The 248345-nt window shown below is 38.0% G+C and overlaps 11 protein-coding genes and 1 long non-coding RNA gene across 15 annotated transcripts; 6 read left to right on the top strand and 6 right to left on the bottom strand.

The window, feature by feature from the left end:
- Positions 1-1115: 1115 nt before the first annotated feature.
- On the bottom strand, positions 1116-8094 carry LOC139946813 (monocarboxylate transporter 13-like). Its single transcript, XM_071944525.1, has 4 exons — positions 7860-8094; positions 3048-3188; positions 1604-2434; positions 1116-1329 (listed from the first exon to the last, which is right to left on the bottom strand). Exons 1-4 carry the CDS (start codon positions 8092-8094, stop codon positions 1139-1141), a joined length of 1398 nt encoding a protein of 465 aa, XP_071800626.1. The 3' UTR covers positions 1116-1138.
- Positions 8095-12096: 4002 nt separating this feature from the next.
- LOC139946834 (eukaryotic translation initiation factor 1A, X-chromosomal-like) lies at positions 12097-23496 on the top strand. Its single transcript, XM_071944555.1, has 5 exons — positions 12097-12300; positions 12565-12648; positions 16059-16162; positions 18114-18320; positions 19649-23496. The coding sequence occupies exons 1-5, from the start codon at positions 12285-12287 to the stop codon at positions 19652-19654; spliced, it is 417 nt and encodes a 138-aa protein (XP_071800656.1). The 5' UTR covers positions 12097-12284; the 3' UTR covers positions 19655-23496.
- A 384-nt stretch (positions 23497-23880) lies between these two features.
- Positions 23881-30677, bottom strand: LOC139946833 (polycomb protein EED-like). Its single transcript, XM_071944554.1, has 10 exons — positions 30520-30677; positions 29436-29771; positions 28983-29105; positions 28208-28289; positions 27924-28015; positions 27549-27682; positions 25858-25963; positions 25440-25601; positions 25120-25193; positions 23881-24793 (listed from the first exon to the last, which is right to left on the bottom strand). Exons 1-10 carry the CDS (start codon positions 30616-30618, stop codon positions 24667-24669), a joined length of 1335 nt encoding a protein of 444 aa, XP_071800655.1. The 5' UTR covers positions 30619-30677; the 3' UTR covers positions 23881-24666.
- A 1175-nt stretch (positions 30678-31852) lies between these two features.
- On the top strand, positions 31853-57376 carry LOC139946945 (macoilin-like). The gene is made up of 11 exons (XM_071944733.1): positions 31853-32016; positions 37657-37798; positions 38560-38686; positions 42754-42886; positions 43818-44011; positions 46814-47297; positions 48059-48217; positions 48917-49099; positions 50146-50269; positions 50543-50717; positions 51622-57376. Exons 1-11 carry the CDS (start codon positions 31937-31939, stop codon positions 52023-52025), a joined length of 2205 nt encoding a protein of 734 aa, XP_071800834.1. The 5' UTR covers positions 31853-31936; the 3' UTR covers positions 52026-57376.
- Positions 57377-58627: 1251 nt separating this feature from the next.
- On the top strand, positions 58628-125321 carry LOC139947425 (ribosomal protein S6 kinase alpha-3-like). Of its 2 annotated transcripts, none has more exons than XM_071945329.1 (20): positions 58628-58904; positions 65976-66020; positions 71679-71795; positions 80115-80196; positions 80842-80922; positions 81723-81802; positions 100253-100359; positions 102001-102178; positions 104945-105015; positions 105383-105536; positions 109102-109204; positions 110100-110239; positions 110789-110848; positions 111145-111309; positions 111408-111566; positions 112886-113047; positions 115687-115763; positions 116579-116696; positions 117366-117503; positions 118059-125321. In XM_071945329.1, exons 1-20 carry the CDS (start codon positions 58845-58847, stop codon positions 118182-118184), a joined length of 2223 nt encoding a protein of 740 aa, XP_071801430.1. In that variant the 5' UTR covers positions 58628-58844; the 3' UTR covers positions 118185-125321. The 2 variants fall into 2 exon arrangements, with proteins under 2 accessions (XP_071801430.1, XP_071801431.1); XM_071945330.1 differs by having other exon boundaries at positions 110792-110848.
- LOC139947428 (uncharacterized) lies at positions 123563-127770 on the bottom strand. Its single transcript, XM_071945332.1, has 3 exons — positions 127058-127770; positions 126159-126231; positions 123563-125814 (listed from the first exon to the last, which is right to left on the bottom strand). The coding sequence occupies exons 1-3, from the start codon at positions 127678-127680 to the stop codon at positions 125620-125622; spliced, it is 891 nt and encodes a 296-aa protein (XP_071801433.1). The 5' UTR covers positions 127681-127770; the 3' UTR covers positions 123563-125619.
- Positions 127771-127788: 18 nt separating this feature from the next.
- On the top strand, positions 127789-133489 carry LOC139947429 (protein Mis18-alpha-like). The gene is made up of 5 exons (XM_071945333.1): positions 127789-128119; positions 129450-129519; positions 130766-130888; positions 131360-131456; positions 132691-133489. Exons 1-5 carry the CDS (start codon positions 127933-127935, stop codon positions 133045-133047), a joined length of 834 nt encoding a protein of 277 aa, XP_071801434.1. The 5' UTR covers positions 127789-127932; the 3' UTR covers positions 133048-133489.
- Positions 133490-134024: 535 nt separating this feature from the next.
- LOC139947426 (5'-nucleotidase domain-containing protein 1-like) lies at positions 134025-153192 on the bottom strand. Its single transcript, XM_071945331.1, has 11 exons — positions 152964-153192; positions 151009-151100; positions 150330-150511; positions 144149-144231; positions 143090-143177; positions 142157-142331; positions 141675-141775; positions 141131-141249; positions 138270-138437; positions 135932-136184; positions 134025-135209 (listed from the first exon to the last, which is right to left on the bottom strand). Exons 1-11 carry the CDS (start codon positions 153072-153074, stop codon positions 135118-135120), a joined length of 1464 nt encoding a protein of 487 aa, XP_071801432.1. The 5' UTR covers positions 153075-153192; the 3' UTR covers positions 134025-135117.
- Positions 153193-153361: 169 nt separating this feature from the next.
- LOC139947081 (protein D2-like) lies at positions 153362-158711 on the top strand. Its single transcript, XM_071944918.1, has 4 exons — positions 153362-153496; positions 154310-154447; positions 155727-155931; positions 156279-158711. The coding sequence occupies exons 2-4, from the start codon at positions 154331-154333 to the stop codon at positions 156536-156538; spliced, it is 582 nt and encodes a 193-aa protein (XP_071801019.1). The 5' UTR covers positions 153362-153496; positions 154310-154330; the 3' UTR covers positions 156539-158711.
- A 138-nt stretch (positions 158712-158849) lies between these two features.
- Positions 158850-164531, bottom strand: LOC139947080 (threonylcarbamoyl-AMP synthase-like). Its single transcript, XM_071944917.1, is given in 6 exon segments — positions 158850-160032; positions 160759-160895; positions 161364-161598; positions 162619-162814; positions 164386-164510; positions 164512-164531. Coding segments are annotated over 6 exon segments (774 nt in total). The 3' UTR covers positions 158850-159971.
- A 335-nt stretch (positions 164532-164866) lies between these two features.
- LOC139947079 (proto-oncogene tyrosine-protein kinase ROS-like) lies at positions 164867-232249 on the top strand. Its single transcript, XM_071944916.1, has 42 exons — positions 164867-164998; positions 176018-176074; positions 176977-177036; positions 178122-178151; positions 178466-178526; positions 178758-178924; positions 179099-179237; positions 179671-179952; positions 180664-180828; positions 184231-184427; positions 184759-184856; positions 186487-187058; positions 187256-187465; positions 189630-189734; positions 191440-191615; positions 192534-192772; positions 195282-195338; positions 195868-196028; positions 196922-197103; positions 198302-198422; positions 199182-199423; positions 200056-200119; positions 200460-200671; positions 202307-202497; positions 202690-202982; positions 203585-203758; positions 204079-204266; positions 205043-205181; positions 205962-206209; positions 207288-207485; positions 208026-208230; positions 208997-209120; positions 209466-209632; positions 210229-210315; positions 211590-211728; positions 212435-212591; positions 212989-213053; positions 213327-213554; positions 214548-214751; positions 216011-216145; positions 217167-217303; positions 218557-232249. Exons 1-42 carry the CDS (start codon positions 164873-164875, stop codon positions 219234-219236), a joined length of 7482 nt encoding a protein of 2493 aa, XP_071801017.1. The 5' UTR covers positions 164867-164872; the 3' UTR covers positions 219237-232249.
- A 274-nt stretch (positions 232250-232523) lies between these two features.
- On the bottom strand, positions 232524-243420 carry LOC139947082 (uncharacterized). 3 transcript variants are annotated; one of them, XR_011787313.1, is made up of 6 exons: positions 243194-243420; positions 242344-242441; positions 239962-240160; positions 237673-238134; positions 234317-234410; positions 232524-234001 (listed from the first exon to the last, which is right to left on the bottom strand). It is a non-coding gene; the product is annotated as an uncharacterized lncRNA (long non-coding RNA). The 3 variants fall into 3 exon arrangements; XR_011787312.1 differs by having other exon boundaries at positions 232524-234004; XR_011787314.1 differs by lacking the exon at positions 242344-242441 and having other exon boundaries at positions 232524-234004.
- Positions 243421-248345: the final 4925 nt, after the last annotated feature.

Here is a 248345-nt window from a genome sequence, read left to right on the forward strand (position 1 = left end):
ACACACTAATCCAGAGGGCAACTGGTTACACACTAATCCAGAGGGCAACTGGTTGCACACTAATCCGGAGGGCAACTGGTTACACACTAATCCGGAGGGCAACTGGTTACACACTAATCCAGAGGGCAACTGGTTACACACTAATCCAGAGGGCAACTGGTTACACACTAATCCAGAGGGCAACTGGTTACACACTAATCCAGAGGGCAACTGGTTACACACTAATCCGGAGGGCAACTGGTTACACACTAATCCAGAGGGCAACTGGTTGCACACTAATCCGGAGGGCATTGGTTGAAACTCCGCCCTATAGTTAATGTTTCTTTGTTGAACCCGTAAAAATTAGGTTTAAACAATGCTCTTGGCATCTTCATCATTAACCTTTGTCATGGTGTTTTTGTAGGGTGTCATATTATTCGAGCAGTTCAGAGCATCGGATTCAAGATCAAGTGGTATTTCGTCATTAGATATTTAGGGTGTGGGTTTTCGACTCCTGGTCATGTGATTTGTGTCTTTGAGCAAGGCACTTCATCATAATTGCTTCTCTTCACCCAGGGGAATAAATGGGACTTGCGGGGGGGGGGGGGTGATATTGTGTTTGATAAAGTTTTTGGAGCGCCTTGGCAGCCCACCTCCCAGGGCTGTATACTCCATATTGGGGCTTCATCACACAGCTACAGTTATGTCTTGCGTGCAATGTGTTTATCTTGGGGCTTCATCACACAGCTTCAGTTATGTCTTGCGTGCAATGTGTCCATCTTGGGGCTTCATCACACAGCTGCAGTTGACATTATACTTTCTGACTCTTTGCACAATGTCTTGCGTGCAATGTGTCCATCTTGGGGCTTCATCACACAGCTACAGTTATGTCTTGCGTGCAATGTGTCCATCTTGGGGCTTCATCACACAGCTACAGTTGACATTATAGGTCCTGACTCTTTGCACAATGTCTTGCGTGCAATGTGTCCATCTTGGGGCTTCATCACACAGCTTCAGTTATGTCTTGTGTTCAATGTGTCCATCTTGGGGCTTCATCACACAGCTTCAGTTATGTCTTGCGTGCAATGTGTCCATCTTGGGGCTTCATCACACAGCTTCATTTATGTCTTGTGTTCAATGTGTCCATCTTGGGGCTGCATCACACAGCTACAGTTGACATTGGTTCTGACTCCTCACAAGGGTTGTTAGTGAATGTCTTGCGTTCAAGTTTACCATCTCTTCGCTTTTTCAGGAACAAAATTAAGATAAAGAGTAAGAACGATGCCATGAAAAGTGCTCCGGCGGTCAAGAAAGGAGCAACGTAGTTTCCAGTGCCATCGTATATTTTACCTGGAAGAAAAATCAAACATTATTTTTAATGTTGTTTCACATTCCTTTTTGAAACAAACTTAAACAAACTTAAACAAACATACAACAAAAGTTATAAACTTGCATCACAAATGCATGTGTCCATCTTTTTGTAAGACCTTAACATCCTACCAAAAATACCAGTTAACTTTTGCTACAAATAATTTAAATACTGGATCAAAACTTTAAATAAATATAAGATATTGATGGATATAACAACAGATAGTAACACAAATATGAGTGAAATTGATCTTACCTGCAATAACTGTACCGATTCCATTGAAGAGAAAGAACACTGCGATTATTAAGCTGAGTGAAGCAGGCACATGGGACGGATGAACCAAACTCCGTAAATTCACGATCAATAGCGGTCCACCTATACCAACGAATGCTCCTACTAGTATTGTATATCCCACTAGAAACACGTAGTTATCAGACACAGGGTTTAAGAAGGTTACAATAGAAGCTCCCAGAAGAACAATCCAATGTAGTTTATAGGCACTCACGTAGTTTCGATCCACAAACCAACCATGGGTAGCTCTCGTTAACATGGATACAATCGCAAAGGATATAAGTAACATTGCCCCTTGGTCATCAGACCAACCACCCTCTTTAGCTCTAGCTGGTAGATGGGTAAGATTTGTAATCCAGCCTATGGAATATAAAGCTGCAGTTGCAAGCATCAACATCGCTGACAAATCAGAGAATATATCTAGAAACTGTAAATTTCTCAAACATGTATTACCATCATTTGGTCTGGCATCCTTTTGGATAACTGATGTTATTGGGTTAGGTGGTGTTACTGCAGTCTGATTTACCTCCAAATCTAATTTCACTTTGATGGTGGTTGTCTTAAGAGGACGGAAGAGGGCACAAGCAGCAACACCATTCAGCTGAATTGCTCCAACAATCAACATAGTTCCTCTCCATCCATAATGAGCAATAAGGAGACGAAACAAAGGAGGGAAGATGATTTGCCCAGTGTTGGATCCCAGAACAACAATTCCATTGGCGAGAGCGTATCGTGTCTTGAAGTATTGAGACAATGCAACCATAGCTGGAGGGATCATTAACACTGTACCCAAACCTACAAAGTTAAACAAAGTATAGATCAACTCAAATTATAAAGAAAACAAAATACTTCAAGAAAATAAGTGAGCTGCCCCATTTATGCGGTTTTGTTTCATCATTGTATGAATTCAATCAATTCAAAATATGATAAACATTGTGTCAATTTTGTAAGATATACTATTACTATGGCCTCATTTTGGGGTAGAATAGTGACGTATTCATGAATACATTATTATAAGAGGTGTATACCGATGTCGTATTTGGATGTGGTATTCTGTTTTTAAACAAACTGTTTTTATTGTTTACTCCGCAATGAGCGTTATGACTGATGCTGGATATACCAGCACTTGTTCATTTATAGCTGGTCCGACATAACAGTAGTTTTCGTCAAGTTTTCTAATTGCTTTTATGATTAAATATGCTCATTTAAAACAAAAATCCATAAACAGTTTGTACACGAGGAATGGTATTTTCGCGAACCTTATTCTGGTAAGCAACCATTGTTAGCGCTAAGCTACTTTCTGTGCTTGAGCAGCTCTTTGAAACTGGGCTCTGATCTTACAATACTGGGTTTAAATTTAAAAAAAATTAGACTAAATTTGTGGGTGGAATAATGATGTGGTAATTACCTGACAAAGCACCACAGAGGTAGAGTTGAGTGACATTGTTAGCGAACGATCCTAATATTGTGGCCAGTCCATTAATTGCTGATCCAACCATAGTTAGTCGACGTACACCAAGCCGAGTTGCAAGAACACCACTGAACAAAGCTGTGCAAGGAGAAACAGTGTTTACTGTCAGTTCTTTTAAATTATTTCAATTTTAAGGCTCACCGATTTAAAAGTTCATATCAGCACCAATATGCATCCAGAGAAGAGTTTCCATTTGAAATAAGTAGCAAACCTTGTTATTATGTTTAATTGTTTTTTATTGGGTTTTATGCGCCATGATCATGCCTGGTGGATACCAGCACTAATAGTATACAAGTGTTTATTATTATTATTATTAGCTGGTCTCCAGTTTGTATTTGCTTTTACGATAACTTATCTATTTTTTCAGACAATCAAATCTCATTCATTACGTCGTATGTTTGTTCTGTCTTGTAGCATAGGACACTTTTTATTCAAAATGATTACCCACTTTGACTTTTACTTCTAGTCAAAACGGGAAGCTCTCAAATTAAAAGAAAATCATATCTCCTAAACCTGATATCATAAAGTCGTTTGTGCTGTCTGTATAGCTTACAATACTTATGCAATTTCATTCAAAAAAGTCGCATCCCCTTAAGGTGATCCCCTAGCTGCCGCTTCCCAGGTTGTATCGTAATTTGGGTGTGATCCCTGGCTACACGGCAGTTAACGGTTGTATGGCGTCTGACAGGCACCCCCGAACAAAGATATTGACAAAATTGGGAGACCACCAACATAGGGCTAGATAGCTCAGTTGGTAGAGCGCCGGCACGTTAATTCGGAGGTCGTTGGTTCAAATCCTACTCTAGTCAATTCTTTGTTCAGCCCCAAAAAGCAATTTCATTCAAAAAGATAACCCTGCTTTAGCAGTAAAAATGGGTTTGACCAAAGTGAAGTCGCTATTCTTCTTAAAATATGAATCCTGAATCTTTAGGGTTCTCCTTCGAAGGCATAAACATCTCAAATAAATATAAATAATTTATAGACGTGCCTTTTAGGAAGAAATACTGGGCTCCATGGAGGCAATTGCCTCAGTCGCTTATCGGGCCCCATAAAGCATGTGTTTGTTAAAAACTAATTTCACAACAAGGAGGATATTTTTGCGCGTGTTGGCTCAGCATGCGCGTTACTGCTCTTTGGGTGTTGGGGCCAGAATCCCCCCCCCCCCATAGGGGGGGGGGGGGGGAGCAGTTTAGTCTTGTAAGAGCAATCTTCAACCAGCGTTAAATGCACAAACGATACTTTAACCACTTTACCATAAGTCTTCTTTGGGCCTTCAATTTGCATCAGGGATAAATTATTTATGTTTGACCCTAGTTATGAGTATTTTAAGCACGACGTCAGGCCATTAACTATCAGAAGCAACCAAGATAATAAGAGTATTATTTACATAATGCTCCTATTTTAGAGTCATTAGAGCGTGATGAAGCAATTCTTGGTTAATGGGATAATTATAATTGTACAGTGCCGCCCCTGTATATGCTTAAGCTAACCCTAATATGCTTGATAAATAAATTACATTGGTATGATAATGGACAATGGTCGCAAATTGGTCTAAAGCAACTATGAATATAGTGCAACAGAAATATTACTGCGTCACGCACGGACTCTCACTTCACTTGTGACTGCGTTTAACAACTGACCATCTTGGAGTTTGCGTCTCAACATAGCATATTACAAGAAACCAGAAGATTACTGAAAATGAAGTTCTTTATAGTGACCTCAATCACTGTGTTTGCTTTCTCTGTAATCATGGTAACCAAGGCCTTTGCAGCTAGTGGGTGCCCTGATGGATGGGTGCCTTATGCTGATTCTTGCTACTTGGGTCTGGATGGATCCATGAAGGGCAACTGGTCCACTGCCGTGAAGAAGTGTGATCAGAACAACGCGTCAATAATGCTCCCAAGTTCAGATGGCGAAAATGAGTTCATATTTACATCGTGTCAGCACCATGAAGATCTATATGGTGCTTGGATCAATTGTAATGACATCGAAGTTGAAGGTGAATGGAACTGCTACGAGGATGGTAAATATCTAACTGAATATCGGAAATGGGAACCAAACCAACCAGATGACAATGAAAAACCAGGAGATCAGGATTACGGCTTCATGTTGACCAAAGACTACAAAAACAATCCTGACATTCTGGGTTATTGGGGGGATACCTGGGGAAATGAAAACCAAATGTTTGTCATTTGTGAACGTCTTCGTCAAGCAAGATGTGTTCAATCCACTACGTACTGCCTGACAGCAGATGATTCTACTGGTCGCTTTGTGCCTAGATGTCTCTTCAGCCACACCCTGGACAGATATCCAACTACCACAGTAGCTGCCTGCGGACAACGATGTATGGAGCGCGAAGACTGTCTCTCATTCAACATCAAGTCAAGTTCCACGTCCCGTGTTTGTGAGCTCAATAACGCCACTCGCTACCAAGTCTTGAAGGAGTATTTTCAAGAAAGTAAGGGATGCAACTACTTTGATTTTGAATGTGTTGAATAAATGATAAATTTTTGATTTGGCAAATATTTAGTATTACTAGATAATTTCTCAATAAGCTTGTTGAATTTGTTTAATATCACAGTAACTTGGTAAAGTAGGCCTATACGTAAAAATTGTGTTGTTTTTACGTATCAAGACAATTTTAGCTTTGTTAATTTTATTAATATATAAACTTAAGTGGTATAACTTTAATATGCCGTTATCTTTGAGCAAAGTCATTGTATTCATTGTTTTTTTACTTGCACTTTAGGCTAGTTTGAAGGGAAATAATTAAAAATATAAGTTTTCTGAAGTCTTGAAATAATATAGAACATAAAAAAGATTCAATGTTCAAGTATAACTAGAATATTTTTCTAAGAACCAACGCTGTACCAGAATCCATGTTGCTTCATTGATCGCTACTGACTTTTTAAATACATTTTGAACATCAGTTTGAAAAAAGTGACGTACTACACTTTGTATGGGAACGGGAATGTTTTGGTTCATATAACTGACTTTTTCAGAGCGAAACTTGAAACATGACGTCAATTTGATTTCAACAACTAATTGATCTTTACACTTCAAGGAAGATTTTGTTTTGTCAGTCAAAAGGTCAAGTTCAAGCCCATTGTGATTGAATATTATCGAAAGTCGGGAATGAACACAAAATCCCTGTACAAATCTAGTGGAAATTTATTACATCACAAAAGTGAATGTTACATTATCTTCCTCTTTAAAAAAGATATTATCCTTTTAGACATTCTATTGTGGTTATCTGTTTACTTACACTTTTTGAAAAATCATTGAATAGATGGATGAAGAATGTTGTACTTATCTTTTTGTTTTTCCCTTTGGTAAAATTTCCCCGATACTAAATTTGGGATGAGCACAAATCTGTCCAATATCAGGAACTCTCTCATTAAAGACATTATGTTTCGGGGGAAAACATGTATAAGCTTAAAGCTGAAAGAGTTTGAACAGAAAACAGACGGCCAGTTTGAGAAGGCATGTTGAGTATAATTAAACTTACTGTTTCTGTTTGTATAATGATAACTTATGTTATTGTTTGCTTTAATACAATGTACGATGACAATATTAAAGTAGTATTCCAAGTGTTGCCATTATATTCTAAAAATGGAAATGTTGTTAGAGGAGCAGGTTTTTGAGTAATGGATTGTGCAGGTGTTAGCGTATTAAACCTCTGGGACCATGTCATTGAGTTTTGTACATATTTATGCGCTGTTCGGTTTCTTTAAACACTTCAGTTTAGTGGTTTATGGCTACACAATTATGTTGGGAAAATGATATAAATTTAACAACACAACAACAAAACACGAAAATAAGACTTGACCTCCATTTCTGATTTACCTGTAAAATAGTTTGCCTAATTGACGTTCATGTTGTCATAAGCCAAGGCTGTATAATTATTATAGTAACTCGGTCAATTCTGTTTACTACTATCGGTTTATGAACAATAAATATGTAAATTTGATTGGTTGATTGAAATGTATGGTTTAAAAAAGAAATTGGCATCAATGGGGTTCCTACAAAACGCTGTAAGCATCTTCGTCCCCAGTTTTAAATTATATTCAATGATAATTAAATTGTTACGGTCCATGCCATCTTGTGGAATCAACAATTTGGTTCAATGGAACGGCAGTTTGTGTGTTACGAAGTAAAAGGAAAATCACACAATTTCAATGCAAAGTTATGTAGATCATTCTTAACAACATCTTGCCAAACATGTTTTACCGGTAAAATAGATGACACACATATTCAGGGTCGGGGGGGGGGGGGCTTTTCTAAATCAGGGAATGATTTTAATGCGGCCTTTCAAATCCACAATAAAAGTGTATAATATTGTAGCCTAAGTCTATAGACTGAAGGTCTATCCAACTTCCACTTTTTCACGAAAAAATCAAAAGCAACATCTCATTATAAAAAGTGGCAGGCGGATATTGAAGTTTAACCCATCCCAGAATGTAAATGGTGTCAATCCACTTCATCAATGGTCATAATGACCCTTATTCATCCATGGGGCTAATATCTTAATAACATCACATGAGTGAGAGGCTACTGGTGTACTCAGACAGCTTAAAATCTAGCATAGACACTGTAGAAACAATGGGACGGTGAAGCTACACGCTAAGTAATTGATGATTTGGAAATCTATTGCTACACACGTGTCATTGGTTCCATGTGTTCCAACTCACTGGTCCATTTGTTACACATTAAAATGTATAACGGCCTTTCATTGATGGTGGTACTTACTCAATGGACTAGCAACCAACAATGGCATGCCAACTAGCCAGCTGGACGATGTAGCAGACAAATCGAAGTAATCTTTCCATTCAAGGTAGAATATCCCAAGAGTAGTGAAATATCCCGTAGTAACGACGAAACATACATGAGCAGCAAAGCATATAGCCCATGCCCAACCAGTGCCGTCCCTCATTGCACTGCCTGCTACAGCACTGCTTGGTTTGCTCGCTGTTTTCAACCTCATTATTTCACAAGGTGTTATGGAAAGACTAAAACGGTAGACAATCCCAGTCTCATGGAGAGTGTTTTAATGTCCCCTTTTATTGACGAAATTCTATCCTTTGTCAGTGTCTGGTTATGTCATTTCCCTCATACCATGTTGGGGTCGACCTTGCTATACAGACCAGGGTGGTGGTGTGTGACGTAATACCCTGCCTACGTCTGAAGGCAAACAGCAGTGAGTTGGCGTTATTTGTGTATGCGGGTACCCGGCCCAAGGTGGTACCGTGTTGTGTCGTCTGCTCCGAGACTGGCTGGCTGCTTGCTACGATCCGTCCATGAACATCCAAGGTACCCTGTTGTGTCGTCTGCTCCGACTGGCTGGATGCATGCTCCGTCCATGAACATGTCCTGAAGGCGTACACTCAACATTGCAAAGGGACCACATTTTATCTCTATGAGTTAACAGTCATTTCTGGTAGCATTTTATTCCACATTACATACGTTCACTTTAAAATCCTTGTATATATTCATTCATCACTTTAAAAGAAACTTCTTAATATTAGTTTGCCTCTACCTGCGTGTAGAGTTCATGCGTTATGGATTTGGGCAAACTTTATGACACTTTCAACTTGGGCTTCGTTTCGGGATGAATTGCCGCCTATGATTATGAATTCGCCCCGGGCGTGATGAAAGTGCACGTCTGCTGGACGTAGTCTAAACCGAAGCCGTGTTTCAGAGGTAGTTTGGAACCTGTGGTTTAGATTATGGTTATATTGTCCTAATCAAAGTAGCTGGCTGGACTGGTTTGCATTAGAAAACAGACTGTGTTATTTTTTTGCACAGCTACAGCGCAAAATATTACTGAAATAAATTCAACCACGAGCCAGGCACTTTGCACAAAAAGGTTCCCTAAAAAGCTAAAGACAGGTGGAAATAATGCTCACTAAGGATAATTATGGACATAATTGGACATAATTGACAATAAAAGGCACAATCTTTTTGTGTGTTCGTCAATCAGATTATTTTTGTAAAACTGAGGCGTGAAAACCTTTTTGAACTTTATGCCACTTCGGGTCATTCAGCAAAATCAATCAGCCGGTCATCTCATCATCATCATCATCATTCTCTGTGGACCATCAAGGGGGACGTAGAGCCGCCCAAACCAGACGACTGCTTGCAGACTGCCACAGCTGCTGTGCCGGTGAGTGGTGGTCGACTTCTAGCTGGCGCAACCAGGTGTTGCGTGGTCGCCCTCTGGGTCTCTTCCAGGCAGGGTCAGGACGTAGTCCCCCTCGGGCGTTGACGCTCAGCTTGAGGGCGGCATGTGCTGGAGTGTCTTCGGGAAGCCGACGGACGTGGCCAAAGAGGGAGTGGCGTCGCCGTGAGATGGACACACGGATGTCCTCGAGACCGGTGGTTTCCAAAATTGATTCGTTGGAGACGAAGTCTGACCAACGGACACCGAGTATCCGCCGTTGGCATCTGGTGTTAAAAGCTTGAAGCCTACGACCATCCTCTACCAGAAGTGTCCAGGTTTCTGACCCATAGAGTAGGATGGGGAGAACGCATGTAGTGTACACCCTCAGCTTGGTTTTGAGGTTGAGACGCTTGTTCCGCCACACGCGATCTAGCTGGCCAAAGGTTGAAGAGGCGAGCCCGAGTCGTCGATGGATGTCAGGAGAAGAGTGACCTTCAGAGCAGATGTCGCAGCCGAGGTATCTGAACTTATCTGTGGTCCCGACAGGCTGGCCCTCAACATACGCTGGAACAGAAGGTGGTCCGAGGCCGGTGCAGTTTTGGATCTTGGTTTTGGCCCAGGATGTGTGTAGACCCATTGTCCCAGCTTCTTCCTCGAACTTCTGGAGCTTGGTAGGCCACTCGTTGGGCTCTCTTGTGAACAGGACGGCATCGTCAGCGTAGGCTAGGTCGGTGAAGGACGTTTCTCCTGCCAGTATGCCGAGATCAGCCTGACAGCTGTTTAGTACCCAATCAATTGCACAGCAAAATAGGGCTGGGGCCAGGACGCAGCCTTGGCGAACACCAGAGGTCATCTCGATAAGGACAATTGTTAACATTGATTACAATTGAAATCAGGGGGTCTATAGAGTCAAAATGAAAATCACACAATTTCAAACCAATAATTTTCCAACCACTCATTTGTTATGAATCATTTCATAACAAACGCTGTTAATAGCCGAAATCACCTCCAATCCGAAGTTAAACCCCTTTCAGCAACAGTCCCGGTGTCCAAGGGAATTCTGTCCGCCTGAAATTCGGTCACCGGTGGCGGTTTCAGTCTTCCGCCGTGTTCAGTTTTCCGGGTGACGTAGTCGGTCATATCAGCACGTTGTTCGAACGGTTTTAGCTTTCCGGCGTGTTCAGTTTTCCGGGAGACTTGTCAGATTTACCTCCGCGAGTACCCTGGCGAGGTAGTTCTCTCAGCAGTGACCCCACATTGTTTATATTACGATTCTTTTCTGTGTAGTCACATAATCTCTTGCCCCATCTTTACATGTATTCATGGGTACAACTTCAGGCAGGTCACACTCTGCTTGCATAAAAAAACAACTCATACGATCCACGCGTTTGCCGCTAGTTGTACTCGACTCGTTGACGCCGCCATGACAGCTACCGGAGGGTAACGGATGACTCAATACGGCACTAAAAATGGACTACTTTCGCTTGCTGTGCGCAGGCATCGCATGAGGTAATGCTACCGTATTTGGTCTTTCGGAAGACTGAACACAGCGGAAAGTTGAAACCGCCACACCGGTAATCTTTGGAAGTTTGAACACTGGGCTGTATTAGGAAAAGAGGGCATGCCATGCTAGCAAAAGAAGTTTATATAGTTTGCCATTTTGGGGGACTGAATCACGGTCCCGAACCATCGGGGGGGGGGGGGCGGGGGAGGGAACCGGCTAATTATAGATTATCATTCAGGTCCCCACAAAAAAATTAAAACCGTGCTGTTGATATGATAAATGAAACTATGGTTATAATATAGTGGAAAGATGTTGTACTCTAAGTCTATCTAAACCAAACTATTTAGGCCTTAACTGTATTGGCTTAGATATAAGTGCGCTTTCATCATCATGGGGCCTTTATTTGGGCGGATTGATCCAAAAACAAAGCCCAATCAATCTTACGAAATAAAGTTTGCCGGGCCCCAGACAAATTACGCATGAACTGTACAAGCCGTAGAGGTCGCTATTGCAAATTAGCGGTCACCGCGCCGAAGGGTGCACCATACCAAGTGGCCACAGAGACTAGTCTTCACACAGTCGGTATATCCCAACATATGCATAAAATAACTAACCTGTGAAAGTTTGAGCTCAATCGGTCGTCGAAGTTGCGAGATAAAGAAAAAACACCCCTGTCACACGAAGTTGTGTGCGTTCAATGCTTGATTTCGAGACCTCAAATTCTAAACCTTGAGAGGTCTCGAAAATTACTTCTTTCTCAAAAACTACGTCACGTCAGAGATGGTCAGAGGGAGCTGTTTCTCACAATGTTTTATACTCAATCAAGAAAGGTTTTATGGTGATAATTATTTTGAGTAATTACCAATAGTGTCCACTCCCTTAAACAATGATAATGCTAAATATTATTCCCCAAAACATAGAATTATTATAATATCTTAGCCCCTTGAAAGCCAATCGGATATTATTTTCAGACAACTAAACGTAAACCCCCCCCCCCCCCCTTTGTGGTAGGTCAGCCGTTTCGATTTATGTTTTTGCTAATATTATTATTACCCTAGTAAAAAACAACATCCGAAGCCTTTTTCCAAACTCAGTGAAACCTGACAACCTAAAACCGAGCTAAAAGTGCGATTACTGCTGCTTTCTACGCCTTTTTAATGATTGATAACTGTATTTCAGTACTCTATGGATCGGTATCATCGTGCTTGATTAGGACAAAAAGTAGAGTCAAATACGATTAGTCGATTTTTTCAACAGCGCTCGTCATCTCCCTGGTACCTGAGCGACATTCCTCGCCTTTATTATTGTAACACTGATTACCAGCTATAATACATGCATGCTCCCGTTCGCCGTGTAGCTAGCGCTGTGTGGTGTGTGCATGTGTGTATAAGTACGTGCGAGAATTTGCGCAATACACAAAACAACACAATATTGAACTTGTTTGTCAGATTTTCAACAGAAAAACAACAAACCAGATCGTCAAAAGTAGTTCATACATAGACTTGTAAAGATGCCCAAGAATAAAGGTGAGATTATAAATTTGTTTCAACATTAATACAATAATTGTATTGGTTCATTTGACCATGGAGGTAGAATTACGCAGTGTTTGATTTTTGATTGTTCACAACCCACGAATTCTGTTTGTGCATGTTTTGTTTTTAGTTTAACTTTTAGAAAATTTAACCTAAATCAAATAATTGTTTTTTTTGTCCCTTCTCCAATCATGCTCCCCAACGATAATACTGTAATGAGATCATAAGTTAAGTTATTATTGTTTGTTTGTTGAACAGGAAAGGGAGGTAAAAACAGAAGGAGAGGAAAGAACGAAAATGAATCTGAAAAGCGTGAGCTGGTTTTCAAGGAAGATGGACAAGGTAAAGTTAGTTAAATTGCAACACTGGTCGCACTAATAATTTTTAAATGTTTAACAACATTTGAACATAATTCAACCGTTTAATATGTGCACAATTACAAGAGTCAAATGCATCTAAATCACTTTCAAACTGTTGAAAAAATTGAAGGATTTTTAACTGTAAAAAAGTTGTTTTGTACACCGAATTTAGTAACGAACAGAAATATTTGCCATGTTGTCTTTCGATGAACTTGGACGATTCTATTACACCGCAGGGGGCGAGTTAATTTCTGAGGGCTGAGTTGTATATTTTTCTTTTTGGTTTTAGCAGAGCTGTAGTTGCGATAACGTAACCCTCCTGCCGACGGCGTAGCCGGAGGGTTACGAGTCACTCCCATTCGATGTCACTCCCATTCGACCACTTTAAAAAATAATGACACAAATTCTATGAACACGAACTTAATCCTCAATGTCTAATGAATAACATTCAAAAACACAATTGAGAAAATATTTTGAAAAAAAGGATAAAAAGTAAAAAACTTACCAGATTCCGGGAGCAAAACAGTCACAAATTTCCCAGGTTCTCTTTTTGAACCTGTCGCTGGTTACCATGCGCTGACCCCAAGCGCTGAACCATACCGCAGGTACCAGCCAATTGAATTGACTACCTGCCGACCGAGCCGCAGCCGAGTTTGACTAAACCATTCTATAAAAGGGGTGTTACAAGGGGTGCTGCAGTGCGGCAGTGCTTTAAGTGAGTGAACAGCGGGCAGTGTAAACAGACAGCGCACACGCACTGTCGCGCTGCCTTATAACACCCCTTTTACAGAATGGTTTAGTCCAACAGCAATGAACATTGGGAAGTCGCAAAATGGCGAAGCGACAGGTTCAAAATAGAACCTGGGAAATTTGTGACTGTTTCGCTCCGGGATCTGGTAAGTTTTTGTACTTTATTTCAAAATACTTTCTCAATGGTGTTTTTAATGTTATTCATTAGATATTGAGGATTAAGGTCGTGTTCATAGAATTTATGTCATGATTTTCGAAAGGGGTAAAAATTGAGCAAATCTGTTGACTAGCTGTCGAAATTGTACGTGTTTGACCATTTCGCCCCGCATCGAATGGGAGTGACTCGTAACCCTCCGGCTCCGCCGTCGGCAGGAGGGTTACGTTATCGCAACTAGCAGAGCTGCTGTTTTTTCTTTCTCAGGGGTTGCCCTTAACTTTTTTTTCAACTGGCCAGCAGGACCAGTTGGCTTGAATTTTCACTGGTCCGCCAGGTTTCTGACTGGTCCGTCAATTTTTTTATATATTTTTTTAAACTATTAGTATACTGTTGTATACCAACTGCTCGATATCCAATCGTCGCTATTTCAAAATTCAACATGAATTGCAACGTCAACTTGACTGCACTGGAAGCCATACTTTATTTTTGTGTACCAAGTTATTGTGTTCATAAGGGGGCTCTCTAATTTGAGAGTATTTTTTCTTTAAAAATTGAATAACAACAATATTGTTAAAATTAAATTAAAAACAGGTCAAATTATTTGTCAGAGCAAATTGGAAAATTTAACATGATCTTTATTTAGGTAGTTTTTTTTAGTCCACGGTTTATTGTAAGCACTCGACATCGAAGTATTCCCAAGTAAAAACCTTTTTTTATGAAAAAAAATTAGCGTTTTACTAAACAAACAAAAAAACACTTAAAAACTGACTGTTAAAATATCATTAACTTTTTATGTATTGTCTTCAAATCAACGGTGGGGAGGGTTACGTACAATCGCTCAAGTTATTTTATCATGTATAAACACTGCCTATTATTGTTCATAAACATTTTTAATACATCGTACCGATAATCGAAGTTCCCAAAATCTTCCCACGTTCGTCCTGAAAAACCCCCAACAAAAAGTAGACATTAAAATAGTTGCAACATTCATGAAGAAGCATATGAGTTTTACGGTATTTTTTCAATTATGTGTATGGAATGGTCGGTGCCAGCGTCTGTTTTGTGAACAAAGTTTTCTTTTAAAAGCAGCAAAAACGACTGTGCCTTTGTTTAACCATGGAGGTTTTGCATTCTAGAACCAAAGTCTTTCTTGAAACCAACCCGCAAAAAAACCCTAACAACCACGCATTATATTTGACCAATAAAGTCATGGGGCAAAACTAGATCGCCACCAATCGCCCGCAAAAAAAAAAAAAAAAAAAAAAAACAAGCCCCAAAAAACAAAACAATTAAGCAAAATCAGGACGGAAGAACCTTACTAAACACAATTAAATACTCCTTTTTGTTCATCCAGAGTATCCTAACTTGGTAATTTTTGTTGAATGAAGCCTCACCGTCTCGCTCGTTTTTCGTAAACACGCTAGACTCTTATTCTCACACGGAAATCTGCGACCATGCTGCTGACAGAATGTGTTTGCTTTGTGGTCTTTTGTCAAGGCGATTGCAGCTAGTTTTGTAAGCTATTGCGTACTTTCACCAATAGAGGGCGTCTATTCTCACGCTATCGAATATTCTGAAACGCCCTCTAGCGTTCAATGTTTCTTACACTTTTGATACACGTGAACTAATACGAAGACTACAAGCCTTTGCGTTGCATGATGGGATTTTGCGCTGTGTGTGTACATGTGTATGGGTGCGTGATCGTCGGAAGTTTGCCAGCGTTCAGCGGCACTTCGCGTGATTTTTTTACGTTTTATCCAAACCTTGAGTGAATGTTTTTAGGTTTTATTCGAGCCTAAAAATATTTAGAAAATAGCCATAGTTCTGTAGTACCGCTGCCGACATTTTTGACTGGTCAGCCGGACCAGTTAGCAAGGTGTTTCAGCTGGTCCGACGCGATTTCTACTGGCATTTGGCCAGCGGACCAGCGTTAAGGTCGAACCCTGTTTCTTGTTAGTAACTAAGCCGCCACTCTGGAATTCGAAGTTAAAAGGGGAGATTCAAATAAAATATTTTTTTAAACTCCATGAGAGGCACATAAAATGGTAAATAATCATCTTGCATGTATCACCCCTGCGGTAGAATAGAACTGTCCAATTTGTTATTTGTTATTGTACGCTATAGTTTATTTATTTTTTGTTTACATTGCTTTGACATCTACATATGAATGTTGTGCTGGTTGCAGGTTAACACTGCAGCAGATTTTATGTCTTTTAATAGCCTATCATTTGATGCATTTCTTATCTTTGGTTGGATTTTATAACTGATATGTTGGAGCTTGGAGCATCACTGAGTGACAAGTTTGTGTGCTGAAAGAAGTTCTTATTAGTAGTATTCTTATAAAGACAATATTGTTATTTAAGATTGTTTTGTACACGTCTGATGTACAATGTATAGCATGTTATTTGGTAATAAACCCTTCTATAGAAATTGTCATGGTGTCATTGTGCAAACTGGAGTTTCTAATGACTATCTCTATTTTACAGAATATGCACAAGTATTGAAGATGTTGGGGAATGGCCGATTGAAGGCTCATTGTTTGGATGGACCAGAACGATTGTGCCATATTAGGGGAAAGCTGCGAAAAAAGGTAACACTTTTGCAACATTTGTATCTCAAACAATTTTAGAGAAAATACTATTTCATGGGCTGTTACAGGGAGATTCCAGATTAAAGTTGCAATTGAGTTTTCAGTCACTAATCCTTTTCATTAACTTTAAATGTGTAAATCCTTTCATTCAGCTGTGTGCACATTGCATTTGTAGGAAGTCAAGTTTCTCTGGCTCTTTGTAATCCTTTTAATTACGAGTATGTATTTTCAAATATTTTTAGAACCTAGTGACTTGTTTCATGGACAGGCCTTATGTAAATGATCATTTAATTGCATATTCCAAGATGGCTAAATATCCTCCATATGGTGTACACATGTGGTGAAGTAACCTGACCAATCAGTGCCACGGATTGCCACTGCAGAAAGTGACAGAGATTGCTCTTCCAATAGTTGCCTCCAATTCCATTGCAATTGAGCACAACTTGTAGATACTTACCACTCATTGGAGCATTTTGGGTTCTACTCATTAGCATACATGTATGTGTGCCTCAAAGTGCCACTGTTGTAGCATAGTTAGGTATGGGGTGGTTGCCTCAAGACACTGATTGATAGTACTTGCATGTATGGAGGGAAATGTTAATAAACACCATGTCATTATTGACATTGACTTCATGATCTAAAACTGTTTAGCAAAAGATGTTGCAAACCAACCCTCATTGATCTAACACTGTTGTTTAGCAAAAGATGTTGCAAACCAACCCTCATTGATATAACACTGTTGTTTAGCAAAAGATGTTGCAAACCAACCCTCATTGATATAACACTGTTGTTTACCTAAAGATGTTGCAAACCAACCCTCATTGATCTAACACTGTTGTTTAGCAAAAGATGTTGCAAACCAACCCTCATTGATATAACACTGTTGTTTAGCAAAAGATGTTGCAAACCAACCCTCATTGATCTAACACTGTTGTTTAGCAAAAGATGTTGCAAACCAACCCTCATTGATCTAACACTGTTGTTTAGCAAAAGATGTTGCAAACCAACCCTCATTGATATAACACTGTTGTTTAGCAAAAGATGTTGCAAACCAACCCTCATTGATCTAACACTGTTGTTTAGCAAAAGATGTTGCAAACCAACCCTCATTGATCTAACACTGTTGTTTAGCAAAAGATGTTGCAAACCAACCCTCATTGATCTAACACTGTTGTTTAGCAAAAGATGTTGCATACCAACCCTCATTGATCTAACACTGTTGTTTACCTAAAGATGTTGCAAACCAACCCTCATTGATCTAACACTGTTGTTTACCTAAAGATGTTGCACACCAACCCTCATTGATCTAACACTGTTGTTTACCTAAAGATGTTGCATACCAACCCTCATTGATCTAACACTGTTGTTTACCTAAAGATGTTGCACACCAACCCTCATTGATCTAACACTGTTGTTTACCTAAAGATGTTGCAAACCAACCCTCATTGATCTAACACTGTTGTTTAGCAAAAGATGTTGCATACCAACCCTCATTGATCTAACACTGTTGTTTACCTAAAGATGTTGCAAACCAACCCTCATTGATCTAACACTGTTGTTTACCTAAAGATGTTGCACACCAACCCTCATTGATATAACACTGTTGTTTAGCAAAAGATGTTGCACACCAACCCTCATTGATCTAACACTGTTGTTTACCTAAAGATGTTGCAAACCAACCCTCATTGATATAACACTGTTGTTTAGCAAAAGATGTTGCATACCAACCCTCATTGATCTAACACTGTTGTTTACCTAAAGATGTTGCACACCAACCCTCATTGATATAACACTGTTGTTTAGCAAAAGATGTTGCACACCAACCCTCATTGATCTAACACTGTTGTTTACCTAAAGATGTTGCAAACCAACCCTCATTGATATAACACTGTTGTTTAGCAAAAGATGTTGCATACCAACCCTCATGACACGTACTTGTTTGATTGACCAGGTATGGATCAATACTGGTGACATCATACTGGTAGGTCTACGAGATTACCAAGACGACAAAGCTGACGTCATTCTCAAATATAGTACAGATGAAGCCAGATATCTGAAGGACTATGGGGAGTTACCTGAGTCATGTAAGATCAATGACACAGCGACGTTTGGACCTAATGATGATGACGATGATATCCACTTTGGGGACATTGAAAAGGTAAACAAATTCTTCTTTATCCTCTTTGACTAAATGAAGGATTCTAAATAATAATTTCTTTATTTACATATCTGGTAATGGAACAAGGATGCCTTATAAGTGAACTTAATCACTGTAGTCGCAAGTCTGAGGAATTCTGTTAACAAGTATGCTTGCTAAGTGAACCCAAAACACTGGGGTTAACCCTAGCCCTGGCGGCCTTACACTTTCGTTTTGTACTACAGTGACGTCCTGGACATCAGGGTACATTTCTGGGGCGGAAAATGTTTACAGCTTCATAACTCAAATCTTACCCGCAAGAAAGCACCAATTTCAACAGATTCACATTCCATGGCAGCATATGTTTTTCTGCGGTGGGTTTTGATCGTCATATATTCTTCACAAATCCGTCATTTTCATGAAATAATGCAGCTCCCAATGTTAAGGAATTCCCATTTTTGTTCGTACTCTCACAGTCTGCCGTGTGTACGCAAGACGCACGACGCGCAAATTTTGAATTGTGTTGTTAACGCTGTGCAGTCAAGATACGGTGACCAAGAATTCATGCGTCTAAGCTTGTATCGTGCGTCTTGCACGCGAATGTATACGCCGTACGCACGACAACAGACAACACTGTGAGAAAACGATCGAAACGGGTATTTTTTAACGTTGGAAGCTGCATTATTTCACGAAAATGACGGATTTGTGAGGAAAATATGAGGACCAAAACCCACCGCAGAAAAATGTATGCCGCCATGAGAAATGTGAATCTGTTGAAATTAGTGGCTTGTTGCAGGTAAGATTTAAGTTATGAAGCTGTGAAATTTTTCCGCCCCAGAAACGGGCCTCAATAGTTAGGACTCTGTTCCTGTGTACAGAGAAAGAGTCCTATATAGGGCTAGGGTTAACCCCTACTCTTACATGATAAGGTTGGTTTATTTTACATGCACTACTTATTTTATTGCATCCACTATATTTACACACCAGTATTCCTGCACAGGGGAACAACGCATGCCTAGTAGACATGTGCAACAGTCTACTACTCATTTACTTTACAAAGCAATCACAAACAATGCCCTGGTATAGAAATAAATAAATTGCGACACACATACAATGTCAAGCCATGTTTTGCAGAGCTCAATGATGCTGGACTAGTACTGGGTATACCAAAACAAAAACAACCTGGTTAATTCGGCTGGGTATTGGAAGATGACAAACTACGCTTCGAGAACTAGTTTTTGGAAACCAATACTGACTATTCACCCTCAAACCCTGTAATGTTTGTTAATAGCCTAATTCTCTTTTAACAAAGTGTTATTTTCTATCTTCTTATCTGTTTGTTTGACCAGGTTTGAAAATCGATGTCATATGGAAGCCAGAGCGGTGCTGTAAAGATTTGTAAAATATGAAGTTTTCTAAAACGAGAGAGTATGTGAGTGAACACATAAAGTGACTTAACTCAATGTCCCCCCCCCCCCCCCCCCCCCCCCCACTGATTGTTACTAGCCAATATCAATTTATTTTTCCAAAGAGATTTGTAAATATTCAGCAAGTCTTGCTTGGTTTCTATCCGAGGAAACCAATGCAGTGCTGAGGTTTTAATGCTTGTATCCCCAGCATGGACTTCTTCTAATTGTCCTAATTCACCCGATGTCATAGTCTAAGCTGCGCCATAATGGGAGTCAATGTCACTGTGTGAAAACAGTGTAGTGCAACAGTTACTATAATTTGTACTCCCAAAACGGCCTGCCTGGCAGACAGTATTTGTGTTTGTGGTTGGTGTAGAGGGTTAATATACACATGTACATTTAAGATGTTTTGTTAAAGGGTCATATATTGTTAACTCCTCCAAGAGTCAACTACCCAAAAAACTTCCTTGATGAGAAGCACTGCAGCTGTAGATAACTAGTTTGAGAAAGGATTCCCTTTGAAGATGGTTCCACCTAAAAATATTTGATTTGAGGAACGATTCCTGCATGAATCACGACTCAAATTTCTGAAGTTTAGTGTCCAGTTTTGAATGGTGCTGCCACAGAGATGCAAGATGGGCTTAACGTAGATGGATTGGACCTTGATTTGAAAATACTGCGACGGTTATTTCTGTTATCTCAGCAAGCAGATACTGCAATGGGCTGAATCTTTCGCATGTGACTTTTAGCTTACCTGTCTTTATAATGTTGCTTATAAATCAGCATAGCATTGACAAAAACCAATCTATGACCCTCCCTTTAACAGTGTCCAGATTAACTACTCTACATTGGGTCACTTTATAGGGTTTCTCACTGCTCAAGGAGCATGAATTACTGTATTTATACTAAAACTTAGCTGTAAAATCAACATGCAGAGCTAACCAACACATAATGACACTGATTAGTGCAATTGTATATTTTACCTTTCAAAGAAAACTTCATTAAAATCTGTTGATGTTGCATACGAACTTTGGTAGAATTTCTTCCGTTTTTAATATCTGAAAATATTTTGTGGAGATACGTCATAGGCGTGCATCTGACTGAGGGGGAAACCTTCCGAAATGAAATCGCATTTGATTTTACAAAATAAGAAAAGTGTTGAAAGTTCTTAAACCCTCTTACTGTGTGACCAATCAATATCATCTACTTTGGTTTGGAAAGATTGATGCACAATGCCAGCCTGCAATATTTCATGTGGTGAATGCACCTTCACAGTACACAGTCAACCCTCCTACTGTGTGACCATTCAATATCATCCAGTGTGGTTTAGAAAGATTTATGCACAATGCCATTCTGCTAAGTACATGCTGTGTTTAGAATCAGCCAATGCGCAATCATCTGCTGACCTCTGCACGAGGGCGCCCTACTACAGTAACGTCATGTGTATAAGGTCTATTTATTCTATTTGAATGCACACAATGTTTTCTATTATACGATTTTGCACCCTCTTGGGTTTTGCTTTCTGAGGTTCTTGAAGGTTAGGATTAATAAATAATGTACATGTATAAATGCCTCCTTAAAAACATTTGCTTTTTCAATGAAAATAAAATAACGCTTTGTTCTAGTCATTCACAAATTGTTTAGGATAATGAGCACATGCATATTCATGCCATCAGCTAAAAGTTTGTACTACTTAAAGATCTTGTACCTTGGGCTCTTTAAGTGTACTTCAAAAATACAAGAAATATTTCTCTGTATTAGAAAACATTGCGGACTGTCAATGTGATGCCGAGGATATGATGTGTTCTAAAAAGTTTGCGTTTACTTTATGGATTCAGTTGTGTATTGGCCGTCTTGTGCCATCCAAACAACTCCACTGTTCTATGGTGTCGACTGTATGCATTTTCAAAGTCTTTTATGTACAGAGGTTATTGAGGCATTAACTAGAATGCTATTTCTTTGGTTTAACCATGGAGGAAGGAGTAACCACATTGTTTTAAGCCTACTTGGCAAAGACATGTTTGAGGCTGGTGTATGACTGAGGAATGAATTGTCAGTACAAACCACAGTACCTACATCCCTGTGTTGCAGTCACTCTGTGGACATTCCTTTGTTCTATACACTGATGGAAAATCATATTCTTCAACACTGGGTAAGTCCACAAAGTGATACAAAACTCTGCCTAATGTGGACTTCTTTTGTTCTCCACACATCATGCTTATCCATGTATACTAATTATGCGTGTAGTTAAAAGATTTCTGTGACACACAGGAAAGACCAACTCGCTATGTATACAAAAACTTGGATACAGCCACGCAGCTTCAAATCGCAGGCCATGTAAGGACTCTGGTCAAGTTACATGCCTAGCTCTTAGACGAAATCAATCATGTTTTATTCATCGTTGCATCATATTATCAAAGCTTCCAGTTAGTTAAATCAACATGCTCTCATTTAGATTTTCATGCATCTTACTCTAAAACATTTCAGAGAACAATTTTATATTTCTGCAGGTGTACAGTCTAGTGTGTTATCAAGTTGTCTTGTTTTAGGATTAGAGATTAGAAAAAAAGATGTCTGTGGGGTTAGGTAAAATCACGGCAAACCTCTTTCTACATACCTGGCATGGTAGTAAATACCATAGGTTAACGCCTCCGTTTTCAAATAAAATTTCTCTTTTGATTGATTGTAAAGTTAAATGAAATGCTAGTAACAAATTTGTAACAAAACTGGTTGTAGGTTGAAAAAAAGAAAAAGTAATTTGTCAACGTGAAAAGTGTTGTGTTAAAGATGTTAAGTTAACTCGTAAGATAGCGTTTATTTTGGTACGCAAGATTGAAAATGTATTGAAAATTGCTACAAAATTACAAATATTGATGGATTTTGGACAGTAATAAGATTTTTGGAATGATGTATCTTTTTGTTTAGATAGAAAAATAACCTACAATTTGATGTCATTTGAAATACTGTTTATTTTTCCTGTCCATTAAAACTTTGGGCACCCAACCTCGCCACCTGTAGTGAACACCTCACTCATTGTTTGTCAATATCAACACCTTGCTGTGAAGATTTGCCACACAAGTACTCATACACAAATGTTCATTTTGTGTCATTTATGTCTTTTCCTTCATCTCTATGTATCAAAAATTCACGATTTTGATGTGGTGTTATTATTATATATTTCTGGCAATGAAATTGAGGATGTGTCATAGGTGAACTGGATCACTATTGCTCGTAAGCCTGAGAAAACAAAGGTGCTTGCTATGTGAACCGGAAACATAAGGGAACCCCTATTCTTCCACGATAATTGTTCTGAGTTCTCCTAAATTCACTACTAATTCTCGAGCACAGGACCTATGGTTTAATGTCCCATCCGATGAAATAAATTATCTTGCCCAAAGACACAAGTGTCAAGATTGGGACTCAAACCCACACTCAGCAGATCAGAAATACCAGAGCTTGAGTCCGTTGCTTTTAACCACTGCTCAGCCATGACACATCAAGAAATTGTACGAGTGCTGCGTTCTTGTCAGTTTACAAAAATATTGCTTCAACTCTGTATGAGAAAATAGATTGTAGTAATAATATTTGAAACTTGGATTTTTCAAGAAAAGTGTTTTGGGAAAGAATGCAGTCTTAATATCTAGAGCTATGTCTTGAGTATCTTCATTTATTCTTGTTTTATTTTCTAAGATGTAAAACAATTGCTAGCAAAGGTGACATGGTTACTATTGTGAGAAACATTCAAGAAAATGTACGAATAAACAATTTATTTCTGCTTCTTAAATTTATGGATTTGTTATCCTTTTTGCTTCTTCAAGTTACACTGTATTTATGAATTTCTTGGGAATAGTATTTACTTTGCTGTGTGTTGTTCTTGTAAGAACTTGTCCTGCTGTTGTTACTACTGCCGAAGGTAAATTCTGAAAACAAGAAGACTACTCATTTCTAAAAAGAGCTTGTCCTGATGTTTACCTACTACCTCAAGAGTTCTACTTTCACTGTAGTGACTAGGGAACCAATGGACTGTCTTCACTGAATAGCAGTGGACTCAACTTGCCTGCTCTAGTTATCGTACAGAGACTGAACGGCGAATAATTAAATATAAATTAATCCAAAACAGCAACGTTGTGAAATGTTTACTTTGAGATGCAAATACTGACACTTCACACCAATTTATAGAAACTTGTAAAAAAGAAATTTATTTCACTCGGGTTTTCAGAGAACAAAGAGTAGAAAACGTGTTAGTTATAGTACATATAATCAAAATGGTTCAAGACAACACTGGTTCAGACATTTTTAAAATCTTTCAACTCAATGAAGAAAGATTTTAGAGGGAACAGGTTAATACCTAAGGCCCAGTTATGGGGTAATAGAACAACATGGTTAGGTGCTTAGATGATGCAATGTTTAAAAGCACCTGATAAAAAGCCTACTATTAATATTTTCAGAGATCATGTAGAACAGTGCAATCGGCAAATCATTTGTAAGAGTTTGTCGTCAACACAAAGCCTGTAAGCAGACACTTTCTGCTTACTAAGCAGCCATTAGCATAATTCCTATCTCATAAACACTGCTAACCATAATCAAAGTAAAAGGCACGCTAGCTTGTTAGCAGTTCTTGTAAGCAGATGAGAGATGCAGTTATGCAAATGTTGATCAATATGAAATAAACTTTTACTTAAGCATGTTTTTTAATAAGCACCAAAGTTTGCTGACCATTTAGCAGCTTTATGAAATTGGGCCCATTTGCAACCAAGGTGAGATGTCAAATCGTATATTGTAGATGCCAAGTCTGAAGATTTATACCAAAGTTAGGTGACTTTGGCTGTTGCTTGTGGCTGCAGCTAAAATATTGAAGAATAGGGTTTGCTTTTCAACTGGTAACATTAACATGTCTAGTAACCCTGACTCCATTCCCAGATGACAGCCTAATTAACCATGGTTGGATTAACTTTTTTTTATCGAATCCGATCCCATCTCCAGACTGTACTGTCGTCACTCACACCAATAATAACGGATCCATCTCGAGATATACTCGTCTGTCTGATTGCAGATAAACACTTGGGATGAGTCAGCTTTGTGCATCTGTCAATGAGAAAAAACAAGACACTAGTTAGTCAAGATGTTGGACCATGCAACAATCAAGAAACTTCAGAGTAGGAGTTGTTGGCTATAATAGCAAGGGAGTTGTGGGTTCAAATCCAACCCGAGTAATATGCATGTGATTTTGTTTCACAGAGCTCGGGAAAGTACTGAGTATACAGTGCTAACGCAAATCGATGTCTATGGGTAAAACAAAAATCAGTATTCTTTATCCCGATGCAAACTTCCATCTATTAAAAGGGATTTATGCAAAGAAAAAGTATAGAAATCGAAAAATGAAAAAGAAAAGCCCAAATTTATTGGCTTACCTTGCTTTACTTGGCTCTTCTACATCCAGATCCCAAACATAAAGTTTACCAACTTGATTACCAAGAGCTAAGATCTGAAATAAAAATATAATAATAAGAATTATACTGGGTTCATAAATAGCGCTTGATCAAATCCCTAGGAGGTGTATTGAAGCACATTCAACAGCCACTGCCAGAAACACAGAATAGAGAACCTACAGCTTAATGTCTCATCTGAAGGAAAAAGCAATAATGGTTAAGTGTCTTGCTGAAGAACACAAGATTAGACATGCCAGAATACAAAATAAATGAAGAAACACTTAGCCTGGCACCTTGCTTACCTTCTGTGCGTAATCCATACTGAAGCGCATAAACCAGATGTCGCATTGGGCGTATTCAAACTTGTGTAGTACGGTGACGCGTGATGGAGATGACTTTGTTATGGTGTCCAATGGGTCCGAGATGAGACCGGGTTTCCAGCAGGCTATGCAGTTCTCACATGACTTAAAGAATAAGAAAAACATATAACAAAGTCAGACCAGTCAAATTCATAAACAAAAAGCCTAGCTGAGCACATGTAAACAGAAATGGAACACAAATGCTGAGCTATTGGGGTTTTTCTCCCACATCTATAACTGATATTTCTTTTTACTATCTTCTCTACACAGATATCTTCAGGTCAACGGGTGACAGTTCTAGAAACTTTTAAGGGTCCCATTCCTAGAAAGATATATAAATAATAACAATAAAAAACCTTACCTTGGACAGGACAAATTCTCCCAACCATCGCACACAATCGACGTAGTTCCGATGTATATCTCTCGTTGAGAAGTCTGGCGTATTAACATGGACAGTCCTGAATGGCCTAGTAAACAAAAACAATACAAGTACAAATATTGTTTAATGGTGAATTTAATAATGTGGAAAAGTATTTACAGTTTAATTTGGTAATTTTTTTTAAATCCATCATAATGTTATGGTAAAATGTCACATGGTTCAACACCCGAACTTGTGGAATAAATTGGATTTACAACAATGTATCTTGCTAAGAATAGCTCAGGCCTGATACTTCATGTAGGTCATTGCCTTCATGCCCCTGGTCATTGCCTCCATAACCCTGGTCATTGCCTCATTGCACCCCCCCCCCCCCCCCGGTCATTGCCTTCATGCCCCTGGTCATTGCCTCCATGCCACCAGTCATTGCCTCCATGCCCCTGGTCATTGCCTCCATGCCACCAGTCATTGCCTCCATGCCCCGGTCATTGCCTCCATGCCACCAGTCTTTGCCTCCATGCCACCAGTCTTTGCCTCCATGCCCCTGGTCATTGCCTCCATGCCACCAGTCATTGCCTCCATGCCCCTGGTCATTGCCTCCATGCCACCAGTCATTGCCTCCATGCCCCGGTCATTGCCTCCATGCCCCTGGTCATTGCCTCCATGCCCCTGGTCATTGCCTCCATGCCACCAGTCTTTGCCTCCATGCCACCAGTCTTTGCCTCCATGCCACCAGTCTTTGCCTCCATGCCCCTGGTCATTGCCTCCATGCCACCAGTCATTGCCTCCATGCCCCTGGTCATTGCCTCCATGCCACCAGTCATTGCCTCCATGCCCCGGTCATTGCCTCCATGCCCCTGGTCATTGCCTCCATGCCCCTGGTCATTGCCTCCATGCCACCAGTCTTTGCCTCCATGCCACCAGTCTTTGCCTCCATGCCCCTGGTCATTGCCTCCATGCACTCGGTCATTGCCTTCATGCCCCCTGGTCATTGCCTCCATAACCCTGGTCATTGCCTCCATGCCCCCCTGGTCATTGCCTCATTGCACCCCCCAGTCTTTGCCTCCATGCCCCCCTGGTCATTGCCTCATTGCACCCCCCCCCAGTCTTTGCCTCCATGCACCCGGTCATTGCCTTCATGCCCCCTGGTCATTGCCTCCATAACCCTGGTCATTGCCTCCATGCCCCCCTGGTCATTGCCTCATTGCACCCCCCCCCCCCCAGTCTTTGCCTCCATGCACCCGGTCATTGCCTTCATGCCCCCTGGTCTTTGCCTCCATACCCCAATGGTCATTGCTCATTGCTTCCTGGTTGTGGACTTGATGCCCCTTGAAATGTTCCTGTAGAAATGTACTTTTCCCTCATTAAGGTGTCGTTTACAAGGGAAAAACTGCTGTGTCCTAATTACAATATCAGGCATACAGTAGCTATGGCCATGCAGTGTTTATCTATAATTCAAAGCAACAAAGAATGATATTGAATGGTCAGACAGTAGGAGGGTTGACTGTGTACTGTGTAGATGCATTCACCACTTGATATCATATTGAAGGCTGGTCTGGCTTATTCAACACTACAGTGGATGATGATATTGAATGGTCAGACAGTAGGAGGGTTATTTTAGAGTGATACAGCAGTGTGGGGCAGCAATAATTAGAAATACATGTTATAGTTTGTACCTGTCCGTCTTGCTGGCGTTGTATTCATATGAATTCTTGATAGCTTCTTGTACCATGGGTCTTTCTAATCTCCACATCTTTAATGAATGATCCATTCCACAGGACATAATCCGGGTTCCATCAATATCAAAATCCTAAAAGAAAAATACATCAATTAATCTATTATCACAAATTCTCAACCATTTACACAAATTAGTTCACTTTTTGGTGCATCTTCCCGCCTCCATTTCCTAAGGCCAGTACTGTTGAGATATTCATCCAGGATTGTCCTTCTTCAGCACCAAGGAAGACACTACCCCCATGTTACAATTAACGGCTATGGGTTAATTGTCATGCATTGAACCATTATTTTAACAAAGTGTAGATGGTACTTACGGCACTTAAGACTTCATCTCTATGACCTTCGACCCCACCGAATACAATGACAAGAGTGTCTGTTTGGATGTTCCAAAGTCTAACAGAATGATCTGAAGGAAAAAAAACTTGGCTTGTAAGTCTAATTAACTCAGATAACAACATTTGGCTAACTGGAGTATCTATCCCAACAACAGTTTGCAAAAGAAAGCTCTAAATGCCAACCATTCAATAATATGTCAATATTAGTAACCTTCTTATTAGTCTTGTCTCGGTTCACACTCCAACAAACTACACAAACTCACCTTTACTGACTGACAGAAGTAAATTACAATCCCTTGGGTGGAACTTTAATTCATTAACTGCGTTGCCATGAGCGATATAATGCTGAAATATAAACAAAACAGATTCATTAGAAATAGTACGCCAAATAAGGGCCCAATTTTATAGAGCTGCTTAAGAACAACAAAAGGTAAGCATAATTGAGGTAACCAGTCAAAATATGATTCCACATGTATCTGATGTGACTGGTATCCTGCTCATTTTTGCTCAGGGGCAAATGGTTAAACACTAAATGTTACTTAAAAAGGTAGCTCTACGATATTAGGCAAAGGGCCCAATTTCATGGCTCTGCTTTCCACGGAATTCTGTGCTTACAGTCACCATTCTCCGCTTAAAGAGTAAGCATCAAATTTGTGCACTAGCTATGACCTTTTAAAAACAAAAGGTTAGGCTTACTTAGGTTCTGTCTGTCTCTTTCAAATTCTGTATGGAAAGCGCACATTTTAAAAATAACTGTTAGTGCCTAAGCGATATCAAAAGCATTGGTTACAAAAAGAGTTTATGTAAGCGAAGAAAACTTAGTAACATTGGAGTATAGGCATTCAAAAACCCTTTACAATCTTGTTAAATGTTCTGTCATTGCATAGGCATGCAACTGCAACCTTTCTTCATGAGAGGAAAGTGCTAGGTAAGGCAAGACTTAGTTCTGTGTTTTTAAATATTCAACAGCACAGCAAAGACACCAAATAGGAGATGTTTTCTTTGCTATTACAGTGTAGTGTTGTTTAAACACTGTACCTTAATACACTGCATTGTGATTGGGCTGATGATGCGTATGGTACCCCGTGACCCAGCTACAGCAAGCAATGGCAAACCAGTCTTCTCATAGGACCAGGCACATGTATAGAAACTCTCATCAGACTGGAGAGCAAATTAAGGGCAAATCTACTCAACATTGAAGAAAAATAGTACATCACAATCATAAGGAACCCACAAATATAATGCAAGACCATATACATGTACTGGTATAAAATTGTTGTTTAGTTTGTTCACTTCCTTTCTAAATTTTAAAGAGAATCAGCAAAAGACCAGTTTGTAAATAAGCCATTAATGAGTAAGATTTGAATAAAGTTTGGTATGTTGACTTGCTTAGATACAAGTGACCACTTATTTGAATACCTCAGAGTAAGTTTTTTAAAACAAATCCTCCCCTTTTCCTCCTGGATCCGCCCCCAATAATTGCAAGGATACATCAGCATCTATATAGCTCTGTAGTAACTTCATTCCTCCACCATCCAACAACTCATAAACAGAAACACGGTTACTGCCTGCTGTAGCAAAGACTAGCGCATCACCTTCTTTATAGAAAGGGTTAAAGGTCACACCAAATATGGGTTGGCCATGGTCTTCTTTCAAGAAGGAACTGCACTTGTATTGGAGTTTGTTTTTATTGGTTCTCCATCGTCCGCGGTTGCTCTTTCTGTTATTGAAGCTGCCAGTCGATGAGCCTGTGGGTGTATCTGAACGGGAGTTGCTGTCGACTGTTGGAGTGCTGGCTTCACTCCGTCCATCATCAAGCTCTAGAGACTGATCATACAGAAATACATAACATTTGTCTTCAGATATATAATCTTCTTAGAAACTTAGTGCTTTTTGATATGAAAGATAAAATCAAAACATCAACAAAATGCATAGTACGACTGGTAAAATTTTAGATCAATAAAAATTAACATCAACAAAACCTCATTCCTGAATGCTTAACATAGATCAAACCAAAATTCATTTAAAAAGTGATCATCAGGGTTTGCGTTATGTAGTTTTTTGTTTACAGTTTTACCTCTGCCTTTTTAATTTCAACTTTTCATTGAACATATGACGGCCTTCATCATAATATCATATTATGTGAATTGATTGTGAATTGTTATAAACAAACTGTCTTATATTATAATTTAATTAGGCCTATATTATATAAATACTATTACTAATACGTACTACTACTACCTAGGTACTACTAGTGTCAAATGTCAAAAATGATTAGAAATGATTAAAATTAAATGATTTTGATAGTTTTTATAGTCTTTATTTAATTATGAAAAAATAATGAACACTGTCAGCAGGATACGGAGAGTTTTATTAGCAATATTTAGGCCTAAAATTGTTAAATTTGAAGTGTGCACTTGACTTGAGTTGGTTGCACTTTGCACTGTGACTGTGTCTGTGACTTGGTTGTGGCGTCCGGAAACTGGACATTCGAAATCTATTCTAATGACCGCAAAAACATGAAATAAGTTGGTAACCTTGACGATCCAACAGAAAATCACAAAGACTCACTCACATTCTCATCCCCAGAAGCTGTGTTTTGATTTCCATTTTGCGGTAGAGATTTGGGTCTTTTTAAAACTGGTCCTAGATCGGATTCTTCTTTGTCAGACATCTTCGTATCTCAGTTCGCGGGAGAAATTCGTTTCGTGTTTTTTTTAATGGTCTTCTTGAACAGCGCCCTCTACAAAATTCATTTTTATTTTCATGGTGAGTTTTTAATTTAACGGTCTCCTTGAACAGCGCCCTCTACAAAAATAATTTTTTGTGTGATTGTTTTTAAAGGAACACGTTGCCTGTCATAACAAAAGCGTTTGTAACCGTTTTTTATAAAATGCATATGGTTGGAAAGATGTTTTAAAAGTAGAATACAATGATCCACACAAGTTTGCCTCGAAATTGCGTGGTTTTCCTTCTACTGTGCGAACTAACATGGTCGGCCATTTAGGCTATGCATGGAGGTCTAATCCTACCTCCATGGGCTATGGGAGTCAAAATTTTGACCCCCATAAATGGCCGACGTGTTAGTCGACAAGGTAAAAGGAAAACCACGCAATTTCGAGGCATGTTTGTGTGGATCATTGTATTCTACTTTTACAACATCTTTCTACCCATATGCATTTTATAAAAAACGGTTACAAACGCTTTTCAAAGCCCAACTCGACCGATCCAAGGCAACGTTTCCTTTAACGGTCTCCTCGAACAGCGCCCTCTCAAATTTCTACCTCCTAATTAGCCTGAACGTCTGACAGGGGCCGGCCCAGTCTACCTCCTAATTAAATTTCATACTTAATTACCCCCATGGTTATAAAAAGATAGACTAATTAATACTAATACTAAAACAATCAACCTCTTGAATTCGTATATTTTGGGGTCTATCATTATCTCCGAAAAAAGATCGCCATTTTATTCTAATATGTGTTTTAGACAGTAATATAACAACCAAGGGTAGAATTTTAGGGGAAAAGCTGCAATTTTCAAACTTTGTCACTTGTGCGTTTCGGATACAGAATAATATTTAATGACAGCATTTCACTATTTACGCGCCTATTACTTCCAATGATATTGGAAGTTATTGGTGTAAATCATGTTTTGGGGTGGGGTTTTTGTGTAACACAGTGAATTTTTTTTTAGTAGCCGAAGTTTCTTTGTAGGGGAAAGAAGCAACAACATGCCGCCTAAACCCTTTTTTCTTCTTTATTTGGAATTTACAAGTTAGACAGACAGAGATCGAGCGAGAGCACCCCGGGACAAGTGTCATTGCACATGCGCAGTCACCGACAATAAACGATACACAGACATCACGAACTACATGACAAAAAATGCAACAGGAGTAAAATTCAGTAAAGAAAGCGGACATTTTTAGCTACTGAGGAAGGCATCGTGTAATTATTTTGCCGAAATTCTAACATAAGTTCGCCGAACTAAGGAATATGAAGAGGAGAAATGCCGAATGTGGTAAGCTAAGACGCCCTCTGAAACGAAACAAGATCGCAGAAGGCATCTACGGCAGGTGAGATTTTTGATTGAAAATAAGAGAGTGGTACAAAAAATCAAGGATGTCTGTGTGTGTACTGTAATGGGTTTGCATACTGCACATCATTAGTAAATGCACAGATTGGTCGCCATGTAAAAAATGTGACCACATTATTCGCCGAGTGATGTATCGCTTTTTGAACGTTACATATAAATTATGATGTAATAAATGTTTATTTGTGGATATTGGGTATCTATAACGTATAAATCAACTGTTAATTAATTGGATTTAAGTTTGAAAAGGCTGCATTTAGAAAGGTAGTTTTCAATGTTGACAAAACACTAAACAGCATGGCCATTTAGTGTGACAAGCCAGGCACATTACAGTGTGACCAATGGTGGTGGGTGGGGTGATATTGCTAGTAATACAAATATCAATTGATTGGTAGTCTCCGAGGCCAGTCATAATAACCAAAGTGTATAATTGATGTTTTGAGTGTACTCACACCTAAACTTAAGGTTCATCCATGTTGAAATATTATTTTATCAGTTCATTCAAGTTTTGTGATTTTTGTTGTTCATGCTCACTTACTTACTTTCACTTCCTGTTTGTAGAGTTGGAGTACTTTTGCATATATTATTATTAGAGAACATCTGCATATTTATTGGTGGATACTCGGTTACATAGCTTTCTGAAGAATGATTTCAAACATTGGGAAAAAAACCATGAATTATGGGTTGGGTTTATTGGGTTGTATTATAACAAGGTCACTCACCCATGTACATGGTCTGAGTCTGACTGAGTACACAGCATACTTGATACTTCATGGTAATTGCCTCCATGTCCCTGTGTTGCCCCTGAGTGTATCTGTATCTGTGTAGCTGTAACAGTTTATTTATAAAGGTGCCCATCAGGCTTAACAGGAAAAATGCCTTTCCCTGCATTTACGTATTTTCTATTTCAATTCTTATAATGTCAAATGTACTAGTGACTGGACATGGTTTTTTTCAACACTACATCATACTTGTACTGTACTGTAAACCACTGGCTGCTTTAAGAAATAAGACAATAGTGCCTAATAATTATCTGCTAGGCAAAACAAAGCAGGAAACTAGTTTTGTAGCTTGTAGTGTTTTTTGTTTTGTTTTTATATAATATTTTAAATAATCTTATGTAAATTTTGTAAAATTGTTGTTTAAAAGGTCGAAATGAATTTCCCATCGTGGATAATAAAGTGAATTGAATTGAATTGAATTGCAATATGTTCATATATGGAGTCTTTATGGACATTATATTTTTTGCTTGCAACTAAGCTTTCTGGTAACCCTTTTCTGGTAAGCATAGTTGTTTTGTGCTTAGCTAATTGTTGTTCATAAATTAGCACAGCCCCTCATAATTTTGAAAGGGAACATTTGCATATTGAGATTTGGCCTGTGACCATGGTGACTAATGAAATGTCAAATAGGCTGGAGCATAGAGCAAGGCTGGACCAAGTACTTGGGGGTGAAATTTGACTGGTAGTCCTCAGGTGTTATAATTAGCATTTGGCAAGCCGTTACTCAGTAGAAACTTTTACAGCACCGCTAAAAAAACATCAAATTCAATTCTCTTTATTATTGACGTCGCTTTAAAATGAAATGCAATCAACATCAGGACATATTGGTCAAGGTTGGATTGGATTTAAGAGGTGTTAAAAATAATTTCTGCTGGTAATAACTAATGAACTGTCATAATAATTGTGATTGGTTGACATACTTTGACTATTGATTATTGACTATTGAGTAAAAAGTATACATGTAGCAGGAAAAAAAATGAAAGCAAAACTACAACAATAATTTATACAAATTGATGAAACTGGAAAAGTAAACGAGCTGAGTATTAAATTTGAAAAGTCTGTTAAGATACATGTTACTTGTAGGATCAGATCAGGGTCAGGTGCTTTCTGGGGGTCTTTGTATCCTGTGTGCCTATTGGCAGATATGTAATATATGAATGATCTATGTAATAGCATCACAAAATACGATCAAAATGTAAAACTACTTAATAAACAAGATTTTTACTCAGTTGCATTCTTGCTTCAGATTCCACAGTGGGTACATACATGTAGTTTGAATGCAAAATTGAATGATTGAATCATTCCATGCATGTAATGTGCAACTTTGTCTTATGTTACCCACCACTAGCTCTCTACACTATGTAAGTTTGGAACGCACTTATGTAACCTTTGATTACCTTGACCTTTAATGACCCTCATGAAGGGTCACTTGGTTTGGTTAAGGGTCACTTTAGGTTAAGGGTCACTACATGTAGGTTAAGGGTCACTCGATTTTGAATAAGTTCCTACAGTACTGCAGGAAACAGATACAGTAGAACCATAACTAGGCCCTGCCAAGGATGTTTTTTTCTGACCAGCCCCCTTTGGCTCATCAGCTACCAGTATATTTGTTTAGTTTACATTTAGAGTACACGTTTGTTTTGTTTGTGATCTTTTATACACCATATAAAAACAAAGTCAGTTTGCAAATTGTGGTGGAGCCTGTTCTGCTACCAAATTTATAGTAAGCAAATTGTATGCATCACTTTTGACAAGTGTTGTGCATACATGGAGACATTTAATTTAATAGCAAGAATATAAAGGGCACACACACATCTACATACATACCTACATAAAGGCAATGTGCTTTGTGGCGCTACAAAAGAAACAAATTAACAAAAATCAGTATATGAATGTTAATTTGAGACTACACAAAATAAGTTTCCACAGTATTTGTTATAGGACCTATAGTGTCTGCACTAAAAACAGAGCATGAGGAAAGGCAATTGCGGCTTCTGGTTGGACCGTGTAGAGAAATCATTAGACAGACAATTATAAACAAACCATACCATTAAACCGAAAAAAGAAAAGACAATAAAAAACAGAAGCAGAAGTTGCTGATAAAATGGTATTGAATTTTTGAAATGTTTGTTCTGTTTTAAATTTAAGCTAAATTTCAAAACAAATACTTGTTTGAACTACTGTTTGATACTGGGTTTTTCATGTAAACTTGACAATAATTCTCTTGACTAGGATATGTGGAGAAATTGACTAGTTACATTGAGAACAATATGTGTATATATGCATTGTTTATTACAACAAGCATCTCAGATTTGCTTGTGTTGCCCTTTAATTTCAGTTGTCAGAAATTATCAGTACATTGTACAAGTACTGTTATGTTTGTATAGCTTGATAAATCTGTGGGCATGGTTAACTTGGACAGCCAAGATCATAATGTGAAGCAAATATACTTGCCTATTGTTGTCGACCTTTCCTGAACAATAATTTAAAAGCAGGAAGGTTCTATGCAAGGCAAATCAAACTGAGTTACATGAAAGGCTATAGAAATCAGGCAACACAATTAAAACTAGTGTGATATAAAGGTTTGCCTCTGGCCAGATAGTGTCGCCATCTACGCGGTGAATAAACAAGAGGAAGGCCATTGAGTGCTTTGAGCCAACTACGCGTCTGAATAGGTTTTGAGATTCAAAAGGATTTGATTTCATCAATTATAGAGTATGGAAAATAGGTTTTCAGGTTAGGCAATCTCTATTTGTTAGGAATATGATAATTTGTCTACTGTCCAAGCAGACACAAACTGTACAGGTACAAAACATCACAAATAAATAAACGTAGATTTCTGTTGGTGATATGCATTTAATGCACTCATTTAAAATAATTGAACCAAACTTTAATATAATTTAGCAATTTATATATTTTTTGTGTATGTTTGGTTTTTCTAAAATGCATCTTTGCATAAAAAGGAATTTTCATTATTCCTTGTTGTAACTTCAAATGTTTAAATCAAGTTATTTATTATAAGAACTAAAGGGTAGTGCAAAATCAAACGATATGGCCCATAAGAATCATTTGGACCATTTATACAATGTTGCTCATTGAGACGATGGTGCTGGACCATTGTATTACACTGGTCACTTGCAGCTTACACAGCAACCATTTGGACATTCATATATCCAATTGACCCTTGGGTATTTGTGTCTACTGGCGGGTTGGCTGCGTTACATAGGTGACATAACCAGTGCTCCCTTAAAGTTCTTATATTACTCCATAGTGAATTCCTACATTGTCAATCAGTCTTTGTAAAACAATAGGCCTAGTTAATGATATCGTTCAAAATAATGTATAAATTACATTGAATCTCCAAGAGTTAAAACTCATGTAATGTCAGCATACCTTGGCATTGAAGAGGCAGACTGCAGCTGCTTGTACACATTGGGTATTAAGTTTAACATGATGTTACCATCATCTCATGATGCACAGGTAAATAATAGACTATGTATCATTCTAAAATTCAGTGGACAATTACGTACATGTACCAGATTGGAACTGGGGTATGACTGTACAATACACATCAATGTGACCAATTAATTACATTTATTTTATTACTTTGTAAACTGTCATTGCAACTGACTCCTTGTGTTTTTCTGTTCTTAAAATGCAATGAGACTTATAGTTTAGATCCCTTTCAGTGAAACTGGCACTGGACACCTTTGGTAGTTGTCAAAGACCAGTCTCCGCACTTGGTGAATCTCAACATAATGCATAGAATAACAAGACTGCAAATTTTAGCTCAACTGGTCGTTGAAGTTGCGAGATAATAATGGAAGAAAAAACACCCTTGTCACACAAGTTGTGTGCTTTCAGATGCCTTGAATTCAAGACCTCAGCTAAGGTATCTTATTCAATTCAAACATTTTAGTGAGAAATTACTTCATTCTCAAAAACTAGGTTTTTTTCAGAAGGAGCCGTTTTTCACAATGTTTTATACTATCAACAGCTCTCCATTGCTTGTTATCAAGTACGTTTTTATGCTAACAATTATTTTGAGTAATTAGCAATAGTGTCCAATGCCTTTAAGTCACATGTAGCCTGTCTGGCCTTGTTAAGTCAAATTGCATCTTGCAAATCAATGGTTTGCTTCTTGGTTTCTTAACCTGATTGTTTTTAGTCGATTGTTTGAGTAGAACGGCCTCTCCACCTCCATGTACGTGTAGTAACAGGCCTGCAGTATTCAAACATCACATGTTACATTTAAGTGCTTGAACATTGTGTTTGAGTTGTACATTTTAAATTAAATAAAAAGTCAAACCTAGCCGCAATATTTTATTTCCCTGTAAAAAGATGTGTTGACTTTAATTAAGGGTATACTTTGTGGCAAAGCGTACCAGACAGGAAAAGATTGTAAAGATAACCAAACAAAAATGGTTCAACTACATACAATAAGCATAGTCGGTCTTTAGATTGATTCAATATTGTTTTAGACAACATGTCAATTCCATGCCAAGTTCATTCTGTTACTTCTCCATTATAACTTCCCCTGTCAGTAAAAGAAGAAAACCATACCACTTGACAACATTGAGCTTGTTTACTTTTGTGTCCTTGTAAAATCTTCCATTTCTCTAAATAAATAATTAATATATATTAAAAATATAATGTAATAAAGCACTGTCACAAAAATCTAGAGTTTGCAGGTTAAAATACCGCTCTACATCCAAATCTGTCACTCCAAATTTTGTAGCACCAGCAGCCTCAGAGCCGGTTTTCCTTGTGCTTATTACTTGAAAGATGTGTTTGCAGTTGACATTAATAGCTATTGTTTGTTATTGTTTCTTTATTTGCAGTACTTTCTTGTACCTGAAGTTCTTGGGAATATGGGCGTTTGTCCTTTTACTAGACTTCATTTTGGAGTTCCGCTTTGAGTATCTGTGGCCTTTGTGGCTGCTGTTACGGAGCATCTATAATTATTACAGGAACCAGGGACTGGTAAGTCATGTTTCAAATTGCTATTGTAAGTCAAGGTACCATTACCTATTGTTGAGTATTCACTTTAAAACATAAACAAAGGCTTGAAATAACACAAAGGGTATGACCTCTGTTGCCCTTGGCTTGATTTTACAAAACAGTAAGATTCATCTTAAGTTGAGTTTGTTGTGCGCCATGTATTCATCTTAGCATACCATCATTGTATGAGGAGAGCTCTAGGCACTCTTCATATAATGCCAATATTCCACCATCACCATCTTGATACCATTTGAGTTCTGTGCAAATCTGTGGACATTAATTTATTGATTTACAATCTAACCAATGTTGTGCACACCCTTTAAATAGTATTCCTCATAAATTTCCCCACAGTATTTGTTTGGCAAACATTTATTTGTGATGTTTGATTATTTTATTTTACAATTTATTTATAACCTTTTTAGATGTAATGTGTTTGATTATTACAAAAACAAATCAAAACTTTATGGGAGTGAGTCAATTGAAGGGAAGATATTTATCAGTTCTGAAAGCTTCAGATTGGTGTATCTTACTTAGTTAGCTGAGTAGGAAAACATAGAATGAATGTTAAAAGTTAATACAAGAAATGCACACAATTTTCATTATTTCATAATCCAGTTTCTATATGAGTCATGCATTGTATAACATCATCAATGGATAAAAACCTTGACAAAATGACAGTGAAAGTTGTGTTTTTATAAATTGCTGAAACAATGACTGAATGCATGTTATCTGTTTGATTGCAGGCGTTTTCTGTGGTCTTTATATTCATTGCCTTCACATCAGACATGATCTGTTTACTCTTCATACCAGTGCATTGGCTCTTCTTTGCTGCTAGTACATATGTATGGCAGCATTTTGTGGGACATACTGGTAAGTAATGACCAAGTCAACATATCATAAAGAATGCTACTTTACACTTTCTGCTAAGCAAAAATTAACTGGATACCATTTACAAATACTGCATGTTTTTCTTGCCGGTAATCTTATTCTGCTAGTAAGCATGATTTTGTTGTGCTTACTGTAGCAACGTTTCGTGCTCAACGAAATGGCTGTATTTCATCAAGAGATTGCTTAAAGCACAAAAAGCAGCTAAGCAGAGTAAAATTATGCTTACCAGAAGAAGAGTTCCTGCCGCAATTCATGACACTTGTATCATCTACATACATGTATGACCAAGTTTTTTCAGCGACTTACATGTATTTCAAATTAGCTACTACTTTCTGGAAATGTAAAAGAAATTGCAGTTAAATTTGTTCAATACAATTGAGTTTACTTTTAAAGGTAAAGTCAATCTCATCAAATATTTTATATGATTAGAACCAAGTTTTACCCTTTATAAAAGTAGTGAAGTTTGAGATTAAAGTGGAAAGTATTTTTAGCTGTTTAAAATTTGAACATTACTTGAGGCTATGTACAACGTACATGTACATGTACATGTAGCTAGCATACATTACATGTAGATCTCTCTATGATCATTGTTTGCTTTGTATAGTGAGTGTAAACTTGACATGTTTGTTTTAGGTGAGAGGCAAATTAGCAATGATTTTTTGTAGCTGTGTTTAAAGGAAGCCAGAGTCAACGTTAATTAGTTTATTAATGACCGATATGACCTGTGATCAGGTCAGCAAAGTATACAGAGGAAAGATTGAGATGTCATTTGTACATTTTGCACACCACACAACTAGAACTGTGAGTTGATGCAATAACGCAGAATACAGTCAAAAATGGTGTTCTTTGCTAAAGAGTCTACACCTAGACAGCATTAAGCATTAATTCCAAACCCAACCCTAATTCACACCCACTTATCCTTGCCTCATCAATTAACCTCGGTCCACTGTAATCCTCACCAAACCAAGCTTTATCCCTGGGCAACACAACTCTATCCCACCCTAACCCTTCACCTAATCTAATCCATACCCATTTAACACACCCACTCCACCCAATCCCCAATCCCATCCCACACCCACCCAACACCCATGTTCATTTTGTGCTTATTAAAGGTGGAGTCATAAATTGGTATCTGCTCCATAAAGTAATGGCCATAAAAACTGACTTAATTAGAAAGGATTCCTCTCAAAGTACATGTAATATGGTTTGGATAATTTTTCATTCCAAACGTTGAATCTGAGAATCGATTCATGCGTCGCTTCTCAGATTTCTGAGGGTTGGTGTCAGTTTGTGATTGCTGTGACCAGAGATGCAGTTGGTATATGATGTCACCTTGCTAAGCATGGATGAATTCACTGTTTTTTTTAAATATACTGTGACGCTTACATTGCTGTTTTCTTTTTAATATTGCAAATATGTATAAACTAGCATCACCGTGACACAAAAAAAATCTACTTTTTTCAATGATTTGGCGGCAGCTTGGCATTTCAGTAGTCCACCAGGTTGTTCCCTCTTCCAAAGTAAATAGAGATGCTTTTCAATTCTGAACTAACCAATCAAACATTTGGAGTGAATTTTGACTGGTCTTTAAGTGTTTTAAGTAGTACACACGTTGTATTTGACCTGTGGACAAACATTTTAAACATTTGTTTACATGAAAAGTTTTGTGTTGATGAACAGAGTCGGTAAATTTCTCCCCTCGTTCAATTCATTAAACAACTCAACCTTTAAACCCCTTGCTACCAGACAAGGAAATATTCCAAGATATTCAAAAACTGTCAAGACGTGGTAAAATGTCAAGTGATATGCATAGCCATGATCAAGTGCATTGCACTCTCTCTTAGACTATGTGAAGTTGAATCATACAAGGAACTAGAGTTACCTCTAATTTCATTTACTTTGGAACCAAATCTCTAGGCACACATTTTGTATGGGGCTTTCATTTATAGAGACCCCTTTGAGTGTTGACTGGGTCTTTAGTACTCCAGTAGAGTCAAATAAATTGCTGATAAATCACGTTTCTTGCTCTTTGAGTACATTTCTCTTGGGTTTCATTCTAGTTTCCTCTCATCATAGTCTTTACATTTTTTTATCTGACCCAAATACTTTTTATATATTTTAGTATTTTATTTTACATGTACATTGCATTTCTTTCCATAGTCTTACATCATAAAGAATGTCAGTTGGGTAGCATTGACTGACAATTAACAAGTAACCGACCGGAAACTGAGGTCAACTCTAATTCTAGGGTTTTCTAGTCATTCATTGAAATATTTTTACTTTCATATTGTTTCTATTTGACTTTCCCAAAAACTACATAAAACTTAAGCATTGTAAGAAAAGGATCAATGTTAATTGCACAATGGTTGGTTCTACAATATGCGTGAGACGTGCCAAAACTATTGTTAATAACATGTAAACCCAATCAAATATTAGCAGTGAAAATTCATGTATCTTCTTGGCCCTTCATTGTTTCTTAATCAAATGCAGTTGTTATCAAATAGGAAGTTATTATCCACATTGTTTGTTTTGTTTTAATATTTTGATATTAATCTTATAATCCATTGATTATGGATATAAGCTGTTAACATAGAGATTAATATAAATCCTCATCACACAATGGCATGAGTGAGATACTGTAAGGTGTATGGTGATTCACTATAGTGAAGTGACTTCCATGCTTACACAGTGCACTATGCACGTCTCTTCAATTTGTACATGATTATGAATCTAAGTGCATCATTTAACGTCATCTACGCCATGGCAGACCGTGGCACATCGTCCACTACTCACACATCACATTACGACCCTGTAATACTACCTCATCTCTTAACAATACCATCAATCCCACCGGGAGAGTAAAACATAGACCACCACTCCCTGCCCTATCACCATAAAATGTGTGGTTACCATGGTAACGGATCTTCCCCAGACCAAATGTCGTCTGACTAAGATGAATCAGAAGAGATTTGATCAAATTAAGAGCGTGATATTTGTGTTGGTTGGACATCAACAAGTGGACTGGTCATTGGGAATAATAATTGCATCCTGTCTAATGTTTGGATAATTCCCATCTCAGTAGATGGAATGATTTATTAACTTGTAGTTGATGTTATTACCAGCTTAATTTGCATTATGACAGTGTCCCTCTGTGAATATGATTTGTAGATTACATGTGTAAGGTAAATTACAACATGTACAAATGTCAAATTGGAGGGAGAATATTTTTAAATGGAGTGCTGCTTGATTTTTGCAGAGAAGTGTTTTTGTTTGCAGCTAATACAGAACCAAATAATGATGACTAAACAAATAGATAAGTAAATAGATAAATGGATACATAAATAAAATTAGTAAGTAAAAAAAATGGAAGTTGGGGGAAAGTGTTTCTTCAACCCTAACCCTGCCAAATGCAACAGAATTCACATAAGTTATGGTTATATTTAGTTGCGTTCAGCAGTCAACTCCAATCCCATACTCTAATTGTATTTAGTTTACATTTTGTTTGCATCAATGCAACAAACTTAATTATTTGGATGTCGGCGCCAGGAGTGTCATTTATGACAGACATGATGCACTATCATTTGGTCTTGTTTAACCAGAGTAGTCCCATCGTTTATCAAAGAACTGGGGCCCTAGGGTCACATGAACAAGTACTGTACATGTACACAACTACACAGTACAATATAAAACATGCACTATACACACAAAAAAACGCTAAGCATTCAAAAAATATCCAAATCCATGTACTGTGCATTAGTAATCATTCTCATTTACTGCTTGTAGACATGTACATGTAACCTTTCATCAATTATTAGGGTTTAACATTCATTTTACTCTTCCTAATATTACGCAGTCTGTTGCCTTCATCAGTAGCTAGAATTTAAATGAAAGCGCTACCTTGAAATATTAACATGGATATGATTGGAATTTTGTTGAGAGAGCTACGTACATTGTGTGTAATTGCATCTTTTATTGGTACGATATGAAGTCTCCGATATTGTCACATTGGTAAGTTACTAATGAACCATTGATGTATTCTTTGTCTACAGATCGAGGCATCTGTCTGCCCACAGTATCATTATGGCTGTTGTTTGTTTACATCGAGGCGTCGGTTCGATTGCGAGAATTCAGATCAGCCATACCTTTTCATTTGGATCTCTGTAGACCATTTGCAGCACATTGGTAAATAAAATACTTGATGATTTGTGCTATTACCTCAATGCCCCTTGTCATTGCCTTCATGTCCCTAGTCATTGCCTTCTTGCCCCTACTCATTGCCTTTATGCCCCTGCCCATTGCCTTTATGCCCCTGGTCTTTGCCTTCTTGCCCCTACACATTGCCTTCTAGCCCCTACTCATTGCCTTTATGCCCCTGCCCATTGCCTTTATGCCCCTGCTCTTTGCCTTTATGCCCCCGCTCTTTGCCTTCTTGCCCACTACTCATTGCCTTCTTGCTCTGGTCATTGTATTTATGCCCCTGGCCATTTCCTTAATGCCCCTGGACATTGCCTTCTTGCCCCTGGTCATTGCCGTGAGATCAGATTATGACTTGTCATTTTTGCTTGTAACCTTGGTCTGGTAAGCGCGATAGTTTTGTGCTTAGATACTCTCTGTACTTAAGCAGCTCTATGAAATTGGGCCCTGGTAATGAAAAACAAATATTTTGTTGTATATTTGGTCTGCAGTAACACCATGTGTGTATCTTCTTGCTAGGTAGAGTTTTTCTTGGAGAACTGTCTTGCTTTATTCTACTGCCGCTGAGTAGATAATCGGAGGTTCGGGAGACTTCTCAGTTCTGAAAAGAACTGTCCTGCTTTTTAACTAGTATCAGGGCTGATGGTATAGAAAATAGACTAGACTACTACTTGGCTTATAGGATCGTAATTAACTGTACTGCCGTGGAGTTCTGAATTGGTCTCAACGTTTCGACTAGCTTGCTCTAGTCATCGTCAGCAGAACAACTCTACCTGGCAAGTAGATACACACATGGTGTTACCGCAAACCAAATATACATTGATACCTCACCATGCAATGCCTCAAATCCTATATAAATATGTTGTTAGTTTGATAAGATGTGTGATGTTAAATGATGTTTTTTTCTTGTCCATTGTAGCATTGGTTATCCAGTAGTTACACTCGGTATTAGTTTTAAAAGTTACATCAGCGATCGTATGAGACTTCGGAAGCAGAAAGAGGTCCAGAAAGAAAACGATTTCTACATCCAGCTGTTACAACAAGCCTTGCCACCAGAACAACAACAGCACCATCAGCTTCAGAATGCTGTCTTAATAGCAGAGAAACAAAAAGGTGAGACTCAAGTTCTGATGGATGAATCATCCAAATGTGGGTTTGAATCCCAGTAAGGCACTTAACCATAACTGCTTCTCCAGGTGTGTAAGTGGGTACCTGAGAGGGGCTGAGATGTTACTATGTGGGATTAACCCCCTTGGTGCGCACTACCAGGGTGTGCTGCATCCCAGTAAGGCACTTAACCATAATTGCTTCTCCAGGTGTGTAAGTGGGTACCTGAGAGGGGCTGAGATGTTACTATGTGGGATTAACCCCCTTGGTGCCCACTACCAGGGTGTGCTGCATCCCAGCAAGGCACTTAACCATAATTGCTTCTCCAGGTGTGTAAGTGGGTACCTGAGAGGGGCTGAGATGTTACTATGTGGGATGTACCCCCTTGGTGCCCACTACCAGGGTGTGCTGCATCCCAGTAAGGCACTTGACCATAATTGCTTCTCCAGGTGTGTAAGTGGTTACCTGAGAGGGGCTGAGATGTTACTATGTGGGATGTACCCCCTTGGTGCCCACTACCAGGGTGTGCTGCATCCCAGTAAGGCACTTAACCATAGTTGCTTCTCCAGGTGTGTAAGTGGTTACCTGAGAGGGGCTGAGATGTTACTATGTGGGATTAACCCCTTGGTGCCCACTACCAGGGTGTGCTGCATCCCAGTAAGGCACTTAACCATAATTGCTTCTCCAGGTGTGTAAGTAGGTACCTGAGAGGGGCTGAGATGTTACTATGTGGGATTAACCCCTGGTGCCCACTACCAGGGTGTGCTGCATCCCAGTAAGGCACTTAACCATAATTGCTTCTCCAGGTGTGTAAGTGGTTACCTGAGAGGGGCTGAGATGTTACTATGTGTGATTAACCCCCTTGGTGCGCACTACCAGGGTGTGCTGCATCCCAGCAAGGCACTTAACCATAATTGCTTCTCCAGGTGTGTAAGTGGTTACCTGAGAGGGGCTGAGATGTTACTATGTGTGATTAACCCCCTTGGTGCGCACTACCAGGGTGTGCTGCATCCCAGCAAGGCACTTAACCATAATTGCTTCTCCAGGTGTGTAAGTGGGTACCTGAGAGGGGCTGAGATGTTACTATGTGGGATTAACCCCCTTGGTGCGCACTACCAGGGTGTGCTGCATCCCAGCAAGGCACTTAACCATAATTGCTTCTCCAGGTGTGTAAGTGGGTACCTGAGAGGGGCTGAGATGTTACTATGTGGGATGTACCCCCTTGGTGCCCACTACCAGGGTGTGCTGCATCCCAGTAAGGCACATAACCATAATTGCTTCTCCAGGTGTGTAAGTGGTTACCTGAGAGGGGCTGAGATGTTACTATGTGGGATTAACCCCCTTGGTGCCCACTACCAGGGTGTGCTGCATCCCAGTAAGGCACTTAACCATAATTGCTTCTCCAGGTGTGTAAGTGGTTACCTGAGAGGGGCTGAGATGTTACTATGTGGGATTAACCCCCTTGGTGCCCACTACCAGGGTGTGCTGCATCCCAGTAAGGCACTTAACCATAATTGCTTCTCCAGGTGTGTAAGTGGGTACCTGAGAGGGGCTGAGATGTTACTATGTGGGATTAACCCCCTTGGTGCCCACTACCAGGGTGTGCTGCATCCCAGCAAGGCACTTAACCATAATTGCTTCTCCAGGTGTGTAAGTGGGTACCTGAGAGGGGCTGAGATGTTACTATGTGGGATGTACCCCCTTGGTGCCCACTACCAGGGTGTGCTGCATCCCAGCAAGGCACTTAACCATAACTGCTTCTCCAGGTGTGTAAGTGGTTACCTGAGAGGGGCTGAGATGTTACTATGTGGGATTAACCCCCTTGGTGCCCACTACCAGGGTGTGCTGCATCCCAGTAAGGCACTTAACCATAATTGCTTCTCCAGGTGTGTAAGTGGGTACCTGAGAGGGGCTGAGATGTTACTATGTGGGATTAACCCCCTTGGTGCCCACTACCAGGGTGTGCTGCATCCCAGTAAGGCACTTAACCATAATTGCTTCTCCAGGTGTGTAAGTGGGTACCTGAGAGGGGCTGAGATGTTACTATGTGGGATTAACCCCCTTGGTGCCCACTACCAGGGTGTGCTGCATCCCAGTAAGGCACTTAACCATAATTGCTTCTCCAGGTGTGTAAGTGGGTACCTGAGAGGGGCTGAGATGTTACTATGTGGGATGTACCCCCTTGGTGCCCACTACCAGGGTGTGCTGCATCCCAGCAAGGCACTTAACCATAACTGCTTCTCCAGGTGTGTAAGTGGTTACCTGAGAGGGGCTGAGATGTTACTATGTGGGATTAACCCCCTTGGTGCCCACTACCAGGGTGTGCTGCATCCCAGTAAGGCACTTAACCATAATTGCTTCTCCAGGTGTGTAAGTGGGTACCTGAGAGGGGCTGAGATGTTACTATGTGGGATTAACCCCCTTGGTGCCCACTACCAGGGTGTGCTGCATCCCAGTAAGGCACTTAACCATAATTGCTTCTCCAGGTGTGTAAGTGGGTACCTGAGAGGGGCTGAGATGTTACTATGTGGGATTAACCCCCTTGGTGCCCACTACCAGGGTGTGCTGCATCCCAGTAAGGCACTTAACCATAACTGCTTCTCCAGGTGTGCAAGTGGGTACCTGAGAGGGGCTGAGATGTTACTATGTGTGATTAAGCCCCTTGGTATTTACTAAAGCAGTCCTCAGCCCAATACAAGACATGCAGTTGGATTGTGATGGGTGTAGGCTGGGCTAGGGTTAAAACTATGATTCAGTTGAATATTTCAATGTTGTGATCTAATTCTCGTACCTTGCTTTTCAAATTAGGAGCGATATCAAATAAACTAGAAGAGCCTACGTCCAACGGTGTTACCTCAAGAAAAGGGTCGCCAGTTATCCAAGGGACTAAGGGTTCTTCAGACAATGACAAAAGCAGCAAGGAGACGTCTCGTAAGCAAGCTTCTAGTAACAATGCCACTGTCACCTCTAAATCTGGAGACCCAGACTTGATTGAGACTAGACTGCCACAGCGCAGTGTGAACGATTACGACGGGTCAAAGGAAAACTTGGCAAATGAACAGATGCAGGCTAAAAACTTAAAACATAATACGGTTGGGTCAGGACAACGTCAGAAGAATCCACCAGGGAAGGATAATAGTGGATCATCTCTCTCTCATAGTGGAAGTAAGAAGCCAAAACCATTAGCCTCAAAGCTGGAAAACAAAGACAAGGAAAAAGATACTAATCTTAATGCTGATATAGCTAATGGTACGGTGCCTTCTGCTCCTGTCAAAGATGATAAGGTTTTGAGGTGAGTTATAGGATCCCAGACTTTGGGTTGCTTTTATTTATAGGGAAGGGAGTTGTTTTCCTAGGTAAGAAATGGCTCTAAGGAGTTGAGCTTCAGATGATGTACCCTCTGACGTCATAGCGAAACCATAACATTCAGTTTCTGCCCAGTGGTGAGTGCACACAACAAGTTTTGGGTAAATTTGGTTTAGGAATGACATTATGGGCTGGATTGTCTCAGAATTATGTAATCTTTACGCTCTTTGAATATTCATTTCCTTGTTCTGATCAGGATGCAGAAGATTCATGAATATTCATTTCCTTGTTCTGATGAGGATGAAGTACCCTTATGAATATTCATTGTCTTGTTCTGATTAGGATGAAATAGCTTCATGAATATTCAGTTCCTTGTTCTGTTTAAAATTGAGTAGCTTCATGGATATTCATTTCCTTGTTCTGTTTAAGATGAAGTAGCTTCATGGATATTATTCCTTGTTCTGATGAGGATAAAGTAGCTTCATGAATTCAGTTCCCTGTTCTGATTTATTTTTTATTTGATTCATTTCTTTTTAACCCTGGGAAAACCTCTCAGTGAAACACTGTTTCTCAGAAGTGCCCAGCGACTGCAAACACAATAAAATTTTGAAATTGTATTAATATAAAAATATAATTATAATATTATATTTATTAATATTAAAAATAGAAAAACAGCCAAATTTAAATATAAGACTTTGAATTAAGATGGAGTAGCTTCATGAATAGTTAATTTCTTGTTCTGATTAGGTTGGAGTCTGATATAAAGAGACTGAAAGCTGACCTACAAGCGAGTCGTCAGACACACGCTGATCTGAAGTCACAGGTCAACACTCTACTGTCTGATGAGCAACATAGTCAAGCTGAGTTAGATCAGATGAAAAGAGATTATGAGACTTTGCAGACAAAGTAAGTAGCTCACATAGGTTTCTAAAACACTCTACTAGTTAGGGACAATTGCAGAACTAAACAAGCGGTAATTAGATGTTGAACCCTGGATAACCCTGGAAAACCTTGAGGCTAACATGGAGTTATCACCTGTTTAACTTTGCATTCCTCCCTTACCATTATGGTCAAAAGGTTATAGACGTGTTTGACTGTGAAGTTGCCAACAAATACGATTTGCAAAACTAATTTTTAAGGTATTATATGGCGTCCAAGTAGAACCTTGTCATTTGATTGGAGGATTGTAGGTCATGTGACACTCCTTAACCCCCTACTCCATAGGTCAACTTGCCTACAGATGACCCAAGACTTGCGTAAGATTGGCATGCCTGACCATTGATCAGGAATTGGGTTTACAGGCCTCAGTCCACCTGAATCTTTGATTTCAGTGATTATAGAAGATGGGAGTTTTTTCCTTAGTCATCAACCATTTAAAGAATGCTAAATCTACATCAGGAATAGGAATGTTATTTGTTTCTACTCATACACCGATGTGTGTTAGGCACTGTATGCCTAATACTTTCCCAAGTTCTGTGAAAAGAAAGCTGAGTGGTTGAAGGATAAGACATGCTCTAGAATTGCAAAGGTCTTGGGTTTGAATCCCACCCAATGTATGTGTTCCTTCATCCATGCTCTTCAAACTTTGTGTGTGTTTTCTTTTAGGTTGCATAATCTTGTTACTCAGAAACAGCAAGATAAGCAGAATATCGCTCGTTTTGAACAGCAGCTGAAGACTGAGCGTGATTCTCGTACGTCTCTGGAAGGTCTGATGCGAGAGGAACGTAAAACCCGTAAATCTAAAGAGGCAGCAGCAGCGAGGGCAGCAGCAATGGTAACACCAGGAAGGTAAGTTGTCTTTACAACAAAGGATAACGATTGACCCCCTGGGGAATCATTTATAAGACGGCATTGTTTAACCACTTCATGCAGGGAGACAAGTTACCTTGCTAATTTGCTTTAAGGGAAGGTACACGTTTGGTAATTACTCAAAACAAATATTATCATAGAAACTGACTTGGTAACAAGTAAATGGTGGGCTATTGATAGTATAAAACAATGTGAGAAACAGCTCCCTCTGAAGTAGCAGAGATTTTGAGAAAGAAGTAATGTCTCACTCAAATAATAAAAGACTTCTAGCTAGAAGTGTTTTATTCCTATACTATCTGAAAGCACACAAATTCGTACAACAAGGGTGTTTTTTCTTTCATCATTTTCTCGCAACTTTGATGACCAATTGAGCCAAAATTTTCACAGGCTTATTATTTTTTGCTTATGTTGGGATACACCAAGTGGGAATACTGGTCTTTGACAATTACCAAATGTGTACCTTCCCTTTGAGGATGTTAGGCAACGTAAAGGAAGTTGAATGTGTGGCAATTGACATAAACAAGGGTTTCATTTTAACAACAATATTCCCCCCTGAATTTGTCAGGTTTGTGGTAAATGGCAAGTACAGACTATTATGTTGAAAAGACAGACTGTATAAAACATGTGATAACTAGAGTACTGAGGCTGTTTTCACTAAATAGTTCCCATAAAGTCAGTCATATTTACGGCAATAATAGTCATTTTGTTAACTAAATGCATGTGACAAGCAGGAGTTTGATGACATTCCTTGGCGCAGCCTAAAGCAAAAACCCAAGTGCCATCTATCGGACACTATCTTTATCTTGCATGAATGAGCATAAAAAGAAGATGAAATACCTTGCATGATTGGTCGGTCAACTACTTGGCTGCATTGAAAAGTTCCTCCACTTGACACAATCCAAAGAGAAAACCCAAGTGCCATACATTGGAAACTATCTATGCGTGACAAGCTCCTAAGCCATGTAATGATTTATACTCTATGATTTGATTTGATTTGATTTGATTTGATTTGATTTGATTGATAGATATGGAGAATGTGGTGAGACTTGTAGGATGAGGATGTTAGATCAAGAATCTGAGATCCAACGTCTACGACAAGAATCTAGAGATAAAGATGATCACCTCAGAGAATTGGAGAAAAAAACAGAGGTATGGATGTTAACATTGTTTCTTGACACACATCTGTTGTTATTTTGGCAACCTTAACCAAAAGGTCTCAGAGAACGAGTATGCTGTTGGATTCAGGATAGTCCAACAGATTATGCTTTTGGAGTTTGAAAGGGTTATCCAATGGAACATGTTTTAGATTTGTGAGGATTGGGAAGAATCCAACAAAATCCAACATACTATGAACATTTTATGTTAACAAATATATTTATTTGCCACCGATTGTAAAACTTTCCTTTGTGTTATTTCTCTTAGTTAATGCATGAGCGTCAAGACACGCAGAATAAAACGGATATCTTAATGTCTGCGCTGATGGCAATGCAAGATAGAACAGCTAAGCTAGAGACTAGCCTGAGTGCTGAGACTCGTTTGAAGCTAGACCTCTTCTCTGCTTTGGGTGATGCTCGTAGACAGATGGAGATCATGCAGAGTAAGATTTATCTCTCTCTCATTCTAAATCAAATAATGGCCCGTATACTTCAGTCAAGGCAGGTTTTTTCCTTAGCCTTGTTCCAGGTGACTTAACGGACTCCAATGGGTAGTTTAACCGGCCACCTTCTGTCTCTCATCCTGGTTAAACCAGCCAGTAAAATACCATGTCTAGTTTTCTGCACAGCCATGATCACATGACAAACTGACCTAAACTACAACATGCCTGTACTGGTGATGTTCACACTCGTGTGATTGTCGTAGCAGTATACAGAACTCAGTAGGTTGTCTTACTTATTTGCTGTGCTTCTCTTCAACAATTGTTAACAAGCAAGGTTAGTTTTTTGTCACATCAAGTGAGAGGTAACTGGCATTGTGCTCTTTATATTAAGTCAGTCAATTTGTTTTACCATCGTTTAGTTTACCTACGTCAAATAGTCCAAGTAAGGACATTGATAAGATTTACCCATTGGAATGTTACCCATGGTCTGGGTGAATGTTAATCCAATGTGAATGCGATTAAGTAAAGGGTGTTTTTATTTATAAATGTTTAACTGGAATCATTAAAGGGGCTCCAAGGCAAGGAGGAAGTACGGGGCAATTCACAATAGAGTGCGTCTCTATAGTTCCCTAGAAGAGACCATTTTCACAATGTATCATGGGACAATGGTTGACAAGGTTTAGGTTGTCATGTAGCGTCCGCAGCAGGACCCTGGTTTTTTAAGTCCATTCATTGTGAAGCAGCAAGGTGGATGTTGGCACTGTTTTAACTGAAAGGGTAGAAGTGAATGGTTTTTTAATGACATATTTCACAAATCATCTTGGTGAGAATGTACTCTGTAACTTCACTTCCAAGCAAACTTATTACCTAGTAATTTCTAGTTTTGATATTTCTTTGTTTACAGCTGCACTGATGAAGAAAGAGCGTGAGATTCATGACCTGAAGACTAAAATAGCTGAAGTGATGGCTGTAATGCCTCATAGTAACTACTCAGGCTCCACGTCTCCAATCTCTGGTACTCCACGCTATTCAGGTAACTTTGTTAGCTCTGAAGAGCCTCCAGTCATTCTGCCAGTAAGTCCTCATGCCCAGGGTGGTGGTGGTGGTGGTGGTGATGCTTCTAGAGGGGTTCAGGTCACACAGTCAGTGACTACAGGAGCGTCGGCTTCATCTACCCCAGTCTCCATTCCACAGGGTTCTTCATCTTCACAGTCACCGTCTCCTTCAGTTAGTCCGGTGCCAAGTATTGGTAATGGCAAGTCAGTGTTGGATCCCAACGCGGCTGTATACAGACCAAAAAGTAACTAGACAGGGTAGAAAAACACACAGAGAGTACCTTACGCAGACCTGGGCCTATATTTATAGAACTGCTAAAGCAAATAGACTTTTGCTTACTGGAAAACGGTTGCCAACCAAAACACCATGTCACATTAACATTTTGTGACTTTTGTTCTCCTGAGCAGAAAGGCTTTCTTCTTGAGCAGTCCTGTAAACTTGGTTACCTGACCATTTTCAGAATTACATAACATTGTCCAGTAAGTTGACCAACCATTTGAAACCATTCAACTGTAGGGATTGTGTTTGGTAGATGCATTTACTACATGATAGCATATTACAGTCTAACGTAGTGCATCTTTCATTCAAACCCTCAATGAATGGTATTGAATGGTCAGACAGTAGGAGGGTTGAATCTCAATTTCCACATCACGGTTAATTTCCTAAAGGAAATCATCTCAACTTTATTCATCATGCAAACCTTTCGTATCAACAACATCTTCAAGGCAAAAGTTCATCAGAATGTGATTCCAAATGAGATTACTTATCCATTTGAACGAAAAAAAAATGTCTGATCTTATGTGAGGTTGAAATTATGGACAATTTAATTTAGATTCATTTAAGAACAGCATGAAATATGTTTCTTGAGGAACCCAATCAAAGGAAGGGAATTAAAAAGGACATAGATTGACGTCATTCAAACTAAATAATAATAATCAATGGGATAACATAAACCTTGTGTAACTGAAAGTCATATTCTCATAGGAAGAAACTCAACCAACTTCATCAAGATTGTTCTGTAATGGTCTAGACCGCATTGGTGTTTTGCTTTAACACTAATTATTTCACAAAGCTCACGCCCATCTTGAGTCTTTTTCTGTTTGATTGTAACAGCTAACACACAACTTGTTTACTCAGTGGCAGTGTTGTGGCAAAGCGGTCTGGTGTACTGGACTCAAGGTTGTCAGAGCTTGGGTATTGGTCTTGTGTGTCTTTGAGTATAAAGACACTTTACCATAATGGCATCATCCCTCTGATTGGACGTAAAGCCCTAGGTCACAAGTTTTGTGTAGCGCATACAAAAGAACTCAATACGCTTATTGTTAAGAGAAGGTGTTTTCTGGTTGAAAACGTGGCGCTATATACATGTATGTGGGTCTCATAACTCAAACAGCTCTCCATACTCGCCATCAAATCAATAAGTAGTTTGAAACGCCCTTCAGTTGTGATCAAGCACCTGATATAAACAACATCAAGTCATCACAAATAGGTTGATGACATCAATTGCACAAGGTTAATTCAAGTTAGCCACTGTAACGCTCCATTCAAAACCATTTGGAGATATTTAGGGTCAAAACCATTCTGAGATATTTAAGGTCAGAGATCAAATGTCATAGGTCGTAACCTCTCTGTGTATACATACCAGTCTAGTGATGTAGTACTGTATTAGAGTAAGCCGTATGACTACTGTACAACCATGTGTTATGGTTGTCTAATTTTACCATATGCTTTGTTTGTATTGCAAAGAGAAGCATGCAAGTATTGCGTGCAGTTATTGCTATTTTTTGCCATTACATTGCTTGTTTTCAGAAACTTTGTCGTCTTACATGTGCTTTGTAGAAGTGGAGTAGCAAGGTTTACAAATGGAAAAAAGTGCATCTTGGGACGCTTGAAAAAATACTTTCTCTCAACTTTTCTTAAGAACTGCAAAACTTATCAGGAATGTACTGTGGGTGGTTGCGGAATCTCTTGAATGTGTCTTTTGTGTTGTGTTTAAACAAGGTTTCTTACTCCATTCATATGTGTCTTATGGTTTCTTGGGAAACACGTTGAATCAGTCGATGAACAAAGCTGGTTTACAAATTATCTGACATGGTTTTAAAATCTTCTATTTTTAATGTAATCCGAGTTTTGATTTTTTTTCTTTTTCTGGACATGGTTTGACAATGGGAACCTGATGAAAACAAAAAGGTGATGTTGGTTTGACCAGTTCCACATAACTAAGTGAAAGATGTTGCACTAAAGGCATTTTCTGTCACTATTACTTAATTAATAAAGCAATTTGTTTATTAAGTTCCAACCTGATGGTCATTGGTCTTATTAAACCCTGGTTTATACTTGACAAATGTAAAATGCCATGATTGATTCCTCAAAAGTTCACAATGTAAGTCTTATACTTGTTCAATTGTTTGAATTATTTTAGCAAATGTGAACATGAAACCATTTTATTTAAGGACTGGGTGCTGTAATAACTTCTATTTCTATTGAGTGTATTTTATTCTGTGTGTCATTGAGTCATGTCTCAAATAAATATGATACAGAAGCTCATGACAGGTCTTCCGATAAAGATGTCCAAATAATGGCCATGTACAAATAATCTCTTGTTTCTCATGCTTAGTTTTGTCAGCAAAGATGATTCAAAGATGAATAATTTTTCTCAGGTGTAGAGAGGTTTCTTGAATCTTTGAATAGCTGTCAATACTTGACTTTATCAAAGTCTCAAACTTTCCTTTAAAAGGTAGATATTTTATGATTGGTCGGCATCTGATCTTGTACCCAGGCTGCTGTGGTGGTTATGATTCTTGGTATACAAGAATTGTTTTTCCTTTGCCAGCCTGGGGCTTTCTCTAAACCCCGGCTAAAGCTCCTTAGTTCATTTACAACAGGAAAGCTATAAGCCAAGCACTTGAGTGCATTATGTCACAAAGTTTGCAAATTGTAGTACAAGAATTTGAGAGAGATGAACTCACCTTTGCACTTGCAAGAACACCTTGCTTTTTTGCGTGAAACTACCATCTCCCACAGCACCACACAATAGTCAACACTGCACCATGATTTAAATTAGTCACCAGAAACAAGAGATTTATTTATCGGCCAAAATATGAAACTGTCAGCCGGGTTATGGTTTCCACTTTTCTAAACCCCAACACTTAATACCCATGCACATCCTAGGATCTCATTTTGGTCCTGTATTTTGATTTGTTTTGATTTATAATAACGCCTCTAATTTTAATTTGGTAAATTTGTTAACCCTGCAAGATTGTTGATAGATAGACCAGTTTTGTTTTCCCCTTTTCAGAAACCCAAATACACAATGTTTTTGTGACAAAAAGAGTAACGTTGGGCATAAACATATCCTTTAGAATTATCAAGTGCTTAAAGGTCCTGGAGCCTTCCAATTTTCTTTGAAAAAAATTGAAGCAGTCACTGAAGGGTAAAAAGTTTTGTGTTTCTGGTTAACCTCTTGAGTTGTATCATCGTTTAGGTTTGGGGTCTATAATAAGACCTTGGTCAAGACCTGCAAGCTATACTTATTGAATCTTCACATTTCATTGTTGGTGATTTCATCAACACAAAGAAAGAAAGTTTTGGACTTGGCTGATAAGGTTTGTAGTCAATACATCATAAATGAAAGTGTTGACCATAAGATAATATATCATTTTTTTATCTCTGAATTCCCTTCATTGGGTCAAATGAAGTAGAAGCAATAAACTTTGGAACGTCTTTATGTTGTGGAATAATCCCAAGCAAAGCTTGGTTTTGGAGGAGTTTCTGTTTTAAATCAGTATTAAAAAAAAGTTCATTTTTATTCAATAATCTCTTCCAATATGACAGATGTTATTTCAAGAGATAAACAAAATTGTAGTCTGAGTAACTCAACCAAAGCAGAGAAAATTATTAATATTGATGATTTAATTTGTATTTTTTTAACAAGGTACGAATGGTTAACCCCGAGTATATATGTCATAACAAACACTTTTGTTTCTGAAAATTTAGTTCTTTAATTATATTTAATTTATCTTGTTTGTTCATTTTAAAAACCCTTACAACGACTGTAATAATAAATGATAAATAAGGACAGGGCTCCATTTTCTTAAGCATTAAGAATTTGCTGAGCACAAATAAATCAAGCTTAGCCGAAGCAGGGTACCAGTCAAAATGCTGTGTCCTTCACATGATTGCTACTGATACCACGCTATTATTTGGCTTAGCAATTATTTCTGCTTAGCGGCTTTGAGGAGAAGGGCCCAGGTGTAACTGAAGATCACTGGTCGGTTCCTGCTGCAAATTTATTTCATTTACTGAACATTTTTGGCTGCTTTCAATAATTGTTGCCACTGTGGCATACCAACTAAGCAATTTGTGAGTTTGATTTTGAATGTCTGATACAATGACTTGACTGGTCAAAAGTGAATAATCAAATTGAATTCTGAAGACTAAAGATAGAATCGCTTTGTCATAGGGTTCAGGCAAGCTTTTACCAAGCTTGGTACCTTCAGAATTGTGTATGAGTGTTTGCAAAAGCTTGCCTGATACCATCTGTAGTCCATTGAATTTAAATGTAAGCAGTCACTTGTGTGACAATAAGCAAGTCATTGCAACAAACTGTATTCAAATCAAATTCACAACTGGATAAATGAAAACTCGGTATTTGTGGCCACTTAACAAATGTGGTCACATATAGATTTAGGACAAAACAGCAGAGACCACATTATATTGGAGTTACAGTACAATGGTAGTGTGGTTGCTCTTTGTTAGGAACTTGTCATCAGACTTACATTTTTATTTGGGAAAAAAACCCAGATTCCTATTGGTTTGAGAGTGAGTAGAGAAACCTTGATTAGTTTCCCTTCATTTGTCGAAACATCTGAAGATGAGAACTTGTCAGCAATCCTGTTGATTTTATTGACAAAAGTTAATTTCTAACCTTGAAGGTGATGATTGAAAAGAGATTGTTTGTTAACTGTTGACTATCCTTGAAACCTTGTTTATCTTCCTAAAGTGGTGCAGTCAGTTAAACATGTTGGTAATTTGCATAAAATATCTGAAAGTATTTCTACAGCAAAGCCAAGAAAGACTTGATTTATTTCACTCTGTATTTGGTTTTCCATACAGTATGATTCCATTTATGCTTTCTTGAAATGGTCAAACTGCTTGGATTGCAATGCCGTATATGGCTTAGGTTCTGTCATTAAGTTTTGGTTCGGGATTCAAATGAGGAAAACCAGAGCTGCAACCTAAGCTGTTCTTTTATATATGGCCTTTGACATTGGTTTGTGAAAAACCATACACCTTTTTTTCTGAAAAATAGGTCACTTGGTTTACCCTAAAGTTCTTATGCAAATTATCTAGAAATTTTTAACTTGGCTGTGTTTTGATTGGACAAGATATGTGTTTTCTTTCTGTGAGTGCAGTCCATTCCTAGTTTTGCCTTTTTGGAGTCTTTGTATGTCGCTAATTGATGCACATTTTGCGCTGGGCTATGTCAGCTTAATCTCTATCCTTATGCTTTATAAGCTACAGATTGTACATGGAGTATGTATGGATAGTAGGGCTGTATTGCCAATGGGTGGCAAAAACATTAAAAACTGTGTGTTGCAAAAAATTAATCATTTTGAGTCTCTCCATTTTGTTTCATTGTTGGTGTGATAAGTAAAACCCAGATAATTGTCTACCCTCAGTGGAAACAAACAACAATAACAAGTTGTTTCCTTTTGACTAAGTAGAAATAACATAGCGACCATTTTGTACCAAACTGCCCTTTGTAGCAGCCTCAAAAGAGGTTATTGTCAGGAAGGGATATGACAGGGTTAGGCTAGGAACAAAAGGATTAGGGTTGGGAAGGGGTTAGGGTTAGGAAAGGGTTGGGGTATTTAAAGGAACACGTTGCCTTGGATCGGACGAGTTGGTCTATAAAAAGCACTTGTAACCGTTTGATATAAATTGTATAAGGTAAGAAAGATGTTGTAAAAGTAGAATACAATGATCTACACAAACATGCCTCAAAATTGGGTGGTTTTCCTTTTACCTGGTCGACTAACACGGTCGGCTATTTATGGGAGTCATATTTTTGACTCGCATAAATGGCCGACCGTGTTATTTCGCAAAGTAAAAGGAAAACCATGCAATTTCGAGGCAAATTTGTGTGGATCATTATATTCTACTTTTGAATTATCTATCTAACTATATGCATTTCATAACAAACGGTTTCAAATGTTTTTCAACGACCAACTCGTCCAATCCAAGGCAACGTGTTCCTTTAATGGTTAGGGTCATGAAAGACGGGGTTTGGCTAGGAACGAAAGGGGTAGGGTTAGGGTGTGGTAATGGTTAGGGTTTTGGTTCATAAGAGTTAGGATCATGAAAGGGTTGGGTGCCTTGGGGAGACACTGACACATTCCTTCATGACATTACCCGGGCCATATTCAAACCCAACTCTTACCCCTCCAAAACCTGACCCAACCAACCCAGGTCAAACACCCTAACCCTGACCAAAACCACACCCTAATTTTAAACCAACCCAATCCTTTCTCCGGCATACCCTAACTAACCCTTTAACCCAAATCTAAACCCGAACTGTGAACCCACCCCCATAACCCTATCAATCCAATTCCAATATCCCAACCCTCAGCGACCGCGCCCCTAGCGCCCCCTCTCAACTCCAAAGAGCAAAAGTTGTCTACGCGCACAGCGCCCTCATTTGGCGAATTCAAGTCAGTTCACCAGATCCTTTGACTGGTACTCGGCATAATTTTTTTTTTCTTCATGTAAACATAATTGATGAAAGAGCTACCAGCTAATTCAATGAATGGAAGTCTGGTGTCCTATCAACCCAACGTTATAATAACTTCAACATATACGTCGTTTGTTAACGCTGAGTTGTACGACAAACCTCCACCATTTTGGAATTTTTGTGGTGGACTATGACAGCTTTTAGTCTAAAAACCATTGGATATAACTAAGTTTTCGGAAGTAACTCTTCGGTATTGCGGGGTTGAGATCCTGCTTGTTTTCTTATCGGGAGACGATCACTTTTAATCCGTCAAAATTTTCCTGGGCGTGCACTCGAAGATGCCGCTGCATCAACTTGCCGATCCTTGGCAGAAGGTGGCCGTCAAAGAACAGGCAGAGGTGGGTAAATAGTTTGTGGTTTTAGTGGACTCACTCCGCAACCTGAACTGAAGGCATGTAATTTTACTTGTGGAAAAGTCAGATATTATGTGCATGGGTATTAAAGAACAGAAACATTCATGCATCGGGTAACTCCATGCATCGTTTTAAATGTGTTTGGTTTGAATTGAATTTGAAGGAATAAACTCACTCGACAAAAGTTTGCAATTTGCCATTGTTTCCACATTTTATTTCGGCAGTGTCACTCCCTGTTTTGGTTTTAAATTGTTTGAGTTATGTGTTTGTATTTTTACCAACAAAAAAGGAAGAAAAAAGGACAAGTTGGGCCTTCAAATGTAATTTCCTCAGCATTGATTATTGATACATTTTTTAATAGGTTTAAAATAAATTTGTTATTGTTTTATCCCAAAATGTTTTAAGTACTGTATGCTCAGTGTTTTCCAGAGTCCTTTCTTTGAAAAAAACAGTGGGTTATTATATTTTTAAATCCTTAAGGCCTAATTAGCAGACGTTAATAGTTCCACAGGGGGCTAAAGTTAGGCCTATTTTTTGGGTTCTACACTAATGAGTGATGAGTATTATTATTTTACTATATTCAACCTCAACAGCACAACGTAAAGTACAGAAAATACAAACAAGGCAACAATGTAAGGAAAAAAGAAACCATAACAGAAGTACGACAATGCTACAAAACATTATGAGTAAAAAAAAAGAGAAAAAAGAAAGAAAAATAAATAAATAACTTAATTAATTACACAAACAATCAGTCAGTCAATAAATAATTCAAAAAATAATTAAGTGAAAAAATAAACAATTAAATAAGTAAGTAAACAAACAAGTGAAAAATTAAATAAAAGTAAAATAAAAACAAAATGTAAAGTACTAAATTGTAATGTATTTTAAACCAGAATTAGTGCGCCTTTATAAATTCTGTGTAATTAAATAGCCAATCTTCAATGAAGGTTCGACCAAAGTTTGGCATTATTTCTCTTCTGGGCAGAAACCTTGACCTAAAATAGATTTTGTGATTTTTGTTTGAGAAAAGACCTTTTCCTAATTTCTAGGCCCAATGACCAGACTGTTTTTAGTCAATAAATCAAAAGAGTTACGCCTATTATTATTATTATTATTATTATTATTATTATTATTATTATTATTTATTCGGCCAAGATTTCAACAAACAGTACAAGATACAATATGACCGTACTAAAGAAATATAACAGTAAAAGAAACAATTAATGTCAACTTTTTTATGACACCTAGAACAATTGTAAACCAATAATTGAATGAGACAGAGCACTGGCAATCAAGCAAGAACATCCTAAAAACAGACAGGACAAGCCCATTCTAAGATGGCCAGGATTAATAAAAGTGAACCTAACCACTGTGACTCAAAAGCCTATCAATCCAATCTTAAAACGGGAATAGAATCTTTAACAAACATTTAAAAAACGGTAAAGATAAACTTTGGAAAATAATAAATATGAAGCTAACAAAATAAATATGTTTATGTTAAGAAAAACCTATACATGTAGCAAGAATATTTGGAAGTGCACATTTTAGTTTAAAAAGCTGACCTAAAAACAATGTACAAATGAGGAAATAAAATTTAGAAATTATGAAAAGGGCTAATCTTTATCAACAGATAAATTAAAAACAATTTGGAAAAACTCTACACGTTCTTGAAGTGCTGACACAGGTATCTTTTAAAACAATTGTATGATTATGAATCGAGGGTCAGGGAGTTGCAGGTATTTGTTGGCAGACCGCTCCAAACATGAGGGAAAGAATGAACTGAAAGATGCTGAATAGGCTTTGACAAGTAGCTGAATAGATTTAGAAATAGAAGACCATACTCCCCTGCTAATTAAAGATAATGGACACTTGATAATTGTCAAAATCCAGTCTTCTCATTTGGTGTAGCTCAACATGCATTAAATAACAAACCTGTGAAAATGTGAGCTCAATTGGTCATCGGAGTTGCGAGATAACTATGAAAGAAAAAACACCCTTGTCACACGAAGTTGTGTGCTGTTAGATGCTTGATTTCGAGACCTCAAATTCTAAACTTGAGGTCTCAAACTCAAATTTGTGGACAATTACTTCTTTCTCAAAAACTACGTCACTTCAGAGGGAGCCGTTTCTCACAATGTTTTATACTATCAACCTCTCCCCATTACTCGTTACCAAGGGAGGTTTTTTTGGCGATAATTATTTTGAGTAATTACCAATAGTGTCCACTGCCTTTAAGGCAACAAACAACAACCAAATTGACTGATTAAAGCCTCATCATTGCACTTGAAGTTATATTTGAAATCATTAAAAAGTAACGAAGGGTCATCTAAAACTTACAAAAGAAAAACATTTTCAAAACTTTTCTTTATTACGTGGCCTAAATTGGACCTTGGTTGTTCTTCTGGTACTGACGTGTAGTTAATACATGAGGTCGTCACATGACCCATTTCCTGTGTGTTTTTACACAGTCACATGATCACATGTGATCTTATTGTTGCCTGATGTTCAAGTTGGTGTATCCGACAGTGTGCTAAAGTGAAACAGCATACATTATATTGAAACAGCATTGTGTCACATTGAATTCACATTATAGTTTCTTAATTAATACAATGTATTGATCATCAGCGTTTTTATCCAACATTGTCATTGAAGGGGTGTCTTTTGTCCGTCTACCTGCCATGCCCACTGGTCATTGCCTCCGAGCCCCTGGCCATTGCCTCCATGCCCCTGGTCTTTGCCTCCATGCCCCCCAGTCTTTGCCTCCATGCCCCCCAGTCTTTGCCTCAATGCCCCTGGTCATTGCCTCAATGCCCCTGGTCATTGCCTCAATGCCCCTGGTCATTGCCTCCATGCCCCTGGTCATTGCCTCCATGCCACCAGTCTTTGCCTCCATGCCCCTGGTCATTGCCTCAATGCCCCTGGTCATTGCCTCCATGCCACCAGTCATTGCCTCCATGCCCCTGGTCATTGCCTCCATGCCCCTGGTCATTGCCTCCATGCCCCTGGTCATTGCCTCCATGCCCCTAATCATTGCCTCCATGCCACCAGTCTTTGCCTCCATGCCCCTGGCCATTGCCTCCATGCCCCTGGTCATTGCCTCCATGCCCCTGGTCATTGCCTCCATGCCCCTGGTCATTGCCTCCATGCCCCTGGTCATTGCCTCCATGCCACCAGTCTTTGCCTCCATGCCCCGGTCATTGCCTCCATGCCACCAGTCATTGCCTCCATGCCCCGGTCATTGCCTCCATGCCCCTGGTCATTGCCTCCATGCCACCAGTCTTTGCCTCCATGCCACCAGTCATTGCCTCCATGCCCCTGGTCATTGCCTCCATGCCCCTGGTCATTGCCTCCATGCCACCAGTCTTTGCCTCCATGCCACCAGTCTTTGCCTCCATGCCCCTGGTCATTGCCTCCATGCCACCAGTCTTTGCCTCCATGCCCCTGGTCATTGCCTCCATGCCACCAGTCATTGCCTCCATGCCCCGGTCATTGCCTCCATGCCACCAGTCATTGCCTCCATGCCCCGGTCATTGCCTCCATGCCACCAGTCATTGCCTCCATGCCCCTGGTCATTGCCTCCATGCCCCTGGTCATTGCCTCCATGCCACCAGTCATTGCCTCCATGCCCCTGGTCATTGCCTCCATGCCCCTGGTCATTGCCTCCATGCCCCTGGTCATTGCCTCCATGCCCCTAATCATTGCCTCCATGCCACCAGTCTTTGCCTCCATGCCCCTGGCCATTGCCTCCATGCCCCTGGTCATTGCCTCCATGCCCCTGGTCATTGCCTCCATGCCCCTGGTCATTGCCTCCATGCCACCAGTCTTTGCCTCCATGCCCCGGTCATTGCCTCCATGCCACCAGTCATTGCCTCCATGCCCCGGTCATTGCCTCCATGCCACCAGTCATTGCCTCCATGCCCCGGTCATTGCCTCCATGCCCCTGGTCATTGCCTCCATGCCACCAGTCTTTGCCTCCATGCCACCAGTCATTGCCTCCATGCCCCTGGTCATTGCCTCCATGCCCCTGGTCATTGCCTCCATGCCACCAGTCTTTGCCTCCATGCCACCAGTCTTTGCCTCCATGCCCCTGGTCATTGCCTCCATGCCACCAGTCTTTGCCTCCATGCCCCTGGTCATTGCCTCCATGCCACCAGTCATTGCCTCCATGCCCCGGTCATTGCCTCCATGCCACCAGTCATTGCCTCCATGCCCCGGTCATTGCCTCCATGCCCCTGGTCATTGCCTCCATGCCCCTGGTCATTGCCTCCATGCCACCAGTCTTTGCCTCCATGCCACCAGTCTTTGCCTCCATGTCCCTGGTCATTGCCTCAATGCCCCTGGTCATTGCCTCCATGCCACCAGTCTTTGCCTCCATGCCACCAGTCTTTGCCTCCATGTCCCTGGCCATTGCCTCAATGCCCCTGGTCATTGCCTCCATGCCACCAGTCTTTGCCTCCATGCCCCTGGCCATTGCCTCCATGCCCCTGGTCATTGCCTCCATGCCCCTGGTCATTGCCTCCATGCCCTTGGTCATTGCCTCCATGCCCCGGTCATTGCCTCCATGCCCCTGGTCATTGCCTCCATGCCACCAGTCTTTGCCTCCATGCCCCGGTCATTGCCTCAATGCCCCTGGTCATTGCCTCCATGCCACCAGTCATTGCCTCCATGCCCCTGGTCATTGCCTTTATGCCCCTGGTCATTGCCTCCATGCCCCTGGTCATTGCCTCCATGCCCCTAATCATTGCCTCCATGCCACCAGTCTTTGCCTCCATGCCCCTGGCCATTGCCTCCATGCCCCTGGTCATTGCCTCCATGCCCCTGGTCATTGCCTCCATGCCCCTGGTCATTGCCTCCATGCCACCAGTCTTTGCCTCCATGCCCCGGTCACTGCCTCCATGCCACCAGTCATTGCCTCCATGCCCCGGTCATTGCCTCCATGCCCCTGGTCATTGCCTCCATGCCACCAGTCTTTGCCTCCATGCCACCAGTCATTGCCTCCATGCCCCTGGTCATTGCCTCCATGCCCCTGGTCATTGCCTCCATGCCACCAGTCTTTGCCTCCATGCCACCAGTCTTTGCCTCCATGCCCCTGGTCATTGCCTCCATGCCACCAGTCTTTGCCTCCATGCCCCTGGTCATTGCCTCCATGCCACCAGTCATTGCCTCCATGCCCCGGTCATTGCCTCCATGCCACCAGTCATTGCCTCCATGCCACCAGTCTTTGCCTCCATGTCCCTGGCCATTGCCTCAATGCCCCTGGTCATTGCCTTCATGCCACCAGTCTTTGCCTCCATGCCCCTGGCCATTGCCTCCATGCCCCTGGTCATTGCCTCCATGCCCCTGGTCATTGCCTCCATGCCACCAGTCTTTGCCTCCATGTCCCTGGTCATTGCCTCAATGCCCCTGGTCATTGCCTCCATGCCACCAGTCTTTGCCTCCATGCCACCAGTCTTTGCCTCCATGTCCCTGGCCATTGCCTCAATGCCCCTGGTCATTGCCTCCATGCCACCAGTCTTTGCCTCCATGCCCCTGGCCATTGCCTCCATGCCCCTGGTCATTGCCTCCATGCCCCTGGTCATTGCCTCCATGCCACCAGTCTTTGCCTCCATGTCCCTGGCCATTGCCTCCATGCCCCTGGTCATTGCCTCCATGCCCCTGGTCATTGCCTCCATGCCCCTGGTCATTGCCTCCATGCCACCAGTCATTGCCTCCATGCCCCGGTCATTGCCTCCATGCCCCTGGTCATTGCCTCCATGCCACCAGTCATTGCCTCCATGCCCCGGTCATTGCCTCCATGCCCCTGGTCGTTGCCTCCATGCCCCTGGTCATTGCCTCCATGCCCCTGGTCATTGCCTCCATGCCCCTGGTCATTGCCTCCATGCCACCAGTCATTGCCTCCATGCCCCGGTCATTGCCTCCATGCCCCTGGTCATTGCCTCCATGCCACCAGTCATTGCCTCCATGCCCCAGTCATTGCCTCCATGCCCCGGTCATTGCCTCCATGCCCCTGGTCATTGCCTCCATGCCACCAGTCATTGCCTCCATGCCCCGGTCATTGCCTCCATGCCCCTGGTCATTGCCTCCATGCCCCTGGTCATTGCCTCCATGCCACCAGTCTTTGCCTCCATGCCACCAGTCTTTGCCTCCATGCCCCTGGTCATTGCCTCCATGCCACCAGTCATTGCCTCCATGCCCCTGGTCATTGCCTCCATGCCACCAGTCTTTGCCTCCATGCCACCAGTCTTTGCCTCCATGCCCCTGGTCATTGCCTCCATGCCACCAGTCATTGCCTCCATGCCCCGGTCATTGCCTCCATGCCCCTGGTCAGAAACTTCCATTCCCTGACAACAACAAAGTAGTACTAGTAGCCTACACAGTCATTCTTAGTGTTTTCAATGTTTATTTCATGAATTGATATAATGCTCAGTCACTGCATGTAGTTACATTAAATCACTCCAGATGTTTCAGGTCACATTCCCAATCTAGACATGCTGCAGCTTTGATACAATTGTTTTCTTACATTGTAAACTATTTGTTAGTCATAAAGTTGTATTTTAACTTGAAAAACTAGTTTGAGGTTTACATCTCCAAGTAAAGACATTCTTTTTGATTTTGATCTTGATCAGTTTTATTAGTCAGCCAGTCAGGAATAACATTTTGTGGGTTTACATTCTCTATACTTTTCTTGGAAATTGAAAAGAAACTAAACAAAAATTCAACAGGAAATCCAATGGGAACTGTCCGTTAGAGAAACCATGAAGATATACAACTCCAGCTTGAAAAAACCCATATTAAACAGTTGTTTGTTTTATTAAAGTACCTTGCTTTGTACAATTTATGTAATCATTAAATATCTTTTTGCCAGTTCTATCTGGTAGTATACATGTAGTGTGATAAAATTGTAATAAAATAAAACAAATGAACTTAAAGGCTTATTTGGTCAGTGAGTCATTTCTTTAATGACATAAATGACCCAATTTGTTGATAGATCACATCTCAATGGGTAATCAACTTGTTAATTTTGTGCATATTTTCTTATTGTTACCATGGTTACAGGGAAAGAGCAGCGAAGAGATGCTGGTGGATAACACCAATGAATCAGTGAGTACAAAGCTTAGATTGATTGACATACAAAGCCAATCATCTTAATCCTCAATTTTCATCATTAATCCCCTTAGCTAAGTAATCTTCTAGATTAAGCACTCCATCAGGTGAAATAATTTCATTCTGATCTCCTACTTCCTGTTTGTGTCAGGTTGCCATTTTGGTGTTAATGTAATTTCAATTCTTGATGAATAGGACTGAAATATAATTGGTAAATATTTCATAAACTGTGTAAACTGACCTAGTTTGTGCAATTTACATTAGTCACAATTGATTTCAAAGTGAGGCTGTCATACCTCACCACTGTAGCTACATACTTAGCATTGTATACATTGTAGCCTGAATGTCGGTTTGTTAACAGCCACAAAGAAGAGCTAAATAATTGTTGACATTAATGCCAGGGTTTGCCCTGTACGTGTAATGCTCTTAGTGACTAGTCAGCAGGACTAGTTAGCTTGTCATTACACTGGTCCATATTACTAGTCCATTATCTCATATCTCATATTAATTAGGGACATGTTTCAACTCTGAACTAGGCAGATTGACAGGACAATGTTCCTCTGGTTAGGGCCACTTCTATGCAAAAGCCCAAGGCACCATGGCAATTGCTGTGGTTGGGTGCTGTGGGTTAATTAGAGACCTACAAGTACCATTGAAGTATTAATACTGTAAGACAAGAGGAAACCAGTAAGACCTTGTGGGTAATAATGGAGGGATCCAACAGGAAAAACAAGATTGAGTAGGTGTGGACACAGGAACTGAAAACTGTTCACTATAAGCCAAAGTCACATTGTCCTTCGCCTGTTAACAGTTCATGCCAACAAGTGGTAAGGGCAAACCCTGTTATACCATTCATTTATAACTTGGGAAGTGAATGTCTGAATGACAATAGTCCTACAGTGTACACATGTTTAAAACCAAACTTCCTGTACTTAGCTGTACCACAAAATGTGGCAGTTCCATTCTATTTGCTACTTTTTGAAGATGAATTTAGTGGTCTATTTTCAAAAGCAAAATTTATCATTCATGTAAAATGGACTTCTTCCAAATTTTTCTGTACAACACTCCCGCTAAAATGGACAGTTACCAACATTAACTACCATTGAAATGTAGCTCCCCTTTGGACACAGACAGGCCTCCACAGGCCAAAGGTGCTGTGTAAATGTACTGTAATGTATGAAGTGCAGAATGTTGGACATGTAAACAAGGCCCTTGATGACATCCTGGGTATGCCCTGCCTGCCTTTTCACAACTTCTAATTCAATACATCCAAACAGACTGGCATCCCAGGGTCAACAAATTAGTCCAGTATAGGTATACATGTATCTCACTTTGATTGAATACATACATACGTAGATGCAAGTACCCATCAGAATTCTTGGGTTGTGCACTCATACATGACTCATGTGAACATTCTTCTCCGCTGAACAAGATTTGTTCAGTTCATGGATTAAGTATGGACCACCAGAAAATAATTCCTCAAGACTTGTTTGGGTGCATGTTTTATAGTATCTCTGTACTGTATCAGTCATGTTTATTATGATCAATAATATTTATTTGAATGGAAATGATATTGTATCAATGAGTTTACTATTCAAATATTCAAAGCTCTCAACTGACTAGCATCAAACTATGTATACTACACCTGTACTTGATCTCATCCACATGTACATCAAGGAACCTTCTTACAAGTACTCTCAGCTGTTTCTCTAAACTGTTTTGGATAATAGGGTTCTCCCAATGCACAGCTTGTGTAGCAGGCAGATTGCACAAATTGCAGGCCAATACTCAAAAAAAGAAGGGAAAAAAAACCAAAACCTACAAACCATTAAAAAAAAAAAATTGAATTTGCTTCTAGCAGTATCCCCCCTCCCCCCCCAAAAAAAAACCACACTCAAAAAACCCAACAACTTGAGGACTGTTAACTTGAGGACCTCGTTTCAATTCAGGATGTTTCAACCAAACTTGCACATTTTTGGTCCAGAATGCCCCATAGTTTTGTAAAATCCTGGGGATATCCCTGCTTATCACCAACACGACTGTACGCTACGTACTGAAGGAACACTTTGGTATCACAAGCAAAGACAAGAAACATACTTAAGAGGCAGCCAACAGCACTGGATGCAATAAGAACACTTTTGTATCACAAGATACATGCTAGTGATGTCTGTCTCACAATCCCCTAGAATACTGTGTGTACATTGTTTGAAAGTGGGATTTTCTCAAATAGTTCATGGATATTGCCTGGAACTGGTTTTCTATACATTGCCTCATACATGTATGACATGGCGCTAACAGTATCTTGCAGTATTCCCTAGAGATATGAATATTGAAACAGCCAGGTTTTATTCTTCTAAATGTAGATATTGCCAGACACTCTTTCTGTACTGGAATTACATCCATTGTACACACTTGCCTCATGATTCGTATGGAAACATGCGTCTTCCTTTTACCAAGAAAATTATGTGACGTGTTTGTTGAAGTTCTGTTGTACGTACATGTCTCAGTCTCAACAGAAGGACATTCAGACTTGTCTGGTCAAAAGTTGACAGGCCTGTCGTTAAAGCTACTGGCATTGAGCCTTCGGTCCAGTGTAAAATTGGAGTATCTGCCCAGGTGTGCTGAGCCCATGTTACCTATCAGTATAATGAGTGAACAGTTAGATCCCATCCCACTCTTAACAGACACTCAGTATGCTCACCATGAAACCCTCATCCCAATACAACAAGAGCTTTAAATCTCATCCAAAAGGATCCAAGAAATAAAAACATGTATAGATATTTGTCAACATCTTGGTGTTTGTCGCTGTAGAAGCAGCTGTTCTTTTCAGCTGCCAGCGATTCCGTCCTATCTCACAACGACTTTAATTACATCACTGTATGCTGATTACATTATGAGCATCTGATTGGAGCAACTATTTAATTCCACCCCCCCCCCCCACTACGAGGGGGTTCGTAGACGCAGACATTGCCGCAGACGTCATCATCCGGAGTTAGACAAACACTGTGCAACCAACCCTGAATGTTTCTTGGAACAATTTACTCATATTACAGTTGTCAAGAATTATTATTGTTATTAGAATTTTTCTTGTTATAGAAAAAAAGTTCCTCAAAAAGCAGCCAGCATTTAGCTTAAAAGATTTGCAGGTAAAGAAGACAGTGTGTCCCCCCCCCCCCCATGTACAAGCTACACATTTACATGTAGAGCTCTATCAGGCAGGTACCATGCAAATCGTGGGCCGATATTTGCAAGTTGCAGCTGATGCCAAACATAAAAGAATTTGACAATTTAATGACTTTTCCTGTTTCAATCAAACAAATTTGTAGGTTAATCAGGAATTAAATTGACGATCTTTGCCAGCTGGCTAGTGTTTCTTCTTCTTTTTCATTTGTTCAGTGTTTATTTTCTTGAAATAAAATCTGAATCAATTAAAAAAGTAAAATAAAAAAATACATGAAACAGTTAAATTAGCTATTCGATATTTATCCCTTTGCAAGTCAGTCACATAAAGTGCGGATATTTTGTCCTAGACAATAAACATTAGCTGCTGTAGTTTTCAAACTGTCTTTGTGAATAATGCACTTTATTTGAACCATACATGTCTCCAGCACACCTGATAATTCAGTCTTGTTCTATTGTTTTGATATCCTTGAATCCCCCCCCTGAGCCTATTGTTGTTCTTTCCTTGACTACCATTGATCACCATTGCTTCTAGTTATTCATGATAACCTTGTGTATACTCCAAAACAAGTAGCATGGATTATTCATTACGTACATGTAGCTAACTGATTGTATAGTTCGTCTCAGATAAAGGCAAAGTTTATCTTTGGTTTTTGAACCATTTGATTGTTTTATTCCCCTCCTGTGTACAAACTACATTGTAACTTGTAAAACAAGTTCATACAAAGATGGTCACATTCTTGAGATTGCACTTAAAATCTTGAGTGAAAAGTCCAGGCATGAAGAATAATCCCTAATAGTAGCAACACACAATCCGAGAAACGTTACCGCAGTATACCATTGAAAGCTTCTGAAGGCTTCTAACCAATAGTATTTATTGCTATTAATTTTAAGAGTGATTATCAAATGTATACCTTCCCTGAGGCTTAAAATCACTCTGAATGCTAACTGTTCACTTGTACAACATCAAGATTAATTGATTTCAGATAATCATGTTTTAAAAACTTAGCCGGGAATCAATGTTCTGCTGAGCAGCAATGCTTACATGGTAAGAAGCACTGCATCTGATTTTGTTCCCTTCGAAGTAGTACATGGTTTGGAAAACCTTTCTGAAGGTTTGCAGCCAGAGATATGGTTGGTACCCAATGTTTATCAACCTTCAGGTGATAATACAATTTTTTCCCACTGTTTTCTCAGCAAATAGACTCGGTATTCATTCTGTAACTTTCGCTTTGCGATTTTTATTCTGGAATGCAGCTTTAGCCTACATGTAAATCTTGACAAAACCAATTTAGCATCTAGAGCGTAAATGTGCCAATAAGGCTAGGAGGATGTTGTTTGCGTTAACCATGACCAGAGTTCATACACTGATGTATTTCACTACGCTAAACAAATCAGCTGGAATGAATTAATTGCCTTTTCCTAAAAACGCTGTCCTTGATCTGATCTAACCAGCCAATTCACATCTCACATCCAATTTACATCCAATTAACATCCAATAGGAAAAGAGATAATTAAAGAACAAAGGTGAAGAATTCCAAATCAAATTATAGTTCATTGTTCAATTACAAGGACAGATGAATTTGGTTTGAAATTGGATCCTTCAAAGGAATTTTGCCTTGATGGACTATCGTAAATGAATCAGGAACTGAAAGAGAAAGAGAGTTCATTGGACTTTGTTAATTCCTAAAACTGTCAAATGATCATTTTATAAAATTATGGAGAATTAATTTTATTTGGGATTGGTTTATGGTAAATAAATAAATAAAATGCATGTAAGTGAGCTTTTGTTTCTGATTACAATCATTTTTGGGTTAAACTCAACCAGGATTGGTTCGAGCTTTCAACTTTTTAAAGAGAATCAAAAGTAGAGTTTCAGGCATTTTGTACACATGTTCAAAAGGCTACGTACTCAAAATTACTGGTCACAAAGGAAATAGTGTAGATAAAATGAAAGTGACTTTGAATTTGGGGGGTTAAAATCCCATCCCAGTAGCCTAGATGGATTTGTTGCCACAGGACTTAACATTGATGTTGGTGTAAAATCAAGCCCTGACTCGGGTATCAAACAAAATGACAGTGTTAAAGGAAAACTGTTGAAATGACAAACTAACTGGTCCTGATGGCCAGTCACTGAGATACATGTAGTTTAAGGAAAATCCTGATCATCACAATCTTCTTGGCACTGCCGTTTTAGGTGGCAATGTTCCTGTTCGTTACATACAGTGTATTGGGCATTATATGTGATGCGGTAGTTACAACCTTATTCCAAAAATATTGAGTGAGACATACAGTAATGTATGCTTGATGCTGGTTCATGGGGTAAACTGAACGAACAGAACTAAAATGTTCATAAAGTTATCATGGAAGGAGTATTTATGTTATTAACTTCCAACCATCAGTTAAGGCAACTAGTTTCTTTTAAATGTTTTATATATAGTTTCTTACATTTATTTGTTTGATGTTGTTTTACAGGAAGATTCCGAGATGAGAGAAATTAACATAACCAGCATGGCCGCTGAGGGGCTTCAGAAATCTGACCCCAGTCAGTTTGAACTCCTAAAGGTCTTAGGTCAGGGATCATTTGGAAAGGTTTGTATGAATATTCATATCATCTGCATTTCTTTTGGTCAAAGATATTAATGTTTTGTCATTTATAACAGGGATGCCAGTTTTCCGGCTATTGCCGGAATTCCGCCTTTTTCAAACTTTCCCCGATTTTTTCCGGCGCTCTGTTTCATCTGGCCGGAAAAAAGAAAAGAAAAAAAACCTTTTCCTGCGCTCCGTATTACATTTGGCCAAAGAAAATATATTTAATTGAAAACAGATTTCCGGCATTCCATTTTTCATCTGGCCGGAGAAAATATAAGTTTTGAAAAAGATTTCCGGCGCTCCGTATTTCATTTGGCCGGAGAAGTATATTTTATTTAAAACAAATTGCCGGCCCTCCGTAACTCATCTGGCCAGAGAAAATATATAAAATAATATCTTAAATTTATTTTGGAGGAGTTGACCCTCCCAATAATGTGCATTGCCGACACCGATCGAACAAATTTAATTGCAAAAGAAGTGTTTTATACAACCAATCCTCACATTACAAACCCATCAACATGGTTGAAAAAAGAGTACATTAAAGGCAGAAATAAGAGGGTAAGATCTTCCAATTTTTTTTTTTTTACATTTAGAAATTTGTGATATTATAAAAACGGAAAATTCAAGACTAAAATCAGACTATGCCTGCATTTTTTTTTTTTTGGGGGGGGGGGCAGAATTTTCTTATTCTTGATGTTTTATTAAAAAAATGCTGTTGTGTTTTTCATATTTTTTTTGGTCTGAGGGAGGGGGGGGGGCGATGACCCCTTTTCCTTCAAAAATGTTTAGGCTCTGAAGGAAAGAGCCACTGGCATCCCTGTTTATAGACAAAGCGTTTAATCACGGCCCACTTTCATTAAAACTGTTTTATTTTAATTTAATTTAATTTTTTTTATGCAAGTCGCCTGACACACAAGGCCTGAAGGCCACTTCAGTGTGTGGGCTACAATTATTGCCACCTACTCCTAGGGCTGAAATAGGGTTACCCCTTTCACAGTCCATACGAATGTAGGCTTGGGTATCATCAATTCGAAGCCTGGCCGGTAGAGCAGAAAGCACTTCCTCCCCAATTTTATGTAGCAAGTGTCACGACCGGGATCCGAACCCACACCCTGCTGATCAAACACCAGTGCTTTAATCCGGTGCTCTTAACCGCTCGGCCATGACACTGCTACAGAACATGTTGCTTACATGTAGCAAAATTGAGTGGGTTGAATTGGCAAACATGGTGTACCAAGAAAGACCTAATATCTATTTGTGATGACTAATCCAATAGCATTCTCCACTAATCAGGGTTGATATTCCATGAAAATCTATTTGAATGTTGACAGCATGGAATCATAGACTGGTTAATGTGGACTGGTAATCACATTCTTCAAGGCCATTGCTTGGATTTGGATGAACTTGAATGCAGTGTCAATAGTAGTAAGCTTGGGCGATACCACGATATTATCGAATATCCCGATACTAATTTGGAAACGATTTTAATATCGGATCGATTCGAAATTTTGATCGGATCGAAATATCAATATATCGCGTTATCGACTAAGTAGCGCAATATCGCGATGTATTTCCTAGCTGAGACGTCTTGCACCCCATAGGTTTGGAGTAAAACCAGAAGAATAGGTCATTATAACACCTCTCTTATGATATGACTGTCTCTTCTACAACTTTCACTGGGAGTTTGAAGACTGATGATGTCAAATTTAATTAATCGCGATTATATCGAATATCGCGATATATTGTCAGCGATATATCGTGAATAAAATAAATCACTATCGCCCAAGCTTAAATACTAGGACATTCAACATACTGCATTCATAGTTAATGTTAAAGGTGATTGATATGCACTTTTATGGAAAGGGTTAGCAAAGTGCTAAGTCATTAGTTACATGTATTTAGATTATCCTGAATAATTATGAAACTGTGGGTACATGTTGTGCTAATAAATGATGCAGACTGGATAGAATTCTGTAATGTTAGGGGCTTTCTTTATTGGGGCAATCTTGATTGCATATTAACAAGCTTTAGGCTTCCCTGAGCAATATTCTTAGCAACGGTCACAGCTGCTCTTTCATACACAGCCTTAGGTTTCGCTGAGATTGACTTGACACTATGGCTATAATGATTTGTAGTGCGATGTCACTCTTTGCCAATAGCCAATCACTACATATTTCTTTGTGATGTCACACTTTGAGAATATCATTTTTTATTCAAGTCAGATTTGAGATCTTTTTTTACATTTTCTGAGTTTCTTGACTTCTTATTGAAGTACAGTATGATAAGTATTTCTAAACAGACTTTGACGGTAGTGTGCCATCGATTATCCCACGTGACGGTTGATCTTGAGCCGTTATTTTGTTGAGCGATCTACCCATCTTCACCCCCTTAGAGAACCAATAGTTTAATCCCATCATCATGCACCACACACTGAATATGTTTGGTCTAGATTGGATTGGTGAGTGCGTGAGTGAATTAACGATTGTGAGCTTGGAGGATTCCAGTCGTTGATATAGCGTCACTGATCGTGTGATATGCCGCTTTGAGGAGCTCTGCAAAACATCCCATGTTGTTAGTCAATGATGGCAAATCACAAAATGCAATGCGTTCTCACTCTTACAAAATAAATTTGATAAGCCACCAAGTACTCTGTTGACTCTAAGATACGATGATGATGTTCATCGACCATTAAAGCAACATTTAGATTTCATCATTCTAAGATGCCACTGTCGAATGCGTATTTACTCGACTAGTGTCCATACATGTAAATAAATGTCTAAGCATGGATAAATTGCAGAATTGGGATACCAGCCAAAATGTCATGTAATGTTGACTACTTTGTGACTGGTACGCTGCATATTTTTATACCTGATATTCTTAATTAATATTTTTATCTATCTGTTTGTTGTTAAATAATTTTAAGCGTTTTTGTCTGTACTGTTTGAATCATGGCCAGTTTTAATTTCCCCAGTGTGGGATAATAAAGTTCTTATCTTATCTTATCTTATCTTATCTTATTTGTACTCGGCACATTAATTTCTCAAGCAATATTTTCTACTGATTTGTTCCCATACAAAAGTTAATGTGTAGCAGTAGAGGCAGGCTAAATTTAAAACCGAGTTTCCTGGAGATCCAGACATTCCTTTGGGTTACTGAATGGTTCTCCTATAATAATAAATGAATTTCTTTACTTCTTTATTTAACTTTGTTTTACAAAAGACAGCAAGAGAAAACCACAGCATGTTCCAGATTGAACAGTAGAGCTTTTAAAACCAAGATAGACATAAGTAGAAAACATTATGAAGACCTTGTTTCAATACAGCGTGCTTCGACCAAATGTCAAAACATTTTGATCCAGAATGCCCCACAGTTTAGAAACAAACCCAGGTATGGATTAATATTCTTCCTGTAGGCCCCCTATACAGAAATAAGTTCCTTCACTTGTAATTTTATTTTCTGTAATGATGAAAAAATCGCCAGCTACACACCATGCTAAAAACAGACCAGCACATTATACAAAAACTGACTATTTATATACTGCTAAATGACTGGTAACCCCTCCACTATGGTTCAAGCTTGAAGAGTTAAATCAAAAGGTGGCATAAATTAGTTTAATAATAAACGTCAGTGGGTCCAGTTCAGACATGTGTTTAGTCCTAGGTCAATGAGTTGCTTAAAGACCAACTCTTTAATACAGTTGGCAGATGTGCAGAGAAAATCCATAGTACCCTCTGGCCCGGCCGGTGTATATTTTATAAGCAGTGATATTTAGTTTAAGACATACAAAGAGTTTTTAGGCTTGAGAGGGTTTGGCTGAGATTAGAATCATTGTCATCTTGTAGGGTGGTATGCTGTTTATCAACACCCATGTTTTTTTTCATATCAGTTCAAATGAAAATATTTCAGTTAAAAAAAAACCCAGTAGTCTTGTAATCAGTGACTAAAATAAAATTTAAGGAAGAGATTTCTGAACCCTTTTTTATGTTGATGTATTGATTGAAAACACCACGATAATTCTTGGTTGTCCCATTTTTGAAGTAATCTCCCTTTGAGTGCTTATTTTAGAAAACTTGTGCGCAGTTAACATTGGCAAAGGGACACCTTGCCTTTAAACTGTTTGATTTGAGTAATACAAAGAGGGTAAGTCAATTTATATACTCAAAAGAATTGAGCAAACATTCCAGTCTATCCAACGTCATCCATAGATCAGTAGCAGATAATTCCCCAATTTTGCTTAAACGAAATTGTCCCTCGGCACATTACCGAGAAAAAAGGAACTCACTTCAAAACAGTATTTCCTCCCCCATAATTATAAAAACAATTTAAAACATGCAAAACAACTCATGGAATAGATGGCTATCCTTTGGATTGAAAGGTGATAAGAAAGCAGAGTCTCATTTTTGAGTGTTATTTCCGTACACCCCCGCAGAACCTAACCTACTTACAGGATGTATTGAACTAAAGACTATAAATAGAATAGCATTGTCTGTCAAAATTGTGTATGTCCTTCTTTAGTGGTAATGAGGCCTAACAACAAATTATTTGTGTTTCTTGTAACGTGCGATGAAAAACAGGGTCAGTAGCTACATGTAGAAACAAAATATTTTGATTTACAATTGGGTCTCAGAATCCATCACTGCAATAACCGATCTTTCTGAAAGTTTGTATACATACTCGGCTTCTTGAGTACCTTGTTTGGTAGATATACGTTTATTTCAAAAGTATGATATCGATTTGCGCTAATATCCTTTGAAATGGTTGTTGTGTAGTTTTAAGACAGAACACAACTTTTTTGTAGAACCAAATTGTTCACCATTTCTTCCGCTTGTTGTTTTTCAAGAGGCAAAATTATTCTTGTTCACTACTCACTAATTATAACACATTGTACATGTAGGTGTTCTCTTAAAAAGGAAAAAGAGTAATTCCAAACAAGAAAATGTTTGAAGAACTGAAGGCAATGTGCCTCATGATTTCTTACACGTTATGCAGTCAGATTTTATATCAAAAAAATAATAGCACAATAAATCAAATAATGATAAAGTATTTTCGACCGGCCATTTCTTGAATGGTCCATTGGGTTACAGGAAACAAATATTTGTTTTTGATTGGTCTGAAAGATTGAACCCGAGTGACAGTAATTTCTTCAATTTCATACCGAGATGAATGGATATGATATGGATACATCTATTCTAGTATGTGGTTAACAAGATAATGCAATGTACATGTATGTATGAAATATTAGGCAAATAGTTTTGTTGGGTCCACTTTCATGTATTGCTCTTCAAAACAGTTTCTCCTTTAAGCCAAAACAAAAAGGATACCAATCATAAGATGGTGTATTTGATGTGGTACTTTTGCTGGTAACCTTGTTCTGGTAAGCACAATTTTGTTGTGTTTAGCAGTTATAGGAATTGGGCCTTTGTATAATACTTTAACTGCAGTTCATCCAAACTGATTTAATACAACAGTCCAATTGAATATTTGGTAAACATGTTTGTCGTTTGGAACGAGGAGCCAACGAAAGGTCAAAAAACAATTAAATTAATTTTGTATTGGTGAACTTGAACCTTATGGTCAATGGGTGAATTATCTGTTTTTTCTGCTCGATCTAACATCTCCATATGGGTTTTATCTGGGATTTTTTTTCACATATTGTTAATGTCACGAATTTATTTATTTATTCAGGGTTTACAAGACAAATAAATCATACAGTCCAAGAGATGCAAATGCCTGGGGATTTCCTGGAAGCGCATCAAATGATTTGAATTATTACATGTATATAAATGATGAATGTTTATGAGTTTAATAGTGAGTGAGATGGAAGATGGAATGTTCCATTCAATGAGAGTACATGTATGTGGTGAAGCAGAGGAATATTGAAAAGAATGGAACGCAAATAGGCACAGTAAACAGTACCAACATGTGCAATAGATGACAAAGGCTATGTAATGGCTTGATTCAAAACAAATGCTGTACAAAAGTGTAAATAGCAATATAGTAATCATTCAAGAGTTTAAACCAAATCCTGCATACATGTACATGTATATCAAAATTGTGTGTTTTTTGTGTGAGAATGAAAAGGTATAGAGTAGTGTCAAATGTCATTAGAATCTCATGGCTTTTTGTTGCCATGGTTATTTTGCGTTGAAAGTTAGAAGAATGCATTCCGTAGCCGATCTAATTTCAAATTCAGGTTTATTAAATGCAAGTGATTTTTTTATATCAAATGCACAGTCTTTGCAGAGTGCACTTTCTTTGACTGAAGTAGACATGTGTACCACCAGTATGATGCTAATTAAATGTCTGTTTGCAGGTCTCAATGAAGAATGTGACCAGCGTACATGTACATGTAGTTGTAGCTCATTCAAACAAACAATTTATGTAAACAAGACATTAAATGCCTTGTGTTTCTGGTTGTAATTCAAGTGATGGTAACTTGATGCAGATGCCAGCAATGGTTGTGATGTATGGCATTGTTTATGTTCAACTGGGCTGATCATGTTGTGTAATGAGTAGTTAACACACTGTACATTTTCAATTTGATGAGGTTTGGGAGGTTGTTGATTAGTTGTGACAATTTGATTGCAATTTGATGAGGTTTGGAGGTTTTTGTTTGTTTGTGACAGTGTAAACTGCGCCAGCCTTGATACCAATGTGACTTGACGTCTAAAACTAAATAATTCTGTGAGTTTCCTATTTATCCTTGTTGCTAATTGGATGTGTGATCAGATAAAACTAAAACTTAAGTTTGATGGATTAGCCTTTTCTTTCATGATGACCAAAATATACAGACCTATTACTCAGAATGCATTAGCAATGACTTAAATGTGCAGACACTGAACTATGTGTACAGTTTCTTACCCTAAACCTCTTTAAATGTGATTGAACACCAAGCTGTCTAAATACATAATCACGTTCTACTACTGGCAATACTTGACCAACAGCAACCATCAGTAAATCTGACAATATAAAAAGTCACTACCAAAAGTAGATCGTATTTGAACATCAACCAATAACCCTGGATATAGAGTTACAAAACTGACATGTCGGTTTATCATCCAACAGAAAGCAACCTGTAACAATTCAATCAGGATATATTGGCAAGGGAGGGGGGGGGGGGGGTGGGGTTAGATTTGTTCATGTGATCATGTTACAGAGTGGAGGATGGATCCACGATCAATCCTAACAGGTTCCTACATGTATACTGCTGGTAAATTTTATTAACAGATTGTCTTGGTACAAGGCTCAAAGCTTACCATTTGTACCATGCATCATGAGAGGAAAAGAAATGTATCAATCTTTAAGACAAGCCTAGAATTTCGCCTTTGAGAGGGCACTTCCATTTTAAAATCGATAGGAAACTTTATAAAGGGCATAAAGGCAAAGACCAGGGCAACAGAAGCCACTGCCTCCTGGCCTTTAAAAATAGTTGCACTGGACAGAGATTTTAGAAGATAAAATATACATGTAGTGGTGGAAGGCTGTTGTTTAATTTGCATATTGATTGGTGGATGATCAGTGTTTGTCTCGTGTTCGTCTTCGTTTGATTAAGTTAAGAAATGACTGGCTTCAAAACATAAGGTCACTGAAAGGACAGACAGTCTCAGGGAATAGGTGGGCAGGGGGTCTTTACTTTTCATATCAGGTGAGGTTTTTTCCCCCTAAGAGTGTTTGCTTGAGTCTCAATTTTGGTTTATTTATTGGAAATTCTAGATTTCATTAATTTGAACCGAATCTGTGATTATGGAAACAAATAGTTAATTGAGTTATTGATGGCGGTATGTTAGCATTCTTGTGTCTTTGCGGATTGTTCTAGAGCACTGGACTCAAGTTCTAGTGTTTCTGATCAACAGAGTGTGGGTTTGAGTCCCGGTCTTAACACTAAGCAAGGCACTTAACCATTATTGCTTCGTCCTTTGGATGTTACTTGCTGTAAGACCCGTTATCGCCAAGAGAAGGGTGTTTGTGGCATTGGCTGTTGGAATACGAGGAAGCACCTTGTAAACCCTTATAATTAACTGGACTTCAGTATTTCTCTTGTGTCCCACTTGGTGCCTTTTATTACCCTCTGGCTTAAATTTTCGCTCGCTGTGAGAATAAAATAATTATTTTGTGTTATTCATTAATTGACATTTTTGATTCATGATGGATTCATGAAACATTTTTATGAGAGTTCTGTATTCTTATCAGTTTGTAAGGTGCATAACCTTTGCTTCAATCATGGAGTTGACCACCTCACTCAAGGCAAACCACAGACCTGTGAATGAAATGAACTATTTTCAGAATCTTACTGGTTTGTTTATTCTGTGTTTACTTCAGGTGTTTCTTGTTAGGAAGGTATTTGGAGAAGATAGCGGAACGCTGTACGCGATGAAAGTCCTCAAAAAAGCTACTCTCAAGGGTAAGGAATATCTTTTAGAGAAGTTAGGGAAGTTCAGGAGTTTTTTCTTTACTGTATTAAAAAATGCACCATGGTTTCAGGTCCAATTTCATATAGCACTTTTATAGCAGAAAAACATTGCTTGGTGAATTTAATTTCAAGCGAAAAATGTCAGGAACCAGGCATGAGTAATGTACATTGCATGCTATTTCGGCTGGTAACCCAATTGATACTATAAACCATGATTGTTTTTAAATTCTTAGCAGATTACAGCTTTATGAACTTCAGCCTTGAGCAATTTGATCAAATGTCAATTTCTCAAATAAAAACATTCGTGGTGATGGAATTTTTATGTACAATCTTCCTTAATAATTAAATTTGAGACCTTTGGGGACTGTAAATTACATTAATGGGTGCATATTACTCCAACAAATATTGCACATTTTGTCACACAAATTTGTTTTGGCTGAAACGCACTAATTCAAGGGTTGTATACATGTACACTTTTGGTAGACACAATTGTGGCAGACAAAAACCATGTCAAGTATTGGTCAGAAAGATTTACCTGTCAAGCTTCATAGTGTCTAAGACGTCTGAGACAGACCTTTGACCTTTGACCTGGCTTGTAATCAGACACTCATAATGATATTGTATTTCTCATTACAGTTCGTGATCGTATGCGTACTAAGATGGAGAGAAATATACTGGTAGACGTTAACCATCCATTTATCGTTAAGCTGCACTATGGTAAGTTAAATCTGAATAGGGGCATGTCTTTATAAATCGAGGAGGAGGGGGGGTTGAAGTGGGCATCTCACTCAGTGACAGCTATGAGGTTAGAAGCGAATGATACATGTATCTCGGCATAGTAGACGTTAACCATCCATTTATCGTTAAGCTGCACTATGGTAAGTTAAATCTGAATAGGGGCATGTCTTTATAAATCGAGGAGGAGGGGGGGTTGAAGTGGGCATCTCACTCGGTGACAGCTATGAGGTTAGAAGCGAATGATACATGTATCTTGGCATAGTAGATGTTAATCATCCATTTATCGTTAAGCTGCACTATGGTAAGTTAAATCTGAACAAGGGGCGTGACTTTATAAATCTCACTCGGTGACAGCCATAAAGTTAGAAGCGACATAGTAGACATAGTAGATCGTAGCCAGGTATGACGTCAGTAATAGAGAGTTGATGTATATCAAGTGCAGTTTTAGTACAGACCGAATGATGTTAAGGTTGCTTTAAGTCTAGTCATTGCTTTGACGTCAGTCAGTTGGGCAAACTCTTAATTGTTTACAGTGACCACCAGTTTTTTGTTGTTGGCTTGGTACATTTATTTTACATTCATATAATCCATGGCTTCATTATGCTTTCCCAACAATATGATATAACTTTTATAGCCATAAATTATGTTTAACTAAAATAGTTGTATGACACAGAACCCCGCACATGTAAAACTCAATGGTTGGGACCAGCTTGGTTACGGATGTTTGAATACACATGATACGTTGACAGTTTATATTGAAAGTCTGTTTATATTTTCAGCATTCCAGACTGAAGGGAAGTTATATTTGATCTTGGATTTCCTTCGTGGTGGAGACCTCTTTACTAGACTCTCAAAAGAGGTAAGAATCGTGCTAAGCATGCTGGTTACCAGCCAAACGAGCATTCACTTTGTATTGTCTGTGGCTTGTACTTGACATCTTTTCTATTAAGCACTTAAATGTTTGCTTACTGCGTTCAATTACGGGTCTTGATGCGATTGCTATTGTCAAACTCTCCTGCCCAGTTGGCTGCTTCCTGAAAATACTTCTGGAGACTGTTGAGACTTAGGTCGTATCCAAATTGGTGGCTACAGCTATGGCTTTGACTGTAGCTCATGGTGTTGCTATGGATACTCTATATTTCAATACATGATGAGGCAGGGATCCAGCCATAGCCCCTAGCTGTTAATTCACAATACATAAGCTACTGGGTTTCATTGTAAAAACAGAATAAACCCATGCACCCAATGCTAGCATAGAAGGTATAGTACTTTGTGGTAGTGGTACCAGTGTATACTGTAGGAGAAATCCATTCACAGTTAGCAGAATTACATATGCTAAGCAGGTATTTTTGATGATTAATCGGTGTGAGTAAAGAGACCTCCCGCTACCCATGGGGAGTTGTTCACTTTGCACATGTAGACAATTCATCACTCTCAAGTTAACACTAGGAGCGACGTGCTTGACATAACTAACATTGATGGGCATTAAAAGGATTGAATAATGGAATGCATGGACGTGGAGTAATATCCCAATTGTTTAAACATTATGTACAGACAATGATGATATAAGCCGTATACATGTAGGTAATTGAAGTGTTGAACATGTACTTGTAGTAAATACAGTATTTAGAGTCGTGTGTTGCAGCTGAGCGGTCAAGCATACCAGACCTGGTGTTTCTGATCAGAGAGTCTGGGCTCCACTTTTAGTCTTGACGCTTGTGTCTTTGATATTAATAATAATAATAATAATAATAATAGTGACGTATTGTATAGCACAAAAAGTATGCATGCGCTTGCTAAAAAAAAAGTTCATCTGTGGATATCTTCCAATGTTGCAAAAAACAAAATTTTGTTTTGATAAATACAGCAGCTCAGAATAACCAGTAATCCCAAGTCTTTATTGCTTTAGGAAATAGTTCCCTAAAAAAAGATGTGTTAAAGTGAGACATTTTACCATTTAATGCTTCATCTTTTGGATGGGACATACATGTAAAGCTGGCTGTTTTTGTTTTGTAATGCATGTTCAAGAATCTACATGTACATGTAGTACACTTGTCATTAAAAGAAGGGGTACAAAAAATGTAAGCCGCTGTGTTTCTGGCTGGGTGACTCTAGATTGCAACTGCATCACCTTCTAAACCCTTACACGGTGACTTGGTCGCTGTGTTTCTGGCGGGGTGAACTCTAGATTGCAACTGCATCACCTTCTAAACCCTTACACGGTGACTTGGTCGCTGTGTTTCTGGCGGGGTGACTCTAGATTGCAACTGCATCACCTTCTAAACCCTTACACGGTGACTTGGTCGCTGTGTTTCTGGCGGGGTGAACTCTAGATTGCAACTGCATCACCTTCTAAACCCTTACACGGTGACTTGGTCGCTGTGTTTCTGGCGGGGTGAACTCTAGATTGCAACTGCATCACCTTCTAAACCCTTACACGGTGACTTGGTCGCTGTGTTTCTGGCGGGGTGACTCTAGATTGCAACTGCATCACCTTCTAAACCCTTACATGGTGACTTGGTCGCTGTGTTTCTGGCGGGGTGAACTCTAGATTGCAACTGCGCCACCTTCTAAACCCTTACACGGTGACTTGGTCGCTGTGTTTCTGGCGGGGTGAACTCTAGATTGCAACTGCATCAACTTCTAAACCCTTACACGGTGACTTGGTCGCTGTGTTTCTGGCGAGGTGAACTCTAGATTGCAACTGCATCACCTTCTAAACCCTTACACGGTGACTTGATCGCTGTGTTTCTGGCGGGGTGTCTCTAGATTGCAACTGCATCACCTTCTAAACCCCTACACTGTGCCTTGGTCGCTGTGTTTCTGGCGGGGTGAACTCTAGATTACAACTGCATCACCTTCTAAACCCTTACACGGTGACTTGGTCGCTGTGTTTCTGGCGGGGTGACTCTAGATTGCAACTGCATCACCTTCTAAACCCTTACACGGTGACTTGGTCGCTGTGTTTCTGGCGGGGTGAACTCTAGATTGCAACTGCATCACCTTCTAAACCCTTACACGGTGACTTGGTCGCTGTGTTTCTGGCGGGGTGAACTCTAGATTGCAACTGCATCAACTTCTAAACCCTTACACGGTGACTTGGTCGCTGTGTTTCTGGCGGGGTGACTCTAGATTGCAACTGCATCACCTTCTGAACCCCTACACTGTTCCTTGGTTTTATGGTTCACAAACTCAACATACCTGTCTCATATAAGTTGTAATAGGTGCTTTGAAACGCTGCTAGATTTGTAAAGCACTGTAGAAAAAGTGATTATTCTTAGTAAAGGGTGATCTAATTTCCATTTTCAATTCAAGGAATGGACTTGAAATTTAAAGTGTCACTTGATATGGTTGTGAGGGCAGGATGGTCAATGTGTGATGGCAGGATGCTCAGTGTGATGAACTAAAGTGTGAAGAACACGTGTGAAGTGAGTCAGTAGACACATTATCGTTGACTGCTAGGCATGGGATAACAGCGTTAAAGACATTGGACACTATTGGTAATTGTCAAAGAATAGTCTCCACAGTTGGTGTATCTCAACATATACATAAAGTAATAAACCTGTGAAAATCTGAGCTCAATCGGTCGTCGAAGTTGCGAGATGATAATGAAAGAAAAAACACCCTTGTCATACAAAGGTGTGTGCTGTCAGATGCTTGATTTTGAGGACCTTAAATTCTAAATCTGAGGTCTCGAAATCAAATTCATGGAAAGTTACTTCTTTCTCGAAAACTACATTCTTCAGAGGGAGCCGTTTCTCACAATGTTTTATACTATCAGCCTCTCCCCATTACTCGTTACAAAGAAAGGTTTTATGCTAATAATTGATTTGAGTAATTACCAATAGTGTCCACTGCCTTTAAGCTGACTAGTCACCGCAGAATGTCAATTCAACTTGAATAGGATTGGTTGTCTTTCCAATGTTGGCTTACACATTACACAACCAACAGCACAATTAGCACCAATATCATGATGAACAAGAAACAAGAAATGTTCAGTTTTTAGATACTCTGTTATTTATCTACAATTTCACTGGTCAGTCAAACTCGCTAGATTTTGAAAATTTTTACAAAACTGTAGTGCATGTGGCTCAAAATTTCATCAGACCAGAATTTACTTTGCAAAACAAGAATTTGGATGAGAAAGAATTTTCTTGACCGTTTAAAGATCCGTTTCTAAATTGTTTTTTTACATTTTTATTTGAGCAAGCACTCAACAGAGGAATGATCAGGTTTGTCTTATGAATTTAAATATACTTCCATACAATATGTTTATCGGACTCAAATTCAACATCTTTTTGTTTTAAATTCAATTTATTGCACAGTGATGTATAATTATTCAGCTGAAAAATGCAAGACCACTTGGCTTGTTCAGTCGCGAGTTTACTGGTTCAATGCTAAAATTACTTGCCTGGGGTCAAGTGTATAAAAGTCTTACCTTTTAAAATGGCAGCTCTACTTATTTTGTAGAAAACATTGTGTGGCTTTTTGCTGTTAATGTTAGCCTTGAGATATTGTTTAACTTTGCATAACCTGTCATGTTTGTTCCCCTCTGTGACAAGTGCACTTAAACATGTTCAAGCAGTAGTTACTAGTAATGTATTTGCACTTCAACATGTTCAAGCAGTAGTCATGTATTTCTTTCATTGAGTGATGCGTGGAACACAACTCTAAATCAAGTCAATGTATGCAAAAACTACTCGTATTGGGATGTTATGAAATGGATTGAATATTTAAGAGATTGAATTTCTGCAACCTGGAGCCCTTGTTTTGTAAAGCAGCCTAAGCACAATAAAATTGTGCTTAGTACCAGAATAAGGATACCAGCCAAAATACCATGTCAAAATCCAATCAGTGATTGGTATCCTGTCTAGCTAATGTATGTCCCTGTCTGTTTTCAACCTCATTTTTCACTCACACTACTCTATTGAACCTATTTACTGCCATATCCACCTAATAACCAAAAAGCAGACTCGGGAGATGGCCTTTTTTTTATTCATTGAAGTTCTCATATAATCTGTGATATCGGCAGAGGAATATCCTTCATCCATAAAATTTGATACATGTAGGATTGCAATAAATTGATATTCGTCCAATAACCAATTATTGTATGATATGTTTCTTGGAATGAATGTACTCTTCCAATAACCAATGATGTATTATTCCTTTATGATATGTGTTTCTTGATAACTGGAGGATTGGAATAAATGTACTCTTCCAATAACCAATCAATGTATGATAGGTTTATTGGAATAAATGTACTCTTCCAATAACCAATCAATGTATGATATGTTTCTTGGAATAAATGTACTCTTCCAATCACCAATGATGTATTATCCCTTTATGATATGTTTCTTGATAACCAGAGGATTGGAATAAATGTACTCTTCCAATAACCATTGGTGTACCATACCTTTATGATATGTTTCTAGTTAACTAGATGATTGGAATGAGTACTCTTAAAATAACCAATGATTTGCCATGTTTGGTACATGTACATGTACATTGGTTCCTGGTTGTACCGGAAGTACAAGGAAGTCATTGTCCAGGAAGTCCTTGGGAAATTCTTGCCACAGGATCAAACCTTGAAATTTGAATATTTATTATAAGTGTTATAAGAGTGGAATAGATTTCATGGGGTTATCGTAAAGTTGAACACAAACAAAAAATGCCCTATCTTCCAGCTTTACCAACAAAATGTATACAATTTGTCAAAAGTCATTAACATAGACTTCTAAGTGAACAACCTTGCATGTATAGTATCATGAGTATTGTGATAGTATGTACATGTGTATGTTGGAGGCCAAGCAGACTAGTGCACTTGACACAGTGTGGGTTCAGGTCCGATCTTGACATTGTGTTCTTGAGCAAGACATGGATGAGATAAGTAAAAACGCCATACGTGTACAATGTACATGTGCTGAACCAAGTACACTTAAGAAGTAGAGTTTGCCCCAGTGTTTCTGGCAAGGTTGGTTGCAGAATGTGGATTGTGCAATATTTTGCATATATTACATGTCAAAATGGGTCTCATAATTCAAACTGTACTTGTACATACATGTACTGTATGTACATTTACAAATGTAGCTGTGTTTTAAAATATATTCATTGAGATACAATGTAGACATTTGCCACACTCGAGCTTTGTTGTTTTAAAAATAACAAACACTGTTATTATGAAACAGTGCCCTAAGGTAGGACAGTGCAAGTAGTAATAAGACGTCAAACCTGTGGTCTGAAAAAATAATTTGCTTTAAAGTGAATTGGAAGTTCAACTTTGGTAAATGAGTTGCATGAATTAATGTCTGCATTGGTTTGGCATTTAATTGTTCTGTTATGAGGTATAACTGGCCATCATGCTGTGCTTATTGGAGTCTACCTCAGACAGAACGTCATTCTCTATTCACATATTTCTATCAACCGTCCCTTAATTATCATAACCCACTACCTTGATCATGTTTATATACTGTACCTTAAGCAAATAGACATTGTGCTTACAGGAAATTACCAGTGCTTATTGTGCACTTGACTGTTGTGTAGCAAGTTCACAGTCTGAATTTCACTATCATAATGTGTACGTATTCCCTTAGGACAGATGTAAGTACATGGCAAATTAACAATGTTAAGCCTGCATAGTCAAGTGTATACTTGTTTTTAGTCAAGTGTATACTTGTTTTCGGTTAGCCTTCTTTGTTGTAGATGGTTGATATCGCAGCTGATTGTTAAGATAGCATTCAATCTTATAAGTCGGTCAGTGCAAGGTGGAGATTGCCGGTCAGGCGTTTGGTCATCGTGGCTAACACTACGGAAGTATGCTCTGATTACAGTACTCAGGGCTCAGCTCGGTAGATGTAGATGTAGGGTGAGACTCCAAATGTCATTGCCTGCATCTCTCTCTGTCATTCCTCATCATCTTAATCTGGTTGCCAGGAAGCACCTAGAGTCAGATAGAAGTCAACCACCACCATGGCCTCAATCAGAGAATCCTTCATGTGTTGATAAGTTGCTTCAAATACTCCAAGGCAAGGAACTGCCACATCTACAAAGTTCTTATCTAAAAGATTTAGGAAGAGAATGAGGCAATTAGACTAATGCTTATTATATGTGGGAAACCGTTTTAGTTTAAAAACCTGGCTTTTCAGAGTTTTTCCTACAAAGGTCTGTGGTTCCAGCTTCAGTTCTGATACTTCATGCATTGTAAAACTGAGGTTTTTCTAAAAGACACTCTAGAATAATCGAACATTTCAAGGGGCACCAAGGGGCACCAAGGCAATGACCAGGGGCACCAAGGCAATGACCAGGGGCACCAAAGCAATGACCAGGGGCACCAAGGCAATGACCAGGGGCATATTGAGGCAATGACCAGGGGGCATGGAGGCAATGACCAGGGGCACCAAAGCAATGACCAGGGGCACCAAAGCAATGACCAGGGGTACCAAAGCAATGACCAGGGGCACCAAGGCAATGACCAGGGGCACCAAGGCAATGACCAGGGGCACCAAAGCAATGACCAGGGGCACCAAAGCAATGACCAGGGGCACCAAAGCAATGACCAGGGGCACCAAGGCAATGACCAGGGGCACCAAGGCAATGACCAGGGGCACCAAAGCAATGACCAGGGGCACCAAGGCAATGACCAGGGGCATATAGAGGCAATGACCAGGGGGCATGGAGGCAATGATCAGGGGCACCAAAGCAATGACCAGGGGTACCAAAGCAATGACCAGGGGCACCAAGGCAATGACCAGGGGCACAAAAGCAATGACCAGGGGCACCAAAGCAATGACCAGGGGCACCAAAGCAATGACCAGGGGCACCAAGGCAATGACCAGGGGCACCAAGGCAATGACCAGGGGCACCAAAGCAATGACCAGGGGCACCAAGGCAATGACCAGGGGCATATAGAGGCAATGACCAGGGGGCATGGAGGCAATGACCAGGGGCAACAAAGCAATGATCAGGGGCACCAAAGCAATGACCAGGGGCACCAAAGCAATGACCAGGGGCACCAAAGCAATGACCAGGGGTACCAAAGCAATGACCAGGGGCACCAAAGCAATGACCAGGGGCACCAAAGCAATGACCAGGGGCACCAAAGCAATGATCAGGGGCACCAAAGCAATTACCAGGGGCACCAAAGCAATGACCAGGGGCACCAAAGCAATGATCAGGGGCACCAAAGCAATGACCAGGGGCACCAAAGCAATGACCAGGGGCACCAAAGCAATGATCAGGGGCACCAAAGCAATGACCAGGGGCACCAAAGCAATGACCAGGGGCACCAAGGCAATGACCAGGGGTACCAAAGCAATGACCAGGGGCACCAAAGCAATGACCAGGGGCACCAAAGCAATGACCAGGGGTACCAAAGCAATGACCAGGGGCACCAAAGCAATGACCAGGGGCACCAAAGCAATGATCAGGGGCACCAAAGCAATGACCAGGGGCACCAAAGCAATGACCAGGGGCATATAGAGGCAATGACCAGGGGGCATGGAGGCAATGATCAGGGGCACCAAAGCAATGATCAGGGGCACCAAAGCAATGACCAGGGGCACCAAAGCAATGACCAGGGGCACCAAAGCAATGACCAGGGGCACCAAAGCAATGACCAGGGGCACCAAAGCAATGACCAGGGGCACCAAAGCAATGACCAGGGGCACCAAAGCAATGACCAGGGGTACCAAAGCAATGACCAGGGGCACCAAAGCAATGACCAGGGGCACCAAAGCAATGATCAGGGGCACCAAAGCAATGACCAGGGGCACCAAAGCAATGACCAGGGGCACCAAGGCAATGACCAGGGGTACCAAAGCAATGACAAGGGGCACCAAGGCAATGACCAGGGACATATTGAGGCACTGATCAGGGGCATATTAATGCAATGACCAGGGGGGGGGGGGCATGGAGGCAATGACCAGGGGCACTAAACCAAGGGAATGACCAGGGGCACTAAACCAAGGCAATGACCATGGACATGGAGGCTATTGAAATAAAATACGTGACAATCTTTGTCAACAAAACATTATGAGTATTCACAGTGCAAAATGTTCCTATAGCCTAACCTTTTCTCCCCGAAAGAATCTAATGTATGCATAACTTTATACAGTGGGTTATTTTTCCATTCAATTTGGCTTTGGCTCAATGAGTAGAACATTCCTTATATTGACTAGATTAATTGACTGGTCATTCTGTCCATTGCACGCACAAACATTCATAATACATCCCAACCGTTTCAAGAACTGATGAATGTGTTCAAAATAATAATAATAATAATAATAAAAATAATAATAATAATAATTAAATGGAGAAATTTGTGACATGGGCCTACTCATTGCTGTGAATATTTTTTAGTGAGTTACAGAACCTAACCTGCTCAAGGTGAATTAAACTAATCAGCATTTTGCATTTTCAATAAGTGTTGAATAATGATGTGCCTCTTAATCCATTGTATGACATTGCATTGGCATGGTGCCAAACGTGTGTGCTATTAATTTAAGTTTTTACAAATTGAGTTTAGTTTTTTTACGAATGGGCAAACCTCAATATGCATTGGTTTGTGCACAGAGCTCTGCTGTAGTTTTTCCCCCGACCAAGACCAAGAGAAGTAGATGCGTATAGGTATCTCATCTAAGTACACTGTACCTGTATGCAAAAATTTCTACAAATTGACAGTTCTGTATGACTGATGAAGTCAGTTTAAAGAATTAAGCAGTCTGAAGACAGTTGTTTGAAAAATTGTTCAGCTCCAAAAGTGATTTTGTCGGAACCCGGTATTTGGCTGTGTTGCAGATTTGCCACTTCTTTATTTACTGTTTCTTGGTCTTGTTTACTGTAGTGTTTAATTAATTGGCAGGGACATTACAATGACAATCATGTATTGCTGGCTCTGAGTTGCTGGCTGTAGCTCATTTTGTAGAAAAGGTCATATGTGCTCAGTTAATTGTTAATATAAATCCTTTGCCTACATGTAGCAAATATTTAGTGACATTTTGTCCAAACAAAAATGCGAGTGTGGTGATTAGTTGTGTAGTTGTTATTGCATTTTTGTCTTGATAATCGCTTGCTGTACTAACATGGTTAGGTTGTACAAAATGTATGTGCTGTAATATCACTCTGTATCGATGAGGTCTTAATATAGAAAGTAGAGAATTCTGGACGATGGGGATGGGCGATAGTTGATGTCAAAATGTCCTTGTATAGTGTTCTGACTGTCACTTGGTGCATAGCAAGGGCCATCATGTGCTTGTACTACTAGCAACTGTGTCTTCCATATAACTAGTTAGCACTCAATGACTCAGCGTTAAATCCAATCTCGTTAAATTATCAATGTTCATATTGCTCTTGTGTGGCCAATATCTTGTGTGTTGTGGCTAGTTGATTTTGCATATTAAGATGGACTCACCATCAGAGTGTGGCTTCCAATGCTGGACCAAGCATCAAAGTTGCTGACAAGAGTAAGGTTACCAGCCAAAATATCATGACACATGTACCAATTCTGAGTGGTTCCTTGTTTTTCTAAACGCTTAGTGGGAATTTGTTAAATACATCATCATCATCATCATCATAGCCGCCCTCCTGAGGTAGATCCCGGAGATGGCTTCCCAACTAAGAGTATCCATAGGTCTCTGTTCCTTGCTAGGTGTCCTGCTGCTGCCACAGATGGTATGTCAGCCTCTTCACATAAGTGCTTGATGTCTTGAAGCCATCGTTTCCCTGGTCTTCCTCTGGGTCTGTTTCCTGCAATGTGGCCTTCTAGAAGTATTTTGCGGGATCGGCCATTACCCATTCTGTTCACATGCCCAAAATACTTGAGTTTAGTTTTCCTAATTGAATTTGGAAGATCTTTATAGTAGTGAAGCAGTTCACGTACTCTTGTGTTGCGAAGTCTGTCCCTTCTGGTGACCCCCAGTATTTTCCTCAAGCAAATACTGGGGGTCACCCCAGTTAAACACACTAACATGTACATGTAAATGTCTGCTGATGCTGCTCTGAAATTTGGCCAAGACTCTTCGGTAAGCAGAGACCTGACAATTTCATTCATTCATTCATTCATTCATTCATTCATTCATTCATTCATTCATTCATTCATTCATTCATTCATTCATTCATTCATTCATTCATTCATTCATTCATTCATTCATTCATTCATTCATTCATTCATTCATTCATTCATTCATTCATTCATTCATTCATTCATTCATTCATTCATTCATTCATTCATTCATTCATTCATTCATTCATTCATTCATTCATTCATTCATTCATTCATTCATTCATTCATTCATTCATTCATTCATTCATTCATTCATTCATTCATTCATTCATTCATTCATTCATTCATTCATTCATTCATTCATTCATTCATTCATTCATTCATTCATTCATTCATTCATTCATTCATTCATTCATTCATTCATTCATTCATTCATTCATTCATTCATTCATTCATTCATTCATTCATTCATTCATTCATTCATTCATTCATTCATTCATTCATTCATTCATTCATTCATTCATTCATTCATTCATTCATTCATTCATTCATTCATTCATTCATTCATTCATTCATTCATTCATTCATTCATTCATTCATTCATTCATTCATTCATTCATTCATTCATTCATTCATTCATTCATTCATTCATTCATTCATTCATTCATTCATTCATTCATTCATTCATTCATTCATTCATTCATTCATTCATTCATTCATTCATTCATTCATTCATTCATTCATTCATTCATTCATTCATTCATTCATTCATTCATTCATTCATTCATTCATTCATTCATTCATTCATTCATTCATTCATTCATTCATTCATTCATTCATTCATTCATTCATTCATTCATTCATTCATTCATTCATTCATTCATTCATTCATTCATTCATTCATTCATTCATTCATTCATTCATTCATTCATTCATTCATTCATTCATTCATTCATTCATTCATTCATTCATTCATTCATTCATTCATTCATTCATTCATTCATTCATTCATTCATTCATTCATTCATTCATTCATTCATTCATTCATTCATTCATTCATTCATTCATTCATTCATTCATTCATTCATTCATTCATTCATTCATTCATTCATTCATTCATTCATTCATTCATTCATTCATTCATTCATTCATTCATTCATTCATTCATTCATTCATTCATTCATTCATTCATTCATTCATTCATTCATTCATTCATTCATTCATTCATTCATTCATTCATTCATTCATTCATTCATTCATTCATTCATTCATTCATTCATTCATTCATTCATTCATTCATTCATTCATTCATTCATTCATTCATTCATTCATTCATTCATTCATTCATTCATTCATTCATTCATTCATTCATTCATTCATTCATTCATTCATTCATTCATTCATTCATTCATTCATTCATTCATTCATTCATTCATTCATTCATTCATTCATTCATTCATTCATTCATTCATTCATTCATTCATTCATTCATTCATTCATTCATTCATTCATTCATTCATTCATTCATTCATTCATTCATTCATTCATTCATTCATTCATTCATTCATTCATTCATTCATTCATTCATTCATTCATTCATTCATTCATTCATTCATTCATTCATTCATTCATTCATTCATTCATTCATTCATTCATTCATTCATTCATTCATTCATTCATTCATTCATTCATTCATTCATTCATTCATTCATTCATTCATTCATTCATTCATTCATTCATTCATTCATTCATTCATTCATTCATTCATTCATTCATTCATTCATTCATTCATTCATTCATTCATTCATTCATTCATTCATTCATTCATTCATTCATTCATTCATTCATTCATTCATTCATTCATTCATTCATTCATTCATTCATTCATTCATTCATTCATTCATTCATTCATTCATTCATTCATTCATTCATTCATTCATTCATTCATTCATTCATTCATTCATTCATTCATTCATTCATTCATTCATTCATTCATTCATTCATTCATTCATTCATTCATTCATTCATTCATTCATTCATTCATTCATTCATTCATTCATTCATTCATTCATTCATTCATTCATTCATTCATTCATTCATTCATTCATTCATTCATTCATTCATTCATTCATTCATTCATTCATTCATTCATTCATTCATTCATTCATTCATTCATTCATTCATTCATTCATTCATTCATTCATTCATTCATTCATTCATTCATTCATTCATTCATTCATTCATTCATTCATTCATTCATTCATTCATTCATTCATTCATTCATTCATTCATTCATTCATTCATTCATTCATTCATTCATTCATTCATTCATTCATTCATTCATTCATTCATTCATTCATTCATTCATTCATTCATTCATTCATTCATTCATTCATTCATTCATTCATTCATTCATTCATTCATTCATTCATTCATTCATTCATTCATTCATTCATTCATTCATTCATTCATTCATTCATTCATTCATTCATTCATTCATTCATTCATTCATTCATTCATTCATTCATTCATTCATTCATTCATTCATTCATTCATTCATTCATTCATTCATTCATTCATTCATTCATTCATTCATTCATTCATTCATTCATTCATTCATTCATTCATTCATTCATTCATTCATTCATTCATTCATTCATTCATTCATTCATTCATTCATTCATTCATTCATTCATTCATTCATTCATTCATTCATTCATTCATTCATTCATTCATTCATTCATTCATTCATTCATTCATTCATTCATTCATTCATTCATTCATTCATTCATTCATTCATTCATTCATTCATTCATTCATTCATTCATTCATTCATTCATTCATTCATTCATTCATTCATTCATTCATTCATTCATTCATTCATTCATTCATTCATTCATTCATTCATTCATTCATTCATTCATTCATTCATTCATTCATTCATTCATTCATTCATTCATTCATTCATTCATTCATTCATTCATTCATTCATTCATTCATTCATTCATTCATTCATTCATTCATTCATTCATTCATTCATTCATTCATTCATTCATTCATTCATTCATTCATTCATTCATTCATTCATTCATTCATTCATTCATTCATTCATTCATTCATTCATTCATTCATTCATTCATTCATTCATTCATTCATTCATTCATTCATTCATTCATTCATTCATTCATTCATTCATTCATTCATTCATTCATTCATTCATTCATTCATTCATTCATTCATTCATTCATTCATTCATTCATTCATTCATTCATTCATTCATTCATTCATTCATTCATTCATTCATTCATTCATTCATTCATTCATTCATTCATTCATTCATTCATTCATTCATTCATTCATTCATTCATTCATTCATTCATTCATTCATTCATTCATTCATTCATTCATTCATTCATTCATTCATTCATTCATTCATTCATTCATTCATTCATTCATTCATTCATTCATTCATTCATTCATTCATTCATTCATTCATTCATTCATTCATTCATTCATTCATTCATTCATTCATTCATTCATTCATTCATTCATTCATTCATTCATTCATTCATTCATTCATTCATTCATTCATTCATTCATTCATTCATTCATTCATTCATTCATTCATTCATTCATTCATTCATTCATTCATTCATTCATTCATTCATTCATTCATTCATTCATTCATTCATTCATTCATTCATTCATTCATTCATTCATTCATTCATTCATTCATTCATTCATTCATTCATTCATTCATTCATTCATTCATTCATTCATTCATTCATTCATTCATTCATTCATTCATTCATTCATTCATTCATTCATTCATTCATTCATTCATTCATTCATTCATTCATTCATTCATTCATTCATCCATTTTATAAAAAAAAAAAACTGGCAGCACGAAGCTGAATTATGTGGCATTACAAGGTAAAATATTGATAAAAATTGCACAGAAAAAAGACACAAAATTGCACCACCACGGGGTACATAGGAACATTATAAAAGAAGACGACAATAATATGTAAAACATAAATATTAGATAAACCACTAAAAGACACTCAAAAATGCACAGGTTGTTGTGCCCTGTTAGCAAGCTGCATCTGCTTAGAGTACATTGCAGTTGAGTAACCATTACCTCTATACACAAGGGACACTCTGCTCTGGCTAAACCTCTTTCTTCATCGTCAGATTAGAAACGTTTGTAAGATCCAATATCTAGTGGATTATAGCAGAGATTGATGCCATATTATTAATACAGTACTGGGCGTTCAGACACCATCTTGAAATGTTTAACAGGATTCTAATCATGAAGGATCTTAAATAAGATCAATACCATGTACACTGTTCACAAATCTGTTGTTGAGCAAATTGACTTTATATGCACTTATGTACATGTAACACTACAGCTATACTTAATACATGTATATGTTCAAAATGTTGAATTTAAATTGCGACATATTAATTCCTGGAATTTTATCTGCTGGGCAAGGCCATTTTCATTTTGTGAAGGGCACTTCCATTGGAATTCTATGGGAATAAGAGGCACCAAGGCAAACACTGAAATGCTTTTTAATGTACATGTAGGTCAGCATATTTGAACCATAGCCACTCCAACCCATCACAATCTAACGGCATGTTTTGTTTAAAGATGCTATGTCAGATTTTTGGCCGATTTGACCCAAAAATGTTGTTGTAAAATTTAATAGGTATTTTGATGGGGGTCTAGAAAGTTACAAGCTTTCATCTGAGCCACTGCTCGAAAAAGTCTGTCAATTATTAGTAGCAGTGAAATAAAGTGCTCAAAATTAGTTTTTGCCGGGATCCCGACAATATATCACGTGACCAATTCTTATGTGTTTTATAAGAAACGTTTTAAATTTGTGTCATGGTTAGTGCTGGGCGAATAGTGAAATTTTGTTATTCGGATAACTATCCGAAATTAACCGGATATTCGAATATTTTTTTCGCCGCTAAAGGGCGCTATTAAAAAAAAAAAAAAAGATTTTTTTGTTTGCCGCTAGAGGGCGCTGTTCGTTTGTGAATGAGATCTTCTGGGCGGATTGATATTAGTTTTAGACAGTGTCACTCAGTTCAATCATAAAAATGACCAGATCTAATTTAAAGATGGCGATTTGCTTTTTCTTTTGATCGTGGATGACTCTACGTGAAGGAAAACTTTTGTAATCTTTGAACAAATTACGTCAGAAACATCATTGTTTTAACTCTTCACGGAGGTGAGCATAGTTAAATACTTAATTTATGCTGTTTTATGCTGTCTTAATAGAAGTTTCGTTTGGATTCAGACAAAACATTCATGTCAGTTGTCGCCCGACGTCCGCGGATATTCGGATATTAAATGAATATCCGGTTACTTGGTTGTAATTACAGAACTATCCGGTTTATAAATAGCTATTCTCGCCCTATGTGGATATCCGGTTAAGAAAAAAAAGGCATTCGCGGTTACGGATAGGAAAACCTATTCGCTATTAACCGGATATTCAAATAATTCGCCCAGGCCTAGTCATGGTTCCTGACCATTAAAAGTAAAAGTTAAACTTTTTTTTTCAATAAAGCAGATGATACTCTTTGAAATGCCATTCATTTTTTAATGTTTCGGGCAAAAAATCTGACATAGCATCTTTAACTGTGGACTGCATCAGTCAACTGGGATGTACATGGGATCAGGTGTACCACCATAATGAGAGTACAACAGTTTGGCTGCTGAGTTTCCATAATGGTGTTGGGTTTTGTTAGAGTGAGGAAGGATCTTAGTAAATCACTCATGGGATCAGGCATACCACCATAATCAGAGTCCAACAGTTTGGGTGCTGAGTTTACCATATGGTGTATGGTTTTGTTAGAGTGAGGATGAATCTTAGTAAATCACTCATGGGATCAGACATACCACCATAATGAGAGTCCAACAGTTTGGCTGCTGAGTTTCCATAATGGTGTTGGGTTTTGTTAGAGTGAGGAAGGATCTTAGTAAATCACTCATGGGATCAGGCATACCACCATAATCAGAGTCCAACAGTTTGGGTGCTGAGTTTACCATATGGTGTATGGTTTTGTTAGAGTGAGGATGAATCTTAGTAAATCACTCATGGGATCAGGCATACCACCATAATGAGAGTCCAACAGTTTGGCTGTTGAGTATGGTGTTGGGTTGTGTTAGAGTGAGAAAGGATCTTAGTAAATTACTCATGGGATCAGGCAAACCACCATAATCAGAGTCCAACAGTTTTGGTGTTGAGTTACCAAATGGTGCTGGATTTTGTTAGAATGAGGAAAGATCTTAGTAAATTACTCATGGTATCAGGCCTACCACCATATGAATGTTGGATTTTGTGCATGTTTAGTCATGCAACCAAAATTAAGCAGACGGTAATTTGTGGGGTCTTCAAATCTCTCAAGTTATTTGAGATTGAGCTGTTTCTCTGGAGGATTGGCACTGATATGAGTTTTGTCATAATCAGTGAGTTTTAAAATTAAAAACTGTTAATAAATTTGTTGAATACCTACCAACCTTGCACTTTGCTTGCACTTAAAGTTCATCATTTTTGTAATGAAATGTCAGGCCTTGAATTTTGCTCTCGAAGGGGCACAGCAAATTTCATCTGGTAAGGGGCATGCACTTCTGAGGAAAATGTAAGTTTTCATCAGAATTTGGTGGAGGGCACCACAGCAAAAGCACAGGGCACAATTGCTGTGGTGTGCTGGGGGTTGTTTCAAGGCCTAAAATGTAACCATAATTACACACAGAGTATAACGCATCACTTTAAGAGAAAGTGAAATTGAAAGAGAAAGAGAGAGGCTAAGGGAAGGATACAGAATTGTCAAAGAGGAATTTGTCTGTTGATATCCTATGAAGTGTAGATAGTATTATTGACTGACCCAGTTATGGTATCCAGCATTGATCTTAGTATGTGGCGGGAGTGATACCACAGTATAGTCTGGTTCATCATGTACTTTGTCTTCTTATTGGATTGTTCATTGTAGAGTTGCTTATTAGTCTGGTGTGTCTGTTTGGGCCCAGGAGTCAGCTTACCACATGGGAAGTGTCATGCCAGACTGATAATGACTTTGTTAAACTTAGCAGCTTGGGTTACTGTGCTATGGTTTAGGAAAAGGCGCTAACATGGTTAGAGCATGGAGGAATTAGGGTTAAAGGGGCACTCTGCCCTGATCCAATGACATTGTCCGTGTTGGGTTATTGTGCTATGAATGGGGAAGTATATTAAAGGGGCACTCCGCCCTGATCCAATGACATTGCTTGTGTTGCGTTAAAGGGGCACTCCGCCCTGATCCAATGACATTGTTTGTGTTGGGTTATTGTGCTATGAATGGGGAAGTACATCAAAGGGGCACTCCGCCCTGATCCAATGACATTGCTTGTGTTGCGTTATTGTAGTATGAATGGGGAAGTATATTAAAGGGGCACTCTGCCCTGGTCCAATGACATTGTTTGTGTTGGGTTATTGTGCTACATGATTGGGAAGCATATTAAAGGGGCACTCTGCCTTGATCCAATGACTTTGTTTGTGATAAATTTAGTGGAATCATATATTTATAAGGCCTGCCATTTTTGAAATTTTTCTCTTTGGTGAAAGTTTGTATTGTTTTTGTACCTAATTTATACAGTAATTATGAATTTGTGAACAAAGATTTATACACATGCGATACAACTACATACCATACACTTTTTTACAGACATTTATTTTAACCAAATTAAGCAAAGCCACCAAATTCCCTTACACAATGTACACTTGCACTCAACTCAACCATCTCAACTCTTTAGTTGTGTGCAGCATAGCAACTGTTATTAGTACATATTATTGATGAAAATAATTTATCCAAAGCAGTTTGGAAAGGTCCAGTTTTGTTTTGATGTCAATGTGTTAATGGTTAAAATCTGATAATGACTAAACTCTGAATTATGTCAAATGTTTATTGTGCTGGTACAGCTGTTCTGTCACGGTCAACAATGTTTTCAAGCATTAATTTAATGTAATTGTGTAACATTTAACCTTTGACCTGTGTGTTATATTTTTGTTGCAAGTTCATGATAAACTCTGATAATCATTATCCTTTAAATGAAAGTATGCAAACATTGTGCTGGTACAGTTACAATAATAGCTTTTTAACCTTTGATCTTTGGACTATTCAATATTTAACCATTGACCTTTCATTATTAATTTATCTTTTGCTGGAAGAATGCTTTTTTTGTTTCACTATTGGTGATTGTTGTTGTTGTTAGGTGATGTTTTTATTTGTTGACCTTTTGTTGGTTGTTGTTGTTGTTGTTAGGTGATGTTTACAGAGGAGGATGTGAAGTTATACCTCGCTGAGTTGGCTCTTGCTTTGGATCATCTTCATGGCCTTGGAATCATCTATAGAGATCTCAAACCAGAAAAGTAAGTCAACGTAAGATTGAGGGTTTATATCAAGACATGACTAGACAGGTGCTTAAAGGACACAAAACATAAGATGTATGATAAGAAGACAAAGAACAAGACCTGAATGGATGAGTGTATAGACATAAAGTCTGATCAATCCTTGTATAACGGAAGTGACCAATGTACAAGGTGCATTCCATACATACCCTGTAGGTTCACCAGACATTAGAATACGTTAGTATTCAAGAATGCTGGCAATGTTTAGAATTAATTCCAAAGTGTAGTTGGAGAGTGACTGCTGAGTCTGTATCTAAACTGTTGCTAGGGAAATGTTAGCAGCTTGAGTGAAGACTAATTCAACCTTCCTCTATGCTACAGATATGCATTACAAGACGCCTATAGATGATGACAATGGTCCCATATTAGGTTTCCTCAAGAAGTAATGGTTTACACAAGAATGTTGCATCACAAAGTTTTTTGCTATTCAAACCAATTTTGAAAAAACAACAACAACAAAAAACAACAAAAAAACCAACATAATAATTTCTTGTTTGCTTTGCACGTTCAATATCTGCTTTCTACAGTAGTTTAGTGTCAACATCGTTTTATTTTCTAATTCATACCAATATATTTGAGGCGTTTTCCAAACCAGCACTGCCTTGGAGCCTTGCTACTATTATCCACATGGGTATGCTAATTAGTCACTTGTGTTTCTGATGTCTAAAATGACTTGAGTGTTACTGTATATAAACAGAGTACAAACCCTTAGTAATAGCCTTGGGTTCATTATATAGTAAGTGGCTCAGTTCTGACTATACCCAAACCTCTTTATTGGACTTGGCATGTTTCATTTCATTCAGGGAATACTAGCCTGATATTTAATATGAACTCATTTTGTGCATGGATTGAGTCAGTCATGTTAGTAATCAAGACAGATGCTCGAAGGCAGTTATGTTGATACCATCTTTATATTTACCTCTCGTTTCATCCAAGATGTTAGATATTTCTTCCGGTTTGTACGAACAAAGGGAAGGATGTGATGAGGCAGTCAATCCGCGAGGGAGGATTATTGTCAAGATTGAGTGTCCTGACAATGTATGATGAAAAAAAAGAAGTACCTGACAACAATTTATGGAAAATATTAAGTGATTTACAGGATAAATATCAAACTGATTGGAATTTGTTTTTGCTAGTGGATTGGGTAGGTCCCTAATATGGTTGAAATTTTCCCCCAACACTTAAGTCGGATTTAAACCTGAAAGCATTTTTCTTATTGAGTTGTTTAACAAAACTGTATTTTGTTAATAAATGAATACAAAGTAAAGTAGATGGAAATTATTTTGTATTTATGCCATTTATAGACAAGGGTCGGACTGAAGGGGATATTCAAATTGAACAAGGATTTATAATTCATAATTATGCCTTAAGTTTCCTACAGTAAGGGAGGATAGTCTGTAATTGTTTTTTAATTAGTCAGGTTCTTTTCAGAGTTTAGTAGTTTTATGAATTCCAAAATTTACTTCATGGTAGTACAAGGAATACCAAGAGAAAATCTCAAGAACCAATCTAAACAGCAAAGTAGATTAACTGATGGTGTTACTGCAAACTAAATAATACTAATATTGATATTTGAATTGTGAATCTCTTGTTTGTTTGTAGTATTTTACTGGATGCATCAGGACACATTAAGCTGACTGACTTTGGGTTGAGTAAAGAATCAGTAGACAACAGTAAGACATACTCCTTCTGTGGTACTGTGGAATATATGGCCCCTGAGGTGGTCAATCGTAGAGGTCATACAACGGCTGCAGACTGGTGGTCATTTGGTGTTCTTATGGTAAGTGGGCTGCTGACTGGTGGTCATTTGGTGTTCTTATTGTAAGTGGGCCGCAGACTGGTGGTCATTTGGTGTTCTTATGGTAAGCGGGCCGCAGACTGGTGGTCATTTGGTGTTCTTATGGTAAGTGGGCCGCAGACTGGTGGTCATTTGGTGTTCTTATGGTAAGTGGGCCGCAGACTGGTGGTCATTTGGTGTTCTTATGGTAAGTGGGCCGCAGACTGGTGGTCTTTTGGTGTTCTTATGGTAAGTGGGCCGCAGACTAGTGGTCATTTGGTGTTCTTATGGTAAGTGGGCTGCTGACTGGTGGTCATTTGGTGTTCTTATGGTAAGTGGGCTGCTGACTGGTGGTCATTTGGTGTTCTTATGGTAAGTGGGCCGCAGACTGGTGGTCATTTGGTGTTCTTATGGTAAGTGGGCCGCAGACTGGTGGTCTTTTGGTGTTCTTATGGTAAGTGGGCCGCAGACTAGTGGTCATTTGGTGTTCTTATGGTAAGTGGGCTGCTGACTGGTGGTCATTTGGTGTTCTTATGGTAAGTGGGCTGCTGACTGGTGGTCATTTGGTGTTCTTATGGTAAGTGGGCCGCAGACTGGTGGTCATTTGGTGTTCTTATGGTAAGTGGGCCGCAGACTGGTGGTCATTTGGTGTTCTTATGGTAAGTGGGCCGCAGACTGGTGGTCTTTTGGTGATCTTATGGTAAGTGGGCTGCAGACTGGTGGTCATTTGGTGTTCTTATGGTAAGTGGGCCGTAGACTGGTGGTCATTTGGTGTTCTTATGGTAAGTGGGCCCTTGATGGCAGTATGAAATTAATGCATTGACTTGTTGGAAGAAAACTGGTAACAGCATAAATGAATGTGTGTTAACGATCGTGGACTTCCTTCATACTATATGTCAAGTAAATAAAGCATACCATTTCGTTATGAGTATGTTTACCAGTTATTCATCTGAAGTGTTAACTTTGATGTGACAGGGCCATTTTATTTTGCAATGGGCACTACCATTTCAGGGGCACCTAAATGAAGACCAGGGGCATCTAGCCCAATACAATTGGCACCATGCTCAAGACTAGGGGCAACTACATATACACGCAGGCCGAGACAGGGGCTCCAAGCCTATGACAAGGTGACCATCTCCAAGACAGCGGGCACCAAAGCCTAAGACCAGGGGCAACTATTTTAAGACCAGGGGCATCTAGCCCAATACAAGGGGCATCAAGCTCAATACTAGGGGCAAATACATATACATGTAGGCCAAGACAGGGGGGCTCCAAACTCAAGACAAGGTGACCATGTCCAAGACAGGGGCACCAAGCCTAAGACCAGGGGCATCTAGCCCAATACAAGGGGCACCAAGACAGCGATGCCCGTGTCCAATTTCATAGGCACCGAGCCCAATCCCTGGACACCAAGCCCAAGACATGGAGCCAACACAAGTGATGGATTGTTCCATTGCTATTTAATGGTTGAGTAGAAATGAATGAAATATTGTCAATAAACATTAAAAATGATCTTTTAAATCTATTCTGACATTTGCACAGACCCTTGATGTGTTTGGTTTATTTCAGTAATAGAAAGGAAATCTACAAATAAATAATTCCGTCTTTAAAACTAGAAGCTGTTTTTTTAAATTTAGTATTCCTCTCCAATACAAACTGCCTTTTGCATGAATGTACACTGGGAATTAATTGAGGCACTATGAGTGTTGAGTCATACTCTAAGGTGCTAAGAATGCTGTAGGGTTGAGATGGGTTGATCCAGTATGGAACCAGCTCTAGATAGCTGTAAGGTCTTTGCATCTCTTGTGGTTTCATAACGATGTCTTAAGATGCTTGAAGGGCCATCGTACCGTGTCTAGGTGTACACTCTCTCAGGATTAAGATGACTGAAGTATTATCAAGCCACAAGGCAAAGACTCAACACTGAACACAATAATGAGGTCTCAGTCCCATTTAAACTTGCTTTCCTAAATCCCAATGCACATCAGTGGATATCATCTTTGCCATTGAGTATCTCACCAACGTCAATACAGTGCGCCCTCTGTAGTTTACCCTAGGCCATGTTCCCAAAAAGCAGTTCATTAAGAAACTATCACACTGGCAGCCCTGGACAGCAGGGACAGTTTGGGACCTTGTTGAATGTAAATGTGAAGGAATATACACCAGTCTCACACATATCTTATGTTGTTAACACAAACAGAATACAACCATGTTGCTTTGCAAACTGCAAACAAACTTAAACAAAGAGGGTAGTAAGGAGGGTACTGCTAATTGAGTAAAACTTGCTGATCTTAGCATCATTTCAATGTTTCTTACCTCATTAAAGGATACTCGGGGGGCCCAGAATGTGTACTGTAAAGACAATAGGGCACATCACAAACAGTCTGAAATTTGAAAAGATTAGATGTGTAGAGATTCAATATCACGAAGCGCCAAAATAGACTAGTGCTGATTACAAAGTGGCTATGATTGTACCATTAGTGATTAGGATACCAAACTTCTACCATTATTTATCCTTTCTTGTGATATTGATTGTTATTACAGTTTGAGTATTATTAACCTTTCTTGTGATATTGATTGTTATTACAGTTTGAGTATTATTAACCTTTCTTGTGATATTGATTGTTATTACAGTTTGAGTATTATTAACCTTTCTTGTGATATTGATTGTTATTACAGTTTGAGTATTATTAACCTTTCATGTGATATTGATTGTTATTACAGTTTGAGTATTATTAACCTTTCATGTGATATTGATTGTTATTACAGTTTGAGATGCTGACGGGTGCATTACCATTCCAGGGACAACATCGTAAGGAGACAATGGCCATGATACTCAAGTATGTACTCACTCAATGTCATGTTCATAAATGCTATTTAACAAAACGTTGCATGGTAGTTCACTGTATACACAATATTGATAAGGTTGACAAATAGATGTTCACATATAACTTGGTACAAAGATGGATACGGTGGCGTGCGTGGCTGAGTGGTCAAGCGCACTGAACTCAAGGTTTGGTGTGTCTGATCAGCAGAGTGCGGGTTCCAGTCCCGATCATGACACTTGTGTGCTCGAGCAAGGCACTTAACCATTATTGCTTTGTCCTTAGGATGGGACTTGAGGCTATAGGTCCCGTGTGGTGTCTAATGTACAGAAAAAGAACCCAGAACACCATTACAACTTATCTCTTCCTTTTTGCTCACTAGAGCCAAACTTGGCATGCCTCAGTTCTTGAGCCCAGAAGCCCAGAGTCTTCTTCGTCAACTCTTTAAGAGAAATCCAGCCAACCGTCTCGGAGCAGCAGACAATGGTGTAGAGGACATCAAGAAACATCCCTTCTTTGCATCCATTGATTTTGAGGTGAGTTACCATGCCAACGACCTATCAATGTGTCACTGTGCTCAAGTCAGTTGTTTACTTTTCACCAGAACCATCTGCCCTGCTATTTATTATTTATACTTATTTTCAAGTTGACATTTTCATAGGATTTATTTGCCCCATTGCAAACATTTCAATATTTTGTTCAAGAACAAAGCAAGGAATAAACCACAAGGGAAACTGACTGGATAAATTTTTGATTAATTTTGGGTTGAACAAAGAAAATTGACCAGAGTGGGACTTGAACCAGGGACCTCTGGATTAATGTGTTGGTGCTCTACCAACTGAGCTATCTAGCCCTAATGTTTGCAGTCTCTCTTTATTGTCGGTATGTTTGTCCCAGGTTATATCAGAAACTTGTGGGACTTGAACCAGGGACCTCTGGATTAATGAGCTGGTGCTCTACCAACTGAGCTATCTTGCCCTAATGTTTGCAGTCTCTCTTTATTGTCAGTATCTATGTCCCAGGTTATATCAGAAACTTGTGGGACTTGAACCGGGGACCTCTGGATTAATGAGCTGGTGCTCTACCAACTGAGCTATCTAGCCCTAATGTTTGCAGTCTCTCTTTATTGTCGGTATGTTTGTCCCAGGTTATATCAGAAACTTGTGGGACTTGAACCAGGGACCTCTGGATTAATGAGCTGGTGCTCTACCAACTGAGCTATCTAGCCCTAATGTTTGCAGTCTCTCTTTATTGTCAGTATCTATGTCCCAGGTTATATCAGAAACTTGTGGGACTTGAGCCGGGGACCTCTGGATTAATGAGCTGGTGCTCTACCAACTGAGCTATCTAGCCCTAATGTTTGCAGTCTCTCTTTATTGTCAGTATCTATGTCCCAGGTTATATCAGAAACTTGTGGGACTTGAACCAGGGACCTCTGGATTAATGAGCTGGTGCTCTACCAACTGAGCTATCTAGCCCGAATGTTTGCAGTCTCTCTTTATTGTCAGTATCTATGTCCCAGGTTATATCAGAAACTTGTGGGACTTGAACCGGGGACCTCTGGATTAATGAGCTGGTGCTCTACCAACTGAGCTATCTTGCCCTAATGTTTGCAGTCTCTCTTTATTGTCAGTATCTATGTCCCAGGTTATAATAGAAACTTGGGTGTGATCCCTGGCTACACAGCAGTTACAGGTTGAATAGAAAAAACTATAATAGTAAACTTATGGGTACAACCTTGTTTTAAACTTTTACGGAAGAAGGATTTGTTCTGAGAAGAACCTATGTGATCTTGATGTTTCAAACAGTGTACTCTGTTCGTCAAAGGGATGTACAATAACTTGGTTAAAGAGTCCTGAAGACAAGCAGAGTAGTCTGTGATAAGACATTGAAATCCACCAGATACAGATATATTAACCAGTGTCACATCTCCCATGTTTGTAGTCTGTTGACCTGGGTTCACATCAACACATTCCAGGAGCCCTGACTTATCTTACAATCGCTTCACATACCTAATGTATTTGTGATAGCGGGTGTAATGTCAGAAGAAAACATACTCCTGTACATTCCTGCAGATACCATTGCAATGATTGTTTTCAGTTCAACAATCCCTCCCAAATACCACAACATTCGTTCCCATACTGCAAGTATCTGTCGTAAGTTACCCACCAACCATCTTTATTAAAATAATGGCAGCGATATGTAGTGTGCACATTCCTATGTGTTTTATCTTGAACAGAGAAACATAAATTCTGCAATGAGAAGTTTGATCAGTTTCAATTCTCTAAAGAATAGGCATATAATGTTGTTTCTACTTTAATCTGAGTTCTTTTTGTTTTATTCAGTAAGAAAAATCATCCAAATTGTTTTAAAATAGCTTTGAAAATCCACAAAGCCTATTCGCACGGTCAGCCATTTGCATGTAGAGTCTCGAATTGAGGACAGCATTGAATAGAAGCATTATACAACAGTGTAGTGTCACGATAATGTAATTACACTTTCATCCAAATAGAAACATAAACAACATACAAATGAAGCATGAAGTCAAGGCTCTACTTGTACATGGCAGATCCATGCAGAGAGCGAACACCACAGCCCTTGTATCTCCACCATGCAAAGTTACCAATCCAAGTTACTTACATGTACTAGCACAGGATGTTTGTATTGAATGACTTGATTATGTTAGCCTTGTACCAACACCATTGACATCTACATCCAGTAACTACTGTATCAACCACTATAACCACACAGGAACCACCCACCCACTGACCAGGAACTACAACCACTCCTATAATTAACACATCCTTTGGTTTTTATAAATAAGTGCAAACAACTGTTCAAAGAGTTTTTTGCACATGTATATCACTTACCCATACTCTAAACATGTCCCCAAATTTGCCCAATCATATAATCATCACCATGCGCCCAGACATGGCTTTATTGTTGTGTTTTTCAAACCTTATGTTTTTCGTAAAAGTGTCTGAAAACATCACATGAAACAAAATTTTTATTTCGTTTGAGAAACATAGATACTACTTTAACATTGAAACAAAATGTCAATTCAGGATAATGACCTTACTCGACCTTTTTGTTTGAGTGAAAATGTGTCAGTTCTTGCAGCCATATACAGTCGCTGTAGGCATTTCTGTATAAACTGTTTGCGGCTGCTTTGGTCATTACCAGAAAAATACAATAAGAGCCCACTCTGCAAGCTGCACAAAACCTTGTTTCCCAATGCTCTGATTCAGTGCATATCTACCTTCAATTACCCCCCCCCCCCACCCATTGATACTACTATGCTTACTCCACTTTGTAGCTATATTTAACAATTAACATGATTAATGAGAGTCAACACTTAGTACAGGTCTCCATGATAGAGCATTTGGTCATACTCAATTGTACATCTAGGTCATGTAGCACTAGTTGCTATGGATATACATTACTGAATGTATCTGTCGATTAAAGTTGACGGGACACAGAGTACAAAGTACTTAATGTTGTCTGTTTGTAATCAGCAAAATACTTTCCTTATTTGCTAAATGAAGACACTTTGGTTTGTAGTTAACTGTATAAGTACCATCCAATTACTACGCTATACATGTAAGCTAATCAATCAACCTTGTTAATATAGTACCTCTATGTAAATTAGAATCATGCGTACTGCAAAAGCAATGCATCATTCTTCATTCACTCTCTACATTCCTAATAAATGAGATGTAACATGACTTGACAAATGACCTGTAAAGAGTGATTATGTGCACCAGACTCAAGTTCTGGTTACTAAGTCATCAGGGTGTAGGTTCAAATCCCGGTCATGACACTTGTGTCCTTCAGCAAGACACTTCTCATCATCCAGGGGTAATGGGTACCTGTGAGTGCAGAGATGGGTCTGGTGTGCTACATATTAGGCAGCACTGGCTGATTACTTTCCCAAGGGAGCTGAGATGGTATAAGGAATGATATGTATGGCCCAATGACCAGGGGTAAAGGTATTCATGCGCCATGAGCATCATCCGGTAAGGACCTACTACATTTGGTTATTCTGACCGAGTGGAAGTTTATTAATTGTTTACTCCTATTTGTTTGTTTGTTTGTTTGTAGAAACTCCTGAGGAAAGAGATCTCGCCTCCATTCAAGCCAGCTGTGTCTAATGCTGATGATACTTTCTATTTTGATACTGAGTTTACATCCAGAACTCCTAAAGGTAAGTCTGCTGCAAATACTTTCATTATTCAGCTGCTTAAAACTTATCCATCTCCAAAAAAAAAAATCTGAGTTGAAAATGTCAGACTCAACAAACCCTCGTAGCAAGTTTGGGTGTCACAGTTCCTGGCCAATAACCGTGAATAACGTGCAAATTACAGACCAAAAGCCATGCAATGTGGACCAAAACAAAAGTAATTACGGTGATATTATTGCTTTTTGTGGTCTAAAATCAATACATATAAAAAACAAAACCATATAAAATCTTTCAGATTGCACAGTTAGAGGTTTTCAAACAAAAACAAATGATCAGAAACCAATTTTCCAGCCAAAGTTGCACGATTTGGGCTAGAGTAGACCTACTTTCTCTCATGTTGTCTGTTTGAAATTCCAATCTATCAAGAAGGTGATATAAAAACAACTGTTTCCTTGGAGTTAAACAACTATTTCCTCAGACAAAGTAAACATAACATGTTCTGATAACAAGGTATATCATGTGACATTAGTATAGTGACACATCAAGGGAAGTGAGATCAATTAAGTAGTCAAGGTAGCTCTTTATGGTTCATGGAATGGTGGAATAATCACAGCTGTCTGTACTCATCCAATCTCTTATTTCCTTAAACTACATTATAATAGAAGGGAAACGTTCTAGGAATGATGGCAGATTGGGTAAGAGGGTGGGGTGGGAGGCAGGGATTGAAAGGAAGTGGAGAATCTATCACATTAGTTTCAGAATAGTCACAGATGTTTGCTAAGAACACAAATCTTGCTTAGCAGAAAAATCACATTTTTACATTTTAAGAGTGACTCTAATACATTTGTATTTTTCCTTTTAATGGAAGTCCATACTTTCTAAACTGTACAGAATATCTGAAATGTTTGTTGTTGTTTAGATTCACCGGGTTTACCTCCTAGTGCCAGTGCCCATCAGCTGTTCCGAGGGTTTAGCTACATTGCTCCTGTCTTACTACAAGGAGATGAAATCAAAGCGGCTACCAATAATTCACATACACAACAAACGGCTAAGGATCTGGTAGGTCCACTTCAGACATTATTTAAAGCAGAGACTCTAAGCAGGCAAAACATTACTAGCCTCTAACTTAAAAATAAAGTGGTATAAAACACCATCGCATTGGATCTTGAACAGAGCAAAATGACATCCAAGAACTTCCATTATTCTCACATTTCCAGTCTATGGATATGAACATTTTTGTGCGAGGAATAGTTTGGAGTCCATTTCTTAATTTCATTGAACTTGACATAAAAATGTTTGTGTGCCATGGAATATGCAAACCCATTTATTTGTGGATATTTCATGTTTTCAGGACCACTTGGAGTGAATTCGTTCTGACTGGTCCTCAGTGGGCCACTGTTAAGGGAGAATGCTAGTAATTTATGAACTAATATTGATGCTTCTATCTGGTCTTGTACGAGCTGGCAGTGCTCTATTCTGTTGATGAGGTCTTATAGCTAGCGTCTAACACTGTGAATGATTTCCTATGGGTAAAGAATGCAATATCAAATATCAGTTTGTGTCAGAGTTGGTTCCTCCATCGTTTGATGATTAATGTTTGTATTGCAGAAGATGCCAATCAAACATGCAAGAGTGACGAGCATCACGGAAGAGTACGAACTTCAAGACGTAAGTCTCATCTTTAACAGCAACTTATCTGCAGAATAATTAGCAGTATGAAGACTTATTGTAAACAGAGAAGATTTCCAGTTGTATATAATGTCATAAGCTTATATAGCGCCCTCACTGAGATCAAAGGAAGATCTATCATAGCCTGAACATCTGACCTTACACTTTGTGGTGTGTGAATAATATACACATATGGATCTCTCTTCCGGTCACACTAAGGCTAGAGGGAATATAGAAGTGCACTAGTGACTGAATTATGCCAGTTCATTATTCTCTTGTCCTTTGTTTCCTCTTAGGTGATAGGTCTTGGGTCTTTCTCTAAGTGTCTGCGATGTCTTCATAAGACGTCAGGTCAGCATTATGCAGTCAAGGTTATCAAGAAAGGAAAGAAAGATGTACAGGAAGAGATTGAGGTTATGTTGAGATATGGCCATCATCCAAACATCATTACACTACGAGATGTAAGTCAAGGTTCTTCTATCTGTAGAATAAACTGTCAACCCTCCTACTATATGACCATTTATTATAATCCACTGGTTTTGAATGGTTGTTTTTTCAGGTCTATGATGATGGTCAGAACGTCTACATGGTGATGGAGTTAATGAAAGGAGGAGAACTTCTTGATAAGATCTTAAAGAAGAAACATCTATCAGAGAGAGAGGCTTGTGAAATCATGCATGTTGTTACTAAGACAGTTGACTATCTTCATAAACAGAGGGTAAGCAGTATACCCGGGGCTAAATTCCACCTGTGCAAACCTTAATGCAAACTGCTATGCCAAGCGGAACATGTAAATTCCACCTGTGCAAACCTTAATGCAAACTGCTATGCCAAGCGGAACATGTAAATTCCACCTGTGCAAACCTTAATGCAAACTGCTATGCCAAGCGGAACATGTAAATTCCACCTGTGCAAACCTTAATGCAAACTGCTATGCCAAGCGGAACATGTAAATTCCATCTGTGCAAACCTTAATGCAAACTGCTATGCCAAGCAGAACATGTAAATTCCACCTGTGCAAACCTTAATGCAAACTGCTATGCCAAGAGGAACATGTAAATTCCACCTGTGCAAACCTTAATGCAAACTGCTATGCCAAGCGGAACATGTTAATTCCACCTGTGCAAACCTTAATGCAAACTGCTATGCCAAGAGGAATATGTAAATTCCACCTGTGCAAACCTTAATGCAAACTGCTATGCCAAGAGGAACATGTAAATTCCACCTGTGCAAACCTTAATGCAAACTGCTATGCCAAGCAGAACATGTAAACTCCACCTGTGCAAACCTTAATGCAAACTGCTATGCCAAGAGGAACATGTAAATTCCACCTGTGCAAACCTTAATGCAAACTGCTATGCCAAGAGGAACATGTAAATTCCACCTGTGCAAACCTTAATGCAAACTGCTATGCCAAGCGGAACATGTAAATTCCACCTGTGCAAACCTTAATGCAAACTGCTATGCCAAGAGGAACATGTAAATTCCACCTGTGCAAACCTTAATGCAAACTGCTATGCCAAGCGGAACATGTACCTGCCTACAGTTGTGCCTTTTAAACTTCCTATTTTCTACTTATTCTTCCAAAAACAAACTTGACCCCAAACTACTGCTTAGCACCCACTTCTGTAAAATACATTACGACTATTTTTGGCGACAAAACAGTGTCGGTAAATTAATTTGTCGGTAAATTAATTTGTTTACCATCTTAAAAATGTACGACCACTTAATGGTCCCCATGTCCCCATATATAAATACATTATATGCAATTTCTTTGCAGGAATTTAAATTCAAATTCACATTATCATGCTTAGCATAAACAGCTTACCAACCAAATTGTACCTTATTGTACATTGGTTGTCATTGGTCCCGTGTTGGTTTTTGTTTAGCGTCCTTTTCTGTTGAACAGCTTCCTGAAGTGCTTCTACATGTAGATCTTAATTTCTGGATTTGTCAACCTGATTGTGTTTCTGTGTTGTTTTTTTATTGGCCATGTAGTCAAGTCCTCAATGTGACATCTTTTTTTCACTCTCCTAGGTGGTCCACCGTGATTTGAAGCCAAGTAACATACTCTATGCAGATGATTCAGGCACCCCTAGCTCCCTGAGAATTAGTGACTTTGGGTTTGCTAAGCAGATGCGAGCTGACAATGGCATGTTGATGACGCCGTGCTACACGGCCAACTTTGTGGCTCCAGAGGTAAATATTTATTGCAATTAATTTCAATTGACACAAAAACAAATTTTTAAAAGGAGTATATTTGTACATCTTTGACACTATGAACAAGTCTGCCGTGAAAATACCATGAAACGGCATTTTTCCGTGAATTGTATACAAACTTGCCAAGGATGAAGATAAGTGGTAATTTGATCCCGATTAGGCGTCTATGACCCTTGCTCTATATTTTACTGTCGGCTTCATTTCCTGGAATTTGTTTGTATTTTATGTTTTCCACATCGTGATGTTTACAGTGTCGTCCGGGTACTGATTATTCCCTAAAATAGCCCGGTAACCCGATGACCAACCAGGTTTTTAGTAAAAAAAAAAAATTGGTTCGCCGTTCTTCTGTTGTGGTCGATTTATTTTACAATGGGCCAAAATAACTCGCTCTCCCTCTTTATCAGTCTGGACTTAATTCTCATGTACGGGTAGATTACGAAATAGGCCTATACATAATTTTTTTTTTAAATTTATTTAAACAGCGTTATATTACTAGACCAATCATTAGTGGCTGGCACAGTGGTGCATCGCTGATGGGGCCCGGAAAAGGGGGGGGGGTTACATTATTATTTGTGTCAAAGTTATTAACTAAAATTCGCAAATTAAGTTACAATAAACTTAAACTCCTGTATACAACATTCACATTTCACAACACATTTCCAAATGTGAAATCCTAGTATGCCCGTTATCAACACTAAGCAAAACAAAACATGTGCCTACTACTGGTGGCAAATAGTCGCACTTGTACATCAAGCAATAGTTACACCATGGAGGTAGAATTCTACCTCCATAGTTACACGTTGTTGTAACTTTATACAAAGTATAACAACCCTTCAACATTTTTGCTTTGTACGCCGCGCTGCCCGGGCCCCCATGCCCACATTATTTACCGCTTATAATTGTTTTTTCGTCCTGTGAACTCTTTCTCTAAACGAAGGAACAACAGTTATTTACTCATTGACATTACCATAATATCATATGATATAACTAACAATTCTTGAATATTTATGTCATAAATTCATTCAAAGAAGGTTGGGTTTAGCATTGTAGTTTTTTATCTATGGGTGACGTTATTTTTGGTGGAAAACAAAGTTCAGAACGGCAATCGGCAAAAACATCACATACACGGTTGGTTGAGAAAGAACTTTGCGCACGAGCACATGTATCACGCAGCGGCAGCGCTCATACCGTGCGCATGTATTTGCAATGCGCGTTTTTTTACCTGCATATCATGTTGCACATTGATTTGTCCCGCTCAAGTTTCAAATTTGTGCATCAAACTAAATTGCGCACGACATTGGGAACGAGAAATGCATCAGCCGGGTTCTCTTTCGATCGTTGCAGGATTTCTAACACGAGTCGTCAGACAATGTTTATTGGAGAAACATGTGCACGTGCGTTCAGTGCTTCTCTGGCTCGTACCATTTTACTGGGGATGGCTAATAAATAAAATAGACCAGCAAGGACCAGCAAACTGAGGTAAAATATAAACAACTATTGATTGAATATATAGATTGAATTATTAAAACATCAAAACGAACTAATTTTCACTTGCTTCTTTGATGCTCGTTGTTTAAAGTTTGGGTTATTTATGAGCACCCTTTTATAAAGTGTAAGGTCCAGAGACCGACTGTCGGACGGATCGCGCAGATGCCCCCTCCCCCCCCCCCCCCGATACATATACGACGATGAACCATGGATGAACTGTCCATCCTCGAACCTATCAGCGACCGTTATTTTTACCACCATTCATGTAGGATTACAGTGGACACAAAAGTGTCAACAATGGAGCAAAGGATTAACTTGAATAGAAAAGTTAATGAGCTGGCCTCGCAGAGGTTATGGTGTTTTCACGGCGTTTTCATGGCGACTTTTTTCACAATATTCAACCTTTAAACACAATGAAAAACTGGTTTCACAGCAAAATCACGGAAAAATGCCGTTTCATGGTATTTTCACGGCAGACTTGTTCATAGTGTGAACAGCTTTTTTCAAATCAAGTGAGGTTTGCAATTCATCATGTTTGTGAAATCTATTTCTGAAAAGAACTATTGGTGTAGCAAATCAACATTTCAATCAGTACTGTCTGAGCGTCTTCAGGAGAATGCACTTAAAATGTGGTAAATGTGAAATAGCATTTCTAAAAGTTGAATGTTGAATTTATTATTTGGAATTCATTCATTGCATGTGCCTTATTTATTGAAATGATATTGGAATTGTGGTGCATTGCTTTTCTTTCTCTTCAGGTTTTGAGGTTGAAACATTTCACAGTTCATGCCATCTAATATGTTTTGCTTGTCGCTCTTTATTTATGTGCATTGATATGTTTTTTCATTGTTATAAAGTATGTGTTGTTTCCTTGTGCATTGTAAAATTTGTTGAGTCTGGTTGGGGACAGCTCCTGATATTCTTTAAAGAAAATCTGTTCTGATTTTCTTGTACAAAATAAACTTTTACATACTTGCATTTCTTTTATTTGTATTTTATAGATGTTGTCTTATCAGTTATCCGCAAGTGTGAGTGGATTACGGTAAAATGTAGCGCTTCTTTGACTATTAAATCCCTGTTGTTGTGTTACTTTAGGTTTCTAACTTTTGATCTTGACTATGTTGATTTAGGTTCTTAAGAGACAAGGTTACGATGCTGCATGTGATATATGGAGTTTGGGAGTTCTGCTCTTCACTATGCTTGCAGGGTGAGTCAGTATGGTCCCCCTCCCCCTAAAGCCACTAACTCTTAACACATGGCTAGGTGTGGCCGAGCGGTCAAGCGCATTGGACTCAAGGTCTGGTGTTCCTTATCCTTTGTAGAGTGTCATGGCCGAGTGGTTAAGAGCATCGAATTCAAGTTCTGGTGCGTTTTCACCGGAGTGTGGGTTCAAATCCCTGTCGTGACTTGTGTCCTTGAGCAAGATACTTTACTATAATTGCTTCTCTTCACCCAGGGGAATAAATGGGTACCTGCGAGGGTAGAGGTTGATATTGTGAATGAAAAAGGTCTGGTGTTCCTTATCAACAGAGTGTGGGTTTTCGATTCCCAGTCTTGTCACTTTGTCCTTAAGCAAGACACCTCAGCTAACACACAACTTGTTGACTGTACTCAGTGGTAGTGTGTGGCTAAGCAGTCTGACTCAAGGTCTGGTATTCCTTATCAACAGAGTGTGGGTTTTCGATTCCCAGTCTTGTCACTTTGTCCTTAAGCAAGACACTTCAGCAAACGCACAACTTGTTGGCTGTACTCAGTGGTAGTGTGTGGCTAAGCAGTGTGTGGCTAAACTTAATGTTTGATTTTGTAAGCATGTCATTTTTAGGATTAACTTGTGATACTACAAACCATGTTTTTGTGTTTAAATCATCACTCTAGATTATGTTTGTTTACTAGTTATTTTATTATGACTGTTGACTATTTTATTATGACTGTTGACTATTTTATTATGACTGTTGACTATTTTATTATGACTGTTGACTATTTTATTATGACTGTTGACTATTTTGTTGTGACTGTTTACAGGTACACACCATTTGCCCACGGTCCTGATGATTCACCTGAGATGATCTTAGCTAGAATCGGAGAGGGGAAGTTTCCAATGATGGGTGGCAACTGGGAACATGTGTCTCCCTCTGCTAAGGTATGGCAAACTTATTCACATTCAATGTTACACCTATTTACATTACTTTAACTTTTAACTTGATGATGTCTGAATGAGGGATTGGCTGTATCTGAATTGGTGGCTACAGCTATGACTACGACTGTTTCTAAGGACCAACTATACTTCAGCGCATGATGATGCTGTTAAATGGTTTGAAATGGTTGATCAACTCTCTGGAATTAATGTTAATAAGAGTAGGAGGGTTAACATTGATTGTTTTGTTTCTGTTTAGGAATTGGTTCGTTGGATGCTTCATGTAGATCATTTAAGATGCCCACAGCAGCTATGGTTCTCCAATATGCCTACACTATCTGGAATTAATGTTAATAAGAGTAGGAGGGTTAACATTGATTGTTTTGTTTCTGTTTAGGAATTGGTTCGTTGGATGCTTCATGTAGATCCATTTAAGAGACCCACAGCGGCTATGGTTCTCCAATATGCCTGCACTATCTGGAATTAATGTTAATAAGAGTAGGAGGGTTAACATTGATTGTTTTGTTTCTGTTTAGGAATTGGTTCGTTGGATGCTTCATGTAGATCCATTTAAGAGACCCACAGCGGCTATGGTTCTCCAATATGCCTGCACTATCTGGAATTAATGTTAATAAGAGTAGGAGGGTTAACATTGATTGTTTTGTTTCTGTTTAGGAATTGGTTCGTTGGATGCTTCATGTAGATCCATTTAAGAGACCCACAGCAGCTAAAGTTCTGCAACATGCCTGGATGCAACAATGTGATCAGTTACCTCAGAATAGATTAACAACGCAGGATTACGACCTCGTTAAGGTATGAAGCTACTTCAAATTGCTCTAAGCTAATTATCCAATTTTGTCAACTAAGCATCACTTTAACCGCCTGCTGAAAACTTAAACCACCGTTGACTATTAACTGGAATTCAGAGAATTCTGTGCTCGGTTGTTAAAATGTGTCTGCTTGGTCAAGCCCTTTATGGTCTCTTTGAAATATTTTGTGCTTGAAATGCGAAATTTTTTTGAGAAATTAGTTCAAAACTCATGGACGAAAACTGTGAAGACATTTTTGCCCACTTTTTTTCTTGTTACTTCAATAACCCATTGACCTAAAACTTTCACAGGTTTGTTTGTTATTTCATGTATATGTTGGCTCACATCAAGTGTGGACAATGGTCTTTGACAATTACCAACGGGACACATTGGGGCTTTATTGTGTATGGATTTATTCATTTTTTGATTTGTATCTTACATATTTCTCTGTTGTTGATTGTTTTGTATTTTATGTTGTGCTGCGCTTTAATAGGGCCTTGTTAACTAGAAAGATGGCATGTTATAAATGTTGTTATTATTGTTTTGTGTTTATGCTCAGGGAGCAATGAAAGCAACTTACTTGGCCTTGAACAACACACCAAGAAAGGAGAATCTGGAACCAGTTACATCCTCCATGTTAGCCCAGCGTAGGAAGCTCAAGAAACTTAGCTCTACTACGCTCTGATGATCAATGGGGTCATCTCTTTTTGACACTAGAGGGTGCGCTCTTTAGGATGATACATAGAACTAGAGAACTCAGTTGTCTGTATGGTCATCACTAGCGTGTGACATACCTGATTGATAAAACAAGCAAAAGTTAAGGGGATGTTTGGTCGATCTTGTTCCCAATGCTCTCATGTTCTTAGTCATACCTAAGATGATGAAAGGGGAAAGAGTACTGACTAATAATTTTCTTTTCAGTTCAAAAGCATTCAATCTCTGAAACTAAACAAACTTTGTTTCTGGTTTGAACTTTACAGACAAATTGTGCCAATACCATTTTGCAAGTCATATGACCTGACAGTTTCATTCTTGCTATGAGCCGATCATTACGCAATAAAACCGTTGCAAACTGCTTACTGACCAAAATGTACTGTGGTATTGCAAACAAATTGAATGGCCTCACGTTTTGACCCTTGTAGAGGCTGAAAGGCTAAAAGTTTGACTTATAAATGTCTTCCCTTTCACAAGACATGTGAACTGGTGAAGTAACCACTAAGCATCTCCTAAATCTTGCATTGTCAACTTCTGTATTAGTGGATGCAGTGAAACTGATATTGAAAAGGATGAATTTGTGTTGAGTTTTCTACCGTTTCATCCTCAAGAAGGATGGTGTAAGAGCGCCCTCTAGTGTTGAACTTACGAGCGATTATTGGCATTAATTAACAAGAAGGATTATTCCATTAGTTGTTATTTCTGAATCACATGAGTGAAGTACTCAGGTATACATGTATATGGTTACTGAGAAAGAACTCAAAAATTGAGTGGAAAGTTGTTTTGCAGGAAATGTCAGTTGCCAATGATTTACATTTTGAATGGTTGTCTGATGTCATTGTTTAAAGGAACACGTTGCCTTGGATCGGTCGAGTTGGTCTTTGGAAAGCGTTTGTAACCGTTTGTTATAAAATGCATATGATTAGAAAGATATTTTAATAGTAGAATATAATGATCCACACAAGTATCACTCAAAATTGTGTGGCGAGTCCTTTTATCTCGTCGACAAACATGGTCGGCCATTATTTTATGGTAGTCAAATTTTTGACTCCCATAAATGGCCGACCGTGTTAGTTCGCAAAGTAAAAGGAAAACCACGCAAGTTTGAGGCAAATGTGTGTGGATCATTGTATTCAACTTTTAAAACATCTTTCTAACCATATGCATTTTATAACAAACGGTTACAAACGCTTTTTAAAGACCAACTCGACCGATCCAAGGCAACGTATTCCTTTAAGCTAAGCAAACTTATTTTTAGCTAAGCATGATTGATGACTTTAATCTGTCTGATATAGAAGATGAGCCATTGCAAGTCAACATGGCGGTTTCTGAATAAGCTATGTGCAAGATACATTGGAATAACATTGGTACAATGACTTGCTAAGTTACCGCTTAAATTTGAATACAGCAGACTAGAGACAGTCACATGGTTCAGGGCAAGCTTTTGCATAGTTACATAAGAGATGGCAAATGCCCAGACCCATGAATCAAAATGGTACCGGGGTCTGCTCATCTGGAGGTTGCTATACAAAGGCTTGCCCAGAACCATTTGATGTAGACACTGTATTTAGTTTGTTGAATCCAACTTGAGTGTTGGCTTGTGACCAATCAAGTCATGGTACCAGACTAGCATTTGGTTTGTTAGAAGCTGTGCCTGTTGCTAAGGGCAAGCTATGCTTCAGTGAATACTAAGTTGGTTCTTAAACTGTTGCCAGATCCTCTTAGGCAGAAATGGGCCAAGATGTAGTACAACCTTCTCTGTGATTGTCAAGTAAATGTAAACCTTGTACATTTATAAGTTGCCGTTTATTTTACTGTTAAATGTTAGCACAGTAGAATCTAGTCAAGTTATCAAAGACTTATTTTTGTATCATGATTATAAAATAATTAAACAATTGACGTCTGAGCCAGAGGAATATGGCTTCAGACAGTTTGGACAAAGTTTTGAATAAAAAAAAATCATGTCATGTACATTTTTTCTACAGGTGCAAGTCAACAACAAAACGTGAATAATCTAATAATATTAACTAACTACATTTGTAGGCATATGTATATATAATTTTTTCTTTCTACAATTTCTATTCAATTTTTTTCTCTCAAATAAATTTATGAAATTAGATGAATATTAGAGTTGGGACTGAGGTGAGGGTGTCATGTAGGATGACTGTAGTGGTAGGTAGAGGTTGTTTTGGGTGGTTCCCGGCCCATGACTATAGTGATAAGTAGAGGTTGTTTTGGGTGGTTCCCGGCCCATGACTGTAGTGATAAGTAGAGGTTGTTTTGGGTGGTTTCCGGCCCATGACTATAGTGATAAGTAGAGGTCGTTTTGTTTTGGGTGGTTCCCGGCCCCTGACTATAGTGATTTATAGAAGAGTTTTTTGTTGTTGTTTTGGGTGGTTCTCGGCCCAGACGCTAACCTGGTTTGATACAAATTTGATTATTGTGTATTTTAGTTTGTTCTCTAGCCTTATTAGTTACTATCCTCAAAACATCCTCAATAGTGATATTGTATCAAACCCTTTTAACATGGGGGTGGGGGTGCTAATAATCCTGACTCATTTGCGACAATGATAAAATAACTTCCCCAGTTGGGGTGTTGTGTTTCCCTGACTGGTACTCTCACCACCCAATCTGGGTTCTAATAGTCACTACTAATGGACGATTATCCCTGATTGGAACGCATGTTCCCAGTTGGGATATAAATGCTCCCCAATTGGGAACCATTGGGTGATAATGATACTCCTGTTGCTTGATATGTCACTTCTATGTACTGATAAAGGTAATTTGATTATCATGTGGCAAGCATCACATGATGACCATGTGATGTACAATAAGATGAGACAATGCATGGTGGGAAATACTAAGTAAGTAAGGTTTGTGGCGACACCATGTAAGAAATATCTTTTGTTTCAAACATTGTGCTCTGACCGTCTCCAGAAGAGAGTCGGAGCGCACTGATAAAAAAATTCGAGCAGAAAACGGCTCTTGTCAGAACCATAACTACTCACAAAAGAGGTTTTTGCATGGTGTCACCACAACAAAATATTATGTTATGCTCTGTAACACAGACATCCGGTAAAATATAAATATTTAGTTGAATTTGTTCCAAGGACAGTTGACACTGTTTATCTTACATGTAATACCTTAAAACAGATTTTAACATTTGTTATTTTCTACATGAATAATAATAATAATTATACAATTATATTAGAAGTTTAATAAAACTCTTCTTTACATTCACATGTCAAAACGAAAAGAAGACTGGGGGGGGGGGGCGGGGGACACATGGAGTTATCTTAAAGTTGGGGTTTTATTTAACAAAAATATTTTGGGGATCTGTTTGTAGATTTTGATGAAACAGAAAGTAGAGTCAAGGAGATGTCATTCATGCAGGCACACATGGTGTTTATCAACCAAAATCAGACAAGGTTTCCATACAAAGGTTGTTTACCAGCCAAAATACCATATAACTTTTACTTTTGTCTGACTTGTTCCCGTAAGAGTTTCCCCCGCAGAAAAGAAAATTTGGATAACGTCTTGTTCAAGATTTTTGGTCGTTGTCACAAACAGATCAAATTACATTAATTGGATTCTTATTCTCATTACCTGTCACCCCCATTGGCAGAATATGTAATTATAAAACAACTGTAGTTATTCTTCATAACTGGTTGCCTTGTACAAATCAAGATATTAATTTGGAACTGGCCAATCTTTCATGGTCAATCCTTTTGTCAACTGCTTAGTGTAGAAAGAGAAGTAAAGAATTATATAGAAAAACTTTTAAAAATATCTAACAACCTTTATGTGGTTTTATTAACCAGCTTTTGATAAAAATATCTCCAAGGTAAACATGGTAAAGAAGATATATGAATTAAGCATATTTACAAAGTCTTCGTTTTACAATATGTTCCTAGAGGAGAATTATTTAATTTACGCTTCTTCCAATATTACAAAAAAGTATATATTTGTCTTTGTTTAAAATTGGTTTGTGAACTCTTTAAGCCCTCTTTTGCCTTTTGTTTGTTTGTGTTAAAATATCCTTAGAAAGGATGGTTTTGTTTTATGTTGTTAGTTTATGGTCTAAACAGACTGGATTGAGATTAGAGTTGGGTCTAAGCTAATTTGAGCTTATTTGTTTAATATAATGTGTGGTACAATGACTCTCTAAGTCACATGTGACTGCTTAAGTTTGAATTCCTCAGACTACAGACAGTTGCAATGTAATATCCATTTGAATGTTGTTAGAGATGGTGAACACATTCTGAATGATAGCAGGTTTTGCCCATCTGGAGGTTGCTATACAAAAGCTTACACTGAACAATGTGGCATAGAAACAATGAATTTCAGTCTGAGGAATTATCTTAGTATCAGGAGAGAAACCAATCTATATAAAATATTCTTTGACTGTGTGAAACAAACAATTAAAAAACAACAAATAAATAAATAAACAAATATATAAGGGTAAGCTCATTTGAAATGTGTGTTTTTAAGAAATGTAATCCATTTCAAAATTTTCAAGTTTGACTCTCTTCTCTCTGTTTGTGGAAAAACCCAATATTGATAAATCAAATAGCAACACCTCGGTCAAGTACAGGAAACTGCGTACCAATATATTGTGTAGAACTGTTCACATTTAATGCGTGTAAACAATATTTTGATATCCAAAGCTTACTGCTAGACATGATCCCCACTTAAGTAAAGTTGAACAATGTTAAACAAATCCATGTGTTTTACAGTGAAAACACATCAAGGTTTCGAACTATTTTCTCATGAGTGTGGTGAGGGATTGAGCTTAACACACACAGGTTTTCTTTTTCATAAAAGTGTGCCCACTACTCCTTGAGAATTATCAATGCCTACGCCTGCTTTAAAATGATTGGGGTTTACACTTTTTGTGGAGTAAAAACATTTTTTCCCTCTTTTGGGTGTTGGAATTTCAATCTGGCATTTTGTACAAAGAAAATGGATGAAGTTATGAGTTTGTGTTTTTTTATGTTGATTTTGAAAGATCCTAGTTTGAGTTTTTATGGATGAATAAACATTGTGTAACATGAACACGGTAGCAATTCAATGGGACACTTTGAAACACTAGATGGCAGCAGACCTAACAGATACATGTATTTCAGCCACCTATGTCCCTGAATAGACTTTATGAACATATCGCTAAGTAGGGCGCCCTCACCTACATAATAAAATGAGGCTGTTCATTGGCCAATCATCAGTAATGCGCAAACCAATCTGTGCGTTTCCATTGTTTTCATCATCAGTTTACCTCTAAGATAGTGGCAGTATGACGTCAAAACATAAGGTCTTTTGTATCAGATATTAGATGACTTGTTTGTTTTCATCCCCCAAAAATGTAATTTAGTTTGTTGATAAATAAGAGACTAAACATTCATGCCGTATCCGATTAGCAGCTATGGCTATGGGACTACAACTGTTGCTAAGGACGTCTTATAAGGATGTCTCACACCATATAGCTGTGTAGCTGCCAATTTGGACATTCAAACATTGAAACAATCAAGCAAGACATGTGTATCGTTACTGAATCACATGAACAGCCTCTCATCCACCTTACCCCCCCTGTAACCTTTAACCTTGATACAATTTGAATAAAGTTATGTAAAACATGAGTGGATGCAATGAGTGGATGCAATGCCCCTTGCACTTCCTTGGCTGTTTCTATCTTCCCCGTAATCCCCATAATCTTTACCTATTTGTGTCAAGATCCTTTTCTTATGATGTCACAAACTCAAACAGAGCCCTCACTGCAGTTAAAAGGCACATGATTGGCTGAATGTTTTGTTATGTGTTTACCTATAGCTCCCTTAGCACCTTAGTTCACACTAACTATGGCTGCAAATATTGTGTATACTTTGGCGTTGTGGCGATGTGCTTTGTTCACCAGACCAGTGTTCTGATGGCTGATTCTCAAGAGTTTGGTTTGAATCCTGGTCATGACACTTGTGTCCTTGAGCAAGATATTGTTGTCATAGCTTGTCATCACTCATGAATAAATGGGTACTGTGGGTTGATATTGTAATTGGTCATGTTCACTAATTGGCTGACAGGGCTGTTTACTCTTAAGGAGTTGAGATATAGGTTTATCAGAAACGACTTTGTGTTTATAAACCAACACTTTAATACGATAAACACTTTTCAAATTGCTAGTCATTGGTTGACATTACAAAAAAAATCTTGAATACTTTGTAGTTAGATAACTCTCCATGGTGAGCTGGGAAGTCATTTATATATAAATGCAAAATCAGAATGTGCTCGTTGTTATTGTGATGTGATCTCACTAAAAAAAAAGTGACAATTGCATCCTACACAAAATGTTGCCTTTGATAACATAATATTTATGTACATGTACACATTTATTTACATCAATAAGAATCATATAATATGTTATATTTTACAATAGCACTTAAAGACGTGCAGCTGATATGCACAACTGGGTTTTGTATGTGGCAAGGACCACCCTTCTGCAAAGTGTCTAGTGTTTTTGTAACTTGTGCTTCACTATTTGAACTTAATCTTGTGTATAACATCACAAGTTCATAAGGTTGTATCTCACCATAGATACTGAATCAACCAGGAGAGCCTATTCATGTTTGGAGGCCTCAAAATGTTGTGAATTACAGATTTGAGTGTCAATATTTTCAGGGATTAGAGTAATCTATAGACCATGTTTCGGAGTTAGTAAACCTTTTCAGTCCGACAGCCATCTTCATTTTAATTCTGTGTAATGAAACTGAGGCTGAGAAATAGTCTGCTCCCTTGGTGTTGTCATGTGAAGTCGTATTCATCTATTGTTGTAGGATACAGGGAACATGACAACAATATCCACTTCATTTAAAACTAAGGAATTTCTTTACAATTTGGAGTTTTCATTCCCTCAAAAAATATTTTCTTTCTCAGAGAATAGTATCCAATGCATCAGTGGGATTCTTAGGAAAGGTAAATAATATCCATACAAATTGAAAAAGTATAAGTCTATTTGATAAATGATGTAATTATAATAAAATATCTTGGGGTAAGCTGTACTCTTATTTGATATTTGTATCTATCTATTAATTTCTTTCAATAAATAACAATACATCAAACGGTCTTCGTATCTTGGTGTCTTATGTTATTGAATTCCTGATCGGTACAAACCAATAAACAAAAAGAAGTGTTGTTACTTTTGGTGCTTATTAATATTAAGCATGCACCAGCCCCCCTCCCATTATGCCTTCTCTGTGTCCTGGGAATCTTGGCAATTCTTCGTAGGATTGTTTATTAATTTTTGAGTTGGGGGGGGGGGGGGGGGGTCAAGCAAGACTGGATCCCCAACTATAGTTGGGACATGACAGTTGTGATGAAGATGGGACACAGAACAGAACAAAACCATGATTGCCAAATGTCTATTTGTCTTTAGCCACTAGTAGATTCTTCCAGCGTCGTAGAAACACTGGTATCCTGTCTTTCCCTGTTTTATCGGCTGAGATTTCCTTGATGTGAATCCGCATTACAGACATCTCATTCCTAGCATCTCCCTCCCCAGCCTGTGAGGGCGTGCTTCGCTCTAAGATCAAATCCAAGATGTCACCTTCTTTTACCTGTAAATTCAAACGAAAAGACACAAGAATTTAACCCAAGACCAAATTAAAAATGTGACCTCTGACCAGTAGATTCCAAATATCATAGACATTGACCTCTCATACTCAACTTTGTCCTGGATTAGTGTCTTGCAGAAATGAAACACTTGAAGGTCCCTTTCGATACCACGGCTTGCGCTTAGGCTTCAGCTTAGGTGCTGTTTGATATTTTCATTAAAAGCGTTTAGTTTCAAAATACCTAGTGGAGCCTTGATATAGCTGAAAGTTGAAACCATCTAGCCGTATTTTTGAAAAGGGACATGGTGAATTTGAGCCAAATTGTTACCATGGATGACAATTTTTACCTGCTTGCTCTTTTTTGTGACTTTCTCTCCATTTACCCGCAATCTCGTACTAAGAAATGCATCTTCAACACTCCTGTAAACAATGAGGACAAACAGAATATTAGTGTTTTGTTTATGAAAAAGAAAAATTGATTTTTATGAGTTTAAGTTGGGAGGAGGGTGGTTTTCAAGGCTTGAAACAAAGAAAAATGTTTCATCTTTAAAGGTTATCATATAGTTACTGCAATAACTGATGGCGTGGAATCATCCTAACTATAGATCTTATGCACATGACGTCATTTCAGTACGGTGCCCTCGCCTTGAGGTCAAAAGGAGGTTGTTCATTGGTCAATCTATGTGCGTTTCGATTGTTTCGTCACCGTTTGACCTCAAAGATGGCGGCTGGATGACGTCAATGCAAATAAGGTCTATTGGGACATTTCCATAGTTGGGCAGAACATCACGTTTGCTGTTACCTTCCCTGTTCATTATGTAATAACTGATGTGGATTGACTCATCATACATGTACATTATGATTTTTATAACAAATGAGGTTTACTGTTCGTTGGGTGGCCTCAATCACATCCTTCATGGTAAACATTAAAATAGCTAGTAATTTGCAATGGTCTAAGGGCCAATCTCGCGATTTTATTATTATTATTATTATTACTGGTTTATTGTAAAAACATCTGCTTGTCGCAGTCCAGAGACTGAATTAAAATACAGATTTACATTTTTATATAATTTTTTTAAAAAGCACAGCACAGGAGAAAATTCATACACAAGCGAAACCCACCATCCTCCCAACGGTCAGAGGAGGATGGAGGATTTTATCGCAACTAGGACCAAAACATATTTTTGAACACGTCCGAGGCTCTAAGACTAAGTAGAGTAGATTTGGAACATCTCAAACTACGTACTTCCTTGAGATCCCAAGCCCAGCACCAAGTACAGCATCAAGTCTCAATGATGGAACAAACTGACGTAAATCCTTCCAATCTTTAACCTCCTCATCCTCTACCTCCATCTTCCCATCCGTCTCTGGATCCCAATCTCTCTCATCCTCAGGGACAATGTCATCATCACTTTCATCATCATCCGTTAATTCATCTTGTTGTCTTCGCTCTTTTTTTCCTTTTGTCTTTTTACCTCTAGATGATGCAAACCCACGAACGCTTTGATAGTTTGTTACCAAAAGTGAGAATCCATCAGGCCACAGACGTCCATGTCTTGAAATTTGATTGAATGGTGATCTGATGTCCTTGAAAGCTGTTGATAGTGGTGAGATGCTCCTCCCACTGTCAGCATCTTTGTTTCCATGGTGACAGTTTACATTAGTCAAGTTTCTGGTCATTGTTGTGCTTGCTGGATATGTTGTTCTACGGAAGCTAGATTCTGAAACAGACCGACACTGAATCAGCTTAGATCTTGCCCAATAAACCAGGGATTTAACTCTTAAATCATGGTTACTAACATTAAAGAAACGCAGATTAAATTGTCCATGTTTTAATAATGTAAATCTGTACATAATTTGAGAAAACATGCTCCTACTTTTGCGGATGAAAATAATCTTGAAAGGTCACAATAGCTCTAACTTCATAAACTTAATCCAAGTCGGACACTCTCTACTTAATCTGAATCACCGTACTACGCAGCACTTTGGAGCGGGGCAAGTTGGAAACTCGACTTGTAGCAAGTTTAGCACCCACATGGACCACACTGGTACCATGCATTGCAGCATTATGTACAATGTAATGTTTCAAGTTACCAGTTCAGTTTTACCGGGAGTTTAAAAATGGCGGAACGCATTGGTGCAGTTTCTCAGGTTGGTGTTGAAAACGACGAAGATGTTGATGATTTAGAAGAAGCTGAAGCTGAAGATGAGTCGGTGATTCTCCAGTGCAAGAACTGCAACACAATAGTCGGAGACTCCATGTCATGGGTGTATGCAAACGATGATTTAAAGACTGTAACTTTGCACAGTGAGTATTGGCAATTGGATTGCCATTTTTTGACCGATCGATGATGAACTTGATTGATGTATTGGTCAGTGACCTCAGTGTTACGTGTAGTGAGTATAGATGAGGGACGACACGTGCATTTATATTTTGGATAACCTGCCGTATGGCGCCACCACTTTTTCACTCATTTTTACAAAAAAGGATATCTCAATGAGGTAAATTAGATACTACTATATTATTTCATATCAAATGAAAAAGTGGTGGCGCCATACGGAAACTTTTCCGATTAATTTGTAAAATTAAAATTGAAATCGACGTCTTCCGACGTCTCCCATAACCACGTCCTGAACTGACTTGCTTGTAAGCACTTCCTTGCATTGATCACTAGGGCCCTCTAGTGGCGAGTAGACTTGATTTCAAGTCTGAGAACACTGCAGTTATTTCTCTGCAATTCCCCGCAGATTTTTGATAGTACTATCACACAGTGACACACTCTAACTCGCAATCGTAGGCTAATGCCAGAGGTTAATGCACAAGAGGGCGCTGTTTCAGCTGATGTATCATATAATGCTTATTGCAGCAATGTACTCAGAGCCATGCGCATGAGCTCATACCCACAATTGGTACATGATGATCACATTGCCAGTGCAGAACTTCGACATATTTTGGGAACGAATTTTATCCATGGATATATTTGTTAAATGTTAACTCATTGAAAGTGTAGTGAGGAAGACTAAGAATATATGAACGGAATTTCAATATCTCAAATAAGGTAAAAAATAAAGAAAATCTTTGTAGAACTTTGGCTCGCATTGTATAAGAAGCTTTTATTTATACCCAGAACGTCAGTGCAGTGACACTGACTGATGTCCTACCAGGGCTAGGTGTCAGACCACACCCTCCGTACCCTCCAGTTTTTCATTCATTCATTATGAATTCAAATTACTATCTAATATTATATCACTATGGAATATTAAGTTCTGACAAATTCATTTTTTGTAAATTTAGGTATCGAACAAGATGTCTTTCATTAAAATAACAGCCCTACTTACTAAGTACTTCTTGAACAAGTTTAAAGGTGTATCCTCATTCTTTTTTTATTTAATTATTTTATATTTTTCTCCATTGAGCTGTGTACAAATTGATATGAAGCAGGGGTCGATTTCACAAAGAGTTAGGACTCGTCTTATCTCGAGTTAGGACGAGTAACTCGTCCTAACTTAGGATTAATCTTAAGGTCTGCATGCTACAGTGCATGGGTTGGGAATCGTCCTAAGTCCTAAGATTAGTCTTAAGTTAGGAAGAGTTTTGTGAAATCAACGGTTGGTGTGTTACACTGTTATAATTGCAGGTACAACTAATGCAGTTACAATGGGAAAGAAACTAATGACATCAACTACAGGAGGTATAGACCTTGGAAGGTGAGCTAATTAATCCTCTATCAGATAATTCCCTATAGTCTTTTAATCTCTGTTTGGAATGTCCCACTCTGTATAAAATATTGTTACATCATCTCATCCAAACTTTTACCAGTCTGCATACTTGTGTTTGATTTGAACTTGCACAAAATACTGTGTGTATTGTTTATGGTTGATTTTGGTTCTGTATCTCTGTTGATATTCTGTACAAGTTTAGATTTGATTGCATTTTTTTCTGTAATGTTTCCTCCTTGATTCTGATTACATTTTTTATATTATTTAGCTTGCTTTTCAGTTTCTTTCAGAATGTTTAATTGCTTTTTATTCTATAGTGCCTGTGTACACTTGCTTGTCATTCTGTCTGCTATAATTGAGTTTGTTTTCCATTCTGTAGTGCCTTTATATACATTTTGATTGATTTTCATTCTGTAGGACCTGTCTACATTTTGATTGCTTTTCATTCTGTGGCATCTGTGCACACTTTGATTGCTTTTTATTTTGTAGTACCTCAGCCTGTGAACACTTGCTTTCCCTTCTGTAGATGCTATAATTAACCTTTGCTTGGTTGTTATTCTGTAATACATGTGCATTTCGATTGCTTTCTTATTCTGTAGTATCTGGGTACACTTTGATTGCTTTTTATTATGTAGTACCTGAGTACACTTGCTTTCCATTCTGTAGCTGCTATGTTTTTATTCTGTAATACCTGTGTACATTTTGATTGGTTTTACTCTGTAGTACCTGTGTACACTTTGATTGCTTTTTATTCTGTAGTTACTGAATACACTTGTTTTTCATTCTGTAGCTGCTATTACTAACCTTTGCTTGGTTTTATTCTGTGTGTAGTACCTGTGTCAGTTTGATTGTATTTCATGTTGTGGTACCCACATGTACATTGCTTTTACCTATGTACAGCTTGATGCTGTTCATGCTGTACATGTAGTACCTGTGTACACCTTGATGCTGTTCATGCTGTACATGTAGTACCTATGTACACCTTGATGCTGTTCATGCTGTACATGTAGTACCTATGTACACCTTGATGCTGTTCATGCTGTACATGTAGTACCTATGTACACCTTGATGCTGTTCATGCTGTACATGTAGTACCTGTGTACACTTTAGTTGTGTTTCATTTTGTTAACACATTGATGTTTGTGTTAGTACTTAAAACTTTGGTTGCTTTTCATTCTATAGTACCTACAGTTTTCATTGTGTTATACCTATAGATGTACTTTTTATTCTGTAGTACCTATGTCCATCTAGTCTGCAAACACTGCAATGAGGTAGTTGGGAAAGTTTACAAGACAACATCTAGACAGCTGGATAATTTACGTGATCTCTTCACATTCTCTGCACATCAGATAACAAGGTCAGACTAAACCATTCCTATTATTCATCACTTTATATACATCATGTAACTCCAGTTAAAAGTGTAATAAAGTAAACTAAAAATCTATTTCTTAGTTGTCCGTTCGCTCCCAAAAAGACATAGATAAATCTGTTGAGACAGAGCAAGCTTGGGCACGAGTGATGACAGATGCACATAAATGTTCTAAATTGTTACCCAACAGAACATCACAGGGACAGTCCATTACTAGCACGTTGGATTCAATCTGTTTCCCACCGAGCTCTATTTTCACCCTAGCAACAGGAATTTCTTCGACTACACCATTAGCGAATCTCACTTTCTCTACATCACCTAACAGCTACTACATGTAAAACACTATTCATTAAAAGAACCAGTATGTTACAGACTAGCCTCCATTTGAGTCATACAGAAACATGTATTGGTAGTCAAGATGGTGGTATAATGAAATGATGCCATTGTTTATGTTTTCAGTTATCAAGTTGGATCTAACGAGCAAACAGCTGATGTTGATCTTGAAAACCAGCGGAATCTACTGTCGCCAGAGTCCATCAAGGAAGAAATCTTAAAGGTAGTTTTGTTTTCTGGGTGTGTGATTTACCTTTAAATCTATCAACTATGTATAAAGTCTGACCTTTTGTTATTGCAATGTGATGTTTGTTACAATTGCGTTACTATCGCAGTTATTGTTATTAAAACAAATTTTGACTTCTGCCTTTAATCTTTATGTTTTTCAGGAAAAACCTTCTGAATTTCTTCTTCCAAATATTATAACATTTATGCCTCATCTTTTTTGTATGAATTGTTTTGCTGCATTTATACTACCAATTATTTCTGTGTATTTGTAGATCTGATACTTTACACTCAGGCAATAGGGGCAGTTGCCTCCTGGCCCCTGCCTTGGTGCCCCTTGAAATGTTTGTACATTTACCTACAGAGGTGCCATTTACTAAAGAAACCATGCCTTGCCCTTAACAACAACAAACTATCATGCCTGCGAGTTGGAAAAGTTGACTATTTCCAACTTATCAACTTTGATTGGAATTACCTATTTTCTGATATATTTATGAAAACGGTCTATATGTTGATTGATTGTCTATGTGTAAAGTGTCGCCTACAAAATTTAATATGCATTAATTTTTGTTGAAAATAAAACTGTATCTTAATTGATTTGTAGTACATGTATATTGTTACAAACCTTCAATTGTTTTACATGCTGGTATTGTGAACCTCACAGTATCTTTTTAGGTGGATTGATTTGTTGATGATGATAAATATCATTTCATATGTGTTATTCTTACCCCTAAATTAGCGAATTAAATTAATTGTTTGGCAAGCCTGTATGGATCATTGGCAAAGTGGTATTTTCTTTGCATATCTGGGCCATGTTTACTGTGTTAATAATTGTTCTTATTTTTAAAGGAACATTACAGAATTGGTTTTGCTAGAAAAAAGTTGCTTGCAGTCTAAGGACTTTATGTAATCCACCATATACATAAACTGACAAACCTGTAGAAGTTTGAGAACGATTGGCAATCTAGGTCACAGGAAATTAGTGAAAAACGGATTCCAAATTTTGCATTGCATCGATGCCAAATTGAAATAAAACGCTCACTGAGCGATAAACTTACAACGCGAGTCAAAATAATATGACATTTTAGACATAAATATTTCAAGGGATGTTTTCTACTATCATTATCATTAGACCATGTAAGTTTTATGTAATTCTGTGATCTTCACGATTTTTGTTTCTAACCAATTCTGTAACGTTCTTTTAATATGAGTTTTGTTTTGTTTATCATCAGATACAAGTAATGATATGTGCTCTGAATCAACGCATTGGTAATATTGAAAGCTCACTGGAGATAAAAGATGATGATGATGAGATCCCAGATGAGGAACAAATCAAAGAGACACCCAAAAACACCCAGCAGGGAGGTAGTTATACACCCCTAAACACTCACTCTGATGTAAATAAAGGTACTGCAAGGGGTGATCAAATGCCTAGTCTACAAGACAAGGTGATCTCACATCATGGACAGGTTGGAACCAGTAGCCCAGTAGCTGTTCAGAATGGTAGGCAGTTTACTTCTGGCAAACGTTCAAAGGAACAAACCATGGCCTTAGGAAGTAAAGGGAATAAACGCTCACGTTACAAGTGATGTCTGACTGCCAAACTAATCCTCTGACTTGGGATTACTTTGCTGAACTTAAGTTTAGTCACCAGTGGTTTGTGTTGTCTTATGCCATTATGTTGGCTGGAGAAGATTGCCTGTGAGACAAAATGCCATGTTGACCATGGAAGAAGGGACAGTGTTTGAAAAGGGGGAATCCCTGTCCCAAATGAACGACACTTGCCGACTGTTTTTAACCTTTTTGCAGTCAAGCATTTATAAACAAAACCTGTATATTGCACCAGGAACGTGATGGATTTTTAAGGAGATTAACAGCTTATATTTAGAGTTAACCCTAGCCCTTGCAACAAACCCCTCAATAAACACCAAAGGCATAATGTACCTATCATTGGCCGAGAGTTGTGCGTGCCACGTATCATTGGTTCACCACAGCGGCCTGTGCTGAAATATTTACTCAATGAAATGCAGCATTTTTGTTGTCTTGGTACCCTGAATCAAAGTAGTTATAGTGAATAGTGATTCTTTAGCCTTCTAGAAAGACTGCTACGATTGAAACGTCGGGCAATAAACTATTTTTTGCATCATAAATAGTTGATAAAAATGATACTCATTACACAAATAAATGTCCATATGATTTACTCCTTGTCAAGGTTTCATTACAAATTGTCACACTACTATTATTTACAACACACAGTAGGTTTGAATAAACCACTTATAACTTCTACTCAGACTTTAAGATTTCTTTGTACTAACACAAATGACATAATTGAAGTGACAACCAGTAGTCCTAGCTCTTACCATAAAAACCCCACCCCACTTTGAATTGCCTTTTTATTTCACTTCCGCGTTCCACACAGATTTTGTTCCTTGTGGCTCAACGCCACTTGTTGTCTTTGAAATATACAAAAAAGTCAATTAATTAACATTTTCTTGATGAAAAAACTAGCTGAATGCAACTCCTATGAGTTTCTGGTAATCAGTGGAGCCAGTTTGTGTGAAATGGGCTTGGCTTAGAGAGGAATTACGTCACATAGAATACTGTGTATTAATTTTGGTTTTTACCCATACACCGATGTGTGTTAGCACTGAGTACTGTGTGTTGGTAATCTCAACCCCTGTGACTTGATCTGACATGATCTACATTCTTTTCTGAACAGTAAACTGACCGTTATAAATATATTCTAAATCTTACTTAACATATTGAAGGCTAGGGTAAATAGTTATATCATAGTACATTGTGTAATTATGATTCATGATTTGTATTAGAAATCACATGTTTATACTTTAATTTATTCTTATTCAAGTAGATCCTAAATTATTGTTTTGAGTTTATACTTGCTTCTAATCTAAAATCTTTCTCTCAAAATTACTCCCTAACCTGTTCTCTTGTTTTGGATATGTTCAACACCTCCATCCCAAAATCCAGGTTTGATTATTTGTTCCTTTAAAAACCCCAATTTTTGGTATGGATTTATTGATTGACATGATCATCACATCTTCTGGTTGCACAATATTGGGAGTCAATGCACCTACATGTATGTGCTACATAGTGTAGTGCAAAATCTTCTTAAGACAATTCAGTTTTAATTTGATTTTATCTTAAAGGAACACGTTGCCTTGGATCGGTCGAGTTGGTCTTTGAAAAGGCGTTCTGTAACCGTTTTTCATAAAATGCATATGGGTAGACAGATGTTGTAAAAGTAGAATACAATGATCTGCACAAATACGCCTTGAAATTGCGTGGTTTTCCTTTTACCTCGTCGACTAACACGGTCGGCCATTTATGGGAGTCAAACTTTTGACTTCCATAAATGGCCGACTGTGTTAGTTTGCGACGTAAAAGGAAAACCGTGCAATTTTGAGTGATACTTGTTGTGGATTATTGTATTCTACTTTTAAAACAGCTTTCTAACCAAATGCATTTCATAACAAACGGTTTCAAACGCTTTTTATAGACCAACTCGTCCGATCCAAGGCAACGTGTTCCTTTATAAATAATGGCAGCTTGCTATGTTAAAATCGCTAACACGTGTACATAGGCCTGTTTTGCTTGCCCCTTTGAAACATGTGAAAGCACTGGGTGAAGGGATGCTGATTTTAGGGTGCAGTGTTTTTAGGTTTACCCGGATGGTAGCCTTTTCTCCAGTCACTACTCTTAAAAGTTTCAAAGTTGTAGTCTGTTGGGAAATCTGTCAACGAAACAAACAAATAATGATGTCAGAGATGTTTGTTTTCAAATGAGACACAACAAAAGCGGTTCAGTTCTATTTTAAAGTAGATCAGAATAAAAAACTTGATTGCAGAACAATTCTGTGAAGTCAATTTAAAAAGTTGAGTTAATAATAGAATATATGGAACAGAGAATCAACAAAGACTTTTAGGGGCGTAGAAAAAACACCTTATTTGATGATGTGATTTTCATCAAGGCATTTTTAAGGGCGGAAATATATTTTTTCTATAAGAACTTCATACCATAATATACATTGTTTGACTTCTTAGGTCTAGTAAAATAAATATTTATGATTATGTAAATAAAGTGGATCAGTATATTGTAATTGTTAGGTCTATAACATGATTTGGTAAATGATTTCATTTGTAGGGATAAAAACAACGTCATACAGACACATTGAGAAAAACTAAGCAATGATTTCAGCTCAGTCATTTTGATTCAGGCTTGATGCTTGAAACGGTTCTTGGTGTCCAAGCAATACCAGCAACCATCATGGCGCAGTGACTTTGAAGCTATGTGATACACTTGAAGTAAAGTAACCTGCAATTGTTTCATGTACACTACAGAATGGCATCCATAATGGTCCAGTGACCAGAGTAATGTTTCAGGGGTGGATTTGAGCACTACACAAGAAACAATTAGTGTTGTATTTTTTTATAATGATCCTGTACTGTAGCATACCTGACATGTAATCTATTCTGGGTACAGCTATTGTAGCATGTTTCTTCATCAATCCAGTCCAAAATGTATTCAACACTGTAGGGTTAGCACTGTCTACACTTGAGGGGTTACTACAAGGTTTAGTAACACTGGATGTACTATCAACACTGTCCTCTTCAGTATGTTTGCTGTTTATGGGTACATGTAGCTCATCAGTAAAGAATGAACCCCATTGGTTGGACAGAAGGAATTCTCTCTCCAACTTGGATGGACCCTGCAGGGATAATTCTCATTAGATTGCATATCAAAAGATCATCTAGAATCAGGGTTATGGGTTCAAATCCAACCCGAGTAGGGACTCAGAAAGCACTGAGAATACATAGTTTAGTTATCTCTAATACAATTATTCCAACTTGGATGGACCCTTCAGGGAGAATTATCATCATCTTTCATATCAAAAGATCATCTAGAATCAGGGTTATGGGTTCAAATCCAACCCGAGTAGGGATTCAGAAAGCACTGAGAATACATAGTTTAGTTATCTCTAATACAATTGTCACATAACCTACTGCTAACTGCCAAAGGAATATTATTTTAGTGTAACTGTACACAGTGATTCTCACGTTCTATGGGGAAAAACACCATAGGGTACTCCGATTGAATTCAAAACAACAACCCCTGCATTCTAATGCAGATGACTGAACCGTAACACAAGACAATCAATCATGCCTGATCATGAGACCATGCCAATAAGCCGCTTTGACGTATGGTGGACGTGATACGCGTGTCACACGCAACACGACTTGTGCCACGCTCACCATGTTGGTGGTCATTAGGTTTACGTGTTAACTCCCACGTCGCCTAAAATGCGCACTTCACTGAATAACACACGTTCTATTTCTATGGTCAATACGCACAAATTTACCCAAACCTTATAGTGTTGTAGCATTGTGTCCGCCATATCTCAAAAAAGCTTATGGGAATAAGCAGGCCACCAAGGAATACATGTAAAATCCGAATCCAAGCAACACAGACAACCATCATAGTGCATGACAACCATCATAGTGCATGACAACCATCATAGTGCATGACAACCATCATAGTGCATTGTAACCATCATAGTGCATGACAACCATCATAGTGCATGACAACCATCATAGTGCATGACAACCATCATAGTGCATGGTAACCATCATAGTGCATGACAACCATCATAGTGCATGACAACCATCATAGTGCATGACAACCATCATAGTGCATGACAACCATCATAGTGCATGACAACCATCATAGTGCATGACAACCATCATAGTGCATGACAACCATCATAGTGCATGACAACCATCATAGTGCATGACAACCATCATAGTGCATGACAACCATCATAGTGCATGACAACCATCATAGTGCATGACAACCATCATAGTGCATGACAACCATCATAGTGCATGACAATCATCATAGTGCATGACAACCATCATAGTGCATGACAACCATCATAGTGCATGACAACCATCATAGTGCATGACAACCATCATAGTGCATGACAACCATCATAGTGCATGACAACCATCATAGTGCATGACAACCATCATAGTGCATGACAACCATCATAGTGCATGACAACCATCATAGTGCATGACAACCATCATAGTGCATGACAACCATCATAGTGCATGACAACCATCATAGTGCATGACAACCATCATAGTGCATGACAACCATCATAGTGCATGACAACCATCATAGTGCATGGTAATTTTGAAGCAATGCGGTGTACAGCTTTGTTAAAATGCAGGCATAGTATTTTGCAAACTACAGCATGGTGGCCATCTTGGCAGCTTTTTTTATTTGTTAACTGTACTCAGTTTCTCATGGTGCTTATCCTTGATGTAATTATTACATCTTCATTGTTGCCTTCAAGCTCATTACAGGATTCAAACAGTAGTTCAAACTGGTGGTCTAGAGAGGTTCAGACATTTTCTCTTAAATGCTGGGTTCAATTCCCACCTAATATATATATAGCTTGTAGGTTTTTCCACAGAACTTAAAAAGCTTAGTGTTCCCTATACAATTATCGCTAGACTTAAACATCATCTCATCAAATAGAAACGACATGTATCAATTCCAGGCTAATTGTTTCGCAGATAAGTTGAGTGCACTTGAAGGAAAAACTGCTTATTTGAATTTTAGTCTTGCAGACCTTGTTCTACTTGATAATGCTACCATGTACTTACAAACTGCATCTTAAAATGCCAACTGAAATATAAATTGAGGGAGGGGCGTCACCCCCCTTCCTGTCTAGTCAATACATCCCTAGACGAGAGAGTTGATATATAAAAACCATGCTTTAACCTACTGTTCTGGTATTTCGTCCGTCACTCTGATCTGTTGCCATGCCAACAGAGGTTTCATTTGGGACAAGTTCCTCAACTTCCATCTCTTCCAGCACAAAGACAGTCTGCCACTTGCCATGGGTACTGCAAGGGTGAATATCGGACCTCATACTGTCACCAAAATACAACACCTAAAACAACAAAATTAGCCAAATATTATACTAAAAACTAACCCTCGAATGATTTACTAGGATCTTTCCTCACTCTAACAAAATCCAGCACCATATGGTAACTCAGCACCAAACTGTTTGACTCTGAGTATGGTGGTAAGCCTGATCCCATGAGTGATTTATTTAGGTTTCTTTCCTCCTTGTGAGTGTCGTGGCCGAGCAGTTAAGAGCACCAAATTCAAACTCTGGTGTTTCTTGTCAGCAGAGTGTGGGTTCGAATTTCCAGCCGTAACACGTGTGTCCTTAAGCAAGACACTTAACCATTGCTTAGTCCGTCGGATGGGACGCAATGCCGTTGGTCCCATGTGTTGTGTAACGCATGTAAAAGAACCCAGTGCACTTTTCGAAAAGAGAAGGGGTTCGCCCCGGTGTTCCTAGCTGTGGCTGCTGTATGCGCTGAAGCACCTTGTAAACCCTTATAAGGTGCTAAATAGTTGGGTCTCAGAATTCATCACTGCAATAACCTATCTTTCTGAAAGTTTGTATATACTCAGCGCCTTGAATACCTTGTTTGGTAGATACGTGCGCTATATAAGACTTCGATATTATTATTATTATTATTATTATTAGGTGTTCAGGGCAACCGTGGCCCGGAACACCTCTTATTTTTGTTCGATTTTTTTTTTTTTCTTTTTCTTCTTCATACTTCTTCTTAGCGTCCCTTGTTCCCTTACAAAAACAACTTTCCCAAACTCGTATGAATTTGAAACTTGCATATAGTTAGATATTCACTAGGAGAGGAAAAATGTATAAGTTACGTCATGATGACGTCATCCACTCAGTTATGAAAATTCAAAGTTTATTATTTCAAAAAACCATAACTTTTGATCCACATGACAGATTCTTACAAGCGATACATCATCGGAAAGGTAATTAAAAACTCTGTAAACGCCTCACAGACATGACCCCATTTTGACCTTGTCTTCCGGTTCAAAATTGAGGTTGAAAAATTCCACCATTGGTCGTGCGTAAAGATTTTACACATAAAACACGTATTGAGTCACGCTCCAGTGCTCATCCATAGAGCACGATGCTTCGCGATGCTTCGCGTATAATTAATAGTCTTCGTTCAAGGCATTTTCAACATACAGTTCCCTTACGGTATAGTCTCTTCTGAAGTCGTCAATATTTCATAAGTTCATATTATTTCCTCAACCACACAAGCTATTTTGACAATCTATACATCATATTAAAGGGCTTTACATACTTGGATTTGTTGGTGATCTTCTCGTGACCTGTCTAAACTGGAATTACCTGTAACATACTTTGAAAAGCTTTACTTTTGATGCTTTACCATTAATACAACTCTTGCAAAGGTCTGGTTTTAAAAAAACACTAATTATGTCACTAAATGTAAGATCGCCCTCTAGCGGCAGATTAAACTCATCTCAAAATACACTTCTACTATGTCTGTGGCAGAGTTTATGATAATTGTTTCAAAATTGGTATACATAATCTCCTTCATAATAGCAACTTATCTGTGGCGTCTTTAGCTTGATGACGTCATTATGTGTCATGTGGTATTGCTTTAAATGTACACTTTTCAAAGTAATTTTTCTGCCAAACCAAAAGCTCAACTGAGGTGAAACTTGGTGTATTGTTAGTCAAGGACACTAACTTCTTGAACTCGAAATGATGTCATGATGACGCCATCATGTTGTTTTGAAAATTTTGTGCAATTTTGATCATTTATTACAAATTTTGAGAACAAAGCAAGATGCAATATTTGTTTTTCACACCAGGCTTTTACTCCCGGAAACCGAACACCTTGAGTTTGTTCACAAACTCTCAATCTCTAGTTATTTTTTTAACTGGTTTGGAAACTGAAAATGAGACACCTAGAGTTTGTTATAAAACAAACTCTGAATTTCTAGTTATTATTATTATTACTCTAACAAAACCCAACACCAAATGGTAACTCAATCAGTAGAAATGGGTGTGGTTTCCGATATGTATGATTGACGCCAACAGGATATCGTTATGAAACCAATTCTTAGTATTTCATTTTAAAAACAACATCTGAATAGATGTGAAAGAACCAAGAACTAAAAGCGGATGTCTTCCTTTGTCTGGTTTTGTGGGGATTTTGTTCATGGTAGACTAAGGTTGTGTTTGAATAAGCTGTTTGTGAGTTATATTGGAATAATCTGGTGATTGCATAGTTTTATTTATTGTCCACTCGTAAAAAGGATAAAAGTGAACAAATTTCCATTTCTACAAATTGGTTTAAGCTCCAGAACAGGACAGTATACATGAAATACATACAGGAGTAAAGACAACCTTGATCAGTAAATATAAAAACCTTACAAATGTGTATTGTAACCAGAGAACAGTAGCAAGAATAAAACACCTCCGATTACAGTCTCACACCCCAAACCCTGAACCCTGACACCCCCAAGCACAAACAGCTCATCAGAACATCAAAAAAACATTGATACTAAAAAGGAAGACTTACTAAGTCAGTAGTTACTGGTTAAATTTGAATTGCTCAGGCAGTTGCTACATTATGTCATATCATTTGGGGCCAGCTTTTGTATGTATAGCAGCCTTCAGATGAGCAAACCATTGTACTAATGTGCAATACACATTCATTTAATTTTGTGTATTGGTGTTCACTGTCTCTTATGTTACTATTACAGGTAATTGTAATGTACCTTTGGTTGTTGTTTACCAGTGACTTTTTGGAGGTACTCATTGAATTTCTTAGCGTTGCCTTCAATGTAACATTGTCCCGTTTCAAGCTCTGTAACTTCCTCTGTTTTCTCAACATCATCTGAAACAAAGTTGGTTTGAAATTCCACAATCAATCCATATATCTAACTGTACTGGTAAATGTATGAATTGCTAGATCACCCAAATACACATGGTAACCCTTTAGCATCCTTTGGCTTTTAAATAATAAAATAGAAATGATTCTCAAAATGCATTATACTATCCAAAGCTGCTGAACCACCATGGAGGTAGAATTAACTTTTTATTGCCATTAATTTGTACAGAACCTTAACAACAAATAGAATACTGTTTACCAAATGAAATGGTTATTTTCCTTCCCTTTGTGACTCATTGAGTCCCACTCCTTGTCTCATCCCCATATGAGATTAATGCACAGTAACAATATCGTTTATGAAAACATTACAAGAAATTTACAAAACATGTAGAAAGCAGGAAAGTAGATTATGATACTGATCAAATTCTCACCAAATTTGAAGAACGGTCTTTCTGAAGGATCTTTGATTTTAAAGAAACCCGGCTTCCTTGCATAATGCAAATTGATGTCAAAATAGTCCTTCCAATCAGCTCTTAGATTTAAAGAAAACAAATATTAATATTCATGATGTGACTGACTATATAATGAGCTCTAATAATTGGCCAGTACCAAGCCAAATACTTCACTCTTGTACATGTTTGTAACAGGGGCAAATAATATGTCCTCGATAAAGACATAGAAAGGGCTCCTGTATGATGGAAATACTACACAAGAATATTGGATGCATGGCGAGTGAAATCTGGACTATTCATTTCATGAGGAAAAGCCGAGTGAAATGGGTGAGTCCAAACTTCACAGAATGATTGTACTATGGGCTACATAAATGTCTTGTATTATTATAGCTGTTTATTTCCCATGTGGTGACAAACTATCAAATGGCAGTGATTCAGGTGATGTAGGCTTCAGTACTTACCCTAAGATGTACTCTGTCAGATCAGACGCAAAATCTGATTGGGAGCTCGTTAAAAGAAACACAACCTTCCGCTCTCCACGAAGTCCCTTTAACCATTCCTTAAGATGTGGGCTGCAACGTTCTACGTATTGAGTTGGGTGCTTTGTGCAATCTGTTAATATGGCTGGTAACTTCTCTAGATTTAAAATAGAATAACGTAATTAGTTGATTAAGATTTAGTGCTGACATTTTCTTTGTTCAATTTTCCAGAGCTTGGATTTTAAGGATCAAAATCACTCACACTAATTTCACTATTCATACTTGTTTACTTTTTGTTTTAGTTAACATTTGGTAATAAGCATGAAGCTTTATTCCCTGTACCTTTGCTGAAATTTGATTGGAACAATTTGCCCGGTTTTGGAACTATTTTTCTCTCCTGCCGTTGGCGGCGCCTGGCATGATTTCAAGCAAAGACAACAAGCAAAGACAACAAGTAGACAACAAAACCAGTGCCTGTAATAAACCTATTGAAACCAGTTGTTGTAAACCGTCTTATTAAGCAAGACATTCAACTAATTAATTGCTTCTCACCAGTCACCAGTAGGTTAGCTCAGCTGTAATGGTAGAGATTATTGATGTGAATGATTAGTAACCCATGCGCAAAATTTGGCTGCTGGTCATGCTGGTACTGCATACTCCAAAGGAGTTCAAATGGTTCTAGAAGTTATAACCCAATGGTCTGGGGTAGTATTAAAGTTCAGATGGTTCTAGAAGTGTTAACCCAATGGTCAGGGGTAGTATTAGTGTAAGGTGATTTGATAAGTGTTGAAATGTGCCTCTAAATGCCTATAACTACTGCATGTGTATCCTCCAACCGACTTCATAAGCAGGCAATCGAAGATCACTTTGCAATCAAGGCAATTCATGTAGCACAGGATTTAGAAGATAACTAACCTTGATATAAATGACTTGAGAAGAGTTTTCTAAACTCCTGCAACATGTCATTAGTGACTCGCTCCCATGAAGCAGACCATCCTCCTGGCTACAGAAGATAAAACATTCTTACATGATTTGAAAGTCTTTTGCAAGAACTGCATTAGCTACTGTATGTCTTTGAACAACGAAGCAAAATCGACATAACATGTTGTCTTTAACAGCTTAGGGAACAATTCAACTTCTAATCAGTCTTGAATTGAAATGAGTATTATTCATGGTGCAGGTTATCTGGAACATACTTCCCCACTGTTTGCCACATCAAGTATCTTAAAACTTGGCGATATTCATTCTCTTAATGTAGCAAATTTTATGTTTAAACACTCTCATAATTTGTTGCCACATAAACTTAAGGCTTCTTTTTTGCTAGTGCTTCAGTTCACACTCATCAGACTCATGGTTTAGCCAAGGGAATCTATTTGTGAAACAAAGTAGAACTGAGTTTTTAAAAAAGAGTGTGTTTCATAAAGGGGTCCTTTACTGGAATAGCCTTAATGCAGATCTTAAACAGTCAGTCAGTGTTTTTTTTTTTCATAGCAAGCTTAAGAAGATTTTGATTGATCTATACACTACTCATTATTCATATCTCTTTTATTTTAATACATAACATTTTTTAGTACATATTTTATCTATTGCCCAGTCTCACTCATGCATAATGTCCATATCCCTTTTGTTTGTTAGTGCTCGTTTTTGTGTAAATTGTCCTTGCCTTTAGGGAAGAGGAAATAAAAGCTTTTGCTTCTTCTTTTTCTTACATGTTAACGCCAAACTATTTTCTATTATTGTTCATTAACTGGATTAAGTTTTCTTTAGTACAAGTAATTATATGATTTTTGAACAATGTTATTACACTGTATTGATTCATGTTGACATGAAATAAATGTATCTGAAATGAATATCATTGGAACTGGCAAACATACTGACCCGAAGGTCAAATTACACACTAGTTCAAAGCAGACACCATGTCAAGGTGCTAGACAACTCTAAGTGTCTAGTTTGTTTGTGTCTAAGATGGGTTACCTTTTCTTCTTCTAAGTCAACCAACTGTGCCCCAACTACCATCGATGGCATATCAAAATAGTTCTCATAATATCGATACAGCTCTGCAACAAATAACAACAAAATAAATCCTTACTTAGGTTTATATCTATGGGTGATATCAACACCGTGTACTCGATACTTCTCAGCTGAGGCCTTAGGAAAAAATACTCAGGGGGGAATCTAACCCACAATAAAGGTCTATGGAATATAACAACTTTTACTTTTAGTTTACACAAACGCTTATAATGTGGAGCACTTTGACTCAGTACCCTTCCCCCCCCCCCCCCCCGAGTCCCGCAAGAACAAAAATTCACAAACAATCGGTTTTGAAATATGTTTGTGGATTTTTCTCCACAAGAGTCAGAAAAGCACTGAGTATTATGTGCTTACCACAAAATCACTTGATAAAACCAAATGTATTATGTTTTATCCTTGATGCTTATAATTATGTATTTTTAGCTTAATTATAACTACATCACAGGGATAAGAAAAAGCTGAGTCAGGCACCAGACAGCAATTCAAACTTTTGTCATTTGGGCTGGGAACCCGTTTCTGCTAAACAACACTATTCAGTGCTTAGCAAGTGTTTATGTGCTTTTAAGGCTTTGTAAACAATTAAACAATTAGACCCAGGTCACATTGCTTTTACCAGGGCTCGATTTCACAAAGCAATAAAATCCATCGGAAGACAAATTTTCAGTATCACCATAGTGATTTGCATTGTGACATCACACTTTACTAAGCAACTACGACTGATTTGCAGTTGCGACCAATTTTAGCTCTTTGTGAAATCGACCCCAGGTCTCTTGGTTTCATTACAAGAAATATATACAAACATCCAGGCATAATGTAATTAAGAGAGTAAGGGAAACAAGCTTTCATTTGTTGTACTTGTTTTCCAATGAAACTGTCTTTGCCTTGTCATTATCTATTTCCTGGATGTGTAACATAGCAGGTTTGGTTTCTTCCTGGTTGTGATTTCAATGTAATAAAAACAAATCTTATGGCAGACTAGTACCCCCCAACCCTAACCAAAAACCCCCAGCAATAACATGATTGATAATTAAACAAAGGTGGCTGAAAGGCGAGGGTTATATAATATTTGTGATTGCTCCAAAAATGGGTGACCATAAAAACCTTGGTGAGAAGCAATGCAGCTGTTGGTAGAATATGGTTTTGATTATTTTCACCCCAAAACATTTGAATCTAAGACATGCAGTTTCTTAGATACCTGAGGGTTGGTGTCCGTTTTTGAATGCTGTGGCTAGAGATGCGGTTGGTATCTGATGTCGCCTTGCTAACACGTGGAGAGATTTTACATTCTTGTGAAAATTTACCAACGGTTTTCTCAGCAAGTAGACACTGCTGAATCTTTCAAATGTGATTTGTAATTGTAATTTTCTTATTAATAATAAAAGTTGGCTATAAATCAGCATTATGTAGACAAAACCAGTTTATGACCCTACCTTTAAAGGAAAATTACTTTTTCTGGAGGAGTTCATGTAAACTTATTCCCATCCTCTGGTTGTGAAAACAGTCCACAACCAACCAATGAAAATATATTATCAAGTAATAAACCACAAGAGATTGTCAGGGGAGATTTAAAAACAAAAATTTTTTGAACAATGCAAATTTGACTCGAGGAAATTGAATCTGTGAGCTTTGGAGTTCAGAAAAATAGAAAAAAGATCCTGGCTTCAACTAGTTAAGATATCGGACCCACACCACACTTTTCTGATTAGAAACAAAGCTATTGACAATTATACAGCAGTGGGTGCTGGTTTTGTTACAACTTTTGCTTTGTGCTATTTTATAATAGTAACTTTTGAACTGAATCAAAGGACATTATCATTCCAGAGAGTGGTATTGGTGTGAATGTTCAGATTGCCTCCAGCAAAGAACCTTCAATACAAAATTGGGTAACAGGTAAAAACTATGCAGAGGAAAATACGAACAAAGTACATACATGTACTGGTAAAAGAAAGCTTTTCTTTAAAAAACAACTGTTCTGTTTTATTAAATTCCTCACTCTATAAACCAATTTGGCCTGTGGGCCACGAATTGTGATATTGAAACTAAACCAGGTTTTTTTCACTCTTGAAAGTTATGCACTTTTTGAAGGCCACATTTCAACTTTCGGTGTACAAACCATACCAGTTGTTTTTGCATTGTTTTTTTTCCACAGAATTATTACATAAATATTAACAAAACCAAATAAATGCTCTATAACTTTAATTCAAGCTCATTTCTCTTAATTACATGTAAACTATTATTTAAAAATATGGATTTTTAACAACCAATGTTATTATTTTTTGTTGTATGTTTTTTTAAGGGCTTTTGAAGCCACAGAGTTTAGAAACATACTTGGGTAATTTTCCAGGTTGTTTCCCGTTTTAATACCTTTCACTTTTGTTATGAATGCATGGAGGGTATTTGCTTTCGCTTACTTTTCCTGCATCCTGTAATTTCTACCTACTGTACATGCACATGTACATGTACTTAACAGTTTAAAATGTGTTTTAATTCATGATGTTTATTTACACAGTTTTACACAATAAAATTTAAATATCCTTTGCAGTTATTGAATAATTTGATAAGCGCATCATGGCTGAGTGGTCAAGCATAAAACTCAAGTTTGAGGGTTTGAATCCCAGTCATGAAACTTTTGTCTTTGGGTAAACCACTTCATTATAATTGCTTCATTATAGTTGCCCATGAGCAAATTGGGACTGCCGGTGCTGCATACTTCTAAGGAGTGAGGTGGTTTCAAAATTCTTAAGGCCCAATGAACAGGGGTAGTTATAGTGTAAGGCACTCTAACACAATGCTAAAAGCGCATGATAAATGCCTTGCTCACTATTTATTAATATAGGTTTTCCCCGGCCAAGTTCAGCTAAATTCATTCAATTTCATTTTGCATTCAAATTCACGCAAACTCTCTTTGACTGTGGAATATTATTGATGTTGTGTTAAGTTATAATTTCTTTATATGAGTAAATATAAGGATTAATTTCCTCTACAATTATACAAACTTGATAAAATTGTCTATAAACAGCACCCATGTTGGTAGCATCTACACTAGGCCTCATGATGTGCCTCGCACTAAAGACAAAAGACCACTAATTTCAGATAAGGTTTTAGGGCTTCTGACTGCGCCCATCCCCAAAGAAAGATATTGTCAAAATAGGGAGACCACCAACCTAGGCCAAGATAGCGCCTGCACGTTAATCTAGCTGGATAAATCAAAATAGGGAGACCACCAACCTAGGCATGCTAGGGCAAGATAGCTAAGTTGATAAAGCATGTTGTAATACAGCTGGTTCAAATCCTGCTCTACTCTATTTTGTTACTTAAAACACAAACATTTGAGAGGGGTTTGACTCTTGGTTGCTTGTTCGCTGTTGTGAATGATTTGTCAAAGCATAAAGGGGTGGGGCTAAATGGATCAATCTATTTGACCCGCCCAAAACACACAAAGTTTACTCCTATCTTCTTGATAGATTTGCAAAATCCATGTATGTATGATGCAATCTCTCTTCGTCCTCATCAAGATTTACAATGTCAGGTTGTGAGATGCTTATAGTGCCCTCAATGTTTCGTTGACTTCCAGTGTTGATGTACGATGGACCACTTAGGATGTGACCAACAGGGTTAGGTTTAGACATCTCCATGTAGTGACTACTACCCTTTGAAACTGATGCATGGGCGTCAACCTTGTCTAATTTATTTCTGGGAAAAGTTAATGGATTATGAATCATGTTGAGTTTTGCAGAAATATCTTTCTCGGATCGAGATTGTTTGAATGAATGGTTAGTCTTGACCCTACTCATATCCATGTAGTGTTGCCCATGACACTCTTTATATTCTTGAAGATTTTTACATGAATTTGATAAAGAGGAAGTATTAAAGAAAGTTTCCTTCATCTCCATATATGGCTCTTCTTTGAACACTTCAGAGAATGTACAGTTGGATTGGATATCAGCGGCTTGGTGGATGTCAACAACAGCTTTGGGCTTTGTAGCTATACATGGTTTCTGTGGTGTTAATTCAATTGACACAGCATTATCCACTACATGTAACTCCACATTATCCACTACATGTAACTCCACATTATCCACTGCATGTACCTCTGGAGATGACTCCCTTCTCTGTGTAGTTGGATATGTGCGGAAGCAACTTGTAGCCAAGCGTTGATTTTGACTCGGTGGAATTTGATCCAACATGTCCAGTTGGAAATCGGTGATAAGCACTGTGTTTCTTTGTTGCTTTGGAGGCCACATTCGGTTATCGTTCAGTATCTTCTTCTTCTTTTGTTTTAGACTGCGTTTTTTGTTGAAGCAGTAGATGCAAAGGAGGATGCAGGCTAAGGTGATGAGAACTAAGAAGCACACAAGGATGATTACCAGTTGGGGTTCCAATTGGGGTTTGTCGTCTACATCAGTGGTGGGTACAGGTACAGGCAAAGTGGTTGCTGTAACAGTTGATGACAGCTGGGCTTTTAGCACTCTTTTATTCCCATCAGCATAACCTGTGGATCTAGTGGATGCTGAAGGTGGATCGCTAACGGTTGACATGTTGCACATGTTACATTCAGTGGGTAGAACTTCTTGCTGATTAGTTGAAACTGTTTGTGGAGAAGTAGGCTCCAAACTTGATTGAGAGTGTGGTTCTGTAATGATCCTACAAACGACACTTACTATCACGCCATCGTGACTTGATTCTAATATTATCTCACTACTGTTGTTGACTATGGGAGTCTGGCACTCCTCTCTACATGTCCATCGATAACTATGAATGTTACTAATTGTCTTAATTAAGGTGAGGTTATACAGCATTCGAGGTGTGAAGTATGACTGTAAATCGTTCAGGCAATAATCTTCTTCTGGCTGATGGATAATGATCGGACCAATGATGCAAATACTACAGTTGAACACAACACCATTATAGTCGTCCGATGCTGTTATGAACACTCCCTTAATGTGATTCTGTGTAGAGGTGGTCTGATGAATTTCAGTTTCATTATGAAACAAAGTCAGATTGAGCTGAGAACCGCTACCCCAGCAGGTTAAATGAATCTCTGATCCTTTGGTTACAATGATTGGTCCGGATGGGAAGCAGCCTGCATAGGGATAACTTGATCCTAGTACAGTTAGCGTCACTAGTTGAGACCTTTTATTATCAATTGCACATCTATACGTCCCTTCATCTTCCTTTTTAACTGGGAAGATAATAAGAGTACTGACGGCTGTGTTATTTTGTTTATAACATAACCATTGGTTGTCGTAGTTCTCTATATGTTTATTCAGACCAGTAGCTGGTTTCTCGTTCACAAACCACTGGATATTCTGGATGCTTTGGTTGGTAGAGGCATCTAAACCAGTGACAGTGCACGTAAACTCTGCTCGTTCACCTTGTAGTTTGACCTGAAAATCGGATATCTGGATGGTCACACTGGAAGACACATCAGCAAGCAGCAACAAAATCATCAATGCCTTTGTTTTGTGCATCTTAAAGGGGTCATACGTGTGTTCAGCTGAGTTTCGTTAAATATGTTTCAACAAACATACCTTGTCTACTGCACTGTTCAAACATGACACAATCACACTGATGTACGATGAATATCTGACAAACTCAAAACTGTTAGTTTGCATATCAATCAAATTATTTCTCATTTTCAGTTTCCAAACCAGTTAAAAAATAAATAAAAACCTTTTGCTATAACAACTACAGTCTTGCTGTTCGTTATTTTTTATGTTCACTGATTTATTTTTATCTGCACAGACCCTTAGAAGATTTATTATTATAACATATGCGAAAAGTTTTGATCGGCACATACGTGCATTTCCTTATTGCTGTTGTACAGATAGGAACTCTTTAAGGGGTATAATGCAGTTTGTGATTTCATTTGCAGTGCATTTATGTAATATTTCACACATTTGTTTTTCACTTTTGTCCTTCTCACCTAGGAAGTTTTTATGGTCATTATTAATTGAAATACTTCAATCTATGACCCCTACCTGTATGTATCTTGCTTGAAAGGACACAAGTGTCATGACTGGAATTTGAACCCTAATAACTCAGCCACCACAAAGCAAATTCATTCCTCTGGTTTGTTCGTTGGTCGCGAGACGCTAAAAGAGTAAGTGAAGAGAAAGCTTACCACACTGCTCGAGTGTTTCTTCTAGACAATGAAAATGTTGCCATAGTCTCTCTGCACCATATTTCTGCTGAATCTCTGCATAAGATAACAACCTTGATCCATGACTTGCTCTTAAAATGACGCCTGCATCAGACAACTTCAAAAAATCACCATGGCGTATATCCCACACCAGCCCTTTCACACTAAATACAAAAATACAAGTGCCAATTTATGGAGAAGGCATCAATGAAGATAGGAAATTATGTTTCAAATTTGTGTTACAATGTCTTATTAAAAGATGTAATATGCAAAATAGTTTGTATCAAAGAGTCTTATATCGCGCCTAGTTGATCTGTAGAGGAAACAGAAGGCTCTTACCATTATGATCAATTACAACTCAACACTGGAAGATCTACTTAAAGCTACAGAATAATTTTGCCTTTAGGTCTTACTTTAATAGTTGATCTCTAGAGGCTACTAGTACTATGCTTAACCCTTCATGAACATGTAGGTCTCAATGCTGGATCTGAAATGGCTACAGAGTAATGTTGCCTTAATAGAGGCAATAGAAGGCTCTATCTATAATCTAACCAAATGGATCTGTAGCAGCTGCAGACCTCGATTTTATTTTAAGAAAGTTTTTATATCATAAATTTAAGAATCTCTATTATATCTGAGGGCTACAGAACATCAATCTTACCAAAAGTCTTTATGGGTCTTTAGCGGCTGTAGAATCCTCTTGTCATATCCTTTGTTTTCAACAAGTGTCTTAGCAAAGTAGTCATAAACCAGCTGCAAAGTCAGAAGAGTGGGATTGACAGGGGAAACAATCAGTACAGTTTTAACCCAGAATATCATATTAAGAGTAAAAAAAACTTTAAAAAGAACGCTAATATAAAACCAATAATCTTGATGATGCAAGTGCAACATTTTCATCTTTGCTAAAAAAGAACGAAAATAAAAGGAAATCAGGAATATAATTTCTTTTTTGGGGTGGGGGTGGGGAGGGGATTTGTGGGGCACCTTGAATATTTATTGACAGCTTGAATATTGACACTTCAGCTTGCCAAGGAACATCCTGAACAAACTGAGACACAATAGGATATTGCCACTCCTGTTGGGTCACCACATAAGCAGACTTTTAGGAGATCCTCGCGCATCATCAGATGCCAAAAGCATTTGATTGAGACACTTTTACTCTGTTGACATTTAAACATAATGTTGTGTTACTTTATTATCTTGTGTTAAACATATAATCATAAAAATGCATCATCATTTAACTCTATATATGCATGAGCCAAAAATAAGTTTGTGGTTTAAGTTGACCTTGCCACATCAGTTGTTTAAAAAAGTTTGTAGTCCCTGCTAGAAAGTTCTCAAGAGGGAAGATGTTGTGATAATACTTACGAAGGACTTGTACAAGTCTACACTCATGTTTATTCATGCTAGTATTAAGCCCAGAGTGTATGTCACACAACCAGTTCTACAGTTAATCAATAAACCATTGTGTTTAAACTTATAACAACAAGTCTCCAACCTTGTAACTATTATAACAATTGACAGCTTGAATATTGTTTGGTTGGTCAAATAAAACTAAGCATTATTGTTGTTATAAAAAATATTCGTATATACCCCAGACAGTTTCGCTATGGACTGATCCGGCCTGTCAATCAAACTGTGCACGTTCACCCATTTGACCAATCACAGCAATGATTGTGGTCGGACAGACTCGGTCATGCGTGCGCGTATATTTGGCACGCACGGAAGAATTGTGCAGAATGTCATTGGGAGTGCTCGTACACGTGTCTTGCTCACGTGCGCGGTGGGCGGAGCTTAGTGGAAAGCCGGAACGGTCCATTCCTAATTGGTGGAGAGTGTGTCACATTGGGGTGTTTAAACGGCTGATAAACACAGCTCAAGCTGTTAACTTTAATTATAACCGGCTGGCTTGGATGTTGGGCGCGCAAGCTAATGTACGCCAATTTAAATTACGCGAACGCAATTAATAGCTATACCTACTAATAGTAACAGCGCATAATATGTTTGTACACACGCATGTATACACCTGCTGGCAATACACATGCGTGTAAAACTTTGAAAAATTCTCAAAAAACACCTCACTGAGGTGTTTTTTCCCTCAGTATCGCAATGTCTTTTTTTGTAAAATTATTTTGCTTTTTAACAAGGGCATTTATGAATGGGAAGAAAAGAGTAGTGATAAGTTCTTAAAACTGGCCATTTGAAACCCTGGTCCCGGCTGCAGGGCGTCGTGGTCATGCAATAAAGGCCATCGCCCTCGGCTCGGGCCAGCATCACACGGCCACGACCCTGGGGGTTTTAAAGGGCCATTTTAAGAAATTGTCACCTACTCTTTTATTCCTGTATTATATTTTGTTATACTAAATATTAATAATATTTTATTTAAAATAATTCTGTAGGGTATGCCCCATGGTGGCCTTCCTTCACACATAAATTAGTGTTTTCAGTTTTTATTTATGTTTTAAATTAATCATGTAAAAATACAAACAAATATTTATGATAATTGCGCACAGTAAAACTTTAAAACTCAGCTTACTCAAAAAGTTTACAAAAAAAAAGTTTTGAAGTCAAAGTTTTGTAGGCCTAATCAAAACTTTTGTAAACTTAAGTCCTTACCGAAAAGAAGTTGTCCAACTTATATTTGCATAAGGTGTGGTCTAAATCGAAGCCAACACAATCAAAACCCTGAATATTCATGAAAACTGAGCCATTTTCTGAGGAATTCATTATGGTCTAGAAGAAGAAGAAGAAGAATAGATGAAAAGCACGTTTTGTTGATTGTTATTTGCATTCCGACCTGCTGCACAATAAATAAATTTGTGCATGGAATTTGTGTTACTGTGTGTTTTTGCAGTGCAGTTGTTTTCTTAGACTGCATCACGTGTTATAAACGTGTAATACAGGCTTCAGTGCTCTGGGTACCAGTCAATATTAGTCTGGTGCTCTCATACTAGGAATGTAGCTACATGAATAGAAAATGTAATAGGGAAGCCAGACGAAAACTGATATTTTTTGCAGACGACAGAGAAAAGGAGAGGGGGAGAGAGAGTCGTTTTATTATCTGCATTTTTTTGCCTTTTATTTCTGTATCTGCTGGAAAACCCCAAGACTTTCACCGTTGAGGGCCGAACCACAATTAGTGACTAATAGTAAGTATACAATTTTTTATTTAGTACTCAAGTCAAATGCGCATAAATAAGGAGAAACCTTCAATTAAAGAGATAAAACTAAAAAATAATATAATGCCAAGGCCTGCTGCGCGCGCATTCAATTATTCATTCACTTCATTCATTCAGCACACACAGAGTTAAGTTAGAGTAGATTAGACTAAAAAGATTAGAACAACACTCACAATATCATTATCATTCAATGCGTACCGGAGTGCGATCTCCAGCCAAAATACCGTTCCACTTGTAATACAAGTTGTGTTGTATATATTTCGGCCTTGGCATATACCATTACCAGTCAACTGTTTCTACTACTTTCTAAGCAAAATCCATTCTTAATTTAATAAAATATTAAAGGCAGTGGACACTACTGGTAATTACTCAAAATAATTATCACCATTAAACCTTTCTTGATTCTGAGTAATGGGGAGAGGTTGATAGTATAAAACATTGTGAGAAACAGCTCCCTCTGAAGTGACGTAGTTTTCGAGAAAGAAGTAATTTTCCACGAATCTGATTTCGAAATCAAGCATCAGAAAGCACACAACTTCGTGTGACAAGGTTGTTTTTTCTTTCATTATTATCTTGCAACTTCTGCGACCCATTGAGCAAATTTTCACAGTCAACATATGCATAAAATAACAAACCTGTTTGTTATTTTAAATGCATATGTTGAGATACACCAAGTGAGAAGACTGGTCTTTGACATTTACCAATAGTGTCCTCTGTCTTTAATAAACATATAGGCCTAGCAACTGCAAGTTTAAATGCAAAACATTCCTCACACTTTTGCAGAAAAAGACATCATATTTAACAATGGAAGAAGGAGGCGTGGTTCCGGATGTTGTTGATGTTGCAGTCCCAACTGCAGCAGAAGTGAAATGGGATAGTGGAGCAACTGCACAGATGGGCAATGTCTGTACACCAACTCAGGTACCCCACTAAAAACACAACCTTCATTCAATGTCTGTACACCCACTCAGGTACCCACTACAACCTTCATCAGTTCAATCATAGAGTAAGGCTTACTCTATGGTTCAATGTCTGTACACCAACTCAGGTACCCCACGAATAACACAACCTTCATTCAATGTCTGTACACCAACTCAGGTAAATAACACAACCTTCATTCAATGTCTGTAAACCCACTCAAGTACCCACTACAACCTTCATCAGTTTATTTCAATGTCTTTACACCCATTCAGGTACCCACTACAACCTTCATCAGTTTATTTCAGTGTCTGTACACCCATTCAGATACCAACTACAACCTTCATCAGTTTATTTCAGTGTCTGTACACCCACTCAGGTACCCACTACAACCTTCATCAGTTTATTTCAGTGTCTGTACACCCATTCAGATACCCACTACAACCTTCATCAGTTTATTTCAGTGTCTGTACACCCACTCAGGTACCCACTACAACCTTCATCAGTTTATTTCAGTGTCTGTACACCCATTCAGATACCCACTACAACCTTCATCAGTTTATTTCAGTGTCTGTACACCCATTCAGATACCCACTACAACCTTCATCAGTTTATTTCAGTGTCTGTACACCCACTCAGGTACCCACTACAACCTTCATCAGTTTATTTCAGTGTCTGTACACCCATTCAGATACCCACTACAACCTTCATCAGTTTATTTCAGTGTCTGTACACCCATTCAGGTACCCACTACAACCTTCATCAGTTTATTTCAGTGTCTGTACACCCATTCAGATACCCACTACAACCTTCATCAGTTTATTTCAGTGTCTGTACACCCACTCAGGTACCCACTACAACCTTCATCAGTTTATTTCAGTGTCTGTACACCCATTCAGGTACCCACTACAACCTTCATCAGTTTATTTCAGTGTCTGTACACCCACTCAGGTACCCACTACAACCTTCATCAGTTTATTTCAGTGTCTGTACACCCATTCAGGTACCCACTACAACCGTTATCAGTTCAATGTCTGTACCCACTCAGGTACCCACTACAACCGTTATCAGTTTATTTTGCCTTTTTTTATATTTTGTTTTAATTATTTTAATAACAATTTATTTCTTTACACTGTTTTTGTAACACCTCTACAACCTAAGACCTTCATCAAACAGCCCAGTTATACACACCAGACAAGTATGCACTAAGATTCATTGATACGACAACATTACATTATGATTTGTTAAGTCTAGTATTACTTGATTTATATTTAAACTACAGATACAGAATCAACCAACTGTCACCTGGCCAATAGAAGAGGGCGCTCTTTACACTGTTGTAATGACTGATCCAGATGCACCAAGCAGGGCTGATCCAAAGTTCCGTGAGTGGCGACACTGGCTGGTAGTGAATGTATCTAACAATGATATCAGTAGCGGCAGTGTTAGATCTGAGTATATCGGAGCAGGACCACCAAAAGACACAGGTAGGTTTTGTCTCCATGTTGTTCTTTTTGAACAGCTTCAAAGGAACCTTTGAGGAATATTTAACGAAGGATTTTTAACCAAACTTTATCAATGTATTTTGTACATTGGGTCTCTTGGCCCTCAAGTTTTCACCTCACTTCATTTTTATAATAGGTGCGTTCGTTTAGCTTCCCTGGGTCGACCCCGGTGTGTGGAGGTTTTTTTCCCAGGACGAACGTGGGTAATTATCTGCACACACTCATCCTGAAAAGAAAAAAAAACCACCACACACCAGGGTCGACCCGGGGAAGCTAAACAAACGCACCCAATGAAACAGACAGTTGATGTGTGACTCATTTCCATGCAGGCTTACATCGCTATGTCATCCTCATCTACAAGCAGCCAGGTTTCATCAACCCAGAGAAAATCCCCTTCTACCCAAACTGTGACATTAATGGAAGAGCCAAGTGGAAGGTTCGTGAGTTTGCCGAAAGTCATGGACTTGGGAATCCTGTGGCAGGCAACTTCCTTCAAGCTGAGCATGATGAGTATGTCACCAAATTGTATGCAAAGTTTTCTGAATTTGCAGCTAAGAAGAGAGATGAGGCTGGTACCACAGAGGGGTAATGACCCCCTCATCCTCACAGTGAGTTGACTACTTGAAACCATTCCACTGCATGGGGTTTGTAGATTGGAACAACTGTGCATTCATATCACATGATATCATCATTACAAGCTGAATTGTTTACATTCAAAACCGTTTTTCATTTCAAACTAAATAAGTACATGTGTACAGGCCTATTAGTTACTTCTGCAATGCTTACATATATTTTGTCAATTACCCTTTTCCAAAATAGCAATTTTGTTTTGTTTGTGTGAATTTGTATTTCAATCATAAAATTAATTAATTGGGTCAAATCTGATTTATAAAAAAACAGTATCAGAAGTAATGTGAGAAGATTAATGTTGTGTTCATACAGTATGAATTGCAAATGTAGGGATGTTGGATTACAGTCTATGTTGTCAATGCGGCTATCGGCTAGGTCTTAGACCTTGTGGAGCCACTTCAAATGTAGGGATGTTGGATTACAGTCTATGTTGTCAATGTGGCTATCGGCTGGGTCTTAGACCTTGTGGAGCCACTTCAAATGTAGGGATGTTGGATTACAGTCTATGTTGTCAATGCGGCTATCGGCTAGGTCTAAGACCTTGTGGAGCCACTTCAAATGTAGAGATGTTGGATTATATAGTCTATGTTGTCAAAGCGGCTATCGGCTAGGTCTTAGACCTTGTGGGGCCACTTCAAATGTAGGGATGTTGGATTATACAGTCTATGTTGTCAATGCGGCTATCGGCTAGGTCTTAGACCTTGTGGGGCCACTTCAAATGTAGGGATGTTGGATTACAGTCTATGTTGTCAATGCGGCTATCGGCTAGGTCTTAGACCTTGTGGAGCCACTTCAAATGTAGGGATGTTGGATTACAGTCTGTGTTGTCGACGCGGCTATCGGCTAGGTCTTAGACCTTGTGGAGCCACTTCAAATGTAGGGATGTTGGATTACAGTCTATGTTGTCAATGCGGCTATCGGCTAGGTCTTAGACCTTGTGGAGCCACTTCAAATGTAGGGTTATTGGATTACAGTCATTGTTGTCAATGCGGCTATTGGCTGGGTCTTAGACCTTGTGGAGCCACTTCAAATGTAGGGTTGTTGGATTACAGTCTATGTTGTCAACGCGGCTATCGGCTAGGTCTTAGACCTTGTGGAGCCACTTCAAATGTAGGGATGTTGGATTACAGTCTATGTTGTCAATGCGGCTATCGGCTAGGTCTTAGACCTTGTGGAGCCACTTCAAATGTAGGGATGTTGGATTACAGTCTATGTTGTCAATGCGGCTATTGGCTAGGTCCTAGACCTTGTGGAGCCACTTCAAATGTAGGGATGTTGGATTACAGTCTATGTTGTCAATGCGGCTATCGGCTAGGTCTTAGACCTTGTGGAGCCACTTCAAATGTAGGGATGTTGGATTACAGTCTATGTTGTCAATGTGGCTATCGGCTGGGTCTTAGACCTTGTGGAGCCACTTCAAATGTAGGGATGTTGGATTACAGTCTATGTTGTCAATGCGGCTATTGGCTGGGTCTTAGACCTTGTGGAGCCACTTCAAATGTAGGGATGTTGGATTACAGTCTATGTTGTCAATGCTGCTATCGGCTAGGTCTTAGACCTTGTGGAGCCACTTCAAATGTAGGGATGTTGGATTACAGTCTATGTTGTCAATGCAGCTAACGGCTAGGTCTTAGACCTTGTGGAGCCACTTCAAATATAGGGATGTTGGATTACAGTCTATGTTGTCAATGCGGCTATTGGCTGGGTCTTAGACCTTGTGGAGCCACTTCAAATGTAGGGATGTTGGATTACAGTCTATGTTGTCAATGCGGCTATCGGCTAGGTCTTACACCTTGTGGAGCCACTTCAAATGTAGGGATGTTGGATTACAGTCTATGTTGTCAATGCGGCTATCGGCTAGGTCTTACACCTTGTGGAGCCACTTCAAATGTAGGGATGTTGGATTACAGTCTATGTTGTCAATGCGGCTATCGGCTAGGTCTTAGACTCAGTGCTTTTCAAGTCCTGTGCAGAGATTCTTTACCCCAATTGCTAGCCCCTTTTCGCATGAAACATTACAGTGAATCCTTGGCAATCTACAATGTACTCTAAGGCATGTCCCTACTTCAGTCTTGTAAGCATGTGTAATTATTTTGATTCAGGTCTTGGGCTAATCATAGCGTTTTGTAAAGTAGCCCAAATGACCATAAAACTGTGTATATTACTTGGCCCAAAAGGCCCAGATTTTACACATATTGTCATAAATGTAACATCCTGATCTATTAGAGGTAAGGGTTGGTGAAATGAATTTAAATTCCATCACTCAAAAGTAAGTTACACATTTTAAACATTTATTATTTACATCTGAAAAGGAAGAAATAGGAGCATATAAAACGCATAGGATTCAAAGCTTTTAGTTGCCAAATGGGCAAGTTGAGAAGTGGTATTCACTAGCCTCTGGCAGTTTTTACTAGATGTTTTATGCTGGGCTAGTGTTAAAGATTGTCCTTGTAATTCAAACGAACCATTTTATCACATGGGTTTTGTACACACAAATTAACAGTGGAAACCACATTGGAAACTGACTAGGTAAATTTTAAATGAATATGGGTTGAAAAAGAAAAATTGATGGGATGTTGATGCGGAGGTCAGTGATTCCAGTAAATTTCTCTTTGTTCAATCCCCAATAAAAAAAAACAGTCATTAACAGCAATATGGTCCCATAATGTTTGTGTACAAAGTAAACTTTTAGTGGAAAAGATCTTTTGTGTGAAAGCACAAGATCTAATATACTATTCAAAGTGAAAATTTTAAAATTTCTAACATTGAATGCCTTTGAAATCACTAGGTGACAGCAGACCGACTTCTGTGTTAATTTTTATTGTTTATGTAATTCTAAACATGCGCATATTTCTAAATCAAGGTTTCAAACAATGAATGCCTTTGAAAACACTAGGTGACAGCAGACTACCTTGTTAATTTATATTGTATTTGTAGTTCTAAATATGCGCATATTTCTAAATCAAGGTTTCTAACAATGAATGCCTTTGAAAACACTAGGTGACAGCAGACTACCTTGTTAATTTTTATTGTGTATGTAGTTCTAAACATGAGCATATTTCTGAGAGCAATATATTTACCTGGCTATAATTTCTCATCACAGCTTTCCCTAGAATTCTGCACTTACTGCCTCCTGTACAATCCAAGATTCTATGTGCTGTATTGTAAGCTAAGAATTCCCCAGTAAGCAAGGCCATGAAATTGCAAACATAGTCTGCTGCCATCTAGAGTTGCAAGAACTTCCCAAGTGTAAGAGTTAATGGTGTAAGTACCCAAACCCAGTTTAAAACGATAATACAAAAATATATAAAATATTTTGATTATGTTGTAAAAAATAACATGATCCATAAATAGCAGAAGTATTCTTAGAATGTCATCAGAATTGGACTGTGCTAACTGGTTTCCAGCAAGCCATGCTTAGCACTCAGGATCTCAACCGTCCGTTTATGAGCACTGAGGGAAAAAGCAAATTAAAACAGTATGATCAATATTTAAAAGGATACTGCCCCAATCATCTAGGTCTAATTTTAATAAAGTATGTAACACAAAAACTTGCTAAGCACAGACAAAATTTGCTAAGCAGAAGGACCAGGTTACCAGCCAAAATTACATTAAGTTGGCATTGTTGTGGCGCCCCACTCAATGTTGCTTGCCATAGAAATCTGCTGAGCAGTATTTTCTGTATAACAGCTTTATGAAATTGGGGCCTAGTCTTACGTGCAAGATGTTGTTTCTCATTAACCAAGCACCACACTTACACCCGTTCATCCGGAGATAGCAGGTTCAAATCCCACTCTAGTAAATTTTTCTTTTTAATATTGTAGTCTTCCAATGTATAAACATATATTTTTCTAATGCTGTTGAAATAATGCTGTTGAAATGTTCTTCAACTTTATAACAAATAATTGTATTGCAAATTGTAGACTAGAAAGAACTTATTTCATTTCAGGAATTGCAAATCAAACTACTGACTTGACAACTACAGCTAAGCACTCATATGTTCAAACCTGACTCCCCAAGATTCATTTTGATCACAACTTGAACTTTCCCAAAGATCATCTTAAAGTTATGTGGCATGTTGGATCAGATTTATCAGCCCTGCCTATATATTGTGCTGATTTAATAAGCACACTGCTAGGGTCAGGCACTGAGGGCTATTACATGTACTTGATGACTTACCTGCCTGGTCTAATGATTGTAAAGTGTCCAGGTATAGAGAGATTAACTACAGTTGATCCCAATCTAGATTCCATTGAATCTCCCAAACGCCCTCCGTCAAAAACTGCATCAATCTGTGGCCACAGCTCTTCAAACTCCTACATGATTAGACAAAAAGTATTAACAAAAATGTTTTTTGGGATCCTCTCAGTTTTGTGATGCACTCATTTTCAAGTCCTAACCTTACATTAAAATGGTATAAAATGCCACTTTTGTTTCAAGTCCAATTTCTGTTGATGATGTCACTGTACAAATCTATGATCTATAATTTTAAGAGAATGTTTGATTTATTTCTGAACACCAAAACAGCATTAAATTTGTTACCTTTCGACTGACACAAAAATGTCCTCTTTGAAATAAACATACCCACTTGTTTTTGATGTTCGATGACATCACGTTTCAAATTTTTGAATGAAAGAGTATCATATACATCAAAATTTTACACCATTTTTATTGTGAGGTTAGAGACTTAATGTTTTTGTTTCCAAAAAGAAATCCAAAGTGCCACATGTTATAGCCATTATTTAATATGCAAGGTTTTGGTGTGACACACTGATAGTACATACCTGTATTGATAATGTGCTACCAGCAGCACTAACATTAGCACTGGTTAACGCTAGCGGCGAACCAGCTGCACGAGCAACATCTCGAATAAAAGGACAGTCCGGAATACGAATCCCAACTAACTCAGTGGAGGAATTCAACTCTGGATTGAGCTCAGGTCTTCTCTTGAAGACTAGTGTAACTGGTCCAGGTAGAAGGTCAGAGAGCAATTCAGTGGAGACCGTCACTTCACCCCATCTGGGGAAAAAATACAAACACAAATACAAACTTATTTCATCATGAAATAATCAACTGATGATCTAAAAATGTGTTGGATTTGAAACTTTGTTTTTTAGCTAAACTGCTATCAGTGTGTTTCTTTATACAATCAACCCATAATTCAGTATGCTACAACAGTGACATTTTGAGGCACACAAGTAGAGAGTAGAGCTACCCCTCAAGGTACTTCATTGAGTCTGAGAGTGGTTAACTGAAGAAGCCATGAGCCATGCTCAATTGCCATGAAATTTGGGTCACAGTCAGAAGAGATAAGGTTCTCAACTATATGGTCAATTTCTGCAGTGACAATCTGTGTGGCAGTGATTTGTTACGTATTGATAGGAAAGTGTGGCATGTGTTACTTCGGAGGTCGTTACTTCATCTACAAGGGCTCAAAGGTTTATTGTAAAATTACATGATGTCACAGCAAACCTAAGCCTGTAGATACTCAATAAGTTTTCATTGTATTTTTGCTCAACTCTTTATGCAAATGTAGTTTTTCTCCGGTTGGGAAAATAATAATAAAACAACATGAGGGTTGAGGGGTCAAGTGCATCAAACTCAAGTTCTGATGGTCTAGTCACTGTGTGACGGCTTCGCTGGTATTTTGCTGGATTTACCCATTTGTGAGGACAGCTGATAATAAAAGTAATTTGAGGTTGTATGTGCCTGATAAACGGGGATAATAATGTTATGAAGTGCCTTGATTTTGTTACTAGGATGTGAGAACCAAATGTTATTTTTACAGCTAGTCTCAGCCTGAGTAGATATTATATTTAGAGATTTTATATGGAAATATTATTTTTATTATATTTAGAAATAACTCTCAAAAGACCAAACCAAATGTACTTTTTCATTTGCCATTAAATCACCAGAAGTATGATATAATTTAAACTTTATAGATGTTTAGTGGTGCCATTTTTGTTATTTTTAATTAAACAATTGTAAAATCCAGCATTTTAAAAACTATTTTAACACCAAAGCATATATGTTCAATACCTCTGAAGATCTTCAACATCACCCACACAAATAGCCACAGGATTTTGTCCATTTCTTCTCTTTATGGTATAAAGTTGTTGAACAGATGCTGTAGACTGAGCCAGTGCAGCTACCCCATAAATGGTGTCTGTCGGAACGGCTATAACGTTACCGGCTTTAAGACTGGTTACCGCTGTGGATACAGCATTCTGGTTGTCTGTAAAATAAAGACACTCAGTCAAAACAAAGTTGTAACCCATTGGAACACTCTGCTAGGGGGTATTATAAACAGGAAGTTGTACAATATTGGAACAGATTTAATCTCTCTCACTATTTATATTCCTGTACTCCTACAAGTTGGCCTAAATCACCTCAACTTATATAAGTGTCCCTACGACATACTCCTAGAACTATTTCGGTTTCGGAAATAGTTCTAGGAGTACCTACGGCATTGTTGTGTACAGTGACTTTTAAATTTTGAACAAAATAAATAACATATGTTACAGGAACACGTTGCCTTGGATCAGACGAGTTGGTCTATAAAAAGTGTTTGTAACCGTTTTTTATAAAATGCATATATGGTTGGAAAGATGTCTTAAAAGTAGAATACAATAATCCACACAAATTTGCCTCAAAATTGCTTGGTTTTCCTTTTACTGTGCGAACTAACACGGTCGGCCATTTATGGGAGTCAAAAATTTGACTCCCATAAATGGCCGACCGTGTTCGTCGACGAGGTAAAAGGAAAACCGTGCAATTTAAAGGCATGTTTGTGTGGATCATTGTATTCTACTTTTACAACATCTTTCTACCCATATGCATTTTATAACAAACGGTTACAAACGCTTTTGAAAGACCAACTCGACAGATCCAAGGCAACGTGTTCCTTTAAATCTTAACTATTTTTGATTTAAAAAAAATCGTACATGTATGTGACAATTAATGATGAAGCCTGTATGTAGTGGATTTGCAGACAAATTTTGCTGTGCAAAAACAGAGTTTTTGGTGCATATATATAGTGCATGGCTCACTTTTTTGCAAATTTTTTACTTGTTATAAATTTTTACAGATAGCTTTTTCAAGAAAGTTTCCACCACTTTTTCATTCGATATGAAATAATAAAGTATCTAATTTACCTCAATGAGATTTCCCATTCCCATTCAGCATTCCCTTTTTGTAAAAATAAGAACACACTGGACACTGTTCTGAAGTGTTATTTTTTAAAGCAAGCTCTACCACCAGCAGTACCAATGACAATGTATGTAACATAGCGCGATCGTCGGGACTGGGGTTGTTATCGCAACCATGTACAAAGTTGCGATAACGTAACCCTCCTGCCAACGGCGTAGCCGAAGGGTTACGAAGCATACTCGAGTGAAAAAGGCGAAATGGTTAAAAAACATACAATTTCTACCTCCTAGTCAGCAGATTTGCTCCATTTTTACCACTTTTGAAAATCATGACACAAATTCTAGGAACACGGATGGATGGTTACGTTATCGCAACTACAATCAATGAACAGACATGAGACAGATAATAATAAATCATATGTATATTCATTAATGAGATATCTCTCTGAGTCTCTCTCTAAAAACGAGTGAAAAAGTGGTGGCGCCATACGGAAAGTTATCCTATAAAATCATGCACTACTGTAACCTACTCCTAGAAACTATAGTATAAGACTCTAGTTTCTAGAATAGAAGTACATTTGTAACTAACTGTATGTAAGTGTAACTCACTGTACTGATTACTTTTAGTTTTTCAAATTTTAATTTCAAGATTTGTTACCTTTAATTTCGACGATTCGAGCCATTCTAGCGACAGTCGAACTCCTCCGATGGGTAGATGAGATACGCAATCTGTAAAATGTCTTATAAATGTGTTTACTGTGTTTAATAAACATGTCAGAAAACATTACTATGGTTTTGAGTCATTTTCACATTTCCTCATGTTGCATCACGGAGGCTGCCATTTTGTTTGTTAGTTTACCGCTTATGCTACATAGCGCCCTCTGGCACTCAATTTTCCTGGAAGTTTTTATGTAAAGTTTATGTAAATATTGGCGTGGTCTTTTAGCCGTGGTGTTTCACTGACTTTTGTCCAATGAATGCAGTGACCTCATTATGACTTTCTTCGGTTGCCAAATAAGGTCATGTATATTCCATATATGGAGTGAAGGAATGCACCACCAGCTGCATGGTCCAAATTCAGTGTGTGGTTTTTGTGGTTTATGAGGCAATCGTGTAGTTAATGACAGTCACTGGATGGAACCACCATGTCTGTAAACAGTCTCCAAAACTGGCGAATTTTTTACGTGATTTGGATACTTTTACTCATCTTTTCACGTTGTCTGTCTGCAGGTCTTGTTCAGCAATGTGAGGAAACATGCCAGTCTGTTTTGGTGAGTTTTTTTCACGTCTTTTAACACACTTTTTGAGTTTGTGTTTGGTCTAAATTTACTGCACACAGTGTATGGGATGGGGGTATGACAGGGCCACACACACACAGGTGTGTGGTAACTCCCACTGCACTGGGTGTGGGTAATGTAATGTACAACGTTGAATGGCCGTGCATCTTGACCTGGACACACTGGTAAAACCATGTGTCAGACCATGGTAAGACAGAGTAGTTTTAATAAAATGATGGATTTAGAAATCAGAAAAATTGTGAAATATCCTGGTGGGATAACTTTCCGTATGGCGCCACCACTTTTTCACTCATTTTCACTCATTTTTACTAAAAGGGATATCTCAATGAGGTAAATTAGATACTATATTACTGCATATCGAATGAAAAAGTGGTGGCGCCATACGGAAACTTTTCCTCCTGGTGTCGTGGGTTTCTGATAGGTTAACGGGGAATTGTTCACAATCAAAAACCATATAGGCCTATCCTCCTCTTACCAGTTTTCACACTATTTAGTATTATGCTTTTTTCTTTGAATTGGAAAAAAATAATGATGCCATATACCAACCGATGCCCTAATTATCTTCATTTGTTAATATGAAGTATGCAAACATATATTAAAACTTGATGGACATTGAAATGTTCACACTACACACCGATCTTCAATGACTTCAACTGGCCCCATTTGTTTTGAGTTTTTCCTGTTTTCATGGCAAACAAGAAAGTATGGTTTCCCGGTGAAGCCATACATGGAAGAAACATCTGCAGTGACTACAAGTGTTCTTTGAGACTCTGTGTATGACTCTATAGCCACCAGTTGCCTTCGTTTTATTCAAAATATTTTTTAATGAAATTTTAAAAATTACCATGGTAATATGCAAAAAATAACAAAAGTAAATAATTTAATAAAAAGTGTGAATAATCATTGGCTTTCAAATCCGATTTTGTATTTAGTTTTTTTCCCTTTTTTTCTTAAAATTTATAATAAAGCGTATAAATAAACAGTGATAATTAAATCAACAAGCTGATGTTTAAAATTTAATATTAATCATTATTGATATGAGGGTTAAAAAATAAAAATCTCCAACAATATTAGAAAATGATATAAGGCACATGGCTTCTTTAAGCCTCTGTACTTTTTTTTTCAGAATGCTCAGCAAAATATTCAGTCACAATGTGATTTGATCATCATGAACTGTGAATTGAAATAGTGTTTGATGAAACTTTTTGGGTGGGCAAATATTTTTATATGGCCTCAACAGTATGACATATTTTTGTACCTTGTAGAAATGACTAAAATACCAAACTTTTTGCATTTACAAGTGCAAATAACCAGTGGAGCCTTACGTGTTTCTAAGTTTTGGTCAAGGGAGAGGAGACTCTTTGCTTGGCAAATAAAACCACAATTTTTTTATCTAGGGACTGTTTACATCGCGCACAGAGAGGTAAAAGATTTGCAACGATTTTAGGGACACCTCGAAAACAGGACCTCCTACGATATATAAAATAATAAAATAAAGGACCAGATTGATTTAAAAATCATCTCATTCTCACCAACCTTTTTAGTACGTGTGTTTATAGTTGCGATATCCAAGGGTTGCATCACTTTGCAAATGCTTTATTTTGTTGTCGGACTAAACCATTCTGTGAAAGGGGTGTTACAGATAAGAATAAAAGACTTCTAGCTAGAAGTCTTTTATTATTTTAGTGAGAAATTATCTCTTTCTCAAAAACTATGTTTCTTCAGAGGGAGATGTTACGCACAATGTTTTATGCTATCAACAGCTCTCCAATGCTTGTTACCAAGTCACTTTTTAAGTTAATATTTGTTTTGAGTAATTACCAAACATGTACTTTCCCTCTAATGGCCATAAATTCTTCACAGCTAGGGTTCCCTTCAAATTACATGTATGTAATATGGTTTGAATAATTTTTATTTCAGAATCAAAATCATTATCTCCTTTCATAAATATTCTGGATTCCAGGCGTGAATGAGGTCAGTGGAGGTCGCACAGGGTCATGTTCTTGAATCCACCTACACAATGCTCAAGGGATTATGTTGCACTTTGGTCAGTAGGGGGTATACTACCATCCATATCAAAATTCTTTGAGATTATCTTAAATTCCAAGTTATGCTTGAAATTATAAACCAGTGATTACGTCTAAGTTACGTCCAGCAATTTTTAGACTTTGTTTTGTGCACACTGAATGATAATTATTGAATAGCAAGGAAAATTAACTGTGAGTAGTAACTGATTTTTTATGTAGTATTTTTGGTTCGACTTTTACAAGAAATTGTTCCGTCCTACCATGGTAAAGGGAGGATTTTTGGGAAGATAAAATTGTATGCATTCCATCTTGTATGGTACAAAGCCTATTATACACCATACTGTAGGTTTTGTGAACATTCAGCCTTTGGCTTTCATGCCGGACCAAAAGAGATATTGAGGGGAAATGTTCTCCTTATTAGGATGACATTTAATAATAATAATAATAATAATAATAATAATAATAATAATAATAATAATAATAATAATAATAATAATAATGATAATGATAATGATAATGATAATGATAATGATAATGATAATGATAATGATAATGATAATGATAATGATAATGATAATGATAATGATAATGATAATGATAATGATAATGATAATGATAATGATAATGATAATGATAATGATAATGATAATGATAATGATAATGATAATGATAATGATAATGATAATGATAATGATAATGATAATGATAATGATAATGATAATGATAATGATAATGATAATGATAATGATAATGATAATGATAATGATAATGATAATGATAATGATAATGATAATGATAATGATAATGATAATGATAATGATAATGATAATGATAATGATAATGATAATGATAATGATAATGATAATGATAATGATAATGATAATGATAATGATAATGATAATGATAATGATAATGATAATGATAATGATAATGATAATGATAATGATAATGATAATGATAATGATAATGATAATGATAATGATAATGATAATGATAATGATAATGATAATGATAATGATAATGATAATGATAATGATAATGATAATGATAATGATAATGATAATGATAATGATAATGATAATGATAATGATAATGATAATGATAATGATAATGATAATGATAATGATAATGATAATGATAATGATAATGATAATGATAATGATAATGATAATGATAATGATAATGATAATGATAATGATAATGATAATGATAATGATAATGATAATGATAATGATAATGATAATGATAATGATAATGATAATGATAATGATAATGATAATGATAATGATAATGATAATGATAATGATAATGATAATGATAATGATAATGATAATGATAATGATAATGATAATGATAATGATAATGATAATGATAATGATAATGATAATGATAATGATAATGATAATGATAATGATAATGATAATGATAATGATAATGATAATGATAATGATAATGATAATGATAATGATAATGATAATGATAATGATAATGATAATGATAATGATAATGATAATGATAATGATAATGATAATGATAATGATAATGATAATGATAATGATAATGATAATGATAATGATAATGATAATGATAATGATAATGATAATGATAATGATAATGATAATGATAATGATAATGATAATGATAATGATAATGATAATGATAATGATAATGATAATGATAATGATAATGATAATGATAATGATAATGATAATGATAATGATAATGATAATGATAATGATAATGATAATGATAATGATAATGATAATGATAATGATAATGATAATGATAATGATAATGATAATGATAATGATAATGATAATGATAATGATAATGATAATGATAATGATAATGATAATGATAATGATAATGATAATGATAATGATAATGATAATGATAATGATAATGATAATGATAATGATAATGATAATGATAATGATAATGATAATGATAATGATAATGATAATGATAATGATAATGATAATGATAATGATAATGATAATGATAATGATAATGATAATGATAATGATAATGATAATGATAATGATAATGATAATGATAATGATAATGATAATGATAATGATAATGATAATGATAATGATAATGATAATGATAATGATAATGATAATGATAATGATAATGATAATGATAATGATAATGATAATGATAATGATAATGATAATGATAATGATAATGATAATGATAATGATAATGATAATGATAATGATAATGATAATGATAATGATAATGATAATGATAATGATAATGATAATGATAATGATAATGATAATGATAATGATAATGATAATGATAATGATAATGATAATGATAATGATAATGATAATGATAATGATAATGATAATGATAATGATAATGATAATGATAATGATAATGATAATGATAATGATAATGATAATGATAATGATAATGATAATGATAATGATAATGATAATGATAATGATAATGATAATGATAATGATAATGATAATGATAATGATAATGATAATGATAATGATAATGATAATGATAATGATAATGATAATGATAATGATAATGATAATGATAATGATAATGATAATGATAATGATAATGATAATGATAATGATAATGATAATGATAATGATAATGATAATGATAATGATAATGATAATGATAATGATAATGATAATGATAATGATAATGATAATGATAATGATAATGATAATGATAATGATAATGATAATGATAATGATAATGATAATGATAATGATAATGATAATGATAATGATAATGATAATGATAATGATAATGATAATGATAATGATAATGATAATGATAATGATAATGATAATGATAATGATAATGATAATGATAATGATAATGATAATGATAATGATAATGATAATGATAATGATAATGATAATGATAATGATAATGATAATGATAATGATAATGATAATGATAATGATAATGATAATGATAATGATAATGATAATGATAATGATAATGATAATGATAATGATAATGATAATGATAATGATAATGATAATGATAATGATAATGATAATGATAATGATAATGATAATGATAATGATAATGATAATGATAATGATAATGATAATGATAATGATAATGATAATGATAATGATAATGATAATGATAATGATAATGATAATGATAATGATAATGATAATGATAATGATAATGATAATGATAATGATAATGATAATGATAATGATAATGATAATGATAATGATAATGATAATGATAATGATAATGATAATGATAATGATAATGATAATGATAATGATAATGATAATGATAATGATAATGATAATGATAATGATAATGATAATGATAATGATAATGATAATGATAATGATAATGATAATGATAATGATAAACGGCTTTTATATAGGTCCTTAACCCCCAAAGGGTCCCGAGGCGCTTCACAGAGGTTAAAAATATTAAGCAGATACAGACCAATTTAAGGAAAATGACGGTAAAACACTCGTGATATTTTGATTGATTGCAAATACTTAATGTGAATTAAAACTTCAAATTAAATATTTAAAATGTTTTTACAAATTAGTCAATTTTATATTCATGTTAATAATAAATTAAAATAAATTAATTCAAATGAATAGAAAAAACACTTTTGTATAATCTTTAAATACATTAGGTAATATGCTTTGCAAGCAGCTGTAAAAGAGAGAACAAAAGTCTATATCGGAAGTGTATATTGCACCAAGAGCACTTATGACCTGAAATTGTCTCCTGGGGCCCTAAAGCGGGCCCTGAGCCACACAGCGTAAATGATATAACTCGTGTGTTGTCTACCCACCCCACATTTCAAGACAAATTGACGCCCATGGTTTCCCTGCAGTGTAATAAGAGGTTTGTTTCATGTCCAGTTTATCTGACCTGCTGCAGAAAACAAGGCAATCAAAAGGTACAAATTTGAACAATACACGGCTAAATAGCCATTTTAAGGCAAAAATAGCTTCCCGCCATTTCGTACTAAAAACTGCTGACAAATATGTTATTGTTGCTTCCAAAAGACCATAGTAAGATCTCTCTTTCACCCAAGTTTCATTGCTCTAATCTAAGACCTGCACTAATAACTCTACAGCGACTCAAATATTGCCAAAACTATGGCGCAAATTTGGAGGTACATACGCACATGTACCCCAAAGTGAAGAGTTGTCAATGCCTCTTAAGATTCCCCTCCCCCCCCCAATTTTGATTTTCTTTTTAAGGTCAGGACAACCTTAAAGGGATGCTGCAGTGAATTAAAATAAAACAGTTAATTTTGCTGTCATTTATTTCTGATATAGGTACTGAACATCAATAAAATGTGTTTTGTTTTTTCTCCGACATATCTCACTTGCGTAATTAGCGAATAAGTCCTGCCCCCCTTTTGTGGATTGTTACCGCCCCCCTACCATCGACGTCACGTCGGGAATTCAAACATATCGCCGGCAAAAAGAGTCTGGTCCCTAACTACACGCGCCTAGGTACCAGGCCACACAGTGCACACATCTCTAGAGGCACACAGCCAGGGGGCCCGACGGTTCGGGTTACCGACATGACGTCACGTTTATGCAAATGAAGGCTCCCTTTTAGGGGCGGGGTGGGTTCCCCTACTTACGCATTTAATAAAAAATAATAATTAATATTTCAGGTTTAAAAAGTCATGTTTAATCGTTTAAACTATTTAAAACAACACTGCAGCCACCCTTTAAGACTCTGGGAATTTCAGCGTTCTACTGCATTCCACCGTTCAACAGCAAGCATTTGAACTTTTGTTTCCCAAAATCATCAAAATCGCCCATTTACACACATGTACCACTTAAAAACACATTGTAGGTCTTTTTTGTTATTCTTGTTAAAAACATGAAATTCAAGGCACAATTTTCAGCTTTCATTGTGAGAACACTCAGTCCTTTTAAACTTTGGTTGTAACATGTCTTCTTTCCTTCTTGGTTGTAACAACCAAAATCAGCTGGGACTTTAGTTCATAATCAGAAAGCTTTCAGACTTAAATTCATAAATGACTTTTGTATCCTTACATATCCTGTATGAATTGTAGCTTACCTTTTAGGAATTCTGAGTTTTTCTACCCCCCCCCCCCCTCTCAATTAGTCATCCCTATCAAATGTACCTGATATAGCCACCTCACAATGCACAAGGCTTTAAATTCACTGCTTGTCTACAACAATTGTTGGTGTTTAGAAACATAGACACACTCACTTGTTTAATTCTTATTTCCAGTAATGGTTTAAAATTACACAGCTTTTGAAACCAAACCCTTATCTCCTGCCTACCATTCTGTGTTCTCCAGAAATGTTAGACACTTTTTCCTTATTTACTTCCACTGAAACGGAAGAAATTTGTGCTACATGTCGCCATTATGTGAATAGATTTTGCAATAGTTGTTGAAGGTAGGGTCATAAATTGGAAAACTCTCAAAAAAATCAGTTCTGATCAGAATTGATTTACAATATACTTGGTGTGAAAAGCTCTGCAGCAAGTATTTAGAGAAGGGATTTCCTTCAAAGTAATATGGTTTGATATTTGTTCTCCTTAAAACATTGAATCTAATAAACAAGTTCGGAGTGTTTTGTTTTTACTTGCTCTCTCCCTGTACCTTTAACACAATTCAGCCCCTTGGTTGGAATGTTTGATTTTTAATAGATCAACAACAATATTAATATTGGATATTTCATGACATTCAAACTTAAGACACCCACAAACACCCACCTCAATTGTCATACAAACTTGGCACTGCCGATGGTCGTTGATATATTTTTATGAAAATGATAAAAAACTTCAAAAGACTCATCCGTGTGTGAAAATCTCCTTGATATTATTGAATAAAAGTATTCAATTGATGGAATGCACTTATTCGTTCCACATGTAGCCTATAAAAGTGATGAATACTGTTCTTGACCTTGAACACAAGTGGAGGTCATTTAGCCGATAGGCTGGGAGTTGCGGTAAGTTTAGGCCAATTTCCTTTTAAGTTATTGCAGACTGGGAGGGATGTTTTTTAATTTATTTTAATTTTTTTTATTTTCCTGGCCAGCTTTGAACTACAGTGTAGTCGATACGTTACACAATCAACCACATTGCCTGCACTTACTATGGATGTTGTAACGCCCACAAAAACTGGCTGGCTCCCAGACTGCCACAACAGAAAGGAAAGGGCAATCCATTGAGTAATGAGCACCATGCTACTAGCTTGTTTTTATTTTATTTTTCGGTTATCACTTTAACAATGCGGATGACGAAGGAAATTGATAAAATCAAAAGCAAATTTTAATTGTCAAAGCAAGCGTTTCAATGTTAAATGTAAAGAAAAAGTTTTATACTTAATTAAAATGCTTAATTTCAAAAAGTAAAAGAATAAAAATAAAAAAGTTAAAGCCATTGGACCCTTTCGGTACAGAAAAAGAAAAAAAAGGTTCACAGATTTACAAATAACTTACAGGGTTTACAGAAGGTAGTGGTGAAATACTTCTCTTGAAATATTATTTCATGAAATGCTTTACTTTTTGAGAAAACAGTAAAACAATATCAATTCTCGTTAACGAGAATTACGGCTTTATTTTAAACACATGTCATGACACGGCGAAACGCGCGGATACAAGGGTGGGTTTCCCGTTATTTTCTCCCGACTCCGATGACCGATTAAGCCCAAATTTTCACAGGTTTGTTATTTGATATAGAAGTTGTGATACACGAAGTGTGGGCCTTGGAAAATACTGTTTACCGAAAGGGTCCAATGGCTTTAACCGGCCCACACAGTTTAACTTCTTGCCAAAATAAACCCTTATTATTCTTGAAAGAGTTATTCATTTTGTTTATTGGAAGTAAACAATGATTACAATTTGTTAACAGATCTAGAATATTGTACAATGTTATAAAACCAACTACCGTGTTTTGTTGTGTGAAAGTAGTTCTTGTTTTTTATGTCCTTTATGCGAACATAATTTTTGTTTAAACCAGCAAAACAAATTTGTTTACCACAAATAATAGCAAAAACCAACTCAACCATGGAATAGTTAAAGTTATATAGTTTAGGTTTATTCCTTCTGACGAAAATTGCAATAAAACCAGAAATAATGATGAAAAACTCTTTTTAAAAATAATTATGAGTGACCAAAATAACAATATGAGACAGAGCTTCCTTTTTGGTAAACAATCTACAGCAATATGCGTTATATGTGGTTGTTGGACTACAGGATGTTAATTGCTTCCTGAATGATGCCAATGGGTCAACCATTAAGGAACTTTTGTCAAGTGTGTTAACATGTGGTTTATATAATCAGGACAATTCCATGAACAATTGTGTGATTTGACATCAAGTATTGGTTGGGCCAAGATGTATTGATTGATATCAAGGTGAAGCTGTTAGCTAAGTCTTGGCCTTTGGTGCACTTGAAAATGGTTCCAGCTTGGTTCCAACTTTTGATGAAAGTGTATCTCAATGCTGTAAAATAAAATGATTTGCCTTAAACTTAATATAAATTCCCTGCATTTGTTATTTTGCATGAAACTTTCAGATTTTCTCTGTTTTCTACATCAGTTGCCTTTTTTGGGGGGTCGGATAAACTGTTGATAAACATCATGCCTGCTTTTGGAGTTGGCATAAATCAAAAGCCAGAGTGTGTGAAAACTGCCCTTCAGATTTTGGGCAAAATTTATAGTTTTTACGTACTATGTGTAGGCCTTGTGTAAAATGTTGGGCAAATCAAACCCTTTCCGTCCCATACACCCATGTGTGGTTGCCAGACCTCAAGGAACATGAGTTTTACAACAGGAAAAGTTAACATGGAACTTTCCTGTTGAATGTAAAAAAACATTTAGCATAAGTACAAGCGCATTCTTTGAACATGACAAAACACCAATTGTCAAGTGCTTGTAGCTGTTATGGTTGAGCTGTGGTTAACCACTGTGCAGAGTGTGCAGTTTAACATTGTTTAAAGTATACTCCCTGTGACCCTGGAATGTGTGGTGATGCTGGGTCTATAAATACAGGTCAAATCAGACCTGTCAAGTCCCAGACAGTTGCCATAGATGGCAACTGCTATGTGGCTGCTGCTATGGCTGCTGCTATGGCTGCTGCTGTGGCTGCTGCTATGGCTGCTGCTATGGCTGCTGCTGTGGCTGCTGCTATGGCTGCCGGTATGGCTGCTGCTGTAGCTGTAGCTATGGCTGCTGTTATGGCTGCTGCTATGGCTGCTGCTATGGCTGCTGCTGTGGCTACTGCTATGGCTGCCGGTATGGCTGCCGCTGTGGCTGCTGCTGTGGCTGCTGCTATGGCTGCTGCTGTGGCTGCTGCTATGGCTGCCGGTATGGCTGCTGCTGTAGCTGTAGCTATGGCTGCTGCTATGGCTGCTGCTGTGGCTGCTGCTATGGCTGCCGGTATGGCTGCCGCTGTGGCTGTAGCTATAGCTGCTGCTATGGCTGCCGGTATGGCTGCCGCTTTGGCTGTAGCTATAGCTGCTGCTATGGCTGCTGCTATGGCTGCTGCTATGGCTGCTGCTATGGCAGCTGCTATGGCTGCTGCCATAGCAGCTGATAGGGGCATTTTATACTTCAAGGAATCATGTGGTGGCCAAGTCACAGCCGCAGCCAGTAATTTAGATTTAAAGTGTGTTGTAAAGTCTGCATTTAGTAAAGCATAGGGGAATCACTGAGTGAAATCATAGAGCTAGGGTGAAATGGTGTGTGAATTGGTGGAATTTGGGGTGTGTACATATTTCCAGCTGTGACAAATTATTGTCAGGTGTTTACCATCTTTGACTTGAAAACATAAATTCTGTCAATTATTTTTTACATTGTGTGTGTGTAATTCATCTTTCGCCAAAAAATCACCTTTCAAGAATATGACAGGATGTGAATAGAAAACAAATAGGCTACAATGTTTTAAGTAGATTTTACATTTTGACCTTGAATCATATTTTGATATTTTTCTTGACAGGCTGACGGTGGTTTTACAGAAACGTCATCATGTGATCAAACATGCCTCTTGAATTCTGTAAGTACATTAGTTATGTCTGTAAATAGGGGGTTTTCAGAACAATTCTTTTCTTTGACTTATGTTGACAATTATTAAAGGCAGTGCACACTATTTGTAATGTAATTGTCAAAGACTAGCCTTCACAGTTGGTATATCTCAACATGCATAAAATAACAAACCTGGGAAAATTGGAGCTCGAGTTGCGAGATAATATAAATGAAAGAAAAAATAACCCTTGTCACACAAAGTTGTGTGCGTTTAGATGGTTGATTTCGAGTCCTCAAGTTCTAAATGTGAGGTCCCGAAATCAAATTAGTGGAAAATTACTTCTTTCTCGAAAACTATGGCACTTCAGAGGGAGCCGTTTCTCACAATGTTTTATACCATCAACCTCTCCCCATTATTCGTCACCAAGAAAGGTTTTATGCCAATAATTATTTTGAGTAATTACCAATAGAGTCCACTGCCTTTAAGAATACTTTTCTGGAGGATTGCCACTAGTATGAATTTTCTAATTGGTCCTCTAGAACAAGGGGAGACCCAGACCCACTACCCTAGCTCTTTATTTATGGTGATGTAGAGAGACAGTAGAATTGTAACATCCAGGAGGTTGAGGGGGCTTCATCCTCTAGACCAAGGGGAGACCCAGACCCACTACCCTAGCTCTTTATTTATGGTGATGTAGAGAGACAGTAGAATTGTAACACCCAGGAGGTTCAGGGGGCTTGATCCTCTAGACCAAGGGGAGTCCCAGACCCACTACCCTAGCTCTTTATTTATGGTATTGATTTGTAGAGACATCCTTTGAAATGTAACACCCTGGATGTTCAGTCAGTGTCCCTTTCATAAAGAGTGCAACCCTTTTTTCAGGATGTTAAATCACTGCCTGATTTGATGGTGATTTGATCTTTTGATTTCAGTGTACTGCAGGGTGTGGGCTATGGGACAACACAACAACCCAGTCATGCAACCAAGCATGTGTAAGTCATTATTGATTCATCTACTCTATGTTTTGTTTAACTAAAGAGATAATGAGTGATAAATCCATAGAATAGGAACGTTGGATGATAATAGACAGAGTGGGAGGGGTTAATATTAAGTGACTGGAGTCAAAGCTCAATTTATTAATTATCAATTATCTTCAGATTATTATGAAGGTTTATTTGATGAGATTAGATGGTGATATGAGACAGTGAGGTTCAAGTGTTGATGTTTTCTTGAGTCCGGTAGGACTGATATTGCAATTACCTCCGTGCCCCTGGGTCATGGCCTTGCTGCCCTATCTGATATGGACAGCAGAAAGTTATTTTGTTCACACAGAGAGACCAAGGAAACTGCGTCATCCTAACAACAGTGAAGTACATGTATTAAGGAAACTGCGTCATCCTTACAACAGTGAAGTATTAAGCCAAGTCCATGTTTGTTTGTTATCAGATTGTGTGTCAATGTGTGTGAATTGCTGCCAATACGCCAACAAGAAAAACAAACATTTATTTTTACTTCAAATCAAATTCTCAAAAATCATAAAGATAACACCATTAAGAATGCCCCAGATTGCACTTCAATGATCTTATTGCAAAGATAAACACCAAGTAAAAACACTCTTAGGGCTTTGTTTCAATCCTGCGTGCTCCAGCATTGTCTAGATTAAAAACAAATCCTTGTGAAAACTGAACAAATATACAACATGAAGCATTGATGAAATTAAAATCAGAGAACTTACAGTAGGACCATGCAATCCATTTATTCACCCTAGTCCTTTGTGTGGGTTTGAGATTGATTCTTCTTCATTTTGAGGCATTGTATGGTAGAGTTTCAGTACAGTTTTTATGAATGAAAAACACAAATCGGTGACAAACTTTTAAAACCTTGCAGGGCCATGACCCTTCCATTTTTAACTGCCCGTTTAGACCTCATCACCTACCTGGGTTTTTCCGTATTCAGCTATTTCGAAATATTTGATTGCCTAAAGGTCTACAAAGTGGGATGAGACCACTTGAAATAAATCTTGACACAAATATTCAAATGTATCGTTATTGTTTGTTGTCTTGTTTCTTTCTCGTAGGATTCTATGTTTTCTTCCGAACAAGAAAAGGTAAATATGAAAGTTTTAGATCATTTTGGGGTAAGTCAGTTCCTTTGTGCTTATTTTGACTCCCAAATTGACTCCCAAAATGGCCGACAAGATGTGCACATATGAGTGTATTGCGCATTCGCAAGGGGTTTATACAGGGACACCATTGTTGAATTGAAGAATTATGACATCAATTTGAGCTAACGTAGGAGTTCTTCACCCCTCCACAAATCTTACTAAAAGTATGAAACTATTTATACAAGGGAATTGATTTGATGTCTGGGTACATTATGATTGTGAACACATCATTTGATTTGTATGTTGATTTGTTTAAGATGGAGTCATGCTACTCAGGATGCCGTCATGCAGAAGATGAATATGCAGCACTTATTACAGGTAAGAAAAAAAACTAAGCACGCTCAGTGGGCGTGCAGTTCAGATAACTGTTTCAGCCACGTTTGTTTTGTATGAACATCAAATAAAATAAATGTCACTGGTACCACTATTCCAATTGGTAAATCTTACCCATGTCTGTAATTAGATGTTTTGTCCCAAGATGAATGTCTATTTTTTTTCTGACTGTGGTAAATAACCTGGATGAACTTTCTCTTTGTGTTTTATTTGCAGCCTTAGTTGGTACCCCATCAGCTCCCTTTGTTGTGTCAATGGAAAGCATTACAAACACCAGCTTTGATATCAGCTGGTTACCAGCCAGCCATGAAGCTGTGATGTATAAATTACAGTGGAAGTATGTGGACATAGAGGGCAGTATATGGACATCTTATAACATCCAGGTAATCTGCGGCTTAACCCTCTTACTATCTGACCAGTAATTGCTTCCAAATTAAAACTAATTAAAGTTTCTTTTTCCTGGTGATTTGCAAGTTGTATACTTTGTCTGTAGCAGGTAGGCCTTAGATAAGAAAGACTTATAGATTGAACTTCAAAAATTTCTGCTTTCTCTACAGGCTGTTTCTACCACACAGATACCAGTGACTGGACTATATCCCTACGTAACATACTCGTTCCGTATACAATGGGTTATCACAACTAGACATGTGTTGTCATCTCCAGAAAGTGTTGAAGTTACTACTGAACCATATGGACGTAAGTTTTAAGGAGGCAATTACTAAGAGGGAAAATAAGTCGCATTTTAAATTTCAGATTGTTGACACTCAAAGAACAATTTCTTTTGTGAGCAGTGTAGTTGGTTGCCCCCAAATTGCCTGTAGGCCCTTATGTTTAACGTTGGCATTGTTAGTATGAAGTACAGTGTTGACTCCTTTAGTCTGTGCCATTGGACTCCTGGTCATGAACAGGTGTCTTTTGGCAAGAAACTTATTGCTTCTCTGCATATAGATGGTTAACACCCTGTACACCCATTTGCCTGCCGATGCTGCATACTCCTAAGGAGTTGAGATGGTTTCAGTGTTTGATTGCCTTTTTCAAGAAGCTTTATTTTGATATTTCAGCTTCATTATCTGCACCAATCATAACTTGCCTTGTTTCATGAATTTTTAATTTGCTTGGTATATTTCAGCTCCATTATCAGGACCCATCATAACTAGCCTTGTTTCAAGAAGTTCCTCTACCATATCAGTGTCTTGGCTGAAGCCTAACTTCCCCAGTGGTCCAATCATTGAGCATATAGTGACCGTAGAGAATGCTGCTGGTGATAGACTGGTTACCATGGCTACTAGCTCACATACATTTGGTAGACTGGTGCCGAATACTTCCTACACAGTGACTGTTGAAGCTAGAAATGCTGAAGGGACGAGTCCAGGAGCCGCACAGAATGTTACCACCCTACCCGCAGTCAATGGTATGTTAAACAGGTTTTATGTTTACCTATACCTTGCCCCAATTTAATAAAACGGGTTGTATTTTTTACCTACAAATGTCCTGATTGGGGAGCTATGATATCTCAATGGGAAACGGTGGTTTCAATGAGGGTAGAAGCATGCCCCAACTGGGATAGTATACCTTTTACCTGCCTAAGCGGTAAATATTCCCTACAAGTTTCTGCTGAAAAAGAAGAGAAAATACCAGTCGTTGCGGCTGTATTGCTATGTTAACAGGGCCCAATTTGATGGCTCTGTTAATTGTAAGCAAATAATCTGCGCTTACAGAAGCAGGGATCTTTAGAATCAGTGAGATTTAAGATGGGAATATTTCTCTGGAGGATTGGTACTGGTATCAACTTTAGAATCAGTGAGCTTTCAGAGGGAAACATTTTTCTGAAGGAATGGTACTGGTATGAACTTGAGAATCAGTGAGCTTTCAGATGGGAATATTTCTCTGGAGGATTGGTACTGGTATGAACTTTAGAATCAGTGAGTTTTCAGATGGGAATATTTCTCCGGAGGATTGGTACTGGTATGAACTTTAGAATCAGTGAGCTTTCAGATGGAAATATTTCTCTGGAAGATTAGTACTGGTATGAACTTTAGAATCAGTGAGAGATAAGATGTAAATATTTCTCTGCAGGAATGGTGTACTTTGTGTTTAATCTGGTTTTGTTTTCTGTGAATAGATACTGGTATTCAGCCATTCTTAGTGGCTGGAGTCACAGCCTACAGTTTCCCGCTGGAAACTAAAGCATCGTACATCTCCTTCACACCTCTTGACAAACTTGAAAATGCAGCCATCTTCCCAAGTGACTTACACATCGTGGATGTTGAAGAACAAACCATTGCAGGTTAGACCAATATTAAGTTTGTTAACCTTTTTCTTGCAGAAAATATTGACCAACACTCCTTACCCAATACTAAGAGCAATAAATAAACACATCAGAGAGTTCATACACTCTGATAATTTGAAGACTAGTCAAATGGGGGTGTATACATCATCATCACTATAAATGCATTATTAATTTTGTTATCATATAAAGACTGGTTCAACGAAATAGCCGGTAAATAGACCGATCCACTAAGCTCCGCCCCATTGCGTATTGACCAATCACAACGCAACGAAGGTCCGACAAATAAGGTCCGACATGCGTGCGCGTATCTTGGCGCATGCGCAGAGTTGTGCAGAAAGGCATTGGAGAGACCCACGTGTTCTTGCTCACACGTGCGTGGTGGGCGGTATCTACTGGATCAGTGTATTGCCTCCAAACAAGCACATTGCTTTGTAAACAAATCTGTGTAATGTGCAGTGCGCATGTTGTGTGGGACCATCAAATGACAGATGGGTCTCATGTGCAGCACATACCATGTGTGCATGAACACACACACTATCTATTTTAAAACCAACGTAAATGAAAAGTGTTTTAATTTCTGGCACCATTCATTTTCATTCCCTTACACTATGGTTCTTAAAAGTATTCATAAATAGTGAAGTATGTGTATGAGATCAGATCCCTTGCAAAAGTTGACTGTTTATGTGGGAGTGGGGGTTGGGACAATGTCAGCTTCGTGGTGTGTTCAAGCGATCTAGGTCACTAACTAAGCTCTTGGATGGTACCCTTGCCTACACCTTTATAGACTGTGAAGGGGAAACATGTTTCATCACCAGGAGTAGGTGGCAACATCCCCCTGGTGACAGTTGGTTTTGGTTAACAGCCCAAATAAGTTAAGTGTAGCCCTAATAATAATAATAATAATAAGACTTGTAATGCGCACGTATCCACCCTGCTGGGTGTCCATGGCCTTGTGATGTTAGGCTGTCTCTCATTAAAAACTTACCACAATTAAATAACACACTAATTAATTTGACATTCCAAAAACTTGTTAATGAGTACTGATGTATGGAGGGAGGAGTCTCTGTACGGCTTTAGATATTTCAGATTGTTGGATGATTTAATGAGTACTACTGTATGGAGGGAGGAGTCTCTGTATAGCTTAAGATATTTCAGAGCGTTCGATGATTTAATGAGTACTTCTCTACTGTATGGAGGGAGGAATCTCTGTATAGCTTTAGATATTTCAGAATGTTGGATGATTTAATAAGTACTACTCTACTGTATGGAGGGAGGAGTCTCTGTATAGCTTTAGATATTTCAGAACTTTGGATGATATAATGAGTACTACTCTACTGTATGGAGGGAGGAGTCTCTGTATAGCTTAAGATATTTCAGAGCGTTCGATGATTTAATGAGTACTTCTCTACTGTATGGAGGGAGGAATCTCTGTATAGCTTTAGATATTTCAGAATGTTGGATGATTTAATAAGTACTACTCTACTGTATGGAGGGAGGAGTCTCTGTATAGCTTTAGATATTTCAGAACTTTGGATGATTTAATGAGTACTACTCTACTGTATGGAGGGAGGAGTCTCTGTATAGCTTTAGATATTTCAGAACGTTGGATGATTGAATGAGTACTACTGTATGGATGGAGGAGTCTCTGTATAGCTTTAGATATTTCAGAACGTTGGATGATTTAATGAGTATTACTGTATGGAGGGAGGAGTCTCTGTATAGCTTTAGATATTTCAGAACTTTGGATGATTTAATGAGTACTACTCTACTGTATGGAGGGAGGAGTCTCTGTACAGCTTTAGATATTTCAGAACGTTGGATGATTTAATGAGTACTACTGTATGGATGAAGGAGTCTCTGTACAGCTTTAGATATTTCAGAACGTTGGATGATTTAATGAGTACTACTGTATGGATGGAGGAGTCTCTGTATAGCTTTAGATATTTCGGAATGTTGGATGATTTAATGAGTACTACTGTATGGAGGGAGGAGTCTCTGTATAGCTTAAGATATTTCAGAGCGTTCGATGATTTAATGAGTACTTCTCTACTGTATGGAGGGAGGAATCTCTGTATAGCTTTAGATATTTCAGAATGTTGGATGATTTAATAAGTACTACTCTACTGTATGGAGGGAGGAGTCTCTGTATAGCTTTAGATATTTCGGAATGTTGGATGATATAATGAGTACTACTCTACTGTATGGAGGGAGGAGTCTCTGTATAGCTTAAGATATTTCAGAGCGTTCGATGATTTAATGAGTACTTCTCTACTGTATGGAGGGAGGAATCTCTGTATAGCTTTAGATATTTCAGAATGTTGGATGATTTAATAAGTACTACTCTACTGTATGGAGGGAGGAGTCTCTGTATAGCTTTAGATATTTCAGAACTTTGGATGATTTAATGAGTACTACTCTACTGTATGGAGGGAGGAGTCTCTGTATAGCTTTAGATATTTCAGAACGTTGGATGATTGAATGAGTACTACTGTATGGATGGAGGAGTCTCTGTATAGCTTTAGATATTTCAGAACGTTGGATGATTTAATGAGTACTACTGTATGGATGGAGGAGTCTCTGTATAGCTTTAGATATTTCGGAATGTTGGATGATTTAATGAGTACTACTGTATGGAGGGAGGAGTCTCTGTGTAGCTTTAGATATTTCAGATTGTTGGATGATTTAATGAGTACTACTGTATGGATGGAGGAGTCTCTGTATAGCTTTAGATATTTCGGAATGTTGGATGATTTAATGAGTATTACTGTATGGAGGGAGGAGTCTCTGTATAGCTTTAGATATTTCAGATTGTTGGATGATTTAATGAGTACTACTGTATGGATGGAGGAGTCTCTGTATAGCTTTAGATATTTCGGAATGTTGGATGATTTAATGAGTACTACTGTATGGAGGAAGGAGTCTCTGTATAGCTTTAGATATTTCAGAACGTTGGATGATTTAATGAGTACTACTGTATGGAGGGAGGAGTCCTGTATAGCTTTAGATATTTCAGAACGTTGGATGATTTAATGAGTACTACTGTATGGAGGGAGGAGTCTCTGTATAGCTTTAGATATTTCAGAACGTTGGATGATTTAATGAGTACTACTGTATGGAGGGAGGAGTCTCTGTATAGCTTTAGATATTTCAGAACGTTGGATGATTTAATGAGTACTACTGTATGGAGGGAGGAGTCTCTGTATAGCTTTAGATATTTCAGAACGTTGGATGATTTAATGAGTACTACTGTATGGAGGGAGGAGTCTCTGTATAGCTTTAGATATTTCAGAACGTTGGATGATTTCCTCAACAGTGTGATAATTGATCCTAAGAAATGATTCTTTTCTATCTCAATCATATGTTGATGCACTTATCTAAATTACAATGGACTTGTTGCAGATGTTGCCGTTCATTATTGGAAAAGTCTCCTCTTCCTGTCGGACACTTCAGGAACGATTCATCGGCGTACTGTAGATGTTAATAACCTAGAATCATGGAATACTTCTTCTGAGGTCATCTTTAACAGCTCAAAGGTTGTGACCTTACTGACTGTTGATTGGCTGTTTGATCATCTTTACTTTGTACAGGAAAACCAGGTAAGAATTGTGCTATAAATAGACCTTTTAATTCATGAAAGTTAAACTAAATTGTGTTTTCATAATCATTAAAGCAATGTAAGTGTGAATTCATGGTTACCAAAAGCGTTTGCATTATAGACGATAGATAATATTGGTTTATTCAATATATAACATTGGTTTATTACATCTATAAAATGTGTTTATTACATCTATAATATTGGTTTATTTAAACTATAATATTGGCTTGTTCAATCTATGATATTGGTTAATTCAATGTATAATATTGGTTTATTTAATCTGTAATATTGGTTTATTCAATCTATATTATTATTGGATGTTTTCTTTATAGATATTAAGATGTGATCTTTCTTGTAGTCAGACACCAGAGGTTGTCATTGATGCTTTAGACTCGTCACCATCTGAGCTTCATATTGATCCTTATAATGGGTGAGTGTTAACCAAGATGAATTTCTTAGATCTCAGGAATGATGCCAGACTCTGCAAGTTTCCTTAATTATTTGAGCAGTGAGTCGTATCAAAATTTACCTCGTTAATTCCTTCACAAATAAATTCATATAAAAGACTCCCTAAATGATTTTTGGATATTCAAGATGTCATGTGACCGTCTTAAATTTGTATGAAGTTTATGATGATATTATTTTGGTTGGCCCTTATATACCAATATGTTATAAGCACTGTAGACTTTGTGCTTTCCAAGTTGTGCAGAAACAAATGACAGGTGAACTGAGGGTAAGCTGAGTGGTCTAGAGATTTAGATATCTTCACTAGAGTTGAGTTTGTGAGTTTCAAACCCACCTGAGTAGTATGCCTGTGGATTTAACAAAAAATAACAGTGCAGGACTTGAATTGTGCTTATCATGCATTAACCAAAATAATATGCATATTTAACATCTATTAAATTGTTGCAGTAACCGATGCTCGAATATAGGATTCGAACTGCCTCTAGCTTTCAGGCAATCCAGGTTGTCTAGTTGATAAGACATATGCTCTACATGTAGATGGGTAAAGGATGTGGGTTTGAATCCCTTTTGAGTATAAATTAATAACGCAGGAAAGTACTGAATAAACAGAGCTTAGCATGGCATGTCATTTAAGTTTGAATCCCACCTGAGTAATGTGCCTGTGAAGTTTGTTCACAGGCCTCTGAAAATTACCAAGTGTTCAGTTCTTTAAAGTCACCTGGAAGTGGTATTTTGTCAAAATAAAGCTTTTGTCACTAAAATATGTGTTTTGATAAGTGGAATATGAATAAACAATTAACTAAGGTTTAAAAAAATTAGTTTCCATGTTATTTACAAATTTGAAAAAAAGCCCGACCCGAGAGGGTGCTGTTCGTAACGTCAATCGAGGCGCGATGAATCGCATGCAGTGCCAAAACAACATAGTGACGCTTGGCGCAAGCTAAAAACAAGCCCTCCGTTAGGTTCGTTACGTCTTTCAGGTACCTTCTTCGACTTCTCCACTAGCTGGACTAATTATTGGGGTGGCGTCATGTTTTAGAAAAGAACTTTTCTGTTCATGTCAAAATGTGTAGTGTATTCCAAATTCTCGAAGCACGACAGCTCGAATGAAGTGTTTGCTGCACAGCGCTGGAAAAGACGTCGGACCGGACAACTTGGCAAACTGACACCATCTTTAGTTGTTTTGCTGCATCCAGTAGCAATACACCTGGTCGACATTGCCGAAAAAATGCAAGAAAAAAACTTTTTCAAAACGTACAAACTAACGACTAGGACTTGAATGTACTTGCCCGTACGTGTGTTCGATGTTCGATCGAGGCAAAGTCTTCCTCGATTGACGTCACAAAAGGGGTAGGCGGAGTCACCCCCACACAACTATATTTAATTTTTTAAACTTATAAATCGTTAAAAACAATTACTCAAAAAATTATTTTATTGTTCAGGAATATATACTCTAATGTTTGAAGGAAAAAACAATTATATTTCCAGGTGCCTTTAAACACATTGGTGTATCAGTAAAACCAAATCATATTCTTGATCACATGCAATAATTACATGTTTCTTCAATACTAATGATGATTTGTTTCTGTGGTTAGGTTTCTTTACTGGTCTGAGCTTGGTTTCATGAGAGGTATCTACCGTCTTGACTTGTCTCATCTTATCCCAACTTCATCAACCTATCAACAAGAGCTTATCATTGAAGCTGATGATATAGAATCCTTCTTCATTGACCCATCGGGATTTCAAGTGATATTCCCTAACGCTACCAATGATACAATCGTGGCATCATTCCTGGATGGATCGGAACAAACCGTACTGCGAGTCGACGATGGACACATCTTAGAATACTTCACTAATGTTTCCAATCTAATCTACTATAATGAGTTATTTGTGTGGACACGCTATGATGATGTGGAGAAATCCTGTGATTTTGTAACTGATCCCTATGGTTACCATGCTGCTTATCTCTACTATGAAACAACACTTGGTGGGATTACAGAGAGTGATCATTTCTTTTGTTCTGAAGCTTATCATGGATTAGACATCTATCATCCACATTATCAACCAATACCAACTCCATTTAGTCCTCCAACTGGTCTACACGTTTTGTTTCTAGACACGACAGCGGAGGTTTCTTGGATTAAACCAGTTCAATTTGAAACTGCAGGTAGGATAATAGTTTAGATTTCTTTTAATTTCAAACAGATAATGACTTTGTTTGTTTGTACATGCAAGAGAGTTCAGTCAAAGTGGTCGGGAATGAATTTAATAGTTTATACATTTTGTATTTTTGCATCAATCCCCTTTAAACGATGGATTGTGGTTTCTTAAAAAGTGATGCACAGTATGTTATTATTATTGCAGGTCAGGGAGCTTGGCAAGAATGGTCTTATGAAATTGAGTTCCTAGATACAGCTTTTATGGACTCAGTGCTAGTGGAATCTATACAAGGTGTGACGTCTACCTTAGTGAACCTGACTGCTGAGACCCAGTATAGCATCAGAGTTAGAGCCTACTCAACGGCTGGCAGAGGACCATGGTCAAACAGATTTGTTGGAAGGACTTTAAAATCCGGTAAGTGAAGCTAACCAATGTGGCCAATGTTCCACCAAAACACAGAGACACTTCTTTGTTAATGATTACGCTTAAATGGAAACTACCCATTGTATCTTTTTGAATGGTTTGTTTTAAAAAATCCATTAAAGTCCAATACCCAATCTTTTAAAAAAAATTACTTGGAATTGAACAGTCTGTTAAATATTTAATATTCAACAAACAAATCCCTCAAGAATGAACGTTTTAAAACATTTGAGTTGAGTAGTTTGCTGCTGCTATGGATATTGAGTGAGCAGCTTGTTGCAGCTTCAGGTAAAAAATTAAACTAATTAATTCTTGTTGATTAATAATAGCAACCCTAAAGTCCTTATTGAAAATTATTGCTCATTGTTTTATTCATCGTTTTATTAATTTTTTAGTTGATGTGGATCCTTTTAGGCGCCTTGTCAAAACCTCCCGAGCGTTCCTCCGCTGACAGTCTGCGGACTGGACAGCATATACCGCCGTTGCCAAGGACCTCTGTCGGTCCTCGGAAGAACAGCCATGTGCGTTGAAGCGCGGCGAAGTTAATGAGCTATCCATGCCGGGCGCTATTGTTGGTATAACAATAAGTCTCATGAATAAACAAGTTGTATTTGCAGGTCATGAATATCAGCGGCTTGGCTGGGACCGGCCGTGCTCTCCCAGAATAATACTTTTTCAACTCATGAATACCATCGTTCTGGAAGTGGACAGGCCGCACCGACAAAATAATTACACCCTAAAGGTTGGGTGTGCCAGCTGACCCTCCAGCGCATAAGATAATCGCGCACTTCATAAATCCAGGAACGATTTCGCCTTTATCGCATCGCAATTTGCGATGCAATTTGGATGATTTGCTTTGCAATTCAAAAAATTGCATCGCAAATGCAACATTTATGCCTGATACAAAAATATTGATTTTTTATTTGAAACCATTAACATCTTAATCAACTTTCCCGCAAGAATAACGATAAATTGATAAGAAATCACCGTCGACGACTAACATTTTCTTCCGTGATGTTGAATACTTTTACACATCGCTCTGGCAGTGGGGCAAAATCGACAAATGAAAACATTCGTTACGCGCTATATGGAAATTCAACAGCCAATAGAAACACGTGTCTCTGAGACTGTGGCTTTCCCCCCTCATACATTGGACGAACCATATTATTGCTAAAAAATATGATTGGTATAATTAAAGGCAATTTTCAGTTATGCTACTAATTGCATCATTCTCGTCCCGTCTTCCCCTATGACAAATATATCATTGCCTTGTTCCAAGATATTCCCGACAATAAACACTATCCGTTCCCATCTTCCCTTATTAAAAAACAAATTCCCAAATGTATCGCATCCCAGCGCCGCAGTGTCCGTATAACTTGTTCACATCCCGTCGTTTCATGTAAATAAACTCATTTCTGTCTTGTCCCGTCCCGTAATCATGTCCTGTAAATAAACAGATTCCCGTTCCATTTTCCCGTATGATAACTATACATGTATGTAGGTAGTTTTATGGTCATCATGCTCGCTGCATAAGATAATATAACTGTTAAATTGTCCCCTGTCACTGCTACTCTGACGCTCACATGGAACGGAGCTTGCACGTAGCCTGAAACTTTTGTCAGTCGAAGCCGGGATGAAAGAAAACCATTTCTAGAATTCAAATGTTTTGGGCATGTAGGCCCAACTAAGATTGGAGGAAATGGCTTGTTACACATCCACCCTCACTTTGCTTTTCAATAAGCAAAGGTAAAACCATTGTTAACCATTGTTAACCACCATTGTTCCTCCGCGGTTCCGCCGGTCAGCTAATAAGCTGGACCTCACAATGGCCGACCGGTCGCTCCGCAGAGCCGCCGGAATATTCATGTTTATTGACATGTAAATGAGCCGTCGTGGCCGTGGACCTGCCCCGTTGCTACGGATTCTTTTGTTACAAAAATCCGCGGACTCCCGCAGAATGCACACCGAATGGAACGACTTGGAGGTTTTGACAAGGCGCCTTATGTGGATCCTTTCGCCATCTCTTGTTTTATTCATTGTTTTACTCATTTTTTAGTTGATGTGGATCCTTTCGTCATCTCTTGTTTTATTCATTGTTTAGTTGATGTGGATCCTTTCGTCATCTCTTTTTTTATTCATTGTTTTATTAATTTTTTAGTTGATGTTGATCCTTTTGTCATCTTTGCCTCAACGGATGGAGTTAAGAGAATTAACTTAGATGGGACAGGATTAAACAACGTCATCAATCGAACCAATATTAGAGGTAATCTTAAAATGTTATCCTGAGAGAGGCTATGTGTGGAAAGATTGCAGACAAATGAAAGTGCATAGACATTGGAGTAGAAATCAGTTTGACAAGCCTTTTATATTTTGTTGTGGCATTTCCAAATCAGCAGTTTCAAACATAATCTGGTGTTTTGTTACCAGCCTACATGTATCTTGTTGCCTCAGAGTTGAGACAAGTATGCAGCACTCTGTACTTGTTCATTAGGTGTTCGGAAAACAGCCCGAACAACTCTTTGTTATTGTTCGTTTTTTTTAGTTTTTCTTCTTCCTTTCAGAGTCGATTGTCCGCAAGAAAAAGCATAGATGCGAAGCTTGCATTAAGTTGAAACTTTGCACACAGGTAGACAATAACCAGTAGATGATGCAAAAGTTGTTACGTCACGATGACGTCATCAGTTGATGAGATACACTAGTTCAACGTTTATTATTTCAAAAAATCATAACTTTTGATCTACATAAGGGATTCTTACAATCAATACAACATCGGAAAGGTCAATAAAAACTCCGTAAACACCTCGCAGACATGACTCCTTATTGACCTCGTCTTCTGGTTCAAATCAAATTTATTGTATATTTTCTTCAAAAGTAAATTGTTGGTTTATCTACGACCGTTCTGCGTTGATAACACCGGTTGCTGTCCGATCACTGAAGTTAAGCAAAATCGGGCCCGGTCAGTACTTGAATGGGAGACCATAGGTAGCGACAAAATATTTTATTATTTTATTTTTTATTTTTTTTTCTTCTCCTATAAATTGCTTCGTTTTTAGTCTGTTTTCAAGGCGTTTTCAACAAACTTTTCTCTTCCGGTTAAGCTTGGGCGATATCACGATATTATCGAATATCGCAATATTAATTTGGAAACGATTTCGATATTGGATGGATTTGGTTTTAATCGAAATATCGATATATCGCGATATCGATTAAATATCGCGATGTATTTGCTAGCTGAGACATCTTGCACCCCATAGGTTTGGAGTAAAACCAGAAGAATAGGTCATTAGAACACCTCTCTTATGATATGACTGCCTCTTCTACAACTTTCACTGTGCACAACTTTCACTGTACATTGTGCACAGTCTGCAGTCATTATGCACAAAGCTATTTTGACAATCTATACATCATATGAAAGGGCCTCACGTACTTCACAAAAATGTGTATGTTGGTGACCTTCTCTTGACCTTTTGACCTTTTTAAACCGGAAGTGCCTGTAAAATGCTTTGAAAAGGCATTATTTAAAGGCTTTTAGGTTGAAATGTACACTTTTTGATGCTTTACCATAAAATTATTTCACATCGAGAAAACTGTTTGGTTTAATTTCTTTGCAATTTGACGAGCTATCAACAACACTTTTTTCATTGATTAAAACACTGACCCAAAAATAGCCGAACACCTAGTGTTTGTTTCTACAAACACTATATCTAGTTAATTTTGCATCTGGAATATAAAAAAAGTAGTTTTAATGTACAAGTGGATTCTTAAATCTAAATGTTTTTTGGTGAAAAATTATCCACACCATATAACATCAAAAGGGAATCCTTTTTCAAAATAGTGCATACTATCGACAGCTGCAGTGCTTCTCACCATGCTCACCAAGTAAGTTTTTATGATAATTAATAGTTAATCTATGACCCTACCTTTCAGTACTATGTTTAAAATGTTGGGCATGATTTTTACTGTTTTAGATTTGGCATGGGATATGAGGACATTGTACTGGTGTGATGAGACGGGGTCTGTGTTCCAGACAGACATTATGGATGCTACAAGAGCAGTGATTGAGCTACCATTTACATCCTATACACAGGCGTTAGCAGTAGATTGGTTCACTGGCAAGCTGTACCGAGGTACTAGTATCCAACAGGTAATAAACAAAACAACTTGCTAAGCACAGACAAATCTTGCTTAGCAGAATAAGGTTATCAGCCAAAACTCCTTAACTATCACTTTAAAATGACTTATTGCTTATCAACAAAAATTGTTTTATAAGCAATATTTACTCCTTTTAAAACGGCTTGAGGAAATAAGGCCCTGTGTTCAATTTCATTTAAAGCTGCCTAAGCACAAAATGTAGCTTAACACAACAAAATTATGCTTACAAGAATAAGGTTACCAGCCAAAATACCTTGCCACATGGACCATCCGTAAGTGGTATTCATCTGCTTGGCAAAAATTGTTCAGCTATATTTTCTGCTTTTAAAACTTTGAAGTTGGGCCCTGATTAGTTAGCCTTGATAGCCCCCCTAAGGAGCCGGCCCTGGTGGATGGATGCCATGCAGATTTCATCTGAAATAACTAGAATATCTGACTCAAAGTAAACCCTGCAGTGAACTGTAAACCCTGCTGTGAACTGTAAACCCTGCAGTGAACTGTAAACCCTGCAGTGAACTGAAAACCCTGCAGTGAATTGTAAACCCTGCAGTGAACTGTAAACCCTGCAGTGAACTGTAAACCCTGCAGTGAACTGAAAACCCTGCAGTGAACTGTAAACCCTGCAGTGAACTGTAAACCCTGCAGTGAACTGTAAACCCTGCAGGGAACTGTAAACCCTGCAGTGAACTGTAAACCCTGCAGTGAACTGTAAACCCTGCAGTGAACTGTAAACCCTGCAGTGAACTGTAAACCCTGCAGTGAACTGTTAAGGCCCTTATTAGCTTGCCTTGATAGCCCCCTAAGGAGCCGACACTGGTGGATGGATTCCCTGCAGATTGCATCTGAAATAACCAGAATATCTGACTCAAAGTAAACCCTGCAGTGAACTGTTTGGTTTTCTATATTTTAGGATTTGGCAATCGACTCACTTAATGCTTACATGTACTGGACTACGACCAAGACTGTTGAATGCTCACGATTTACAAACAAAGAACGCTTTGATTATGAACGACTTAGTGGTATATCAGATGACCTCATTGCTGGATTGACTGTTGACCTCCGGGGTGGTTTTGTATACTGGATGTCACTGGTGACTGAGGACAGTGCACAGATGCTGAAGCTTTTCAGGGCGCAGTTGGCAGGTACCGGGTAAGTCAAGACATTTTAAAAACCATCAAATAGTTAATGGTCAGACTTTGTTGACCCTAGCTGAGTCTGTCTTACCATTTTTAAAGGCTAAATGGGAACACAACAGACCATACTGGTGTAACATAAGCAGTCAAGTGGAAATAAATGAAAAGAGAGAGAGGGAGAAAGTAAACAGAAAAAGCAAAGGATGAACAATGAAGACGGAGATAAGGGGACGGGATGGAGGGAAGGGGCACAAGAGGTTGGAAATAAACGAGACAAAACAAAAGAAGGGAAGAAATGAAGAGAGAGAGAGAGCGAGAAAGCAAACAGAACAAGCAAAGGATGAACAATGAAGACGGAGACAAGGGGACGGGATGGAGGGAAGGGGCACAAGAGGTTGGAAATAAACAAGACAACACCAAAGAAGGCTAGAAATGAAGAGAGAGAGAGAGAGAGAGAGGGAGAAAGTAAACAGAAAAAGCAAAGGATGAACAATGAAGACGGAGACAAGGGGACGGGATGGATGGAAGGGGCACAAGAGGTTGGAAATAAACAAGACAACACCAAAGAAGGCTAGAAATGAAGAGATAGAGAGAGAGAGGGGGAAAGTAAACAGAAAAAGCAAAGGATGAACAATGAAGACGGAGACAAGGGGACGGGATGGAGGGAAGGGGCACAAGAGGTTGGAAATAAACAAGACAACACCAAAGAAGGCTAGAAGTGAAGAGAGAGAGAGAGAACGAGAAAGCAAACAGAACAAGCAAAGGATGAACAATGAAGACGGAGACAGGGGACGGGATGGAGGGAAGGGGCACAAGAGGTTGGAATAAACAAGACAACACCAAAGAAGGCTAGAAGTGAAGAGAGAGAACGAGAAAGCAAACAGAACAAGCAAAGGATGAACAATGAAGACGGAGACGGGACGGGATGGAGGGAAGGGGCACAAGAGGTTGGAATAAACAAGACAACACCAAAGAAGGCTAGAAATGAAGAGAGAGAGAGAGAGAGGGAGAAAGTAAACAGAAAAAGCAAAGGATGAACAATGAAGACGGCGACAAGGGGACGGGATGGAGGGAAGTGGCACAAGAGGTTGGAAATTAACAAGACAAAACCAAAGAAGGCTAGAAATGAAGAGAGAGAGAGAGCGAGAAAGCAAACAGAAAAAGCAAAGGATGAACAATGAAGACGGAGACAAGGGGACGGGATGGAGGGAAGGGGCACAAGAGGTTGGAAATAAACAAGACAACACCAAAGAAGGCTAAAAATGAAGAGAGAGAGAGAGAGCGAGAAAGCAAACAGAAAAAGCAAAGGATGAACAATGAAGACGGAGACAAGGGGACGGGATGGAGGGAAGGGGCACAAGAGGTTGGAAATTAACAAGACAACACCAAAGAAGGCTAGAAATGAAGAGAGAGAGAGCGAGAAAGCAAACAGAACAAGCAAAGGATGAACAATGAAGACGGAGACAGGGGACGGGATGGAGGGAAGGGGCACAAGAGGTTGGAATAAACAAGACAACACCAAAGAAGGCTAGAAGTGAAGAGAGAACGAGAAAGCAAACAGAACAAGCAAAGGATGAACAATGAAGATGGAGACAGGGGACCGGAAGGAGGGAAGGGGCACAAGAGGTTGGAATAAACAAGACAACACCAAAGAAGGCTAGAAGTGAAGAGAGAACGAGAAAGCAAACAGAACAAGCAAAGGATGAACAATGAAGACGGAGACAAGGGGACGGGATGGAGGGAAGGGGCACAAGAGGTTGGAAATAAACAAGACAACACCAAAGAAGGCTAGAAATGAAGAGAGAGAGAGAGCGAGAAAGCAAACAGAACAAGCAAAGGATGAACAATGAAGACGGAGACAAGGGGACGGGATGGAGGGAAGGGGCACAAGAGGTTGGAAATGAACAAGACAACACCAAAGAAGGCAAGAGGGAGAAAAGGGAAGGCAACAGGTCCTTTTGCAATAGCTATTTTTAGGATAATAAATACAGTAGTCTTAAGATAATCAAGTTGTTTGTTTGACACATGCACATTGATATTGACAAAATAGTGAAGACTGTCTTAAATAAGGGCAAGATAGCTCAGTTGGTAGAGTGCTGGTACATTAACCCAGAGTTAAACTCAAAGTTAAGGAAACAAAAAGAAAGCAGATAAATTTAATTTTTAATACTTTGATTTGTTTGACAATTGTGTGTATAGACTGCAAGTCTCGCGCATATTCAAACATTGGGACTCGTTTAAGAGGAATAGTTTGCTTCACTCATTGAAGCAAAGTCAATGAAACAAAGTAGTCCCAAATCTGTTTAAATTCTCCCAGACTTGCATCGTCCATTGTTGTTTTTTAGACTGGATTTTGTATAAAATCTTTTGCATTTTGATCGGCCATTTATGTTCAGTTTTAAGAATGTTGCATGTGTTTTCTTGTTTGTGTAATTCCCTTATTTCTTTTGAATGATGTGTTGCATGTTTTTGTGTGTGATGTCTTTTATTTTGATTTTGTTCTGTTTGGTGTGTTGGCTAAATAGCATGGAGAATCCAGCATCAACCAAAGAAGAAATAAGTGTGATCCCTTCCAACACCGAGTGAGTATTTTGTTTTTAAGAAACAGTTCAAGATTAGTAATAGAATAATTTAGTTTTAATTTAATGATGTTATATGATGTTGAATGATTTGGTTTTACCCATGTGTGTTAAGCTCTGAATATTCATTAGATTTCTGTGTTCTGCGATAAAAATCCACATGCCATTCTAGAGCAGATGTCTTTACCAACTTGACCACCAAGATTTCCTAGTAGCTAGCAGCAGTTCAAATCCATTAGCAGCGAGCACCACAACAAATAAATAACTGTTAAGTTTGCATCGGGATTAAAAGTATGATTTTATTTTACCCATACACCAATGTGTGTATGTATAATTGGTTCTTTCCTGAGTCCTGTGAACAAATCTGACAAAACTGCAGCTTTTTACTCTCTGTGAGTCAGAGACAATTTGGAATCAGACATTAATTTTGATTTGTATTTTAGAAGTGGGTATTTGTTGTAGTAAAAAATCAATTTTTATTGTACATGTTAGTGTGAATTTGTGTTAACTGAATGATGTTGTTGATTACTAGGAGAGTTGCTTTGAGTTTCTACAGTGAGAAGTTAATTTGGATTAATGAACAAGATGATATCCTTATTGGTAATGTGGAGAACACTTCATTAGCTTCACTCTATACCAACTATGATGCTACAACACTGACTGTAATACAACCTACATTACATCCACTACCAGGTAACTTCTTCTTATACTATCTATGATTCTTTCTGCTTTCATATCATTCAATATGATCCACTGTTTTGAATAAGGGACTCTCATGTTGAGTGTCTACATACATGTGTACCTATTTACATTTAATGAATAGTTGACCAGCTCTTGCTGTTTGCTTTTACCAAATTGAATGACCTTTGCAACCTAATGAATTTTAATGCTTTTTTTTACCAGTTAGTACTAAACTGTTGAATTTGAGCTATTCATTTTGACTTTTGAACGCTTAAGCAATGGATCATTCATCCTCAATCAACATTGAATGAGCTTGGTGTTTAGAGACCAATACTAAACTGTTGAATTTGAGCTATTCATTTTGACTTTTGAATGCTTAAGCAATGGATCATTCATCCTCAATCAACATTGAATGAGCTTGGTGTTTAGAGACCATAGCAGCCACCAGCAGCTTGTACCCTAATGCACATAGTAGCTGCAAATGACTGCAAGATTTGGCCTGCACCATAAGCCAATTCAGAATTGCAGCTGCGCATGTTCATTACTGCTGACAACGCAATTTGTTTATCTCCCGTGATAGACAAATTGCGTTGTCAGCAGTAATGGACATGCGCAGCTGCAATTCCGAATAGGCTTATTCACATACATGTAAAGAGGTCAAAGTAAAGGTTATATGCCGAATTGACATTTTTTTAAACAAAGTCTAAAACAAAATCATTTTTTTCTTTTTCTTAATAATTGTCCTGACACTGTTTCCTGAAAATAATGGCCTCCAGAATTGATTATGACCAGCCCAAGGTATGGATATCCAGCAATGAATGGTCTCCAAAGGGTTAACTGGTTGCATTTGTGTTGAAGTTGTTGGGAAAACCTTTTAACAATCAGTTTTCCTTGTGTATTTTCAGACGGTTTTACATCAGTACCTACTGTAGTCCCATTCACAATACCAGAAGACTCCATTCAAATTACAGGAATGTGGTATAACTTCAATATTACATGGAACGCTAGCAGTGAAGTCACATATGGAACAGTATTTTATGAAATTAGTGTGATAGCTGTTGGTGTTACATCAAGCGCTACAGTACAGGTAAGGAGGAGTAACTAGCTGGGGATTTGGGTGGAGGGGAGTGGGCGGGGCCAGGGTTATTGGTTTGAATGCAAAGTAGTCAAACTGGGATGGTGGCGGTGGTGATGGGCTGGTGGCCACAGTAGGCTGGTGGACGTAGTGGGGTGGTGGGGCCAGGGCGGGGTCAGGGTTATTGGTTTGAATGCAAAGTAGTCAAACTGGGATTGTGGCGGTGGTGATGGGCTGGTGGCCACAGTAGGCTGGTGGATGTAGTGGGGTGGTGGGGCCGGGGCGGGGTCAGGGTTATTGGTTTGAATGCAAAGTAGTCAAACTGGGATGGTGGTGGTGGTGATGGGCTGGTGGCCACAGTGGGCTGGTGGATGTAGTGGGGTGGTGGGGCGGGGCGGGGCTGGGCGGGGCGGGGTCAGGGTTTTTGGTTTGAATGCAAAGTAGTCGAACTGGGATGGTGGCGGTGGTGATGGGCTGGTGGCCACAGTAGGCTGGTGGACGTAGTGGGGTGGTGGGGCGGGGCGGGGCTGGGCGGGGCGGGGTCAGGGTTTTTGGTTTGAATGCAAAGTAGTCGAACTGGGATGGTGGCGGTGGTGATGGGCTGGTGGCCACAGTAGGCTGGTGGACGTAGTGGGGTGGTGGGGCCGGGGCGGGGTCAGGGTTATTGGTTTGAATGCAAAGTAGTCAAACTGGGATTGTGGCGGTGGTGATGGGCTGGTGGCCACAGTAGGCTGGTGGATGTAGTGGGGTGGTGGGGCCAGGGCGGGGTCAGGGTTGTTGGTTTGAATGCAAAGTAGTCAAACTGGGATTGTGGCGGTGGTGATGGGCTGGTGGCCACAGTAGGCTGGTGGATGTAGTGGGGTGGTGGGGCTGGGGCGGGGTCAGGGTTATTGGTTTGAATGCAAAGTAGTCAAACTGGGATGGTGGCGGTGGTGATGGGCTGGTGGCCACAGTAGGCTGGTGGATGTAGTGGGGTGGTGGGGCCGGGGCGGGGTCAGGGTTATTTGTTTGAATGCAAAGTAATCAATCTGGGCTGTTGACGGTGGTGGTGGGCTGGTTGCCACAGTGGGTTGGTGGCCACAGTGGACTAATGGTCTCAGTCAAGACACAGGTCTGAATGTTTTATCGTTAAACTATACATTGGTTAGGGTACACGTTTCTGCACATGACTTTGATGACTTCAGATCTTTTTCTTTTTTTTCTCTTTTAGGATGCAGTTTACAACATGAGAGGCATTGATCCATTTCAATCTCTGTCAATCACACTAATGGCCTACACTCACTGGGACATGTCACAGGAAGTGACAGTGACAAGACAGTCGCCAATGTCAGGTAATAACAATAACAATGATCCTTTCCAATCTCTGTCAATCACACTAATGGCTTACACTCATTGAGACATGTCACACGAAATGACAGTAACAAGACAGTCACATGTCAGGTAATGACAATGACAATGGTCCATTCCAATCTCTGTCAATCACACTAATGGCTAACACTCACTGGGACATGTTACAGGAAATGACAGTGACAAGACAGTCACCAATGTCAGGTAATGAAAATGGTATCAACACACAAGGTTGTTAAAGTTTCACTCTCAGTTTTATTGTTCATCCTTACTTTATCTGTTATTTTTACTCTTTTTCTTTTTTTCTTATTAGATATTTATTATTCACTATTGGTTGTATAATTATCTGCTTTTATTATTGCTTTATGTACTATATTATGTTAAATCTATATTAATTTTATTGTGTACCCCAGATGTGGGGCAACAGAATTGGATCATAGTATGTAATTGCTTTTGTTGTCCCTTGCCCATCTCGGGGTATATTGTCTTGTATTTTGTTTAGTACTGTTATGGCAAATAAAATAATAATATTAATAATAATTTACAACAACTGAAAACGATGTTTTAAATACAATATTTAAAATATATATGCCAAACTGTCGTGTAATAGTTTTTAATAATAACAAACCAACTGAAAATCAATCTGTTGCTCCCCCTCCCCCTATATGAGCATAGAGAAGGAGCATGGCAAGGTCTTTATATAAAATAAAGTTGATGGTCTTAACTCGTTCTCTATTCTACAGTTCCAACAATTCCTGAGAATTCCAGAGCCTTTGTAACTGAAGATAAGAATATCTACACTGGGTTGAGTAACTATAGCGCTACGTTCCGTTGGGATCCTGTAGCGGAAGTTAATGGTATCCTGATTGGTTATAAAGTACATTGGGGATCATCTCTTAATTCGCTTATGATGAGGATTGTCAATCATGACATTAATGAGATTAAAGTTCACAACTTGGAACCAAACTCAGTTTACTATTTCCAGGTAAGTCTATCTCTCGTTGAATCCAGACCCAATTTAATGGTATCCTGATTGGTTATAAAGTACATTGGGGATCATCTCTTGATTCTCTTATGATGAGGATCGTCAATCATGACATTAACGAGATTAAAGTTCACAACTTGGAACCAAACTCTGTCTACTATTTCCAGGTAAGTCTCTCTTGTTGAATCTAGACCCAATTTCATCAAGCTGGTTTGAACCAGTTTAAATGCAGCTTTCCAAAACTGATACCAGCATGGGTATTTATTCTTTGAACGCCAACATGAGATTTTCTGTCTGTGGTACATGAAGTTGTCAAAATGAAAGTCTGACTGAGTGAGTTAGTGGTAACAGTTATTTTAGTTTATATGTAGGCTGAGTGGTCGAGGGCAATGGACTCAAGTTCTATGAATTTCAGAATATGGGTTTTTATCCTAGCCTTGTCAGTCACCCGTTTGTGTCCTTACGCAAGGCACTATATCACAATTGCTTCTCTCCATCCAGGAGTTCAAATGGGTACTAGCCAGAGCTGGTGAGTATAAACCTGCGATGGACTGGCATACTGTCTTTAGATACATTATATATTGCACCCAATGCTGATAAGTGTTTGATTATATTTGATTTTATTTGCTTAGGTGGAAGGATTTACAGCTATTGGTAATGGACCAGCAACTACACTCCTCAATGTGTCAACCAATGGTAAGTAATACACAAGTAAGCCTTGTCTTTGCAAAGTGGTTACTTTTGTTTAGTTGTTTGCCATTATACAGGCTCACAAAGACTGTTCAAACTATGCAGCAGTTGAGGTGAGCCCCCCCCCCCTTCCCAAGGCTCCTCAAGCCTTCCTGAATGAGATGAACAAATTATAATCTAAGAATAGTGGTTCGTACTTTGTAAAATCCTGTGACAAAAAAACGTCTTTAAACTTTAAGGTACTTATAATAAAAGAAAGGAAGCCATCGCATGATTAAATGTTCCATTATTTCTAATGGATGCACTGCAAAGTGTTTCAACTAATAATGTTTTAATCTCCTTACAGCCTCTTCTCCACCTCCAATCTTGTTCTCTATCGGACCTAATGGTATAACACAAACAGACATAGATACTGGGATGACTACAGAGCTACTTGGTGGTCAGAGTGTTTCAGCTTCTGCTGTGGCATTCATTGCTCAAAATGAACTCATCTTCTGGGCTGATACAACTAAGATGAAGGTTAAGAGTAGTAACTTTGATGGCAGTAATGAACAAGAGGTATGTAGGAATCTATGTAGCAATCCTCATAGTGTCTGACCATTAGATATTCTACCACTGTGGTGTAAAATGAAAGATTCACTATGCCAGCCTGCATTATGATGTCATGTATGATATGATGTGGTGAATGCATAGATACAGCACACAGTACACAGTCAACCCTCCTACTGCTGGTACATGTAGGTAACAGCCATGTCATGTATGATATGATGTGGTGAGTGCATAGATACAGTACACAGTACACAGTCAACCCTCCTACTGCTGGTACATGTAGGTAACAGCCATGTCATGTATGATATGATGTGGTGAGTGCATAGATATAGTACACAGTACACAGTCAACCCTCCTACTGCTGGTACATGTAGGTAACAGCCATGTCATGTATGATATGATGTGGTGAGTGCATAGATACAGTACACAGTACACAGTCAACCCTCCTACTGCTGGTACATGTAGGTAACAGCCATGTCATGTATGATATGATGTGGTGAGTGCATAGATACAGTACACAGTACACAGTCAACCCTCCTACTGCTGGTACATGTAGGTAACAGCCATGTCATGTATGATATGATGTGGTGAGTGCATAGATACAGTACACAGTACACAGTCAACCCTCCTACTGCTGGTACATGTAGGTAACAGCCATGTCATGTATGATATGATGTGGTGAGTGCATAGATACAGCACACAGTACACAGTCAACCCTCCTACTGCTGGTACATGTAGGTAACAGCCATGTCATGTATGATATGATGTGGTGAATGCATAGATACAGCACACAGTACACAGTCAACCCTCCTACTGCTGGTACATGTAGGTAACAGCCATGTCATGTATGATATGATGTGGTGAGTGCATAGATACAGTACACAGTACACAGTCAACCCTCCTACTGCTTTTACATGTAGGTAACAGCCATGTCATGTATGATATGATGTGGTGAGTGCATAGATACAGTACACAGTACACAGTCAACCCTCCTACTGCTGGTACATGTAGGTAACAGCCATGTCATGTATGATATGATGTGGTGAATGCATAGATACAGCACACAGTACACAGTCAACCCTCCTACTGCTGGTACATGTAGGTAACAGCCATGTCATGTATGATATGATGTGGTGAGTGCATAGATACAGTACACAGTACACAGTCAACCCTCCTACTGCTGGTACATGTAGGTAACAGCCATGTCATGTATGATATGATGTGGTGAGTGCATAGATACAGCACACAGTACACAGTCAACCCTCCTACTGCTGGTACATGTAGGTAACAGCCATGTCATGTATGATATGATGTGGTGAATGCATAGATACAGCACACAGTACACAGTCAACCCTCCTACTGCTGGTACATGTAGGTAACAGCCATGTCATGTATGATATGATGTGGTGAATGCATAGATATAGTACACAGTCAACCCTCCTACAGTCTGGCTATTAAATATAATGAAAAATGCACTATGCCAGCCTGCAGTATGATATCATGTGGTGAATGCATAGATATAGTACACAGTCAACCCTCCTACTGCTGGTAGGTAACAGCGGTTATTGGTAATAAGACCTTATTTGGTGAGATGTCAGTGAAGTCAAAGGTTTTTTGACAGTTATTATTAATGTCTGTCCTCAGCTATTTGCGATTTCTGATCTGCCTTCTTCAAGTGGTTTAGCAGTTGATTGGTTATCACGCTGTATCTACATTACACAAGATGATGAAATCTATAGATATGACACAACGATTTCAACAGAATCAGCACTGACTACAATAACTGAGAATGAAACATCTAAGTATTTGGGAGTTGTAGTTGACCCTGCAAAAAGGTACATATTTCGCTTAATTGTCATTTTGTTCACACAAATATCATGTGCTCTTTATGTGACCTAGTGTACCCCTAATATTGTGCATATTGTGTCTTTTTGTCTGGTGGATTGGACCGATGTGAATTTATACTTAGTCAGCTTTCAATCTTAAACCTTATCAAATAAACCCCATGCCACTGTTTTTATTCACAGCCGTCTTTATTGGACCGAGCAAAGCACCCAAGGTGGTAAAACTTTAATGACCTCTGACTTACAAGGTCAGAGTTCACGACCTATCTTAGGATCACAGGGTGGAAGGCGTCGGCGTGAGGCTTGTAGCTGTAGTGACAGTGTGATGCCAAGTGGAGCTGTAGCTATGGACCAATCAAATGTTGAGAGTGCTGAGCTGTTTTTTGCTGATAGTGTTCTGGGAGATGTATGGGCATCTGATTTAGAAGGATGCGTTTGTCGTCTCGTGGTCAGGGCGTCTGAGCATGCTCAGTCTGGTATGTCACTTTTATTTCAGATCTTTTATTTCAGATTTTTGCATAGATCCTTTTATAATGATAATAATAATAATAAGACTTGAAATGCGCACATATCCAGCCTTTGGGAGGATACATGGATGCATTTTTAACAATGTATTTTTGTGTGGATTTATTTTCCGTCAGTGGAAAATGGCTTTCATGATGAGCTGATTTTGCCCAGTGTAAATAACGTAGAAACAAATAGGTAAATAATTTGTTCAAATTGTTGATAGCTGAGTCATCAGGGTGTGGGTTCAAATCCTGGTCATGACACTCATGTCCTTTAGCAAGACACTAAACTAAAATTGTTTCTCATCCTATTTCTTAAAAAAAAAAATTCTGAATGAGTATGTTGTCGATAGAGATTGTTGATTTGAATGATTAGCTGATTTGGTTGCCGGTGCTGCATACTCCTAAGGTGTTGAGATGTCTGGAACTGTTTATGTCTGGCGAACAAGGATAGTAATATTATGTCACTTCCATGCTTGGTTGAAAAGCAGCAGGAATAAAAACTCACTTTAACTAGATGAAAATAATTCCTCCTAAAGCATTACAATTCAATTTTCATTCCCTTCTTCCAGATCTACCTCCAGACTCTCTAACTGTAGACCAGACTAGGGTCTACTGGACAAACAACCAAGGCATTGTAGTTAGTGCTGATAAGGTCACAGGTCAAGATTTCAGGTCAGAGGTTGTACCTACTGCTGAAGTACCAGTTCTGGCTGCATTTGGGAATAATCTACAGCCTTATCCTGGTAAATGAATTTGAAATATTTCTTTCTTGAAGCCTCAATTGCTCTTAATGAATGATCTCTAAAGGGTATTTGGATATTTTTTATGGCTGAATCAACTTTTTATTATCATTAAAGAGATAGAGGGTGGTGACATTGAAGAAGAAACAATGTTAGACTGGTATTATCCTTTGATGAAGACAAAAGACATTTTTCGTTGGTGTTTTGCAGGACCATTACAACTCACAAGAGAGTATGTTGTCAAGTTGTTTTACCAGTAAGCAACTTTTCTAATTCTTTTTGTGTGCTACAAATGATATCATTTCTTTGACTTTTTTTAAAAGATCCAGCATGTTTAGCTCCGCAAAGCTACGACCAACAAGCCCAGTTAGTATCCAGCACAACCAGCACTTTGAACCTTACCATACTCCCAATTGTAGTAATACCACAATGCATTGGGATTAGTATGGCAACTGTTGTGTACACACTGAATTATGGGAAGATGCAGCCAAGCATGTTGCCAGTGACTAAGGTAAGTTGTTAGATTTATTTCTCAGATGTTTTCATAACCTTAAGTGATTTTGAAGCGAATAGTTTTGATTGAATCATCAATTCATGTATTAATTTCTCTAGTATCAATGAATACTTGAAAGATAATACATAGATAACACAAGACATGTCAAACTTTGATTGCAGATAGTATTAAACAATGCAGTAAGAGTTTTGGGTCATACTAGAAAGTATGAAAGCATCATTTCAACTCTCATGTTCCTCCACTGATTTCCACGATAAAGATTGATTTAAGATCTGGACGTCGGGATATAAATCAGATCTTGCACTGTGGAGGACGGAAAGTGGTTGTCTGCTTTTCTGCTTTCAAAATAGCAGAAAATCAGATTTACAACTTTGTGCTCAATTTTTTATTTTTTTATGTATTTTTTTATGCAAGTCGCCAGACACACAAGGCCTGAAGGCCACTTCAAGGTGTGGGCTACAATTATTTTTTTCCAAAGGCCGTTGCCACCTACTCCTAGGGCTGATACAGGGTTACCCTTTTTACAGTCCATACGGATGCTAGGCTTGGGTATCATCAGTCCGAAGCCTGGCCGGTAGAGCAGAAAGTACTACCTCCCCAATTTTATGTAGCATGTGACACGACCGGGATCCGAACCCACACCCTGCCGATCAAACACCAGAGCTTGAATCCGGTGGTCTTAACCGCTCGGCCATGACACACCTGCTGATAATGTTTGTCTGGTACTTAAAATGTAACAATGACACCTGTATAAACATTCTTTTTCTATACAGACAACTTCAGAGTCATCAGTTCTTTTGGACAACTTGGACGCTTTTACAGAGTACAGTATCAATGTATCAGCTCATAATTACTACACTGTTAGTGATCCAACACCAGGACCTGAAGCTATCTACATGACTGGCATTGGAGGTAAAATATCAACAAACTTGGTAGTGTTCGACTTTGTTAGTTTGGTTAATTTGGGGGTGTTAATGCTGAGCGGTCAAGCACATCAGATTCAAGCTCTGGTGTTTCTGAACAGCAGAGTGTGGGTTCGAGTTCTGGTCGAGGCACTTGTGTCCTTAAGCTAGATACATAATTGTTTCGTCCTTCGGAGGGATGCAAGCCATGCGTGTGTTAATGTGTTTGCTGCGGTATTTCTGGCAATGACAACCAAGTTGGCTGCAGCACCTCGTGAACCCTTAAAGGTGCTTTGTACTGTCTCATTAAATTAAAACATTTATAAAACATTTGTGTTTTTGTTCAGGCACCTTGAGTACTTTATAGATACTTGCACTATATAAGACAGTATGTTATTAACATTAAACCTGATGTGTTGATAGGGTTTGAACCCTTCACCATGGCCATTCTTGAGCAGATGAGTGAATCATTAAAACCACCAAGAATGACCAGTTATAAATGCCACTTTAAAGCCTACCTCTTGGATAAAGAATGTCATTCTGATAATTATGTAAAGATTGGTAGAGCTGATAAAGAAGTCACAAACAGTGTCCATGTTTTATAGATCAACCAAAATAACAAACCTGTGAACATTTTGGTTCAATCCGTTGTGCGAGTCGGGAAGAAACCATGCACAAATATTATTATGTAAACAAATTGTCCTTACTTTTGGTTGTAAATACCATAATCAGCTTTTGCATGTTAAAGGTTTTCAGATACAGTATTTTTCTTGGTTATTTTTCTCTGCAGTACCCAGCGAAGCTCGTGATGTCACTGTCATTGTTCTGGATCCAAACAATGTGAAAGTTCAATGGCTCCGTCCATCCCAACCCAATGGACCAATCAAAACACTAACTTACAAAATAAGTTTCACTTACATGACCAATGGAACTGAATTTACTGGAGTAAGAGACAACTCAGCCGTCAGGAATATTTCAGATGATGGATTTGAGGCTAATATTAGGGATTTAATTGGGGCCCAGGAATACCATTTCCAGGTAGGTTTGAAAACATGTTTTAAAATATTTAATATGCAGAGCTGCCAAATCTCCCTGCTTAAATAAACCAATCTTTCCATGTTGTAAAGAACCAGTTTGGAAATCTTCCTAGTTATGGGAACTCTTCTCTATGAATGTATCTCTGATCATCTCCCTGATTCTACAAAAAGTTCCCTAAAAATAAACCAATAATTCCATGTTGTAAAGAACCAGTTTGGAAATCTTCTTAGTTAATATGGAAACTCTTCTGTATGAATGTATCTCTGATTATCTCCCTGATTCTACAAAAAGTTCCCTAAAAATAAACCAATAGTTCCATGTTGTAAAGAACCAGTTTGGAAATCTTTCTAGTTATGGAAACTCTTCTCTATGAATGTATCTCTGATTATCTCCTTGATTGTAACATGTTGCTCTGATGTATGTTCCACCAAGATAATGGACGCAATAAACTGATGTTGATGCCTTTTATTAAGATACCGATGCGACTAGCATGCACGGCTCAGTCTGCATTTTATCAAATTGAACCCAAACAATTATAAACAAATTATTGATACAAAGCAAATACAATAACTGATGAATTCAAATTTCATTGACGCATGCGATAATATATTTAACATTTTACTCACCAAACGTGTGTCCAAATTGTGTATGATAACCTTTATAACTGAGTTTGAAACCTATCCTCGTTGTTCCACACAAATAGGACTCCTATAAAACATTTTGGAGCAAGCGGCAAAAATGAAAAATGAAGGATGATACATTATCTGTTTACCACCAATCGATTGACAAAGTTTTGTATGTGCAGTATAAAAAAACAAATGATGCATTTTCCGGTTCTCAAAACTCTGCTCACTTCAATTTTTGAATTGACATAAAAACTGCTGCTTTATATTTGTCCGTATTTATAACAATAAATATGCTAAGTGACAGCAGACTTACCAGGTAAACTTTCATTGTTTAAGTCGTTCTGAGCATGCTCACATTTCCAAGAACAATAGATTGACCTGGTGAGTCTGCTGCCAACTAGAAACGCATTTGTCTTGTACCCAACCTCCTTTACCCTTTATATATTTTATAGATTGAAACATTTCCTGAGATTGGAGAAGGATCCAGTCTAAGTGAAGTCATAACATCAACAACCTTCCAGCCTCCACAGTCCGTTCAGCTTGTGTCTAGTTCCTCTGATGAGTTAGTTATCTCATGGATGTCACCTAGTGATGATAGTGTGATGCAACACACCTTGGAGTATCTCTATGCTGGATACGTAGGCTTAGAGGTCAGCCATCTTTCAATCTCGACCTTGTTCTCCTCACACCATTCTATTTTAGAATATATTGCTCATAAACCCCTGGAAGTGTGACTTTGAATCTTGTGATGAAGTATATAATGGTGTCGGGTGTAAAAGCAATATTCATTTGAAGTGGATTGCATCAAAATACGCATTTTTGAATCTCACATGCTAAACACTCAAACATTTTAAGAAAGCGTGCGCGCAGAGAGCAGACTATTTTGGGTAGCCAGTCAGTATTTTTGTTTCAGTACTTTCCTTCCAGGGGTAAGTGACGAGAGGTATCCATATATGGCTCTCTGCCAATGGTAGCGAGGCTATACGTGCGAACAGCAACTTATAGTATGCTGAAGGGTTAATTCAAAACAATCGTCTCTGCCCTCCTATTTATACACCTAGGTGAAGAGAAGTAATTATGGTTAATTGCCTTACTCAAGGAAATAAGTGTCATGACCCACATAATTTAGATCAAGTGTAAATCAAACCTGAAATCTGGCGCTAATTTTAAATTTCCGTTGTTGTTTTCAGCCGCAGCCCAGTAACAATAAAGATTCAAAATCATGGACCAGTATCAACTCTACTAACACAACAGGAAACATGATGTACAGCCAAGTTTTACCTGGGCTTTTGCCGTACTCTCACTATCATGTACGAGCCAATGTTATCTACATCACTGGGCGGTTGTATGACTACTCCAATGATCTGATTAGAATCACAAGCTATGAAACTGCAGGTTTGTAGAGTTACTTCTAAATAGTGTTACTCCCAAATCTCATCATTCAAAGCAAATTTGTCCATAGAATGGTGTGATCCATTGCTATAAGGGCTTTAACAGGTTGAATGGTTTCTGAATCGCACACCCCAATTAAGATATTGACTAAAAGGAAGATCACCAGATAGGGCTGGATAGCTCAGTTGATAGAGCCCGGCAAGTTAAACTGGAGGTTTGTAGAGTTCTAAATAGTGTTACTCCCAAATCTCATCATTCAAAGCAAATTTGTCCATAGAATGGTGTGATTCATTGCTATAAGGGCATTCCCAGGTTGAATGGTTTCTGAATCGCACACCCCAATTAAGATATTGACTAAAAGGAAGATCACCAGATAGGGCTGGATAGCTCAGTTGATAGAGCCCGGCACGTTAAACTGGAGGTTTGTAGAGTTACTTCTAAATAGTGTTACTCCCAAATCTCATCATTCAAAGCAAATTTGTCCACAGAATGGTGTGATCCATTGTTATTAGGGCATTAACAGGTTGAATGGTTTCTGAATGGCACACCCCAATAAAGATATTGACTAAAAGGAAGATCACCAGATAGGGCTGGATAGTTCAGTTGGTAGAGCCCCGGCACGTTAAACTGCAGGTTGTTGGTTCAAATCCCCTCTAGTCACTTTTTTTTCTATCTCAAACTACCAATATGCTTGATTGTTAATTATTTTTGTTCCCTGGTCTATATACCTTCACTTGATTGAAGTGTTGTTTATTATTTGTATTTCTAGCTGGACTACCATCAGCCATACCACCACCAGAGATTGACGAGTCTTCTAAAACATTATTTGATGTGATTTGGGATGCCCCACTTGCTAATGGTCCAGGAGATTTGACGTACATACTCCAAGCAAAGTGGGTACATGTACAGTAGCAAATTCACACCATAATTGTCACCTTTATACTGAAGACAGACTGAGCATACAGATCAAAACATTGGGTTTTGACATCACTTATTCTACTCAAACCTACAGAACACAACATTATAACATGTGTAACTGCAGATGTTGGTGTATGCTTATCACATTCAATTACTTTTTTTTTAGTTGAGATTAAAAATTGACCCTATTTTTTGCCTCATGAGTGCAGTGTGCTTCAAACAGTAAATTTCCTTGCATGCAATTTAAATTTGGTCTTATTATGACGCCTGTATCTTGTATCATTGACCAAATAAATATAAATCATGTTTTTCCTGTGTAGACCAGATCAAGGCATATGGAAGACAGTGTACAATGGCCCAACTCGTCTTTGGAGAGCTGTTAATCTAACTAGTCAAGAGGCGTATGTTTTCCGTGTTGCTGCAGAATCATCTGAGGGTATTGGTCCATACAGTGCAACAAGTCAATCTCAAGTGTTTATTATACCAGGTCAGTAATAATAATAATAATACAAGGTATTTATAAAGCGCTCTAACTAACGGGAAAGTACCACAGCGCTGTACACACAAAATAACAAAAAGCAAAGAATAAACAAAAGGCAAACAAATCAGTTGAACGAGTGGGTTTTGAGAGATTTCTTGAAGACTGCTAGTGAGCTGGAGTGGCGGATGCTGTAAGGTAAATTATTCCAGAGTTTGGGGGCAGCAGCGTGGAAGCTTTTTTCCCCAGTAGTGGTGCGTGTTCTTACTCTAATCACTTGAAGAACAATACCAATGCAGCTTGGTTTGGTGTTCTGTGCTCTTGGACCATTACTGATCCATACAGTGCAACAAGTCAATCTCAAGTGTTTATTATACCAGGTCAGTACTCACTCTTCTCACTTACAGAACAGCCTGTCAAAAAACATTACAAGGCAGGATAAAAAGATATGAGCAGAAATAGCAATTAGGTTTACAAAATACACAACATTTAAAGAAGGAGCAAAAATATAGTAAAACATCTTGAATGGTCGGTGTGTTCCGGTTTGATGTTTTATTGTGTGCAATTAAATTGTTACTGAGCATAGTTACTTGTTGTTATTGCAGAGGAATCTACAGATCCAATGGTGTTCATTATAGTAGGTGCCGTGGTGGTCCTCTTAGTTCTACTTGCTATCATTATCGTCACAGTCGGTAAGTACAACATCTCTATTTATGTAGGATTTGAAACTTTGCATGGTGGAAATATGATATACAAAGGTTTGCGGTAACACCATGTAATAACTTTCTCTAATGAGATCCAGGCATGGCTCCCAAGGCGCATCAGAGAGGCCATCGAGATTCATAAACATGACACCGTACCCCAAGACATCGGCTTCCACATCAGTGACATCTGGCTCCCCCTCCTCCTGACCAATGGATCTTCTATATCCACGGTCACTCCCTAGGCCCAAACCCCTCAACTTAGTATTAGCCCCCCCCCCCCCCACTACTTAGGCTGCTTTGGGTCATCTATACCCTTAGTCACCTAGGCCCCACACCCTCACTATCCTACTGACACAGTTCAGTGAGCACACATCCCCCACACACCACTCAAGGCTCCAGAGTAGGATCCAGTTTCAACACGCATCACCGAGCTCCATTTCCCGCCTCTATTTCCCGCCTTCGTGCATCACCAAGCTAATCAGCTTCCACAGTTCTTAGCAGCATGCAGCATCAGAGTCCAGCTTTCTCCAGAAGACGATCAGAGCATACTGATCGAACTGCGAGTCAAAACCAACGGTTCTTTTCAGAACCACCCCAACTCAATACAGATAGTCATTACATGGTGTTACCGCAAACCTTTCTATATCTCTATTTATGTCATGTTCCATACATCTAGTAGTTATAGTACATGCTGATTCTGATTATACCAAAAAGGTACCAGATTGTTAACACTTTGAACCTCGGTTAACTGATATGATTGCAAACATGATTATTTTAAAAATATAATACCTTGCTATTTATTTCTGAAAGAGTTGCCGATTAAACTTAAGGGGAAAAAGGGAAAATGGAGGGAACCAAAAAGGGTCGCACAATGCTCTATGGTTTCATGAACAGGAATATTTCTCTGGAGGATTGGTACTGGTATGAACTTTAGAATCAGTGAGCTTTCAGATGTAAACTTAGCTCTGGAGGATTGGTCCTGGTATGAACTTTAGAATCAGTGAGCTTTCAGAGGGGAATATTTCTCTGGAGGATTGGTACTGGTATGAACTTTAGAATCAGTGAGCTTTCAGATGTAAACTTAGCTCTGGAGGATTGGTCCTGGTATGAACTTTAGAATCAGTGAGCTTTCAGAGGGGAATATTTCTCTGGAGGATTGGTACTGGTATGAACTTCAGAATCAGTGAGCTTTCAGAGGGGAATATTTCTCTGGTGGATAGGTACTTATATGAACTTTATCTTGATTGTAATTTGTTTTGCAGTTATTCGTCGTAAGATGAAGAAGAATGCAAAGTGGAAACATGGAGTGTCTGTTTCATATAGAACTGATACTGAGCTGGCAACATTACGTCAATACCCAATGACCATTGTACAGAAAGACAACTCACTCTATGCTGTAACGTGAGTCAACATTCTAATAATTTTGTTCCAGTTGGGTTTATTCCTTTCAGAGAGCAAAATATAGAATGGCAAACTGGTGTTATTTTCCTTCTTAGACAACAAAATCATACTTTATCGGAAACTGTGTATCATACTTGAATTAGGCTCTGGACCCTTGGCCCAAAGCAAGAAATTTTTAGCACCAGCCAGTTAGCTGAGGACTTAACAACTCTGACTGTCTTGTGCTGTTGATATGAAGAATAACCGGCCTACCTCACTCAAAAGTTGTCTTTGAATAGAAGTTAGTTTTATGTCTTGTAAAACCCTCCAATTAAAACAAAATACTTACCCATAAGAAATAAGAAAAATCTTCTCTGAGCGTGTGTTCAAATGAAACCAGTTTATATTTTAGTCTATCTAGAAAGTTCTTTCTCATTTATATTCTGGTCCCATATAAAACCCAAATCGATTCTTTCCAATTTTGTTAAGTTTTGAACTACATGTACAAGACCAAACTGCCTAAGTGATAACCATCCATGCCATCATCACATAGTGGAGTTTAAATGATGTGGGTTTGAACAATGAAAAATTGACTTGAGCCGGCTTCAGAGTAGCTAAAGGTGGATAGCTCAGTTTGTATAGCGCTGGTACGTTAATCTCAAGCTCATTAATTTGTCAAACCTTATATTAAATGAATTTAGAAGTCTTCAATTGATTTCTATTTCAGAACAACTAATGGAGCTGAGGTTGAGTTGCCGATCTTTCCTCGCGAGAGGTTGAAATTAATAACATTTCTTGGTAGCGGGGCCTTTGGTGAGGTGTTTGAGGGACTTGCTGTTGATATACTTGGGACTGACTCAGGCGAGACTAGGGTAGCAGTCAAGGTAATTTAGAAAATAAGTCAAGTATTCTACCTTTTTTAATCTAACTTCTAATTGTGTTTCCCTTGGGAAAACCTGGGAAGATGTGATTCAATGGCCTAAAATGTCTATAAAAGCCTATGCTATGTGTACATTTATACGCCAGTACTCAACAAAATATTCCTAATTTTTTCCAAGGTCTAAATATGTCAGTTTTTCTTCAGCTTGCTGATGATGTAAAGTCTATTTGAGCCATTGCTCATGAGTAAATGGATTTGTTGGTCCGATTTGAGGTTGTTTTCAATTGTCACTCTTCCAAGTAAAACAACCTCAAGTTCAGCATCATGATTTGGAGAAACAGCGGAGGGTGCTGATTATGATGAAGTGTTTTATGAGTTGAATGTTTGTGGTTTACTTACAGACTTTAAGACAAGGAGCCACTGACCAGGAAAAAGAAGAGTTCTTAAAAGAGGCTTCATTGATGGGGTATGTTAGATTCCCTTAACATTTCCTTAATACTAATATTCCTAATGTATACAGATACCATTTCCAATTATTATCAGGGGCCAGTTTCATGGTTCTACTTACTGTCAGCAAAAAATAAGTTTTAATGGAAACAGGGAATTCTATGCTTACTTCAAGCGCATTTCACTGGTCACTAGACATTTTGCACTCATAATTCAAAGTCTTAGATAAAGCATTGTAAGAAAACTATTAAGTATGGAATTAATTGATGACATATTTATGATTTCATTGCAGGAATTTTAATGACAAGCACATCCTTGGTTTACTCGGTGTATGTCTTCACAACGATCCTCAGTTTATTATTCTAGAGTTAATGGAAGGAGGTGATCTTTTGTCTTATCTCCGTGGAGCTAGAGGAACCTCTATCACTCCTTGTCATCTAAGCCCTTTAGATCTCATTGATATCGTCATGGATGTAGCAAAGGGATGTCGCTATCTGGAAAGCCTTAAATTCGTTCACAGGTAAATAATCTTCTCATCAGGTTTTATCTTATAAGTACACCATTTAAGTTTGCAGAAGCTACGATCCCGGCCAAAATATTTGGCCAATGTGAAACTGAACATACCCTGCCCTGCTTCCCCAGTGTCTACTAATAATGAATAACAACTTAACATTATTTATTTTACTAATTTTCTTCTTACCCAGGTAATATTTACACTCGGCTGATACATGTATACAATCTATTGACCCCACTCACCTGCCATCAATAGCCAATAGCCAGGTGTGGTCTTTAGTGGAAGAAGGCAATATCCAGATCTTCTATAACTCATAAGAGAAATAGCTTTCACATCTACCATTGGCAACTGTTTGTGTTAGGCCTGGGCGAATAACTTGAATATCTGGTTAATGGCGAATAGGTTTTCCTATCCGTAACAGTGAATGCCTTTTTTTTTCTTAACCGGATATCCACAAGGGGCGCGAATACCTATTTATAAACTGGATAGTCGTGTAATTACATCCAAGTAACCGGATAATCCTTTTATCCCCGATCGTCTGGGCGACAACTGATAGGAACGTTTTGTCTGAATCCTTATGAAACTTCTATTAAGACAGCATACTCAGCATAAATTAAGTATTTAACTATGCTCACCTCCGTGAAGAGTTCAAACAATGGCATTTCTGACATAGTTTGTTCAAAGATTAAGAAAGTTTTCCTTCACGAAGAGTCAATCACGATCAAAAGAAAAAGCAAATCGCCATCTTTAAATTAGATCCGGTTATTTTTATGAATAAACCGAGTGACAATGTCTAAAACTAATCATACGCCCATAAGATCCCATTCACAAACGAACAGTGCCCTCTTGCGGCTATAAAAAATACTTAAATATCCGGTTAATTTTGGATAGTTGGCCAGCGGTTAACCAAATACCAAAATTCACTATTCACCCATCACTAGTTTGTGTATTTTTGTATATAAAGAATGCTTCTTAAGAGTGATCATTTTTATAAAACAGGGATTTAGCTGCTAGAAATTGCCTGGTATCCGTCAAAGATTACCTCAGCCCTGATCGAGTGGTCAAGATTGGTGACTTTGGTCTAGCTCGAGATATTTATAAGAGCGACTATTACCGCAAAGAAGGAGAGGGATTGTTACCAGTGAGATGGATGTGCCCTGAGGCATTGATGGATGGAGTCTTCACTGTGCAGTCTGATGTGTGGTATGTACATGTTTTATTTCCTACCCCCAGCCCTGTCCATAGCCCTGCCCTAGCCCTGCTCTCTGCCCTTCCTCCTGTCCTACCCCCTAGCCCTACCCCTTCTCCAACCCTGCTCTATGCCCTACCCTCTAGGCCAAGCCCATACCTTACTCCTTTTCCTAGCCCTACCCCATACCTCACCTCCTACCCCCTAGCTCCTCCCCTGCCTTAGCCCTACCCCCTAGCTCTACACATGCCTTACCCCTACCCCCTACCCCTACCCCCTAACCCTACCCATACCTTACCTCCTACCCCCTAACCCTACCCATACCTTACCTCCTACCCCCTAACCCTACCCATACCTTACCTCCTACCCCCTAGCCCTACCCATGCCTTACCCCTACCCCCTACCCCTACCCCCTACCCCCTAACCCTACCCATACCTTACCTCCTACCCCCTAGCCCTACCCATACTTTACCCCTACCCCCTGGCCTACCCCCTAACCCCACCAATACCTTACCTCCTACCCCCTAGCCCTACCCATGCCTTACCCCTACCCCCTAGCCCTACCCCCTAACCCTACCCATACCTTACCTCCTACCCCCTAGCTCTTCCCCTGCCTAACCCCTACCCCCTAGCCCTACCCCCTAACCCTACCAATACCTTACCTCCTACCCCTAGCCCTACCCATGCCTTACCCCTACCCCCTAGCCCTACCCCCTAACCCTACCCATACCTTACCTCCTACCCCCTAGCCCTACCCATACCTTACCCCTACCCCCTGGCCTTTCCCCTAACCCCACCAATACCTTACCTCCTACCCCCTAGCTCTACCCATGCCTTACCCCTACCCCCTACCCCTACCCCCTAACCCCACCAATACCTTACCTCCTACCCCCTAGCCCTACCCATGCCTTACCCCTACCCCCTAGCCCTACCCCCTAACCCTACCCATACCTTACCTCCTACCCCCTAGCTCTTCCCCTGCCTAACCCACATGCACTAATACCTCCACTCATCCTCCCTTACTAAAACAACATCATTACTTTTCCACTCCCGCCACTAATGGTGTCGTCACTTTTCCGCCTGATGTTTGGTGTGTAGCTTTATATAGATATCTCCCCTCCATTAACTCCCCAACCCTAACCCTTCCCCACCCTCTTATCTCTTACACCCACCCCTCCCTCCACTTACCAAAACAACATTACCACTTCTGTGCCCCAGCCATTGATGAATGGTGTGTTCACTGTCTGATATTATTGAATGTTGTGCTTGTTAGGTCATTTGGCGTTCTGGTCTGGGAGGTAATGACGTTGGGTCAGCAACCGTATCCAGCTAGAACTAATGTAGAAGTCCTTCATTATGTGACTTCTGGTGGACGATTGGATAGACCAGACAACTGTCCTGATGACATGTGAGTTCAATCTTAAATACTTCTTGAAAATCTCTACTCTTTAAAGCCATTGGACCCTTTTGGTTCAGAAAAAAAAAAAAAAGTTCACAGATTTACAAATAACTTACAGGGTTTACAGAAGGCAATGGTGAAAGACTTCTCTTGAAATATTATTCCATGAAATGCTTTACTTTTTGAGAAAACAGCAAAACAATATAAATTCTCGTTAACGAGAATTACGGATTTATTTTAAACACATGTCATGACACGGCGAAACGCGCGGAAACAAGGGTGGGGTTTTCCGTTGTTTTCTCCCGACTCCGATGACCGATTGAGCCTAAAATTTCACAGGTTTGTTATTTGATATAGAAGTTGTGGTACACAAAGTGTGGGCCTTGGACAACACTGTTTACCGAAAGGGTCCAATGGCTTTAAGTTTTCTACTTGACCCTAACCCATGCCATGTAAGGAGGTTCCCACTACACCAGCTCTGTATGTGTGGTAATGTAGACGGTCTTTAGAAATGTAACACCCTGGAGGTTGAGGGGACTTCATCCTCTAGACCAAGGGGATACCCATACCCACTACCCTAGTTTTTTATTGTTTGTTACTACAAAACCCTTTGATTTGCATACTCAGGATATTAGTTTTGTCTTACTTGTGCACCCTGAGTGTTAAAGAGGATTCATTATTAGACAAAACTAGTTTTATTTAAAGGGGTGTTTGCCTTCTAACATGTACTCCTTACAGCTATGTTTTACAGACTAGGCCCTAATAGAATGGTGCTAGTTATCAGTGAATTCTGTGTTGCAAGCCCATATCATAACATGCCTTATGGGTATTTTTAAGTGCAGAATGTTTTTATAAGTTGGGCCAAATGTCTGACCCATGACCCACTTCAATAAAACTGTTAGACAGAAATACTGCTTAGCAAGTTTATTTGCTTACAGTTTCCAAGCTTTATGAAATTGGGCCTTGGTTTTACAGCCAATTTCATAGTGTTACATTATTCACTTCTTGTATTACTGAACTTTAACCTCAGACATCACCTGATGCTGAAGTGTTGGGAGAAGCAACCTGAAGGGCGGCCATCTTTCCACTCTACTCTAGAGAAGTTAGACAGCTACAGACGCAAGTCTGCATCCATGTCCAGTGGAGTAGATAACCCAGGATTTGAAGGTTAGTGCCCTTTAATCCCATATTTGTGGTATCAAACACATTGATTGCAAAGTGCCTTGTATTAGCCACTTCACGTCTGCCAACCTGCAATATTATTTGTGGACCATTTTGAAGCTTATTGAGTAATCGTTTCAGCCTGTCCATTCTTGCATGCCACACAACGACAAAAGCAGAATAAAGGTCTCAAATCAAGGGTTACATATATTACCCCAGACAAGGGATTTGACACAACACCTGGTAAATTATTGGTTGTTAATAGACGTCTTCATTCCAGTTGTCTTAAAGCAGTACAGTAGACTATCACAATGTACAGGTCATTGAAGTCTATTGTGATGCTTTTGTGTGTAGAAGCAATGAGTGGTTCACATAATTGTAAAAGAGTTTTGTGCCCTGTCATATTTTGCTTGTGTTTAAATTTCAGCTTCAAAACTTAAAGGCAGTGGACACTATTGGTAATTACTCAAAAATAATTATCAGCACAAAACCTTACTTGGTAATGAGTAATGGGGAGCTGTTGATAGTACAAAACATTGTGAAACAGCTCCCTCTGAAGTGATGTAGTTTTTGAGAAAGAAGTAATTTTCCTCGAATTTGATTTCGAGACCTCAGAATTAGATTTTGAGGTCTTGAAATCAAGCATCTGAAAGCACATAACTTTGTGTGACAAGGGTGTTTTTTTCTTTCTTTATCATCTCGCCACTTTGACAACCAATTGAGCCCAAATTTTCACAGGTTTGTTATTTTATGCATATGTTGAGATACACCACGATAGAAGACTGGTCTTTGACAATTACCGATAGTGTCCAGTGTCTTTAAAGCACTGAAGATTTTTAGGTCTTCAGTTGATATTTCAATTACTGGAATGTTTCAGATTTTGAGCCACCCCTGAATATTTTTTATTTGAATATCAATGTATAAGTTATACTTGTTTTTCTACCCTTGCACTATTAAAGCACTGTATATTTGGTACTTTCCAAGTTCTGTTAAAAAAATCCACAGGCAATTCACTCAGGTGGGATTTGAACCACGACTGTTTCAATGCTAGAGTAGATCACCAATCAATGGACTATCTATCTACATCTGTATTACATGTTGCAGCTACATTGTAATGTGTTGAAATTATTGTACATACTATGACAGTTAATCAGCTGGCAATACTTCTGTTCTAGATTAGTAGGGATATTATTTTTATTTGTAACCAAAGCTGTACTTTGTTTGATATAAATAACAAACTGAGATGATTTAATTTTCAGGTGATTCTATCAAGTACCTACGATTAGGAGGAGGAGGAGCACAAGGCAATGAGGATTATCTACAACCTATGGATAGCGCACAATCACTTCATCGTAATGATAGTAGTGACAGCTTAGCAGAGGTCAAAGCAAGAGCAAGGGAGGATGCAAGGAGATATCAGGAACAGCAGGGACAAGATGCATACAGTACACAGGGTGCCAGACCAAAACCTAAACAGTCTAAACGAGACTCACTAGGGTTACCTCAGGAGAAGCGAGCTGATTTAGAACCACGGTACACAGCAGCACCATCATCATTCAGTAAAGCTACTGGTGCAAATGTGCCTAAACCAGAGCAGGTTACCAGGCAGGCAAGTGGTGCTGGTGCTACTGCTGCTTCAAGGGAGAAACCAACCTCTAAGAAGATGCCATTAAATATGAAAGGAAGTTGGGTAGACCCTGAGAAGAAGGCAAGAGGAATTCAGAAAGACAGGAAGATAAATAATCAACCTGAGGAGTCTAAGAGTCCAGTCACTGTAGTCAGTGTGGAAGAACCAGTTCTTCTAAGTAAACCATCCACTACACAAAGACAACGAGCACCTAACCCTTTCAGACAAGACTCTGTTGATGAGGCAGAGAGAAGAGATTATACAAACTGGCCCAAAACTATCCCTGAGGATCCATTTGTATTTGAAGTCTAATATATGCAATTGATGTAACTAACCTTTTTGGCGTTATTGGCATTGGTCACACATCAAATCAAGTTTCATTATTTTTCAAACTTGCCAAAAGTTGTCCTGATTTTATGCCCAATCAAAGTTTTGTGAAACTCATCACATTAACGTAGCTTATTCATCACATTTACAAAGCTAATACACACCCTAATGGGATAGACAATGAAAGCGTGCATGTGTGTACTCTCAGTGAGGGCGCTGTTTAGGTGTGTCATGTCATAAGCACAGGGTCTAATGTGCATTTTATCTATCCTATTTTGTTGTCGTGTTTATTCACATCGCAACATGAGACAGTTGTCACCAAACAGCACCAGTATTAGTTCTGTGTTTTAACTCCTGTAAATAAATTTGTCATAAAAGCAAATGAAGAGGTAAAGTTGGGCCTGATTATATTCCAGGAAACTTTATTAAATGCAAAGCAGCTCAATTTCTTTATTTCTACTGAATTCAAGTTATTTAATACCAATTAAAGAGATGCTGTATCGACAGCGGCTGTTTCTATGGGCATCTAATGCTTTAATACCCATAGCTGCTCATTTGCATATGATCTAAATATCTTAAGCATTACCTTATACATGTTTGTAGCAATGAAGTCCTTGGCAAGTTTTGAAACATCAAGTTGAAAATTACTCACATACTCAAGGTGCTCCAAATGAAATAATTAATAATTCGAAATTCAATATCAGATAAATTGTTTTATGCAACAAACTAACTTTTAACAGTAAATAATTGTACATAGCTTTTGCAGTTTTTTTTATACCACAACTGTTACAACGTTTTTGTCAAGTCTTCTACACATTGGGAAAAGTTAAAGGATTTACATAGGAGAAGAATTTCTTAAATTTGTAATTCATATATCTATAGTGTTCCGCTACTTAGAGGCAATATTTTAAGTACTTAAAGCCATAGGACACTTTCGGAACAGAAAAAAAGATCACAGATCTACAAATAACTTACAGGGTTTACAGAAGGTAATGGTGAAAGACTTATCTTGAAATATTATTCCATGAAATGCTTTACTTTTTGGGAAAACATTGAAACAATATCAATTCTCGATATTGAGAATTACGGATTTATTTTAAAGGCAGTGGACACTATTGGTAATTACTCAAAATAATTATTAGCACGAAACCTTACTTGGTAACGAGTAATGGGGAGAGGTTGGTAGTAAAAAACATTGTGAGAAACGGCTCCCTCAGAAATGGAGTAGTTTTCGAGAAAGAAGTAATTTTCCACGAATTTGATTTCGAGACCTCAAGTTTAGAACTTGAGGTCTCGAAATCAACCATCTAAACGCACACAACTTCGTGTGACAAGGGTGTGTTTTCTTTCATTATTATCTCGCAACTTCGACAACCAATTGAGCTCAAATTTTCACAGGTTTGCTATTTCATGCATATGTTGAGATACACCAAGTGAGAAGACTGGTCTTTGACAATTACCAATAGTGTTCACTGTCTTTAAACACACGTCATGACACGCGAAACGTGCAGAAAAACAAGGGTGGGTTTTCCCGCTATTTTCTCCCGACTCCGATGACTGATTGAGCCTGAATTTTCACAGGTTTGTAACTTTTTATATATAAGTTGTGATACACGAAGTATGGGCCTTGGACAATACTGTTTACCGAAAGTGTCCAATGACTTAATAACAGGAATGTGTTTACAGCAGTTGTTGTACTAATCTATTTGATGGTTGTGTTGCTTGCTTGTTGTGGGAAAATTACTTTTAAATTTAAATAATAATTCTATGTATGTGTGCTTATGAATATAATTTTTTCTAATTCACTTTTTATAACTGCACTGAATCAAGAATAATTATAGTAATACTTTGTGGGAATTAGTTTGTCTCTATGGTTTCCTTCCATGCCTTTCACCTCTGTGGACCCTGGTTTAAATCTTACCTCAGACCAGAGCTTTGCATTTGGATTGTGTTTTAATTTCCTACATGGTTGTCTGGGTTTCCTCCATTTATGGTTTTCCTCACATATCTAACATTGTGGTGTTCTTAATCCTGTTATTGGTACTTATTTTTTTGTGTATGTTTAATAATTCTGCAATTTTACCATTACTCTACATGTAGCATAAATTTATTATTAACTCCATGCTATTTTTATATTTACATTGTGTAGTATATTATCAATGTTTTTGGAAGAATGTTGTCTTTTAGAAATGCTGCTTAAACAACTCTCGTGTTTGATTGTGCTGTTCAATTTAATAGTTCATAGTTTTTGTCAAGCTAATCAAAAACATGCATTCATAGATATCTCAGACAGTTTCGCTATTCCTATAGGTGGATAGTGCATCATGTGGGGGGTGGGGGTGGTTAAACCTTTGATAATGCCCAGTATTTATAACCGGTTGTGAGCGGAGACTCCCCGCTAGTCTTGATGCAAGACGTTTCATGTTGCGGACTATACGCGCATGTGACGGATGTTGTACATGTTAATGTAACATGTACTGTACATACCATGGAGGTAGAAACATACAGAGCTCAAGCACTCGGAAACGGATAAGTTTATAGAGTTTCTTACTTTATTTTGCCTTTTATCCAAAAAGGTTTTCATGAATGGGAATAAAAGGGTAGCTACTAGTTCTTTCGTGGCCTGTTAAAAACTTGCATGGTCGAATTGCCATGTGATAAAGGCCCTTGCCTTCGTCTCGGGCCTTTATCACACAACATTTCAACCCTGCCTATTTTCAACCCTGCCTGCCTGTGAAAGAACTAGTCGCTACACATTTATTCCCTTATTTGGTACCAGTTGATATAGGCCTCTAGTCCACAAATGTCCTTGTGCAAAGTTAGCTTTTGTAGAGCCTGGTTTGATTTCCCTGAAGGACAGTAACCTTGCATGTGGATTGGGTTTTCAGTCCCTACAGTACTTGATTTAATGGGTTTTCAGTCCCTACAGTACCTGATTGAGTGGGTTTTCAGTCCCTACAGTACCTGATTGAGTGGGTTTTCAGTCCCTACAGTACCTGATCGAGTGGGTTTTCAGTCCCTACAGTACCTGATTTAATGGGTTTTCAGTCCCTAAAGTACCTGATTTGATGGGTTTTCAGTCCCTACAGTACCTGATTTAATGGGTTTTCAGTCCCTACAGTACCTGATTTAATGGGTTTTCAGTCCCTACAGTACCTGATTTAATGGGTTTTCAGTCCCTATAGTACCTGATTTAATGGGTTTTCAGTCCCTAAAGTACCTGATTTAATGGGTTTTCAGTCCCTACAGTACCTGATTTAATGGGTTTTCAGTCCCTAAAGTACCTGATTGAGTGGGTTTTCAGTCCCTAAAGTACCTGATTTAATGGGTTTTCAGTCCCTAAAGTACCTGATTGAGTGGGTTTTCAGTCCCTAAAGTACCTGATTTAATGGGTTTTCAGTCCCTAAAGTACCTGATTTAATGGTTTTCAGTCCCTAAAGTACCTGATTGAGTGGGTGTTCATTTCCTACAGTACCTGATTGAGTGGGTTTCTTAGACTTTGATGTCTTCAACATAATTACGGACAGGTATCTTAAATAATAATTAGAATATAATTGGCTTCTTATATATTGCTCATGTTCAACCCTCAGTGACGTTCATGTTGCTTCAACATTAATATTACACTTTATTTCATTCCTTAATTCATCTCAGCTCCCTTGCTGTAAACGAATCAGTCACGACACCTTATGGGCCAAAGTGACAGTCACTTTATTTCATTCCTTTATTCATCTCAGCTCCCTTGCTCTCAACCAATTAGCCATTACACCCTATGGGTCAAAGTCACAGTCACTTTATTTCATTCCCTTATTCATCTCAGCTCCCTTGCTCTAAACCAATCAGTCATGACACCCTATGGGCCAAAGTGACAGTCACTTTATTTCGTTCCTTTATTCATCTCAGCTCCCTTGCTCTTAACCAATCAGTCATGACACCCTATGGGCCAAAGTGACAGTCACTTTAGAGGATTCCTTAGTTTCAATACCAGAAAGATATTTTTATGCCTAGTGTTTTATATTATGTGTAAACCAAATGGTTTTTTTTGTATTGCATTTGATATTAACAATTTGTACATGCTGTTAACAAAAATTTGTAGTCTATTTTGTATATTCAAATTAAATAAAACCATTTTTTAACACTGACCTTGTACTCAGTATTTTGAACAGTAAAAACAAAAAATTAATATACAGTGCTACACACATCGGTGTATATGGGTAAAAACCAAAAATTAATATACAGTGCTACACACATCGATGTATATGGGTAAAAACCAAAAATTAATATTCTTTATCCCCGATGCAAATTTAACATCTATTAAATCTTTTGCAGTACCCGCTGCTAAAACATAGGATTCGAACTGCCTCTAGCTACCGGGCAATCTCGGTGGTCTAGTTGTTATGACACTGCTCTAGAATTGCAAAGGTCGTGGGTTCGAATCCCACCTGAGTAAAAATGCCTGTGATTTTTTTTTTTTTTCACAGGACTCGGGAAAGTACTGAGTATACAGTGCTACACACATCGGTGTATATGGGATTTTTATATCATATTTATTGAATTAATTTGTACTTAATGTCATTTATTTTACACACAAAGTCTCATTGTAGCTGATCTTGGCCCAAAATTTTAATTCATTAGTTGTTATCAGTTAAGCTAGGCAGAGCAGAAATGTGTACTACAGCAAATGTGAATTTTAAGATTTGCCACTGCAGTGTGTGTATCAATACTCATCTACTTAGAAGAACTTCTGGCAAGCAATCTACCAAGCCCTTCGTTTTGCTTGTAATCAAGCAGTGGTTGTGAAATAAGGCTTTATGACATTTATTGCTGTGTGTAATAAGTTAATGGATTGGAACATTCATGTCACTGTTTAATGTAGACTTGTGGACAAGTTGTTAAATCGGTTCCAAGCGGTGAGAGAGTCGAGTTGTGGCGGTGCTCTCGCGAGATCACTGCTTTCGCGCAAACTGCTGGCTCTCCGATATCTACTAGTAGATTTCTACTATTAGCAGTGATCTCGCGAGAGCACCGCCACAACTCGACTCTCTCATCACCGCGTGGGACCGATTAAACGACTTGTCCACAAGTCTATGTTTTATCATGACCTTTGATTTGTATTTTTCATGACAGTGTTCCCCAACCTGTTCTATGTACCACTCTCAGCGTTATTTAATCCTTTACAGAAAGGTCTCATTTCTAATTTCTTAAAGACACTTTACATCATTAGTATCCTGTCATTTTCAATAAACACATAGAACCAACCTGTGGTATTTGCATCAAAGTGATCGAATGTTACTCTGTGAGTAATTTGTAATAAATTGATGCTCAAATTGGGGAGCTTTCATATTGAAACTAAAACAAATTGTTGTGATAAATACTAATTGTGTCGTTAAGCACATTTGAATTACTAATTCCTACACAATAAACTCATTCAAAATAACAAGTTTTAGAGGGTGTCAATTTTATAGCTGAATCTTTGTATAACACTTGTTTTGTATATTAGTATTTTATATCAACTTTTATAAACTGTACCCATATTTCTGTTTACTACAATTTAATATTGTCTATTAATAACTCTTGTAAACTCATGTACTTTATAATATCATGACATTACTGTATAGTAAGAAGACATTAATCAAAATATTTTCCACATATGAATTTGTTTAACGCAGCCTCTCACTCCTAGCGTAGGTGCTAATGTTAAAAGGGAAATTTCAATACCTTCGTTTATCAATGGTCAAAGGATTTTTATCTTGTTTAAGTTCTCTCCGCACCATTGACCTATCTCCCTACTTCATATGGCTGCTCAATATTTTTTATAACCGAAATATAGTTATTTTACACAAGCATTTTTAATATTAACATGTGTCGGTGTATTTAACTGCAAGATTATGAGTACTATTGCATTAGAATCGTACTCTGTTCAATCAGATTGTCAAAACGAGACTAGTGCAAGAATAATTGCTTTATTTTTTACATATGAACCAAATGCAAGTTGGTATTAACAACTGCATCTCCTAAAAACAGATTGTCACCCATGAAGCAGCACCAAAGTCAACAGTGTCAGTTGTAAGCAAGGCTTGAATGAACGACCCCAGGGAAATTCAAGCTCAACTGAATGAAGGGTTGACACCTGTTGCATGTGAATCAATTGTGTAGATGATTTAGAACATGAAAACAACTGATGTTTCTACCAAATCTGTCCTGCAAATGCAACAAGGCTGTATGGCATTACGGATTTATCGAATTTTGCTAATGAAATGCAACAAGGCGTATTTAACAAACAGCATTGCGTATTCATAAATTTTGCCTGAAAATGCAACCAGGCTTTTTAATAGCACTTTGCTCAAGTCTTGCTCTTAAATGCAACAGGACTATAAAAGCCTTGCAAGTTTATAAGGCTAATTATCAAATTATGCTTGCGTATGCAACAAGGCGTACTTATAAATTTTTATTTATCAAATTTGGCCCCAAAAATGCAGCGACGTTTTAATCAAACTTTGCTTGAAAATGCAACAAGGCTATATATAGCCTTGCATATTTTATCCAGCAAAATGTGATGTATTATACATTTTCAAGCCAAATTTGATAGATTCACAAGGCCAAAGACTTGTTCACATTTTATTGCAAAATTTGACAAACTCAAAAGGCCCCTTGTACACATTTTCAAGCAAAATCTGATAAATTCACAAGGTTATATAGACTTGTACACATTTTCAAGCATTTTCAAGCCAAATTTGATAGATTCACAAGGCTGTAGACTTGTACACATTTTCAAGCATTTTCAAGCAAAATTTGACAAATTCTAGGCTTGTATACATTTTGAAGCCAAATTGGATAAATTCACAAGGCTTAAGCTTAAGCCTTGTATACATTTTCAAGCCAAATTTGACAAATTCTTTCAAATTTGAGAGATTCACAAGGCTATAGCCTTGTACACATTTTCAAGCAAAATTTGACAAATTCACTAGGGTTATAGCCTTGTACACATTTTCAAGCAAAATTTGACAAATTCACAAGACTATAGCCTTGTATACATTTTCAAGCAAAATTTGACAAATTCACAAGACTTATTTTCAAGCCAAATTTGATAAGTTAACAAGGCTATAGTCTTGTACACATTTTCAAGCATTTTAAAGCAAAATTTGACAAATTCACAAGACTATAGCCTTGTATACATTTTCAAGCAAAATTTGATAAGTTCACAAGGCCTTGTATACTTTTTCAAGCCAATTTGATAAATTCACAAGGCTATAGCCTTGTATACGTTTTCAAGCCAAATTTGACAAATTCACAAGGCTATATAGCCTTATATACATTTTCAAGCCAAATTGGATAAATTCAAAAGGCTTCAGCCTTGTATACATTTTAAAGGCAAATTTGATAAATTCACAAGGCTAAATATAGCCTTGTAAACATTTTCATGCCAAATTTGATAAGTTAACAAGGCTATGGTCTTGTACACATTTTCAAGCATTTTCACGCCAAATTTGACAAATTCACAAGCAAAATTAACAAGGCTATGTATACATACATAGCCTTGTATACATTTTCATGCCAAAGTTGATAAATTCACTAGGGTTATAGCCTTGTACACATTTTCAAGCAAAATTTCACAAATTCACAAGACTATAGCCTTGTATACAATTTCAAGCCAAACTTGATAAATTCACTAGGGTTATAGCCTTGTACACATTTTCAAGCAAAACTTCACAGATTCACAAGACTATAGCCTTGTATAAATAGCCTTGTATAAATTTTCAAGCCAAATTGGATAAATTTTCAAGCCAAATTGGATAAATTTTCAAGCCAAATTGGATAAATTCACAAGGCTATAGCCTTGTATACATTTTCAAGCCAAATTTGAGAAATTCACAAGGTCATAGCCTTGTATACATTTTCAGGCCAAATTGGATAAATTCACTAGGGTTATTTTCAAGCCAAATTTGATAAGTTAACAAGGCTATAGTCTTGTACACATTTTCAAGCATTTTAAAGCAAAATTTGACAAATTCACAAGACTATAGCCTTGTATACATTTTCAAGCAAAATTTGATAAGTTCACAAGGCCTTGTATACTTTTTCAAGCCAATTTGATAAATTCACAAGGCTATATAGCCTTGTATACGTTTTCAAGCCAAATTTGACAAATTCACAAGGCTATATAGCCTTATATACATTTTCAAGCCAAATTGGATAAATTCAAAAGGCTTCAGCCTTGTAAACATTTTCAAGCCAAATTTGATAAATTCACAAGGCTAAATATAGCCTTGTAAACATTTTCATGCCAAATTTGATAAGTTAACAAGGCTATGGTCTTGTACACATTTTCAAGCATTTTCACGCCAAATTTGACAAATTCACAAGCAAAATTCACAAGGCTATGTATACATACATAGCCTTGTATACATTTTCAGGCCAAAGTTGATAAATTCACTAGGGTTATAGCCTTGTACACATTTTCAAGCAAAATTTCACAAATTCACAAGACTATAGCCTTGTATACAATTTCAAGCCAAACTTGATAAATTCACTAGGGTTATAGCCTTGTACACATTTTCAAGCAAAACTTCACAGATTCACAAGACTATAGCCTTGTATAAATTTTCAAGCCAAATTGGATAAATTTTCAAGCCAAATTGGATAAATTTTCAAGCCAAATTGGATAAATTCACAAGGCTATAGCCTTGTATACATTTTCAAGCCAAATTTGAGAAATTCACAAGGTCATAGCCTTGTATACATTTTCAGGCCAAATTGGATAAATTCACTAGGATTATACCTTGTACACATTTTCAAGCAAAATTTTACAAATTCACAAGGCTTTAGCCTTGTATACATTTTCAAGCCAAATTTAAGTAGTTCACAAGGTTAAATATAGCCTTGTAAACATTTTCATGCCGAAATTGATAAGTTAACAAGGCTATGGTCTTGTACACATTTTCAAGCATTTTCACGCCAAATTTGACAAATTCACAAGCAAAATTTGACAAATTCACAAGGCTATAGCCTTGTATACATTTTCAAGCCAAATTTGATAAATTCACTAGGGTTATAGCCTTGTACACATTTTCAAGCAAAATTTAACAAATTCACATTTTGTTAAATTTTCAAGCCAAATTTGGAAAGTTAACAAGGCTATAGTCTCGTACACATTTTCAAGCATTTTAAAGCCAAATTTGAAAGATTCACAAGGCTATAGCCTTTTACACACTTTCGAGCAAAATTTGACAAATTCACAAGACTATAGCCTTGTATACATTTTCAAGCCAAATTTGACAAATTCACTAGGGTTATAGCCTTGTATACATTTTCAGGCCAAGTTCGATAAATTCACATGGCTTATATAGCCTTGTATACATTTTCAAGCCAAGTTTGATAAATTCACAAGGCTTATATAGCCTTGTGCACATTTTCAAGTCTTGTACACATTTTCAAGCAAAATTTGACAAATTCACAAGTCTTGTATTCATTTTTGAGCCAAATTTGATAAATTCACAAGCCTAAATATAGCCTTGTAAACATTTTCATGCCAAATTTGATAAGTTAACAAGGCTATGGTCTTGTACACATTTTCAAGTATTTCCAAGCAAAATTTGATAAGTTCACAAGGCTATAGCCTTGTAGACATTTTCAAGCATTTTCACGGTGAATTTGACAAATTCACAAGCACAATTTGACAAATTCACAAGGCTATAGCCTTATATACATTTTCAGGCCAAATTGGATAAATTCACTAGGGTTATACCTTGTACACATTTTCAAGCAAAATTTTACAAATTCACGCCTTGTACATTTTCAAGCCAAATTTGATAAGTTAACAAGGCTATAGTCTCGTACACATTTTCAAGCATTTTAAAGCCAAATTTGAAAGATTCACAAGGCTATAGCCTTTTACACATTTTCGAGCAAAATTTGACAAATTCACAAGGCTTATTTTCAAGCCCAATTTGATAAGTTAACAAGTACACATTTTCAAGCATTTCAAAGCAAAATTTGACAAATTCACAAGACTATAGCCTTGTATACATTTTCAAGCAAAATTTGATAAGTTCACAAGGCCTTGTATTCTTTTTCAAGCCAATTTGATAAATTCACAAGGCTATAGCCTTGTATACATTTTCAAGCCAAATTTGACAAATTCACAAGGCTATATATATAGCCTTGTATACATTTTCAAGCCAAATTTGATAAATTCACTAGGGTTATAGCCTTGTACACATTTTCAAGCAAAATTTAACAAATTCACATTTTGTTAAATTTTCAAGCCAAATTTGATAAGTTAACAAGGCTATAGTCTTGTACACATTTTCAAGCATTTTAAAGCCAAATTTGAAAGATTCACAAGGCTATAGCCTTTTACACATTTTCGAGCAAAATTTGACAAATTCACAAGGCTATAGCCTTGTATACATTTTCAAGCCAAATTTGACAAATTCACTAGGGTTATAGCCTTGTACACATTTTCAAGCAAAATTTGACAAATTCACAAGATGTATTCACAAGATTGTATACATTTTCAGGCCAAGTTCGATAAATTCACATGGCTTATATAGCCTTGTATACATTTTCAAGCCAAGTTTGATAAATTCACAAGGCTTATATAGCCTTGTGCACATTTTCAAGTCTTGTACACATTTTCAAGCAAAATTTGACAAATTCACAAGTCTTGTATTCATTTTTGAGCCAAATTTGATAAATTCACAAGGCTAAATATAGCCTTGTAAACATTTTCATGCCAAATTTGATAAGTTAACAAGGCTATGGTCTTGTACACATTTTCAAGTATTTCCAAGCAAAATTTGATAAGTTCACAAGGCTATAGCCTTTTACACATTTTCGAGCAAAATTTGACAAATTCACAAGGCTTATTTTCAAGCCAAATTTGATAAGTTAACAAGTACACATTTTCGAGCATTTCAAAGCAAAATTTGACAAATTCACAAGACTATAGCCTTGTATACATTTTCAAGCAAAATTTGATAAGTTCACAAGGCCTTGTATACTTTTTCAAGCCAATTTGATAAATTCACAAGGCTATAGCCTTGTATACATTTTCAAGCCAAATTGGATAAATTCACAAGGCTAAATATAGCCTTGTAAACATTTTCATGCCAAAATTGATAAGTTAACAAGGCTATGGTCTTGTACACATTTTCAAGCATTTTCACGCCAAATTTGACAAATTCACAAGCAAAATTTGACAAATTCACAAGGCTATAGCCTTGTATACATTTTCAAGCCAAATTTGATAAATTCACTAGGGTTATAGCCTTGTACACATTTTCAAGCAAAATTTAACAAATTCACATTTTGTTAAATTTTCAAGCCAAATTTGATAAGTTAACAAGGCTATAGTCTTGTACACATTTTCAAGCATTTTAAAGCCAAATTTGAAAGATTCACAAGGCTATAGCCTTTTACACATTTTCGAGCAAAATTTGACAAATTCACATAGCCTTGTATACATTTTCAAGCCAAATATGACAAATTCACTAGGGTTATAGCCTTGTACACATTTTCAAGCAAAATTTGACAAATTCACAAGACTATAGCCTTGTATACATTTTCAGGCCAAGTTCGATAAATTCACATGGCTTATATAGCCTTGTATACATTTTCAAGCCAAGTTTGATAAATTCACAAGGCTTATATAGCCTTGTACACATTTTCAAGCCTTGTACACATTTTCAAGCAAAATTTGACTAATTCACAAGTCTTGTATTCATTTTTGAGCCAAATTTGATAAATTCACAAGGCTAAACATAGCCTTGTAAACATTTTCATGCCAAATTTGATAAGTTAACAAGGCTATATATAGCCTTGTACACATTTTCAAGCATTTTCACGGTGAATTTGACAAATTCACAAGCAAAATTTGACAAATTCACAAAGCTATAGCCTTGTATACATTTTCAAGCCAAATTTGATAAATTCACTAGGGTTATAGCCTTGTACACATTTTCGAGCAAAATTTGACAAATTCACAAGTTTATTGGAGATCCCAGATTTCTTTGCAACGTTTGATCGAGGATGAGGTTGCATTTGCAATGAATGGTGAGGTCAACACACACAATGTTGTTCATTTTCCTTGTTGCATTTTTGTTTTCTTGGAAAATTTGGGTTAAATAAAAAAAAACACAAGGGGTAAGTCCATCAGTTTTACAAAAAAAAAATGAGTGTAAGTCCATTTTTATAAAATAAAATTTGAGTCAAAAATATAAAAAAAGATCTGTTTTATCAAACTTAGGCAAAAAATTTAATTAATCACAAGGGGTAAGTCCAGCTACCTTATTGGTCCTGATTGAACGCAACAGGTGTATTTAAATGGACTCGTAACTTTGTAATCAAGTTCACCATTGCAAGCACTATATTTAGGTTTAACATTTGGCCTTCTCTTTCTGGTAAGGTTCGTTTTAATTACAAAAAAATGTGCAGGGCTACCAATGTGCAGGTCCCAGGATACCAGCCCCCTAGGGACTGCTTCCGTTGGCTGCCCATTTGCGATAATACTGGCACCATCTTCAGGTGAGGAGCCTGAATGCACCCTTAACATCAACCATACAGCGTCCAAGGCTGGACGTAGGACCTCACCTGCCAGTGTCCAGGTCCCTTTAAATATTCAGACTTTTCCATGTTGTACCACCAACGATTACTAATTGATTCACAGGCACCACCAAGTTAGCGCAAAATGCATATGTGCTCCCTTGCTTGCTATAGTGTACTTATTTACAAGAAGTCAATTGTAAAGGGGTGTAAAAAAGAAAAATTATGACAACTAGAAAAGTATGTATATATATCAAACCAACACATTTAGAATAGCTTACTTATGAAAACAATAAATTGCTGGGCTGTTCATTTATGGTACTCAGAAGCAATGCAAAGATGTCTTGCTGATACTGATGTTTTCATATGTGTTTGCTCTCCTTTATACCCTGCAGCCTTCAAGATGTCAGCATGTGTGATTCCCTCCATACTTGGTTTCAGGAACTACTGGCAGGGAAAGGTCAAGTTAACATATAATTTGTATGCAATTGCAGGCCAACATCTTTGCCATGTGCGAAATCTCTTGCAGGGTAATTAACGACCCCTCCCAAGTGATATAAGTTTTTTTTTACAGTGTATTAAATACACATTTTCAAGCATTTTAAAGCCAAATTTGAAAGATTCACAAGGCTATAGCCTTTTACACATTTTCGAGCAAAATTTGACAAATTCACATAGCCTTGTATACATTTTCAAGCCAAATATGACAAATTCACTAGGGTTATAGCCTTGTACACATTTTCAAGCAAAATTTGACAAATTCACAAGACTATAGCCTTGTATACATTTTCAGGCCAAGTTCGATAAATTCACATGGCTTATATAGCCTTGTATACATTTTCAAGCCAAGTTTGATAAATTCACAAGGCTTATATAGCCTTGTACACATTTTCAAGCCTTGTACACATTTTCAAGCAAAATTTGACTAATTCACAAGTCTTGTATTCATTTTTGAGCCAAATTTGATAAATTCACAAGGCTAAACATAGCCTTGTAAACATTTTCATGCCAAATTTGATAAGTTAACAAGGCTATATATAGCCTTGTACACATTTTCAAGCATTTTCACGGTGAATTTGACAAATTCACAAGCAAAATTTGACAAATTCACAAAGCTATAGCCTTGTATACATTTTCAAGCCAAATTTGATAAATTCACTAGGGTTATAGCCTTGTACACATTTTCGAGCAAAATTTGACAAATTCACAAGTTTATTGGAGATCCCAGATTTCTTTGCAACGTTTGATCGAGGATGAGGTTGCATTTGCAATGAATGGTGAGGTCAACACACACAATGTTGTTCATTTTCCTTGTTGCATTTTTGTTTTCTTGGAAAATTTGGGTTAAATAAAAAAAAACACAAGGGGTAAGTCCATCAGTTTTACAAAAAAAAAATGAGTGTAAGTCCATTTTTATAAAATAAAATTTGAGTCAAAAATATAAAAAAAGATCTGTTTTATCAAACTTAGGCAAAAAATTTAATTAATCACAAGGGGTAAGTCCAGCTACCTTATTGGTCCTGATTGAACGCAACAGGTGTATTTAAATGGACTCGTAACTTTGTAATCAAGTTCACCATTGCAAGCACTATATTTAGGTTTAACATTTGGCCTTCTCTTTCTGGTAAGGTTCGTTTTAATTACAAAAAAATGTGCAGGGCTACCAATGTGCAGGTCCCAGGATACCAGCCCCCTAGGGACTGCTTCCGTTGGCTGCCCATTTGCGATAATACTGGCACCATCTTCAGGTGAGGAGCCTGAATGCACCCTTAACATCAACCATACAGCGTCCAAGGCTGGACGTAGGACCTCACCTGCCAGTGTCCAGGTCCCTTTAAATATTCAGACTTTTCCATGTTGTACCACCAACGATTACTAATTGATTCACAGGCACCACCAAGTTAGCGCAAAATGCATATGTGCTCCCTTGCTTGCTATAGTGTACTTATTTACAAGAAGTCAATTGTAAAGGGGTGTAAAAAAGAAAAATTATGACAACTAGAAAAGTATGTATATATATCAAACCAACACATTTAGAATAGCTTACTTATGAAAACAATAAATTGCTGGGCTGTTCATTTATGGTACTCAGAAGCAATGCAAAGATGTCTTGCTGATACTGATGTTTTCATATGTGTTTGCTCTCCTTTATACCCTGCAGCCTTCAAGATGTCAGCATGTGTGATTCCCTCCATACTTGGTTTCAGGAACTACTGGCAGGGAAAGGTCAAGTTAACATATAATTTGTATGCAATTGCAGGCCAACATCTTTGCCATGTGCGAAATCTCTTGCAGGGTAATTAACGACCCCTCCCAAGTGATATAAGTTTTTTTTTACAGTGTATTAAATGCACATTGATTTTCTGGATTTTCAAACCATTATTTACCCTTTGGGTGGGGGGGGGTTAAAGTAGATCATATTACTTTGTGAGAAAGTTGTTATATTCAGAGCAACAGGTACAATTATTTTAGAGCTCAATTTTGGACTTGGGTGTATATTAAAAAAGTATTTTCTGTGAATTCACCTTTTACTGGAGCGTGAGAGCTCCTGTATTAGAGGCTGGTCTTAGACATCTAATTGTTGACATAGTAGATGTCACTGGAGATTCAAAAGCCTCACTGCAACAAAAACAGTTTGCAACATTTAAATTTTTAAAGTAAAGAAAAAGTAAAATAAGTAAAACAAATTTGTTATGGTATAATCACAAGCAAATACCTTTTCAAAATGTCCACAGATTTGCATTAAAGGGATGCTGCAGTGAATTAAAATAAAACAGTTAATTTTGCTGTAATTTATTTCTGATATATGTATTGAACATCAATAAAATGTGTTTTGTTTTTTCCCCGACATATCTGACATGCGTAATTAGCGAATAAGTCATGCCCCCCTCCTTTTGTGGATTGTTACCGCCCCCCTACCATCGACGTCACGTCGGGAATTCAAACATATTGTCGGCAAAAAGAGTCTGGTCCCTAACTACACGCACCTATGTACCAGGCCACACAGTGCACACGTCACGCAGCCAGGGGGCCCGACGGCTCGGGTTCCCGACATGACATAACGTTTATGCAAATAAAGGCTCCCTTTTAGGGGCGGGGTGGGTTCCCCTAATCTCTTGAAAACCATTTATAAAATACTTGCGCATTTAATAAAAAATAGAAACAAATATTTCAGGTTTAAAAAGTCATGTTTAATCGTTCAATTTATTTAAAAAAAACACTGCAGCCACACTTTAAACTTACAGGGTTTGAAGATAATGATAGTAGAAAGTTTCCCTTGAAGTATTACTTACTGAGGAGCTGCAGTTTTTGAGAAATGAGAAAAACACAAAAAAAATGTTTTTTTTCTCAGTGAGAATTATTTTAGCATGTAAAAACTGAGACGTAATTTGTTTTGTGATTGTTTGTCTCAAAAACTACAGCACCTCAGTAAGTAATACTTTAAGACAATCATTATCTTAAAACTGTGTAAGTTTAATGTTTTTCTGTGGGCACTGGTTTTGTCTTAGAAAAAAATACCTCGACCCCTTAAAACAGCAACATTCCAGCTGGCTGAACACAGGCAGTCCAGCAGTTTAATCAAAATTAATTTGGGCCAAAGTTGAAAACCAAGTCCAGCATTTTTTTAAATTCAAATATGCAAGTTTGCCCCAAAACTAGGCTAAAAGCCACTCTAGGTGTTCTACATCTCGACACAGCCACAGTATAAGGATGAGAACAGGCAGAAAGCCTGGTCTCACGCTCAAAGACCCTGACAGGAAGAACAAGGTTGGATAGACTGGTGGAACATTTTCCATGGAAATATCTGTAAAACAGACAGAGGTTGGCTACGACCTTCTGTGAGAAAGGGGCTGAGTGTAGATCCTAACTCTTCTCCAACCAGGTTAACAATGCGCTTCTGCACTCGATCTAGTAAGGATAAAAGGCAGGCAGAAGCTCCAGCCCAAATATGGCAACAGTTTTTCCATGAGGGGACGTATAGTTGTCTTGTACAGGTAGAGAAAAGCCTCATGAGGTAAGAACTTCCAAGCTCAATACAGACATTCTACCCGCATGGAAGCACTCTTGGCCCGTCAAGCTTGACTCTTGACTCTTGGCCCGTCAAGCTGGAGATGTCAAATCCAACCAGGAGCAAGTGTGATACCTCGGGCAATACTGACGAACCCATATGAACGGAGGGAAATGTACCATCTCTAGAGCAAGAAAGTGACAGTAGTTTAGTTTTCTTAGAATTGAAGGTTACCATCCAGCTGTTTCCCCAATTCAGTGCGTTCTCTAATTAATCATTATTGAGTGAGGCACCCACCTCACCACGAGAAGTGCTAGCAGAGTTTAAGGAAATACAGTAGAGGGTAGAACCATCATCATACATGGCAAGGTGAGACCAATTTACGTCAGGTAAAATCATTAATGAACACAACAAACAGAGTAGTCTCACAGTTTGATCAAATTTAGGACTAAATTTTAAGAAAATTAATAGGGGTGATCCCAACAGTTTTATAAATTCTTGCCAAAATTTGACAAAACTCCTGGACTTACCCATTGTAAATTTTTGGAATTTTTTAGGCCAAAGTTTGGTTGAGCTGCTGGAGTTATTTTAGAAAGATCACAAAGGGGTAAGTTTAGCAATAACATCACATTCTGGTAATAAAAAAAAGGAAAATAAAAATGGTAAAGTCCAGCAGTTTGCTGAAACTCCGGGGGAAAATAAAAGAAACTACCACAAGGGTAAACCAGCAGTTGGATACAATTTAGGTTTTAAATTGATAAAATCAAAAGGGGAAAGTTCAGCGGTTTTATCAAATGTTTGTCCAAAATTGAGAAAAATAACACAAGGGGTAACTCCAGCAGCTCAACCAAACTTTGGCCTAAAAAATTCAAAAAGTTTACAAAGGGTAAGTCCAGGAGTTTTATCAAATTTTGGCGACAGATTGATCATGTGCAAAATCTAACCCTAAACCCCCTCAGTTGTCAAATGTGCATTCAGAGTGGCTCAGTAATTTCTCCCAGGCTTTTTACCCAAGTGGACCTTGGTTCAAATCTTGCACCAGAACCACGTGGACTGGCTTTTCAATCCCTGTATGATTGCGTGATGTTTACCTATTTTGAGGTTTTCAAATGACATCTAAAACTGACATTTCTTCATAATTTTTGTAACAGACAGGTTTCTTCAGAGCTGTGGGTCACAGTGCCTGTTACTTGTTGCGGGTCCCTTTGTTTCCATAACCAGAAACATAAAGCTATAAACTGCTGATAATATGTCAGTTGTTCACAGAGGGCCCAATTTCTTGGCTCTGCTTACCATAAGCAAAACAATTGCGATTTTCAAAGCAAGAATTCTGCACTAACGTATTTCACAGGTTAGCATTTGACCACCGCTCACACACTAAGCTGTGATCTTAAAAGATTTGGGTACACTTTGTAACACAAAACATAATGTCCATAGATTTACATAAACTTACTCAGTTGAAGATAATGATGATAGAAAGCTTCCCTTAAGTTTTTGATAAATGAGTAAAAAACAAGTCACAAACATAATCTTCTCACATGAAAATTATTTTGCATGTAAAAACGTATTAAACAGTTAAAGTAAGTTATGGTAAAATACCATAACTGGGAATATGTTTTTACATGTTAAAACTGAGACTAAAATTATTTTTGCGACATTATTTTTATACTCATTTCTCTTACACAACAGCACCTCTCAGCAAGTAATTTTTTAAGGGAAGCCTGCTACTATCATTATCTTCAAACAGTTTAAGTTTAATGTAAATATGTGGACATTGTGTAAAAAGTACCCAGAGCCTTTAAGCCAGAATACATTATGCCCTGTTGATTTAGTTGATCTAATATCAAAGTACGCCCCTTAGGTAATACCCACCTTCCAGTCAAGCAACGGCTTCGTAATGAAGACATCCATGGTGTTAGTAGGCAGTTGATGGTTCTGTCTCAGGGCTCGTAAGGTGTGCACCACACTACTCTGTAAGTCAGTCTGTGAGACCCTTAGGTAATACCCACCTTCCAGTCAAGCAACGGCTCCGTAATGAAGACATCCATGGTGTTAGTAGGCAGTTGATGGTTCTGTCTCAGGGCTCGTAAGGTGTGCACCATACTGCTCTGTAAGTCAGTCTGTGAGACCCTTAGGTAATACCCACCTTCCAGTCAAGCAACGGCTCCGTAATGAAGACATCCATGGTGTTAGTAGGCAGTTCATGGTTCTGTCTCAGGGCTCAGTAGGTGTGCACCATACTACTCTGTAAGATATCGTCTTTCTTGAATTGTAGCATGTATTCACAATCTGACCAGTCAATCTGAATGGCATCAGCTCAGGAACCAGCATAAACTAAAAATGAAAGACAAACTAGATTATTATATACGGATTCCTCTAATCTGATTCGTTAAAAATGAAGTCATTGAAATAGCTGGGCCCCCTTTTTCTATCAAAATGACATGATAGTTAACTGTGCCAGGGGCACAACCATCGACTGTGCCCGCCCTGAAAATAACTGAATAGTCACAAAATAGGTCGATTGTGTGTGTAATGTACGACTAGAGATCCGTGTCACGATGCGAACTAACTGTGACCTTTCTTTGCAAACGACCTTTCACTGTAGTCAGTTGTGATTTAGACGAATCTATATAATTATTCTATAAATAAAAGAAATATTGACTGCTTAATAATGTTGCAAGGTTAAAATCATAGGCTGTCGCTGATGACAAAGCCCTCAGCCTCGCTTCGTGCATAGTCATGGTTTTGACATCGACATCACCTTGGGCCTATAATTTTTACTGAGCCCCTCATAGCAGCCAATATTTGTATTCTAGTCAATTAGTGGTACAGCTATAATATTGGACTAGGCTTTGAATATGCTATGGTAATGATCGATAGATTCAAGTAGACGTCCTGGTATTACAGATTGGGTTGATGCCATGGCAAGGGCTAAACAGCAGTAGGAAAAGGTTTCTCGCAAAAATACCATTCCTTTAAAGGCAGTGGACACTATGACTATTGGTAAGTACTCAAAATAATTGTTAGCACAAGAACTTACTCGGTGACAAGCAATCAGTGGCAATGGAGAGTTACTGTATTTTTTTGAAGCAGTTAGCCTTGCTGGTTTTGAACCCACAACCTTTTGATTGCAAGTCTTGCAGTCTAATTAATTGACCACAGTGACCTTATTGCTTCTAGGGGAACCATGAACCCTGGATGGATATGTACGGAGGACGAAAAGTGGCCATCTGCTTTTCTGGTATCAGAATTGCAGAAAAGCAGATTTTATGAGTTTTTTATATAAATTTTTCTCCTTTTCTACAACCAGAAAAGCAGATTGAACGTTTTGTGAAAATACATTTTCTGTTTTTCTACTTTTCTGTTACCAGAAAAGCAGTTTTTACTTTTTATCCTAATGCTGGCAGACAAAAAGTGGCCATTTGCTTTTTTGCTTTCAAAGGACCGCCCGTGAAGGTTTTGGTTTATTGAACACGTCCAAACGTGAACCACAAGAAGGGAAACTGACCGTGTATTTTTCGTAATAAGAGAATCCTATTGGATGGTAGTTGTGAAACCTCCACTGGCGTATTTCCTTTGAGATGCTGCGTTGCCTGCGAGGTCTTCACAAAAGTGATTCTTCGAGTACCGACTGACTGACTTATGTGATTGGTTCCCCAACACAAACACAGTTCAGCAATCATGCATTTTGCGCATTTTATGGTTCCTTCCACGAGCTGTCCTTTGAATGCCACTTTTCGGCCACATAGGGAAAATACGATTTTCCGGTATCTGAAAGGAGAAAAGGAGATGGGCACTTTTCGTCCGCCAGAGTAAAATTTGCTCTCTAGGTGGATAAAAGCAAAAAAATAGAAAATTGCATTTTCACGAAAACGTAAAATCTGCTTTTCAACTATTCTGATAGCATAAAAAGCAAATGGCTACTTTGCGTCCAACAGCATTAGGATAAAATTAAAACCTGCTTTTCTGGTAACAGAAAAGTAGAAAAGTAGAAAATGCATTTTCACAAAACATTCAATCTGCTTTTCAGGCAGAAAAGTAGGAAAGGAGAAAAATTCATATACAAAAAAAACCATAAAACCTGCTTTTCTGCTATTCTGATACCAAAGATGGGATGGCCACTTTTCGTCCTCCATAGATATGCCACTGTATTATACTTACTCTTATGGCAAGGAAACTGATGAGCAAAGCAATGACGTCAGACAGCATGTGGAAGGATTCTGACACTAAGGCCAGTGACTTAGTGATGTTACCAGTTACAAGCTCTACTACGAAGAAGGTTTTCGTCAGTGTCATCATCACTAAAAAGCGACCGCTCTTTCCGTTGTAGCGAGCAATAACTCAACCTTTCTTTGACTATCTGTGAAATAATAAAATATTCAAAATGTACTAATTAATACAATCTTGTTGAACTAAAGGAATTCGGTCATTTAATAAATAACAGTTATGAAATGAGTAAATGGAGTATTAATTGAATCTTTTCCCTTTTTAAAAATCATTCCCAACTGGGCTGGGGTATTGTGCATTACAGCAATCATTAATAACAGTTAAATTGAATTCTTACTCTCCCATTCTCCACGGCACATACAGTCTTCTTGTGCGTAATTCATGTTATGTCAAATTGTGAATGGAACTGTGTGTTGTTACTGTAAGCGACTCCATGGCCACGCCTGTGCCGAGGTGCAGATAGCTTTGAAGTTTACCTGTAATCTATAAAGGTGTATCGCACAGTGTCGATACAACTGATTCCATTTGTTATTTTGTGCTATGCTTCAAAACAAGTTTACAAGAAAGGTCAACTGGAACGTAAAAGTTCAAATTAGTGCCACAATATTCAAGCCTTCTTAATACTGCTAACCTTGACCGCCATGAATCAATAAATAATAAAAGAGGCAGAATTGCGCAGAACGTTTTATTCATAGTCATATTACAACTTGCAAACCCTAGTCCATCAATTCAAGAAACTGACTCGATGTGGCTGAACTCCGGTGTTTTTTTATTATAATTAAACCCCCGACTGGTGGCACTTAAGACACTGACTGGTGGTGGTGTAACGGCGTAAAAAGGCCCACTAATAGGAAATTCCCTGGTTCTAACGAAAAGTCGCAAATCTACTTAAAAACTGGGACGGAAAACAAAATCTTGCTCTTAAACAGTGATTTATTTACTTAACTCCAATAATAGTAACAGCCAAAAAAACAGAACTCAAAATTAATTTGCCAAGAAATAAAACAACACGAATTGTGACTTTCTCAAACAAGATTAATTGGTTCTCAAAAAAAAATGCTTTAAGATCAAAAAAAGAAAACAAAACAACTTGAAAAAACACTTATGCGATAAAAAAAAACCTTGAAAGACTGATTCGAATTGGAGTAAAAACAACCCCAAAACAACGATAAAAAACCAACGAGAAAAACCGAAAACCCACACAGCACTAAACAGTGAATTGCTCTAAAAATACAGAATTAACATAGACCTGTAAAATACAAAAGAAGAGATACAAACAAGTGATTAAATATAGTTACTGGGAAACAACTTAATTAACAGTTATACATACAGATATAAAATGCATTCAACCAATTAAGCCTTGTCAGCAGACAACACTTAATCCAGCCACAAGGAAATCCCAACCAAACATGTGGTGTTTACCTAATTACAAGAAACATGAAAACTCTGTCAACTTAAACTGAACAATCTGTTACCAGGCAGAACTTAATACACTCTAGAGCCTCTTTTATCTCCACCCAACTCACATAAAGAAAAACATTAAAAAACTTCTTTCCTATAAAACATAAAAGACTTTACTCTTATACTAAATAGCCTGGCACTTGCCTCTGATAGCAAAACAAAAAGGGTTACTTTAGTTATTACACATAACCAAAGGCTATCTTAATGTCCAGCCTCAACTGACCATATAGCTCACTAATCTGCAGGGCATGGAAGTAATTAGCCCACCAGATGGATGGAATGTAAACAAGCCCACACAGGGTCTACTGGGCTACATAGGAGGGTTTTTTTTCCACAGTGATCAATAAGTGAACAGATTTTATAAAACACAACAGTAGCTTTTAAAAACAATAATGGAAGTTTGATCACAACACTGTTGGCCAGTATTTTCAAACGAAACATCTGACAAATACAAAAAAATAAAATATAAATGATAACTCAATACACCTACATCAAAGAAGAAACAAATTAATGTGTGAATTTCACATCCAAACAATGGGGGAAAATAAGCAGAGACCAAAATACTAAAACTCAAACAAAAACCAAACTAGCCATGATAATTTCTCCTGAACCATTTCATAATGAAAAATCTACTACAGCAAATCTTAAAATTAAATAAGCTCCTCTGCAAACACTTCAAAATCCCCCAAAAAGTTAGTTTCACCCCAGAAAGGAAAACTTAAAAGGTTGTGAATTGTTCATAAAACAATAAAAAAACAACACCTGAATTTTTGTGAAGTAATAGTAGACATCATTAAAGATCCATTTTATACAATGCAAAAATAAGTAAATTCAATATAAAGACAAGAAACTCACCAGATTATTGAGCAGATTACACGGATGGGCAGGAGTGTCCAGAAAAGTACATGCATTGTCTTAGCTGCCTAACTGCTCACTGACCTCATGGCTTTGGTCTACACCGACAAGACAATGCTTTAGCCACAATTAAGTCAGGGCACAAATGTAAATAATAGTCTGGTGCAATCTCTACCAAAAAATAGCTTTAGGGCAAGGAAGTTATTCTAGGAATGTACTCTCATCAACAGGTGGAATTAATCAAGTTATACATGTAATGGCTCTGAAGCAAAAACTTTCGAAGTAACAATCCACCACTCTACAGTGGCAGCGCTATATTATTTTTATATTGAATACGGAATACGACCTGCGTTATATGTGTACAGTGAGTGAGTGTCCACCAAAGATTATAATAGAGCGCCGCAAGGAGCAAGATGCGGAACTGATGCTTTATTATCTATTGGATTGTTGGAACGTGAAATATGCATGGACGCCATTTCAGCAAGTGAATATTTTGTTTCCCATTGATAGGAATGGTCATTGTCTGCACTAATCTGCACTGATCTACTGATCTACAACTTTTATCAAAAGAGTTACTTGCCGAAATGGCGTCCAATGTGATTTCACATTTCAGCCCGAGTTCCGCATCTTGCGCCTTGACTTGATGCGCTCAATCTTTGGTGTCCACGTGTGTGTGTGATTGCGTATTGTCTCTGAATTACCACCCGGTCCCTGGCCTTAGATTATAATATTTGGTTTGATTAAGTAGTTCCTAAACATAATGAGACTTACTCCTAGAACTATTTCGGTTTCGTCCGGCTATCGTCTGGGGGACGAAACCGAAATAGTTCTAGGAGTAAATGAGACTTACCTTCTTGTTTTCTGCTTTCGTCGGCACTTCGAAGTAAGCATTTGTTCGCTAAATTGGTGTGGCCCAGCTATCTTTCTGTGGACGTCACCTTGTTTGCACACCAACAAACTGTGGACTGTTGACTTTGTGTGGACATACACCGGGTCCACACAATGTTTTTGGCCTATTTTATTTAATAACTGAAAATAATATTATTCCATTGTTTTTAGTTTGGTCCACACAGTGAAGGAATGTCTGTAAAAATCAAAACAACACTGTGTGGACTGCAAACCCATCAATGTCGCCCTCTTTTGACTTAGTAGTGTGTGTGAAAATGTATTATGTCATAATGTCGCCCTCTACTGATGGATCATGAATGAGTGAACTACTAAGTAATAAGGCCTGTTAAAAATTAATGGCTGGTAAAGATGAAGTTATAAAACAATTTTAATGAGTCATTTAGATGTTGAAAAACAATTCTCTGATAAAAAAACACGGTTCGAATGAATAAAGGTTCTGTAACACATTGTGTGTTTTATTTCTCCGTGTGGGTCTATCATAATAATTTTACAAAAGCTGAGCAGAAGCGGAGCATATCCATGGTGTTTAGACAATAGTTAAAGCTGAAGTTTTGTGCAATCACCTGTGTATATCTTAAAATAAACATGGAATCCAAGAATTTGCGTCATTTTACTTCTTTCAGTTGTTAGTTAATTGGATTTTGTTTTAAAACTATAATGAAACATTTTGTATAGTTTCCAATTATCATTAATCACCTGTTGCCGCCACCCGCACTTTCGACTCATGAGATCAAACACTATAGTATTTAAAAATATTTCAAAGGGAGTATCCCATCATGACCAACTTTATACCATGTTAGTTATGTGTGAATCTGTGAACGTGTATACTTTAGCTTTCCATATACATTTTCTCTTAGCGAGTCATTTGACCGATATTGGTCTCGTCAACGAAAATTTTTATTTCTACAAATTTTCTCTTTATCAACCGTTAATAAAATCATTCACAACAAATTTAAATTTTGTGCATGGAGTTTATTATTTATTGATAACATTTTTACTCAAGCACACTATAACTATAAGTAGGCTTTACTTTATATTCTGTCCAATACAATAATTAAGCCAATATATTACCGAAAGAATCCTTAACTATCTTCTGGGGCGACTTTGCTAGGGGTCGACATTGTCAGGGGCTGACTTTGCGAGGGGACGACATTGTTTGGGGGCGACATTGCCAGGGGGCGACTTTGCGAGGGGGCGACATTGTTTGACACAAGTCAATGGGAAACTACACAACCATACACATGTCAATGGGAATTGACACAACCATACACCGGTCAATGGGAAACTATACAACCATACACAAGTCAATGGGAAACTACACAACCATACACATGTCAATGGGAAACTACACAACCATACACAAGTCAATGGAAAACTACACAACCATACACAAGTCAGTAGGACACTTAACAACCATACACATGACAATGGGAAACTACACAACCATACACAATTTAATGGGACACTTCACAACCATACACAAGTCAATGGGAAACTACACAACCATACACAAGTCAGTAGGACACTTAACAACCATACACATGACAATCGGAAACTACACAACCATACACAATTTAATGGGACACTTCACAACCATACACAAGTCAATGGGAAACTACACAACCATACACAAGTCAATGGGAAACTACAAAACCATACACAAGTCAATGGGAAACTACACAACCATACACAAGTCAATGGGAAACTACACAACCATACACAAGTCAATGGGAAACTACACAACCATACACAAGTCAATGGGAAACTACAAACCATACACAAGTCAATGGGAAACTACACAACCATACACAAGTCAATGGGCACTTCACAACCATACTCAAGTCAATGGGAATTGACACAACCATACACAAGTCAATGGGAATCTACACAACCATACACATGTCAATGGGAAACTACACAACCATACACCAGTCAATGGGAAATTATACAACCATACACAAGTCAATGGGAAACTACACAACCATACACCAGTCAATGGGAGACTACACAACCATACACAAGTCAATGGGAAACTACACAACCATACACATGTCAATGGGAAACTACACAACCATACACAATTTAATGGGACACTTCACAACCATACACAAGTCAATGGGAAACTACACAACCATACACAAGTCAATGGGAAACTACACAACCATACACAAGTCAATGGGAAACTACACAACCATACACAAGTCAATGGGAAACTACACAACCATACACAAGTCATTGGGAAACTACACAACCATACACAAGTCAATGGGAAACTACACAACCATACACAAGTCAATGGGAAACTACACAACCATACACAAGTCAATGGGAAACTACTCAACCATACACAAGTCAATGGGCACTTCACAACCATACTCAAGTCAATGGGAATTGACACAACCATACACAAGTCAATGGGAATCTACACAACCATACACATGTCAATGGGAAACTACACAACCATACACCAGTCAATGGGAAATTATACAACCATACACAAGTCAATGGGAAACAACACAACCATACACCAGTCAATGGGAAACTACACAACCATACACAAGTCAATGGGAAACTACACAACCATACACATGTCAATGGGAAACTACACAACCATACACAATTTAATGGGACACTTCACAACCATACACAAGTCAATGGGAAACTACACAACCATACACAAGTCAATGGGAAACTACACAACCATACACAAGTCAATGGGAAACCACACAACCATACACAAGTCAATGGGAAACTACTCAACCATACACAAGTCAATGGGCACTTCACAACCATACACAAGTCAATGGGAATTGACACAACCATACACAAGTCACTGGGAAACTACACAACCATACACATGTCAATGGGAAACTACACAACCATACACCAGTCAATGGGAAACTACACAACCATACACAAGTCAATGGGAAACTACACAACCATACACATGTCAATGGGAAACTACACAACCATACACAAGTCAATGGAAAACTACACAACCATACACAAGTCAATGGGACACTTCACAACCATACACAAGGCAATGGGAAACTACACAACCATACACCGGTCAATGGGAAACTATACAACCATACACAAGTCACCGGGAAACTACACAACCATACACAAGTCAATGGGAAACTACACAACTATACACAAGTCAATGGGAAACTACACAACCATACACAAGTCAATGGGAAACTACACAACCATACACAAGTCATTGGGAAACTACACAACCATACACAAGTCAATGGGAAACTACACAACCATACACAAGTCAATGGGAAACTACACAACCATACACAAGTCAGTAGGACACTTTACAACCATACACATGACAATGGGAAACTACACAACCATACACAATTCAATGGGAAACTACACAACCATACACAAGTCAGTAGGATACTTTACAACCATACACATGTCAACGGGAAACTACACAACCATACACAAGTCAATGGGAAACTACACAACCATACACCAGTCAATGGGAAACAACACAACCATACACAAGTCAATGGGAAACTACACAACCATACACATGTCAATGGGAAACTACACAACCATACACAAGTCAATGGAAAACTACACAACCATACACAAGTCAATGGGACAATTCACAACCATACACAAGTCAACGGGAATTGACACAACCATACACCGGTCAATGGGAAACTATACAACCATACACAAGTCACCGGGAAACTACACAACCATACACAAGTCAATGGGAAACTACACAACCATACACAAGTCAATGGGAAACTACACAACCATACACAAGTCAATGGGAAACTACACAACCATAAAGTCAATGGGAAACTACACAACCATAAACAAGTCAATGGGAAACCATGGTACATGTACAACCAAATGGAGCATAGCTCCATGTTTATAACCATAGTGTACAACAGTGTACAGTGTTTTAATTTCCTTTAGTTGTGAAATCAATGGAGTAAATTTTTTTTGTTTTCAGATGTCAGTTCACGTGGCTCCAAGCCCCAAAACTATAACATGCCGTGTGATGATTGCAAATTGGTTACTCCTGGTGCGAGTGTAATTATTTCCGAGTCAAGATTCTCAACCAAGGCTGAACTCTTATCAGGATTCTCAGGAACACACATCAGAAGTTTCACCAAAAGTTAATTTAAAAAGAAATGTCTTTATGTTAAAAAAAATTAAAAAAGAATGTATTTTGCAAACAAAATGTGTTACTTTAAGCATCTTCAAGCATCTTCAAGTCAGTTGTTTCACCAAAATGTGCTTGTTTACTCGAATCAAGGTGTGTACACTGACACATTTGGTTTATTTTAATTCAACTCTATGTTTCTTTGCTTGCTGAACAAACCCTGCATGCAACTGTTCAGATAGGTACAATGTATAACCCCTCTGTCTTTAATTGCTGTAAATTTGTGGTTGAAAGTTTATTTTGCACACTTCAATGGTAGTGACAAACAGATTAAACAAATGTTTGTTTTGTGATACGTTTATGTCAGACTAAATATGATTGCAAATAATTTCTTTGTGATGTTTAACTTTATATTACATTGAATACCTGCGTTTGGTTTCCAAATTCCGGTTGCAATGTGCTCATGAACATTTTACATTATTCTGAGTGCATGTTAACTTAATACACGAAAATTTTCCTTCATTTATTTAATACCATCTTCAACGCATAATCAGTTGATATTTTACACACAAAAATGTTGGTTTATAGGGAAGACTGTGTGAAGAACTGTAGGTAAATGATGAGACAAAATTTAGCCGAAAATAATGTATTCAATGTATGCACCATCTTGAGAAAAATTTATTTGCATGCACAAAAAAAAGGTCTCTCCAGCAATCAGTTTCTGCTGAATATCCATTTAAAGATTTATTTGACACAATTATCGTAGTATCAGACACGTGTTTAAGCACAATTTATTTTCTCTATTTGAGTGTCTGTAGCCAGTCCATGTACATGAAAACTACTATTTTTATTCGTTGTAAGCAAAATTGTATGCAAAATAAATTTGACGCTTCATTCTTAGTGCAGCCTTTCTAAAGTTGAAATTTTGTCTGGTCTTAAATCTGTTTAAAGATTTGGT

This window comes from Asterias amurensis, chromosome 14 (genome assembly GCF_032118995.1).
Source record: "Asterias amurensis chromosome 14, ASM3211899v1".
In the NCBI taxonomy this organism is placed as follows: Eukaryota; Metazoa; Echinodermata; class Asteroidea; order Forcipulatida; family Asteriidae; genus Asterias; species Asterias amurensis.

Bases quoted from the DNA above. Each gene is read 5' to 3' on its own strand.
- LOC139946813 (XM_071944525.1), bottom strand. From the start codon at position 8,094: ATGAGGTTGAAAACAGCGAGCAAACCAAGCAGTGCTGTAGCAGGCAGT. The intron at 2,435-3,047 runs GTAATTACCACA...TTAACTTTGTAG, and splicing joins CCTCTGTGGTGCTTTGTCAG to GTTTGGGTACAGTGTTAATG. The intron at 1,330-1,603 runs GTAAGATCAATT...TTTTTCTTCCAG, and splicing joins AATCGGTACAGTTATTGCAG to GTAAAATATACGATGGCACT.
- LOC139946834 (XM_071944555.1), top strand. The intron at 12,649-16,058 runs GTAAAGTTAGTT...TCTATTTTACAG, and splicing joins TTTCAAGGAAGATGGACAAG to AATATGCACAAGTATTGAAG. The intron at 16,163-18,113 runs GTAACACTTTTG...TTGATTGACCAG, and splicing joins GGGGAAAGCTGCGAAAAAAG to GTATGGATCAATACTGGTGA.
- LOC139946833 (XM_071944554.1), bottom strand. From the start codon at position 30,618: ATGTCTGACAAAGAAGAATCCGATCTAGGACCAGTTTTAAAAAGACCC. The intron at 29,106-29,435 runs GTATCCTTGCAA...TTTGCTCTCCAG, and splicing joins AGAGCTATATAGATGCTGAT to TCTGATGAGAGTTTCTATAC. The intron at 28,016-28,207 runs GTGAGTTTGTGT...TTTTTCCTTCAG, and splicing joins ACTTCTGTCAGTCAGTAAAG to ATCATTCTGTTAGACTTTGG.
- LOC139946945 (XM_071944733.1), top strand. From the start codon at position 31,937: ATGAAGAGGAGAAATGCCGAATGTGGTAAGCTAAGACGCCCTCTGAAA. The intron at 42,887-43,817 runs GTAAATAAAATA...TGTCCATTGTAG, and splicing joins AGACCATTTGCAGCACATTG to CATTGGTTATCCAGTAGTTA. The intron at 44,012-46,813 runs GTGAGACTCAAG...TTTTCAAATTAG, and splicing joins AATAGCAGAGAAACAAAAAG to GAGCGATATCAAATAAACTA.
- LOC139947425 (XM_071945329.1), top strand. From the start codon at position 58,845: ATGCCGCTGCATCAACTTGCCGATCCTTGGCAGAAGGTGGCCGTCAAA. The intron at 81,803-100,252 runs GTAAGAATCGTG...TGTTGTTGTTAG, and splicing joins TTACTAGACTCTCAAAAGAG to GTGATGTTTACAGAGGAGGA. The intron at 117,504-118,058 runs GTATGAAGCTAC...GTTTATGCTCAG, and splicing joins AGGATTACGACCTCGTTAAG to GGAGCAATGAAAGCAACTTA.
- LOC139947428 (XM_071945332.1), bottom strand. From the start codon at position 127,680: ATGTTTTCTCAAATTATGTACAGATTTACATTATTAAAACATGGACAA. The intron at 126,232-127,057 runs GTACGTAGTTTG...CATTGTTTACAG, and splicing joins GGGCTTGGGATCTCAAGGAA to GAGTGTTGAAGATGCATTTC. The intron at 125,815-126,158 runs GTAAAAATTGTC...TTGAATTTACAG, and splicing joins TCACAAAAAAGAGCAAGCAG to GTAAAAGAAGGTGACATCTT.
- LOC139947429 (XM_071945333.1), top strand. From the start codon at position 127,933: ATGGCGGAACGCATTGGTGCAGTTTCTCAGGTTGGTGTTGAAAACGAC. The intron at 128,120-129,449 runs GTGAGTATTGGC...TTATAATTGCAG, and splicing joins AAAGACTGTAACTTTGCACA to GTACAACTAATGCAGTTACA. The intron at 129,520-130,765 runs GTGAGCTAATTA...TTTATTCTGTAG, and splicing joins GGAGGTATAGACCTTGGAAG to TACCTATGTCCATCTAGTCT.
- LOC139947426 (XM_071945331.1), bottom strand. From the start codon at position 153,074: ATGAATTCCTCAGAAAATGGCTCAGTTTTCATGAATATTCAGGGTTTT. The intron at 142,332-143,089 runs GTTAGTTATCTT...TTTTAAATCTAG, and splicing joins CTCAAGTCATTTATATCAAG to AGAAGTTACCAGCCATATTA. The intron at 135,210-135,931 runs GTATGCTACAGT...TTTCGTTGACAG, and splicing joins CAGAATAGATTACATGTCAG to ATTTCCCAACAGACTACAAC.
- LOC139947081 (XM_071944918.1), top strand. From the start codon at position 154,331: ATGGAAGAAGGAGGCGTGGTTCCGGATGTTGTTGATGTTGCAGTCCCA. The intron at 154,448-155,726 runs GTACCCCACTAA...TTTAAACTACAG, and splicing joins ATGTCTGTACACCAACTCAG to ATACAGAATCAACCAACTGT. The intron at 155,932-156,278 runs GTAGGTTTTGTC...ATTTCCATGCAG, and splicing joins AGGACCACCAAAAGACACAG to GCTTACATCGCTATGTCATC.
- LOC139947079 (XM_071944916.1), top strand. From the start codon at position 164,873: ATGTCTGTAAACAGTCTCCAAAACTGGCGAATTTTTTACGTGATTTGG. The intron at 191,616-192,533 runs GTAATAAACAAA...TCTATATTTTAG, and splicing joins GAGGTACTAGTATCCAACAG to GATTTGGCAATCGACTCACT. The intron at 199,424-200,055 runs GTAAGTCTATCT...TTATTTGCTTAG, and splicing joins ACTCAGTTTACTATTTCCAG to GTGGAAGGATTTACAGCTAT.